The sequence below is a fragment of the Hyperoodon ampullatus genome (assembly GCF_949752795.1).
Source record: "Hyperoodon ampullatus genome assembly, chromosome: 4".
Classification (NCBI taxonomy): domain Eukaryota; kingdom Metazoa; phylum Chordata; class Mammalia; order Artiodactyla; family Ziphiidae; genus Hyperoodon; species Hyperoodon ampullatus.
This window is the reverse complement of record NC_136917.1, coordinates 84,643,402-84,931,759: the sequence shown is the minus strand read 5'-3', so window position 1 is coordinate 84,931,759 and position 288,358 is coordinate 84,643,402. Positions and strand designations below refer to the sequence as shown.

At 37.8% G+C, this 288,358-nt stretch overlaps 1 protein-coding gene and 1 pseudogene across 2 annotated transcripts; both read left to right on the top strand.

The window, feature by feature from the left end:
• Positions 1–63,162: 63,162 nt before the first annotated feature.
• Positions 63,163–285,965, top strand: CAMK4 (calcium/calmodulin dependent protein kinase IV; the record flags this gene model as incomplete). The annotated part of the gene is made up of 11 exons (XM_079703277.1): positions 63,163–63,386; positions 174,013–174,091; positions 198,985–199,047; positions 201,028–201,110; positions 226,498–226,570; positions 257,872–257,962; positions 259,988–260,062; positions 275,120–275,195; positions 280,193–280,319; positions 284,192–284,344; positions 285,525–285,965. The coding sequence occupies exons 1-11, from the start codon at positions 63,226–63,228 to the stop codon at positions 285,963–285,965; spliced, it is 1,422 nt and encodes a 473-aa protein (XP_079559403.1). The 5' UTR covers positions 63,163–63,225.
• LOC307051898 (high mobility group protein B1-like) lies at positions 93,694–94,329 on the top strand (annotated as a pseudogene). Its single transcript has one exon. The product of its transcript is annotated as a high mobility group protein B1-like (transcript).
• Positions 285,966–288,358: the final 2,393 nt, after the last annotated feature.

Genomic DNA, 288,358 nt, shown 5'->3' with positions numbered 1-288,358 from the left:
CCAATTTGTATTCCTTTTATTTCTTTTTCTTCTCTGATTGCCATGGCTAGGACTTCCAAACTATGTTGAATAATAGTGATGAGAGTGGACATCCTTGTCTCATTCCTGATCTTAGAGGAAATGCTTTCAGTTTTTCACCATTGAGAATGATGTTTGCTGTGGATTTGTCATATATGGCCTTTATTATGTTGAGGTAGGTTCCCTCTATGCCCACTTTCTGGAGAGTTTTTATCATAAATTGGTGTTGAATTTTGTCAAAAGCTTTTTCTGCATCCTTTGAGATGATCATATGGTTTTTATCCTTCAAGTTGTTAATATGGTGTATCACATTGATTGATTTGCGTATATTGATGAATCCTTGCATCCCTGGAATAAATCCCACTTGATCATGGTGTATGATCCTTTTAATGTGTTGTTGGATTCTGTTTGCTAGTATTTTGTTGAGGATTTTTGCATCTATATTCATCAGTCATATTGGTCTGTAATTTTCTTGTTTTGTAGTATCTTTGTCTGGTTTTGGTATCAGGCTGATGGTGGCCTAATAGAATGAGTTTGGGAAAGTTCCTTCCGTTCCAATTTTTGAAGAGTTTGAGAAGGATAGGTGTTAGCTCTTCTCTAAATGTTTGATGGAATTCACCTGTGAAGCCATCTGGTCCTGGACTTTTGTTTGTTGGAAGATTTTTAATCACAGTTTCAATTTCAGTACTTGTGATTGGTCTGTTCATATTTTCTGTTTCTTCCTGGTTCAGTCTTGGAAGGTTATACCTTTCTAAGAATTTGTCCACTTCTTCCAGATTGTCCATTTTATTGGCATAGAGTTGCTTGTAGTAGTCTCTTGGGATGCTTTGTATTTCTGTGGTGTCTGTTGTAACTTCTCCTTTTTCATTTCTAATTTTATTGATTTGAGTCCTCTCACTCTTTTTCTTGATGAGTCTGGCTAATGGTTTATCAATTTTGTTTATCTTCTCAAAGAACCAGCTTTTAGTTTTATTGATCTTTGCTATTGTTTTCTTTGTTTCTATTTCATTTATTTCTGATCTGATCTTTATGATTTCTTTCCTTCTGCTAACTTTGGGTTTTGTTTGTTCTTCTTTCTCTAGTTCCTTTAGGTGTAAGGTTAGATTGTTTACTTGAGATTTGTCTTGTTTCTTGGGGTAGAGAATTGTTTAAAACCTTTAATTTCTGCCATTGCTACCCTGTGTCTGTGAATTTCTGGGCTGAATTCACCTAATCACTGCTTCTCTTATGTGGAAATGAGAATGTTATTTTAAGGATATAATGCTTAAATGTGGATCTGGACTTATGCCCCAGGGAGCTGAATTGGTACCCATTATTATAATTTAGACTGCTTCCTGTCCCATCAGTGAGGTGGGGGTGGACTTCAGTCCACAGAACCACCTTCGAGAAAATTCTTGCTGCACACCTGTCACACAATTTTTAATGCTCCCTCTGCCTTCCCACTCCCAACCCATTAGTTTTGTTCTCTTAGCCTTGGAGTGGAATTAGAACATGTGGCAGCCTCCATGGATGGTACCTAGAACTATATTGCTGTTTTGAGTCTCTTTAGTTCATACTTCAGTTCTTTTCTTTGCTTAAACATTTCTGTGTCTTGAGACTTTACTGAAAAATGGTTTCTTACTCTTGTCTGTCCCTAAAACTTTATGGGCCTTCCAGTTCTTTCTAGTGTTTATTTTCGTTATCTAAAGACAATTGGAAAGCATTTTTGAAGATAGAAACACGTGCCTGGTAATTTGTTTCCATCCTGTTTAAGAACTTATTAAGTTTATCTACTAAATTTCCTGGCAGAATCAAAGCATAGACTCTGTAAAACTCATCAACATAATAGGCAAAAAAATCTTATAATAATGTGAATTTATTTAAAAACCAATATGCAAGTGGACAACCTAGGAAAATAAGTTGACACCAACAGGGACTTTAACCCTTCATATCTCAGTGCTACAATCTCCAGGTAAGACTGATGGTCTGTTTTTTGTTTTTTGTTGTTTTTCTGGATTGGGTCATTGCTGACAATATTGCTGATGACATTCAGGATCATAATTCAGTGTTGTTAAAAAACCACACAGTATACTTATGTTTGATAAGAATTAAGAAGATAATGAGAAATAGAAGGAAGGAAAAGATGAATAAAAGGGATGGAGGGTGAGAAGAGAAAAGGACTGAGAAGGAAAGGAGAGCTCAGAGGAAAGAGAAAGAAAAGAGGCAGGAGCAGAAGGAAGGAAATGATGAAGGGAAAGAAGGAAAAATGTCAGAAAGTGTATTCTTACCTAGTTCCAGATGCAGATTTATCTTCTCATTAGCCTAGGCTGCCTTGCATAATTTCCAGAACTAAAAGAATTGTCCTCTTTTATGATATAATCCCCAACTCTATCCTCAGCTAACCTTTTTGGCTTTAAACAAGTAAGGAAAGTTGGCATAGTATTTTAGGATCTTTGTCTTTCTTCATAGGAGAGCCTGATTTGGAGATGTATAGGGTCCAAGCAGTTATTTCAGATCAAAGTAATTTTATTTCTGAACTTTGGGATGTATGTTGTGTTAAAACAGGATTGGGTAATATATCTGATTAGTTGGAATGATCTGGCTCATTCAAACAGGAAAAGCTGTGTGTCCTACACATTGGACTGTTTTGAGTGTAGTTGTTTGAGAAATATGTTGAACTGACTGGGAGCAGGGAGTAGGACGTATACTCTCAAGCCTCAGGATTAGTAGCTCTGTGGTTTTGGGCAAAATAGCTCCCTGTTTTGTGCTCTATTTGGGCAAAATAGCTCCCTGGTTCAATTGAGCATGCATACATGACCAAGTTGAGTTAGTTCCCTTCAACTTGAACATTACACAATTGAATGATTTAAGACATTTCTTGAGATTCCCTCCGTGTCTTGTTTGAGGAGGTGTAGATCATATGAACACAGGAACTATGTGGTGTCCTAAAAAATGTGGTGGTTAAGAGTACAGGGTCTAGGGCTTCCCTGGTGGCGCAGTGGTTGAGAGTCCGCCTGCCGATGCAGGGGACACGGGTTCGTGCCCCGGTCTGGGAGGATCCCACATGCCGCGGAGCGGCTTGGCCCATGAGCCATGGCCATTGAGCCTGCGTGTCCGGAGCCTGTGCTCCGCAACGGGAGAGGCCACAACAGTGAGAGGCCCACATACCGCAAAAAAAAAAAAAAAAAAAAAAAAAAAAAAAGAGTACAGGGTCTAGAAAGTCTAATTTAAATAATCCCAGCTCTGTCATTTAACTTCAGGCAACCTTAATCCTTATTCTAACCTTAATCTTTGAGTATTAAAAGAAAAAAATATTATGTAACTAATCCTAGCTCAAAATCAACTGTCAGAAAGGTAAGAATAACCTGGCTCTCCGTGGACCGTGTCCAGTCAAATGGAGAGCGCCCTCCCTCCATTTGCACAGAGATTCTGCTGCAATTGCTACAACGTAGTGGCTGTCTTTACCAAAGGCACCTTTATTTTTGTTATTGTGAAATCCAAGAAAGAGTTTTTTAGTCCTTGTCTTCTTTTGCCACAGTCCACTACTTCCTCTTTCTTGAAACTATTCCCTTGATTTCTGAAACACTGCTCTTCCCAGGCTTTCTTCCAGCCTCTCAGGTCATCCCTTCTCTATTAATTTTAGTCTCTTTTCTATAAATGCCCCCCACAAATGTTGGTGTGTTTTGTTTTGGGGTTCTTTCCTAGGAATTCTTATAACTCTGTATGCTTGCCTTAGAAGATCTCACTTTGGCTCAGGGATCCGATAACTATGTCTTCAGTCCACACCTTTTTCTTTTGAACCTTTTGTCCACTGCCTAGATACCTAACATCCTATAAACACAAATACAAAATAGCACGCATCATTTCCTGTCTTAGTTCAGGCTGCTATAACAGATCACCATAGACTGGGTAGCTTAAACAACAAATATTTATTTCTCAGTTCTCGAGGCAGGGAAGACCAAGATAAGGTACCAGCAGATCCAGTGTCTGGTGAGAGCCTGCTTCCTGGCTTGTAGATAGCTGTCTTCTTATTGTATTCTCACATGGCAGAGAGCAGAGAGAAACAAGCTGTCTTGGGACTCTTATAGGGGCACTAGTCCCATTTACGATGGCTCTACCCTTATGACCTCATCTAATTATATAATTATCCTAATTATCTCCCAAAGGCCCTACCTCCTAATACCATTACATTGAGGGCTAGGGTTTCAATGTATGAATTTTAAGGAGACATTTTCAGTCTATGACAGTCCCAATGAACACGTGCCCCTCTCTTTTATTCCTTTCCCAGTAAATTCTCCCAGCAGCCTAGACAGAAACCTGAAATTCATCTGTGACTTCTCCATCCCCAGGTCCTATCGTTTCTCTTTAAAATGTGTCAGGTGTGTTTACTCTCCATTTCCACGACTTCTGCTTCTTGCCTAAATTTTTTCACCAGCCTCCGAAATGACCTGCTTGTCCACAGTACTTTCATTTTCCAACACATCCCCCATTTGAAAGATCATTCTTACCTCAGAATGCAAATCCGTTCTGTCAATACCTTTCTGAGAATACAGGGTCCTTCATGATTTGAGCACTCTCTGACCCAGCCAAGCCCATTCCTCAGCAGTCCCCTCTCCTACCACATTCCATGCTCCAACCCAATAACTACCTGGGATCCCACAATGAAGCCTGTCTGTGAATGCCACTCAGCTGTTGCTCAGGTTTTCTCCTCTGCCCAAGAGGACTTTCTGTTCCTCAACCTTGTAATTAACTCCAGTTTATCTTTATAATGAGGTAAAGTATGTAAAGAATGATTTTCTCTGAGGAGACTTCCCTGAACTCTACCCCAACTCCTTGCTGAACTACTGCGCTCCTCTTTTTCATGGAACATCGCAAATACTATGTATTTATTTTTTAAAATTTCATCAAGGTTATACAAACATATGATTTAAACAAATAGTTTCACAAGTTTGAGAAATAACATCCTACTGTCTAAATTCAACTATTTTCAGCTCTTATGGCTTCCTCTTTTAATTCTAACTCATATCTCCAAATGACAAGATTTTACTGCTTATACTGCTGTTTCTTAATTTTTCAGTCTTCTCTCTGTGCAAAATAAGAATTTAATTTTTTTTCCTGCTCTCTCCACAGCCCACCAAACAAAGACACACACACACACACACACACACACACACCTTCCACAATCCTTCTGATACAGATATAACACAGTGGTAATATATGGCTCACAGTTGAGCAATATAGTGTACTATGAATACATTTCTTGTATAACTTTTTGTTTTCCTTGGAGACGATAATAAATGTTTTATTTTCTTGTCTCCTTAGCTTTCTATGTAGCTATCATTAAATCATCTGTACACTCTTTACCTACCTTAAGAAAAATTTCTGTCAACAATTTAAACTTAATAGACATTTCTGTGAATTTCATCTCCTTTTACTCCCCTCTCCTAGAGCCCACTATGCTCTGGCCAAAATCTGAAATGATTTCTCTCTCAGCCAGGGGGTCAGCTGTCACTCTAGGTTCACCATCATTCTGTGGGTTCCCTTTCCCTCTCATTGTATTGGATTCTCTATTTTATGTATCCCATGTTTTCTACTTTCTTAGTTTATTTTCTTTTAATGAACATCTCCTTTCAAAGCTTCCTAAGAAAGAGTGAGTGTGGAGATATTCCTGTGAGACCTTGAAAGTCTGAAAATGTCTTTATTCCACTCTTTTTTTTAAGGTGTAAAAGTGAATATTTATTTAGAATGAGAAAGAAAGTCTCCACAAATACTGGCATATTTGGAATTGCCAGGCCCCTTTCCCCACTGGGATTTCTTTTTCCCTTTTTTTTCTCTCTTTTTTATAAAAAAATTTTTTATTTTATTGAAGTATAGTTGATTTACAATATTATGTTACTTTCAGGTGTACAACATAGCAATTTGATATTTTTCTAGCTTATACTATATACAAAGTTGTTGTAAAATATTGACCATATTCCCTGGGCTGTATATTACATCCTTGTAATTTATGTATTTTCTACCTGGTTGTTCGTACCTCTTAATCCCCTTCACCTATTTGGCTTCTCCCTCCACCCCTCTCTCCTCTGGTAACCACTGGTTTGTTCTTTGTATATGTGAATCTATTTCTGTTTTGTTATATTTGTTCATTTGTCTTAATTTTTATATTCTAGATAGGAGTAAAAACATACAGTATTTGTCTTTCTCTGTCTGACTTATTTCACTAAGCATAATACCCTCCAGGTCCATTCATATTGTTGCAAATGGCAAAATTTCATTATTTTTAATGGCTAATATTCCATTATGTGTGTGTATGTGTGTGTGTGTATATACATATATATATGTGTATATACACACATACACATAATATCTTCTTTAGCCATTCATCTGTTGATGGACACTTAGGTTTCTTCCATATCTTGATTATTGTAAATAATTCTATGAACATTGGGGTACATACACCTTTCGAATTAGCGTTTTCATTTCTTTGGATAAATACTCAGGAGTGGAATTGCTGGATCATATGGTAGTTATATTTTAATTTTTTGAGGAACCTCTATACTGTTTTCCATAGTGGCTGAACCAATTTACATTCCTACTAACAGTGTACTAGGGTTTCCTTTTCTCCATATCCTTGCCAACACTTGTTATTTCTTGTCTTTTTGATAATAGCCATTCTCGCAGCTGTGAGGTGATATTGTTGTTTTGATTTGCATTTCACTGATAATTAGTGATATAGAGTATCCTTTCAGGTGCCTGTTGGCCATATGTATGACTTCTTTGGAAAAATACCTATTCAGGTCCTCTGCCTATTTTTAATGGAGTTGTTGATTTTTTTGATATTGAGTTGTATGAGTTCTTATTTTGGATATTAGCCCCTTATTGGACATTGAAAATATTTTCTCGCACCCAGGTTGCCTTTTTGTTTTGTTGATGCCTTCCTTTGCTGGGCAAAAGCTTTTAAATTTGATTAGGTCCCATTTGTTTTGTTCTACCCTTGATTTTAGATGTTTTGTTTTTCAATTAGTTGATGTTGCTTGATAATGTTTTTCAAATACTCTTTTTCCATACTGATGTTTTCTTCTTGTTCATAAATTATTGAGAGGAGGGTGTTAAAATCTCTAACTATTGTGGGTTTGTCTATTTCTTTTTCCAGTTTCATCTGTTTTTGCTTCTTGTATTAGGTGCACACACATTTAGGATTATTATGGCCTCTTGAAAAATTGATGCATTTTAGCTGTACTTTAATTCTTCTATGTCTAATCTTATTAATTCTATCCAGTGAAATTTTTATTTCAGGTATTTTATTTTTCATTTCTAGTAGTTTTAAAGTATGTACTTTAAAAAATATCTTCCACTTCACGGACTTCCCTGGTGGTGCAGTGGTTAATAATCCACCTGCCAATGCAGGGGACATGGGTTTGATCCCTGGTCCAGGAAGATCCCACATGCCATGAAGCGACTAAGTCCATGTACAACAACTACTGAGCCTGTGCCCTAGAGCCCACATGCTGCAGCTACTGAAGCCCGCTCACCTAGAGCCCGTGCTCCACAAGAGAAGCCACCACAGTGAGCAGCCCGCACACCGCAACGAAGAGTAGCCACCTCTCACTGCAACTAGAGAAAGCCTGCATGCAGCAATCAAGATCCAACCCAGCCAAAAAAAGAACAAAACAAAGGAAAAAAACCACAAAACCAAAAAACAAAGTGCCAACTGAAGAATAAAGCAAAGAAACAAAACAAACTGACAAAAATGATTACAAAAAAAAAAAAAAGGGAAAAAACACAGAACAACAGAACGGCAAAGTACAAATAGAAATATAAAAAAATGAAAAATATATTACAGAAAAAGAAGAAAAGAAAAAATGGGAAAAGAACACAGAACAACAGGAAAGCAATGTAAAAATAGAAATACATAAAAAAATAAAAAATAAAATAATAAATAGGTTAAAAAACAAGATCCCAAAAGACTAAATAAAAATAATAATAATATGGGGCTTCCCTGGTGGTGCAGTGGTTGAGAGTCCGCCTGCCAGTGCAGGGGACGCGGGTTCATGCCCAGTCCGGGAGGTTCCCGCATGCCGTGGAGCGGCTGGGCCCGTGGGCCATGGCCGCTGGGCCTGCGCATCCGGAACCTGTGCTCCGCAACGGGAGAGGCCACAACAGTGAGAGGCCCGCATACTGTAATAATAATAATAATAATAATAATAATAATAAAACAATGACAGAAAAACCAGAACCAACAACAGAATGAATCCAAACATAATAAAAGTAATAATAATAATAATGTTTTCCTGGGGACTCAGCTGTCAGTATCCTGGCCCCTGCTGTGAGATGCAGCCCACCTCCACCTTGCCAGGAGGCCCCCCACTGCCTCTAGGCTGGTCTCTGGACCTGCTGTGGGCCCTGTGGAGACCCCTCAGACTCTGATCTGACCCACCTCCCACGTGTGCTGCCCCCAAAGTCCACAGCTGCCAGAGCTGGACCATTTTCATTTGCGGGAACACTCATTGTCTACTCAGGTATTCTATAGACGCAGGGTCTACCTAGCTTATTGCAGGGATTTAAAATGCAGCTTGTGCAGCTGATGGAAAGATTTTTGATCCTCTTCCTTAGTTGCCCCGTTCAGCTTTGGTTTTATCCCCACCTCTGCATGTGGGCCAACCACAGGAATCGAGTCCTGAGGCTGCCCTGGAACACTTGGGTCTGCCACGGTGAGAGCAGGGCACGGAGGTAGTATGACTACTTGAATTGTGGAAGCCCCTCTGGTGCCAGATGAGCAGGGAAGCCAGCGGCCACAGGTGCAAGTCATACAGTCCTAGTGAGGGCCCTTTCTGGTGCCCAGTGGTAGGCACACGAGGGCCAGCCCTGACCGGGCTTTTTCTGGCGCCCAGCAGCAGGCATGCGAGGACCAGTCCTGGAAGGGCTTTTTCTATTCATTCCTGATAATTTTAGATGGGATGCCAGACATTTTCAATTTTACATTGTTGGCTGATGGAATTTTTTTAATTTATATCTTTAAATATTTTTGAGCTTTGATCTGGGTCACAGTTAAGTTACTTGGAAAGAGTTGGCTTCTTTTGAGTTGCTTTAAAGCTTTATTAGACTGGGTCCAGAGCAAGATTAGTCTAGGGCTAATTTAACCTCACTACTAAAGTGGTAAAGTTGATGACTCTACCCACTGACACATGCGTTAGGAAATCTTTCCATCCTGTCTGGTAGAAACTCCAGACCTTTTTTAGCAATGGAAATTATTTTGCCTACTTTGTTCCAATAGTTCTTTCTTCACACTTGGGTAGTTTCCCCACATGCATGCACTGATCAATACTCAGCCAAAGACTCAAGGGAACGCCTTTGGAGATCTTAGAGGTCTCTCGCTATGAAGCTCCTTTCTGTCTATCCCCCCACCCAAATTCTAGCTGCCTTTAGCCTTTGAATTTCCAACCCTATCTCCTCAACTCAGCAAGACTGCCAAGGTCTCTTTGGATTTCCCCTCTCTGTGTGGCACACTGGAAATGCTCTCTAGCATGAGATTCCTTACTTCTTATTCTTCAGATTTCATTTCTCAGACTTCTAAATACCATACAAAGTATGCAGTACATGCTTCAGGTGAAAAAGGCTCATGGGTACTTCCTTAAGATTACAACTTATGAAACCTTTTATAGGTATTTTCACTGTAACTAAATAAATTAGTATAATATATAATTTTTATCCCTTAATTCCTTGAAAGGCTATCAGTCCATATAAATAGGTCCCAGTTCTCATACTGATATAATTTGGCTATATTTTTGTTTTCTTTTGTGTGTAGCTCAGTATATCAGGGGTAAATTTTGAATTTTTAGGCATTTACACACAGAAATCTCTGCTATTAAGAGTGTAAACTCTTCCTGGAAATTCCCATGCAAGTTTTTGGCAACCTAGTTTTGATGACCACCATTTCAGTTATGGGCAGGTTTGGGAAAGCAGTCATGTTCTAAAAGTTTAAGATTCTTTATCTGTCTCAAAAGGCTTCCAACCACATATACAGGGATCATTACATCCTCCATGTTAATGTGCTTCAATTACAAATATGGCAGTTCTTTCATTTAGGGAAGATGACACTTACTGGGGGCAAGATAATTTATGTAGCATAAGCCCAGTCAGTCTCATGGCAATCATGGGTAAGCATGGTTTCTGCAAATAAAATGGGTGCCTTTGAGACTGTCATGTTTTCTAAAACTGTAAGTTTCCCCAGAATCAAAGTGGCTTTAGGATCTACGAAGGTCACAGTTTTAGCATGGGCTAAGGAATAGCTACAAGTGCTTACTTTAGGAACACAGTGCCACTGTTGACATAGAGCATTAATCCAAGTATGTCAGTTACTAAAAGAAGACAGATATCTCTATACTGACTGTCTTACTGATGTGAAAAAGAAAAGTATCAATCATATGAGGTTTCTACAGCACAAGCCTCCAACTCTTCCAAGTACTTTCTCAGATGTGAGGCCTTAGCATCATAGGGGCTTTTCCATCAGTGTCCTGAGATGTATGTCATTAGATCCAACTTTTGAAATGTAAGCATTGTGCATATTTTTTTGACAGCCCAAACAATGTTTTGTATATTTTTATTATAGTGTGGAGCACCAATAAAAAGAGGTATAATAATAAAACTAGGCACAAGCCCATAGTTTTCTGAATTTTTTAAACATTGAATACTTTTTGAATATTCACATAGTTCAAAATCAAAATAATACATAAAAGTATATGGTGAAAATTATTGCTTCCTTTCCAGCCCACATTCATGTTCACACTTCGCCTCTCCTCCATCTTACTAGTTTCTTGTGTTATCTTTCCTGTGCTTTTTATAATGCGAACAAAAGCAAATATATAAATGTGATTTTTATTTCCTCCCTTTCAGTATAAATGTTAGTATAATATGTACCCTGAATATTGCTTTTTTAAAGAAAAGCTAATAATATAGCCTTGAGATCTTTTCACCTGAACAATGATATAGTATTGAGTAGGTTTTTTTTTGTTTTTTTTTGCGGTATGTGGGCCTCTCACTGCTGTGGCCTCTCCCGTTGCGGAGCACAGGCTCCAGACGCGCAGGCTCAGTAGCCATGGCTCATGGGCCCAGCCGCTCCGCGGCATGTGGGATCCTCCCGGACCGGGGCACGAACCCATGTCCCCTGCATCGGCAGGCGGACTCTCAACCACTGCACCACCAGGGAAGCCCTGAGTAGTATTTTTTTTATATGAATGTGTTGTAGTTTATTTAACCAGTCCCCTCCTGAAGAATACTTGGGTTGTTTCCTATCTTTTTTTTATTATAACAGTGTTCCAATGAAGAACCTTATACATACTTTATTTGGTGTATGTATTGGTTTAATTGCAGTATAAGTTCCCAGAAGTGTGACTATTAGGTCAAAGGGTAAATGCATTTGTAATTTTGACAAATATTATTAGATTTCTTTTAAGATAGGTTATACAGTTTGTTGCTCCTAAGAAATAGAATGACTTTACCTATAACTTTGCCAAAAGAATGCGTTGTAAAGTTTGGATTTTTAACAATATAATAAATAAGTGATATTTTAGTGCAGTTTCATGTACATTTTTCCATTTATGAGTCAGTTTAACAATTTTGTATGTATAATAATTTTTTTTCAGATTGTAAATTGGGCCAAATGTTCTTAGTTCTTTTTTTTTTAACATCTTTATTGGAGTATAATTGCTTTACAATGGTGTGTTAGTTTCTGCTTTATAACAAAGTGAATCGGTTATACATATACATATGTTCCCATATCTCTTCCCTCTTGCATCTCCCTCCCTCCCACCCTCCCTATCCCACCCCTCTAGGTGGTCACAAAGCACCAAGCTGATCTCCCCGTGCTATGCAGCTGCTTCCCACTAGCTATCTATTTTACGTTTGGTAGTGTATATATGTCCATTGTATAATAATTTATATTTATTTTCATGAACTCTCTGGTGTTGTCTTTTACCTATTTTTCTATAAATTTGTCTAATTTTTCTTATTTATATTTGATAAATATTTATAATTAGAGAGATTGCCTCTTATGATATGAATTGCAAATACTTATTCCCAGTGTGTCATTTGTTTAGAGTTTTACTTATTGTATATATTTGCCAGTCAGGAGGTTGTTTCTTTTTAATTTAGTTGTTCTTTTATGGCTTCTGAATGTTGAGTCTTAGAAAGGCTTTTCTATGTCCAAGGTTATGAAGGAATTCTTTCTTGTACTTTTATTTTTATGTTTTATATTTATAGATTTGACTCATTTAGATTTACTCATGTTTAGTTGGTGACATAGATCTGGTTTTATTTTTTTCTATATGGCTTCTAGTTATTCAAACATCATGTATTAAAAAGTCCAACTTTTTTGGCTTTGATAAACAACTTTATGACATATTGTCTATTAAGTGTGAATTTTGCTCTATTTTTGAACTTTCTACTCTGTTCTTTCAACAGGAACAGATCACCACTAATATATCTGAAACTAGGGTAAATTTATTACCTGTTGAAGAAGATAGAAATATGTTTTTAGGACAAAGTCTTTCTGAACAAAACAAAAAGCCTACTTTAAAGAATTTGGGACAACATGAAGGGTAGGGATTGGCTTATTTTCAGAAGTGATAGATTTTTAAGAATTGGATCATGTTTAGCATTGACTTTAGGGATTGGCTGATTTTCAGAGAGGGCGTACTGAACCAGAGCTCTGATTGATTGATTGGCTGCAGCTTGTTTAAACCAGTTTTGTGGCAACTTATTTACAGCTACAGACTACAGACAAGGAACAGTCAAACTTGGAATGTAGGAACTTTTTCTTCTCTGTTCCATTTCCTGTGCATCTATCCATGGCATGGGCTAATTCCAACGAGACCCATCATTTTATATAACCAGAAGCCTCATGGGCCTGTTTATGAACATTTTTCCAGAGAGACAATTTCATACTCATATGAGCCATGGATAGTATGTCTGGTTTCTCTACGACTGTGGTGAGTTCACTTTTCACAATCCCATTTTGACCTATTTCCACCGTTAGTTCTGAGTGCTGTGAGCAGATGAGGTATTGTTGAATCTTTAGGGTTCTTCAAGATTCATTTAAAATACAGTTTATAAAATATATGCCCTGATTCTGGCAGTAGGCAAAGATATTAACAAACCTAGGAATGAAGTCCTGTAAATGTCTCTTGCTGTCAATTATTATGCTAGTCTTCGCACATAAATATGTACCCACCCAACCAGAAAAGGTATATGCAAACATTGAAATATTTTAATGGAATTAATACTTCTCACTTGAAAAAAATTAAGCTAAATGTCAAAAGAAGTGTCTCTACTGGGGAATATGAGTTGCCTGTATCTTGTCAGCTTTTCAACATTTCAGTCTTAACAGATTAAACAGGGAGTTCTGACACTGTTGAACAACATGGTAACTTTTGGAATAATCTTAAATTTATGATACTTCAGGTTTGCAGAGTTATTCATTGCTCATCCATCTGGGTTTCATCTTTATAAATTTTATTGCCATAATTTCTTCTGTTCTACTTTCCTATGTAGGTTTATCCCTTTAAATTTTTTAATTTAAATTTTCCTTTGTTCTTTACTGTCATTTTATTAGGATTTCAATTAGGAGTGAAGATAAATGCATGTATTTTGACACCTTCTTCAGCTAGAAACATTCCCATAGTATTGTAATTGTTATTTTACTCATCTATTGCTTTGACTAATTTGAACATCCCCTGAGAGAATACCTATGACTTACTCATTTTTGTATAGTTAGAGCTCCAGCCCATGGTGAACCATCACAGGTTCTCATTAGATCATTATTATGTTAATTGTATATTTCAAAATATAGGTACAACAAGAGAAGGAGATTTTTTTAAAGGTCGCATTGATAGAGAATCTTCCATCAGACTATGTTCTGCACTAATAGAATTGTTTGGATCTGACAGGAGGTGCAAGTTTTTCTCTTCAGTTCTCATTATCTATTTTAATCCACTTATTCTCAATATAAGCAACTTGCTTAAATTTGAAATAAGACTAAATCTTATAAATCTTATCCAGAAAGAAACAGAACATGGTAACAGAGCAATTTGCTGTCGTTTTGTATCATGGAAAATAAATTTCATTTCACGATGATATGTAACATGCTATCCTAAATTCCCAGCACTCTCACTACCTGTTTTTTCCAGAAAAATAGTGTAAACATTCCATTCCAGGAACTACTTTCTACTCATAAGAAGTTGTTCATGAAATGAGTAGCTTTTCCTTTCCTCAAAATCAACGGATTGATGCACTTTGTATATAGAAGTCCTATGTATGTTCATTGCAATGGGCTATACATTGGTCTCCATTCAACACAGAAAGTAAGAGAAACAAATTGATCATAAATAGACCAGTCTTATACATATTTTGATTACATTTATTGACTCACAGGGAGAGTCCTATTTGACTTTAAAAATAAAAGAGCTGGCCATATTTTCGTATTACTACTCAATCCAAAAAAGATGCCATGAGCAATGCTGGAAGAGTGAATATTCCAGCTATCAGAAAATTTAAAAAATCTTAATGTTGACTCCTGATAAAAATCTAAAATCAACACCTTTCCTTCTATTTCTCCTTCCCTTCCTTCCTTTTTCCTTTCCCTCCCTCCTTTGAAGGGGCATTACTTAATATACAGTAAAAAAAAAATTTAAGGACAAAGGTACACAGTAAAAGTAAATCTGTGCTTATTGCCGACCTCTTTTGCCTCTCCCCATAGGCAAACACTGGGGCAAAGCCAATATATTGCGAATCATTCCAAATATGTTGTATCCTATGCCAGCATATGTATGCAGATACTAAGTTTAAAATTTTTCTCAAATGTTTGAATATTGTACATATTTTTGAGTCTTCCTTTTTACTTAACAATGTACAGAGGAGAGTCGATATTTAGGAATATTTACACTGTTTAACAGCTGTAACTGCCATTCTATGGTCGTAGCAGCATTCAACATAAACCCTATGGATGAAAGTTTAAGTGTTTTTCACTTTTATGTTACTATAAACAATGTAGTAGAGGACCTTAATAGACATTTTCTTCCAAAGAAGACATACAGATGGGCCAAAAAACGCATGAAAAGATGCTCAACATCACTAATCATCAGGGAAACACAAATCAAAAGCACAATGAGATATTACCTCACACCTGTCAGAATGGCTGTTATCAAAAGCACAACAAAAAACGGGTTGGTGAGGATGTGGAGAAAAGGGAACTCTCATACACTGTTGGTGGGAATGTAAATTGGTGCAGCCACTGTGGAAAACGGTATGGAGGTTCCTCAAAAAATTAAAAATAGAACTGCCATATGATCCAGGAATTCCATTTCTGGGTATTTTTCCAAAGAAAAAACAAAATTGAAAAGATATATGCACCCACCACTATGTTCATTGGAGCATTATTTACAATAGTCAAGATATGGAAGCAGTCTAAGTGTCCCTCAACAGATGAATGGATAAAGAAGATGTGGTATATATATACAATGGAATATTACTCAGTCAAAAAAAAGACAATGATATCTTGACATTTGTGACAACATACTCTGGTTTCCTTATACCCCCCATTCAAATTTTTAAATATTTTCTTACGTGATCAAAAACCGGAATCTCATTTGGTTTTATTTTGTGTTTCTCTTATTATAAATAAGGTTCATCATCTTTTCATGTGTTGTTTAAATTTTACTTTCTATGATTTGTCTTTTCATATTCTTTGCCCATTGGGTGGTTGACTTATACAAGTTTATTATGTTAACGGTGTTAGTTCTTGTCATCTTTTTGTTGCAAGTACTCTTTCCTTATTTTTATTTATCATTTGAACTTGTTTATGTGAAATATTTTTAGGGGGTCAAAATCTATCTTAATTGCTTCTGAGATTGCTGAGAGAGAGAGAGAAAGGGAGAATTTAGAATGTTTCTCATATTTTCTTTTTTGTACCCTCATCTGCCTTATTTTACATATAAAAAATTCTCTGCTTGTGATGTAGTTTGGTATAGATAGTGACATATGAATCCAACTGTCACAATGTCTACAGTTTACTTTGAAAATTCTTTAGTACTTATATTGTGGTATTTATGTGTGTTACTTAGGTTGAGCTGTAATGCAGGTTAGCTAGTATTGTGTCAGAGAGCCTGTACTCCTGAGAAGCAACTACAGGCTCTTCTGTTATACCCATCACCACCAAGCCATGCTTTTCTAATTAGCATACTGAATGTCAGAAATTGTTTTTCTATTCTTTTAAGTTTTTCTATTGAAAATTGTTACCTGTTCACTAACTTGATGAAAATTAGATACAGAAGCCCATTGTCAAAATTGAAGGTATTTAAGATTTATGGATGGGTCAAAAAATTTTGGAGATGTTCTAATCATGAGTGAACAGAGTTTGAAAATCCATTGAGGTCTGTTGGGGCTCAGGGCAGACTGCCCCAAAAGATGTCAGAGAGACGTACTGATTATTTTGCTTTAAAGTGACTTAGGAAACAACCAGTGCAAGAACACTTTGACCCAACTCTCTGTCTCCCTGGAGGCAGGAAATAAATCTCCCATGTAAAAGGTACTCTCCCTGCACCAGAGAGAGAGACATCCAGAGGTAGGGAAATCAGGACAGAAGAGGCTGTGTAAACAAACTGCTTAGATTCTTCACTAATTAGTACCCAAACCCAACTTTCTTTGTTTTGTCAATTCTTCACAAATGTATTGTTTCTTTGCCTAAAAACTATTAAAGCTGCCTGCTTTGGTTATTTCTTTACATCCTATTTCTATTAGACCTCTGTACATACAAATTCAGTTTTTTTCTGTTTATCTGTCTTGTGTCAATTTAATTATTAGACCCACCAAAAGAACTCAAAAAGCATAGGGGGAACTTTTCCTGTCCCCCCCAGTTTCTACTTCATACTTTTAGGGATAGAGCTTGAGTCTTGAATCTCTAAATAGTTTTGAATCCAGTCATTGTATGATGCTGATTATGCTTTCTCAGGAATACTGTCAGGTCTTCCTCATGTGAATCTTTTATCCAAGGTGGTGGGCCTCAGGAAAGATTAGAGCACCTCAATCATTTATTTAAACCATGGAGTGTGTGTGTGTGTGTCTGTCTGTAAGCTTGCTTTCTTTTTTTTTAAACTTTTTATTTTATATTGGGGTATAGCCAATTAACAATGTTGTGATAGTTTCAGGTACACAGCAAAGTGACTTAGCCATACATATATATGCATCTATTCTCCCGCAGACTCCCCTCCCATCCAGGCTGCCACATAACATTGAGCAGGGTTCCCTGTGCTATACAGTATTTCCTTGTTGGTTATCCATTTTAAATATAGCAGGGTGTACCTGTTGATCCCAAACTCCGTAACTATCCCTTCCCACCACCCTTACCCTCTGGTGATCGTAAGTTCATTCTCTAAGTCTGTGAATCTGTTTCTGTTTTGTAAATAAGTTCGTTTGTATCATTTCTTTTTAGATTCCTTATTTTAGATAAGGGATATCATACAATATTTCTCTTTCTCTGTCTGACTTACTTCACTCAGTATGACAAGCTCTAGGTCCATCCATGATACCGCAAATGGCATTATTTCATTCTTTTTAATGGCTGAGTAATATTCCATTGTATATATGTACCACATCTTCTTTATCCATTCCTCTGTCTATGGACATTTAGTTTGCTTCCATGTCTTGGCTACTGTAAACAGTGTTGCAATGAACACTGGGGTGCATGTATCCTTTCAGACCATGTTTTTCTCCAGATATATGCCCAGGAGTGGGATTGCAGGGTCATATGGTAGCTCTATTTTTAGTTTTTTAAGGAACCTCCATACTGTTCTCCATAGTGGCTGTACCAATTTACATTCCCACCAACAGTGTACGAGGGTTCCCTTCTCTCCACCCCTCTCCAGCATTTATTGTTTGTGGATTTTTTGATGATGGCTATTTTGTCTGGTGTGAAGTGATATCTCATTGTAGTTTTGATTTGCATTTCTCTAATAATTAGTGATGTTGAGCATCTTTTCATATGTTTGTTAGCCATCTGTATGTCTTCTTTGGAGAAATGTCTGTTTAGGTCTTCTGCCCATTTTTTGATTGGGTTGTTTGTTTTGGTGATATTAAGCCTCATGAGCTGTTTGTAAATTTTGGGGACTAATCCCTTGTCAGTCACATCATTTTCAAATATTTTCTCCTAATCTGTGGGTTGTCTTTTCATTTTGTTTATGGTTTCCTTTGCTGTGCAAAGCTTTTGAGTTTAATTAGGTCCCATTTGTTTATTTTTGTTTTTGTTTCCATTATTCTGGGAGATGGATTGAAAAAGATTTTGCTGCAATTTATGTCAAGAGAGTGTGCTGCCTATGTTTTCCTCTAGGAGTTTTATAGTGTCCAGTCTCACATTTAGGTCCTTAATCCATTTTGAGCTTATTTTTGTGTATAGTGTTAAAGAATAATCTAATTTCATTTTTTTACATGTAGCTGTCCAGTTTTCCCAGCACCATTTGTGAAGAGACTGTCCACCATTGTGTAGTCTTTCCTCCTTTGTGGTAGAATAATTGACCATAGGTGCATGGGTTTATTTCTGGGCTTTCTATCCTGTTCCATTGATCTATATTTCTGTTTTTGTACAGTACCATACTGTCTTGAAGACTGTAGCTTTGTAGTCTAGTCTGAAGTCAGGGAGCCTGATTCCTCCAGCTCTGTTTTTCTTTCTCAAGGTTGCTTTGGCTATTTGGGGTCTTTTGTGTCTCTATACAAATATTGAGAATTTTTGTTCTAGTTCTGTGAAAAATACCATTGGTAATTTGATAGGGGTTGCACTGAATCTGTAGATTACCTTGGATAGTACAGTCATTTTGACAATGTTGATTCTTCCAATCCATGAACATGGTATATCTTTCCATTTGTTTGTGTCTTCTTCAGTTTCTTTCACCAGTGTCTTATAGTTTTCTGAGTACAGGTCTTTTGTCTACTTAGGTAGGTTTATTCCTAGGTATTTTATTCTTTTTGATGCAATCGTTAATGGGATTGTCCTTGAATTTCTCTTTCCAATGTTTTGTTGTTAGTGTATAGAAATGCAACAGATTTCTGTGTATTAATTATGAAACCAGCAACTTTACCAAATTCATTGATGAGCTCTAGTAGTTTTCTGGTGGCATTTCTAGGATTTTCTATGTATAGAATCATGTCATATGCAAACAGTGACAGTTTAACTTCTTCTTTTCCAATTTGGATTCCTTTTATTTCCTTTTTTTTTTTTCTCTGATTGCTGTAGCTAGGACTTCCAAAACTATGTTGAATAATAGTGGTGAGAGTGGACATCCTTGTCTTGTTCCTTATCTTAGAGGAAATGCTTTCAGTTTTTCACCATTGAGAATGATGTTTGCTGTGGGTTTGTCATATATGGCCTTTATCATGTTGAGGTAGGTTCCCTCTTTGCCCACTTTCTGGAGAGTTTTTATCATAAATGTGTGCTGAATTTTGTCAAAAGCTTTTTCTGCATCTATTGAGATGATCATATAATTTTTATTCTTCAATTTGTTGATGTGGTGTATCACACTGATTGATTTGTGGATATTGAAGAATCCTTGCATCCCTGGGTAAATCCCACTTGATCATGGTGTATGATCCTTTTAATGTGTTGTTGGATTTTGTTTGCCAGTATTTTGTTGAGGATTTTTGTGTCTGTGTTCATATGATCATCTCAATAGATAGATGCAGAAAAAGCTTTTGACAAAATTCAGCACACATTTATGATGAAAACTTTCCAGAAAGTGGGCATAGAGGGAGCACACCTCTACATAATAAAGGCCATATACGACAAACCTACAGCTAACATCACACTCAATGGTGAAAAGCTAAAAGCATTTCCTTTAAGATAGGAACACGACAAGGATGTCCACTCTCGCCAGGTTTATTCAACATAGTTTTGGAAGTCTTTGCTTTATTTCTAACCAAGGAATATCTGACTACATCCATCTCCTCACTGGTTTTTAGTAGCTACTATTATATACCCAGACTGAGCTGTACATACCCCAATTACTTAGATCAGCTTATAACAACCTAATTCATTACTGATGGTCATTCTCATCTCTTAAGTAACCCAAATTTCCTCACTGATTCAAAGTACCACATTTATCATATGCTACATTCCCATAGATATTTGGGTCTATTTCTAGATTCTTTGCTTAGTTTATTCAAGGTATGCTAGCATCAAACTTTTAATTACTGTACCCTCTTTTTCAGAATTGTTTTAGTTTATTTTTTTCATATAAACTAAGAAACTTGTCTCTTTCTACTGCCATCATAAAAAATCCATTTTTATGTTATCTGTCTGGCACTTATGTAGTTCTTAGAGGATACTCGGCACTGTTGTGAATGTGTTAAATTTATAAGCTAATTTAAGAAGACACCTTCATATAATTTTTACTCTCCTTAACCAAGAACAGGTATATCTTTCTATTTATCAAAGTTTCTCTTATATTTTTCAGTAGGCTTTATAGTTTTGTTCTTACAGATTTTATACACTTTTAAAGTTTGTTACTTATTGTAACTAGATTTTTTCTATTATATTTTACAATGGGCTGTTGGTTGTTTATGAAAAGGCTAGTGGTTTTCCAGTATTAGTTTTGCAGCCACCTAGATTATTAGACTCCCTTTTGTAGTTTTCAGGAATACAACTTTATCATCTACAAAAAATATATTTTCTTTCTCCTTTCCATTGCTTATATTGATATATTTGTCTTTCTGGTATCTAATTGCATCAGCTAGCAGTTCCAGAACTATAGTAAATGTTTTGTCAGTCGGTGTTCTCACTGCATGATTTTAGGTTGTTTTAAGAGCACCTAGTCAAAAAGAAGACTCAGATGTTTGAAGTTTCTCTCACTACAGTCTGTATAACCCAATTGCGTGGTTTAATTCGGTTTTGTTTCATATTTAGGGTTGTAACTCCAGGACCTAGTTTAGTCCCTAGGACATAATAGGTGCTTAGCAAAGTTTTATTATATACATAGAACAGTGAGTGAATGAATGAATGAATGAATGGCATAGTTATCTGAGGAGAGTATTCATTGTTGTTTTCTCCTTAAAATTCATGGATACTTTTCTCATTAGGCATATTTCTTTCTTTTTTAAAAAATATGTATTGACTAAATGGCTTTTTAAAAATTTTGTTTATTTTATTTTGGCTGCACTGGGTCTTCATTGTGGCACACAGGCTTCTCTAGTTGCAGCGCTCAGGCTTCTCTAGTTGTAGTGTGCGGCTTCTGTAGTTGTGGCACGCAGGCTCTAGAGTGCAGTGGCTCAGTAGTTGCAGTGCACAGGCTTAGTTACAGTATGTGCGATCTTAGTTCCCGACCAGGGATTGAACCCAGGCCCCCTGCATTGGGAGCATGAAGTCTTAACCACTGGACCACCAGGGAAGTCACTAAGCATATTTCTTTAAGGTTACACTTTTTACCCTCAAGTTCTTTTGTTTTTCATAATTTTTATGTTCTTCGTGTCTAGAATCCTAACTGCTTCCTATTTACCATGACTTTTTTTTCTTTTTTCCTTGTTGCCTTGTATTTGAGTAATTGAGTTTTTATTACTCCACTTTTTCCTCCTCTATAGATTTGAAAGTTATATGCTTTATTTTTATTCTTTTAATATTTACTCATAAATTTGTAATATAAATCTAATTTTTAAAGTCTCAAATTAATCAAAAATTACATTCCTTTCTTATCAATATAAAACTTAACATTAAATACAGAATTGTATTTTAGTAACACCTTGTTTTTAAATACCTTCCGAAATTACTCAGGAGCCTTTTTATCAATATTTATTTAAAATTTTTCATAAGTACCAGTTTCTTCACCTATCACTGATTTATTTTTATAAATAGTAGAATTGATCGTATAATTAACACATACACATTGTAAAAATTCAAACAATGCATATGTGCATGAAAAATAAAGTTTAAAAATTCACATGAAATCCCATAACCTGGAGAGATTAACATTCAAAAGACCAATCTTTATTTATCTATTTATGCCCATGTACAACAGCCCATGCATGAAAGCAGAGCATATATGACTCTTTCTTTATTAACACTGAACCTCTTTTTCAAAATGCAGTTTTGTGAATATGTGTGTGTCTCTGTGAAACTCTCTTGTCCTCTTTTTTTCTTTATAGCACCCACCCACCCCAAGTAACCAATATTATCAGTATGCTGATATCAGCGCACCCTTGCAGGCACAAAAATACACACACGGATAATTCATTTTATAAATGTGAAATAATAATTTATATATTTCTCTATGGATTTTCTCACTTAATAACACACAATACAAATCCCTCTGAGTCAGCTGGTAGAAATCCAATAATATTCTTTTTAATTGCCAAATTATTCTGTGGTGAATGAAGCACAACACATTTTGCCCTTCATCTATTAATTAAAATTCAAGTGGCTTCCAATTTTCTTGACACTTGGAGTGATATTACAATAAACATTTTGTACATAACTCCTACCTGCATGTCATTTGTTTTTTATGGAATTAAAGGAATTGTTAGGTCTAAGGATATATGTGTTTTAAATTTTAATTAAAGTATAACATATATAGTGAAAACATCATAGATATACAGATCACTGAATTTTCACAAGTTTAACACACCTGTGTGATGGTACTTATTTCAAAGAATAGAAGTTTACTAGTACTCCACAAGCTCCCCTCGTAATTCCTTCCAGTCACAATTCCCACAAGGAAAACCATCTGCTTCATTTCTAACTGTACAGTTAGTTTACTGCTCCTTTAGTACTTTGTGTAAGTGTCTGTTTGTATTTTGTGCATATTTCTATTTGGTTGACTGCATTTGCTTATTGATTTGTAGGAGTTTATATTCCTGGATATGAGCTGTTTTATATACATGCTGTCTCCACACCATAGCTTGCTTTTTTAGTCTCTTAATAGTATTTTATAGACAGAAGTCATCAAGAAGTCATATATCTTAATATAGTTTAATATATCCATTTTTTTGCTTTTGCCCCACTTTAAGAAATATTTGCGTACTTCACAATCTTAAAGATACTTCCTATGTTTTTCTCTAAAAGCTTTTTTTTGTTGCCTTTTACTTGTAAATGTGCAATCCACCTGAAATTGATTCTTGTGTACAATGTGAGGTAGGGGTCAAGATATATCTTTTTAAAAAAATATGGATATCTTATTGACTAGTGTTATTTATTGAAAAGACAGTAATGCCATCTTTGCCAGAAATTATGTTTTTTCACTCTCTTTTATATTCCTCTAGTCAATTTGCTTATTTTTGTCCAGATACCACATTTTTAAAGTAATATACCTTTTAATACATATTGATATCTCTTTTTGTAATTTTTCCAGCTTCATTCTTCCCTAATTGCTTTGACTATTTCTAGCTCTTTGCGTTTCTATAAAGATTTTGAAGTCAGCTTGTCAATTTTTGCAAAAAACAAAAACAAAGAAAGATAACCTGTTGAGTTTTTGACTGGGTCTGAACTGAATCTATAGATAGTTGAGAAGAATCAACATTTACATCTTTTCACTATGTAGTTTTCTAATTCATGTGCATGGTTTATCACTCCATTTTATGTATTTCTTAATTTCTTTCAGTAATGTTTTGTATTTTTATAGTTTTGTATTTTTGAGTATAGAATTTCACCCACTATATGCTAAATATATTTCTAAGTATTTGATGAGTTTTGATAAGATTGTAAATGATGCTATTTCATTTTATATTTTTGTTGCTAATATATTGAAATATAATTAATTTTTGTACATTGATCTTGTATCCAGCAACCTTACTATATTCACTTATTCTGTTGTGGTGAGGATTAAATGAGGTAGTGCCTATAAACCACATAGCATTGTGCATAGGAAGAGCAAATACTTAATAAATTTTATTGCATTATGAAGAGATTTTAAAAATTATATTAGATCATTGTTACTAAGGTCCCCTCCAGCTCTGAGGCTCTGTTATTCCATCATTTATGGATTAGGCTATACACCTAATATACATTACAAACCACAACTTAGGACATAGCTATATTTGGAGAGAGAATTGTGAGAATGGTAGGTCATACTCTTACTATTTATTTCAAAGTATGAAGCTTGACAGAAATAACCATTATGTATATATGTGAAAGTCAAACTGGGAAATAAAACATTTGTATATTTTTATTTATAAAGAACACTTCCTAATTGATCCCAAATTATGTTATTTCACGTTATAATTTTTATAGTGTTCCTTTTATAACTAGTACTAGTATTTGAAGAAGAATCTAGAGATTAATTAATATAAAGAGATTGGTTACAGGGTTGTAATTTAATCAAGAAATTCTAACACAGTGTCATAAACCAAAAGATAGTTCAGGGTGTCATTGTCAACTTAAAGTTATGACACAGGTAATCCATTATTTATTACAAGGCAAAGAAAAAGTATCACATTTTATAAATTCATTAATGTGATATTAATGAAAAAGTTTAATTGCAATTCTAATCTTTTTGGGGGATTGCATTTGGTATAATGCAGAAATAATGAAGAATTAAAACATTAAATGATTAAATTTATGAGGTATGCATGTCCATTAAGATGTAAAAGTATAATTACTGATACTTTTTGATTATTAGCTTTTATCTCTTAGCTTCAAGCCCAACCTTCTCTACTCTTTTGTATGATTCTTGGGCTAAAACTTTGCAAGCCACATTTTTCTTTGCCATCTGGCTCCCTGTCAAATTGGGGGCACAAGAGGCAGAAGGAAAAACTAGAGGCAGGAAAGGGGACTTGCTCCTTCTGCTTTTGCTTCCTGTTCATGTCAGTGTCATGGCAGCAACAGTTTGTTTCCCATGCTCCCAGAACAGTTTCATTTGCCTCCTCAGAGATATTGGCACCAGCTTGCAGCTGCCCCTTCAGTGGACTTTCCTTAGACTTCTGAGTCCCAACTCTGCAGGTCTCTCTTCTGAAGCTCCTGGGATACCAACACCAGCTGGTCAGTTCTAATAACCTCATCCTTTCTCTTTGTTCCTCCAGGTCTAATGGTAGAAGCTGCTTTCTTGAATTCCTTTAATCTGTTACTTCAGTGCTTCCTTTTACGTTTCAGTCATCCAATAACTCTTTAGCCAATTCCTTAAATTAAATTTACTCTGTTAAAATGACTGTGTAGTTCTGTTTTCATAAATGGATCCTGACTGATACATTTATTATTTAATAAGTCAAGGAAAAGGTGTACAAATTTTAGAGTGCCGGGTGCGAGGCCTCTGTCTGCGGCATCATGTGAGCAAGTGAAACTCGACTAAGCCAAAGGAAAAAAAGGCCACAGGCACCCCAAAACACACCACCAGACGTGGACCTGCCCACCAGAAAGACAAGATCGAGCCTCAACCACCAGAACACAGGCACTAGTCACCCCTACCAGGAAGCCTACACAACCTACTGAAACAACCTTAGCCACTGGGGACAGACACCAAAAACAACGGGAACTACGACTCTGCAGCCTGCAAAAACGAGACCCCAAACACGGTAAGATAAGCAAAATGAAACGACAGAAAAACACACAGCAGGTGAAGGAGCAAGATAAAAACCTACCAGGCCTAACAAATGAAGAGGTAATAGGCAGTCTACCTGAAAAAGAATTCAGAATAACGGTAATAAAGATGATCGAAGATTCTATTTCCAAGATCCAAAATCTTGGAAATAGAATAGACAAAATGCAAGAAACAGTTAACAAGGACCTAGAAGAACTAAAGATGAATCAAGCAACGATTAAAAACACAATAAATGAAATGAAAGATACTCTAGATGGGATCAATAGCAGAATAACTGAGGCAGAAGAACGGATAAGTGAGGTGGAAGATAAAATAGTGGAAATAACTGATGCAGAACAAAATAAAGAAAAAAGAATGAAAAGAACAGAGGACAGTCTCAGAGACCTCTGGGACAACATTAAACGCACCAACATTCGAATTATAGGGGTTCCAGAAGAAGAAGAGAAAAAGGGACTGAGAAAATATTTGAAGAGATTATAGTTGAAAACTTCCCTAATATAGGAAAGGAAATAGTTAATCAAGTCCAGGAGGCACAGAGAGTCCCATACAGAATAAATCCAAGGAGAAATACGCCAAGACATATATTAATCAAACTGTCAAAAATTAAACACAAAGAAATCATATTAAAAGCAGCAAGGGAAAAACAACAAATAACACACAAGGGAATCCCCATCAGGATAACAGCTGATCTCTCAGCAGAAACTCTACAAGCCAGAAGGGAGTGGCAGGACATAATTAAAGTGATGAAGGAGAAAAACCTGCAACCAAGATTACTCTACCCAGCAAGGATCTCATTCAGATTTGATGGAGAAATTAAAACGTTTACAGACAAGCAAAAGCTGAGAGAGTTCAGCACCACCAAACCAGCTTTACAACAAATGCTAAAGGAACTTCTCTAGGCAAGAAACACAACAGAAGGAAAATACCTACAATAACGGACCCAAAACAATTAAGGAAATGGGAATAGGAACATACATATCAATAATTACCTTAAATATAAATGGACTAAATGCTCCCACCAAAAGACACAGATTGGCTGAATGGATACAAGAACAAGATCCATATATATGCTGTCTACAAGAGACCCACTTCAAACCTAGAGACACATACAGATTGAAAGTAAGGGGGTGGAAAAAGATATTCCATGCAAATGGAAATCAAAAGAAAGCTGGAGTAGCAATTCTTATATCAGACAAAATAGACTTTAAAATAAAGACTATTAGAAGAGACAAAGAAGGACACTACAGAATGATCAAGGGATCGATCCAAGAAGAAGATATAACAATTGTAAATATTTATGGACCCAACATAGGAGCACCTCAATACATAAGGGAAATACTAACAGCCATAAAAGGGGAAATCGACATTAACACACTCATAGTAGGGGACTTTAACACCCCACTTTCACCAATGGACACATCATCCAAAATGAAAATAAATAAGGAAACACAAGCTTTAAATGATACATTAAAAAAGATGGACTTAATTGATATTTATAGGACATTCCATCCAAAAAGGACAGAATACACATTTTTCTCAAGTGCTCATGGAATATTCTCCAGGATAGATCATATCTTGGATCACAAATCAAGCCTTGGTAAATTTAAGAAAATTGAAATTGTATCAAGTATCTTTTCCGACCACAATGCTATGAGACTAGACATCAATTACAGGAAAAGATGTGTAAAAGATACAAACACTTGGAGGCTAAACAATACACTACTCAATAACGAAGTGATCACTGAAGAAATCAAAGAGGAAATAAAAAAATACCTAGAAACAAATGACAATGGAGACACGACGACCCAAATCCTATGGGACACAGCAAAAGCAGTTCTAAGGGGGAAGTTTATAGCAATACAATCCCACCTTAAGAAACAGGAAACATCTCGAGTAAACAACCTGACCCTGCACCTAAAGCAATTAGAGAAAGAAGAACAAAAAACCCCCAAAGTTAGCAGAAGGAAAGAAATCATAAAGATCAGATCAGAAATAAATGAAAAAGAAATGAAGGAAACAATAGCAAAGATCAATAAAACTAAAAGCTGGTTCTTTGAGAAGATAAACAAAATTGATAAACCATTAGCCAGACTCATCAAGAAAAAAAGGGAGAAGACTCAAATCAATAGAATTAGAAATGAAAAAGAAGTAACAACTGACACTGCAGAAATACAAAAGATCATGAGAGATTACTACAAGCAACTCTATGCCAATAAAATGGACAACCTGGAAGAAATGGACAAATTCTTAGAAATGCACAACCTGCCAAGACTGAATCAGGAAGAAATAGAAAATATGAATAGACCAATCACAAGCACTGAAATTGAAAGTGTGATTAAAAATCTTCCAACAAACAAAAGCCCAGGACCAGATGGCTTCACAGGCGAATTCTATCAAACATTTAGAGAAGAGCTAACACCTATCCTTCTCAAACTCTTCCAAAATATAGCAGAGGGAGGAACACTCCCAAACTCATTCTACGAGGCCACCATCACCTTGATACCAAAACCAGGCAAGGATGTCACAAAGAAAGAACACTACAGGCCAATATCACTGATGAACATAGATGCAAAAATCCTCAACAAAATACTAGCAAACAGAATCCAACAGCACATTAAAAGGATCATACACCATGATCAAGTGGGGTTTATTCCAGGAATGCAAGGATTCTTCAATGTACACAAGTCAATCAATGTGATACACCATATTAACAAATTGAAGAAGAAAAACCATATAATCATCTCAATAGATGCAGAGAAAGCTTTCGACAAAATTCAACACCCATTTATGATAAAAACCCTGCAGAAAGTAGCCATAGAGGGAACTTTCCTCAACATAATAAAGGCCATATATGACAAACCCACAGCCAACATCGTCCTCAATGGTGAAAAACTGAAACCATTTCCACTAAGATCAGGAACAACACAAGGCTGCCCACTCTCACCACTCTTATTCAACTTAGTTTTGGAAGTTTTAGCCACAGCAATCAGAGAAGAAAAGGAAATAAAAGGAATCCAAATTGGAAAAGAAGAAGTAAAGCTGTCACTGTTTGCAGATGACATGATACTATACATAGAGAATCCTAAAGATGCTACCGAAAAACTACTAGAGCTAATCAATGAATTTGGTAAAGTAGCAGGATACAAAATTAATGCACAGAAATCTCTGGCATTCCTGTACACTAATGATGAAAAATCTGAAAGTGAAATCAAGAAAACACTCCCATTTACCACTGCAACAAAAAGAATAAAATATCTAGGAATAAACCTACCTAAGGAGACAAAAGGCCTGTATGCAGAAAATTATAAGACACTGATGAAAGAAATTAAAGATGATACAAATAGATGGAGAGATGTACCATGCTCCTGGATTGGAAGAATCAATATTGTGAAAATGACTCTACTACCCAAAGCAATCTACAGATTCAATGCAATCCCTATCAAACTACCACTGGCATTTTTCACAGAACTAGAACAAAAAATTTCAAAATTTGTTTGGAAAAACAAAAGACCCCGAATAGCCAAAGCAATCTTGAGAACGAAAAATGGAGCTGGAGGAATCAGGCTGCCTGACTTCAGACTATACTACAAAGCTACAGTAATTAAGACAGTGTGGTACTGGCATAAAAACAGAAAGATAGATCAGTGGATCAGGATAGAAAGCCCAGAGATAAACCCATGCACATATGGCCAACTTATCTTTGATAAAGGAGGCAGGAATGTACAATGGAGAAAGGACAGCCTCTTCAATAAGTGGTGCTGGGAAAACTGGACAGGGACATGTAAAAGTTTGAGATTAGATCATTCCCTAACACCATACACAAAAATAAGCTCAAAATGGATTAAAGACCTAAATGTAAGGCCAGAAACTATCAAACTCTTAGAGGAAAACATAGGTAGAACACTCTATGACATAAATCACAGCAAGATCCTTTTGGACCCACCTCCTAGAGAAATGGAACTAAAAACAAAGATAAACAAATGGGACCTAATGAAACTTCAAAGCTTTTGCACAGCAAAGGAAACCATAAACAAGACCAAAAGACAACCCTCAGAATGGGAGAAAATATTTGCAAATGAAGCAACTGACAAAGGATTAATCTCCAAAATTTATAAACAGCTCATGCAGCTCAATAGCAAAAAAACAAACAACCCAATCCAAAAATGGGCAGAAGACTTAAATAGGCATTTCTCCAAAGAAGATATACAGACTGCCAACAAACACATGAAAGAATGCTCAACATCATTAATCATTAGAGAAATGCAAATCAAAACTACAATGAGATATCATCTCACACCAGTCAGAATGGCCATCATCAAGAAATCTAGAAACAATAAATGCTGGAGAGGGTGTGGAGAAAAGGGAACACTCTTGCACTGCTGGTGGGATTGTGAATTGGTACAGCCACTATGGAGAACAGTATGGAGGTTCCTTAAAAAACTAAAAATAGAACTACCATATGACCCAGCAATCCCACTACTAGACATATACCCTGAGAAAACCATAATTCAGAAAGAGACATGTACCAAAATGTTCATTGCAGCTCTATTCACAATAGCCCTGAGCTGGAAACAACCTAAATGTCCATCATCAGATGAATGGATAAAGAAGATGTGGCACATATATACAATGGAATATTACTCAGCCATAAAAAGAAATGAAACTGAGCTATTTGTAATGAGGTGGATAGACCTAGAGTCTGTCATACAGAGTGAAGTAAGTCAGAAAGAGAAAGACAAATACCGTATGCTAACACATATATATGGAATTAAAAAAAAAAATGTCATGAAGAACCTAGGGGTAAAACGGGAATAAAGACACAGACCTACTTGAGAATGGACTTGAGGATATGGGGAGGGGGAAGGGTAAGCTGTGACAAAGCGAAAGAGAGGCATGGACATAAATACACTACCAAACGTAAGGTAGATAGATAGTGGGAAGCAGCCGCAGAGCACAGGGAGATCAGCTCGGTGCTTTGTGACCGCCTGGAGGGGTGGGATGGGGAGGGTGGGAGGGAGGGAGATGCATGAGGGAAGGGATGTGGGAACAGATGTATATGTATGACTGATTCACTTTGTTATAAAGCAGAAACTAATAAAAAAAAAAATTAAATAAATAAATAAATAAATAAATAAAAGAAATCTAGAAACAATAAATGCTGGAGAGGGTGTGGAGAAAAGGGAACACTCTTGCACTGCTGGTGGGAATGTGAATTGGTATAGCCGCTATGGAGAACAGTTTGGAGGTTCCTTAAAAAACTAAAAATAGAACTACCATATGACCCAGCAATCCCACTACTAGGCATATACCCTGAGAAAACCATAATTCAAAAAGAGAGATGTACCAAAATGTTCATTGCAGCTCTATTCACAATAGCCCGGAGATGGAAACAACCCAGGTGTCCATCATCGGATGAATGGATAAAGAAGATGTGGCACATATATACAAGGGAATATTACTCAGCCATAAAAAGAAACGAAACTGAGCTATTTGTAATGAGGTGGATAGACCTGGAGTCTGTCATACAGAGTGAAGTAAGTCAGAAAGAGAAAGAGAAATACCGTATGCTAACACATATATATGGAATTTAAGAAAAAAAAATGTCATGAAGAACTTAGGGGTAAAACAGAAATAGAGACACAGACCTACTGGGGGTGGGCTTGGGGATATGTGGGAGGGTGGGCTGTGACGGGGCAGGGGAGAGGCATGGACGTGTATACACTGCTGGGCGTGGGGTGGATGGATGGTGGGGGGTGGCCGCGTGGCGCGGGGGGATCGGCTCGGTGCTTTGTGGCCGCCTGGAGGGGTGGGATGGGGAGGGTGGGAGGGAGGGAGATGCAGGAGGGAGGGGATGTGGAAACAGATGTATGTGTATGACTGATTCACTTTGTTGTAAAGCAGAGACTAATTAAAAAAAAAGGTGTACAAATTTTAAAGGTTTGTTAATGTAGATAGCAGTAAAATATCCAAAATAGAAAAAATCTTGACTTGCAATCCTATTCTGGGGGCATTGGGAGAGAAATGTACATTTTAACTAATGTACAACATAATAAAAATTTAAAACATGAAATGACTAAATTTTTTTAGTATAAGTTTTCATTAAGACATAAAGACCTAATTACTAAAACTTTCTGTTAGATTTTCATCCTTTTTGGCAAGCTGTACACTTTCTCTATTAAAAGTATTGGGAGAATCCTCTTAGTCGTTAGTACTGACTGTGCCCTACCTTACAGAATCTGTGTGTGGTACTTCAGAGTGGGTTTGGCAAGGCCTGAGGCTGTTACTGACGTGGCTGCCACTGGTTGTTCCCCATTCACTGTCTCTCTGGTTATACTCTTCCAAGGCTGGTCCACTATAAACTTGTGAGATATAACCTGAGGGTCTGATTTTAATTGCTTTTTATCCTAAAAGTAATTTTTATTTTATGAGGCTCAGAAGCTTAAGACAGAAAGGAATTAGAAGTACACAAAATCCTTGACATTCTGGAAAGAGAATTTGCTCTAATAAATGCTTCTGCATTCAAGTACAATTTGTTACAGCATTGTGCTAAAGAAAGAACTAGACTAGATGTTTCCACCTACCCATTAATCCATATAGCATCTTCCTTTGTGAAATGTCCATTTCTCTGTTGAACCATGTGATCTTTCCACAGTGATATTAATAGGACTCTTTCTCTTTTTATTGGAAACATCCTTTAGAAATTTGCACCATACTTAAATTTCAGCAGAAGTGTTATCAAAAGATCTAAACATTTGTACATGAAACACTAATATTTTTCCTTCTAAATTTCAATATTTTTGTATTGGAGTTTTTATTTAGTATGCATATATGTTATATATGTCAAGTTTAAGCCCAATTAAATTTAAGAGTAGTTAGCTAATTTTAATATTGAAATTAATAATTATTTTGTGTTCAGAATTCCCAGGAATTCAGGCTTCTAGTAAATTACAGATTATTTATTTATTTGGTCAAGGTAAGCACATAGTGGAGGGATAATAAATTAAAGCAAATATCCTGCCCTCAAGGAGCTTATGAACTCGTATGATAAATTAAGCCATGTATATAAATAGCCATAATACAGAGTAGAAAGATGATGACAAATATATATATATATATGTATATATACTTGCTTTAAAATAGTGCTATGGAAATTCAGGCTCAAAAGAAAATTACCTCCAATAAAGGTGATGGGGAAATTAATTAAATTAATTAAATTTAGAGATACTAAAATCTAAAAAATATGCTTTTGAAAAACCAATATAATGTCCTAACTCTATTTAAAATGGAAAATCGTTCATAAAAATATATCTTTTTCAATATGTAACTATTAATTAAGTTTACAACAGCAGAAAACATAATGAAGCCAAATATTTGCCCTTTATCATAAGGAATAAATCTGGATTTATGAGAAGTTGATCTGACACTTTCAGTATGAGAACACAGGAAAATCATAGAGCAGAAATACAGAGGACATAAAAATATAACCTAGCATTGGGATAAGTAATAACAGACAAGACTTATTTGAGTACAATAAAAGTAAACTAACTTCAGTTAACATGGGGATAACATATCAGACAGTTACAGGCAATTACCTTCAGTCTTGGATTTTTGGAGGCCAGGGATAGAGGGTGGACTGAAACAGTAGAAACACCAGGGACCACAGAGAGGTTGTGTGGTAGACTGGGGACAGGAAAAAAGTAAGAGTAAAAAGTAACTCCAAAGAAATAATTTTAATATGTAATTTACCTAGATTTATCCTGTACTATAATTTAAAATTACATAGGAGGTTATTAATATGAAAAGTGTAAAAACCTTTTATTAACGAATTGGTAAGATTCCCATGTGTCATATGTCTCTGCTAATTTAAAACTATTTAGCTCTAAATCTGTTAGAATGAGAATCAGTCTCCTCTGTTACATGTTTGCCTGTGAACTAAGAATAAGTATGTAGGTCAATGGTAGTGTATTGTATTGTCAACTTAAAACCAGAAACAGCATTGTTCTCCATAAAATAATTTCCTGAAATGATGGTCAACATTCTAGTTGCATTCTTGAAAAATATTAAAACCATGAGAAAATACCTTGTTATTATATTTTAAATTTTTATATGTGTTTATATGTCAAATATTTTAAGTTCATTTGGTTATAAATTGGCCTTTCAATTGCATAAGCATCTGGGGGGATACTGGAAAGTTATGTTCATGTGAGGCAATTCTTCAATGTTCCCTGTATTGCAGAACCTCTAACAACTTTTGCCCTACCCACTAAATTCAATTAGGACTCCTCAATCACTGCAATGACTCAAAATGGCCCCTCAGATCTACAGAATTCTCTCTAGTATACGGTACAACCTTCAGTGAAAGTCACTGTCAGAGATGTTTAATTATCAGCTTGCCAGGATCAGACTCAAAGAATGAAAACTTTCAGCAATGCTCTGAAAGACAGCTAAATGATTTTTAATGATCAGCATTCACTGAGCTGTAAGAAGTAAGGCAATCAAGAGGGATTAAATTCAGAATCTGAGATGCAGAGATGAAATTATAGTCTCATGTAACATGACACATATTTTTAAAATTTCGTATCTAATTGTTGTACACATAGGTTTTTGTGAGTAATTTTGTGTATATATTTTATAAGCATCTTTCCTTTTTTTTTTTTTTTTATTAGTTTCTGCTTTATAACAAAGTGAATCAGTCATACATATACATCTGTTCCCACATCCCTTCCCTCATGCATCTCCCTCCCTCCCACCCTCCCCATCCCACCCCTCCAGGCGGTCACAAAGCACCGAGCTGATCTCCCTGTGCTCTGCGGCTGCTTCCCACTATCTATCTACCTTACGTTTGGTAGTGTATATATGTCCATGCCTCTCTTTCCCTTTGTCACAGCTTACCCTTCCCCTTCCCCATATCCTCAAGTCCATTCTCAAGTAGGTCTGTGTCTTTATTCCCGTTTTACCCCTAGGTTCTTCATGACATTTTTTTTTTAATTCCATATATATGTGTTAGCATACGGTATTTGTCTTTCTCTTTCTGACTTACTTCACTCTGTATGACAGACTCTAGGTCTATCCGCCTCATTACAAATAGCTCAGTTTCGTTTCTTTTTATGGCTGAGTAATATTCCATTGTATATATGTGCCACATCTTCTTTATCCATTCATCCGATGATGGACACTTAGGTTGTTTCCAGCTCAGGGCTATTGTGAATAGAGCTGCAATGAACATTTTGGTACATGTCTCTTTTTGAATTATGGTTTTCTCAGGGTATATGCCTAGTAGTGGGATTGCTGGGTCATATGGTAGTTCTATTTTTAGTTTTTTAAGGAACCTCCATACTGTTCTCCATAGTGGCTGTACCAATTCACATTCCCACCAGCAGTGCAAGAGTGTTCCCTTTTCTCCACACCCTCTCCAGCATTTATTGTTTCTAGATTTCTTGATGATGGCCATTCTGACTGGTGTGAGATGATATCTCATTGTAGTTTTGATTTGCATTTCTCTAATGATTAATGATGTTGAGCATTCTTTCATGTGTTTGTTGGCAGTCTGTATATCTTCTTTGGAGAAATGCCTATTTAAGTCTTCTGCCCATTTTTGGATTGGGTTGTTTGTTTTTTTGCTATTGAGCTGCATGAGCTGTTTATAAATTTTGGAGATTAATCCTTTGTCAGTTGCTTCATTTGCAAATATTTTCTCCCATTCTGAGGGTTGTCTTTTGGTCTTGTTTATGGTTTCCTTTGCTGTGCAAAAGCTTTGAAGTTTCATTAGGTCCCATTTGTTTATCTTTGTTTTTATTTCCATTTCTCTAGGAGGTGGGTCCAAAAGGATCTTGCTGTGATTTATGTCATAGAGTGTTCTACCTATGTTTTCCTCTAGGAGTTTGATAGTTTCTGGCCTTACATTTAGGTCTTTAATCCATTTTGAGCTTATTTTTGTGTATGGTGTTAGGGAATGATCTAATCTCATACTTTTACATGTCCCTGTCCAGTTTTCCCAGCACCACTTATTGAAGAGGCTGTCCTTTCTCCACTGTACATTCCTGCCTCCTTTATCAAAGATAAGTTGGCCATATGTGCGTGGGTTTATCTCTGGGCTTTCTATCCTGATCCACTGATCTATCTTTCTGTTTTTATGCCAGTACCACACTGTCTTAATTACTGTAGCTTTGTAGTATAGTCTGAAGTCAGGCAGCCTGATTCCTCCAGCTCCGTTTTTCGTTCTCAAGATTGCTTTGGCTATTCGGGGTCTTTTGTTTTTCCAAACAAATTTTGAAATTTTTTGTTCTAGTTCTGTGAAAAATGCCAGTGGTAGTTTGATAGGGATTGCATTGAATCTGTAGATTGCTTTGGGTAGTAGAGTCATTTTCACAATATTGATTCTTCCAATCCAGGAGCATGGTATATCTCTCCATCTATTTATATCATCTTTAATTTCTTTCATCAGTGTCTTATAATTTTCTGCATACAGGTCTTTTGTCTCCTTAGGTAGGTTTATTCCTAGATATTTTATTCTTTTTGTTGCAATGGTAAATGGGAGTGTTTTCTTGATTTCATTTTCAGATTTTTCATCATTAGTGTACAGGAATGCCAGAGATTTCTGTGCATTAATTTTGTATCCTGCTACTTTACCAAATTCATTGATTAGCTCTAGTAGTTTTTCGGTAGCATCTTTAGGATTCTCTATGTATAGTATCATGTCATCTGCAAACAGTGACAGCTTTACTTCTTCTTTTCCAATTTGGATTCCTTTTATTTCCTTTTCTTCTCTGATTGCTGTGGCTAAAACTTCCAAAACTATGTTGAATAAGAGTGGTGAGAGTGGGCAGCCTTGTCTTGTTCCTGATCTTAGTGGAAATGGTTTCAGTTTTTCACCATTGAGGACAATGTTGGCTGTGGGTTTGTCATATATGGCCTTTATTATGTTGAGGAAAGTTCCCTCTATGCCTACTTTCTGCAGGGTTTTTATCATAAATGGGTGTTGAATTTTGTCGAAAGCTTTCTCTGCATCTATTGAGATGATCATATGGTTTTTCTCCTTCAACTTGTTAATATGGTGTATCACATTGATTGATTTGCGTATATTGAAGAATCCTTGCATTCCTGGAATAAACCCCACTTGATCATGGTGTATGATCCTTTTAATGTGCTGTTGGATTCTGTTTGCTAGTATTTTGTTGAGGATTTTTGCATCTATGTTCATCAGTGATATTGGCCTGTAGTTTTCTTTCTTTGTGACATCCTTGCCTGGTTTTGGTATCAAGGTGATGGTGGCCTCGTAGAATGAGTTTGGGAGTGTTCCTTCCTCTGATATTGTTTGGAAGAGTTTGAGAAGGATGGGTGTTAGCTCTTCTCTAAATGTTTGATAGAATTCGCCTGTGAAGCCATCTGGTCCTGGGCTTTTGTTTGATGGAAGATTTTTAATCACAGTTTCAATTTCAGTGCTTGTGATTGGTCTATTCATATTTTCTATTTCTTCCTGAGTCAGTCTTGGTAGGTTGTGCATTTCTAAGAATTTGTCCATTTCTTCCAGGTTGTCCATTTTATTGGCATAGAGTTGCTTATAGTAATCTCTCATGATCTTTTGTATTTCTGCAGTGTCAGTTGTTACTTCTCCTTTTTCATTTCTAATTCTACTGATTTGAGTCTTCTCCCTTCTTTTCTTGATGAGTCTGGCTAATGGTTTGTCAATTTTGTTTATCTTCTCAAAGAACCAGCTTTTAGTTTGGTTGATCTTTGCTATCGTTTCCTTCATTTCTTTTTCATTTATTTCTGATCTGATCTTTATGATTTCTTTCCTTCTGCTAACTTTGGGGTTTTTTTGTTCTTCTTTCTCTAATTGCTTTAGGTGCAGGGTCAGGTTGTTTACTCGAAATGTTTCCTGTTTCTTAAGGTGGGATTGTATTGCTATAAACTTCCCCCTTAGAACTGCTTTTGCTGCGTCCCATAGGTTTTGGGTCGTCGTGTCTCCATTGTCATTTGTTTCTAAGTATTTCTTAATTTCCTCTTTGATTTCTTCAGTGATCACTTCATTATTGAGTAGTGTATTGTTTAGCCTCCATGTGTTTGTATTTTTTACAGATCTTTTCCTGTAATTGATGTCTAGTCTCATAGCATTGTGGTCGGAAAAGATACTTGATACAATTTCAATTTTCTTAAATTTACCAAGGCTTGATTTGTGACCCAAGATATGATCTATCCTGGAGAATGTTCCATGAGCACTTGAGAAAAATGTGTATTCTGTTGTTTTTGGGTGGAATGTCCTATAAATATCAATTAAGTCCATCTTGTTTAATGTATCATTTAAAGCTTGTGTTTCCTTATTTATTTTCATTTTGGATGATCTGTCCATTGGTGAAAGTGGGGTGTTAAAGTCCCCTACTATGATTGTGTTACTGTCGATTTCCCCTTTTATGGCTGTTAGTATTTGCCTTATGTATTGAGGTGCTCCTATGTTGGGTGCATAAATATTTACAATTGTTATATCTTCTTCTTGGATCGATCCCTTTATCGTTATGTAGTGTCCTTCTTTGTCTCTTCTAATAGTCTTTATTTTAAAGTCTATTTTGTCTGATATAAGAATTGCTACTCCAGCTTTCTTTTGATTTCCATTTGCATGGAATATCTTTTTCCATCCCCTTACTTTCAATCTGTATATGTCTCTAGGTCTGAAGTGGGTCTCTTGTAGACAGCATATATATGGGTCTTGTTTTTGTATCCATTCAGCCACTCTGTGTCTTTTGGTGGGAGCATTTAGTCCATTTACATTTAAGGTAATTATTGATATGTATGTTCCTATTCCCATTTCCTTAATGGCTTTGGGTTCGTTATTGTAGGTATAGTCCTTCTGTTGTGTTTCTTGCCTAGAGAAGTTCCTTTAGCATTTGTTGTAAAGCTGGTTTGGTGGTGCTGAACTCTCTCAGCTTTTGCTTGTCTGTAAACGTTTTAATTTCTCCATCAAATCTGAATGAGATCCTTGCTGGGTAGAGTAATCTTGGTTGCAGGTTTCTCTCCTTCATCACTTTAATTATGTCCTGCCACTCCCTTCTGGCTTGTAGAGTTTCTGCTGAGAGATCAGCTGTTAACCTGATGGGGATTCCCTTGTGTGTTATTTGTTGTTTTTCCCTTGCTGCTTTTAATATGATTTCTTTGTGTTTAATTTTTGACAGTTTGATTAATATGTGTCTTGGCGTATTTCTTCTTGGATTTATTCTGTATGGGACTCTCTGTGCCTCCTGGACTTGATTAACTATTTCCTTTCCCATATTAGGGAAGTTTTCAACTATAATCTCTTCAAATATTTTCTCAGTCCCTTTCTTTTTCTCTTCTTCTTCTGGAACCCCTATAATTCGAATGTTGGTGCGTTTAATGTTGTCCCAGAGGTCTCTGAGACTGTCCTCTGTTCTTTTCATTCTTTTTTCTTTATTTTTCTCTGCATCAGTTATTTCCACTATTTTATCTTCCACCTCACTTATCCGTTCTTCTGCCTCAGTTATTCTGCTATTGATCCCATCTAGAGTATTTTTCATTTCATTTATTGTGTTTTTAATCGATGCTTGATTCATCTTTAGTTCTTCTAGGTCCTTGTTAACTGTTTCTTGCATATTGTCTATTCTATTTCCAAGATTTTGGATCTGGGAAATAGAATCTTGGATCAGCTTTACTATCATTATTCTGAATTCTTTTTCAGGTAGACTGCCTATTACCTCTTCATTTGTTAGGTCTGGTAGGTTTTTATCTTGCTCCTTCACCTGCTGTGTGTTTTTCTGCTTTCTCATTTTGCTTATGTTACTGTGTTTGGGGTCTCCTTTTTGCAGGCTGCAGATTCGTAGTTCCCGTTGTTTTTGGTGTCTGTCCGCAGTGGCTAAGGTTGTTTCAGTAGGTTGTGTAGGCTTCCTGGTTGGGGGGGACTAATGCCTGTGTTCTGGTGGTTGAAGCTCGATCTTGTCTTTCTGGTGGACAGGTCCACGTCTGGTGGTGTGTTTTGGGGTGTCTGTGGCCTTATTATGTTTTTAGGTAGCCTCTCTGCTAATGGGTGGGGTTGTGTTCCTGCCTTGCTAGTTTCTTGGCATAGGGTGACCAGCACTGTAGCTTGCTGGTCGTTGACTGAAGCTGGGTGCTGGTGTTGAGATGGAGATCCCTGGGAGATTTTCGCTGCTTGATATTATGTGGAGCTGGGAGGTCTCTTGTGGACCCGTGTCCTGAAGTTGGCTCTCCCACTTCAGAGGCACAGCACTAACTCCTGGCTGCAGCACCAAGAGCCTTTCATCCACCCGGCTCAGAATAACAGTGAGAAAAAGTAGAGAGAAATAATTAGTAGAAGAAAGAAAGAGAGATTGAAAGAAAGGAAGAAGGGAAGAAAGGAAGGAAGGAAGGAAGGAAGAAAGAAAGGAGGGAGGGAGGAAGGATGGAAAGAAAGAAGGAAAGAAAGGAGGGAGGGTGGGAGGAATGAAAGCAAAAGGAAGAGTGAATGGAAGAAGAGAGGGAGGGAGGGAGGAAGGAAGGAAAGAAAGAAAGAAAGACAGGAGGGAGGGAGGGAGGGAGGAAGGAAAGAAAAAGAAAGTGGAAAGAAGAAGGGTGGGAGGGAGGGAGGGATGGAGGAAAGAAAAAGAAAGAAGGAAAGGAGGAGCGGAGGGAGGGAGGGAGGAAGGGAAGGGAGGAAAAAAAGAAAGAGCAGGTAAATTAAAATAGAATAAAGTATGAAATATAGTAGCGTTATTAAAATTAAAAAGTAATTATTGAAAAAAAACATGGACCGATAGAACCCTGGGACATATGGTGGAAGCAAAGCTATACAGAGAGAATCTTACACAGAAGATTACACATACACATTCACAAAAAGAGAGCAGGGGGAAAAATCAAAAATCTTGCTCTCCAAGTCCACCTCCTCGATTTGGGATAATTCGTTGTAAAAAGAGGAAAAGGGCGAAAAGTCTGAAATCTTGCTAAGTCCACCTCCTTAATTTGAGATAATTCGTTGTAAAAAGAGGAAAAAAAGGGGGGGGAAAGTCTTAAATCTTGTCCTCAAGGTCCACTTCCTCAATTTGGGATGATTCGCTGTCCATTCATGCACTCCACAGACGCAGGGCACATCAAATGGACCGTGGAGCTTTAATGCGCTGCCTCGGAGGCTGCACAGAGAGATTTCCCTGTCTCTGCTCTCACAGCTCCCGGGTCTCAGCCTTGGACCTGGCCCCGCCTCTGCGCGTAGGTCGCCGGAGGGCGTCCGTTCTTCGCTCAGACAGGACGGGTTTAAAGGAGCCGCTGATTCGGGGGCTCTGGCTCACTCAGGCAGAGGGGAGGGAGGGGAATGCCCTCTCCTCGCGCACCAGGCAACAAAAGGGAAAAAAGTCTCTTGCCTCTCCGGTAGCTCCAGACCCTTTCCCCGGACTCCCTCCGGGCTAGCACTAACCCCTTCAGGGTCTCTTCCTGCGGCCAGCCCCAGACCTCTCCCTGCGCTCCGACTGAAAGCCGATACCCGAGCCTCAGCTCCCAGCCCCGCCCGCCCTGGCGGCCGAGCAGACAAGTCTCTCGGGCTGGTGTGTGCCTGAGGGCACCGATCCTCTGTGCCAAAATCTCTCTGCTTTGCCCTCCACACCCCTGTTGCTGTGCTCTCCTCCGCTACTCCGAAGCTTTCCCCCTCCGCCACCTGCAGTCTCCGCCCTCGAAGGGGCTTGTAGTGTGTAGAAACCTTCCCTCCTTCACGGCTCCCTCCCACTGGTGCAGGTCCCGTCCATATCCTATTGTCTCTGTTTATTCTTTTTTTCTTTTGACCTACCCAGGTATGTGGGGAGTTTCTTGCCTTTTGGGGGGTCTGAGGTCTTCTGTCAGCGTTCAGTAGGTGTTCTGTTGGAGTTGTTCCACGTGTAGATGAATTTCTGATGTATCTGTGGGGAGGAAGGTGATCTCCGCGTCTTACTCTTCCGCCATCTTCCTCCGGCCTTATAAGCATCTTTCTAAGCTGACATTTTACCAAGGCACTATTTCAACTGGATTATATAATTCACAGTTCTCTTTACTGTAATATTCAAGGTCTCAATATGCTCCAGTAACTATTACGTATTCAAATCACAAACTGTAACAGTAACTGTATCAGAATAAGTTCAGGAAAAAACTGAAACTGGTTAAATTTGGAGGAGGAAGGGAGCATTAGAAGTACATGGTAGGAAAGGAGCAGTGGGTGAACTAAGTGATGAAGTCACAATCTTGGGAGCCCCTCAGAACTTCTGTCAAGCAGATGCTTACAACAGCAAATGTCACATATCAACACTCATCCTGGAACAGTGGTTATTTTAAAGAACCTGTGGACAACTGTTCTCACACACTCAGGTAAAATCACGTATATTTATCATAGGTTATTTTGATGATGTACTCATTAAATCTTCACTTTTAAACCAGGGAAAACTTTAGAAACAGAAAAATGTCCCAGAATGTAATTTACCTAATCATGAACTCCTAGAAGGCAGACACCATTCTTGTTTAACCTACTTAGTGTGTGTAGCATCTACTAGAAAGGAAATTGGGTTAAGGACAGCCTGTATTCATTTCTATCATAGCAATTATTTCCTTATGCTATAATTGTTGTCTGCTTGTCTGTTCCATTCCTTCATTCCCAATAACTCTACTGGAAAATAAGCTTCTCTCCTATTAGATTGGCCTAATTCTTAAAGTAATATATTAAAATCTCCCTGTATAATTTTCAGTTTTATAGTTATAACAGTTATTACCATGTGTTTTTAGTCACTGCATTTTTTTGATGCATACAAGTAGCCTATTGTGTTCAAAAATTGTGCCTTTTCTTATTATATAATGGCCATTTTGGCTGAGTAATGATTGTATTTTTAAATTGTACCTTATTTTATATATGTATTCACTCTTATTCTTTTTATTTATATTTGCCTAGTAATTATTTCTCTGTCATTTTATTATCATTTTAAAATGTATTGCTTTAGGTATATTTCTTACAAATAACATATAGTTGGGTTTTGGTTTTGGTTTTTCTTTTTTTATTGAGTTATAACTGACATTTAACAGTATATTACTTTCAGGTGTACAACATAATGATTTGATATTTGTAAATATTGCAAAATGATCACCGCAATAAGTCTAGTTAACATCCATTAGCACACGTAGTTACTAATTCTTTTTGTGTGTGTGATGTGAACTTTTAAGATCTACTCTCTTAGCAACTTTCAAATATACATTACAGTATTGTTAACTGTGGTCACCATGCTGTACATTACAGCTGCAGAACTCATTTATGTTATAACTGGAAGTTTGTACCTTTTAACCTCCTTCACCCTTTTCACCCACCCCCTACCCACTGCTTTTAGCAACCAGAAATCTGTTCTCTGTATCTATGAGTTCCATTTTGGGGTTCATTTATTTGATTAGTTGGTTGTTGTTTAGATTCCACATATAAATGAAATCATATGGTGTTTATCTTTCTCTGACTTATTTTACTTAACATAATGCCCTCAAGGTTGGGGTTTTGTTTTTTAAACAAAATTAGAACAGTTTGGCTCTCTCATATGTGAAGTAAGAATTTATTTACTTCCTGCAGTATTAATATTTACTTTTTATTTTATTATTTCCTTCTTTACTTTCCCTGTTTCTCCTGGTATGATCAAACTACACTTTATTCTCTTTTTTTCCTTGTTAATTTGAAAGTTCAACTTTATGTTTCCATTGCACTAGGGATTACCTTCCCATTGCAAATGGAAATTCTCACTTGTGATATAAAAGCAAAATATTAACTGTTCCCTTTGTGGACAGTGGTAGTTACCTACCCACCTATAACATTCTCTCCTTCTATACTAATCAAAATGCAGATTTCTTTGGGGGAGAGGGAGTGTTGCAAACTTGATTTCCCCTGATTTCTTTAGACTAGGAGTGGCCAGGTGTGGCTAATGATATATAAGCAGAAATCTATTGTCTGGGGCTTTAGGGAGAACAATAGTATATATATATATACTCAGCCGGCATGTATTTTTTGCCCTTTGCCCTTCCTATTCTTCATGCCTAAAATGTAGATATCATGCCTGAAGGTGGAACAGCCACCTTGTGATCATTATGACAACAGCCACAAGAATAGGGGCCGTGGGAATGCAGGAGTTCAGGCCCTTGGCGGTGGGAAATTTTACTGCACTGCCTGCTCCCAACTTCTGTTACATGAGAAATACAAGGCCCTGTTTAGTCAGATTTCATTTTGTTTAGCTGAATGCAATCTGAATGGAGACAGTCCCCCAACCAAGGCACACCTGATTCCTCCCTGCTCCCCCAACGTTAGATGGATTAGTGTTCTAATTCCCTACTCTCCCCAAGCCATGACTGGAATTCTATTGCTTCTCTTCCTTTCTCCTCATTCTCAACACAAAAGTTTTGGTGAAATTATTTTGTATTTTAATTCTAAACTGTTCTTTTGTATTATTTTAGAGCGTGTCATTTTATTTCAAAGCCCTAAATTATTTTGAGTCACTTTCCCATATATTGCAAAAATCATTTTTCATCAGCATTTTTTTCTCCTTCACCTTTGCTTATGTTAAGATTTCTGTTCTGATTCACTCATTTGGCTAAAGTTCTTTATTAGGTATTCTCAGATGAGATGTGTGCTGATACCTTCTGTGAATTCTTGCTTATTGGTTCACAGTTCTTTTCTCTCACTAGCCCGTGGATGTTACTTAAATGCCATCTAGATTCCACAATAACAGGCAAGAAATCAGCTGTCAGTCTGTTCTTTTTTCCTTTGTAATCAATTCTTTCTGTCTAGAAGCTTATGATGTTTTGTTTTTTATCTTTGGGATTCAAGCATTTTATCATAATACACATAGATGTTATCTTTTTATTAAACATCTTTATTGGAGTATAATTGCTTTACAATGTTGTGTTAGTTTCTGCTGTATAACAAAATGAATCAGCTATATGTATACAGATATCCCCGTATCCCCTCCCTCTTGGGTCTCCCTCCCACCCTCCCTATTCCACTCCTCTAGGTGGTCACAAAGCACCGAGATGATCTCCCTGTGCTATGCAGCTGCTTCCCACTAGCTATCTATTTTACATTTGGTAGTGTATATATGTCAATGCTACTCTCTCACTTCGTCCCAGCTTACCCTTCCCCCCTCAGTGTCCTCAAGTCCATTCTCTACGTCTGCGTCTTTATTCCTGTTCTGCCCCTGGGTTCGTCAGAACCATTTTTTTTAAATAGATGTTTTCTTGTATAAGTCAGTCTTGCTCAAATTCAATGAGCACTTTTAAACTGCGGAATCAAATCTCTCTTAAAGCCAGAGAATTTTTCTCTAGTACTTAATTATCGCTTCTCTTCCCTTGTTTCTTTCTGTCCTGGATCACCTATCATTTGCTTATTTAAACTTTCATGTGTTCTCCAAATCACTTCTTTCTTCCCTCAGGATTTATATCTCTTTTAATTTTTGCTCCATTTTTGAAGCATTTCTATACTTTGATTTTCCATGACAGTAATCCAATTCTCAGCACGGCTCATTCTCTTCATTTCATATTATGCATTGCATTTTTCAAAAGATTAAAAACCATACCTCTTATTTCCAGAAAGTATATCCTTAAGTGCTCTTATTATTTTGTTGTTAATGGTGTTAAATGTGTGGCCTGTCCCCATCAGAAGTTCTGATCCCAGGAGCTACCTTTTACTGGGAAGCACAAGCTGTGCTTGTTCTTCCTCCATCTGATGATGGGTCCCTTTGGACCCTGACTTTTATTGCCTTCAGGGCTCAAATTGACTTGGTGGGTATACAAACAGCAGTAGAATCAAGAAAATGGTGGGAGACATGGCATTATGTACTCTTGTGAGTTGATGATAGACCAGCATGGCTTCTTCCTAAGGAAGCCTCTGTCCTTTCCATTCTCAGCTACAGAATTAGTGTCAGGCTAAAGAGATAGAAAGGCAACATTTTTTGACCACATTGTTTCAGGTCCTGTTCTAAGCATTTTATAACAATTAAGGATTCCTATTATAACAACCTTTTGATCTATACACTGTTATCTCCATTTTATAAAAGAAGAGTTAATAAACTTGCCTAAGCTTTTACTACTAGGAAGCAATGGAGTCAGGACTTAAATCCAGGCATTCTTTGTTCACAGCAAGAGAATATGCTATTCTGCCCACATGAGCATTACTCATGTTTGTATCCCTAATAGCTATTCCAGGGCCAAGTTGACCGGTAGTTCCTACAGAAGGACCAAGGCTCTCCAAAGGCGAATATCTCGCCAGTAATCCCAGGGCTCAGTTTCTTGCCTGAGGCCTCTCCACTGCCAGTCTTCAGACTCCATTGGCCAAATGAGGACACATCCTGTAGCCCCTTCAGAACCCAGGTAGGGCAGAAGGCTTTGCACCTGACAGCCATTGTCAAGCTCAGGGGAAGGTGTAGTTGGAAGCTGGAGCAGAGTTTGGATAGGCTGGAGGTAGGGACATTGCATTCATACACCATCCTCTGAATGTAACTGCTTGAGAGTGGCGACTGTTTTCATCGACTATTACATTCTCAATATCTAGTACATTATAGGGATCATGATAGTAGCCCAATAAATATTTACTGAATGAAATTGTAATAGGACTTAACCATCTGAAAGCCATCACCCTAAAGTAATGTGTAAACTTAGGACTCTATCCTCAAACTCTAACCCTCAAACCAATCCTCGTCTTAATTTTTGGAAAGCCATCTCTGGGGTAGCTATCTTCTTAGAATAAGGAAGAGGTATTCTCTCTTCATCCTTTTGGTTATGAGTTTGCAACAATAAAAAATAAGACTTTAATTTCTTACAAAACGAATGAATAAACACCTTGTGTGTGGAACAGCTCTAGAAAACTGTGTGTCTGTGTGTGTGTGTGTGTGTGTGGTGGTGGGTGGTGGTGATTAGGAAAAAAAGAAGAGGAAGATCAAGCTCATGAAAAGTTAATATGGCAACCAAGCTCATCAGAGAAGAAGGAGGAAATATTGCTTAGCAACTAGAAGTTTCAAGAAGGAAAATTCTAAATTCCAGTGGGAGAAAGTGTGGAAGGTAAGTAAATGTGTATCTAAAGTGAAGGCTTTTGAGGTGATTGTTTTAGTGAATAATTTGCTACTTCTTTTCCTTTGTATCCATTAAAATTTTGGCCCTATCTCAAAGCATGACTAATAAATGACCAAAACGAATGGAGTGGCCAAAATGGGGTAAATTTGTCCATTACAAACAGAAGCGGCCAGGGACCAAAAAGGAAATTCTTTACTATTTCATTCCTCTAATTGTTTTGTCTTTTTAATTACCCCACTAATGCATGAATACATTTTCATTATAAAAGATTTTTTAAATTTGGCATTATTAAGAGCAAACCTGAAATGACCCCTGTGGTATGCTACTCCTACTTTCATTTCTGAGTTGGGACCACTGTCATGTGTCTGATATGCATTCTTGCGACCATTACCATGTATTTTTGTATATATATATATTTGCTTCCTAATTTTTAACACAAAGTGGTCATATCCTAGTACTTGAACTTGTAAAAAATAATATGGTTGGAAAATTTTTCATGTTATACACACGTATATATATATAACTCATTCTTTTTACATGCCATATATAAAATTCCACTGACAACTTCTCTATTGATGGACATTTCAGTGTTTCCAGTTTTACACTAATCTATACAGTAAAGTTATGAATAGCCTTGAATATATCACTGTGCACTTGAGAAAGTATCTCTTGAAAATGTATTGCTAAAAGCAGAATTTCTAGCCCAAAGGAATTTAAGATTCAAAATATATACTTCCTAATTGCCTTCCCAAAAGACTTCTATCTACTGCATACAAATGTACCAGTTTCACTATACCTTTCCCAAATTTGACAGTTTATGCCATCTGATAAGTGAAAACACACACACACACACACACACACACACACACACACACACACACTTACCAGTGAGAATGACTATCCTCTATGTTTACTGGCCATTTTGTTTCTCTTTGTGAGAATTGCCATCTGGCATCCTTTACTCATTTTAGTATTGTTTGCCTTTTCCTAAATTACTTATAGCAGTCTTTATACATTCTGGTTATTAATACCTTGTCTGCTAAATGTGTTACAGTAATTTATCTCTGCCACTTGTTTATGTTTCTCTCCCCTTACACAGAAGCTTTAAATTTTTTAGGAGAAATCTGTCACATATAGTTGATGGTTTCTGGGTTGGGGGTCTCACTTGAGAAAACCTTTGGTACCCCAAGGCTTTAAAAGTATTCTGTATTTTCCTCTAACACATTTATATTCTTGCTTGACGTTTGGTGCTTTAAGCCACATGGAATTTGTTTTAGTAAATAATATGAGGCATAGATAGTATCTTGCTTCACTTTTTTTATTTGAGAGCTACTTTCCTACAATTTAATAAACACACAATCTTTTCCCACTGATTAAAAGGGCAAGCAAATAATAAAGTCTTACATATATGTGAGTCTGCTAATGTACACAATTCAACTTTATTTCCCTATTCCTAATCTCTCTAGGCTTAATTAGTATAGGCCTCATAGTATGTATTCATACATATTTAGAAGTACTGTCTCATTGATAGTCTTTTTCAGATATATTTGTCTCTTCTGTGGCATCTTCAGAGAAAAAAGATAAATAGTAAATCAGATATTTGCTGTCTTGGTTTTGTCTGAAACCCAAGGGCCAAAAGCAAAATAAAAGGTGACAAGGACTCCTACATTTCAAAATGAAGGGTATTTTCTAGGTATCTTATATTTAATAAGATCTATTTTCCTCGCTGGATAGTGCTCATAAGAGGAACTGTGCTAACTTTATCTCTGCGTTTCTCATATTGATGCCTCCTATTTCTTTCTCTCCATGTGTTCATTACACTGAGTATTGCTATAGAATATATCCTTTTCTTGTGTCTGTAGTCACAGTGCTTCTCATATTTTGCCATGAACTATGATATTTTCTGTAGATTTCATATAAGCACCCCTTATTAGATTGAGGATATTTCTTCTTTAGTTCATGCTTGCTAATTTTTTAAGTCATTAAAGAACATTGAAAATAATCAAATAGATTTTTTCCTTAGTTTGCTAATAATGATATATACACTTATTTTCTAATATTTAACCAGGAACAATATTTAAGCAAAGAAACCCTCGCTTAGATACTTCTTTATATGCAGACATTTCAAGATTTTTTCCCTCTCCTTATCCTACCAAAGAACAGAGAAGAACTTGACCATTTAACCAGTCTGAGTAAGGTAATATAGTCATAACTGGTTAGGGTCACTGCTGATCACAGCTGCACTAGGAGAGATTAGATACAGATCTATCTGCCTCACATGAAGTGGGGAAAAAATGGGGTTAGTATTACTTCAGATACATGAAAAAAAGAAACAGTTTCTCATCAACAAAAGCCTGAAACCAGTGTGAAAATATCTGAATATTGTGTAATATTGTATTGGCTATAGAATCAGTGGTCAATGGAAAATACTCTATTTCCTAAATTTCTTAATGTACTGAAATTTCTGCCTCTTAATTTATTGTGTGTTTGTGTGTGTGTGTGTGTGTGTGTGTGTGTGTACCCAGAGAAGCAAATTTTCTATGATTTTTGCAAATATCAACACAAATAACTTTTACTTGATTATGGTATCCTTTAATTTCTGCTGGGTTTAGAATGTTAATACAGTTGACCCTTGAATAACATGGGTTTGAACTGCACAGGTCCACTTATACATGGATTTTTTAAATAGTATATATTACAGTACTATATGATCTGAGGTTGGTTGAATCCAAGGATTCAGAACCTTGGATTCAGAGGAACTTCCTATGTGTATATGTGGGAGGGCGGACTATAAGCTGTGCATGGATTTTCAACTGTGTAAAGAGTTGGCACCCCTAACCCCCAGCATTGTTCAAGGGGCAGCTGTATTTACTTTGAGATTGTAATATTCATACTCAAGAGAAGAAATTGGGTTATATTTCTCTCTTTGTATACTTTTTGTCCTTTGTTGATAGTAGAGTTTTGCTATTGTCATAGAATGATTTACCAAACTTTTTTAAAAATCTGTACTCTGGGACAGTTTATATATAGTGTGGAAAATAATCTGCTATTTGAAGTTTGGTAGAATCCTTCTATGAAATTTCCTGGACCTAAGATCTTTTAAAGAGTAGATTTTAATTTCCTTGGTCATTTCTTTGCTAATAAAACTTCTATTCCTACTTCTACACTTCTTGAATTAATTATAATAACATATACTTTTCTATGAAGTGATACACTTCACCTGGTTTTCTAAATTTTTGGCATAAGGATAACTATAATATTTTCTTATAATTCTTACCTTCTTTAATGTAATTTTATATTCCCTTTCCATCTATAATCTTCTTTACCTGTGTCTTTCCTAATTTTTTTCCTTATAATTACCAGAAGTTCAATTTAATGGGATTTTCCAAGAACAAAGTTTTGCTTTTACTGATTGTGCTTAGTGTTCATTTTATTTAATCAATTTCTGCTTTTATTCTTTTCTTTAACTTGCTTTTGTTCTATTTTGTCAGTCTTTCCTGGTTCCTTAAGTTTATGTGTGTGGCAAGATGAGTAATCAGATATTTGCTGTCTCGGTTTTGTCTGAAACCCAAAGGCCAAATTAATAGGTGACAAGGACCCCCTACATTTCAAAATGACAGTCTAGTTCATCTATGTACAGCTGACAAAAGAGGTAGCTGAAAAGCAGTTTTGTGACCCTTGGTCCTGCACCCAACTTGAGGACATAAAAGGATTGAGGTAGGAGTGCCAGGGAAGAGCAGATATTTTGAGGAACTGTTGTTGCTTGGTGGCATTTTCTATCCATACTTCCCCTCCTCAGTGTGTGGGGTGAGTGGGTGGAGGGATGTTCCCTCTGACCTCAAGACAAGTTAGATGGATTCTAAGAGTCTTTCTTGTAGAATTTCATATCCCTGCCTTCTTTCTTTGCCCTTACTGTTTGAGGGAGCAAAGAGACATTTTGTGAGAAAATGAAAGGCAGAAAGTATGTGGCTGGAGCTGTCTGCCTGAGGAAGAGCAAAGAGAGGTGCCTTCTCCACTGACAGCTGAGCAGAGGCATGTGTTTCCCTAGACCAGACATGAATCATAAACAGGAGAGCCATCTGGCTTTGAACAGACCAAAAAGAGGTAACCCTTAGATACTGAACCCAAGGGGAAAATTTTAAGTGGCCAGGCCAGAGACAGAGCTCTGCCCACATCAAGTGAGCTACAATTTGATGTTTCTAGTGAAGAAATCTCTAGAAAGTCCACAAAAATACCCTCATGAAGTCAGCAATGAAGATTCAGCAAACCCAGAGAGCATATTACCACATCACAACCCCCATCACCCTATCAAGTTAGACTTTTCTTACTCCTTACCTCCTTATCCCATCTCTGACTCTGCCCAATCCAACTCTGGAGGGTCCTAATGTCACAGCTAAAAGTGTGGGAGTGGGTGAGGAGGAGTTGACAAAGCAAGGACAGGAGTCTCCACACAATGCCCTCCCCACTCCCCTCTGAGTCCCAGCCTGAAATGAACCTGAGTTGGGAAAGGGAGAAGTGAAACATAAATAAAATCCCAATGTAGACTATTTCACTAAAATGGGCATTTTAGTTATCTAAATAAGACCAAAACCGTTACTAAAGGTGACTGGAGGATTTTTTTTATTACCGTTTAAGAGTGATCAGAAAAGCTATGACCATTTCTCAATATTTTATCCAAGGAGAGGGAAAGAAAGAGACTATAGAATGGATTTTAAAAGATAACGAAATGAATTTGCATTATGTTTGCATCCTATCAATTTCTGCTAGTTCAGCATACCAGTTAGCTAATCTTAACCCACTTATTTTCAAACTTTGTTTACTAATACATACATTTAAAATTATGAATATTTCTCAGTACTATGTTGACTATATTCCACAGATTATTGTAATTAGTGCTTTCACTTTTGTTTATTATAAAGGATATAAATTATAATTTATAATTTGAATTTTAGTTTTATCTGAAGGGCATTTCCAAATGCATGATTTCTTTTGCTACTTTTTGTTGTTAGTTTCTAATTCTACTGCAATTTGGTAAGAAAATTTGTCCTGTTTGATTTCTTTTTTGAATAATGAAGATTTTTCTATGTGGGCAGAGATTTTTATTTGAGGGCTTCAATCCAGTATCAAGGGAGCAGTTCCCATGCCCATAAAATCTCCCTTTTGTAATTTTATTTTCTGACTCCCTTGATTCAGGAACCTCAGGATCCAAATTCATGCAAGTACATGTTGGCTAGGTCCTGTATCTCCTTCAGAGTTTAATCCCTTTCCTTGCATAGCATGCCCCACTTCCCTAGTGTGTTACGTTGTGTTGTGACTTGACCCTAGTTATTGGCCTGTAGACTAAGAGGATGGTGGGAGGAAAGATTCTGAGTGGGATGGGTACTGTCTTGCAAGACTGAAGCCTCAGTATCATCTCCAAGCAGTGGAGGTGTTACAGCCTTTAATAGGACGGGTGTGCCACTTCTACAGGCCCAGATGGTTCAAGGAAATCTGGGGTTTCAAGTTTCTCCAGTGTATCAACCAAGATAGTTCCATCCCAAGACTTGGGGGTCCCATTCCTTCTACCAAAGGCACTACCTTGGTATAGCAGACTTTCCAGGATTGAGAATTCACTTTTTTTTAATGCAACTAGATATCTTTATAATCAAGTCTTGATTCACAGCTCTTTCCGCTGTCCTGCTGCAGGGGCGAGAGTCTCTTCAAAAGCTACCAAGGAGGCCCACCAGCTTTTTCACTTTGCCTTAAACTGGTGATTAATCATCCTTGGCCTTTTATTTTCTTTTTTCCAGTGGCTGGTTTCACTCAACAAAATCCATCTGATTTCATTGTTGTTATAATTATGATTTCCCCTAAACCTTTCAAAGATTTGAGACATTGCACCCATCACTAGTGAAATTTTAACAACTATACTCTGTGGTAGTTAGTTTCCTAAGATGGTCCCAGTTTTACTGTATCCTACATGTAAATGTCATACATCCCCTTTTCTCTCCCCATGGATCTGGCCAAAGCTCTGATTTCTTGATCAATAGAATATGGTATAAGTGATACTCTTGGCCTAGCTTTTAATTGAACTAGCAGCTTTCACATCCTCTCTTTTGGAACACTTGTTCTTGGAATGTTCCCTCTTGGAACCCAGCTGCCATGCTGTGAAAATCCCACTTGTAGGCACTCTGGTCACCAGTCCTAGGTGATCTTGCAGTTGAAGCCAGCATCAGCCCATGTGAATGAGCCCAGTTAACTTCCTAGTTGATTGCGACTTCAGTTGACCTCTTTGAAGCTGAAGAACTGCCCAACTGAGTACACAGTCATGAGAAATAGTTATTTTAAGCCACTAAGCTTTGGAATTACTTGTTATGAAACAATTTGTAATCATAATATGGTGCCATGGTATGCCAGGAGCTCCCATACTCCATTCACTACCAATAATGGGGTCTTTATTGTTAGCCAGCTGGTGAGTGATTTGGCTCCAAAATTCCATCCTTAAAGTCGGCTTCCTTGGACCACTTGTCACCAACTGTCCGAAATCAAATCCCCTTAGAAACATTTGTTGAGATAGAGAGGACAAAAGGTGTGTACGCACAAAGTTTATTGGGGAGCAATCAGGAACAATGCCTGCAAGGGAATAAGGGAAGGATTGGGCAGAAGGAGAGGTTGAACTGTGGTACATTTCTCCCAGAGGTTTCAGCCAATCCCACAGGGACTCTGGAGATGGGATGGGCCTTTAGAGTTGTCCTGAACTGAGGCAAGAAGTCTAAGATGAGTAATTGGATGCAAGTTGCCCCCGGGGAGCAGGGAGGGGGCTAACTTGAGTGAGACGTCCTTGACAGTACACTACAACATCCACTATAGTGCCATTTAAAGTATTTTGTAATGCTGTTTTGGTTTTTTTTTACCCCTCTGCCTTTTATCTATCAGACTTTCTTTGTCCTATTTCCTCTCCCCACCTTGTTGTTTGAAAACTATAAACACTTTTTATTCTTCTCATTGTTATCCTTACATTTTTGTATATTTAACCTTATAACTTTCTATCAATGTCTATATTTAATCAGAATATCTCTAATTTGCCTGGAAGGGATGGGATTAGTAATGTACTTTTATGTGTTTTCTGATCCTAGCCTCTCTCCTCTGCTGCCTCTGTAGAATAATATATTATACTAATCCACATTATTATATTGTGCACTAATAATTTTTAAAACTTTAGTTTTTTCTTCAGTTAGCACTCATGTTCTATATCACTCACTTTCTTGCACATATTAAAGGTTTTACTGCAGTTAATACTATGGTGATTATATCTGAGAGAATTGAAAGGGTGATACATTTTCCTAGTCCCGTAATATTTGAAAATGTTATTTTGATTTATTTGAAATGGTAGTTGCTTGGGCATAACATATAGGTTCAAAATCAGTTTCTCCCTTGAACTTTGAAGTGGTTGCTTCATTGTCTTCCAGCACCCAGTGTTACTGATGAGAAGTGTGATGAAATTCTGACTATTGTTTCTTTGTAGGTAACCTGGTTGTTCTTTCCAGAAACTTCAGTGTTCTTAAATGGCACCAAAATATATCTTGATGGTGGGTCATTTACCTTCACTTTTTTCTTCCAGAAATCCAAATAAATGAAATCATACAATACATACTCTTTGAGGTCTGACTTCTTTTATTCAGCTTAATGTTTTTGAGGCTCATCCATGTTTCTGTGTATTCTAGTAGTTTATTCTTTTTATTGCTGAGTAGTAAAGTTTAATTTGTTTTTCTTTTCTAGTTGTTTGCTGCCAATATATAGAAATACAATTTTTTTAATCTTTATTGGAGTATAATTGCTTTACAATGGTGTGTTAGTTTCTGCTTTATAACAAAGTGAATCAGTTATACATATACATATGTTCCCATATCTCTTCCCTCTTGCGTCTCCCTCCCTCCCTAGAAATACAATTTTTGAATTGAATTTGGCACATTGGCTTTGTATTCAGTGACTATAAACTCACTACTTCTAAGAATTCATTTATAGATTATTTTGGATTTTCAAAATAAGAAATTTTATCATCTGTAAATAATGACAGATTCTTTTCAATACTTCTTTTAGGTTTTTTTTTTAATCTTGCCTTATTACATTGGTTAAGACCTCCTGTACAATACTGAGTAAAAATAGGAATGGTGATAGAGAGCATGCTTTCACCATTTCTGATCTCAGAAGGAAATTTCTCAGCATTTCACCATTACGATTTTTGATGCAGATTCTATAGAGTCACAAATGTAGAAAACAATCTTATGGTTACCAGTGGTAAAGGGGGGGAGGGATAAATTGGGAGATTAGGATTGACATATACACACTACTATATATAAAATAGGTAACTAATAAGGACCTACTGTGTAGCACAGGGAACTCTACTCAATACTCTGTAATGACCTATATGGGAAAAGAATCTAAAAAAGAGTGGATGTATGTATATGTATAACTGATTCACTTTGCTGTACAGCAGAAAATAACACAACATTGTAAATCAACTATACTCCAATAAAATTTTTTTTAAAAATCTTTAGTCTTAGGTAGGCCCTGTGTCCCTGGATCTTGGGGATGTGACCTATTTAGAGCTCTTGCCTTTCCACCATTTGTAGTTCTGTTTTCAGGATATATTCCTGCCTTTCTCTTTAGTGTAGCGGGATTTTTCCTGTTCCCTTTCCCCACCTGCTGTGGTCTTATGCCAGTGACACTGTTTGTTGAAGGCACGGTAGCTACTGTTCTCCTTCTCCAGGTTTGCACCACCAAGCATGCTTTTTCAGGACTTTCAACCATCTTTTATTGTGTGCCCAGTAGAGTTTGTGGAGAAAAGCCTGCAAGAAGGTGTGAACTCTTCCTCTATATGTGGCTCCCAGGCTCACATTCTTTTGTTAAGCCACATTCAATATCCCCCAATTTGTTAGTCTTCATATCAAATTCTTATTGGTATGTGGCTGTGTTTGCTGCAGGTAAGCAACTGCCATCTTTCCTTGTGAACACTGTCTCTCCTTAGATTTTAAACTACTTGGTTGTCCTGTGACCCCAGTTCTCTGAAGCATTCAAGGAAATCTTGATCTTGCATTTTGGCTTTTAATTGTTGTATTATAAGGGTTAAAGCAATGTTTTTTGTAGTGCTCTACCTCCTGAGCAGAAACCAGAAATCTTTTTTTTTAGTTTTTTAAATTGATTTCTAAGAATTCTTCATATATTCTAGTTACATATTCTTTGTCAGATATTTCTGTTGAAAATATTTACTCCCAATTTGTGGCTTATGTTTCTACTTTCTTAACTGTGTCTCTTGCTGTACTTAAGTTTTAAAATTTGATAAATTCCAATTTTTAATTTTTTTTATGTTTAGAGCTCAGTTTGTCCTAAGACATTTTTATCTACTGTAAGTTCCTGAAGATATGATTTAGTCTTTTCTTTTAAAAGTACTACTGTAGGGCTTCCCTGGTGGCGCAGTGGTTGAGAGTCCACCTGCCGATGCAGGGGAGACGGGTTCGTGCCCCAGTCCAGGAAGATCCCACATGCCGTGGAACAGCTAGGCCTGTGAGCCATGGCTGCTGAGCCTGCGCATCCAGAGCCTGTGCTCCACAATGGGAGAGGCCACAACAGTGAGAGGCCCGTGTACAGCAAAAAAAAAAAAAAAAAAAAAAAAAAGTACTACTGTAGTTTTAGCTTATATGCATAGGTTTATGATCTGTCTTAAATTAATTTTTGTGGTACAAGGAAAATTTTGAGGTTCATTTTTACCTATATATTTGTCCAATTGTTCTAGTACTATTTATTGAAAAGACTTTTCTTTGCCCATTAAATTGCTTTGTTACTTTTTTCAAAGATTAATTGACCACGTGTATCATTTTACTTCTAAACTCTATTCTTTTCCATTAACCTATTCTTTCTTTCCTTACACCAATGCCACACTGTCTTTATTTCTGTAGCTTTATTGTATATTTTGAAATCAGATATAATGAGACCTCCAACTTTGTTCTTTTTTAGGATTATTTTTATATTCCAGGTATTTTGTATTTCTTTATACATTTTAGAATAAACTTTTCAATTTCTCCAAACAAAGCCTACTAGCATTAGTCTACATCTCAATTAGGGGAAAATCGATTTGTTAACAATACTGAAACTTCAATCAATGAACATGGTATATCTTTCCATTTATTTCTCTTAGCAATATGTGGTGGTTTTCACTGTAAAAGATTTGAATACCTTCTGTTGAATCGATTCGTAATATTTTATGCTTGTTTTATTATATTGTAAATCAGTGGTCCCAATCTTTTTGGCACCAGGGACCAGTTTCATGGAAGACAATTTTTCCATGGACGGGGGTGGGGGGGGATGGTTCAGGTGGTAATGCAAGTGGTGGGGAGCAGAAGATGAAGCTTCGCTCACTTGTTCACCTCTCACCTCCTGCTGTGTGGCCTGGTTCCTCACAGGCCACGGACCAGTACCAGTCTGCAGCCCATGGGTTGAGGACCCCTGTTGTGAATGAAATATTTTTATTGCATTTCCAGTTGTTTCCTGCAGCATGTAGAAATATAGTTGATTATTTTATTTTGACCTTGTACCCTGTGACCTTGCCAAATTCACTTATTAATATTAGGAACCTAAGTCAAATCCTAGGATTTTCTATGTAAAAAATCGAGTCATTTATAAATGGGAACAGTTTAATGTCTTCCTTTTCAATATTTATGGACTTTTAATTTTACCTAAAAGAATTGGTGATGCTACTGTTACAGTTTTTATTTGGCTTTATTGAGATACAATTTGCACACAATAAAATCCATTATTTTTAAAAGTATAATTGAAGAGTTTTGACAAATGCATGAAATCATGTACCAACGATCGAACTCAAGATACAGAACTTTCTGTGACCAGCCAAATCCCCCCAAACCCATATTCAGTCAATCCTCTATCCTTCCTTGGCCCCTGAGAACCACCAGTCTACATTCTGTCACTTCATTTTGCCTTTTCTTGAATATTATTTAGAAGGAATTATATGTAGTATTTTGTATTTTACCCCTACATATATTATAAACCACAAAATTCAGTGTTATAATTTTTGCCTTAAACCATGAGTTGTCTTCTAAATAAGAGAAGAATATGAAATATAGCCTTTTTTATTTACCCATATATCCCATTTTTGCTGTCTTTTTTTTTGGGGGGGGGTGTATGTCTGAGTTTCCATCTTGTTTATTTCCCTTCAGCCTAAAAATATTCCTTTGGTATGGAATTCTGGATCTACTGTTTTTTTTTCTTTCAGTAGTTAAATATCTTCAAAGTTAAAAAATTTTAGAGATATAATTCCATTATTTTTTGTCCTACAGTATTTTTGATGAGGCATCACCTGTCATTTGTATTACTTTCCTTTATATATAATATATTCCCCCTCCCCCCTCTTTCTCTCTCTCAGAAGAGGATGCTTTCAGAACTTTTAAAAAAACATTGTTGGGAGCATTTGACTTAGATGGACCTATGTGTGGTTTTATTTCTATTTATTCTGTTTGGGTTTCTGAGATTCTTGAATCTGTAAGTTGATGTCGTTTACCTAATTTGAGGACATTTCAACTATTATTATTATTATTTTTTTTGATGTTGGTGGTAGGAGTTTATTAATTATTTATTTTTGCTGTGTTGTGTCTTTGTTTCTGTGTGAGGGCTTTCTCTAGTTGTGGCAAGCGGGTGCCACTCTTCATTGTGGTGCGCGGGCCTCTCACTATTGCGGCCTCTCGTTGCAGAGCACAGGCTCCAGATGCGCAGGCTCAGTAGTTGTGGCTCACGGGCCTAGTTGCTCTGCGGCATGTGGGATCCTCCCAGACCAGGGCTCGAACCCGTGTCCCCTGCATTGGCAGGCAGATTCTCAACCACTGCGCCACCAGGGAAGCCCTCAACTATTATTTTTTCAAATAAATTTTCTGCCCGAATCTTTCACCTTTCCTCCTAGAAATTCAGTTACATGTAAGATAAATTGATATTGTCCAAAAATTCACTGAGAATTGCTCATTTTTTAAAAAATATTTTTTTCTTTTTCTCTAGATTGGATAATTTCTGTTTTTATTAGTTCTCTGTTGATTCATAACAAATTACTCCAAAATTCAGTGACTTATAGCAGCAATAATCATTTAGCTCTCACAGTTTCTATGAATTTAGAATTCTGAATCATCTGAAATTCTGAATTGTTGGGTGGTTTCAGCTGAGGTCTCTCATGAGGTTATAGTCAAATGTTGGCTGGAGATGCAGTCATTTGAAGGCTTGATTGGGGTTGGGGAATCTACTTCAATTGTGGCTTACTCTCATGCAAGCTGGTTCTTCTCCCCATCAGCATCTCCATGGAGCTGCTTGAGTATCCTCATGTCATGGCTTCCATCAGAATAAGCAATCCAAGAGATCAGGGCAGAATCTGCAATGCTTTTATGACCTTGGAAATCACACACCTTTATTTCCACCATATTCTATTTGTCACATAAGTCAACCGTAATTTAATGTGGTAGGTAAACTTAGAAGAGCATGAATACTAAGAAGTGAAAATCAGTGGGGATGATCTTGGAGATTGGATACCATATTCTATTTTCAAGTTCACCCACCCTTTCTCCTGCAATCTGCACACTTCTGTAAACCCTTTGAATGATTTTCTCCCCCAAATTTCAGGTAGTTTGCTTGTTCAGTTCTTAAATTTCTAATTATTTCTTTTGAATCATTTTCATATCCCTGATAGGAATACCCATCTGTACACTAATTATGACTATCTTTTCCTTTAATTATTTGAACATATTTATAATAGCAGTTTAAAATAATTTGTCCAAGAATATCAACCTATGAGTCGTCTTGGGGTTGGTTTCTATTGACTGATTTTTCTTTTGACTATGGTTCACATTTTCCTACCACTTCATGTATCTAATCTTTGTGTGTGTGTGTTTGTGCATGTGTGTGTGTAGATTGGATTGTCGGTGACTCCTTGGAGAGATTCTGGATTCCATTATCATTTTCCTGAAGAGATTTTTTTTTCTTCTAACCCACAGTTAAATTTGATGGGACTCATATTTCAAACCATGTCTCCCCTGTGGTGAAGAACAGCTAAAATTTCTTCTCAGTGTTTTCAACCTTCCAGTTATTGCTTTGTCCTTTTTGCTGGGTTCCTCAGAATTTCCCACACATATATGTAGCTCAGAGATTAGCCTATTATTTGAGCACATTTCACATGTAGATTTTTGGATTCTTCCACTGTGGTCCCTTCTTTCTGGAATTTCCTCCTCAATTTTTAGCCTCTCTGCCAGGCTTGAATTCTGTTTTCTGACACCTCAAGCTACTAAGAGTTTGCTGCCTGCAGAGCCCTCAGAGGAAAAGTTGCATAAATGTGCATCTTATTCAGAAGAGTTCTTTCTTTCATGGGTTGCATCATTTCCAGTTTTCTGATTTTGGTGGTTCTTTCTGCACATTTAAATAACTGTTTTTATACTTAGTTCAGAGATTATAATTGTCATATTCAGGAAGGTTAGTCATACCAGCTACTTCGCCATACCAGAATGGAAACTTGTCCATTTATATTTGAGTGAGACATAAAATAGCTCATTAGAAGCTTTGGGTTCCTGATCCTGTTCAATGATGGGCTTCACTGTATGGTGTTAACAAAAGCCAAGTTCCTTTGTTGGCAGGGGCGGTATCCTAATTGTCAGTATCCACAGATCCCCCTCCCCTTGGGTTGTTTAGTTTTCTCGTTGAGGAATCCTCCAATTTCTGCATGGCTGAGATTGTGATAGATACAAGCCTATTTTTCAGCATCCTGGGAGCCTGTTGGACCTGCAAGTCTCATTGTTTATTATATAGAGTTTCATGAATCCCTCTGTGTTTAATACATTTGTAGCTATACCTTGTGATCTAAGACACACTTCATTTTTTGTTCAAAATTTCCAAAGATTAAATGTGCTCTCTTTTCGAAGAGCTTAGGAAGTGTGTTTTTTGGCTGTGAATGATAGAAGAAGAAATGTAGATCCCTAAGAGCTTCTTATAAAAAAGCACTGAACCAATGTCTTATCCTCACTCCACTTTTAGAAAGATCTGGTACTCTAATTCCTGAGCATTTCTGGAATTCTGCGGTAAGAATTATATTTCTTCATATTGGCTTCTCCCATTGCAAATCTGGGTTTCAGGTCTACCCAGTCTTCTGAATGAGTGACCATTTGTTCATTTGTTCCAAGATTTTAAGTTTTAGTTGATATTATTTCTTCTTTCTTTTTGTGGATATGTGCATTTGTTTCTTTTCTGTCATTTTAGGTGATATTTCATAATGAGTGACAATAAATTGCATAGATTCTATTCCTGTTCCATCTGTTTTAAAATAAATTTTTTCATCTTCAGTTTTTAAATAAACTACATTCATGAAACCAAATACCCTCTTTTTAAGCTGCAGCTAATAACACTTTTACAAAAGTCAGTTGTGAAAAGCATAGGTGTCAAATAACTAAACCAATGTTGAATGTAAATATCAATTCTACTATCACCTCTGTATCATGAAATGGTGTTTCTCTAGCTATTGTTCCCTAAAATAGCAGGAGAAAAAAAGGCTTACTGTCTCTTTCAGTGTAATATGCTTGCTTTCAACTCATGAGTTGAAAAGAATTGTGAATAAAAGAATTGCTCACAACAGACAAGTATCTACATGCAGTGCTGCCACTTCAGGACTTACCTCAAAAAGGTGTAAATAAAAGTGACCTAGCCACTACTTCATGCCCATCCCACCACCAGTCAGTGCCAAGGGAAACTGATTTAGTAAGAACTAGAATTTACTTTCAAGAGCTTCATCAGCTTGCCTTGCTTCTGTACTTGGTTTTCTAACGTGAAGATTAGTGAATTCATTCTCTGAAAAGTAACAAGTCATGTGAGCATTTTGTCTTTCACCATATAATTCAGTATTAATTGAATCTGCATGAATCTACATGTACTTGCTATTTTTTAGGCCATTTGTAAACTGATCATATGCTAATCTTCATAAAATTACCTGTGAAGAATAGTTTCTGTATAGTTTATTTTTCATTTCCTATCAACTAAGGGTCAATACCTATCATTAATTGGTTAGATTTGGGGGGTTTTGTTTTTGCTTTTTTTGGTTTTGCTTTGTTTTTGATAGTTCACCAATATAGCACAAAAGCTCTGAAGGGTAAGAAATTAATCAGTAATAGAGGAAACTATTGGACTGTGTTTACTGGTGTAATCAGGAATGGGGACACACTGAGAAGAGTTTAATGCATGTTGCAGGAAAGTCAGAAAAGAAAAAAAAAGACTAAAAGTAATACCTGTGAAGTAGAATTAAATAAAGGGCTTAAAGTTATTTAGCCAGAAATGAGATATGATGTAATGTCTTTATATATACAAAGATTTATTACAGAATATAATGACTAATTGTTCATTTCTGCTGAAATCTAAAAAAAGTTCAAGGGTAGAAATATAAATGATATAGATTTAACCAATACTTAGAAGGATAGCCTAAAGGTTGATGGGCAGACATTAGAATGCTTGTGATGGGACACATCTCTTGGGAAGAGGAAAGAGCTTTAAATGTAGCAGTCTTCTCTGTCATGAATGATGACAAGTCCTGCTTTAAGGCAGAGGGCTGGACTAGTTGGCTTCCATAGGGCCCTTCCAAACCTGTAATTCTCTGGGTCACTTCTGTACCTAGCCTTCAGAAGCTGGGAGTCAACTGGACATAGCAAATACCTGCTCTTCCAGGAGCTCCAAAAGTGCCACAGGAGGCAGTGCCAGCAGCAGCACGACAGCACCTATTACAACTGAAGACTTCATTCAAAGGTGAGTCAGGTCACCGTGGACCCAGGCACTTCCCTTTCCTCCAGCTTTCACTGGCTCTGGGCATAGGAGCCCTGGAGGATCGGCGACCAGAGGACACCCTTCCCAGCCGTCAATATAACCTTTGACAGAGGGAGGAACAAGGGATGGCAGGTTAGCTGGTGCTGGGTGGGAGGGGCTCGCCACCTAGACGCGCTCAAGGAGAGATGAGTTGCGCCAGCAACAGCCAGGTCCCTTTCTCACCATCCTGCTGTACACCCGGACCCATGTGCTCCCAGAGCGCGCTGGGCTCTCAACACTCGGAGCGATTGTCGTGCGTTCGGTCTCTTCCAGGCACCCGATTCCAGCGGGAGGTAGCGTGGGATGATGCTTTGCCCCTTGTGCCTTCCCCAGTCTCCAGCATCCGGAGGCGCCCTAGCTGGCTCCACCGCAGCCACTGCCAGAGAGGGAGAAAGGAAAAAAAGGGAGGGGGGTTGGAAAGGCATTGTGGAGGGAGGTGGGGAGGGAAGGACCGAAGGGGGAGGGAACCGCTCTCCTTTGCAGTGCCTCCGCCTCCTCTCTCTCGCCAGCGGTAACTGGGGTTCTCCCTCCACACCGTCTCCCAGTTCCTCGGCCCCTTCTCCGCCCACCCTCCCGCTAGAGCGTGCAGAAAGGGAACCGCAGCCCGAGCGCGGCTGACGGCGCCGGGGGAGGCGGCCGTGGGTGTGTGCGTGTGTTTGAAGGACGCCACCTCTCGCTCCTGCGTTCGCAGGCGGTGACTGGCGGCGGGGCTTCTCGCTCTGGCAACGGTGGCGACCGCGGCGGCGGCTTCCGGAGTCCCGCCGCGAAGATGCTCAAAGTCACGGTGCCCTCGTGCTCCGCCTCGTCCTGCTCTTCGGTCACCGCCAGTGTGGCCCCGGGGGCCGGGAGCCTCATCCCGGATTACTGGATCGACGGCTCCAACAGGGATGCTTTGAGCGATTTCTTCGAGGTGGAGTCGGAGCTGGGACGGTAAGGCGGAGGGGGCGGGGTGGCGAGCTGGGGCGTTGGGGGGCGCCCTGGACCTGGTGGAGCCGCGCGCCCTGTGCGCGGGCTCGGGCTTCTGGGGAAGCCCGCGGCGCGCAGCGGGCTGTCTCCCTCTCGCAGCGACAGCTCCCGAGGATGCGGGAGCCGGCCTCCCTGCCCTTCGGTTTCTACCCGCTCTGGGAGAGAGCTCAGCACCATGCAAGTGCGAGTCGGGTCTCCCCGGGAGCGCCCAGGCCGGTGCAGCTGCTAGCAGCAGCCCGACTCTCTCCCACTCTCCCTCCTCCTCACCGCGTGCCACTTCCCTTGCGTGACAGCTCCCACCGCACGTGGGCCCTGCTTTCCCAACTGGTGTCTTTGCTCAGGATTATATCTTGCCAGAGGGTCCTGTTTGTCTAGTTATTTTTTTGGGTTGGGGGGCGGAGGGAGCCTCTCCAAATCATGACAGAATTATTAAATTAGATTCTTTCTCTTTCCCTTCATCAAGCTCTTCAAAGCAAGTGGCACTAGAAATTAAACTTAAACACTAGCTTCCCTGCAGAGCCTGCTCAGGAGTGAAGGGGAAATGAATCATTTAAGAGAGTTGAAGGCAGAATAATGAACTAGTGTGGCTTTAAAGAAAAAGCAGCACTTGGGGTGGTAATTAGTGAGAAGAGTTCTGCGGCTCTTCTTTCATGTGCTGGAGTGATTTGTTTAAATTATGTATGCAGAAAACCACCTCCCTGGGGTTGTAGAAATGTTCCTCATCCCTTCTGTGAAGATCCAAACAGGTAGTGGTTTTGCCATGTGAATGATGCCATATGAACTCATATTTTTATCCATTGAAAAATATTTTTCCCTTTCTTCCTTTTTCCTTTTTTCCTTTCTGCTATCCATAGGTAAGGGCCTTCTTTTCAACACTTATTTTAGAACCAGGCCCTTTATTATAGGGAATCTAAAGATGTAATTTCAGCCTTTAACAAGTTGAAGCTTCTGTACTTACTATTCTTTGCAATTTTATTTTCCATTCTTTTTTTGCTGGAAACAGTTTAACTAACAGCCATTTTCTTTTTTATGTCATTGGAGACTACAGTGTGGGATTCTGGATGTTGGTACCTAGTGGGACTGTGTAGGGGCCACTTCTCCCCTCCAAATTGCCACTACTATTAATGGCTCACTGAGTGCAGAAGGTGTGAAAGAAAAGCAAAACTTCTGAATGAAAATTTAGGAGTTGCCACTGTTTTAAAATGTTTCAGAATATTTGAGCATTGAATAATGCATACATAAACATCCTGTTCTGATCAAGTTTTTCAATGTTCATCTGAAGATCTGCTGTAGTATGCATTCCCTAGTAGGCTGAAACTGAAATATCTCCTTCTGTAAGGTTTGAAGTCTACATAATTGTATGATGAGCTGCAGTGGAACAGTGTAAACTTCTGATTAAAGTGATAATCTACTTAAAATTGGTGAGTTTTAGAAACTGCCACCTAGTAGAGGAAGTGCCTGATGGTGCTCCAGGGACTGTCTCAACACCAAATCTAACTGCTTTCTGAGTAGTGTTTACCTTAGATGCTCCTAATTGGCTATGACTTACCATCAGCACACGTTATCTTTGTGATTAAGCTTTGCCCTCAGGAAGCTCAAGAAATTTCCTTTAATGTAAGGAATGGGAAAATGGGTAGAAAAATGAATAAACTACAAATTGTGTATATATACAAGATGGTAGACTTCATAGGGAAAACCTAAGGAATTTGGAGTTTATTATACTTTTTAAAACAGGTTGTTATATTTTGTACTAAATTTTGGAGCGTGAATATAAATCAATTATATATTGCTAAGACTCTCATTCTGCTAGCTAATCATTTGATTACCATGAAAATCACAGAATTAAAATATTTTGAGAAGAGATTTAACATTGTTACTTCTGTCCTCTTTTTCAGTATTCATGTATATTAGGTAAGTTCGCTGTAGATGGCAGAATTGGTGAGGTGCATACTTACTCCATTTGGTTGAGACTTTGAGAAATATTATCACTTCATGGTCAAAGTTGTTTTTTTTCAACAAAATAAACCTAAAACATAAAGCAACTCTGTTACAAATATAATTAGTAAGAATCTATAAAGCCAGAGAATGCAACAGAATTATAATTGTAGATATTGACTGAGTGACAAGTTTTCTTCCTCACAAGTGATAACGTTGAGGCTCAGTCGATTGGTTTCAAGTCTTTACTCTCTTTACTCCCAGTCTTGGGCCAAGTCTGCCTGCCAGTGATGACTCTAAAGCCAAAATATTTAATTCATTAGTAACACAGTTGTTATTAAGAGTAAGAGAACAATGCCCCTCGTGTTGTGTGGTGCCATTGTGGTTAGTTCCAGGATGTAGACAGTTCCCTCCAGATCAAGTATAGATTAAGTTATAGAGTAATCTATTACAATTACATGTTGTAAGCTAGTGACTCCTGAATTCAAGAAAATTGGACAAATGACCATTAGGGCAACATAGCTTGAGGATGTATTTGGGGATATCAGGGAACAAAATTCCCAAGGCTATAACCACTTGAATCCCCTGGATGGTACTGACAGCACCAATCCACATATAGCCATTCATTCCAGGGTAAATGTGATAGCTTTCTTTTTTCAGGATGAGGGTGAAGCAGGAGCTGAAGCAGGGGCTGAAGCAGGGGCCGAAGGGTGTTGAAAGGAATTATCTAAGAGTTTCAGGCAAACTAATTTATTTCCCCAAAAAACACATTTGAAAATACTGCTATGTTTATAAAATTTGTTTAAAAGTTTACAAAAATCAAGTTTACAACAAATTCAATTCTACTCAAAAAAATGAATTGGCCATGATCCTGTTCAGGACTCCATATCGTAAAGAGTGGTTGGTCCTTTGCCCAGTGATTTGAGAAATTGGTGTTTTAAAGGTTTTTCCAAGGGAGAAGGGAGCCTCCCTCTGGTCCAGATTCTGCCGGGTGGTTTGGCAAACAGAGGGACAGGATTTGGCCTGGGCTGCTCTGTGGTGATGATTTGGCCCTGTGCATCCAAACCCATGTTCTGTCTTCAGTTATTTCTCACCTTTTGTTTCTGTCTGTTGTATGAGATTGAAAGAATGTTTGTAACAAAATCAGATGTATTCCCACACACACACAAGTTCAGGGAAGCAAATGAAAGATAATTAGGACAAGAGAATAAAAGTGTGAAGATCACAGAATTAAAGTATTTTGAGAAATACTTACGTTTGCTCTCTTTTTCAGCATAGAAATTGAGTTTTTGGAATCTTTTCTTTTTTAATTTCCATGACATTTCACTATAGTTTCTTTAGGCTAATGACTTTCAGTACCTGCCCACCACCCAACTTGATTCACAATTTTTAAAAAAACTTATATAGCAACCAATTTAAGTATAATTATATAGGATCCCTTGCTATGTGTGTTCTTGCTCAGGAAACAAATTTAGATAGTGAGTCATATGTGTATATAAAATGGAAAAAAAAGCTTCATAAAACAATGTTTATTTTTATTACCAGCAATGTACTCTAATATTTCCTATTCTGTGCTGTTTAATTTTATTCTAGTTCCTTAAAAATATTGGTTGAACCTACGTGATTTCACATGCCACTAGTAGGTTGTGATTCAGTTTGAAAAGTACTGTTTTAGGCCGTAAATCTGTGTATGCCAGATTAAAGTATGAGTATGAATATCTTCCTTTCGAAAGATGCCATGAAGACCAATTGGTAACATTGAGTAGTGTCCGATTGCATAGCTCTGTAAAGAAAAATCCCCCTGTCTTTCCTTCCAACATTATTGGGTTTCCCTTTTCAAACACTATTGGAAAAACTCTAGTTTCTCCACGAGGCCTGCTGAGTGGAGTGTATTCTGGACTGGCTGAGCAATTCAGGAGGCTGGACCAAGAGCACCTTCACTGTGGAGTGGAGGAATACAGAGGCCTGAGCAGAGCTGTAGTCCACTCAGTAACATGTAACTTTGTTCCCAGGTAATGGTCAGCAAATGCTTCCTGTGAGGAAACAGCAAAGTGTGCATTTTCTGAAAGGAGGGCTCCAACCTGTGCTCCTGGCTGGGAAGGAATCGGACCCTCTCTTTTCCCTTTTCCCTTCTTTCCGTTTGTTCAAGTCCGTTCCTGAGCCATTCTTAGCCAGTGCTTCTTGGGTTCTTGGTCTTTCCCTCACACTGTCCTTTAGGGCCCCACAGCCTATCCAGCATATCCCCACAGCTGGCTGTGGATCTCCTGCCACACGCGCTGCACTTGGTATCTTAAGCTCTTTTGGGGATGATGTTGGGTTTTTTTTTTTAATCTCACTAGGAATTTAAAGTATACCTACCTGTTCAGTCCCTCTCTTGTTCTCTGTGCACCTGATTCTTTCCTCAGGCAGTTGACTCAGTAGCAAGGTGGGATTGCAATTGGGAGAACAGAAACTGGGGCTGCACAGGCTCTTCGCACCAACACTGACTACAAGTTCTGGAAGGCGGCAGGGTCTGTAGATTTGGCTGGTTCACTCTTGTGTGCTCATTGCCTGGCATAGTGCTCAGTACTCAGCAGGTGCTCAACAAATGATTTTGAAGAGAATGAATGAATGATAACAAAGTGGGCCAGGCACGGTGGGTCCTGATGTGATGATCTCAGTTCTAAGGACCCCAAGGAAAGGGAAGTCTGGTGACCTGTTTGACGTGTGTAACCATGATCTTAATCTCACTCAGCACTGGTTTCCTTTCTTGGCAGTATTGATAAGTGCCACCTCTGTAGCTTGTTGATATTGAAAATAATGCTGCTTTTCTGTTGGCAGAGTGCTTTGTGGCTCTGAAATGAAAGGGATTCAGTTTCACCTTTGCTATCATTTTACCACAGGCATGTCAGAATTAGGAGTTAAATCAACTTGAATTTAAAAGAATGAAATGCCTCCAAGCTATGCCAACCACTAAAGTTAATACATAGTAAATGCTAAATTTGAAAATACTCTCATTGTAAAGAGCCTTAAAGTCAAGTGAAGATTATGATAGGATCATTACTTTAAGAATGCACTATTTTTCCATGTTTAAATACTGTTGCAAGGGTAAAAATAACTCCTAATTTGGAAAAAAAAATAAAAAGACACAGGTGCTATCAGCTTCTAAGTTGTTCTGGTGAACTTTACTTGAAAAAAAAGAAAGAAAGAGAACGAAAACACTAACCACAAAATAGCTTCAAAGACCTTTCTTGTAAACGCTTTACCCTCAGACACATCTGTGTGGATTATGTGTTTGCAATAATACTTTTGAGAATAAAGTACTGAGTGGTAGCCAAGCGAACTGTTTCAACTACTAATTGTTATGTTGTTTTATGTTAATGATTTTTTTTTTTGCTAGCTTAAAAAGTAGTTCTCTTTAGACTCCCTTTCATGAAAGCTAACATCTAATAAAAATTACTGAATTTAAAAAATTTCAAGGTCAGGTTTATTCTGCAAAATATATTATTTGAGTCAATGAACCATATAGTTTAAGCCAAAGAATAACTTTACATGAAGTCAATAGCAGCTAGAATCAAAGTATTACTCAAATTGTATTAATCTTTACCTTAATTATTTTTAAAAATCTATTTGATAGTGCAGGAAAATCTGAAAATTTCATAACTCCAATGGTTTAATTAGGAAGTTAGATCTAAATATTGATGGCATAGTATTAGCATATAAAGGACATGTACTCTTCAGTGCAGTCTATTTTTAAAATTCTAATTGCTAATGGAGGGCAGTGGCTGTGTGGGTGATGTAAAATAATGAAAGGTTTGGGTGGGAGATTTTCCTCGGCCATCTTATCAGTGACAGATCAAATCGGGACAGAGTGCTGCATAGAGGATGATTTATAACGATGGGCAAAGGGTAGTACCTGTAAAGCTTGCTCTTTCTCTTAGAGCAGTTTCTCAACTTTGGCACTGTAGACATTTGGGCCAGATAATTCTTTGATGTGGGGCTGTCCTGTGCATTGTAAGATGTGTAGCAGTGTCCCTGGCCTCTGCCCACTAGATGCCAGTAGCAATCCTCCCCCAGCCACCCCACCCCCACCAATTGTGACTACCAAAAATGTCTCTAGACATTATCAAGTGTCACTCCCTCCTCTGTTGAGAACCACTGTCTCAGAAGCTTGAAGCTAGTCTTTTACATGATTTTCTTTTAGTTATGTAGATGGTTAACAAGGAGTTTGATGGAATAAAGTCATTTGGCTTTATTGATTATCTGCTACAACCAAATGCTTCTGACATTTTTATGTATTACCATTGATTTCTGTTGTATATGCATACCATCTGTGCTATAAGTTGCTTAATATTTTTGTTTAAATCACCTCATTTTTGTTAACCTAAATTTATTTACTGAGAATACTTATTTTCATTAAATTGAAAACCAGTATTCATCCCATAAATAGAGGCAATAAGAACAAAACATTTTTACTAAATCATAGGTAGAAATGCGTGCCTCCAGAAGGCTCCAAGCCTGAGAATTGTTTTCTCTTTGTTAAAAAGGGAGATTATCAAAGATTAGCAAAGTTAGAACCATAGTGGCACAAATTGAGGTTTTCTTCTTGATGTAAACAGATGATTGAAAATAATTGAAAAGAGAATGATGTTGTCATTTTTTGATTCCTTGTTATTTAATTCCGTGTCTTCATGCCACTTAATGTCCTCTCTGTTACAGGTCTGATCCTTTGAATAACTATGAGCTAGGCAATTTATGGTGTAGGGGGCAGGGTGAGGGGGATAGAGTATGAATGAATATGATAAATAAAACACTACTTGGCCTCCACATGTATAGTTTACTTGTAAGGCACCAACAATTAATCTAATATGAGATAAATAAATAAATAAAACTAATACCAGATGGAGATAATGAGAATTACAGCAGTCTTTACAACAGAGTGATAATTCTGACTGGGAAGATTGAGGTGTCTTCATTGGGAGGGGTGGATCTTGAATTTTGGCAGGATTTTAACAAGGTAGAGCTTTGGTGGAGAGCATTCCAGATGGAAAATACATTCTAAAGAAAAAGGCAAAAAAAAAAACCTGGCAGAAGAATGTGGGGTGTACATTTTATTTTGCAGACTTTACAAAGCATGAACATTGTAATGACAGATAAGGTTGGGAGGGTAAGTTGATTATCAGACCAAAGAAAGCCTGTAAAAAAAAATGACTAAGTTTGTATCAACTGAAAACCAAAATTATAGATAAAGAGAAAGAAACCATTATGAGAGCAAAAGGTGCCTGTAGAAGCAGCTTTGTCTTGGGCTAAAGATGTGGGACTCAGAACTTGCCACTAACTCACAATGTAGATAAGTGAGGGGGATGGGTAAGAGAGAACTTACCATGTTGGTTGAAAAAAAAGAAAGAAAAAAGAAACCCTCCAGGCACTCTAGACTAGAATAAAAAGGGGAAGTGTGGGATTGAGGGGATTAAGATCAGTTACCTACACTGGGTAAAGAGCCTGTAAAGGGATAGACAGTAACTATTTTAGGTGTTGTGAGCCACAGATCTCTGTGGCAACTCTCAACTCTGATGATTGAGTGAAAACAGCCATAGACAACGCAGAAACCAATGCACATGGCTGTGTTCCAATTAAACTTTATGACAGTAAAATTTCAATTTCATATAATTTTCACATCACATTCTTTTGATTTTTAAAAACCATTTTAAAATGTAAAAACTCTTCTTAAGTTGTGGACTGTTCAAAAATAAGTGACTGCTGTATTAGGCCCTTGGCCGGAGGTTTGCTTACCCCTGACCTAGATCAGTCAAGGTAAACTTCTACTCCTCCTCAGTTATACGAGAATTTCAGGTTAAAATGATCTCAAAACTTCATTTATTCAGGGAATTACCTTTAATCTCCCTTTTACTTTGAACATGTCAACCTGATATTAGTTTTTCCAGTGGGCACAGTCTTTAAGTGCATTCTCATCCTTTTTCTACATCTGTTGAAACTATATCAGTTGCAGTTCTTAACCTACATAGCACGTTGGCTAGCTCCAATCATCATTCATGTTTTTGAAAATGAAGTAGCTTTATTTGAAGGGTCTTTAAGTTAAATTTCCATACCATGATCAGCATTCACATTCAAAGACCATTGGAGGGTCATTTGTTTTGTGTATAATAATTAGATTTCAAGTTGCTCATTCTTCTATTATATTTGAAGTGACAGTCATTATAAAGTAATATGCTAAATAATCAATAAAGATTTGCTTCTAATTAGTAAAGTTTAATTAATTCATTTTTCTGTTTACTGATATATTATCTGCATGTTGAATAATCCTTCTATATGCCATACACATATGACAGGTGGACTAATTAAGGTCCTTTAAGTTGAGACTGTTTAAATAAGCATTTTTTTTACGAAAAGTTATTCTTTCTTAGTTTGAATAGAGTTTAGAGCTAACTAAAGCAGTCACTCATATCTTAACTAGAGCAGAGGTCTCCAAAGTGGGATGTTCATATACAGGGTGTGCATAATACAATGGGATGCTAGAAGAACATATATTTTTTTTAATTTTTGCTTTTTTAAAATGTTTTGAAAAGAACATTACATATTGGTTCAATAGCATATGTATTGCATTTATAGGTACATAAGTATACACAATTTGGGAGCATGTGCTCAAAACATTTTATTTGATGATTACTGGATCAAAGAATGGTAGTTCTAAGTGGTTACGTTTCTTACTTATATTTAAATACTAACATTTTGCTATATGAAAATGATTTTAAAGCAAATACATAGATCAAAATGCAAACAAAGAAATCATATTGCAAGGTGTGACTTTGTGCAGAAAGGGGAAGTGGGCACATATGTGCACTTGTTATGCATTTTAAGACTACCCGATGAAAGATTTTGATAAGAACGTAACTGCCATTGTAACCAAAAAAGTCACATGGCAGAGTAAAGAAAAAGAGAAAAGGAATAGTTTGCCCATCAAGCAGAGGGTTAAATGAATTTTGTTTTTCGTTGTTGTTGAACCCAAAATTCATAGGCAAGAACCTCAATTTCAAAATACCTAACTTACTTCATGGTAAATTTTGTCAACTGCTGGCTTAAGCAGGTGACTGCATTTGCCTGAAGTGTTTGGTGAGCAGGGGTTGGAGAGTTGTGAGCATTAGTGCCAGGATGCTGAGTTTAACTTGGTTCACAAATGCATCGTCATCAGTTAATTACTTCTTAAGTCATGCTTCAGGGTGATATGGTTGAAAAATTCACCAAAATTTTGGTGCAAAAATATTTAAAAACAAAACTAGACTAGAGATAACACTCTGTTTAGAATGGTCTGCTAAAAAAGTAATACATATGACATGCTCTTAACTGTTTTCTTTACTAGTTTGTGGTAGCATTCTTCATTAAAAGTGTTACTTTCTTTGATTTGTCATGATTATAGACAGAATTTAACTAATATTACAAACCAGAACAAAGAAGAGTAGGGGATAGCAAATCTGTAGTTATGTTCACACATTTATTGTTACTTATAATGCAGTATTTGAATGATTTCTTCCCACTTTCAGTCTTCATGGACTGTTTAGTAGGAACTTTTGCTTGCATTGCACAGAATCTTGTACTTTTAATTTTTTAATTTATTAATTTATTTTTAATTTTTGGCTGCATTGGGTCTTTGTTGCTGCACGTGGGCTTTCTCTAGTTGTGGCGAGAGGGGGCTACTCTTCATTGTGGTGTGCAGGCTTCTCATTGCGGTGGCTTCTCTTGTTGTGGAGCATGGGCTCTAGTCATGGGCTTCAGTAGTTGTGGCTTTCTTGCTCCGCGGCATGTGGGATCTTCCCGGACCAAGGATTGAACCTGTGTTCCCTGCATTGGCAAGTGGATTCTTAACCACTGCGCCACCAGGGAAATCCCTCTTGTACTTTTCAGCTTGGTCTGCCTTACTTCTTGTACTGTCTTGAAGGGATAGTTAGTGACTCTTTAACTTAGTGACAACCATCCATGTGGGACTTTCACAGATGTACAAAATTGTTCTTTAGTTGTGACAACTAGTCAGTCCAAGTGTTATCTTTAACAGGATATAAATGCACTGCTACCTATTCATTCAAGTGAATCTTAGCTATTTTTTCAAAGCTCCCTGTTAGGACAAGCACTGAGAAAATAAGACTATGTTATTAAATGTAACCAAATTCAAATTATATAATTCAGTAAATCAGCCTGGCCTAGAGTGTTCAGTCATAGTAGGCCTCTGAAGATTTCTTGTGTGAGTGGAAACATTTTTAGTGGTTTCTATGGGACTCTGAGTCCTTCCTCTCCTTTTTCCCTCAGTGTGAACACATAAGGTAATAAAAATGTTCAGTGAAGTAAACTTGTGAGTTCTGAGTGTAACCTGTATCTAGAAGCGAATTAAACTCATAATAATAAACAGAGCTTGTCATGTGTATGTATGCCACATCAGCAGAGTGGAAACCTGAGGAAATTGTCAGGATAATTCACAGCAAATGGTACACTTCTTTCAAATCTTGAGGTACTGAGGGAATGGAATGTCAGAGCTGAGCTGAGGGCCCCAGGGAGCAGATGAGATTCTGGCCCAGGCCAGGAGGGGGCAGCAGAGCTCCAGTCCCGGCTTGAGCTGGCAGGTGGTGGAGGGGAGTGATGCTCAGGGACGCGCAGCCCAAGGGCACAGTTGGGCAGGGCAGCTACTCAGGAAAGCTTTGAGGCTGGGGGAGCAAGTAGGGCACTCTGGACAGTTGAGAGTGGAGATGAAGGAGGACTGCTGAGCCAGGCAGGTGCTAAGCTAGGAGCTGAGCTAGAAGGTACAGGGTGCAGGCAGGAAAACAAGAAGGATAAAATTGCTGCTTGATGGCTGGGTCCCTTTGGGCATAACACTAGACCTCACTAAGCCTCATTTCTAAAGTGAAGATTTGTGGTAGTATATCCACCACAACGTTGCTCTGACGATGAAATTAGCTCGCATATGCAAAAACACTTAGCTCCATGGTTGGCACTTAAGCTTAATATCGTGCCCCAGACAGGACACGAGGTGGGAGGTAGGGGATGATGATTCCAAATTAGGTAGCTACAGGGGAAAAAAAACCTTAGTCCAACTTACTTGGGTCTTTTAGCATTCTGACTCCAACTTGCCTGCCAGCCTTGTTCCCCACCACTTCTAATTACCACCGTGGAGTGTTTACCAGGAACTTGGTGTTGAGATTTTCCTTTTTTTTTATGTGCATTGCTAATTATTTCAATAATACAACGAGGTGATCAACACGAGCATCATTTTTCAGATGAGGAGCCTGAAGCTCAGAAAGGTCAAGCAGCTTGTCCGAGCTCACGCGGCTGGGGAGGGGAGCAGAGCTGGGATTCAAGACCAGCTTGTCAGACTACGGTGCTCCTCTCTTACCTGCCATCCTCAAGGGACCCCTTATGGTCCTCATATCTCCATGGTGTTGTGCGTGAAACTCTCCTGGCCTGAAACGCTCTTCTCCTTCTAATTCCTCCAGGAGAGTCACCCTGCCCCCTAAGCCAAAGGTTTCTCCTGCCTCCCGGCTCTCATACCATGTCACACATTTATTGTCTTACAGGTAAATGCTTTGTGGCCTTCACCACCAGAGCATCTGTTCCTCAGACAGAGGAACCCTGAATCTTATCCATCTTTTGTCCTCACTACTAAGCCCATTCTCCAGCTTACTAGCTGCCCCCCATAAGTGCTTAATAAGTGTTTGTGGAATAGCGAGTGAATGAATAAATATTAGAAGAATTAGATGAACAACTGCAGGAAAATGAGCACACTCTTAAATCTCTCTTCCTTCAGGGTGTTTTTCCTATGCATATCCTCTGCTAAACCAGCACACTGTGAAATTACTTATTCAATGTCTTTGTCCTTCTCTTTAGAATGTAAGCCTCTGTGGGCAGGACCTCTGTCTCTTTGCTCATTACTGTGTCCCCAGGCCTATTGCAATGCCTGGTGTGTAGTGAGCACTCATTAAATATTTGTTGAGTAAATGAGTCAGTTGTACCAGCAGGGCATCTGCAATTGAAAGTCCTTTGTAATGCTAGGGGCTCTGGTCTTTTATCAGGCTGCTCTGTCTTAAAGAGCCCCCCCCATGTCTGAATGAACTGGGAATAGTGTGACCTTCTGTGATTAGATCATCTTTGTTGAAGGTACTCTCTAGCCACAACCATCTGTGCATCTATGTTTTCTTCCAGTTGAATTCTCTGGATGATTACCTTAGTTCTTTACCGCCTGTTCAGGAGACAGAGCAGCTTTTGGAGTAAGTAGGGTTCTAAGCTCCAAAGGCTTTGTAAATGTGTTGGAGGCTCCTTGAATAATTTTTTTTCTTATTTTGTACTTTTTAAATGCCTAATCTCTTTTTTAGAGACATGTACTCATTATTATATTTGCTCATTTTTACTTCTGTAAGATGGTATGGAAAAAACCTGAGCTATCTCTTTGGCCAGCCCAATAATTATTCCATCTCTATTTTTGATGACAGAGGCCAGGGAAGTATGGTGAAAGAAAGATTGTGTATAGGAGAGAGGGGAGCAGAGATGGAGCTGAGGGATGGAAGGAAGGTCACTCCTCACCTAGGGCTATTTTTTGTTTTCTGAGTTAGCTACACCTCAGCCCACAAGCACCTCTCTGTCCCTACCTGACTTCTCCCTGTTACCATTGTCCCACAAGAGCCCAGGTCCATTTCATTTTCCTTGTATCTCCCCTTGTTATGGTCTGAATGCTTGTGTCCCCACCATGGATTCTTATGTTGAAGCCCTAACCCCCAATGTGATGGTATTTGGAGAAGGGGCCTTTGAGAGGTGGTTAGGGTTAGATGAAGTCATGAGGGTAGGGCCCTAATGATGGGATCTGTGCCCTTTTAAGAAGAGAGACGGGAGAGCATACTCTCTCTCCCTGTGCCATATGAGGACACAGCAAGAGGTCAGCTGTCTGCAAGCCAGGAAGAGAGCTCTCACCAGAACCCGACCATGTTGGCGCCCTGATCTTGAACTTCCAGCCTCCAGAACTGTGAGAAATAAATATCTGTTGTTTAAGTCCCCCAATGTATTTTGCTATGGCAGTTGAGCTGGCCAAGATGCCCATGTACCCCTTCCCCCACTATCTATCTAACTTTGGTCACAACCTCAGAATCTGCCTGCAGTGTCTCAGAAACTAACCCGAGTTAATCTAGGCTAATGTGGCAAGCAGAGCTTGAGGAAAGTGATGTACTTTTCCTTTCCCAGATGCCCACCATTGTTCTTCTCCCAGATGTTGGGGGATGCAGTCAAGAGGCCCACTTCACAGGCAGTATAGCGCGGCCTTGGCTTTATCTAGGAGCTGCCTTCTGGCATTACCACCTTGGTATCCACTGTGCATCCATATCCATACCTGTTGGCTTTCCAAGTGCCCGTGCCTGCCAGCTCCCAGCATATTATTTCCTCAGCAGCTGGCACAGGATTTTTTTGTTGCCAGCTAGAAGCTCAGCTATTAAAAAATAAAACTTGGCCCATCTTGAGAATCATATGTTTCCATCAGAACTTGGATCTGCATTCTGGCACAACTCATAGAGTCATGCACCTCTCTCAGGACCAAGAACCCAGTGTTCCTCTGGGTCTCTGACCACACTTTCATCTGCTTGTTCCAAATGCAGTTTCCAACCTGGAGTAACCTGTGATGCTTGTGATTTGTTATGCACCAGTTTACCAACATTTACTTGGTCTTTTTGAATTTATTAACTTGTTCAGTGTTTCTTTAGCACTAGATTGCCTTCTCTGATAGTTTGTGTCAGTTTTATATCTTAAATTGTTAATTCTCAAGAATCAGATTCATGTTTCCTCAGTTAATGAGAAGCTAACAGACAACACAGAGGCATGGAGTAAACACTGCATGACTTTGCATGAGCTTGAGGCAGTCCAAGAAAGAAGATGTTAATATTTATAAATATCTGACTGCTGTTCTTTTGTATTTCACATACTGAAAATAATGTGTGGTATAACCTTAAGGTTTTCCATATCTTCAGACAAAAGGACAGTTGGGGCAATTTAAAATAACTGCTGTAGATGGGTCTTTCTGTATAATTTTTACAGTTTGCTTTTCTTATAAGAAGAGCATTAACATTAGAGAATATTAATCATTTTGTAGCTTTGAGATCTTATTTGTGCCAACTTTAACTTTGTCATATATTTATTAATTTTTTATTGAGAATAATGCATTCTGCACTGGAAAGTTAAATAACCAGACCCAGAATCACTGCAACTTGACTGTGATTCAGAAATAAATATGAGAGTCCTAGAAATCATTTAAGGATGTTAAAAAAACAAAAAAAAACCCAGATGTGATTAGGAATATTTTAAAGCAGGCTGTAGTCTGTGTACACTGATAAAAACATATCACATAAAAAAGACTTCTTGTATTAAAATGACATCAGTATTAGCCATGCATAAAGAATATATTTCTCTAACTTGGTACCTAACTAGTAAAATAAAGTTTGACTTTTGGTTTCATCATACGTTTCTTTAGTAGCTGCTGTTAATTGTCTTAGTCTCTTTTCTGGTGAAGGGATTTCTTTGAAGCACTTAAGAAACAAATGAATAAACTTTGAGAAAGGTGTTAATGAGATACAAATGGCTAGGAAAAAAGGGGGAAAAAATAGAGACCAGATGACTTAGGAGCTGTCTTACTGACTGTCATTCAGTTAAGGGGTATTAATTCTGGAATGGCTCTCTGTAAAGAAGGAGGTGATTAGATATCACAATCCTAAGTGATTGGATATCATTGTCTTTTGAAATGTCTTCTGATTCCAAGATTCTGAACATGAGTTGGCTATAGGCACTCTGAGAATAAAAATCAGGGCTGCAGGCCATATAAAATGAACCCATGACTCCAACAGATATTAATAGAACCCCCAGTGGCAACTGTGGTGTAAAAATACATTCCAACTCTGGTACCTATTAGCTGTCTATTGTTAATTAATTTTTTAAACTGTAATGAGCTTCATTTTCCTCATCTGTAGAATGAAAATACTAGTGCCTTTCTCACAGGATTATTGCAGAGATTTTAAAAAGACAAATTATGTGACTATTAAGCAAAAAAGCTGTACACATACTGCATGAGACTTTTTATTTTAATAATAATAATAAATTTTTTTACTATTAACTCCAGACTTTATTTGGATTTCATCAGCTTTCCCATTAATGTCCTCCCTCTCTTCCAGGCTCTAATCCAGGCAACCACATTGCATTTAGTTGGCATGTTTCCTTGCCTTCTCTGATATGTGACAGTTTCTCAGTCTTTCCTTGTTTTTCATGACCTTGACAGTGTTGAGTATTGGACAGGTGTCCTTTAGAGTGCCCCCTAATTTGGGTTTGCCTGTCATTTTTCCACATGATTAACTGGGGTAGTGAGTTTTTGGAAAGAATACCACAGAGGTGAAGTGCCCTTCTTGTCACATCCTATCGGGGTACTCGAAGCCACCTGACATCTCTGTTGATTTTAACCTTCATCACTTGGTGAAGGTGGTGTTTGCCAGATTTCTCTGCTGTACGGTTACTACTTATCCCTTCCCCTACTGTCTAGTCTTTGGAACTGAGTCGCTAAAGCTAAAATAACCAACTCTTGGGAGGGAGGGTGATTAAGCTCCACCTCTTGGAGGGAGGAATATCTACATATTATTTGTAGTTCTGTAGAGAAGATTTGTGAGATATTTTATTACTAATAAATTCTTACATGTATATAAGATGATTGGATATCTTAAGTCATTTTCCAAAATTCTTTTAAAAATATACTGCCAGCATACATCATGCAATTAGGAATGTACTAGATGGTGAGAAACTTGGAATCTAGTAGAAGCTGTCCCTGGAATCTTGTGCTTAGACAATGGAGAGTATTGGAGATGTGTGTTTAGGGGGAAGGTGTGAAGTCAAAAACTCTCTTTTGTTTTGATGGAGGTAGATAGGCTCTAGACAGTAGTTGGTCTCTTTCTGTGTCTTGTAGGTGCATAATTCATAATAGGAATGGCTCTCATTTCAGATGGCCTGCTGAACTCTCTGTTCGAAGACCATATAGGCAACTGTGATGCAGGTTATTCAAACTGACTCCATCTTCCACTCACCTCCAACCAACAGCCATTACCAAACCTGCTTCTCTATTTGTGTATTCCATCTCAGTAAATGTTACCACCATCTACCTTGGCTCCCTACCTAGGATCATGGGAGACATTCTGGATTTTTCCTTCACCCCTGCTAATAAGACATATTCTTTCACTTAACAGATATATGATCCTGGGAAAGTCCCTTATCCATTCTGAGTCTCAAAAGAGGTATAATAATCTCATAAATTTATTATGAGGATTCAGTGAGATCATACATTATAAAGTTCTTGGCATGATGTATATTGCACAATTCAATGAAAGTCATTCGGTGTGACCTCTCTTAAATATATTTTAAATCAGGGGTCCTGGACCTTTTAGTTCTATAAATTAGGAACTCTTTCCCAGAGTACTGCACTGGTATCTTAAATACTGTCTCTACTCATCCACTTCCCACTCCGCTTGGAAGGTGACCTTTCAAAGACCAAGTTTGATTATGCCACTCCCCTACTTAGAATCTTTTAACATTTTGCACCCCATCCAGGATGTGGAACCCTTTTACACAAACAGCGGGTCTTTTCAAAACAGCTCCTGTTGCTTTCCTGTCTTACCTTCACCAAGCCTGCATTCTCACCTTGGGTTCCAGCCCAACCAGCTATTTTTCCTCATGTAGGATCTGTCATGCTGCCCCATTTCAGTGTGCAGTATGCAGCACCTCCACTGTCTTTTCCCCAATGAGCACCCTTCACACCATACACTCCTTGTCTACTATTTCAACACCTTTTTCTTCTTCGTGTGAGCACAGGAAAGCCTTGCCTGACTCAGAGGAAGGCCGTCTTACACTCTGCTTCTATAGCTCTGGTGTACTGCTAGCAGGATCCCCTGCCTCTGCATCTTGATTGGGGTGCTTCTAGGATAGTTTCATTCCCATGTGCCTGCACAGGCTCTGGCAGAGGGAAGATTTTTTACTGCTCTGCTAAGGATATAGGTTATATTTTGATTGAGTTAATATAACTGAAAGTTTTACTAGCCCTGTGGTGGTCCCTGTTCCCTTCTAGGCCAACCATGCCTTTTCTCTTCTTCTTTCTTTTCATCTTTTGAAGCTTCAGAGAGAATGAGGCAGGATTCAGGCAAATATCTGGGAGAGGGGCATAGATAATGGTTCTCTCTTGTTTTCAAAAAGGAGCACTGTTGGTGGCATTGTCAAGCCTCAAATTGTAAAAACACTGAAAATATCGTGACTAAATGTGCATATGACTAAAATGTGTGTACATCTACACCATTCTTAATATTCTTACTTAGATTTTCAGAACTGTAGAGCTGGATAGCACCTTAGAAAATCAAGCCAAGGGAAGGCACATGTCTTTCCCAGCTCTCCAAAGCTAGTTAGTAGTAGAAGTGGGCCAGAACCTTGGCCTTCTGTACTTTGACTCTGTGACACACTTCCTTCCCTCATGAGTGCCATTTAAGAAGCCAGGGCTTAAATTAAGCCACTCCAAGCTCTTCCTCCTAGACCTTTCCTGAGTTATTTCAGAATACAACATTCCTTAATCTCCAAGAAGCTCTTACAGATTATAATTTTTAAATTGGCACTATTTTCTATTTTGTATGTTGTGCTTTTCTTTTTTTTGCGGAGGATATAGTCTTAAAAATTAAAATGCAGCAAAACTATTAAACATTGGATATTTTACACTTAATTTCTTTCACATTTTGGGCAGTGTTCATTCACCTTGTAAAAAGAACCTCTGTCCCTAAATGTATTGAAATTACGTTTAAGAGTCTCAGCATGCATGTCAGAGTGCAGTCTGTTCCTGTTGGTCTTTGGGGGCTGAGATTCTCATTCTTACACAACTCATTAAGAAACTAGTCAATATGGGAACATATGTATATGTATAACTGATTCACTTTGTTATAAAGCAGAAACTAACACACCATTGTAAAGCAATTATACTCCAATAAAGATATTAAAAAAAAAGAAACTAGTCAAATATGTAAGTGCCCCATCCACTTTAAAACGGCTACCTATGTTAAACTATAATATAAATAAATAGGCTTTCTTTGTTCTTCCTGAGTCCAGGAAAATTGAATGTTTGAGAAGATGAATTAATATATTACTCCAATATTTAGCACTACTTAGGAACTGGAAAAATTACATGGAGGTATTGTTATGGTGCCTGCACATGTCATGAGACCAAGGCTATTTTCTTATAGCTGGGGATGCTACTGATTCCAAAAGTCATTTATAACAGGAATATATTGGATATTTATTCTTAATTTCAATTAATGCCGCCAGCATCTGATTTGCATTAAATAAATATTCTTGTTTTTTCTTCCTAACCCCAGTAGTTTTGCTGACTACAGTGATAGGCTGTCAAGTTAGGTTTGAATTCCTTTAACTAAGAAAAACTATTTTTATTTATTGTTGATAGAAACGACAGAAATTTTCATTATCTACAACAGGGAAAATTGCAACAATGTCTTATTTTGTTCCCATGCCTATATCTAAGCCTGTGCTGAAGAATGCAACACTAGTAATATTTAATGCTATATCTCGTCTTCCTTTCTTAGTATGCCTTCCCTGACATGAGTCAGCACAGCCATTTTTAAATTTCTCTCAAACAACTTCTACTTTGGCCCCTTCAATCTGGGTTTTATCCTCATAATTCCATTAAAAAGTGACAGGTGAGTTCCACTAGACTTCCACCTCCCAAATTGATTCTCTGATCTCACTTTTTAAACCTCTTAACTGCCTGTCAATCTGCCGATAAATTTTCCCTTACTTTTTTAAAAGTGATAAGATAACCATGCTCTGCGTGCCATGAAATGCTGAGCATTCATAGACAAAGTTTACTGATGTAAATAAAACTTACCATAAGATTCTATTGGGTGTTCATAATCATGTGAACAGTGTTATCAGTCCCAGAACAAATGGTTCTCACAAGTCCCAGGAGCAAATGGTTCTCACAATGTATAACCTGTGTTCAGCCAAACCACATTTTTAGTTCTATTCTTCAATATCTATTTATAACAAGAATCAATGTTGGCAGTTTTTCCTGCCACCATGTAGAACAGGAATTCCTAACTTTAATCCATAGACCTCTGTGCCTATGTTTTAGGACTATATGAAACTCCTGAAATTGAAAGCAAAATATTGCTTATGTAATCATTTTTCTGAGGAAAGTGACCATAGCTTTCATCAAATTTTCAAAGGTGTTTAAGCAGCCTTGATGTTTGAGGTTTACCCAGACATATATATTCTTACATCTGCTCAGAACATTTGGGTAGCGTGAAGCTTGTATTGACCTAATCATTTAGCAAACTTTTTTCCCTTTTCTGCTGCCCTGCCCAGTCCAGTTATCCTTAAACAGAGATTTTTATATTCTTATATACCCAGTTTTTACCTCTTCCGTATTCCCTTTAATTAGTTAGGATACTGTTATATGCAGGTGCAATTCAGCAAGCATATATCGAAGTGCCAAAAGAAACCCAACTCAGATTATGTTAAACAACGAAATGGATTAATTGGCTCAAATAAGTAAAGTCCAGAGGTTGTTCAGGTTTTACATGTGGTTTGACTTGGAACACATTTATTTTTCTTCATTTCTTTCAGCATTGCCCTCCTAAGTTTGTTGGCTTGTCTTCATGCCAGCTTTCCTCATGTTAGCAAAATGCGGCAGTTTCAGTCCTGATGTTGGCAACCAACCATCATCATCCAGGACAGTAAGGATCTTCACTTCCTTGTACCACTTAATAAAGCAGAATCAATCAACGTGGTTGAGGGGCGTCAGTGCATTAATTGACTTAAGCCTGTATTACCATCATACTTGAACAAGTCATGGAGACAAAGGGGAAGAGATTACAGTTTTTGATTAGTGTTAGTCAGGGTCTACTTTTAGGACTCTGGCATTTCCAACTTGGAGGTGGATGTAGGTGCTAGTAGGAAAGATGCTGAGAAGCAGCTAACAATATTTATTATGTCCCTTAAATTAAGTGGGGTTCAGGCATACAGCTCCTGGTATCTGATTGCAGTTATGCCGTAGAAGATACGATTTTACTGAGGTAGAAGATGGGACTTTATCGCGTGCCATAAAGAAAGTTATGTAAAACATTAGTTCCTTGGGATGTTTCATCAGAGTTCTGCCAGAGAAACAGACCAGTAATTAATACACACATGCACACAAATTCACATTTATTTAAAGATTATTTATTTTAAGTAATATTTTAAATATTATAAAATATAAATAAATACTCATTTAAATATTATTTATTTATTTCAAGGAATTGGCTTATGTGATGTGGAGGCTGGCAAGCCCAAAATTTGTGGGGCAGGAAGGCAGACTAGAAACTCTTGGGCAGGAGCTGATGCTGTAGTCTTGAGGTGGAATATCTTATTTCTCAGGGAAACCTCAGTTTTGTTCTCAAGGGCTTTCAACTGGTTGGATGAAGCCCACCTACATTATTGAAGGTAACCTCGTATACTTTAATGTCACCTAATTATAGACGTTAATGATATCTACAAAATACCTTCACAGAAACATCAAGACTGGCGTTTAATTGAATAACAAGCTACTATAGCCTAATGAAGTTGACACATAAAACTAACCATCACAGGTGTTAATAATTGTAAGGTCAAAGAAGGGTTCTGTGTTTAAACAAATTTGAGAAATGTTATATTAAACGTTGCTCTAGGACTTTTCATTCTTTAATGTGCTCAAGTACATTGTGGTTTTGAACTATTTCTCAGACTTATTTGATCAGGGACATTTTTTTGTTCCCCTGAAGACTATCTCACTGTACTAGTGAATACATTTTGGGAAACACTGGATTAAATTATGACTGAGAAAAAGGGTTTTACTGTAACTATGGGCAATTTTATTTGTCTGTATGTTTCTGTTGTTTGTGTTTTTAAATGTATTAGTGTGTGCTCCTCTTTCTCTGTTAAATTATAAGCCCTTTTGGGATCACACTTTGTGTTTTCACAAAGTGGAAATTCAATAGTTGACTGAGAAATATTTTTAGATAAATGAATGGTTATTAAGTCTTGGGTTAATGATCTTTATATTTGCTCAGAGCCATCACTTTCCCTTGGCGGATATTAAATTGCAATAGCTTTAAACTGTTTGCTGACCTTTGGAAATTTTCTCACTGTGGGGAACCATTCAGTTCGATGAAGCAGGTTCTATGTCCTGGACACAGTGTCTCATTTTATTACTTTTACTTTTTAATGTGACAGGCTATAACGTTGTTCCACTTAAGAGATTATTTAAATCCATAGAAAACAAGTGAAAGAAAAGAACAGGACAGGTTAAGGCCCTGAAAGTGTTTCTGTTTTTGTTTTTGTTTTGCTTTACTATCCTCTCACAGTATCCAGCATGTTGCTTTACTCTCAGTGGTGCTTGGTATATGTTGTGCCTGACTCTTAGAAGAGAAAAATATTTTCCCTTAACTCTGCTTAAATCCATTCTTATTGTGATGAGAAATTATTAGATCAAACAGAGCTGAGATTTGCTCTCCTGTAACCTATCACATGGAATATCACATGGTCTAGAGATGGTTTAGAGTCTGGATGTGGCTTAAAGTCCTGGCCAAAGACTATGACCAGTAATCAAATCATGTTGTGGGCAGATCCATTTGCCTGAAAGGCAGTGGAGCATGAAAGACAGATGTGATTGTCACCTGCATGTCCCTGTGCATGTGAGCTGTATCTTGGATCCCTGCCAAATCCTCTGAGCTGCTTACTGTATGAGGGCCACCCTAATCTGTCTGCATGGATGTTGTGAACAAGTAAACATATTTTTGGAAAACAAATCAAAATTTAAAGTCTGATATTATTAGAAAGGTACTAGTTGAATCTGAAGAAACTATTGTTTTAAAATAGCAAGTTTGATTGAATTCAACCAGAATACTTAAAAGCCAGTTTGTGTGTGTAGGCATGGAAAAGTGGCCATATTAATTTCCTGTTCGTTTCCTCACTGTCATAAAGAAAAAGAGGCTTTAAAGCTGCCATCAGTCTAGAAGTTGGGGTAAAGCCCAACCTTGTAAAACTTAAAAGGTTTCTTCTTCTGTTGTGGCCTCTCCCGTTGTGGAACACAGGGTCCGAACGCACAGGCTCAGCGGCCATGGCTCACAGGCCTAGCCGCTCCACGGCATGTGGGATCTTCCTGGACCGGGGCACGAACCCGTGTCCCCTGCATCGGCAGGCAGACTCTCAACCACTGTGCTACCAGGGAAGCCCCCTAAAAGGTTTCTTCTTCTTGAGGACAGAGACGGTCCTGAAATTGCCTGTTCTGATTGAGACAATAACCTGAAAACTGAAGAAAAGCTGGCTTTAAAACCTTTTTTCCCAGATTATAAAGTGAATAACCTAAATATTACCATATTTATATATAACATATATAAAAGTATCTATATTTATTACAAATTAATATGTTTAAATGTATTAAATATCTAAATTATAGCATAAATTTGTTTTGAGTGTAGAAGTTTTGGAAATGATAGATAAACAAAAGGCATACAATAAAAATTACTTTTAATCCCATTACTCAGAAATGATCACTATTCACATTATACTCAGTTCTTTTTGTATTTGTATATGTGTATAATTGTTTTCATCTAATTATTTATCTCCCCAAACAGTTACTTTGTTTTAGGGTTAAGGTTAATGTTAATGTTTTATAAATTTACAAATATATTTATTGTTGACTGATTTTAATATGCTTTTATATAATTTATATAAAATATAAAAACATATTTAATGTGTTCTTTTGTTGAGTAGACAAAATCACATACAGCAATAGCAGCTGATCTTTAACAGGTATGTACTATGAGCTGGGCATGTTATCTTTATTGTCCTCAACTCTCACAATAACCTGCCAGGTGGGCATTATTAACCCACGGAAACTGAGGCCTGGGGAAAGCAATAACCTGCCAGGTCACACTGGCAGTAAGCGCCGTGGTGCAGGATGGTCTGGTTATCTGTCTGACTCCAAAGCTTATACTTCTTAAAACTGTCACATTGCCTCTTCTGAAGTGAATTCCCTGTCAAATTTACTAGGTCCCAGACAAAATATCTAAGATATAATGAAATGAAATTATGAGAAAATTGGCCAAGCACACCAATTTGATATTCAGAACCTGACACAGGCAATTCAGAGTGCTTTCACATTTCAGAGGTACGGTGTGACTGTACCATCAGGGAACTCTGAAGAGCTGGGGGAGAGAGTCCTTTGGGCTGGTCCTACCTGATTGAAGGCATGATGCAGTTCTTTAAAGAAAGAAGATATTCTATACAGGCTTTTCTTAAAAATCAGGTTTGTTTCTGATAATGGCCTCAAAGTAGTATCAGAAGACCAAAATTGGTGACTTTTAGCTGATAACCCATATTATTTTTTGTTATCCGTTATCAGTGCCTATGGGCTCATTACGTGCTGACTTTATTTCTAGAATGATGCACACATAACTGAAGGCTCAATGCCATTTCCCAGTATACTGCTGCCTCTTCGTATAGTGTCTCCATCGCTTCAACATTCACTTCTTTTTCCTCATATCTGCTTCATTCTTCATACTTTCTATGCTTACCTGGATCCCATTTTACCATCTCTCTCTTCATTTTTCTTTCAGTTTTCCATTCCCAATCACCATTATCTTCTGTCCTGACTACCATTTTATCTTCCACGTTGACCTTCGATTCCTGTGCCAGGCAATACTGAGCCCTTTCCTTGAGCTTTCGCATATTTTTCATCCTCTTTGTCTAGCACTTCCCACCCCTCAGTGAAGTGTGACTTCTGTCAGCCCGACAACTACCTTCGCTTTGTAAATTCTTGGACATTCTTTGCTGTTGCCTACTGAACTTAGATAAAACTTGAGCTTCTAGAGTGGTGGACATTTCTGTATCTTTAAGAAGTATAATGTGGGTAGCTGCATTTTATACTTTCCACTTCTCTTAGCTGCACTTTCCTGAGGTTCTATTACCAGAAGAAAGGTTCTTGCGTTGTTAATAATCTGCTTATATTTTACTCTTCAGCAATCTTTTGTACACTGCACAAAGGCTTTTGACCAAAAAAATGACATCCAGTCCATTCTGCACTGGCCAAGACATTTCATTCCAGAGGAATAGGTGTCTTTTTTGAATTCTTTCTCCAGGGTCATTTAGTCCAGCAGAGGTATTGTCTGCTTGGGTGTCCAAGTTGATCTTGGAAATATACAAGTGCACTTGTAGTAATTTAAAAACAAAAACAAAAAAAACCTCCAAGACCATAACAGAGAGGAACTACCTAACGAGACACATTCAGTGTGTTTGCCATGCCCACTGCATCACTAGTCTAGAAGGAAGGCAGGGCTGATTAATTACAGCCGTATCTGTGATTTTTTTTGTGTCTGTGCTTTCCTTTTCTTTCTTTTTTTTTTTTTTTTTTTTTTTGTGACACGCGGGCCTCTCACTGTTGTGGCCTCTCCCATTGCGGAGCACAGGCTCCAGACGCTCAGGCTCAGTGGCCATGGCTCACAGGCCCAGCCACTCCGCGGCATGTGGGATCTTCTCGGACCGGGGCACAAACCCGTGTCCCCTGCATCGGCAGGCAGACTCTCAACCACTGCACCACCAGGGAAGCCCTGTGCTTTTCTTTAATTCTCCATTTGCTTTTAATTTTTGTCCTTTCTGCCTAGTCTGTCCTTCCCTTTAAATGCTTCTAAATATCAAATCTAAATAAGTAAGAATGTGATACATAACTGTGATGGAATGGAAATTTCAATATGTGTTCATCAGTGAAGGCTTCCTGGTACAGATGTACATTGAGGCAGCTCATACTTTTCTAGTTCATTTTGTGTGGTGTAAGTATATGACTTTGTGGCAGTGAGTTTGGGGTTCACCAGGTCTTCAGTGTTCATGTCTCCTTGCCATTAATGAACTCAGATTTGATGGGAGAGAGCAGGGAATAATTATGAGTCCAAACTCTTGCATATATGTACATTTTCTTTTTCTTTATGCTTGTATTACTTCTTGATTCATGTTAGCATAACAGAAAGCATCTGGGCTAGGGCAGAGAGTTATGGGATGCCAAGGCATAGTCATCATTGTAGAATGCCAAGGAACCATCATATTCATGACAACTCTGGGAATTACTCCCCAAGTCTGTAGTCACACATTTTCCAAGAATGGATCTATTTGGAGGTGTATTTTAAACTTTGTCAACGTCATTCGTATTGGCTTCTTCAGTTGATTCATGTGGGGACTCTGATCGTTGGCTGCTGAAGTACCATCTGTACATAGAGATATTGGGCTCATGCTGTAAATAGTATGGCATATTGTAAAGCCAGAAAGAGTAAGTGCCTTCTTACATATTTTTGTTTAGTATGGGTAAGTGTGGAAGAACACAAATAAGACTACTTCCTTATTTAGGCCTTCATGATACATTCAAGACCAGCATTTTCTTATATATTTTCCCTGGAGCTCTCCATTTAACCACTTTAAACTGAAAACAGTTTTGGGGAACTGTGGTTACTAATGGTTACACTAATGGTTAGTGTAACAAAATTCTATGAGCCTTACTTATAGGTCTCAATAAGAATGTATACATAATACTTAATTTTAAAAATCTATAATGACATTCTTAGCAATAGGCTAGTACCTAAAAAATAATAATGTTGCAATAGTAAGTTAATTGTGATGTGATGCTTATAAAAAGAACTTGCTAGAAAAACTTTGACTAAATATTTTGTGACTTGCTACAGGTTTGTTTGGTTTTTTTTTCTGGAGAAATTCTTTTACCTTTGATTCTACTGATTTTCAAAATAAGGACTGGATAAGGAACTTTCCCCTAACATAATGATAGTTATTAATGTAGCATTGCATGGACTAGAAAAATAATTCCAGTAGTCTACAAATTTTCACCAGTCTTACAACTACTTAGCAATAGCAAATGATGCTACCTGTATTTGTGAGAGCTCTGCATAGACAATGTATAAAGAGATATAAGGCTGTACATTGTATTTGCATTTGTATTAGCTTTCTAATTTTTGTTAAGCCTGTTTCCTTGTCTACAGAGACTTATTTCTTTGTCATTTGGCCTTTGCTGATTAAATAACTAGTTTATAGCAACACACACACACATTCACGCTGGTAATGTCTTAGTCTCTGATGTGGAGGTGGACACTCATTTCTGCATGGGAGATACTTCATTGTGCCTCTTCTGCACCACCACTCCTGCCTTTCATCTTCCTCCAAAAGCATCTTTGGGTTCTGGCAGCTGCATATGGAACAGCCTTGGAGCCATGTGCTCATGTGCCTTTTTTGAGCAGATATCCCAAACCAACCGCAGGTGCTGCCTGCCCACTTGCCCTAGAAGCCTGGGAGGAGAGTGAGTCACTTCCAATTCCGGACAGGGCCGGGCTGTTCTGCCTCAACAGATGGTCAGCATTTGCTTTTCTCAGTCCTGTCACCTGGAGAACTCCAATAATGTTTTATGTTCCATTATTTACTATTCATCAAAAAGAAGCAGAAAAGGGGAACGCAATGCCATATCAAAATAGTCAACAGCTTCAATGTTGATGAGAGTGAAACATGATATTTTAGAAAAAGAAAAAGAACAGAAATGAACATGGCACATTTGCTAAAACGCTTAACTACAATGATCTTGATAGTATTTATTTAATTTTATGGACGATTAAAAAGATTTAGCTATTAAGAAGCTATTGAGATTTTATACATTTTTTATTTTTAAAATATAAGTGTGCCAGAAATGGCCACTTTACTTTTCTAATTTTATATTCTAATTTATATATATGCACACTGATATTTCTTCATCTCAGACAAGGCTTTTGTCATTATCAACTCCATTAAGCTACATAATGACAGGTCAATTCATTATTTGAATAATTTTCAAATGTCAGTTATTTAAATAATGAATTGCTTGTTATGTTATATATAAATATTTTCTTTTCACCTAGAAAACATTTCAGAAGTCCTATGGTGCTCAGATATAGAACTCTGGTAAAACTGTCAGTTTAAGATTGGAACATTGAATCTGGTTTATGAAAAATAGAAGCCCAGAATAAATGATCTTCCTGTAGATTATTGCTGCACATAGAGATGGAAGGGACTCCAATTTTGTTCTCAGACATAGTCAAAGGTCTGTTTTGGAAGTTGAGGGCAAGTGCTTTAGTTCTGCCTCCTGGGATATAACTAGATATGTTGCTGCATCCTATAAACTCATTTTATGAGTTTGACACAAAAAGAGAAGCTGACAGAAAATGGGGATTAGGGTGGGGAGCATGTGAGACCCAAAAGGAGGTCATTGTGGGCAGACCCTCCAGGAGGCGGATTGCTGCAATGTGACCATTGCAGTGTGGGCTGTAAGATGATCCCAGGTCTGCTCAGAATCCTTTTCTAGATTGTGAGCACGGTTGACACCCTTGATAAAACACAGGGAATAGATCTGTCGGCCTCATTTAACTCCTTCTCACTCTGTGATGACATGAACTGATGATATTAACATCAAAATACAAATTTTAAAGTGTGGCAGAGATGATGTTCATGTAAGATATGTAGAATTAACATTTTAAGAGAGAAACTGAAGGACCAAGAGGTCAGTTTCTATCAGGATTCAGAAATCCCTTCTCATAAATACATCTGCTCATCCCATCTACTCTTTTTTTTTTTTTTTTTTTTTTTTTTTTTGCAGTACGTGGGTTTCTCACTGTTGTGGCCTCTCCCATTGCGGAGCACAGGCTCCGGACGCGCAGGCTCAGCAGCCATGGCTCACGGGCCCAGCACCTCCGCGGCATGTGGGATCTTCCCAGACCGGGGCACGAACCCGCGTCCCATGCATCGGCAGGTGGACTCTCAACCACTGTGCCACCAGGGAAGCCCCCATCTACTCTTTATCACCTTTGATCGCCAGCATCTACAGGGCAAGGGATTGTCACTGCTAATACCTCAGCATTGCATCAACATTGGCATCTACAATTCTTTGGGTGATGGTGGTAAAAATAAAGCTAATTATGAGTAATGAAGGTACTGGTCTCAATTCCCTGGTTTTCTCTGGGGTTCTGGTTCTTGGGGGCTTATTTCCATACCCTATGTAATTACTTGTGTTGACTTTGATGGGGCCCACATCAGGTGCTAGGGGGAAACCTGAAGCACCATGTGGCAATAGCACTGCAGTGAGCTCAGTGACTGCAAAAGAATCCAATGAAGTCTCAATGTTCCTAAAGCTGACCTTTGTCCAGCCTTTACTTAGAACTTTGAAAAAAAAATAGAGCAGTTTTTTATGTCTTCTAAATTGGGGCTGATTACTGGAATTCCCTGGTGTGACTGAAGTACATTCCTGACTGAATTTATTGATGGTCTAATAGCATAGTTGAATGTTATCTGAGCTGTTCTTGATGGCCAGGGGGCCTGGTTCCTGTGTCTTACAAATAACTTTGGTCTGCCCATCCCATGCCCTCATTACCTGCATTGGATCTACTCACTTGGTGAGCTGTGGGTAGAAAACTTCTTTCCAAGTACCAAGCAATTATATTTCTCCTTACAAAGAGAAAATGTTTGTAGCAGTCTTTATTGTAATCTGAGTGGGTAATCTTGGACTCATGCCCAGCAAGTTTATTTTTGCGTGGAGTAAGCTGATTTTCTAATTTTCTGTGTATCTCTTGGTAGAGTTTACCAAACTTCTTATCTTTGCCAACAACTTCAGCTAGGTCAGAGTTTTGAGTAAATGCAGCAGAGCCTTTAAAAAGCCATTATCTAAAGTTCCCTAAGACCTCTATTGCCCACTTTTAGAGTAACAATTTCTACAGCACCTTAGCTCAGCCTGTCTTGGGAATGAAAACAAGAGCTGAATTGTGTGTTTGCATCCTCAGAGCCCCAAGCTGTATTTGTAAAGTCCCCATTATTTATCTTTGTAGTCTCAGAAGCTTTGCATTTATAGATTCATTGCATCATCATCTTATGATCATTTGGAGTCTCTGATGGTGTTCTAATTAAAAGCTCATTTCCTAGTTACCACAACACTGTTTTACACCACTTAAAATACCAACCTCCTCCAGTGTATTTTTGGATATGTGGGTAATGGATTGGAATTTGCAGTATTGCAGGAACTAAGTAATTTTAAAGCTAATAGTGTAAAGGCAAAATGATTCGTTTTAAAGTAAGTTTTCTCATCTTTAGAACACACACAAACACACACACATACCCCATATATAGCCATATATATTTTGATACTGACTAATTATTCTTTTAAAACTGAGTGCAGTCCAGGGAAAAATTGCAGCAACTAATGGATTCCCTTAGTGTAATTTGATCTGAAGTACAGAAAAGAAAGAAAAAGTGATTTTGACCTGCGTACCCAAATAGGATGTTCTTACGGTACTCATGGTATCCATGGGAAGAATACTGAAGGAGAAATGGGCACGTTTCTGACAATCCATTGGAAGTAACAGGGATCTGTGGTCTCTGGAGGATAGGTAAAGGTATACTGCCCTGAATTCTCTTCACCAGGTCATTACAGTGACCCACATGCATTGCTCCAAGTGATTAGAAGATGTTGTAATTTTTTATATACCATAGCCATATGTGTGATCTCCTAATTGTTCTGATTTCCATTAAGAAAATGTGATTCACAAAATTTCCACTGTATAAAACTTATTAAAAGTATTTCAGGGCTTCCCTGATGGTGCAGTGGTTGAGAGTCCGCCTGCCGATGCAGGGGACACGGGTTCGTGCCCGGGTCTGGGAAGATCCCACATGCCGCGGAGAGGCTGGGCCCGTGAGCCATGGCCTCTGAGCCTGCGCGTCCGGAGCCTGTGCTCCGCAACGGGAGAGGCCACAACAGTGAGAGGCCCGCGTACAGCAAAAAAAAAAAAAAAAAAAAAGTATTTCAAGAGAGTTCATGTTATCAAAGTATTTCCTGTGACATTCATGTAAGAGTGAACTCCTTTAGGGTGTGAAAGTGGGTTTTTACAGATCATTAACAAATTGACAGATCTGGAAATAGAAAAATATAAAACTGATGTGTTAGGAAGCAATGCCAATTTAAGGTCGATCAAAAGTGACAAAGTATTCCTGAAAACTTTAGATGAATTAAGGAGAAAGTAACTCAATTTATAAGCCATTTTGCAAGAACATATCAATTACATACCCTTGTACATTGTCTATAAATTCTTTTGGTCTGGCTCCCGCTCTCACAGCCATTGCAGTACATTGAACTCCATAGAGACAGCGCCGGGGCAAGTGAGAGCTGGACAGGCACTGGGTGACTCTGTGCCTCGCGGAGGAAAAATAATTAAGCATGGGCAAAGGAGACCCTAAGAAGCCGAGAGGCAAAATGTCATCATATGCATTCTTTGTGCAAACTTACCGGGAGGAGCACAAGAAGAAACACCCAGATGCTTCCGTCAACTTCTCAGAGTTTTCTAAGAAGTGCTCAGAGAGGTGGAAGACCATGTCTGCTAAAGAGAAAGGAAAGTTTGAAGACATGGCAAAGGCGGACAAGGCCCATTTTGAAAGAGAAATGAAAACTTATATCCCTCCTAAAGGGGAAACAAAAAAGAAGTTCAAGGATCCCAATGCACCCAAGAGGCCTCCTTCGGCCTTTTTCTTGTTTTGTTCTGAGTATCGTCCAAAAATCAAAGGAGAACATTCTGGCCTATACATTGGTGATGTTGCAAAGAAACTGGGAGAGATGTGGAATAACACTGCTGCAAGTGACAAGCAGCCTTATGAGAAAAAGGCTGCTAAACTGAAGGAAAAGTACGGAAAGGATATTGCTGCATACTGAGCTAAAGGGAAGCCTGATGCAGCAAAAAAGGGAGTTGTCAAGGCTGAAAAAAGCAAGAAAAAGAAGGAAGAGGAAGATGAGGAAGATGAAGAGGATGAGGAGGAGGAGGAAGGTGAAGAGGAAGAAGAAGATGATGATGATGAATAAGTTGGTTCTAGCGCAGTTTTTTTTTCTTGTGTATAAAGCATTTAACCCCCCTGTACACAACTCACTCCTTTTAGAGAAAAAACTTGAAATGTAAGGCTGTGTAAGATTTGTTTTTAAACTGTACAGTGTCTTTTTTTGTATAGTTAACACACTACCGAATGTGTCTTTAGATAACCCTGTCCTGGTGGTATTTTCAATAGCCACTAACCTTGCCTGGTACAGTATGGGGGTTGTAAATTGGCATGGAAATTTAAAGCAGGTTCTTGTTGGTGCACAGCACAAATTAGTTATATATGGGGATTGTAGTTTTTTCATCTTCAGTTGTCTCTGATGCAGCTTATACGAAATAATTGTTGTTCTGTTAACTGAATACCACTCTGTAATTGCAAAAAAAAAGAAAAAAAGTTGCAGCTGTTTTGTTGACATTCTGAATGCTTCTAAGTATATACAATTTTTTTATTAGTATTATTGTCCTTTTCATAGGTCTGAAAATTTTCTTCTTAAGGGGAAGCTAGTCTTTTGCTTTTGCCCATTTTGGATCACACGAATTATTACAGTGTTTATCTTTCGTATAGTTAGCTGATAAAAAGCTTTTGTGTACACACCCTGCATATTCATGATGAGGGTAATAAAAGTTTAATTGAGACAGTTTTCATCCATAACTGAAACTCAAATCTTGATCGGTTGATGTCAGATTTCACATAGCCCAGGTTCATTTACAAAGTGAAGAGTAACCAATCTACTCACAGCACGGGATTATTAGAATCAAACATTTTGAAAGTCTGTCCTTGAAGGACTAATAGAAGAGTATGTTCTAATCTTTACATGAGGACTCTACATCCTTTAACTCCCATTACGATGTAATGGCAGTTATATTTGCAGTTCACACGTTTAAGACTGAGAATGTATCCCCAAAAGCATGAGCTTAAAATATAAGACTGCCATATTACGTTTTTTTTGTTGTTGTTGATATTAGTCCCAACAAAGGCTCTGGAGAAAAAGTGCTGGCTGTAAATGTCTTCTCCTATTTATCTAAATATGGATTGTTTAGGAAACTTGAGATCCTCCATTAAAGGTATTTTTAATTAATTGGGCCAACTTTTAAAATGGTATACCACATTTTAAATCAGGTATATTTTCCTATAGTATGGTTTGCCCCTTTATAAATGAAATAGACATGAGGGAAGAAGACAAACTTTGTATTTCAGTATGAATTACCTGATTTATTTGAAGTTGATTTTTCTTTACAAAACTCAAGCTCATTCATCAGGGTCATATGTTTATCTGCTTAACAGTTCAGGGAACAATTTGGCAATTTTGTGGTTTTTGAGATTATCGTTCTCTTAAAGTGCCAGTGTTTTAAAATAGTGTTCTTGTAATTTTACACGCTTTTGTGATGGAGTGCTGTTTTGTTATATAATTTTGACTTGGACTCTTTCCATTTGCATTTGTTTTATGTAATTTCAGGAGGAATACTGAACATCTGAGTCCTGGATGATACTAATAAACTAATAATTGCAGAGGTTTTAAAAAAATTCTTTTGATATAATAAATAATAGCTGAAAAGATTTTTAAAGGAGAAGTCAGTCCACTTGTTTTCTCCTCATCTTGGTCTCCCATTCTCTGTCTAGATCAATCTTGATTCTGTCCTACTAGGTCAACTAAAACTTAAACACTAAGGTCTCCTTTTATTAGCCAAGTTCAACAGAATTTTTGTCTTTATATTCATTGACTTCTTTCTGGCATTTGATGGCTTTGATCATCAAAACTTTTGGAAATATTTTCCTTTGGTTCCACTTGTACCATGTCTTCTGGTAAAATCTCCTTCATACCTCACTGGCCCTTCTCTCCCTTCTTCACTGTTGTTTATTTCTTGGTCTATTCCTGAAGTGTAGGCTTCCCCCAAGCTACACCCTCAGCCTTCTTGTCTTCCTCTACAGCTCTTGCTCAATGATCTTGTATGTGACAACATTTTTGGTTATAACTCAGTATTCTTGTCTTGAATATGTATCTATAGCATCCAACTCTCTTCTGACCTGTAGGCCTGATTTTCCAATCTGAATATTTTATCTCCCTTAAAAAATTCCCATTTCTCTCCCCATATTCCCGCTTTTACACTTCCAAGCTCCCATGTGATTAATCTCAATCTCTTCCTTGGCTCTGTTCACTCCTTATTATCTCTCAGTTCACTCTCTAACTTCCTAACCCTGAAGATCCTTCAAGTCCAGAAACTTCCCTATATCTCTACTGCCACTACTTTGTTGAAGCCCTCAGTCTTTCACACTTGGATTATTACTTCACTGGTACTCTAACATGTATCCTGATCCCTAATTTCTCCCCCTTAACATTTACCCTCCTTATAAAATCGGAAATATCTTTCTAATTAAAATCTGATCATCTCAATTATGGTTCTTAAGACATTTTGCAATCTGATCTCTCCCTGCATTTTTGGATATGTAAATTGGCTGCCAGCTTAATTTTTGGCACCTCCATCCTAAAATGCACTGTCACTCTTCTCAGAATGCCTTTTGTCAGACCTTGTCATATGATGAACCTCTGTTCATTCTCTGTGATACAGTTTCATTGTCATACATGGTGAAGTTTTTCCTGATTGTTCTAAAACTCACAACTTTGTCACAAACAATCACAATAATAATTGTCTTCATCTTCCTCACCTGATCATCCTTGAGATTTCATTTTCTACCTTTGGCAACTGCCTTTCATGTCACCATAGTGAGGTCTTTTTTGTGCTTCTAACACTGGGAGAGAGTCACTCTATTTGCTTCCTACATTTACTGTGCAAAAGTTGGGGGGAATGCTCCCCCCACTTGTGTTGCATTCTCTTCCAATTTATGCATTGATCACAAGCAGAATTTACCTCTTATCCCTTCAGTAATAAGGCCTTATCCCATGACTTACTGTTCCTTACAGACCTTCTCCTCTTGTGAACCAGCTTAAGCTCTCTGGGACTGGAATATGTACCAATCTGAGTGACTGGCACTGTGCCCTTCTTAAAAGTATTTCTTTTCCCCACATGTTTAACCATTGTCAAGAGTCAAAACTTGAACAATGTATCTCCCTTTTTCAAGGTATATAGCCTAAGGCATTAAAGAGAGGCCCTTATCCTTGATAGTTTAACAGTTTAGGAGTCTTAGTTCTGCAGGTTCATTCTTATTTCCACTTATTAGCACCTTCCACGGATTCCTGGGCTCCTCACTCCACCGTTATATCTTCATGGGCTGTGAAGACCCAACTTAGGTCTTCCTTCTGCAACTTTGTTGTATTAAAGAAAAATTTCACCCAACCAGCTAAACCAGCAAAGAAGACTTTATACAAGACAACTGCAATAGGGGAGAGAGATTATTGTAATAGGAGAGAGATTATTGTATTAGTTGAGCTTGAATTCAACTCCACTGAAATAAAAGGCAGGAATGTTTTTAAGTGCTGAGTTGAGCTAGTGGAAAAGTACTGGAAGACACTAGTGGGGAGATTGGTCAATGAATGTGATTAGGCCATCTGTATCTGCTAATCGGTGCTTACGGAAGTTAGGCTCCTACCTTCACACAGAGACTGGAAGATAAGGATGCTATCTTTCTTGATGGTTACATTTCAAAGGCATAGTTCCCCTGTCCTGGACAAAGAAAGACATTCCTGGGTTATAGAAGATTTATATCTCAAAGGGGCAGAGGAAAAAATTATAAATGACAGTTTTCTAAAGTAAATTCTCTAAGGAAAGGGAGGTCAGGAGACTATAGTCAGGAAGAAACCTGTCTAAAGTTTAGTCAGACAACTTTAAGTCCATCTTGGTCAGATGGATAAGCATAATCTAAAAGGTAAATAATGACCCACTTAACTTGCTTTCATGTGGCTTTTCATATTCCATCAATAACAGTGAAATGGGTTGTACAGTAGGGCAGGTACCATTACTAATACAATTTATACATATTTAGCCTAATAATATGCTACAATTGTGAATAATTTCCCTCTTAGGTTATGTCCTTTTGAGGAGAAATGAAAAAACACTTCAAAATAAATGCTTTGCAATTATCACTCTTTTCTTCCTTCTGACTCTCTATTTATTATAAGGTGAATGCATTTATCACACAGGCAAATATTTTTGGTTTGATTGATTTGTATTATTGCTTTCTCTTTCCTGTGGAAGTACCCATTAGGGTAAGTCTTTTTTGTAGCATAGAAAATAGTAATTTAGCACCCTAGCCGGGTTGTTTCTAGAATAAATGAATCATACTAAACCAGAAGGCCTATAAGTTAAAAAGAAAGGGTAGCGGTCAGTAAGACAACACAAAGAGATCATAGTTCACCATCACCATCTTTCTAGAAGGTACACTTTCAGGAGTGATTCTTGACTACATCAGATGATTTTTCTTTTTCACTTGGTGGAAACGGTGTTTGACTTAGTTTCCCATGCCTGTTATGTGAAATCAATTTCATAAATACAGTTAGTGATCTCAAGGCAATACTGATTTTTAAATTATATTACATATATCATAATTTGTGACCTGACATTTTATATAAAGTTTGCGTGAATTGGGGAAGATAAAGGTAAGATAGGAGCTCAGTCAGGGTACTGAGTTTGATCTCGGGTGGCCTTGGCCTGCAGTGGCTTGAAGCAGGGTTTCGGTTCCTGGCCAAAGATTGGGGTTGGGTATCGGCAGTGAGAGCACCGAATCCTAGCCACTAGACCAGTGGTCAGTGACAAGGCCCTGGCTCTTTGGCTTTGCAGAAAATGAATTCCCACAAAGATGGAAAGTAGTGAAACAAGTAGTGTGTTTATTAGGAGGAGAAAAGAGTACAGTACGTGTGGACAGACACACAGGTGGGCTCAGAGAGAGAGTCACGCCTTCGTGGCTGTTTAAATCACTTATAAAGGGCATTTCTTCTGGGTTTCTTTGGCCAGTTATTTTGATTTGCCTGGTTCACAGTCCGTATTTGGTTTATCTCAGGATCCTCCCATGTGTGCATGCGCATCTGTTAGCCAAGATGGACTCTACCGAAGAGGGCTGTGCGTAGTTAGCATCACTTACTATGGGGTAGCTCCCCCTCACTTTTTGACCTCTAAGGAGCTTTTCTGTGCATGTGTAGTTGGGGAGGTCTCCTGACTTTGAGAATGAGAAATATGTGGTCTCTTATCTTCTTGGGCAGGGCCCAGCCTTCTCCCTCAATTGTCCTGCTCTTTTTGTCTTGGAGTATCGGTCCACAGAGAACAAATTCCAGTTGTTTGCCCCAGGGGCCCATCTATCTCCTGCCTCAAGTTGAGTGGTCAGTAAAAGCTGTTTGGGGACAATGAATAACTTGAGCTCTTTAGGAAATACTGTGATTCATTCCTTCACTTTTATCTTCGTTTGTATTGCCACATTTGTTCACTGATCCACTTCTTTCCTGCCATATTGCTCCCGCACTAGCCTGCTTCACCAAACCCCATCACCATTGCCCTCTCTATCTGTCTCAACCCAATTCCAAGCCAGCCTCTCACATCTCAGCTGGATTTACAGCAGTTTTTATTGCCTCTCTAATATCTATTTTTTACACAGAGTAAGCCTTTAAAAATGTAAACTAAACCAAATCGTTCTTCCTAATATCTGTAAAACTCTCCCATTGCTTCCCAGTATACTAAAAATAAATTTCAAACTGTGACCCTCGAAACCCAATAGACTTTAGACTCTGCCTACCTCATCCACCTAACCTCTCACCTCTTACCACTCTCCCACTGGATCTCAATCTCCAGGATGCTGTCCTTTCTGTTACATATAGTTACCTGAAATTTTTCTTGTTTATCTCTTTGTTTTGCTTGTCAAGGTGCTTTGAGAATATAAGCCCCATGAAGGCAAGGATCTTGCCTCTAATTATATACTGCTGTAACCAAAGCACCAAGAACACCCCTAGAACATTGATATGCTCAGTAGATAGTTGAGTGAGTTAATTAATCAGTTTTCTAAATAAATATCACTTATTGATGTCCAACTGTCTGCCAGGTCCAATGCAACATTGATTGGGAATCAAAGATGAGTATTGCGTGGTTCCATACATCAGGTGGCTTACTGACTGGCTGTTATCTTTATCTGGGCATCTGGTTATCAAGCTGTCTTTTAGGGTTTACATTTAACTTTGGGGAATCAAGATGAATTGATAATATTCATGAGTAGTCAGATACTTTTGGTTCTCTAAGTATACTCTATGTCTACTTCCAAGGAACCTCTTAAAATTTAGCTTCTCTCATTATACACATATTGTTTATTCACTTTAATAAGGCTTTATCCATCAGGTACAGAGTCAAGCTTTTTACTGCTTATTATGAGATATACACATGAGAGTAAGATGTTTACCCTGTCTTGAAGGAATATGAAATTTAGTAGGGAGAGGTAAACTTTGTATTCTGATAAACATGAAATAAAGCTATATCTTATAAATTCCACTAAAAAGGCAGAACAAATAATAGAAGGATCCAGAAAAGGGAGTAATCAGAGAGGAGATGAACAGGAAACGCTCCATTAATAGATATGTTTCATCTTGGATTTTAATGATCACTATGATTTCAACAGATGGAGGAAATGGCACATATAAAGGAAATGACAAGTTTTTCAGATGAGCAGCAGCATCAACATGAAGTTTTGGAATAGACCTCTATGCTGGAAGGCTTTGAAATGTCTTTGGTAGGTGGTGGAAGCCACTGGAGATTTCTTAGCCAGAGTGCCACTAGCACAACAGTATAAATTAGACATCTTTTAGGAGAATGGATTGGAATGAAGACAAACTGGAGGCAGGAAGACCAACCGATTAGCAATCTTTTGTGATATGACAGTCCAGAGATGATGGAATAATGGTTTGGTAGGATGGTAGTCTTCCTAAAGAAATATATTCACACACACACACGGAGACAAATTGTATACTCACAAGGAACTTTTCCCTTTATACATTTATCCTGAATTGGAGTTACTCCATTCTTCAAACCTAAGTTTTTTTACCTTTATACTTATGAACTATCTCTTCCTGTAGGTTATATCAGGAATAGATTTTTGGGTCCATTTTACTATTCTCATGTATTTAAAAGCACGTTTAGTATCTCTATGTATCCTCAAAATGTTTCACACTTTTGGCAGAGTTGAAACATCCAGACTTGAGTTTGGTCTTTATTTTTTATGAATTACTGTCTTGCTGTTTATCAGGCTTTCTCAGCAGATTGGCTTAGTTGGCCTAATTTTCTCTGTAAATCTTTCACTCCTAACCCCCACCCCAACACACACGTGTCACACACACGATTGAATCATACTTGTCTCAGAGATGTTTTGCCATATAAATCACATGTCTAGCACTGTGACATTTTGTTTGTATATCGCATTCATATATTTTAGTTGAGCCATATACCAGTGTACCACAGACCCAGCTAAGGGTGTCAGAGTGCTAAATCCATTGGATGTGTTTCAATTCTTATCTTATTTGAATTCTTAAAATATTTGATGCTGATGACCACTCTGTCCTTGAAACATTTTTTTCCATTAGTTTCCATGATATAACATCCTCTATGTTTTTTTTTTTTTTCTCTTTGCCTCTTAGTCTTTCTTCTCTAGTGGAATATTCTCTACTTGTCCATTAAATATTGACACTTCCCAAAGCCTAGTTCCTCTTCTCTTCTAGTTCTGAATACTGGCCCAGTTGTTAGCTTCATTCCGACATCTTTGGCCAGTAGGATGCTCTTCAGGTTGGCTCCTAAATCCTTTATAAATGACCGTACTTGTCTCTGATAGCTTCCTTGCTATCTACTTTGTTAAGATATTCTGGGCTCTCCTTATACCTTCCCTACCCTAGACTGAGGATCAGCCGTTTCTGCAAAAAGTCCTGGTTTTCTTTAGTGGTAAATGTGTTTCAAGACTGTAATTTGGGCCCAGTGGTGCTCATTGAGACAGAATTTGCCATTGTTTCTAGGCTTTTTCATTATATATACATAAATTAACATTAATACTTATGATTCAGGTTTAGGACTATGTGGTTTTCTTTCTTCCACATTGAGAATCTTGGTTCTGAAGGATACAGGGGGTGATAGAATTAGAATATCCCACATTACAAACACAATATCCACAGGATAACAGTTTTAACACTATTGCCACCAGTATGATTTATATATTGCTTTTGATTTAGAAAATGTTAGCAAGAATACTGATGACTATGTTGTACACATAATCTAATTGATTTAGAAAGTTACAGACCACAGTATCATTTATTTGTTTGCGTAACAAATAGTACTGATTAATAGGAATGATTTTTCCTCAGTATTCCCTTCTCTATACTTGAGGTTGTCAGTGGATTCCAAGAGACCCCTAGTGGGAATTACCCACTCAAGAAGTAGAGTGGTATCATTAGGCCCAGTATATTTCACTGTGAGGAGCCACCTGGTAGAGGCTAGAGGTCAGCCCTCTACAGTTCATTATTTTTACTCCTCTTGTAGTAAAGGGAACTTCCACACTCATGAAATTATTAGGTCCATTAGGGATCAGCAATTCTCCTTTTATATGCTTTTCTTCCAGTGAACATAGTACTGATTTTTTGTTTCCTGCTAAGGTATATTTTAACGGCCAATTCCTTGAAAGCTACTTTGAGAGGATCTTAATTATTGTTCACATAAAGATGGAGGTGTGTTTGTAATAGATCTAGGATAGAAAAGGAGTTTAATGGATTCATTTTGGAATAACACATATAAGTGTTCATCCTTTAGGAGAAAAAGGGAAGCTGAAACAGATTTCAACAGGAATAACGGGAAGGCTGGAATTTTCACACCAGCAGGGTCCCTTGGGTTACCAGCCCATGAATGACCCCCACTCAGTTTTTTTGAGACTCAATATTTTTAGAGCAGCTTTAGGTTCAAAGCAAGATTAAGAGAAAGGTACAGAGGTTTACCATATATGCTCCACTCAGTTTTACTGTGTAAACTGTTACTTTGTACAAGGAAATCTTAACATTTGCAGGAAATTAATGAGGAAAAAAGTAAGGTCTTTTGAGCTTTTGTGCAGCGGGTTTTGGGGCAGCGAAACTCTAATTTAACTGAGAATATTAAGTATGAAGGAAATAAGAATGATAGTGGAAGTCATACTGTATACCTTTATGTGGTGATTTAATAGCTGAGAAGGCCAATGTGTGATGTGTGGCATGTCAAGGATAATTTCTTTCTGCTCCTATTTTAATGAGACATCACTCACAAGGCATTCCTTTCTAGCTGCTTCTAAACCTGAAAGGTATTAAAAATAAAGAAATGACATGTAGAACAGGAAAAATCAAATTAAGGAAACATGGGGATTCATTTAAAAGGAAAAATTATAGAAGCTAAATATATACAACTTGAATTATATCCGTTTAAGAAAGGATATTATATACAAATAATAAGCAGCAAAGGAAAAATCTAAAAGCAGGGAAGATTGATTTGATGATGTAGAGGTATATGACTAGAAGAAATAAGATGAAATTAAGGTATGGGAAATTTAGTTTAAAATTATTTTAATATGTACCAATAATAACTTGAAAGAATTACTTTTCAATGTTTGTGTATGTTGAAACTGTAAATTTGCACACTGTATGCATATTTGCCAAGGAAACGGAGGTACTTAATGTCCTGTTTGTGAGCTGATTTGCATTGAGTAGTGAGGTTTGTGAAGGGTGTGACTGGGGAGAATGGAAAAGGTAAACCTTAAACTTGACAATTTATTGTATCATATTATCTTCTGACTTAAGTAACTTATTTTGGACAGCTCAGTCTTTTTCAAGTGAATATTCAGTCTCTTACATATTTCTTCCTTTCCTTCTTTTCTTCTCCGAAGTGGCCTCTGGTTGTATGAGGGAATGGGGCTTACATGATATCTTAGTGGGACTAATGGGAGTCACATAACCAATCCACATCCTTTGGACCTTCCTGGGTCCTTGCTGTGCAGGGACTGGTTTGGTTCACTTTCAAGACCCGTGGCTGCTGAAGTCTGTCTGCATGACTTACAATGTGGGTACCACATGAGCACTTACAGCCGATGCCCCTGGTCCAAATTCTTTGTCTTTCCTCACAAAGTCCCTGCACACTGTGCTTATTTAGTCCCACCCAACCCTATTAGCACCCCTCATCTTCTCCTGGATTCCCTGCATGCCCTAATAGAGAGCATGGGGGTCTTGGAGCTCTAACTCAGCTCACCCATTGAGCCACTCTCAGCTACTTGTGCTCTGCTATATGTCATACAATACTGGGTGTGGGCATGTGAAGCACTTCCTCAGACAGCATGCATGGAAGTGTGCCACTAGCCAGACTTTGCAGTGTTTTAGAGCTACCTATACCTACCTGAAAGTTTACATAATGCTCTGCCCTTCCCAGAGTGGGAAAGTAAAGGACCTGTGCATCTGCCTTTCAGTCCTGCCAGTATCTCTCCTCTGCTCCCACAGTCCAGTAGGCTATATCTGGCAGCCTTTCATTCCCTCCTCCAACCTTATAGCAGCTTGCTGTGCAATACCCTTCTGCATCCTAAGGAAGAGTTTCCCCCTCCCCTTCCATTTTGTTATAATGTCAGAGTATCTGCTGGAAAACATGATTTCCTGGGAAGAGAAATGAAAACACATATAGGCAATATGTTTTAAATGTTAACCCTGTTACAGTGATAAAAACAATATCAGATGTAGGTTCTGGTGTAAATGGTTGTGTAAAGCTCCTTTCTCCTTAGGCTCTCACTATCCCATCCACTACCTTTTCTCCTTCCTGTCCATCTCTTCACTGTCACTCTCCCTCGTACACTGAACAGCTAAGTGCTTAGATCACATTTGCTTTCTCCCTCTGGTGACCGCCATCACTCTGGCCTCTGGATTCCTCATCCTCTTTGTCCTTAGTGGCCTTTACCTAATTACAGAATGGCTCCACACCTGAAAGTATTAATTCCTGCATCCCAATCTTGGACTGCAGCCTCTCTTCTCTGCTTTCTTACATGATTACTGTTAAAATACTCTTTCTTCTTCAGCCTTTGGCTCCTCAGTTCCCCTTTTTTGCCTATCAGCTTCCCCTTGTCCCCTTTTTTCTCATTTCTCTTAAATTCCATGAACCACTCCTTCATACCGTCTTGAAAGTATCCTCAGTTCCTCATCATTCTTCATTTTATCAGTCTGGCAAAACCTCAGTTTGCATCAATTTAGTTGTCCAGTTTCTCCAACCTGCAACCTAGATTTCTGAGTACCAAGCAGAGTGCTTAGCATATAGTAATTACCTAGTATTTACTGAATGAAAAAAAGTCTGTGGAATACATATGGGGTAGTATTTAAGACCATGGAATTTGGATGAGACATAAGTACCACATTTTAAACCGAAGGACCTTGGGCGTGTTAATAAACATCTCTGCATTTCAATTTCTTCACCGTTAAGATAAAGATAAAATAGTGTCTACCATACGTGAGGAATTAAGAGGTGCAGTGAGGTTAAGTCACTTGACAAGGGTCTGGTGCAAGGAGCCCTTTAAGGCATGTTAACCATTGTGTAGTTGTTGAAGCAGAATGGACCAGTTACACTTGCACCATGGTTTATTTGAGTTTCTCTGCCACATTGCTTCAGTAGACCAAATAGCTATGATTGGACTGGCTAGTGAGAGGAGAGGAGCAAGGAGCTGGAAGTTAGAGAGATGTGAGATCATAGCAAGCAGTAGGTGGGAGCATCTCTCAGTGGTTAGTAAAATGATGTAGTATTTCAATTACAGTGTTTTTTGCCCAGTGCCTATTTTTTTGTATATTGTTACTATACAAACAAATTCGTAGAAAAGCAGAATCATCCTAATTGTTGACAAGATTACATCTTAGATTTTGATTGGGCTTTTACTTCGTCCTTGCTTCATTCTTTTCCCCTCTCTCAATCATCAGTCTACCCTCTCATGTTTAGTTCCCAAGTTTTCTTACCAGGACACTAGTTCCCTAAATGTGCTATAAAAGTTCATATATGCTCTGTATTTGAAGCTTTAGCAAAGAAACAGAACAAAATGGACACTATCATCCACATACCATGGGTTTCCTTACTGCCTACTTAATGGAACATTCTCTCTCTCCCCCTATTCTTCAGTGGTCTTTTTAGATATACTGAGAAGTCTTCTCTGAGTGTCTCTCAACCCATAAACCCATAGAGGGAATAGGGTATGTCTTTTTCTGCCCTGTGGTCATAGTCCTAATTATTGTGTCTAGCCCCAAGACAGTCCTAGTTGTGTGTGTGTGTTTATGGTTATTGAGTGAAGTTAAAAGATGGGTAATTTACCATAAAGGTCAGATATCCTGAGAGATGTGGCGAGAATTTTTGTTCCAATTTATGATTTCTGGATTTCTTTGCTTTATTTCTGCTAAAGAGGTCTCTTCATGATGACTATTGCTTTCTTTCTTCCATTCTCTCTTCTTTCTTTCCTTTCAGTCTTCATCTAGGTTATGGTATAGGGAAGGGAACCAATGTATAGATGCCATTAGTGGTGTTAAGCATTTTCATATATATTAGGTAATCACTTAATGTATTGTGATTCCCACAAAAAAATTGTGATTACCATAATAATAACTCAAGAGGTAGATTTTTATCTCCTCCATTTGTAGGTGAGAAAACTGAAGTAGAGAGAAGTTAAATAAATTTCCTAAGGACATACAGCTGTTAAGTGGCAGGAACCTAGATTTGAATCTAGATTTGAACAATATGTTTTGGGACCATAATCATGAGAGACTACAGCTTACTTAAATTCACATAAAACTTAACACTTGACTTAACATATTCATGTCATGCACTATGCCAGTGATTGCAAATTAGAAATTAGGTAATGTTACAGATTTTAGTTTTTGTAATTAAGATAATTAATTACTTGGAAATATTGTAAATAAAATTATTCACGTATTTCCACAAAGTTGCAAAATGTCTGAGTGCCAGTTTGAAGGCATTAAAATAAATTCTTTAGTGGGAAATGTGGCTGTGGTAGAAAGGGAGTCATGGGTATCTCTACAGAGTTTACAGAAGACTTTTAAAGAGGCCATTGTTTTAAAAAGGTTTTGAGTCATTTATCTGTATATCTTTGTCTCTATGCACAGTGTTTATTTTATTTTTAAAAATTAATTTATTTATTATTTATTTTTGGCTGCGTTGGGTCTTTGTTGCTGCATGTGGGCTTTCTCTAGTTGGGGCGAGCGGGAGCTGCTCTTTCTTGCAGTGCGTGGGCTTCTCATTGCGGTGGCTTCTCTTGTTGCGGAGCATGGGCTCTAGGCATGTGGGTTTCAGTAGTTGTGGCTCACTGGCTCTAGAGCACAGGCTCAGTAGTTGTGGCACACGGGCTTAGTTGTTCTGTGGCATGTGGGATCTTCCTGGACCAGGACTCGAACCCGTGTCCCCTGAAATGGCAGGCAGATTGTTATTCACTGTGCCAAGCACAGTGTTTATGAAATAGTTGGCAATAAGAAAATTAAGTTTCTAGGGCTTTCCACACCTAATTGTTAGATTGTATACATCACTTTTCCTCACTCTGATACATTCAGGTATGATTTAGGGGACCATGGTTTCAACTTAATCATCAGTATGCATCTAAAGGATTATATTTCCATGAAGGTACACAAGTACCAGGTCTATTTCTGTGCTTCCCTGACTCAGGAATCTTTGGAAAGAGGTGCCTCACTGTGACTCACCTTTCTATAAGCCTAGAAACTTTTGTCATGTTGGACACATTGATATGTAAATAAATTATATGACTGTTATCTTTGCACCAGTCATCACTCATGATTTTCATTATAGTTTCTCTTTCTTCAGTTCATATTTCTTACTACTCCTGCTGATGGCATAACACCTTTCATAGGATACACACACACGCATACACACACATATATACACACACACAAATGAAAGTCAGAATTTTCCAGAAAAAGTTAGTTTTTATGAGTAATTGGCATACTCATACATGTACTCATGTACATGAGTACCATCTAACTTGTAAGATTTCAAAGAGCTCATCTGGAGAAGAGTGTAGCAACAATACCCATTCTTTCAGGATACAAAGTTTGCTGAATGGTTAACGATGATCATTATTTTTCTTCATCTAATTTTTTTTAGCATCTTTACTGGAGTATAATTACTTTACAATGGTGTGTTAGTCTGCTTTATAACAAAGTGAATCAGCTACACATATACATATATCCCCATATCTCCCCCCTCTTGTTTAATTTAGCAAATAATACATGTATTCTTTCTCATCATAAAGAAATTAAAAATATATGGATAGATTTACTAAAATCCCTGTTGACTGCTTTCCCCATTCTAGAGCTGTCCCCAGTGTTTCCTCTTTGGAATGTATCCTTCCAGCTTTTAAAAAAATGTGTCCATATATACATACATACACACACACACACACACACAGGACATTTTACCTTTGTCTTGTGTGCGTGTATGGTTTTAATATAAAAGGTGTTACAGGCATGTATTATCCTACAACTTTTTTGTTACTCTGTGTGTCTCGCAGACTCTGTACCAGGACATATATTTTAATAGCTGCATGCTATTCAGTCAACTTAAAATAAAATCCTATATCCTTACCTGATGGGATCCAAGGAGTATGGCCACCGCATCTCATTATCTTCCTTGCTGCCTCCTTTCCAGCCACACTGGCTATGCCTTAATGTTTCTGGAACATACTGAACATAATCCCTTTCATGTCTCCCACTTGAAAAGCTCCACTCCTAGATATTTTTCTTCATTCCTTTACTTCATTCAAGTCTCCACTCAAACATGCCTCATCAGAAACTCTGCTGTTCCTCTCCATCTCCTGCAACCTCCCATTCAGCTTCTCTCTCTCTCTCTCTCTCTTTCCTCTCTCTCTTCTCTCTCTCTCTCTTTATCTCATCTGTCTATCTCCCCTTAACCTTCTTTTTTCTTCCTAACACCTATCACTACTTGGCATGTAATAGATTTATTTCTTCATTGTCTGTCTTCCTCCACTAGAATGTAGAACTTACTTTCAGAGTTCACTGATATATCCCCAAGACCTACTCTAGTAGCTGGCCCATAATTGGTGTTCAACAAATATTTGTGAATAAATGACTAGTATGGAAGTTTGTTTAGTTTATTTAACTCTTCCCTTTCTGCTGAACATTTAAGTTGTTTCCAGGTTTACACGATAACAAACAATGTCTCAGTGAATATTTTCTTATATGTCTCTATGTATATATATACATATAGGTGTGTTTAGGGTGGATTCTGATAAGGAAAATCTTTGGGTTAACATGTATGAATATTTAAAATTTTAATAGACAAGGAAAATAGCCCTCCAAAAATTTTATACCAAAGTACACCCTCCCATATGGGAGCATATATTTCCTTCCTCATATCCTTGACAACACTATATGTAACTTTCCAATGTTTATCTGTCTGTTAGGCAAACTGGAATCATTTTGTTTGTTTGTTTGTTTGCGGGCCTCTCACTGTCGTGGCCTCTCCTGTTGCGGAGCACAGGCTCCGGACGCGCAGGCTCAATGGCCATGGCTCACAGGCCCAGCTGCTCCGCGGCATGTGGGATCTTCCCTTTGACTGGGGCACGAACCCGTGTCCCCTGCATCAGCAAGTGGACTCTCAAGCACTGCGCCACCAGGGAAGCCCCAAACTGGAATCTTTTGCTAAGAAAGAAGAAGTATGATTTCATAGGAAACTATTAGCTTCCACCTTAAAATTCATTTCCTTTTAAATATTATATCCCTCTTTTCTTTTTTTTCTTGATTTATAAGCCACCTTGAAGAAGTTCAGTATGCTGTTGAATAATAGAAGACACAGGGGAGTCTGCTTCTTGTTCCTGGACTTAGTTTTCACCAGTAAATGTGATTATTCTTGTTTTCTTGTAGATTCCATATTGAGTCAAGAATGTTTCTTAGTTTGCTTTATATTCTTAGTTTTCTATGAGTTTTGTTTTTGTTTTAATCAGAAATGGGAGTTTTGTATAATGTTGTCTGAGGTCCTCCTGTGGGTTTTTTCTTCTCCTTTTGTCTATAGTATAGTGAATTGCATTGATATATTTTTTATTATTGAAACACCATTTCATTCTTGGAATAAACACTTGGTCTTGAAGAAATTGATTTGCAACTATTTTTATAGGATTTTTAAAAATTTTATTGAAGTATAGTTGATTTGATTTGCTACTATTTTTATTTAGAATTTTTACTACATGTTTGTAAATTAGATTGACTTTTGTTTTCATATTGCCCTGTCTGGCTTTGGTGTAGGAGTTATTTTAGCATTATAAAATGATTACAATAGCTTTTTCACTTTTTCCATACCACGGAACAGTTGTTATAAGCTGAAATTATCTTTCTCCTCAAAGGAATATGGAAATTCACTCATTAAACTATTTTAACAACTAACTTTTTAAGGGTAAATATGTTCCATCTCTTCTGTTGTTTTCGAACTTTTTAATGTGTCTGAATTATTTTATGCCAATTTTGATAATGTTTTCCTAAAGAGATTATTTGCCTAGATTTTCAGATTTATTGTGTAAAACTTCTCATAGTGTTCTTCTATCATTTTTTATAAATCTTGCAACTATTTTTTTTTTTTTTTTTTTGCGTTACGCGGGCCTCTCACTGCTGTGGCCTCTCCTGCTGCGGAGCACAGGCTCCAGACACGCAGGCCCAGCGGCCATGGCTCACGGGCTCAGCCGCTCCGCGGCACGCGGGATCTTCCCGGACCGGGGCACGAACCCGCGTCCCCTGCATCGGCAGGCAGACTCCCAACCACTGCGCCACCAGGGAAGCCCTGCAACTACTTTTAATGTTCCCTTTTTTATTCCTTATTTCTTCTCCCTCCCTTCTTTTTTAAAATTGACTTGCCAAACCATCTGGATTTTATGTAAATACTTCTATTTTAAAGTATTTTTGGCAACTAATTTGATTTTTTTAAAAAATAACTGAATTGTCCAGGCAAAGCACTGGTACTGGCCAAACTTGAACTGATAATGATTGAATATTATAGTCTCACTTTCTTTCTAGTGGGAAAACCTTCATTTCTAACAAAGATTTAAACTCACATTTTACTTCAATGACCAGAGTTATTCAGTAGCTATAGTCTCCCCAGATAAGACCAGAATCTAAGGAAACTTGAATTTTTTTCTTTCTTCCTTTCCTTGATACTTCTCATGTTGGTTGCACCTGGGATTTAAATTACAAATTATTATTGAAATTTAAAAAATTTATAATTTACACTTGTTTGCACTTAATCCTACATTTTACTGTTTTCTTTGCTCACTACTACTTCCATGTTCCATTTTTCTCTCATATTTATTTTTCATTTTACTGTAGTATCTCCTGTAGTAATTATTTTAGACAGTGTCTGAGAGTGATAACCTTTGAGTTTCACATACTTGAAAATGTCCTTATTTTGCTTTCACATATGAATTATATAGCTTAGGAGCATCAAATTTTAAGTTCAAAGTAGTATATCTCATAACTTTAAAGATATGTTTCCACTGTCCTGTCCTACCAAATATTACTGAGAATTCTGTTTAAACCTAATATTAATTTTGTTTTCTTCAGTGTTTATACTGGAAGCTTAGTTGTTTTTTTTTTCCTTTATTCTTAGTGTTCCCAGACTGACTGTGATCTGTGACCTCTGTACTCTCTCATCTCTTTGATTGTGAGGGCTAATGTCTTTATTTAGATTTGAGAAATGCTCAGTTATAACTTATTGAAGCATTTCCTCTATTTGGCTGTATCTATTCTGTTTCAGGAACTACTATTATATAAATGTTTAAAGATTCATATCCATCCTTGAGGTCTCTATGTTTTTTTTCTTTCAAGATCTCATTTTCTTTTCCTTTTTTGTTGCATTCTGGTATACTTTCTTTGCTCAATTTTCCACCTCACTTCCTCACTCTTTTTAAATGGAATTTATATACTTTAAAATGTACAGATCCCAAGTGCTTAATACTAATTAAGATACAGAACAAATACATGATTCCCAAAGGTCTTTCTGGGCCCCTTTACAGGCAATCCCCACCCTCCACTGGAGACAACCATTATTTTGATAGCTCTATCACCATAAGTTAGTTTTGCCCATTTTTGAACTTTATATGAATGAAATTAGCATGTACTCTTTTGTATCTGGTTTCTTTCACTCAATATGTCTATGAGATTTTTTTCATGGTGTTGTCTGTCTCAACAGTTTATTCCTTTGTGAGAAGTATGTCATTATATGAATATATTACAATATGTTTGTCCAGACTTTTATTGATGAGCATTTGAACTATTTTTTAAAAAGCTACTATGAACAGTCTTGTACAAGTATTTTATGGACATATGCAGTTATTTCTGTTGAACCTATCCACTCTTCAGTTACATCTCTTTTGTTTCTTAGCCTATCTATTCAGTTTTTAATTTAAAAAATAATTTTTTCATTTCTAAGATCTCATTGGTTTTCTGTGTCTGATATACATGGAGGGTGATTTGTTCTATTAAATGTGTTACTTCTTTTTGTTCTATTTTCTCTTCTATGGACTGGGTTATTTTTTTTTTTTTTTTTTTTTTTTTTGCGGTACGCGGGCCTCTCACTGTTGTGGCCTCTCCCGTTGCAGAGCACAGGCTCCGGACGCGCAGGCTCAGCGGCCACGGCTCACGGGCCCAGCCGCGCCGTGGCATGTGGGATCCTCCCAGACCGGGGCACGAACCCGTGTCCCCTGCATCGGCAGGCGGACTCTCAACCACTACGCCACCAGGGAAGCCCTGGACTGGGTTATTTTTGTGTGTCCTATTTGGGCCTCTCTTTCATATGGTAATCCCATGTTGTGTTTTCACCTTTGTCTGTGAGTTTAAGACCTGTTTACAGCATCTTATGCTTCCCTACCCATGATTGTGAAAAAGTGGCAGAAAATGCTTGGAGATGAGGTATCCCATTTCTGGGCTGTTGGGGGCTGTCTCTGGGGACTCTGCCTGGACATGCCTGCTCAAGTTACCCTGGAGTTGGACACCCCTAGTTTCTCCTTCGGGGTGTAAGTAAGGCTTGGGGGTTATGTAGAGGCAGGTTTGGCTATGGAGAGGCATGTGATTGGTGATGCAGCCAAACACCCTTAGCTGCTGGGCCACCTCCACTTCTCTAATTGGCAGTGTACCTGTTCCCGCCACCCCCAAGTTTATTGCTGTCTTGGGGCTGTCCTCCGTCTTTTTTGTAGCAGTCTGAATTTTGTCATTTATATATTTCTTTCTCACTTAGGTCATGTTTTGTTTTCCACCAGCTTTGTGAATTTTTTGTTTTTCAAATATATTTCTGACATTTGTATGGATTTGGAGCAGGATAGGAGGCTTCAATAAGTTCTTATTCTGACATATTGATCCCATCCCTTCCTTAATGAAGGTCAGATAATAGTAATAACTTCTCTATCATGAACATAGCTAAACATTAAAGATGTTAAGACAGAAGACTCTTTACTTAAACTTTGTTAAAAATATGATTTTGGGGAAGGAAATCTAAAAAAGAGGGAATATAGATATGCATATAACTGATTCACTTTGCTGTACAGCAGAAACGAATACAACATTGTAAAGCAACTATACTCCAATACAAATTAATAAAAAAGAAAAAAATAGATTTTTGGAAATCTTTCTGTTAACATTTACTTGTGGTCCTTCCTAATCACGAGAGTTTGGCCTTTTTAACCTTCAAAGGCTGTAAGGAATTTGGTCTTAATATTAAGTATGTATATTTCTATTCCCTTTGCCATAGACAGTATTTTGCTAGATTGAAATTATCTGTTTTAAATGAAAATCTCCACTTGACTGAATCTCCATTTTCAGGAGATGTGCTCACACAGCCCAAAATATACTATTGGAAAATTATCTCCTATCTAATTTTCATTAAGATTTTAACACATGGATGATAAACTTTGAGAAACGGGATTTTATGGATACAACACATGAACTTCCATGAGTAATGTGGTATTTGAATCCCAGAGGCGTCAGCTATGGTTTTGGAGGCTGCAGGCTTTTAACACTAAAACTGGAATCTAGTAGAAGCTGGAAAAAGTCCTTGTATTGTTCTTGTAGCAACTGGCTGAAAAAATATCCATTGAATAAAATAGTGGCATGTGGGTATGCTATGTCATAAAGCATTAGGAGCATAGTACATCATAGAGACTCCCTGCAAACTGATTTTCTGGGATTAGAGGTAATGTTTCCCTCAGCCAGTTGCCTGTTACAATTTCCACTAACTTGAAGCCATTTTATTTTTATTTCCCTTTTTACCTTCCTCTCAAAGTTTCCTCTAATAGGATTTACAGTGACTTCAATTTTGGTAAGGAATAAACTTCAGCAGTTCCAAAAAGGATAAAGAGTCCATATTAACTAGCAATCAATATAGTTTTTAGGTATTTAAACCCCCACAAATTGTGAATTTTTACATTCACAATTGTCATGAAAACTCAGTCACATTTTTCTTCATGTCATGAAACTCAGTCACATTTTTCTTCTCTAAGTTTGTTTTACACAGGTCTTTGTGTCTCTCAACTTTAGCTTCTACATTGCATGTACATACATGTACATTTCATACAGTTTAAAGTGTCACTACTTTTATTGATGCTTAGAGGACCAAATGATTATAAACTGCTTCTTACTGGTGAGAATTTAGATTGTTTTATAAGGCTAAGTCTGTATATACATATAAAAACTGTGAATCTGGAAAAAATTTTAATTCAGTACTGCCAGAGGCAATGTTTAATCATTATGGGTAATAATTACTTAATTTTAGGAAGTGGTATTACTCAGAGAAAGAGAGAAAGCTAGTATATGGCGAAGCTCTGCAGTGTTAGACCTTAAAGACTCACGTTATTCTGTTACTTTATGTTTCAGTAGCTGTAATAATGTTTTTAGGTCATTCCTCTGTATGCTTTATTTCTCCCAACCGAGATGATAGTGTCCACAAGGGCAAGAGTTTTGCTTTTGCTTCCCTCCTATATGAATAGTTACAGCACTTTAGACAGTGATCAATAAAGAAAATGCTTGGGAACTTTGGAGTCACTTGTATACCACTGGACACTTGGGCATACCTACTTTGTATGGGAAAAAGATCTTGACTCAAATCCACATAATCATTGCATTTCACAGATTTATGGAAATTTGGAGAGGGACTTCCCTGGTGGTCCAGTGGCTAAGACTCCACGCCCCCAATGCAGGGGGCCCAGGTTCAATTCCTGGTCAGGGAACTAGATCCCACATGTCACAACTAACATTTCGCATGCCGCAACTAAAAGATCCCACACGGCGCAACAGAGATCCCACACGCAGCAAGTAAGACCCGGTACAGCCAAATAAATATTAAAAAAAAAAAAAAAGAAATTTGGAGAATTGAACATTTGTTTATTCGGTTAGGTTTTTTTGCAATGAACCTTAAATAGTTCAGAATAATTTGAGAAAGGCCATTCTCAATTACTAAAAACTTTAATGAAAAGTTTAAAAGAAATGTTCTTTTGTAACATTCAAATACATGTACAATTTATATATTGTATAACATTATAGTATTATAAACAGAGATCCTATTAGGTCTTTGTGAATCGATAGTTGACAGAACTAAATAAAGAAATATTTATTAAGTGCTATGAATTTATAATTGTTTTATTTTCTTACCAAGGCTTGCCAGACATCTTATAATAAATGGGTCTCTGCCTCCTGGAAAAAATCACTCAGATCTTTCCTTTCTGAAGAAATGAGAGGGAGAAAAAAAGAGATGGTTTCAAAGTGACTATAGAAAATTTTTAAATATACATACATATAACAGATCTTCTTTCATAGGAAAGAAGTGATCCTAGACAGTTCTAGAAAGGACTGTAAAGTGCCTTAAGACACTAACTCAGTCACAGTAGGGTACCTCAATATAGCCTCTGGGGAGAACCCTCAGAGAATACTCTAGTGAATGGTGCCCCTGGAACTCGGGCCTAATGTGAATGGCACCCCACTGGGGTATTGCAACATAGGAGCTTGCTCAGAGAGATGACTTGATGAATCCAGTTTGCACATTAAATTCCCTTTGTTTGAAGCAAATTTAGTCATAGGCTTGAACTGATTGTGTATATTGACCTGAGAAGTCAGCATAGAATAATGGATACTACTGGGGAAAAGGAGTGACGTCAGGCTAGGGTTCAGAAGGACCTGGGTTCCTGGCCCAGTGACTGCAGTTCAATATGACATACCCTGACTGAGCCACTTGGAAGCAGGAGCTCTGTCACCATAGCAACACTGGTACCACTTCTGCAGATCTTAAGCTGTCTCTGCCAATCAGCTCCTGCCCTAAGCCATCAAATCCATTTACGATAAAGCCAGATGCTACACACTGAAGGATGCACAAACCAAGCACAGATGAGCCAGAGGGAGGAAATTTTCTCTGAAAGTGATTTTTTTCCTTTATATGATAGAAATAATTAATGGTTATAGAATACAACTCTTCTGTTTTGTGTCAAAATACAGTTAATTCAGTGAATTCTGACTCCCATTGCTAATGAACTGCTTCTCTTTAAGAGCTCCTGAAGAACTTTATTTTTTATACTGCATGTGTGGCACTCATTATTATCGTATTTTTGTTTGCAGTGTTCATGCAAACATGTGCATGTGTGTGTATGTTTACTGTGTATTTGTGTCTGTGCATGTGTTTTTTAATAGATTTGAGTGCTCTGAGGATGAGAATTATGTGGTATTTATCCTTGTGTCCTTTGTACCTATTTCCATGTCTGGCACTTAGCTAGGCATTCCATAAATGCTATTTGAATTGTTGAAGATAATTGGCAATGGCTAAATTTAATGAATGGTAGAGCTACTCCTGACTAGATTTAACTGCTGAGTGGATTGGAGGTGGCCATACAGAGGAAGGGAGTGTTACAAAGCCTACAGTATAGCAACAGAATTGTCAATTTTAGTGTGCAGCTTGTAAACAAAAACATTAGAAGGCAGTTTTCATAAAGAGCACAAGAATGTCTTTCAAAATAAGGGTTTTCATAAACCCACACACCTCCAGTCAGTTAATCTTCAACAAAGGAGGCAAGAATATACAATGGAGAAAAGACAGTCTCTTTAGCAAGTGGTGTTGGGAAACTGGACAGCTGCATGTAAATCAACGAAGTTAGAACACATCCTCATACCATACACAAAAATAAACTCAAAATGGCTTAAAGACTTAAATATGACTTGACACTGTAAAACTCCTAGAAGAGAACTTAGGCAAAACATACTCTGACATAAATCGTACCAATGTTTTCTTAGGTCAATCTACCAAGGCAATAGAAATAAAAACAAAAATAAACAAATGAGACCTAATCAAACTTACAAGCTTTTGCACAGCAAAGGAAACCACAAACAAAACGAAAAGACAACCTGTGGAATGGGAGAAAATATTTTCAAATGATGCAACTAACAAGAGCTTAATTTCCAAAATATACAAACAGCTCATACAACTCAGTAACAAAAAAAGAAAACAAACAACCCAATCAAAAAGTGGCAGAAGGGGCTTCCCTGGTGGCGCAGTGGTTGGGGGTCCGCCTGCCGATGCAGGGGACACGGGTTCATGCCCTGGTCCAGGGAGATCCCACATGCCGCGGAGCGGCTGGGCTTGTGAGCCATGGCCACTGAGCCTGCGTGTCCGGAGCCTGTGCTCCGCAATGGGAGAGGCCGCAACAGTGAGAGGCCCACGTACCGGAAAAAAAAAAAAAAATGGCAGAAGACCTAAATAGACGTTTTTCCAAAGAAGATACAGATAGGCAATAGGGACATGAAAAGATGCTCAACAGCATTAATTATTAGAGAAATGCAAATCAAAACTGCAGTGAGGTACCACCTCACATTGGTCAGAATGGCCATCATTAAACAGTCTACAAATAACAAACGCTGGAGAGGGTGTGGAGAAAAGGGAACCCTCCTACACTGTTGGTGGGGATGTAAATTGGTGCAGCCACAATGGAAAACAGTATGGAGGGTCCTCAAGAAACTAAAGATAGAGTTGCCATAAGATCCAGCAATCCCACTCCTGGGCATATATCTGGACAAAACTATAATTCGAAAAGATACATGCACTCCCATGTTCCTAGCAGCACTATTCACAATAGCCAAGACATGGAAACAACCTAAATGTCTATTGATGGATGAATGGATAAAGAAGATGTGGTATATATATACAATGGAATACTCCTAAGCCATAAAAAATAATGAAATAATGCCATGGATGGACCTAGAGATGATCATACTAAGTGAAGTAAATCAGAAAGAGAAAGACAGTACCATATGATGGCACTTATATGTGGAATCTAAAATATAACGCAAATGAACTCATCTATGAAACAGAAACAGACTCACAGACAGAGAACAGACTTATGGTTGCCAAGGGGGAGGAGGGATTGGGGAGGGATGGATTGGGAGTTTGGGATTAGCAGATACAAACTATTACATATGTATAGAGAGAGAGAGAGATAACTGAATCACTTTGCTGTACACCAGAAACTAACACAACATTGTAAGTCAACTATACTTCAATAAAATAAATTTTTTAATGTGTGTTTTCATATATCTGATTGTTGTTTAATAATGGAATAAGGACATTACCCAGCTGTCACAGAAGGGGGCCCATTTTGAAACAGAACGAGCTTTTAAATGATTCTTCTAATATTTTGTCAGGTAATAGTGATAACCTCTTGGTTTTAAAAATCAGGAGAGGGCCTCCCTGGTGGCACAGTGGTTGAGAGTCCGCCTGCCGATGCAGGGGATACAGGTTCGTGCCCCGGTCTGGGAGGATCCCATATGCCGCGGAGCGGCTGGGCCCATGAGCCATGGCTGCTGAGCCTGCGCATCCGGAGCCTGAGCTCCGCAACGGGAGAGGCCACAACAGTGAGAGGCCCGCGTACCACAAAAAAAAAATAAATAAGTAAAAAAATAAAAAATAAAAATCAGGAGATTGCAGCTCCAGGAAATTACAAGCTTGATATGAAGAAACATTCTGAAGTCACTGGACAAGTATTATTGTATCTTAAAAGACAGAAAAATAATTCAATAGTTCAAATTCTTTTACTGTTTTTTGAGACTCAGTCTGCCAGTTATATAACCTAGTTATTAACCAGATTTTAAGAGACCTACCAAAAGTCTTGTCTTTAATACCCAGCTTCTTCCCCTCTATCATGCTGCTTTATTAGAATTAAAATATATGCAGATGATCAAGAACTTGGCAAAGAAAATGAACACTCCAGAATTATAAATGCAATTATTTCTATAGGAAAGCCAACTGTTCTGTTAAAAATCTAGGCTGACTAACCTAGATCTACAAACTGAAAGGTTTGCTGAGACACGTGCAGCCGTGTAAATCTCTGAGATGTGGGTTATTTAAACAGATGGTAACTGTGACACAGTAAGCGCCACGTGCAAATTGGCAGAGACCAAAACCAGGAAGGAAGCAAGCTAGAGAGGAAACATTACCTCACTGTGGACCTCTGAGAATTTTAATTAAAAGACAGAGCAGAATTCAGAGTGCTCGGATATACTTCTTCAGAATATTAATAGAATATCAGTATTATTTGTATTGTTGCTATGATACCAATAGTGGGGAAGACCAGGGATTTTTTTGGAATCTTCCTTCACATCTTCTGGATGTGATTTGGTCCTGCCTTTTATACTCACTCAAATAGGATCTGGAAGGAGAGAGTAAAGTGGGGGCAGTGTTTCTGCAGTGTTGTTGATGTTGGCAAGTAAGTTGTAGAGAAGTTTTATTTGTTTGTTTTTTCTATTACAGCATTCTACAGCCAAGGTGCTAGTTTGGTAGGTGTCAAGAGACAAAGTAGAGGCATCCATGGATCTGGAAGTCCAAAAATTCCTGATGGTGATGGGGGACAGTTCTGCCATCTTATTCTGGGACTCACTCCTAGTAGCCTAGCCTAAAGCCTGCTAGCTCCGGTCCTGCCAGTGATTTTGCAAACTCCTAGTTTCCTGTATTAACTTTCTAGCTTAAAAGAGCTAGAATACATTTTCTTTCCTGCAACCCAAACCTAACTGATGCAGTTCATTTAATAAAATATAGGTATTTCGTCTTGCACCTCCCTGCACCACATCTGTATTAAAACACACATTTTTACCTCATTCATCTTTCTCTATAAGGAAGAGGAGAATAAAATTTTAGGAGAAAGGGGTTAAACTTATTCATTAAATAACTCAGAGAGATCATTTTGGAACATGAGAAGATTATCAAGAGAAATAAAGATAAAACACTTCATCTGAGAAGTCAAGTTCATAAGGGTTGAAGGTCATATTTGCAACTTAAATGCATCAAGACAGAAGATGAAAGAATGGCTGCTTCTCACAAAGAGCTGTTATCTCAAATTGACAAGAAATTTCCTAGAACTAGGGCAATGAAATTTTGATTTATTGCATTTTTTTCCCCAAAGAGAGAGTTAAGAGACATTGCACTTACAGGACTGTCTCATACTGCTGGATGGCTCTGATAGAAAGCTGAATAATCAAATTCATGCTTGATTATTTTATCTGACATTTAAAATACAAATATATGTGTAATTTCCTAATGTTATTTTACTTTCAGAAGTTTGGAGGCTAATGTGGAAATTGAAAAACTTTCCAACTAAAACATAAAGAAGACTGATAGTCCCATTAACCACTGGTAATTAACCACTGGTTAATGTCTATATATATTTACTTTCAGTCAGTTTTCCTAGGTATGCAGTGCTTGAAAAATATCAGTAATATAAGAGTATGTTTCCCATTTTAGAAGTAGAACTTTATGAATGATTAAGTTAGATCACATTTTTCTATTATCCCTAGTTCTAATTCCTTCACCTCCACCTGGCCCAAATTAACTTCTATAATTAGCTTTGTGTGTTTTCTTTCAGTTCATTTTTAATATGTTGGTCTGCATGTATATTTGGCTGCAGATGTGTAGGTTATTTTGTGTTCTATCTATGTGAATAAGATCATAGTCTATGTTATATTTTTGCAACCTACTTTTTTTCTTCAACAATATGCTTCTGAGACCTATCCTTATATTTGCATATAGATCTACCATATTTGACTCATCAGTATTTTTGTATCACTGAAATAGAAAAAAATTTTCCAATTAAACTGACATATTGAAAGAGCTTTTTTAGACTTATTTGGATGTACATTTTTATCACTTACTACTCTGGATATGTAGAAAGGAAAATAAAATAAAAATTAGCTAGTTAAGATATTTCTAAAACCTCTTCACATTAGAGTTAAATTCTTGAATCACTGATTGGCTGATACTCGCCTTTTTCTAAATAGTATCATCCTCTATGCCATTGAAAGTATTGATGAAAGAGCACTTCTTTAATGAATGCTCTATCATTATCTCCAGTATTTTCTTCGAAGCTGTTGATACCCACTATATCAGTTTTGATGCTGACACTTTCTTGGTCTGTCCAGAAGGTGAATGGGATGTTTACAGATAACAATCAGGATTCATATTCATTCTTCAAGTAGTTTTTAAATGGTTTGTTGAGTGCAGCTTTACAGGACTGTACTTGTTTATGCATTCTATTAGGAGTAACAACCCATGTTTTTACATGTTTAATCAGTGGCAACAGAAGCATGTCTACTGTCTAGAGAACAGAGATTTTATGATGAAATCAATTGTAAATAGCAAACCTATTTCATATAATAAAGGATGAAGAAATACATCTTGGAATTGGTGAAATACAGTAGTTCATTCTTTTTAACTGCTATATAGTATTCCATTTTAAAATCTATAGCATATTTTAATGATCTGTCCCTCTACTCTTGGGCATTTAGGTTGTTTCCTTTTCTCACTCTTCTATTTCAGTTGAAAAATATTTCTATTTTTGTAAATTGTGTCTACTGTTTAAAACAGGTAACTTGTGATGCTTTTGTAAAATAGGTAAAGCACTTCAAATATGGTTAAACTTTTTTTTTTTTTTTTTTTGCGGTACGTGGGCCTCTCACTGTTGTGGCCTCTCTTCCGTTGTGGAGCACAGGCTCCGGACGCGCAGGCTCAGCGCCCATGGCTCACGGGCCTAGCCGCTCCGCGGCATGTGGGATCTTCCCAGACCGGGGCACGAACCCGTGTCCCCTGCATCTGCAGGCGTACTCTCAACCACTGCGCCACCAGGGAAGCCCGGGTTAAACTTTAATATGTGATTAAAATAACTAAATTAACGACAAGGTAACTGTTAAGTAAAAATTATAGTCTCCCCTGTTTAAACATGCTGTTATCACAATCAATTATTTAAATGTTGCACTTTATATCTCACTTGTAACTCTGTAAGCCAGAAGATTTTCAGAATTTACATTGATAGAAGATGATTGCAGGCAACAAACATTTCAAATGTTGCATTGACATTTTTAAACTTAAATATGGATTTGTCAAGTAGATACTAATCAGTATATTCATTCAAAAGACTTACACTGGTAGTTTGATATTGCAAGGCACTATATTGGATAATATGAGAAATATAAAGATGAACTAATGTGAAACTAAAAAGTTATCTAGTCTCTCCATTATGGCCCTTGCTCAGAATTGTTTCTTGTTTCTCACTTGTCCCTTCAGATTTGGAGACATACATGTGCAGGCTCTGTACCAGGCACAGACAGAAGCCCTCTCTAGATCTGGGCAGAGCCCCAGCCTGAGGTAGCCCCTCCTGCTCTACCTACCCAGCCCCCACCCCCATTCTAAGAGGACACTTAGAGTGTCCTGCAAGTGCTTCCCTGGAGCACTGCAGGAGGAGAACTCTTGAGATTTAAAGCCTCCTGACAGGCAAAAGCATAAGGAAGGGAGAAGTATCTGAGGGCATTATTGCCTCTTCTTCCTGAACTTATTTTTGCTAATTTGAAAGTTAAACATACTAATGCCTTTCCAGTATTGTTGAACCCTATGGAAATAAGTAAGACTGCAATCAGATTTTTTTTGCCCATCTAGTTTACATTTTCTTTTGTTTCTGATTTCTTTATAATTTTTAAGCTATGAAGAAGATATCTTCAAAAAACACAGCAAATTCACTTCATCACAAAATCACATATGGAACCTAACTATACATCAGTAGACTCTATAATCATAAAATCATAGGCTGTGTCATATGTTACACAGCCTGGAAATATTGGATATTTTCTGATTTTTTAACATTTCATACATGATACATATGGAATGTCTGTCAATAAAATAAGAGCTGTATCACATACTGTTCTTTTGGCTGGAGCATAAAAATAAAACCCTATTGCAAGGAATTGAAACAAATGAAAATTGTCTTAAAATGATCATGGTACACCAGAAGGAAAAAAATCCTACATATTTCAGAATATGTAGAAATAAGTGTACTAATGAACAGCTTATATACGATTTGGAAATTAAGTACACACACACACACACATCTGAGTTGTCCGTGTATCTCTGTGCATTTTAATGAATCCTACTAAATTTGTACTTTTCGCAGTCTCTGATGTGTTTACACAATTCACAGGTTGGCAACGTGATTTTCATGAAAATCACAATGCCTTGGTACTTCACTAACTTAATTGTTCAATAACATAATGTGTCATGTGCTATTAACAAGATGACACATTTTAGCTTTTCTAAGACATTTATAAACACACTTAAAAGTGCTGCAAAAATTGAGGTTCCCATGCTTACAATTTTCACAGTGGGTGCAAACTGATGTCACCCACTGTGCTGTACACGTGGCTCCAATGGATGTAGTTTCTTAATGCGCTCAACATTCATGCTTTATCATGTAGATAATTTCTCATATCTTTTCTTTTTTTCCATGACCATAATTCTAACTCTGCTGTGCTCTTAGAATAAAGTGACATAGTCATCTGTTTTTATGGTAGTCACCTTAAAGGTGGGTTATGTTCCTTATTAGGACTAGTATGATCAAAATGACACAGTGCTTCTCATCAGCAGGTAAATCTCTGGTCTATCATTATGTAAGTGCCCCTGTGATGGCATTTCCATTTGGTAATCCATTTTTCTGATAAATTTATAGGAAGAGTTTCAACAGTCTATGAGGAGGACCCTTCATCACTCTCAGACTTGCTGTTAGTAGTGTTGCTATGATGCTACCATTGAGCTTGCTTGGAATGAATGATGTACTAGCCAGAATCTGTTACAGCCTGAGTTGATATGTGACCAGAATATAAAATATATGTTATTAGGCTGGGAACACATGCCTGTAAGAAAAAATGGTGGTATGCAAGATGCAACGAAATCCATATTAGAACAATAATAGTGACATCTAAGAGTTAGATGGTTCTAGGTTCTGTACATAGCAGCATTTGACATTTCATTTAATCATCATAACAGCTCTCTTGAGGTAATTCTTAGCATTTTCTCTTCATAAAGATGAAGTGGAGCTCCAGTGGCAGTAAAACTTTATTCTCCAGGATCATATAGCTGTGCCATTTGGCATCTTGCAATACCATATAGAAAAAAAAAATTTTTTTTTGTGGTAGGCGGACCTCTCACTGTTGTGGCCTCTCCCGTTGCGGAGCACAGGCTCCGGACGCCCAGGCTCAGTGGCCATGGCTCACGGGCCTAGCCGCTCCGTGGCATGTGGGATCTTCCTGGACCGGGGCACGAACCTGTGTCCCCTGCATCGGCAGGTGGACTCTCAACCAGTGCGCCACCAGGGAAGCCCCCATATAGAAAATTTTTACTTGATAATGTGTAGTTGACTAATTTTTGCTTATGTGTCCATATTATAGGAATACTAAATACAAAATTAAATTAGCATAATAATTATGAACACTGGTAGTACTTTTATAAGTTGTATAGCAGGTTTTATATTCCATATTCTATTTAACAAGGCTTTGAAGCCCAGAATGTTCAAGAAGTTTTCCCAAAATCACAAGACTGTTAAGTTTCAAAGCCAGGACTTAAACCCAGTACCTCAGGACCCAAATTGCATGCTATTTGTTGTGTATCTAACAGTAATCTAAAAGTTTATTTTATGAAAATTTTGCTGCTTTAAATACTTCATTAACCACTAACATTATAAATTATTTTTTTAAAGTAGTATTTCTAATAGCCAGGTATCCAAATATAGAACACTAAAGTTTAACCTAATCCTATTAGGAACTTGTGAATTGATGCACATTAGAAAGAAAAACCAGAGAACTGCTACTAAACCTGACTTTTTGATTCCTTAATAGGGGAAGCTCTTTGAAGTTAAAGTTTTCACTGTTTTTAGACAAGATCATCCCTTCCTGATGCTTATCATTCATTCATTTTCTCTCTCCCTCTCTCTCTTTCTGTCTCTCTCTCTTGCTTTCTCTTCTCTCAGCAAAGCATTTAGCCTTTGTATGTGCTCCTGAGTCTTTTTTGGAAGTCACAGTAATCAAATTTCATGACTTCTTTGACCTCTTTGTTAAAAGATTGCTAATTAGTGGGGATACTAGTATCTTTTGATAAGAATGGTCTCACTGAACCTTAACTGTTAAATTTTTCTTTACGTCAGATTCCTATAGGTACCGACAGACAGAAGACCACTGCACTTTCCTTCTTTCTTTCCAAAAGTATAAACAGGCCACTAGGGAAAAAACCTGAATACTGTTTAGAGTAGACAGATGGTACTAAAGTGGGTAGGAGAAATGAGTCAAGCCAGATAGGGCAGGATAGGAGCACAGTCCCAGAGAAAGTTGGCGTGAAATTGAGTGATTGTAGTAAAGTTTAGAAGAGATCAACAAAAAGCTTTGGTTAATACTTAAGTAGAAAATGCAACTTTCATATTATATTTTACATGAAATCTTGAATAATTTAGATTTCATTTATTCTGCTTTGAATTTTAATATTGTTAATTTGAAAGAATTATTAAATATCAAGAAAAGTTATTTTTCAAGCATGTATAATATTTACAGTGACAGTTATATTGTTTTGACTATTTTGTCAAAATGTCAAAATGTATTCGTATTCTATTTTATATTTTAATACTTTATAAAGTGATGGAAGGAAGGATTAGATACTTATATAATAGTTTGTCTTTCAAATATCTGTAGCATTTACTATCTGACTGCTAGAGATGATATAATATTCAAAAAGCGGGCACCTCATATAAAAAACAAATTAAAAATTGCATTTTAACCTTTTTATTGCCAAAAACACCCCATAGGTGTAAAGAAATGGAAAATTACCAGCACTCCTGCCTGCCTTTTCCTAATCATATTCCCTTCCTTTTTATAGTAATCAACTTCCTTGCTTTCCTTTGTAATTTTACCACTAAGTTTGTATTTCTAAATAATATAGTTTAGTTTTGCCTGTCTTGAACTTTATATAAATGAAATTATGCAGTAACACTATTTTGGTCTGTTTCTTTTGCTCAAATTAAGTTGTTAAGATTTATTTGTGTTTTGAGTATGATTGTAGCTATTTATTTTCATTGCTGTATAGTACTCTACTGTAAACATAAACTGCAATTTATTTTTCTGTTCTACTGTTCATGGACAGATGGGTTGCTTCCAGGTTTTGGCTATTACAAATAATGATGCTCTGAACATCTTGTTTTGAAACCTGGTATACATAAGTTTCTCTAGGGTGGGTGATCAGAAGTAGTACTGATGCCCATAGGGGATGCATATTTTAGCTTTATTAGATAATGCTAAGTTTTTTCCCAAAGAGATTATATCTACTGACATGGCCACCAATAGTGTATGAGAGTCTAAATTGCTTCCCATGTTTGCCAAAACACACTATTTTGATTTAGTGCCTCAATTATCTTAATTTGCATTTTTATGATTACAAATGATGTTGAGCACTCTTTCATATATTTATTGCCTATTTAGATTTTCTCTTTTATGAAGTTTCCTTTCAGACCTTTTAGCCAGTTTTCTATTATGTTGGCTATCTTTTTTGTGTTGATTTATGAAAATACTTTATATATTTTGGTTTCAAGCCCTTAGTTTTCCTTCCCCTTATAGCAGAGTGTGGGATAGCGGGCTTATCTGCTATTACTTTATTAGGAAGTGCAATCCCAAAGAGAAGGAGTAAGTAACAAGATGAGTAAGGCAGAAAAAGAGGGCAGGCCGGTGAAAGGATGAAATACTGAGCAGGCTGCCGCTGTGTACAACTGATTGCTCAATCTCAGAGGATTGTCCCCCAAGAGCAGTAAATGCCTCTCAAGATCTTCCATTGCAGAAGGAAAAGGGGAAAATATTTATCTGCTAGCTCTTGCCTCCTGCTGGTCAAAGGTCCATCCACAGAGTGTTAACTAACCCACACTTCTGGGTTGCACATTTGTGGGTACTGAGTGGGGTCTGCTAGTGCAGTGTCAATAGGAAAGTTCATGGTGGGAGAAGAGAGGCTGAAACATAGGTATGAGGTAAAGTATCCAACTTTCATATGGGGCCTTTATTTTTTGAGAATACAAGAAGTCCTCCTCAGTAGCCCCTTCAAGGTAGTGACCTGTCACAATCTCTAAAAGTGTTAAGGCAAGAGGGATAGTGAAGCAAGTAGTAGCCTCCATTGTTGCAGGTAATCTCAAGACTGTAGTTTATATGCAGAGTAAATTTCTCTCAACATCAGTTCTAGGTTCTTTCTTACTCTTGGAGAACATTCTGCCAATCTTGGTTGCTTGCCTGGTGAATAGTTCCATATCTCTTAGAAATCTGAACCTTTAGATGCCATGTTTTTGTTGGCTGCTGCAGTTACCTATTCACCATTAACACAGATGCACCATGAGATGCCCAGCAAACCACCCCCATTGTGTAGCAGAAACTCTAGCTCCTCTTTTTTTTTTTAACTCTAGTTCCTCTTGATGATCAAGTTTGATTACCTCTGATATTACAGTAACTCATTTATTTGTCTGTTGAGCGTCAAGCATGAGGAACATTACAGTGTCTCCTGAGGAGGCAGTATCTTCCTGGGAACTCAATATTCTACACTGGCAGAGTCTAAGCTTGTAGGGACAGGAAATACAAATTCCACAAGCGGGTCATTGGGAGTATTGGTGAGAAAAGCCAATCCTACCTCTCCCCGTAAATTCCCAAACCTGTTCATTCCAGACCAATACCATACCATATATATGCCATTGGTTCAATACATAAACCTTGTTTTGGAGAATAGACGCCCCTCAACCTCATGGAATTTTCTCTGAGCTGGTACCTAACATAATTTAATAAGCAGCCATTTTGTTGTGCTATTAAGCCACCTGCTTTTCATCTTTGAAGTAAGACAAGGGATTCCCATGAACATGCCCCTTTTTTCCACGATCATGAACACTTTTGCACCTTCTTGCCATAAAACAGTCCCCAGCCAGAAATCAGAGCCTGAGGCCAAATCCTTATGAGCCATCAGTTAGGGAATTAAATCCCAGGCATTAGGAGTGAGGGAAAAGAGAGATGAACTAGATAATGAAGGAGAGCCGATATGAAGATGTTTTATTTTGCTGGCAAACACTAAATGTAACCGATTGTTCGATTCCATGGGACTGCCCCCTGAGAAGCCTTATAAACAGCTTCTCAGGACTATCCATCAGAGGCAGGGATGAGGGGAGAGCACAGGGGAAGAATGTGTCCACTGGTTCTTGAATTGGTCACAGACGAGTGTTAACAAGTGTTAATTTGCCCACACTTGTGGATTGCACATCTGTGGGTGCCAGGTGGGTCCAGTGGTGGTATCAGCAGGAAAATTCCATGGTAAGAAGTAGGAGAGATGTTGTGAAGACATTAGGTAAGGTGCCAAAAGTCCTCTGCTATTGTCGCTAAGGTCTAAAATCACACTTCTCTCAGAGATTTATATAAAAGTAAATATCTAAAACTTGAATAACCACATGTGCAGATTTGGATTCTATCATGAAATTTGGGCTTATAGTCCAAATGTCATTTAAGTTAGGAAAATGCCACATGGCTCCTTATGTTATCATGGAGAATTCTAAGGAAAGAATCTCAGAATCCACGTTCCTGTGGTTTGCATATACATAAGATTGAAAATTATAAGTGAAATAAGCTCAGTTTTTTTAAAGAATCACTTATCTTTATGTCAAATCATCTAATGTAAATATGCATTGGATTTAATGATTGAATGTAGGAGCTATGTTCATTATGTTGTCAAAAAAATGACAGTGCAAAATCTGTGTTAACAATCGTTATCTTCAGTGCTTAAATTATCTTCTTTATGCTTTTGTGTGTTCTCTGAATATTCAATAAGAAATATATTACATTTGTGATCAGAAAAAATATAATGAATATTTTTAAAAAATAATGGCAAAGGGCTAAGAAATAACTGATTTTTTTCTATGTAAAAATCAGTTTCTTTCTTGCTATCTGTAGACACACTGCATGTATCACTTTTCTTTAAAGTTAACCGAAGCAAGTGGAAATTTCTACTCAGTCATATGTCTTTGCAGTACCTATCTCCTTGGTGCCTTACAGTATCTGAAGGCTCTATTAAGATTTTAATCAATCTGTATTTTTAAACTTGTACGTAGTGGGTTTTTTTTCCCCAGGGTCTTGTCTTTATCTGCCTTTGAAGTGATACTTCTCAATTGTTTGAAATCTTGGGTTTCTCTTGAAAATATGCTATTTTATAAACATTAAATGGAACATGTCTTACAATAACTTGCAGGTGCTTAAGAAAAGGAGATAAAAAAGCCACAGTGGGTATATGTTTCTAATATCCTACATCATAATCTGTGGTTGGCAGGGGAATAAAGAAAATGCACATTTGCAGTGAATTTTATTTCCATCAAACCATAAATGCATAACCTAGGTCATGCGAACACTGGGTGGGTGCAATCAGTCAGTCTTACAATAACACCAGAGACAATGTCTCCTCATAATTATCTCCATGATGTCACCCTCAAAGGTTATAGTGTGTGTGAAACAGGTTGACTTTCAGTAAACTTCTGTATCTGTATCATATGTAAATTTATCTAAGTTCCTCTAAAATTTGTTTTCAAACTCTACAATATCAGCCACAGATTATTATAGAAATAAAATACTGCTATATAAGATAGGTATATATGATGTGAATAAATGAGAACATGTGTAGCAACAGCTTACCTCATTATTTTAACAGTACAAATAACAATCTAGCTTTGGAAAAATATGTTTTTTTTTCTCACCTTAATAGCATAGTATGAAAATTCTATGTCCTTCATTAGCCTTTAGATAATCATGAATTTGGATCATTAAAATATATTTGAAGTTTCTCTTCTAAATAGATTTTTTGTGGAATTTAATGTTTAAATGCAGCAATACAGCTGCCTTTAAAACTGGGCATTAATGACCTGCAGGTTTCCTATATTTAAAATAATTTTAGATTGGAAGAGTTGACAGAGCAAGGATTTGATTTTTGTTAAAGTCAGTATAACTGATATTCAGAGGAGTATAACCAATGATTTCTCTTCATTTAAAAGGCAGTAAAAGAGGGCTTCCCTGGTGGTGCAGTGGTTGAGCGTCCGCCTGCCGATGCAGGGGACGCGGGTTCGTGCCCCAATCCGGGAAGATCCCACATGCCGCGGTGCGGCTGGGCCCGTGAGCCATGGCTGCTGAGCCTGTGCGTCCGGAGCCTGTGCTCCGTAGTGGGAGAGGCCACAACAGTGAAAGGCCCGCGTACCACAAAAAAAAAAAAAAGCAGTGAAAGAGACATCATTGACACCGACATTTACTCTTTCCTGCCACGCCATGTATAGAGAAGTGGCATGAGCCACACGCTGTTCTGGATTCTGAGATAGAGGACTAAGATGCCAATCCTTGATAACGGACACACACATTCAGTTCATTGCTGAGTGGAATTCCCTGGGAAAATATTCATTTCAAGGTTTTTAGACTTTTTAACTCCAACTTATATGTAAATTTAAATTTCTGAAGGAAAATACTATGCTTATGGAAGATTAGGTTTTATTTGGTATCCTTGTGTTCTTATAATTTTTAAAAATGATTTGCTTTCTTGAAAATGGTGTAAAGTTTATTCACTAGTTTGTACTTATCTACTTATTCACTAACCTATTCATTCACTAATGTATTCAAACAAATACTCATAGAGAGCTCACAGTTGTTATGAATGAAATGGAAATGGTAGCCTCTTAGATTCTTACAGTAGGAAAGTTAAGAACTGTAAGTGACTTGTGAGCTTTTAAAACTACAAATCTCATGATGTTAAGCATGTTACTTATAATCAGTAAGTTTGGGGGGAAAAACACCCATAATTCCATCACATTTAGCTTTGCACAATACCTTCTAATTATTTTATACATACATACGTGCATAATTTTAACAAGCTGCATAGAGCATGTGCATTTTTTACATTCTTTTTTTATTTAACATTAATATGATATATTAAATTAGAAGGAACAATATGAAAGATTCAGAATGCCACATTCTCCCTCTTTTATTTTCATCCTGGGGTTTCCAGAGTTATGATTGAGATATATGTTATTCGAGTACAAAAGCAAGATGGTGAGACCATATGAATACTAGCACTGTCTAAGCTACAGAAACACAAAAACTGGTGCACATGTTGCTGATTCCTAGGGTATTGGAGAGAATCCAGTGGGGGCTCAGAAGAGCATCTGAGTGATACTGAATATGCCCTGTGGCAGAATCCCTTGGTGCTTTAATGCCATGTGCCCAAACTTGGGGGTGTTTCCTCCATTTTTAAAAAGCAGGTTGCATTCTTCATAAGAAAATTATTAAAAGTTTAGCTATTGGGGGCTTCCCTGGTGGCACAGTGGTTGAGAGTCCGCCTGCCAATGCAGGGGACACAGGTTCGTGCCCCGGTCCGGGAGGATCCCACATGCCGCGGAGAGGCTGGGCCCATGAGCCATGGCCGCTGAGCCTGCGTGTCCGGAGCCTGTGCTCCGCAACGGGAGAGGGCACAACAGTGAGAGGCCCGCGTAACGCAAAAAAAAAAAAAAAAAATTATGGCTAAGTTCTAAGTAAATAAAGATTATAAACATACATTATCAGTTTGGATCCCATATAAAATCAAGAATAGTAAAAGGAAATATTTTGCCGTAAGACCAGTACACTTTTCATTGAAGTATAATTAATGCACATTACACTTAATTTAGGTTACTGTGATCTGTTTTGCAGAGTTCTGAGTATAGCTAGGGAACTCAGCTATGATCATACTCTATCCAGTGAGAGAATTACATTTTCTTTCTCTTTTCGTCTGCCTTATTATACTCACGAGTCCTGGTTATGCAGGCAGGACATTGCCCGTGAGAGCAGAGTGGGATGAGAGGCAGCACACAGGAGTCCCAAGGCCCAATAATGGAAGCAGAGTTAACCCAAGTTACCTGAGTTAGTATAAGCAGGTTACAAAAATGCAAATTATTGTCAAGATAAAAAAAACAAGACTATAGCTAAGAAAATGCTGCCAAGAGAGAAATCTAAAATGAGGCCACAATGAGAGTGGGAGAATGAAGCTCAAAGTGTATAGGCAGAAAGGTCTGGATCCACGTGGAATCAGTGGGAGGACTGGGCTGCAGAATGCAGTTCAGAGCTCAATGGAGGGCAAGATTGTGCTAGAGCCCCCCTTTGACACTGTGCCATTTCCTTAAGCTTTGGAAGTGTGGTGGCTGAAGAGAGACTTAACAACTTAAAAACAAACAAACATATTTGGCACTTTGTCTCGACTTTTTAAACTTCCATTTAATCCTCATCCCTCTATAGCCTTTTTTCGACCTATAGTACTCCAAGAAAACCACTCTCACTAAAATCAGTACTGACTTTCTAAGTAGCTGGTCCAAAGAGCAAATTTTAGTCAGTGGCATTTAATATTATTGATCCTTTCCTCCTTATAAGTGACCGGATTTAAGTCAGATAGGTGTGTGATTGTACCATTGTTTGGAAAGAGGAGAGAAAAGTTATATTGTTGATTGTGTAGAGAATTGTGACCAAATTTGTTTTCATCACCCCAACTGATATTTAGGCCCGTGGTAGAAACAGTTCCATGTTTTGCTGCTATCATTCATTTTGTGCGGCTCCTGTATTTCTGTCTACCAGCAATGTTTTAACATAGGAAAAAGGAAGCTCCAAGACTGAGTTGAAGAAAAGTACTGTAATGTGAGGAGAAGATGAATGGGGCCTGACAAGAATAAAAGGTATATTTAGAGGATATTTAGGGAAATACATTGCCCTCTTTAAGAGAAGTTTGAAATATGGCTCTATTTTGCTTAGGGGTTACTATACTTCCCTAAGATTTTATAAAATGTCTCATATGTCTCCTGGAAGAGGACAGATTACGATAATGGTAAGAAATTTAGATATAGTCTTTGCTTTATGGAAAATAACATTTAATTTAGGAATGGGAGATACCTATTTATGTTTACAGTACAAGGCAGTCCAGAATTAAGTGCTAAAATAAATGAGCAAGTGACTTTTTCATTTATTTAACATGAAATCATTGAGTGCCTAAAGAATGCAAGCACCCATGTTAGGCGGTAAGAGGTACTGAGGACTGGGAGAGCAGAGAGGAATAAAATGCTTTGGGAGAAGGGGAGAAAACTCCAATTGGAGTGTTCGTGGGAGGCTGGTAGGAGGAGGTGGAAATCTGAGGGGTGACTTTGAGGATGGGAGTAACTTAAAAACGTGAAAGGACATGAGAAGTTGTTCTGGGCAACAGCATAAGTCAAGACATGAAGTGAGTAATGAACCTGCCGTCCAGGCATAGTTAGTGATAATGTCTAATTTTGCTGTTTCCTAAAAAAAATCAAAGGAATTGACTCTAAAGGGCAAAAACTTAGTGACAGTAGTCACAGTAGTAGAGTCTGAGTTGCATCTAAAGTTCTAGACCTGTAGTGTCCAGTACAGTAGCCACCTGCCATGTGTGTAGCTGCTTAGCAATTGAAATGTGGCTGGTCTGACTTGAGATGTGTTTTAAGTGTAAAATACATGCTAGATTTTTAAAAACCTAGCATAAGAACAAAAAAGAATGTAAAGTATCTCAATAATTTTATATTGGTTACATGTTGAAATAACAATATTTTAGATTAATTTATATTGGACATAATTTGAATACATTGATTATATCAAATATGTTATTAAAATTATATCTAAATTTCTTACCATTATCGTAATCTGTCCTCTTCCAGGAGACATATGAGACATTTTATAAAATCTTAGGGAAGTATAGTAACCCCTAAGCAAAATAGAGCCATATTTCAAACTTCTCTTAAAGAGGGCAATGTATTTCCCTAAATATCCTGTTCCTCTTAACTTCTTTTTTAAAAAATTTATTTATTTTTTGGCTGCGTTGGGTCTTTGTTGCTGCGTGCGGGCTTTCTCTAGTTGCAACGAGTGGGAGCTACTCTTCGTTGTGGTGTGCAGGCTTCAGTAGTTGTGGCTCATGGATTTAGTTGCTCCGTGGCATGTGGGATCTTCCCGGACAAGGGCTTGACCCCATGTCCCCTGCATTGGCAGGTGGATTCTTAACCACTGCGCCACCAGGGAAGTCCCCCTTATTACTTTTTTTTTTAACATCTTTTTTTTTTTTACATCTTTATTGGAGTATAATTGCTTTACAATGCTGTGTTAGTTTCTGCTTTATAACACAGTGAATCAGCTATACATATACATATATCCCCATATCTCTTCCGTCTTGCGTCTCCCTGCAGCCCTCCCTATACCACCCCTCTAGGCAGTCACAAAGCACCAAGCTGATCTCCTTGTGCTATGTAGCTGCTTCCCACTAGCTATCTATTTTACATCTGGTAGTGTATATGTGTCAATGCTGCACTCTCAATTCGTCCCAGAATACCCTTCCACCTCCCTGTGTCCTCAAGACTATTCTCTACTTCTGCGTCTTTATTCCTGTCCTGCCCCTAGGTTCATCAGAACCTTTTTTTTTTTTTTTTTTAGATTCCATATATATGTGTTAGCATACAGTATTTCTTTTTCTGTTTCTGACTGACTTCACTCTGTATGACAGACTCTAGATCCATCCACCTCACTACAAATAACTCAATTTCATTTCGTTTTATGGCTCAGTAATATTCCATTGTATATATGTGCCACATCTTCTTTATCCATTTATCTGTCGATGGACACCTAGGTTGCTTCCATGTCCTGGCTATTGTAAATAGTGATGCAATGAACACTGGGGTTCATGTGTCTTTTTGAATTATGGATTTCTCAGGGTATATGCCCAGGAGTGGGATTGCTGGGTCATATGGTAGTTCTATTTGTAGTTTTTTAAGGAACCTCCATACTGTTCTCCAGAGTGGCTGTATCAATTTACATTCCCACCAACAGTGCAAGAGGGTTCCCTTTTCTCCACACCTTCTCCAGCATTTATTGTTTCTAGATTTTTTGATGATGGCCATTCTGATTGGTGTGAGGTGATACCTCATTGTACTTTTGATTTGCATTTCTCTAATGGTTAGTGGTGCTGAGCATCCTTTCATGTGTTTGTTGGCAATCTGTATATCTTCTTTGGAGAATTGTCTATTTAGGTCTTCTGTCCATTTTTGGATTGGGTTGTTTGTTTTTTTGATATTGAACTGCATGAGTTGCTTGTAAATTTTGGAGATGAATCCTTTGTCCGTTGCTTCATCTGCAAATATTCTCTCCCATTCTGAGGGTTGTCTTTTCGTCTTGTTTATGATTTCCTTTGCTGTGCAAAAGCTTTTAAGTTTCATTAGGTCCCATTTGTTTATTTTTGTTTTTATTTCCATTTCTCTAGGAGGTGGGTCAAAAAGGATCTTGCTGTGATTTATGTCATAGAGTGTTCTGCCTATGTTTTCCTTTAAGAGCTTTATAGTGTCTGGACTTACATTTAGGTCTTTAATCCATTTTGAGTTTATTTTTGTGTATGGTGTTAGGAAGTGTTCTGATTTCATTCTTTTACATGTAGCTCTCCAGTTTTCCCAGCAACACTTATTGAAGAGGCTGTCTTTTCTCCACTGTATATTGTTGCCTCCTTTATCAAAGATAAGGTGACCATATGTGCATCGGTTTATCTCTGGACTTTCTATCCTGTTCCATTGACCTATATTTCTGTTTTTGTGTCAGAACCATACTGTCTTGATTACTGTAGCTTTGTAGTATAGTCTGAAGTCAGGAAGCCTGATTCCTCCAGCTCCGTTTTTCTTTCTAAAGGTTGCTTTGGCTATTCGGGGTCTTTTATGTTTCCATACAAATTGTAAAATTTTTTCTTCTAGTGCTGTGAATAATGCCATTGGTAGTTTGATAGGGATTGCACTGAATTTGTAAATTGCTTTGAGTAGTGTAGTCATTTTCACAATGTTGATTCTTGCAATCCAAGGACATAGTATATCTCTCCATCTGTTTGTATCATCTTTAGTTTCATTCATCAGTGTCTCATAGTTTCTGCATACAGGTCTTTCATCTCCTTGGGTAGGTTTATTCCTAGGTATTTTATTCTTTTTGTTGCAGTGGTAAATGGGATTGTTTCCTTAATTTCTCTTTCAGACTTTTCATCATTAGTGTATAGGAATGCCAGAGATTTCTGTGCATTAATTTTGTATCCTGCTACTTTACCAAATTCATTGATTAGCTCTAGTAGTTTTCTGGTAGCGTCTTTAGGATTCTCTATGTATAGTATCATGTCATCTGCAAACAGTGACAGCTTTACTTCTTCTTTTCCGATTTGGATTCCTTTTATTTCTTTCTCTTCTCTGATTGCTGTGGGTAAAACTTCCAAAACTGTGCTGAATAATAGTGGTGAGAGTGGGTATCCTTGTCCTGTTCCTGATCTTAGCGGAAATGCTTTCAGTTTTTCACCATTGAGAACGATGTTGGCTGTGGGTTTGTCAATATGGCCTTTATTATGTTGAGATAAGTTCCCTCTATGCCTACTTTCTGGAGGGTTTTTATCATAAATGGGTGTTGAATTTTGTTGAAAGGTTTTTCTGCATCTATTGAGATTATCATGTGGTTTTTATCTGTCAGTTTGTTAATATGGTGTATCACATTGATTTTTTTGCATATATTGAAGAATCCTTGCATTCCTGGGATAAACCCCACTTGATCATGGTGTATGATCCTTTTAATGTCCTGTCAGATTCTGTTTGCTAGTATTTTGTTGAGGATTTTTTGCATCTATGTTCATCAGTGACATTGGTCTGTAGTTTTCTTTTTTTGTGACATCTTTTTCTGGTTTGGTGTCCGGGTGATGGTGGCCTCGTAGAATGAGTTTGGGAGTGTTCCTCCTTCTGCTATATTTTGGAAGAGTTTGAGAAGGATAGGTATTAGCTCTTCTCTAAATGTTTGATAGAATTCGCCTGTGAAGCCATCTGGTCCTGGGCTTTTGTTTGTTGGAAGATTTTTAATCACAGTTTCAATTTCAGTGCTTGTGATTGGTCTGTTTATATTTTCTTTTTCTTCCTGGTTCAGTCTCAGGAGGTTATGCTTTTCTAAGAATTTGTCCATTTCTTCCAGGTTGTCCATTTTATTGGCATATAGTTTCTTCCGGTAATCCCTCATGATGCTTTGTATTTCTGCAGTGTCAGTTGTTACTTCTCCTTTTTCATTTCTAATTCTGTTGACTTGAGTCTTCTCCTTTATTTCTTGATAAGTCTAGCTAATGGTTTATCAATTTTGTTTCTCTTCTCAAAGAACCAGCTCTTAGTTTTATTGATCTTTGCTATTGTTTCCTTCATTTCTTTTTCATTTATTTCTGATCTGATCTTCATGATTTCTTTTCTTCTGCTAACTTTGGGGTTTTTTTGTTCTTGTTTCTTTATTTGCTTTAGGTGTAAGGTTAGGTTGTTTGTTTGAGATTTTTCTTGCTTCTTGAGGTAGGATTGTATTGCTATAAACTTCCCTCTTAGAACTGCTTTTGCTGCATCCCATAGGTTTTGGGTCACTGTGTTTTTGTTGTCATTTGTTTCTATGTATTTTTTGATTTCCACTTTGATTTCTTCAGTAATCTCTTGGTTATTTATTAGTGTATTGTTTAGCCTCCATGTGTTTGTGTTTTTTACAGTTTTTTTCCCTGTAATTGATTTCTAATCTCACAGTGTTTTGGTCGGAATAGATCCTTGATAAGATTTCAGTTTTCTTAAATTTTCTGAGGCTTGATTTGTGACCGAAGATGTGATCTATCCTGGAGAATGTTTCATGAGCACTTGAGAAGAAAGTGTATTCTGTTGTTTTTGGATGGAATGTCCTTTATATATCAGTTAAGTCCATCTTGTTTAATGTATCATTTAAAGCTTGTGTTTCCGTATTTACTTTTATTTTGGATGATCTGTCCATTGGTGAAAGTGGGGTGTTAAAGTCCCCTACTATGACTCTGTTACTGTCGATTTCCCCTTTTATGGCTGTAGCATTTGCCTTAGGTATTGAGGTGCTCCTATGTTGGGTGCATAAATATTTACAATTGTTATATCTTCTTGGATTGATCCGTTGATCATTGTGTAGTGTCCTTCTTTGTCTCTTGTAACAGTCTTTATTTTAAAGTCTATTTTGTCTGATACAACAATTGCTACTCCAGCTTTCTTTTGATTTCCCTTTGCATGGAATATCTTTTCCCATCCCCTCACTTTCAGTCTATATGTGTCCCTAGGTCTGAAGTGGGTCTCTTGTAGACATAATATATATGGATCTTGTTTTTGTATCCATTCAGCCAGTCTATGTCTTTTGCTTGGAGCATTTAATCCATTTACATTTAAGGTAATTATTGATATGTATGTTCCTATTACCATTTTTTTAATTGTTTTGGGTTTGTTATTGTAGGTCTTTTCCTTCTCTTGTGTTTCCTGCCCAGAGAAGTTCCTTTAGGATTTGTTGTAAAGCTGGTTTGGTGGTGCTGAATTCTTTTAGCTTTTGCTTGTCTGTAAAGGTTTTAATTTCTCCATTGCATCAAAATGAGATCCTTGCTGGGTAGAGTAATCTCGGTTGTAGGTTTTTTCCCTTTCATCACTTTAAATACGTCCTGCCACTCCCTTCTGGCTTACAGAGTTTCTGCTGAAAGATCAGCTGTTAACCTTATGGGGGTTCCATTATATGTTATTTGTTGCTTTTCCCTTGCTGCTTTTAATATTTTTTCTTTGTGTGTAACTACTGAGAATGTTAAATTACAAACATGGCCACTATTCATAGCTAGCATTTTGCTTCTATTTGGAAATGCTGTTCTAAATGCTATATAACACAAGAGTGTGTAAACAAATGGCTTCTGCAATATGATTCCTCCCCATGTACATGTATTTTTAAAAGCCTTCTTTGACTTCTAATCATGTGCCTTATATGTGATAGAGTGCAGGATTTTCTTCTCAGTTGCCAAATTGACTTGTACAATATTATGAAGTTGCATCTATGCTGAACTTCTCATAGGGTCCATACACTGAGCAAGCCTGCAAGCAGCCCCCAGCTCTATCCAGGAGACAGTTAGAGTTGGGCTCATACTTGGGTGCTTTTTGCACTCCTGCCCTCCTGTCATTTTCATCTATCATTTCACCTAGAGTGTAAAGGAAATGAAAAAAGAGAATGAGAAATGAGACAAAGCATGAGACGATGAAGTTAGCTGAAATCATAAAAATGATAGACCAGTTGTCTACTAATGTCTGAATCATGGGACTGCTTTGCTCATAAGATTTGTGAAACAGAGTAGAGTTGCTACCATTAATACAAGTGAAAAATACAAGACTGAAAGAGCACATCTGGACTGGCTGCATTTTTCCTTCTTCATAATCTGAAAGTTTGCCTTTTCTGGGAGTATGACTCTTCACTTCGTCTAGTTGTTTGAATTATTTTGAGATTCTCTAATTTCCTTTTGGAATAAAACACCTAGTAATATGTATTGTTTTAGTAAAAATAAAGTCATTGATGAAAAGTGTAAATAATCATTGCAGTAATAGTCTTTTTGTTCAAGTATTCTTCTCAAAGAAAAAAAAATTAAATAAATGTCTTATTTTCCCCTTTTTGTTAAAATATTTAATTCACTGTCTGCTTCTTGACCATTGATACTGTAGTGGTAGATGTCATAGACAAATTGCTGAAGAAAAGAATGTAATTGACTTTTTCACTGAATAAATGAGTTTTTCATGCATCACTTTAAGGAGTTGACCCATTTAAACTTTTGCAGCGTATTTTAAGTTAGCTTGAGAGAGGTGTTATGAAAAAATATGGGATTGTAAATGTTGGAATTAAGCAAAAATTAGTTTACTTTAACATCACCTTTTAACATGTCCTAAGAACTCTCCTGTCAAAAATTTGAACTGCATTTTACATTAGATTTAGTTGAATGTGTTTGCATCAAAATTACCAGTTAACTTTCTCTGGGGGGAAGAAATCTCTTGAGAGCCAAAATGGATTCAAAATATCTCTGTCCTTGTGTTCATGAACTCAGTACCCATAATTTTAGAGAATAAATTTTATTTACCATTGGGAAAATTTGTAGTTTGCAAATTTGTGATTTGAACTGACCCCTAATGAAAATCCACATACTGGAAAAGGATTTGATGGCTTTATGGCTAATTATTTTTTTAACCAGCCCCCTTCAGATACCTTTTGTAAGAGGTATCTTGCCTCCTTCACCAGCTAGCTTGTCTATTTGCTTCTTCATATCTCAGGCAAAATCTCTTCATAGCAATAATGGAAAAGATTATTTACTGGAGAATGGCAACAAAAGACTTTTTTGAGAATAATTCATCTCATTCTATAGAATGATTTACATACATGCTTACACACTAAAACAATCACAATGAATATAAATGTGTACATTTAACTAACTTCAAATGATAAGAATAACAGAGTGACTGGTGGTAACTGCTGATCTATTTCTACTTGGATGTTAGTGAAACTCTTACTGGACTGGCTAAAGGAACTATGAGTCCTGATTTTATTCCAGTCATCCCTGGGATTGGAATGTCCGTGAAGAAAAGTCATTTTTCTTTGAATGGGGTGTGGGAAAGGACCTAGATAGGAAGTCGAATTTTTCTTAGTAAATGTAGCTTTCATAGGGATAGCTGAATTTGAGACCATAACTTAGGTAAGTGAATTGGATTCTCCCAATTCAGAGAGACTTAATTCCATTCTGTCCAGCTTCCTTATGCCCTCTCCTCACTACATTTTGAGGACCTTGTTTTAACTAGGCTCTGCAGAATTTACCTTTACATAAATTTGGTTCCATTTACAGATTTAGATTCACTTTTAGGACAGGACTGAAGGACAAGCTATTGTAGTTTTCTTTGCATATTCACTCTATCACTTATTTTTTCTTTCTGCAATTCACTTGCAAAAAGACTAAATTTAGTTGGTTTTCATATGAGAAAGAGAGAAGTCTGTTCAGTTAAGAATCATTTATTGTGAAGACCTTTTGGTATAATTAATCAACTGGCATTTGAATTAGGCAAGGATACTTACTAAAGAATGAATGTTCTTAAATAATAAAGCCTTGGAATCTTTTAAACTACCATTTTAAACTACCATTGACTTTGGACTGAAAGGAAATGTTAAAGTATTTTACACTTATACGTTATATTCTCTCAGTTTCCAAGCTACTGCTTGGTTGTGAATTAAACATTTTTGGAAACGGCCTGAAGTTTTCAGGATTCCAGAGTCACCTTATAAATGTATTGAAACCAGTTATTGTTTTTAAATGAAACTTACTAATAAAATATAAATGTACCTTAAAAACCTATGGTTTAAAAATCCAAATGTGTAGAATTATAAGAAAGGAGATGATAATAAGGATTACAGAAGAATATTTTATTTTATGAAATACTCAATGTTCCCTTTAAAGATAATAACTTTTTCCTGTGCTTATCATTATTTATACGTGGATATTTATCTATAGGTCACAAAGTTTGCAGATAAAATTTAAAACAATTTTGGGAGCCATTGTCTTTGAAGATCAATTCAAAATGACAGCAAAGCATCTCTGGAATTGAAATTTAATGCAGTGGAAAAACATTATGTGATCTAGACATGTTCAGTTTGGTTGACTCGGGTTTTAGAAAAAGTCAATTATGTAAAATACTCTTTGAATCATTTATGCAATGGGAAAAAGGAGCTAATTATCTGGGCTTTAGCCCTAGATATTGAACTCATTAAAAATGCCTTCTGTAATTTCAAACTGAAACCCAGTTAATAATTTAAAAAGAAAAAGAAAATTAAACATCCAATCATTTGAAAATAACATTTGTTTAATTATATATAAAAAATATAATAATTGAGACGTTGTTAACCTTCCACTTGGCACATTGGGTTTATCTATGCTGTGGTTTTATTTGTTTAATTTCATTGACTGATTGACTTCTTTGTATAACAAATATGTGCTAAATTCTTACTAGGTGTCACAGCCTATGATCCATGCTGGAGACATGAATGAATATGACTTGATCCCTGGACTTAGGATCTTAGAGCCTTGTGGGTTCAGACAAACATGCACACACAGAAGAGTGATGCAGTGTCACAAGGTTGTGACAACTGTTGGTTCAGGGCATTATGAGGGTACATAGGTTAATGATTCCAGGACTTTACAACTTAAGAATATTCTATTATCAGTAAGCATCCACACCAAATCAGTTGCCACCTGAATGATCTTATCACTTCTCCTGAGTGAAAGACAAATAAGGCAGCATGATTAAAGACATGCATTTGTATAGAACTCTTCAGGGTCCGGGGTCAACACCTCACTCCCTCCCTGGGGGGTCTGGCCAGTCTTGGAGGAAATGTGTAGCCATTTTTTGCTGCACTTAACCATCCTCCTAAGGACTCATTGAAGTTGAAGCTTCTTAAGCTAAAACCAAAGCAAGAGGTGAACTTGACATTTTGGCCCCTCTTGTGTTGACCCTGATCCTGAGCTGTTTACTGTCTGCTTAGTCTGGTAGTTCTTCCCCTAGGGTTGCTGTGGCCTCCATGCTTCTCGCAGTATGTAGGTTGTTTCACCTGCTTCAGTTTGCTTTCCCTGCACTGAGTGACCCCAACCACCAGCCTTTCACCTCCATCATCTCATTAAAATGTAACTTTGCTCATTTTTAAAAAGTGAGTTTGAAATGAATGTGAGCTGGGTATAGGACTCAAGACTTGGGATTTATTCCATCTCTAGGACCAGTAGTCATCTCAGTGTCATTTGGAGGTGAGGACAGAGATTGATTAAGGGATGTTTATTGGTCTGGTGCCTTGACTTGCGGGAAAATAAATGTGCAATCTTGTAAATGCTTGGAAATAAGCAGACAAAGTTTCTTAGATTAAGAATGAGTACAAAAAGGACTTCCCTGGTGGCACAGTGGTTAAGGATCCGCCTGTCAATGCAGGGGACACGGGTTTGATCCCTGGTCTGGGAAGATCCCACTTGCCATGGAGCAACTAAGCCCGCCTGCCACAGCTACTGAGCCTGCACTCAAGAGCCCATCAACCACAACTACTGACGCCTGTGTGCCTAGAGCCCATGCTCCGCAACAAGAGAAGCCACCGTGATGAGAAGCCCATGCACTGCAACAAAGAGTAGACCCCACTTGCTGCAACTAGAGAAAGCCCACGCGCAGCAACAAAGACCCAATGCAGCCAAAAATAAATACATAAAAAATAAAATAAATTTATAAAAACAGAATGAGTACAAGGTAGGTGACACCTTGTTGAGTAATCTTCCCTGGTGTGTACCTGTTACTTAGCCTAACATGGCATGTTGAACTTTATTGGTACTGGTGCAGAACTGATGTAACCATCCTCCTCAATCATGGCATGCTATATTCCAGGTTGTATGAGGTTTCTCTGGCTTTTGTTCTTTGTTTCTTCTTCACCAGCCATCCCACCTCCCTACCTCTACCCCCAGTAAGCATCCATTCTAATGTGTTTGGTGTATGTCTTTGGAAATGAATGTATCATTATAAAATTCAGTGTTTTCTATATAATCAGGCTTTTAATATACACAAATGGTATTATGCTGCTTAGTGAATGAGATGCCAGGGGGTTGTCAGAAGTTCAGTAAGGCTTGAAGTGAAGGCACTAATAGCAGAAGAGGTAGGCAAGAGCCAACTGATAGATGATCTTATATGTCATGCTAAGGAATTGGGATTTCATCCATCAGTAGTAGGGGGTTATTAAAAAAGGGAATGACAATATCAGCTTTGAGGCCCAAGGTTACTTTGACAGTAGTGTGGAAGATGGCTTGGAGGGTATGTACGTAAGTGCTAAGCTTGGCACTTAGTTTGTAGGAACTTCTTAATAATGGTATTACTTTTCGTGTTTCAGTAATCCCTATTCTACTGAACACAGTATAGCTTTAAGATTAAGAATATATTCTGGGGGCTTCCCTGGTGGCGCAGTGGTTGAGAGTCCGCCTGCCGATGCAGGGGACGCGGGTTCGTGCCCCCATCCGGGAAGATCCCACATGCCGCGGAGCGGCTGGGCCCGTGAGCCATGGCTGCTGACGTTGTGCGTCCGGAGCCTGTGCTCCGCAGCGGGAGAGGCCACAACAGTGAGAGGCCCGTGTACTGCAAAAAAAAAAAAAAAGAATATATTCTGACACATTCAGTTAAAGAAAATTCTAGTGAATTACAAAAAAAAAAGCATAGTAGTCCTTTTTTTATACTTATTGAACTACAAAAAGTCATTGTAAGTGTATTTTCTTTTCTAGCACACAAAACAATTATTTGTGTTCATTTGGGAAGCTTTATCTAGTGTTCTGGGCTGTGATGAGTATTATGAGTCCTCTTAGCTGTGTTCATCTCATAGCAGTGGTGAGCATTATTCTCACAGGCATATGACAGATCTCACACATACCTACCCTAGGAATGCCATTAAAATATAGTTGAATTTAAATAATGAAGTTTTTGTGCGGAGAGAATGTTATTAAAGAATCTGACCATCATCAATCTTTCTATAATCAGAGCATTGCCTGGGTGAATGTGAAAAACTTCAAATCCCCCCTTCTACAACTTCCCCCAACACCCTCTGCTACTGTGAGGAGATGTGGCATCAGTTTAGCTGGCATAAGGTTGTAATGAGGTCCAAGGCAAAAAGAAAAAAAAAATTCTATTTCCTCTTCCTCATATTTTCTAAAATTGGCTGATGGAGGGGGCTGCCTGCTGCCATGTGGCAGCCACCACCTGCATAGTTGCTGGCTTTGGAGAAGACTTGCTGAGAGAGAGAGTGCTGCTATTAGCATACTATATAGCTTGCCTTGTACCTCTGTGATTTCTGTTTGAAGATTAATTGAGTTTTGAATGGAAAAACTCTAAACAGGTGATATGTTAACCCATTTTTTCTTTGGAAGGAAAAAGGAGTTCAGGAGATAATAGAAAGTCTACATAATGGATAAGAGACCAGCTGGACAATCTGTGACTCCCACAGAATGTGTAGGGAGATATTCAGGTTTTATAGAGTCAGCATCACACCCTCTGTTCATATGGCAGAGCTGTCATTCAAAGGAAAGTTGAAGGATTCCCTGCTTTTCTAGAGAAGTTTCTCAAGGCCTGATAATTGTAAATATTATATAAAAACAGCTGTGTTTGCTGTTGTCTTTGTTCTCATTCCAGTAGAGAATCAGTGTGGATGATTTGTCCATCTTCTCAATCTTGAGTAGCAGTGAGGTGGGTTTGTGGTGTTGTTGCTGTTCTTTATGGGGTTTTTTTGTTTGTTTGTTTCTTTGGTACTTTTTCACTGCCAGTTCTCTTGGTATATTTAGAAAGCCAGATTAAAAGTTACACCGTTCTTTAAAAAGTCAAAGAACTAAAAATATGAGATGGATTTCTGTTCTGGAAGTGTTAGTCCTTTTCTTTTTAAACCAAAGCATATTCTTTGGTTTTCTAATTATAAGTTTTGGTACAAAGAACTTATTCATTCCAGGAAATACTTCCATTTCATTGCAAGATGATGCACCCTGCAACATGGCACAAATGTTTCTCATGCAGCTGAGTGCCAGGGCCTTAAGACCAAAGTGGAGGACCCCTCATAGACACTCAGAGGAAGTGGGTTTGAGGGATTGCCAAATAAGCCAGGTGTCATGGTGGTTACAGGCAGTGGCTTTAATGCTAGAGAGAACTGGGATCAAGTTCCAGATTTACCTTTTGCTAATTGAATGACCTTGAGCAAGTAAGTAACTTCTCTGGGCTTCAATCTTTTCATCTGTAAAAGGGCATAAAAAAGAATTATGCCCATATGTTCTGAGAATTAGATGAGATAATACATGTTCACATGTATTCTTCACAATATGGCGCAGGGACTTCCCTGGTGGCGTAGTGGTTAAGAATCTGCCTGCCAGTGCAGGGGACATGAGTCCGAGCCCTAGTCCCGGAAGATCCCACGTGCCGTGGAGCAACTAAGCCTGTGCGCCACAACTACTGAGCCTGCACCCTAGAGCCTGTGAGCCACAACTACTGAGCCCACGTGCCACAACTACTGAAGCCCACACACCTAGAGCCCTGCTTCACAATGAGAGAAGCCACCACAATGAGAAGCCCGCGTACTGCATCAAAGAGTAGCCCTGCTTGCTGCAGCTAGAGAAAGCCACATGCAGCAATGAAGACCCAACACAGCCAAAGATAAAATAAATAAATTTATTAATAAATAAAGTTCTTAAAAAAAGAAAAAGAACATGGCACAATGCCTGACCTAGAGTAACTGCTTATTAAGTGTTAATTATTATTGTTTCTGAGATAGCTGGATTTGTTCATATTTTTCATGATCCCATCAGGCTTAGTCAGAACATAAAGACACTTCCTTGAGTTCTCCTTTTGAGATATTCTGGAGTTTCTTGTGATAGTCAGAAATTTCAGGACCCAAACGGATGATACTTCAACTGAAGATTAATAGAATTCTTCAGGCTATGCCTTATAAATATTCTAGAACAGTCCAAGAAACTCTCACAGATGTCTTTGAGTTTAAAACACAGTGTAGGAATGAGCTGAGGGCCAACAACCCATTGGTTCATGTGGTTTGTTGGTGGAGGGCCCCTGCAACTCATATTGGTACCTTCAATGGGGCAACCTTTGGAACACTGGCTACAGTATACTTTTTGGAGACTTCAGTTAGTAATAGAATTCCTTTTTTCCATCATTGGGCAAATATGATTAAAACTAACTTCTTTGCAAACTTAAAACTTAACTTTAACTTAAGCTATGTATGAAGGATTTTTTACTACACCAGATGGATGGCCCTTCTATTCTGGATATCCTGTGTTCCTAAACAATTTGCAATTCTAAACTGGGTAAGTCTCACCTTAAGCCAGGGTTTCTCAATCTCAGCACTATTGACATTTTGGGCCAATAATTCTTTGATTTTTTTTTTTGAGTGATGTCACCATGTGCTTTGCAGGATATTTAGCAATGTCTCTGTCCTCTACTTACAAGATGTTAGTAGCAAACCCCACTGCACTCAGACAACAAAAATATCTGCAGAGATTGATAAATGTCACCTAGGGAAGGGCCACAATCACCCCCAGTTGAGAGCCACTGCATTAAGTACAGCTACTTAGCATTGATAATTTTAATAACAGGTCTAATTGTGCGACTTTAACATTGCTGCTTTGAGGAAGTTTGCTTTCTACCCTTGATCTCTCTGTCCTCTGGAGGTATTCATTAAGCCTTTTCTCTCTTTATACTTATCCTGTTCTGTGGCCTCAGCCATCACCTCTCGTCATATGATGTCCAGCTCTTTCCAATCTGAACACCTTGACTGGATTTTTTAGTTTTAAACTTCATGTATCAAAACCCTATTCCCAGCCTCCCTTTCTCCCAGTTCTTTCTTCTCTGTTCACCATTCTTCCAATAGCTCAGGCTCAAACTGAATCACCTCTGACTTCTCTGTCCACCTGTCTTTGTCTCCATCCCATCTCTCTCAGTCATCAAGACGACTTTTGAAATCCCTCCTACAACTTTCCCTTTTCTCCTTTCCCACCACCACTGCCCTCCTGCGTGCCTCCACTTTTGTGATGGCTTCTCCAACAGTCTCCTGGGGGGGCGTGTCATTTTTTTATACTCCAGCATCTTTATTGGAGTATAATTGCTTTACAATGGTGTGTTAAGTTTCTGCTGTATAACAAAGTGAATCAGCTATAAGTCTCCTGGGTTTTGCTCTCCCTCCAATATATCCTGCATCCCTTATCCTCTTAAAGCACTGATCGTAATACTCCCATACTCAGAAACCTCAGTAACTTTCCTCTGCCTACAGGGTTGATAACAGCTTCCCAGTCTTGGCATGTAAAACTTTCCATACTCACACCTCATCTTATTTCACGTTAGACCACCCCTCATCCACCCAATGGAATAGCCTACCTAAGAGTTCTCACTGTTCTTTTTGTGTGTCTTGAATCCCAGCTTCTGAGCCATTGCTCACTTCCTTTTCATGGACTGGCCATGGCTCTCATCTGTTCCTGCTAAATTCTTCTTATCCTTTAAGGAGAGTCAAATGATGCTTCCTTTATGAAGCTTTCCCTGATTCCATCACTTTTCTTTATCTACCGTTGCCTTTTTCTGAGCTTCTTCCTTGTATCACTTGGTCTTCCAGCAGCGTGCGTAGTTAGAGACTCAGGAAGGATTTTTTGAATAAGTAAGTGAGTGAACAGAGATGGGATCTCTTCATTAACAGAATTAAAACTTGAAATGTTTTACCCTTCTACTGAAAGATCTATTAGAAACTCTGTTATCAATTAATCTGTCTTTATACTTAAGTAATATGAATAGCCACACAACTTTTCTTAAAAATATCAATTATGCAAGTCATCAAATCCTCCCTCCCACTGCATGTTAGCTTTGTGACCTTGGTCATATTACTTTACTTCTCTGAACCTTGGTTGTCTCATCTCTTCAAATAAGTTACTGTTATGAAATCATGTGTGCAAGGGGTCCATACAGTGCCTGGAATGTAGGGCTCAGTACATGTTGACTATTTGTTCTTTACCATTTGAACTATCCAAAACACCCTCTTTAAGTGAATTTCTTCTCTCTAAAAAATACCTATAATATAGACATAGCTATATGCTACTTGGTTATTTTACTGTTGTGGAGTTAAGAGGAAGGCCAATGAAACGGGACCTAACTTTAATGTATGCTCTTTGAAATGATGTATGAGGTGACGTAAATTGTCCTTTAAAATAATTTCTTGCGGGCCTCCCTGGTGGCGCAGTGGTTGAGAGTCCGCCTGCCAATGCAGGGGATACGGGTTCGTGCCCCGGTCCGGGAGGATCCCATATGCCGCGGAGCGGCTGGGCCCGTGAGCCATGGCCGCTGAGCCTGCGCATCCGGAGCCTGCGCATCCGGAGCCTGTGCTCCGCAACGGGAGAGGCCACAACAGTGAGAGGCCTGCGTACCGGAAAAAAAAAAAAAAAAAAAAATTTCTTGCAGTAATTGTGTGGGCATGTAAAGTGATAGGAGTAGAATCTTCCTTGTAGTGGACATTAGAATTCTTAAGCGTATCTTTTTTCCCCATTAAGGCAATTTTTTCCTATAGAAGCCACAGCTCTAAAGTGTAATAGAAATTAATGGAAAAAGCAGTCCAATATTAATTATGATATTTTGGGGAATGCACCTATTTAATATATAACATATGGCTAGTAATTAGAGTGGAATTTCTTTTTTTTTTTTTTTTTTTTTTTTTGCGTTACATGGGCCTCTCACTGTTGTGGCCTCTCCCGCTGCGGAGCACAGGCTCCGGACGCGCAGGCTCAATGGCCATGGCTCACGGGCCCAGCCGCTCCGCGGCACGTGGGATCCTCCCAGACCGGGGCACGAACCCGTGTCCCCTGCATCGGCAGGCAGACTCCCAACCACTGCGCCACCAGGGAAGCCCTGGAATTTCTTTTAAAGTAAGATTTGGTTAGTTACAGGCTGTGTAATTTTTTTTTTTTTTTTTTTTTTTTTTTGGTGGTACGTGGGCCTCTCATTGTTGTGGCCTCTCCCGTTGCGGAGCACAGACTCCGGACGCGCAGGCCCAGCAGCCATGGCTCACGGGCCCAGCCGCTCCGCGCCATGTGGGATCTTCCCGGACCGGGGCACGAACCCGTGTCCCCTGCATCGGCAGGCGGACTCTCAACCACTGCGCCACCAGGGAAGCCCCAGGCTGTGTAATTTTGAGGGAAAGGTAGTGACAGGTTTTGGTGCTCTTAAAACTACTCATGAAGACTCACCTTTACTGTCTTTGTCCAAATCCAGAGAAGATTTAACCAATAGCACATCAAAATCCATGTAATGGAAAGTCATATTGTTCTAACACTCTTGTAATCATGAATCTGCAAATCCATTTATTAGTAAAGAGTATATCATACTCCAATTTTGTAACAGTGAAGCCTATTAATGAATATAAAGTATTGCTCTTCTTCAGTGTATTTATAAGAATGTAAATTGCTTTATATTCTTCTGGTGAATATGAAGTACTGCTCATTTGCCCCATAATATACATTTTACATTCTAAAAATTTGCTTTATAATTGACCAATAAATTTAATAGTACCTTTAATTAAAAAAAGAAACAAACATGGTCCATCATCTTTTCAGAATATTTTCATATTTGAGAACTTTAAAAAGCTGGTAGTTAAAAATCTACAGAAGCTAATGAATTAATTTATTCTTATCAATATAATGATGTACTCCAGTATAATTTTGTGTTTCTTTTCTGTTCTTGAATATGACTGAAAACAATTGAGATCTTGAAATAACTGTCTTCTTAATATGTGGAATTTACTATTTCCATCTTTGTAATGAACAATATACAGATGAGGAAAGTTGATATTTACCAATATAGATTTTATTGTGTATAAACTAAACCAGAAATAACTACAAACAACTGAGAGAGATTTTTCAATCTTGACATTTTGATGAAGCAATAATATCAATTTAGATGATGAAATATCATTTCTGAAATAGATGGATTTGATATCAAAAAAGTATTTTATAAAAGATAAGAGAATGCAGTAGCAGAATGATATGACAAATGGATAACATACATGATTCCACATGGCTCTTTCTGTTCAAGACACTGTTTCCTGATAAACATTTTATTATCTTGTTTATTGCTGGGTCAACTGAGAAATTCTTTCGTAGCTTATTTGAAATGAATGTGCTTTTGGGTGACTTTTTGGCCAGAGTTCTTTAAGAAGAAAACTGTTAGTTGAAAGGTTTTATTTCTTCCACAAAATCAGTGGTCAAAGGGAAAGGTCACTGTTTGCCCAGATAATTAGAAACTTTTGCTAGCATTAGTTTTACAATTGATAAGGGATAGAAACGGTGAGCTACTTTAATTTAAGGACTATTTGCCTTGTGCAATTTAATGAGTATTGATTTATTCAGGTTAATTTGAAATGATAACATTGAGGTGGTGAACAGAACAGGGAATGTCATTTATTAACGAGTCTGTGTCTATCTGACTAGGTTAGTCCTCACATGAGATTCTGAAATCAGATACACTAAGGGGAAAAGCAGGAAATTAAAATTCATTTAGCTCCATTTATGTGCCTGGCACTGTGCTAGGATCTTTCACATAAAATATCGAATTTAATCCTCAAGACAACCTTACTTGTTGAGGATTATGATTTCCATTGTTTACATATGAAGAAACTTATTCTTACCTCATTCTTATTTCTTTTCCGCTAATTCTTAAACTCACTAATTCTTTTCTCTCAAAGTGCATAGGGGGAGCTAAATAAAAGTTAGCTTAGAAAAAACAATTTTCGTTTGGCAATGTTTAGACAAATTCAACAATGTTTTGTTGAAAGGGCTCAATTTTTACGTCTGCAGCCAGTGGCAGCTTCTGCTACTAGATAATTTTTTTTTTTTTTTTTTTTTTGCTACTAGATAATTTTGATCGTCACCTGAATGATTGCAAGGGTCTGCAATGCCATAAACAGAATCTGTTTGTCTGTATAAGTTATACATGCTTTACTGCTTTCTTCAGGAAGCAGCTTGGGCTGTCTCGGATTAAAGTTAAGGAGAGCGCAAAGGAACTTATTTTGTTTGGCTCATTAAGCAATAATTAGATGCCATTTCTAATTAATGCAGGAAACACAATAGACCACTACATTTTAGCCATTAAAGATTGCATTTTAAGCCAACTCAAATTATTTCATGACCCTAAGCAAACATTACCAATAATAAAGAGGAAATTGACATTCTCCCAAGGGATTTCCAATCATTTCTAATGGCATCAATGCCCTGGCATGTGGCCTAATACTCTAATTCCTTTTTCCCACCCTCCCTTGGCCATCCCCACTCCACAGAACAGACAGGAGATGTCACCAGTTCCCCGGGGAAGATAAAGCATCTGCTCAGTCCTTTTCTGTGGCCAGCCTTTGTGATTTCAGTTTGGGATACTCTGTGATCGCCACTGTCCCACTTAGCTGTTCTCAACCATCTAGTCCCACACCACAGATTTGCCCAGGAGGCCCAATCTGACATTTGGAAACACACTTTGAGTTGTAACCTCCTTTTTCTTTACTTTTTCTTTGAAGATTAGGACACCAAGGTGGCTTTTCTTTTAACTCTGAGTCTCTGATATAAATTGAGTGATTGATTTGCCTCCAGCTCTGAGGGCTAGACCCTTAGCTCTAAATGAATCCTGAGGTAAGTACATGAAGATGCACAGAGAAGGCTCCTCTACAGTCATAGATAGGGTCGTGTTCAAGTGGAGAACCACATTATTTGTTTAAATTACTTGTTTTAAAAATAGTTTTGTTACATTTTGGTTGTATTACTACAAGAAAAAAGGGTACAGAGCCTGTAGTGTCTCAATGTTTTAGTGGCGTTGTTAAATCACTGGGAACGAGGAATCTATAATTTCAATTAATATTACATTTTCAGGGATTGGAATGGCAATATTCTAATCTGTTTCATAACTATTTAAATGTTCCCTGGAAGACCGAGTAAGAACAAAGACCTGGACAAAAAGTGAAGATATTTTACCTTCACACTAAAAATTGAGTAAATTTTGTCATTGGATCCTGGCGTGTTCTTTGTTTTGAGGATCAAGAACGTATAGGAATTCATTCTGAAATTTCTAGCTAGTTTAAGTTTGTCTCCTTTGCTTTTGACCCAAAAGCAAAATGCAGGAAAATTACTGAAGAGACATTTAAAAAGAAGAAGAAGAAAAAAAAAGCATCTTCCCGCAAGATAGGACATCCTGACAAAAAGGCAAAGAGCTCAGAATTGAGGAGACCTCAGGCTTCCCTCTTCACAAATTCTTATTTCAGCAAGAAAGAATAAATAGAGCCTATTAATGCATTTGATAAGATAACATGCTAGGAGATCTTCTACCCAGAAACTAGGCAGGTTGGGGTGGGGTGGGGGAATTGTAAAACTGAGGACTGGCTGATGAAGAGACTGGATGTGTCAGAAAATGAATGTAAAATTTCAGAGTCCCATGACATAGTGATTTGAAACAGCTCAATTTAGTTTCAAGGAATCCATTTGTGCTTAGGTACATCTATTCATCTATCCCTGTTTCAAGAGATATGTTATTGTTCCCAAAGTATATAATTGGTGTAAAATCTTGGTAAAGCCTGTTGTTTTAAGAAAGAATTTGTGTTTTCAGAGGGAAATAACCAATACTCATTTGTTTCAAACTTAAGCCTGTTGGAAGTGTTCTATAATATTTCTTAAATAAATGAAAAAAAATGTGCATCAACCAATAACTTTGTAAAACAAACATATATTTTAAAGTGTTTTGGAGCCTACAAAGCATTTGAACTTATCTCATGTGATCCTTACAACATCCATGAGGGGGACAAGGCAGGTGTGATTATGCCACATTTGTAGATGAACAATCTGAGGGTCAAGGAGGCCAAATGATTTGCATCTGGTGAGGGCCACCTTCATGGACATGTGAGCTGTACAATCACACAGGTTCCAATCCACAAGAACTCTACCCTTGTTTTTGTCCTTTTATTTATTGAAGTATAACTGACAAACAATATCGTATTGGTTTCAGGTGTACATCATAGTGATTCAATATTTATATACATTTTGATTTGATCACCATAGTGAGCCTAGTTACCATCTGTCACCATACAAAGTTATCACAATATTATTGACTACATTATCTATGCTGTGCATCACCTCCCCTTGACTTATTTATTTTGTAACTGGAAGTTTGTGCCTCTTAATCCTCTTCACTGACTTTGTCCAGCCCCCAACCACCCTCCCCTCTGACAACCACCAGCTTGTTCTCTGTAACTATGAGTCTGTTTCTGTTTTGTTATGTTTGTTCATTTGTTTTGATTTTTAGGTTCCACATGCAAGTGAAATCATACAGTATTTTATCTTTATCTGACTTATTTCACTTAGCATAACATGCTTTAGGTCCATTCATGTTGTCACAAATGGCAAGATTTCATTTTTTTTATTGATGAATAATATTTCATTGTGTGCATATACACACCACATATCACACATACACACACACACATATATATACACATATACACATCACATCTTCTTTATCCATTGATCTATTGAAGGACACTTAGATTGCTTCCATATCTTCACTATTGTAAATAATGCTACAGTGAACATTGGGATGTATATATATATACATATATGTATATATGTATATATGTTTTCAGGTTACTTTTTCTTTTTTCTTTTACTTTTTTTTATACCCAGAAGTGGAGTTGCCAGATCATATGGTGGTTCTATTTTTAGTTTTTTGAGGAACCTCCATACTGTTTTTCACAGTGGGTGTACAAATTTATATTCCTACCAACGTGTACTAGCGTTCCCTTTTCTCCACATCCTCACCAACTCTTGTTATTTGTTGTGTTTTTGATAATAGCCATTCTGACAGGTGTGAGGTGATATCTCATTGTGGTTTTCACTTGCATTTCCCTGATAATTCATGACATTGATCATCTTTTCATGTGCCTATTGGCCATCTTTATATCTTCTTTGGAAAATAAGTCTATTCAGACCCTCTGCTAATTTTTTAATCAGGTTGCTTGGTTTTGGACATTAAATTGTATAAGTTATTTATATATTATGGATATTAAACCCCTTATCAGGTATATGATTTGAAAATATCTTCTCCCATTTAGTAGGTTGCCTTTTCGTTTTGTGGTTGGTTTCCTTTGCTGTGTTAAAGCTTTTTGGTTTGAGGTAGTCCATGTTTTATTTTTGCTCTTGTTGCCCTTGCTTGAGGAGGCAGATCCAAAAAAATATCACTGAGACTGATGTCAAAGAGCTTACTGCCTATGTTTTCTTCTAGGAATTTTATGGTTTCACATCTCACATTTAAGTCTTTAGTCCATTTTGAATTTATTTTTGTATATAGTGTAAGATAGTGGTCCAGTTTTGTTCTTTTGCATCTCTGTCCAGTTTTCCCAACTCAAATTTTTTAAGAGACTGTCTTTTCTCCACTGTATATTCTTGCCTCCTTTGTCATAGATTGATATAAATGCATGGGTTTATCTCTGGGCTCTTTATTCTGTTCCATCGATCTATGTGTCTGTTTTCATGGCAGTACCATGCTTTGATTACTATAGCTTTGTAGTATAGTTTGAAATCAAGGAGTGTGATACTTCCAGCTTTGTTCTTTCTTAAGATTGTTTTGGCTGTTCGGGGTCTTTGCACTTGGTTTAATGCTTTGCTGTCACCATTTTTCTATACTTAATAATTTTTGAACAAGGTGCGCTGTATTGTCTGAATGCAAAATTACATTTTCCTTTTAAATAAATGTAGAACCCAGAACCCTAAAACTAGTGGAATAATATATGAAAAAGCATAAAAAGTATTGAAAGGATTGGGACTTCCCTGGTGGTGCAGTGGTTAAGAATCTGGTGCCAGTGCAGGGGACACGGGTTCGAGCCTTGGTCTGGGAAGATCCCACATGCTGTGGAGCAACTAAGCCCGTGTGCCACAACTACTGAGCCTGTGCTCTAGAGCCCGCGAGCCACAACTACTGAAGCCCGCGCTCCTAGAGCCTGTGCTCCACAACAGGAGAAGCCACCGCAACGAGAAGCCCGCGCACCGCAACAAAGAGTAGCCCCAGCTCGCCGCAGCTAGAGAAAGCCCACGCACAGCAACAAAGACCCAAGGCAGCCAAAAATAAATAAATAAATAAAAAATTTTTTAAGTATTGAAAGGATACCTTTTAATAGAATGTATGAAGATAAGTAGGTAAGAAAGAAAGGCAGATTTGTACTACATGCAGAGAGAACTAAACTACTTAATTCAGTTTACACAAGCTACTTAATCCTTTTAAACCCTAGCTCTCCATTTATGATAAGAAGATAAATATAAAAGTGTAATGGTTGGTTTATGCAGATATATTACTTAATTTAGTAAATGCATTAGGAGGAAGTACAATACTTATCTGACACTAAATGACTTACTAAGTAATAGCCCTAAGAAAAATGATCAAGCTTTCCATATTTGGATTTAAAGTTGACAAAGTATATGGCTAGCTGAATTCACTATTCCTCTGACCCACATACCTATGTCAAGCCCAGAAGTTATCAGATAGTAAAACCTAAATGTGGTTCCTGTTTTCTGGGTTGAGTCAGAGAAGCTTACTTAGTACTGTTTATGGAGCATAAGACTCCTTTAGGGTTAATTGCCTTAGCATAGCTGTGAATGACACTTATTTTATTCTCATCTGAACTTTATCACCTAAAGGGAAGAGGGAAGAAGACATTATGGTTTTTTGGGGGGGACCCCAACAAACTGGAAATATCAAGCTCTGCTATCAGTCAGATTCAATTCAGCTCAGACAACACTGTCCAGAAGAGCAGTGTTACTTCTAATTGTAAGATTGACTTTTAAATTGTCACGAAATGTCACTAATGGAACAAAACATTTGGCATTAATAAAAGAAACATGTGATACATTAACAGAGAGGTGGTTATGACCTGGTGGAAACAAATACAAGCATCTGAAAGAGTAAATATGACAATGATGTGATTAGCACTTTTAAATCCTAAATGGATGGGAAACGATATGAATTTATCAGTTTTATCATGACAAATACTGTTGATAAAAATGGGAAACAGTAACTAGGTATAAGTGAACTCTTGTTTGCATGCTTATTTTTCTTCTTTTATAACAATAGTCTTCCTTCTTTCCTTCTTCCCTTCATTTTTTCCTTCCCTCCTTTCATATAGTATTTAAGGCATTGTTATGATAGAAATAATAGAGACTTATTCATTCAATTCCTTTAAATTCTCCAAGCCACTATTGCAGATCTACTACATGAAAGGCACTGACTGGTCACAGCTCTTCAACCTCAAGTCACACTGGGGAGACATACACAATGAACTGTCATACAAAGCAATGCATGATAAGTTTTGTAATGGTGGGGATACAGAGGACGTGGAGATTAATTTATCAATAGAAAAAATATTGAGGTTTCATGACCTCACCAGGTAGAAAACCACACAAGACTGGTTGTCTTTGTAAGAAATCCTAAGACATGGAATACAGATTTGGGTTTGGCCTCAGCTCTGCCTCTTATGAACTATATCTTTTTGAGCAAGAGTTGACTTTCCAAACTGTAGTATCTTTATCAACTGTGAATCATGATACCTACCTTGCCTCTTTGCTAGACTGTTGTAATCGGATTATTCAATTCAATATATAAAATATTTTTTGAACTCCAACTATATATGCCAGGCTCTGTGCTAGGCACCAGGGTACACAGATCAGTAAGATACACCCTTATGTCAAGGAGTTCACAGTTCACACCCAAAGTTGTAAACTCTGATGCTTATAGAGGCCAGGGCTGTATTTTAAACAAGTGAAAAGACATTTAAAAAACCAGGGGGACTGATGGATTCCCTGATACACTGTAGAAAGTATGTCTACTCTGGATGGGGCAGCCTCTGTCAGCTTCAGCTTGTTGTGGTTATCCAGAAATGCTAGTCCCATGTTTCTAGGGACTTAGTTTTCTTAAAATGTGAAAAGTCCCTATTTTTAATGTAGACATCTAATTACAAAAATTGTCTAAACATTTTATAGGCAGAATGTGTCTGTGAAGGGTGGAATCAACTTATGAACTGGCCATTTGCAAGCTCTGGTCTAGACAGGTATGCATGCATGCATGTGAATAACTCACAAGGCAAATAGTAGGTAGGTGCAGAAGCAGACCAAACTAATTTCAAATCGCCCCAGAATGGAATGAAAAGGATGGGTATGTGTACCAAAGAAGGTCTCCCATAAGAGGTTGTGACTGTGCTGAATTAAAGAATGACTAAAATCTGGGCTTCCCTGGTGGTGCAGTGGTTGAGTCCACCTGCCGATGCAGGGGACACGGGTTCGTGCCCTGGTCCAGGAGGATCCCACATGCCGCAGAGCAGCTGGGCCCGTGAGCCATGGCCACTGGGCCTGCGTGTCCAGAGCCTGTGCTCCGCAACGGGAGAGGCCACAACAGTGAGAGGCCCACGTACCACAAAAAAAAAGAAAAAGAATGACTAAAATCTGATTAACCAGAAAATTCGGAAGAGGTGATTTAAACAAAAAAGACAGCATGCTCAAAGACTCAGTGAATTTGGTATTGCTAGAAACAAAAGCAGGGGCAAGAGAAGGTGAGACCAGAAAAGAGAAAGCCAAGATAGAGTGTGGTTTGACATGACATGCTAAGAAAACTGGAGCATAGAGGACAGACATGGTCTGATTTCTGTTCTAGAAAGATAGTTCTACTAGTTGAATGGAGGAGGACTGAAGAGGAGTGAGACTAGAGGCCTGGAGCCTAGTTAAGAGGTTATGGCATTGAGAATGGAAATTATGAAGAAATTGAAATTGATCTGTAAACTAGAAAGCATTTTATTAATCATATTCATATGCATAATCTTTCACATTTTCACATCTCTGCAATCAAGATGCAGCTTTCAGTCCATGGGATATCATAGTTAAATGGTAGGAGCTTTTCTTTTTTTTTTAGTGATCAAAGCATAATGATGCCTCTTAAAATCAATGGTGTCTTTAATACAGTGAAATGGAATAATAATCATGCACTTCTAACCACTAAACTGAGTGTTAAAGTGGAGAAATGGAATAAGTTCTAGGAATTGATAATCCCACCTACATCTCTGGAAAGGAGCTTTTAGACATTTATCTGCTTTGGTTGCCAACTATTCCTACTTCCTGAATGTTATTAGATTGAAGGAGGCAAATGTATGCCATAGGAGCTGGGAGGTGGTATAAATGTATAAAGGTAAGGAGACCACAAGCTATTTCTAAAAGACAGTTGCTTCTCTGGCTCTACCAACTACTACTGGACCCAAATTAAAAATTAGTGTTGCCAGATTCAAGAGAAACTGGAAATCTGAATTTTTTGATAAAATCTCTCAATATTTAAATGTTGGCAAGATATTCAACATTTTTTTAAAAACCCTGTGCAGGCCAAACAAACGTATCTGTGTGCTAAAGAAGCTACCAGCCTTGCCTCTGCTAAGCCTCTTGTTAAAGGAGTGATCATACTGATTTCTAATCCTTACGTTTTCATAACATTAAATGCTAGACATAGCTAAATGCCAGAGACAAAGTAAGTCACAGCTGGGAGAGATGAAATCTCTTCCTTGTTTGTATCAGCCATCTGGTACAGCTTTCAGCCACAAAAATCTTTTAGAAGTGGCATTGGGAGTAGTCTCAAGGCCTGTGATCTAAAATGAGTTAGTTATTTTGTCCTAAAATATGCCTGTTTGATTATCTATTCAACAGGAAAAATTCTTAGGCACAGTGTTTTGACATAAGAAAATTATATCTCATGCCTCAAAATTTCTTTTTTCTCCAGAAGCAGTAACAGAAACTGTTGATGTTTAAAAAGCTGCTGGGAATGCCAAAGGGAAATTTCTTAATTCTGCCCTTATAGATTTATCATTTGCTAATTTCCTTCAATCAAAGTTTTGTCAACATTTATAATGTACTATTAATAAAAGCATAAAGAATAAATATATTTTCTCCTTTGCAATAATAATGTCTCATATTAACTTAATAAGGTGATAAAAATTAAGACTGTAAGGAGGAGTTCTGCTCTGGAAATGATGGAGTACAAGATACTACACTTACACTTCCAAAAACTATTTGGACATAATGCATGAGACAGTTGTTTTCAGGCATTAAATAATGGGCAGCACAGGGCTTTGAACCCTGAGAGAAGGAAATCACAAGGTGAGTGCCATTTTCATCTTGGCTCTCTAACTGGGGATGATGTATGGTGAGACTTTATGAGGGTAAGCATGAGCAGTGTGCTCCTGTGGATGGGTTGAGAGCTAACAGAGATATCAAAAGGAGGATAAGCATGTACTCTTAGAAGACACTGGGTCTCTGGCCAAGCCAGGGTGAAGAGACTTCACTGAGCACCGCAGATATTTGGTTGAGACTTCAAAAAGTTTGTACCTTACCTTTATGAGTAAAGATCATACCCTTGAGCAAGGGCCATGATTATGGACGAAGAAAAACCCAAATTGATCTGTTCTAATAACAAATAAAACCAAACTTGACAGGATCAGAAAGATTTGTCAACAGTATAACTGCCTGCCACTAAAAAAAGTCAACTCTTTTTAAAACAAGATAATATAATCCAGACTACCTAATGTGTATCATTTTAAAGTGTCTATTACACAATCAAAGAATACTAGATGTTCAAAAAAGCAGGAAATTAGACCCATAATCAAGGGAGAAGAGCAGTTAATAAAACAGACTTGGAGATGACCCAGATGTTGGAATAAGCAGAGGAGGAGTATAAAGCAACTGTGGGGCCTACAGTCAGGAACGTGAAACAACAAGTTGGGCATAATGAGTAAACATATGGGGTATCTCAGCACAGAAATGCAAACTATAAAAAAGAGCCTAACGGAAATTTCAGAATTGAAAAGCACATCACATGAAATTAAAAATCCATAGGCTTAAGAGTGGATTGGAGGTTGCAGAAGAAAGAGTCAGTAAACTTGAAGACAATCAATAGAAATCCAGTTTGAATAATAGAGAACAAAACAAGTGGTAAAAAAGGAACAGCGTCCCAATAACTTGTGGGAAAATATCCAGAAGGCTATTATACACATAATATGCATCCCAGAGGCAGGAGAAAAATGTTTAAAGAAATAATGGGCAAACATTTGTCAAATGTGGTGAAGAACGTTGCAGATTTAAGAAGCTCATTGAGCAGCAACCATAATAAATGAACAGAAAACCAAACCTAGGTATATAGTCTAAAGCCAAAAGCCAAAATCCAAAGATAAATGGAAAAATCTTTAAAACAACTGAAGATGATATGATATATACAGAGAACAGTGATACAAATTACGGCTAATACCTCATCAGAAAAAAAACAGGGTAGAAGATAATGGAACAACACCTTTTAAGTTCTGGAAAAAAAAACCTGTCACTTCAGAATTCTGTATCTAGTGAAAATATCTCTCAAAACTTAGAGTAAAATAAAGACATTTAAAAATAAATGAACACTGGGAATATCTACTGTCAGTGAACATGAACTACGAGCAATGCTAAAGGAAGTTCTTTGGGCTGAAGGGAAATAATACCAGACAGAAATTCAGATTGGAAATAGAAGAATATAGGTAATATAAAATAGTTTTCACCCTTCCCTTAATATCTTTTAAAAAACTAGTCATTTGAAGCAAAATAAAAATCATTGCAGAAGTAAAATATACAAAAACAATAAAGAATAGAGAAAGAAGGGAAGGTCGTTAATGGAATTACTGTTTTGAGGTTCTTATATTTTACAGTATTAGCTATGAGCCGACTATGATAAGTTAAAGATATATACTGTAATCCTGAGAACAACCATTAACAAAATAATGAGGTATACCTTAAAGGCAAGAGAGGTGACAAAATAGATACTGAAAATACTAAAATACTCAATCCAAAGCACAGTAGTAAAATGTAGAAAAAGGAACAAAGAACAAATGAAACAAAAAACAAATAGCAATGTGGATGACTTAAACCCAATCATATCACTAGTAATATTAAATGTAAATGAACTACATACTGCCATTAAAAGGTGAAAAACAATCTGATTAAAAAATGGGTGGGCTTCCCTGGTGGCGCAATGGTTGAGAATCTGCCTGCCAATGCAGGGGACACGAGTTCGAGCCCCGGTCTGGGAAGATCCCACATGCCGCGGAGCAACTGGGCCCGTGAGCCACAACTACTGAGCCTGCGCATCTGGAGCTTGTGCTCCGCAACAAGAGAGGCCGCGATAGTGAGAGGCCCATGCACCACGATGAAGAGTGACCCCACTTGCCGCAACTAGAGAAAGCCCTTGCCCAGAAAACGAAGACCCAACACAGCCAAAAATAAATAAATAAATAAATTTTAAAAAAAATTGGCAGAGGAACCAAATAGACATTTTTCCAAAGGAGACATCCAGACGGCCAATAGGTACATGAAATGATGCTCAACATCTCTAATCATCTGGGAAAATGCAAATCAAAACCACAATGAGATATCATCTCGCACCTGTTAGAATGGCTGTCATCAAGAAGACAAGAGATAAGTGTTGGTGAGAATATGGAGAAAAGGGAAACTTTATGTTGATGGGAATGTAAATTGGTGCAGCCTCTATAGAAAACAATATGGAGGATCCTCAAAAAATTAAAAATAGAACTATATAATCCAGCAATACCACTTCTGGGTATATATCCAAAGGAAACTAAACCAGTATCTGAAAAAGATATCTGCACTCCTGTGTTCACTGCAGCGTTATTCACAATAGCCAAGGTATAGAAACAACCTAAGTGTCCATCAACAGGTGTGTGTGTGTGTGTGTGTGTGTGTGTGTGTGTGTATATATGAAATTCAGTAATGAGAAAGAACATCCTGCCATTTGTGACAGCATGAATGGACCTTGAGGGCATTATGCTAAGTGAAATGTCAGACAGAGGAAGACAAATACTATGTGATACCACTTATATGTGGAATATAAAAAAACCAAACTCGTAGAAATAATAGTGGTTGCAGAGGCTGGGAGACGGGGGTTATGGGGAGATGTAGGTCAAAGGGTACAAACTTCCAGTTACAAGGTAAATAAGTTCTGGGGATCTAATGTACAGCATGGTGATTATAGTTAACAATAAATACTGTATTATATGCTTGAAAGTTGCTAAAAGAATGTATCTTGAATGTTCTCACCACAGAAATAATTATGTGAGGTGATGATGGAAGTGTTAACTAACACAACTGTGATAGTCATTTCACAGTATGTACTTGTATCAGATCAACATGCTGTACACCTTAACCTTACACAATGTAATATCTCAATTACATCTCAATAAAGCCAAAAAAATTATGATAAATAGTATACAAAAACAATAGTACATATTGCATTTGATGTTAACAAGCTTAAGTGAAGGTGTGGAAGTTGGATTAGATGGATATGTATTAAATATAGTAGATGGTATGCGATAGAAGAAAATGGGACTGGCAATGGAGGGTAGATGTGGAAAAAGAAGAGCCATAGCTGTCCTCAAATGTATCGTGGCATTAAATGGTTGATTGGAAAATCAATTCTTTGTGTGCTGCATGCATGTGCACGCACCCATTCAAAGAGAAAAGAAAAAGTCCTCATAAAAAGTGAATAATTGGGGCTTCCCTGGTGACGCAGTGGTTGAGAGTCCGCCTGCCGATGCAGGGGACACGGGTTCGTGCCCCAGTCTGGGAAGATCCCACATGCTGCGGAGCGGCTGGGCCTGTGAGCCATGGCCGCTGAGCCTGCATGTCCGGAGCCTGTGCTCCGCAACGGGAGAGGCCACGACAGTGAGAGGCCCGCGTACCACAAAAAAAAAAAAAAAAAAAAAAGTGAATAATTGATACTGATGGCCAACAGTATTAAGACCTTGTATATTTACAATTTTTACAGTCACATCACTTTGTCATTGAGAACAAATACTTAAGGCAGCCTGATAATTTGAAGTTGTTTTTTACTTTGCGGTGGCCAAAATTCAGCATTTGGATTCTAAAGCTTCTTAAGCTCTTAGTTTACCTTAGGACGGGGGGGGGGGGGGTTTTGTTAAATTTTTGGAACAAAAGGTGTCATGTTTCAGCAAGTCCTTGCAGAGATTCAGGCCCTAGGAGCAAAGTCACAGCTAGGTGCTGTCAGACAACCATTGAAAGAAATTGTTAACCAGACAAGCAGGGTAGTGAGGAAACTAGAGACACACTAAGTAGGGAATATAATGGTTTATGATCTGAGTTGGTGATCAGAGTTGAAAAGTTAAACACTTGGCAATAGGTATAGGTATAGGTGTATAGGTCTTGGTATAGGTGTATAGGTATAGGTATAGGTGTATAGGTCTTGAGGAAGGGAATATAGGTCAGGAATTAGACATAAAATACAGTGGATATAGACTAAGCTGACCTCAGAGTGAAACGACAAATGAGAATCTTTCAGGGAGACAGCTACAAGTCAATATAATTCCCCGAGTAAGAGGATGTGATATGACCCTGTTACTGAAATGGAGTGCTTGCTCTTGCTCCCTGTGGGATTTAACAAATCAATGAACCAGAGAAGGGAGTGCAGTTACGGACAGACTCTGAACTCAAGCTTATTAAAACTTTGGGCCTTGAGCGCTTCTTAAGGTCTGGGGTTCAGTATCATTCCTTGATATGATATTTTTGAGATTTACTTTAAGATTGTAAAATTTAATTGACTTGGAAAAACTCCAGGTCTAATAGCAACTTTCTAAATTCTAAAGGTTAGCCATTCTTCAAGTTGTAGGTTGAAAATGCCAAATCAGTAATTAAATCATTTGAGCAATTTTTTTCTTCGTTCTTTGTTGCTTTAAGGTTTAGTTTTTGGTTTTTTTAAATCTTTGGTGACCAAAGAACATCTTGAAACACTTAAGTAGTGAAGAACATTGAGGAGTTGCAGCTGGTGGAGATAGAGAATGAAACAATGAAAAACTGTTGCTGGAATGGAGCCAGATGTATGCTGACATTAAACACTCAGAGACTTTGACTTTTCAGCCTCCTGTTCCTGAATGTGACCCTCCTTTGACCCCCAAGAAGAATCAATTTTGAGGTTATAACCAGTCTTCTTTATAATTCATCTAATCAAAATCAGTGAAAAGAACAGCCTTGTTAAATAATAGCAAGTCAATCATGTGGAAGAAATACAGTGCTATACAGAGTCGCACACACATTTTCAACATCTGATTGACAGTTCTTAAAAATCACATCTTTGCTCTTAAACCTTTTCAAAATGAACATTAGGAGGATCTTTTTTGCATGCACAAACACACCTTGGAAATAAAAAATTTAAAAATCAACTGTAAAAACAAACAGAAGAACAAGAAATAAATGCATTGAAATGTTTAGAAGTGGTTAATATTTTGACATAACTATATTCTTTAACCAAGCACCTTCAACATCAGAAAAAGGTAACAAGACTCTTTGGTTCCATTTAAAGACTCCTCCCATTAAAAAAAAAAAAAAGGTGAAAGTCTTTAATAACTTATGAGGCCTAGGACTTCCCTGGTGGCACAATGGTTAAGAATCCGCCTCCCAATGCAGGGGACACGGGTTCGATCCCTGGTCCGGGAAGATCCCATGTGCTGAGGAGCAACTAAGCCCATGAGCCACAACTACTGAGCCCGTGCACGACAGCTACTGAAGCTGGCATGCCTAGAGCCCGTGCTCCGCAACAAGAGAAGCCACTGCAATGAGAAGCCCATGCACCACAACAAAGGGTATCCCCCATTCGCCACAACTAGAGAAATCCCGCGCGCAGCAACAAAGACCCAACACAGCCAAAAATAAATAATTTTAAAAAAATAACCTATGAGGCCTAATATCCTTAGCAAAAACCATTTTACATGGCTGTGAAGCATGTCATTACAGAGATACAACTGGGGCCAAACAACAGAGTAGTCAATAGTCCTTCCAGACTTCTATATCTTAAGAGATTCCATACCTGAAGTTCTCTTGCATTTCCAAAAACTAAGTTTTATGTTTGGTGCCAAGGGAAGCCAAGCTCTATTGCTTCAACCAAGTCACAAATGTCCCACTAGGTTCTCCCCCAGAAAGCCAGTCTCTGATTTATAACCTCCCTTGATAGGAGAATGCCAGTGATTATAAATTGTCTTAACACTGTGCAATCATCCTAATTCCCTAAAACACTGATGTGAATCCAGACTTCGGACTTCCTGCTTCCATTTCGAAGCAGATTGACCTCTGCCTGGCCCTTTGAATACATTTGTATATCTATCAGCCAGTGGGTGGACAGTTATGTCAATGCACTTGGATTTCTTTTGAAGGGAAAAATTAAACCAATCTTTAGCCACTCTTGTTTTTCTAAAAGAAGAAAAAAGAGAAGAGGGTAGAGTAAAAAGGTGAGATTATAAAGAAAAGAAAAGAAAAAACCTGTGTTATAAGTATAGCTGGGAAAAAATTAAAAGTTCTATTAATATTAACAAGACTATTACTTAACAAAATAAATTGGACATTCTTAATGGATTCTTCATACACAAAAATTTAAAAATCTTTAAGTTATTTCTAGCATACTTGTATCTTGAGCTTGATCAGGCAAGAATGTATTTTGTTAAAATTTCTTTGAAAGCTGTTGTTATGGTAATGATTTATATATTGAAATTATTGATAGGTTAATTTACTGTGATAAGGAAATTAAGGAATGGATGCTATTTAATATATTTTCTTTTACATGAATTCTTGAATAATATTAATTTTTCAATTGGTATAAAAATTAAAATTAAATTTTTAGTTTTCTTCAATGTTTGCAAATCACTTCCCTTTATATTTATTTTCTCTTTTTTTTCTTTCTTTTTTTTTTTTTAATTTCACCAGTTGGGATTAAATGAAAATAGAGTAAGTTGAAAGTTATAGGCTACATTTTGGTAGTGTGGTTTTTTAATCTTACTTTTGAACAATATGGTTTTCTTGGAAAGGTTTTTTACTGTATTTTTCTTAAGGTATAACTCTAAATTATATAACTATAAATTTCACCCATTCTATTGCACATTTCTACCTGTTTGGACAAATGTATATAGTTATGTAAAAACCACCACAGTCAAGATACAGAACAATTTCATTATGCTAGGAAATTCTCCCATACTCACTTGTAGTCAGTCCCTCCCCCACTTCTTAGCCACTGATCTATTTTCTGTCCCTACAGTCTTATCTTTGCAAGAATATTATATAAGTGGAGTCATACAATATACATCCTTTTGAGCCTGGCTTCTTTCACTTAGGATACTATGTTAGAGAATCATCCAAGTTATTGTGTGTATCCTAGTTCATTCCATTTTATTTATGAGTATTCTACTCATTTCTCAGTTGAGGGATATGGGAGTTGTTTGTAGTGTTTCCTGATTACTGACAAGCTGCTATAAAGATTCACGTTCAAATTTGTGAGTGAACATAGCTTTCAATGGTATGGTATTCTTAATTTTATAAGAAACTGCCAAGCTGTTTTCCAAAGTGGCTGTATCATTTTGCATTCCTTCCAGCAGTGTATAAATTTCAGTTGCTCTGCATCCTTGCCAGCCATGGTATTGCCTCTCTCTCTCTCTTTTCTTAGACATTCCAATAAGAGTGTAGTTGTATCTCATTGTGGTTTTCTGTTTTTTGGTTTTTTTCTAACATCTTTATTGGAGTATAATTGCTTTACAATGGTGTATTAGTTTCTGCTTTATAACAAAGTGAATCAGCTATACATATACATACATCCCCATATCTCTTCCCTCTTGCGTCTCCCTCCCTCCCACGCTCCCTATCCCACCCCTCTAGGCAGTCACAAAGCACCAAGCTGATCTCCCTGTGCTATGTAGCTGCTTCCCACTAGCTATCTATTTACATTTGGTAGTATATATAAGTCAATGCCACTCTCTCACTTCGTCCCAGCTTACCCTTCCCCCTCCCCGTGTCCTCAAGTCCATTCTCTACGTCTGCATCATTATTCCTGTCCTGCCTCTAGGTTCTTCATAACCTTTTTTTTTTTTTTTAGATTCCATATATATGTGTTAGCATACAGTATTTGTTTTTCTCTTTGTGACTTACTTCATTCTGTGTGACAGACTCTAGGTCCATCCACCTCACTACAAATAACTCAATTTCATTTCTTTTTATGGCTTAGTAATATTCCATTGTAAATTTGTGCCACATCTTCTTTATCCATTCATCACTCAGTGAACACTTAGGTTGCTTCCATGTCCTGGCAATTTTAAATAGAGCTGCAATGAACATTGTTGTACATGACTCTTTTTGAATTATGGATTTCTCAGGGTATATGCCCAGTAGTGGGATTGCTCAGTCATATGGTAGTTCTATTTTTAGTTTTTTAAGGAACCTCCATACTGTTCTCCATAGTGGCTGTACCAATTCACATTCCCACCAGCACTGCAAGAGGGTTCCCTTTTCTCCACACCCTCTCCAGCATTTATTGTTTGTAGATTTTTTGATGATGGCCATTCTGACTGGTGTGAGGCGATACCTCATTGTACTTTTGATTTCCATTTCTCTAATGATTAGTTGGATGTTGAGCATTCTTTCATGTGTTTGTTGGCTCTCTGTATATCTTCTTTGGTGAAATGTCTATTTAGGTTTTCTTTCTGCCCATTTTTTGGATTGTGTTGTTTGTTTTTTTGATATTAAACTGCATGAGCTGCTTGTAAATTTTGGAGATTAATCCTTTGTCAGTTGCTTCATTTGCAAATATTTTCTCCCATTCTGAGTGTTGTCTTTTCGTCTTGTTTATGGTTTCCTTTGCTGTGCAAAAGCTTTGAAGTTTCATTAGGTCTCATTCATTTATTTTTGTTTTTATTTCCATTTCTCTAGGAGGTGGGTCAAAAAGGATCTTGCTGTTATTTATGTCATAGAGTGTTCTGCCCATGTTTTCCTCTAAGAGTTTTATAGTGTCTGGCCTTACATTTAGGTCTTTAATCCATTTTGAGTTTATTTTTGTGTCTGGTGTTAGGGAGTGTTCTGATTTCATTCTTTTACATGTAGCTGTCCAGTATTCCCAGCACCACTTATTGAAGAGGCTGTCTTTTCTCCATTGTATATTCTTGCCTCCTTTGTCAAAGATAAGGTGACCATGTGTGCGTGGGTTTATCTCTGGGCTTTCTCTCCTGTTCCATTGATCTATATTTCTGTTTTCCTGCCAGTACCATACTATCTTCATTACTGTAGCTTTGTAGTATTATCTGAACTCATGGAGCCTGATTCCTCCAGCTGCATTTTTCTTTCTCAAGATTGCTTTGGCTATTCGGGGTCCTTTGTGTTTCCATACAAATTGTGAAATTTTTTGTTCTAGTTCTGTGAAAAATGCCATTGGTAGCTTGATAGGGATTGCATTGAATCTGTAGATTGCTTTGGGTAGTATAGTCATTATCACATTATTGATTCTTCCAATTCAAGAACATGGTATATTTCTCCATCTATTTATATCATCTTTAATTTCTTTCATCAGTGTCTTATAGTTTTCTGCATACAGGTCTTTTGTCTCCTTAGGTAGGTTTATTCCTAGGTATTTTATTCTTTTTGTTGCAATGGTAAATGGGAGTGTTTCCTTAATTTCACTTTCAGATTTTTCATCCTTAGTGTTTAGGAATCCAAGAGATTTCTGTGCATTAATTTTGTATCCTGCTACTTTACCAGATTCATTGATTAGCTAGAGTAGTTTTCTGGTAGCATCTTTAGGATTCTCTACGTATAGTATCATGTCATCTGCAAACAGTGACAGTTTTAGTTCTTCTTTTCTGATTTGGATTCCTTTTATTTCTTTTTCTTCTCTGATTGCTGTGGCTAAAACTTCCCAAACTATGTTGAATAATAGTGGTGAGATTGAGCAACCTTGTCTTGTCCCTGATCTTAGTGGAAGTGGTTTCAGTTTTTCACCATTGAAATGATGTTGGCTTTGGTTTGTCATATATGGCCTTTATTATGTTGAGATAAGTTCCCTGAATGCCTACTTTCTGGAGGGTTTTTATCATAAATGGGTGTTGACTTTTGTTGAAAGCTTTTTCTGCATCTATTGAGATTATCATATGGTTTTTATCCATCAGTTTGTTAATATGGTGTATCACATTGATTGATTTGCATATATTGAAGAATCCTTGCATTCCTGGGATAAATCCCACTTGATCATGGTGTATGATCCTTTAATGTGCTGTTGGATTCTGTTTGCTAGTATTTTGTTGAGGATTTTTGCATTTATGTTCATCAGTGACATTGGCCTGTAGTTTTCTTCCTTTGTGACATCTTAGTCTCATTTTGGTATCAGGGTGATGGTGGCCTTGTAGAATGAGTTTGGGAGTGTTCCTCCCTCTTCTATATTTTGGAAGATTTTTGAGAAGGATAGGTGTAGCTCTTTGATAGAATTCGCCTGTGAAGCCATGTGGTCTTGGGCTCTTGTTTGTTGGAAGATTTTTAATTACAGTCTCAATTTCAGTGCTTTTGATTGGTCTGTTTATATTTTATGTTTCTTCCTGGTTCCATCTTGGAAGGTTGTGCTTTTCTAAGAATTTGTTCATTTCTTCCAGGTTGTCCATTTTACGGGCATATAGTTGCTTGTAGTAATCTCTTATGATCCTTTGTATTTCTGCAGTGTCAGTTGTTACTTCTCCTTTTTCATTTCTAATTCTATTGATTTGAGTCTTCTCCCTTTTTTTATTGATGAGTCTGGCTGATGGTTTATCAATTTTGTTTATCTTCTCAAAGAACCAGCTTTTAGTTTTATTGATCTTTGCTATTGTTTTCTTCATTTCTTTTTCATTTATTTCTGATCTGATCTTTATGATTTCTTTCCTTCTGCTAACTTTGTGGTTTTTTTGTTCTTCTTTCTCTAATTGCTTTAGGTGTAAGGTTAAGTTGTTTATTTGAGATGTTTCTTGCTTCTTGAGGTAGGATTGTATTGCTATAAACATCCCTCTTAGAACTGCTTTTGCTGCATCCCATAGGTTTTGGGTCGTGGTGTTTTCATTGTCATTTGTTTCTAGGTATTTTTTGATTTCTACAGTGATTCATTGTGGTTTTAATTTGCATTTCCCTAATGAATAATGATGTTGGGCATCTTTCTTTGTGCTTTTGCCATCCATATATTTTCTTTGGTGAAGTATATATTCAAATCTTTGGCCCATCTTTAAAATGCATTACTTTCTTATTATTGGACTTTGAGTTTGTTTGTAATTCTAGATACAAGTCCTTTATCAGATATGTAATTATAAAAACTTTCTCCCTGTCTGTGTCTTTCATAAAGCAGACATTCTTAATTTAAATGAAGTCCAATTTATTTTTTGTTCTTTGAATTATTGTGCTTTGAGCTGTGTATGTAAGAAATCATTGTGTAACTAAAGGTCACAAAATTTTCTTCTTTTTTTTACGTTTTAGAATTTTAGGTTTTACATTTATATTTATGATCCATTTTGAGTAATTTTTTCATAGAGTGTGAGCTTGGATAAAGGCTTATTGTTTTTACTTTTGTTTTTTGCATATGTGCATCCAGTTGTTCCAGCACTATTTATACTTGATGAAACTGTCCTTTCTCCACCAAATTGCCTATTTATTTACCTTTGTCAGAAACCAGTTAGCCAAATATGTGTACAACTATTTCTGGATTATTTTTTCCATTCCATTGTCTACATGTTTATTCTTCCTTCAATACCACTCTCTTGATTACTGTAGCTTTATACTAAGTCAGGAAATCAAGTACATGAATCTCTTAACTTCAAAGAGAAAGTGTATTCTGCTGTTTTTGTGTAGTGTTTTCTAAATGTCATTTAACTTAGTTTAGTTGATAATGTTGTTCATGTCCTCCATATCCTCAGTGGTAATTTTTCTGCTTTCTCTATTAACTGCTGAGAGGGTGTGTTGCTGTCTCCAACTGTATTTGTGGATTTGTCTATTTCTCTGTTCAGTTTTATCAGTTTTTGCTTCATGTATTTTGAAGCACTATTGTTAGGTGCATACACTTTTACATTTGTTATGTCATTTTGTGGAATAGGCCTCGTAATAATCAAGCCGTGTTCATCTTTATCCTTATTTTGAAGTCTGTTTGACATGATATTAATATAGCTACTCCTGCTTTCTTTTGTTTAGTGTTTTCATAGTATCTCTCATCTTATCATTTTATTTTTAACCTATTTACCCTTTATATTTAAAATTGGTTTATTGTATATGGTTTATAGTTTGGTCTTGATTTTTTCAATCTAATCTGATCATCTTCACTTTATTTTTCTTGAACCTGAAGTAATGAGTCATTTATTAGAAACACGTCATTGGCTAAACGAGTTTATATATGACAAAAAATTTGGAGGGTACCCTAGTGTGGTAGATTTTCAGCATAAACAAAATTGCTACAGATTGAGACTGAAGATTAAGTGGAGTCTGTTGTAGCATGTGACTGATGATCTTTATTTTTAATTGATATGCTTATAAAGTTTACATTTAATGTAATTTTTATATGATTGGATTAAAATACACCATATTGTTAATTGTTAATTGTTTTATTTTTTAATCTCTTATTTTGTTTTGTTCCCCAGCATTTCATTTCTGATTATTCCATTTTAGCTTCATTATTGATTTTTTTCTTTTAAAGATTATTTTATTCATTGCCCTAGGTTACACAATATACATCTTTAATTAACCAGAGTTTACTTTTAAATAATATCATACTACTTAACATGTAATATAAGGACTTAACAGTATTTTCTCAAATTCTTCTCCCATTCTTTGTGCTATTGTTGTCATACATTTTACTTTTACATATGCCATAAACACAGTGAATTAGTATTTTTGCTTTATATAGATATAATTTAGAGCAATTAAAAATAAAGAAAATAGAATTTTATATTTACCTCCATTTATTCCGTTGCAACTCTTTATTTCTTTGTGTATATGTTATTATCTTACCACAGTTTTTAAAAAAATGTGTTGAAATTGTTCTTACCTATTAGCATTTACACCACCAGTTCCTGACTCTTGCTGGGTCTATTAAAAATTTGATGTGCGTGGGTAGCTAGGAATATGCTTGATTTGTTTAGTTCTTTTGTTCTTTCTTAGAATTTCAGAACCACTGGACTGAATGTATCATGAGAGGTCCTTTGGCCTAATCTTCAAAGTATGACAGATTTACTTCAACTGATCTTATTTTAAGACTTATCTGAAGTTCTCTAAGGTTATACTTAAGCCTGCTCCATCTCTTTTTATCTCTGTCTTGTTCTCTTGCTCTCATGACTGGAGAGGAAGCATCAGGACCACAATGTCCTGCTTTTTAATGTTCTCTTTTTAGTAACTTCGCACATGTATCACATACATAAAGATAGTTATTGAGTTTCTTCTTACCATTCTGTGTTAAAAGTAAAAAACTTTCTCTGCTTCTCCAAGTTTTTTATAGAGGGATAAATTTACTTTTGCTCTGTATATCTTTGACCATTTTAATAGGATTTTCTCCTGGACATTTCACATAATCATTTTTGTTAGGCACGTGTGAGTAAGTGGTAGCAGTATTTTCACCAAGATGAAGGAACCGGTATCTCTATGGGACTAATATTGGCTCTCGGAGAATGCCAGGCCAAATGAAGTGGTGTAAATTCTCAAGGGTCCCCAGCACGCTTGCCAGTAGTGGAGACTTTCCTGACCCTTACAGCCTAGTGCTGCAATTAAACCCTCTCCCTGAAGCCATAAGGCTTACTTTTCTCCAGAGATGACTGAAGCCTTAGGCAGGTTACTTGTATAGCGTTGAGCTAGGAGAAAAAGAGCAGACAGGAAAATCTGAGCACACTATCTTTAGTTATGAGAAAAAAATCCTCTCAACAGTTGGGCCAGTCCTATAATAGAACTTATAAACACTTGTCAGTTATGAGGATAACTGTAAGACATACTTATTTTCAAGCTTTCCCCTTAATTTCTTGTCCAAAGCATAACATTTTCTTTTTGTCTTTTTCCCCCTCAAGGGGTGCTACATCCATTGTATACAGATGCAAACAGAAGGGGACCCAGAAGCCTTATGCTCTCAAAGTGTTAAAGAAAACAGTAAGTTTATTTCATTATATAATAGCATCTCTAAAGGATCTGTGACCTGGAGAAGGCAGGAGCCCTGATTCGAAGGACAAAAGGGCCAGAGAGCTGCTATGTGCGGCTAACTCATTTGAATCATGATTATGCAGCCAAATGGGTTATTTTTTGATGGAAATTGTGATTCTTTGAAAGCAACTGGATCTCAAATTAGATACGGTTGTGGGGAGGAGAAGTATGGAATGGAAAGACGTTTAGAGTTGCCAGGTAAACTTTGCTTTGTATACCTGTCATGTTTTCAGATATATATGTACATTTATATAATCTCCAATCACAATTTAATATACTAGAAAAGGTTGCTATTTAAAAATACCTAAATGAAACACAAATAGATGCATTTGTTAAAGAAGTCATCAGCTTCTAACTTGATTTTCAAATGGTGGGTTTACTTCAGTAAAGTACAACCAGGCAAATGCTAATGTATCTGGGACTGAACCTGCTCATCGAAGAAGTTCATATTTGAACAAGAAGGAAGTATTTTGTTTTCGGCTTTTTTTTTTTTTTTGCCCTAAACTTGTAGGTGAGCTGAGGGGGCAAAAGTTACTTAGGCTCATCTCCAATAAGTAAGAAATACTAAGGTGAGAGTTCAAAATACAAATGCCAGCATGTAATACTGGCATTTTTATACTCCCTGTGCCCCAGAGAATATTTGTCATTGTAATGCCCTACTTATACTTTCTGTCCTTAGGTAATTTCCCCTTATAAAACCACAAAAGGACAATATATTCTTTTATAGCAAATTCTTCATTTCTCAAATTTTATGTGAACAAATATGTGAAATATATATATTTCTGAAAACCCAGATGTAACATATGCTGAGGAGAGACATACTGTAACTTTTGAAGTCAAATAATACCTCTTTGAGGCCAAGGGATTTTTTTTTCTAAAGTCAGCTTAATATCACCAACTGTTTATGTATTGTCTGGCACAGGGAAATTTTAGACTCTCATATAATGAAGAAGAGAATAATGGCACAATGTTTTCAGTCAAGTAGAAGTAGAATGACATTTTCAAACAATCTGTTAGAATTTAAGGCCATTCAACTAACAAGAACAGTATAACTGAAGAAGGTAATAGTTTAAATGGCAGTTGCTCCTAATAAGGTCTTTATTCTGGATTTCCTATTTCGTATGCCAATGATTCCAGAATGTAGAGGCAGCTTTTGATTGATAAGCTTTGGAGTTTTCTCTTAAATCAATTTCTTATAGTTATAAAATATATTTGAACTAAGGATTATTAAAATTTCATGAAATAGAATTTCCTGTTAAACATCTGCTTTTTATGAAAATATATTGGCATACTTTAGCAGTAGTGACACAAGAGATGTTTTTGGACTTGGTTGTATCATTTCTTTCTGGTTAAAAAATTGTCAGTAAAATTTGTGTGTGGTTATTTTATTTTCATAGTTGAGGAAACTTTGAAAGGCACTAGCTATATAAACATCTAGGAAAATGAGTATTCAGAAATGACTTGTGAATGCTCAGAATCCCAAAGGACAAGGGGCTGGTTTAGAGAATATTTGTTTAAGTCAAAAAATCTTTGGTTGAATTGGAATAAGAGACAAGTGAAGACATTTGGTGGGTTCATGACTTTTATTCATTGAGAAAGTAAAGCTCTGATTTGCCCTCCCTGTCTTCTCTCCTCCACCTCTGTTGTGGAAACATCTTCTTCAGAAGACAGGCACAAAGAAAATGTGGACAGGAACCAAGTGTCAGATGGAACTGCAGAGCGATGCAGTAAGGTAGATGTTGTCAAACACAGTTACTGTTGTACCAAATGGAATGAGAGAAATCCCCTGGAGAAACCTCAGTTTTGAACATAGATGGAATTCCCAGCATTGTCTCCTAGAATCAGCCATGCCCAGAGATGTATAAACAAGAGGAATAGCAGGCAAAACCTCAAAGAGAAATTGCCTCCAGTGTTTAATTCTATATAGGTCATGAAGACAGAACTTCCTTATCCAAATGAAATGAATGAAGCCTATGATCTTATTTTAAGACTAAGAATCTATTTATGGAGGAAAAGTGATGCAGGGGAAACAAAGTATTCTTCTAGCAAATTCAGTTAAAGATCTGCTCTTGACAGGAGAAGTGAGCTTCAGAAAACTTGAATGATCTGTGTAATCTATTTATTAGATTGAGCCACATAAAACTGCATCTATTAAACTATTCTTGACCTATAAAAATGACAACTTTATGTGGTTCAACTAACAACTTTGGGGCTACTATACCACTTCATTGGATAATTCCTTGGGTCCTCATTTTATGATTAGACCCAAACTTAAGAGGTTTGAAAGATTATCTATCTACATTTGTCTGTCTGTCTATCATCTATCAACTATCTGTAAGAATTTCATAGGGCTGATATAATAAACTACCATAAACTGAATGGCTTAGAACAATTAAAAGTTATTCTTTTACAGTTTTTAAGTCTAGAAGTCTGATATCAAGGGGATGGGATGGCAAGGTTGATTCCTTCTGAGGGCACTGATGGAGAATTTGTTCCATGCCTCTCTCCTAGCTTCTGGTCACCGTCAGCAATGCTTGATGTTCCTTGACTTGTCATTGCATCACTCTAATCTCTGTCTTCATTGTCACATGGCAGTCTTCTCCCTGCATGTCTTCATATCATCTTCCCTCTCTGCATGTCTATGTTCACATTTCCCTCTTTATATAAGGACACCAGTTCTATTGGATTAGGGGCCCACCCTACTCTAGTATGACCTCATCTTAAATTAACTTCCTATATTTACAACAACTAATTCCCAGATAAAGTCACGTTTTTAAGGACTAGGGGCTTAGTACTTCAACATATTTTGGAGTGGGGAACGCAATTCCACCCAAAATCCTATCAATAAAAGAGGACCTCTAAGGTGAATTTCAAAATATTCCACTCAATAATCTATCTGAAGTTGAATAAAACTTTTATCACATTCAAGAAACTAATAAACATAAGAAAACCTATCCATTTTATAGGTGATTAGATTCATATATAAATGTTTTTAAGTCCAAGAAAAGTTCCCTATCTCTTCAACAAGTTAATTATTTGATAACAATAATCCTCTTCCCCAGGATCTGTTTAAAAGCTGTTTCAGGACAGGTTACCCAAATTTTATTTTTTGGCAATATTATGTTCCTTTCTCATAGCTTAATATTTTAGGAAGGATTTAGTTTACATTGGCAATAAGGGACTTATTCCCCCTATAAAACACCCTGAGTGTCATTAACAATCCATTAAGCACTCATATGTCTGAGTGATAGACAAAGACTCTAATTTATCCATAGGAAGATAGACTAAAGCATCTACTCTTATGGAGAAATCCACATTCCATTGGTTGTCAAGTACAGGACAGAATTAATACTGATAATAAACATAAAGTAGCTTGTTATGTTCAGACAGTTGGGTATTTTGGCTAATAAAATATCCTTGTGGGAACTTAACATGTAATTATAATAAAAATATTTTAAATTATCATATATTTTATATGTGGATATAATACCATGTTCTTTATCTATAGACAACTACAATTTCTAGAATTAGAATACATTAAAATACATATCGACCAACATCATTAATGTCTGCAACTTACTTTCAGATAGTTCACAATGAAAGAAAAGTGTGTGTGTGTGTGTATGTGTGTGCACATATATATATAGAGAGAGAGAAAAAAAATATGGCAAAAATCAATAGTTATTAAATTTAGGACAGTATACTAGTGTCCATGCTGGATTTCAGAATTTCAGTATATGAGAAAATTTGAGTTAAACCAAACTTCAACATTGAGATCCTGTTCAACATAACTTTTCTCTGGACATTCAGAAAGCATTACAAGATCTTACAGTCTCTAAATGTCCTGATAAACACCAGTGACTCTCTATTATAGACGTATTGAAGTGCCAGAAAACAGAAAATGATAATTGAACCAACTTTTTACTATACTGAAAATCCTGGACTTTTCCAGAAACAATATCCATTTGTCTCATCAAGTCATTAATGAGGATAAATCTTTGAGGGCAATGAGAGTAAGCAAGAGAGGAAAATGAATTGAAGGGCTCTTTTGGTTGTTTATTTTTTTTAATTTTTTTCCACATAGTATTAGAGATCCTGGGACTGAAGAACTCATCAAGTCACTAGGAGTGCCATACCTACTCTCCTCCTGGGAAAGGTGACTCATTTTGTAACTTTTTATTTTAAAACAGTTAAAGATTCACAGGCAGAGCCATTTTTTGTTGCCCATAAATACCTCATTACCTTGTATGTAATTGGCTTGCAGATATCAGGGAAACTTTTACTGTGAACTTTGTAAAACGAATGCAGGATGAAGGAAACAAGGCTTCCTTTTTTCCTTCACTCATGAGCCTTTCATCATCTCCATTTTATGCGATATTTAGAAGAAATTGAAGTAGAGTAGAAAGATTTTCTAAGCTGCGTCCTCAGATGAACAACTTTGGGGCATTAAAAGGTTCTGACAGGGCTTCTCTGGTGGCGCAGTGGTTAAGAATCCACCTGCCAATGCAGGGGACAAGGGTTCGAGCCCTGGTCCGGGAAGATCCCACATGCCATGGAGCAGCTAAGCCCGTGTGCCACAACTACTGAGCCTGCACTCTGGAGCCCGTGAGCCACAACTACTGAAGCAGGTGCACCTAGAGCCCGTGCTCTGCAACAAGAGAAGCCACCGCAATGAGAAGCCCGAGCACCGCAACGAAGAGTAGCCCCCTCTCGCCGCAACTACAGAAAACCCGCGTGCAGCAACGAAGACCCAATGCAGCCAAAAATAAATAAATAAAATAAATTTATTTTAAAAAAGACTAGGTAGGAAAGAAGACTAGGAGAAAGAATGGGGTGAAGCTGCCTTCTGTGGATAGACAACTCTTAGGATGAGTCTCTTCAGAACAGGGAAACCTAAAAAAAAAAAAAAGAAAAAGAAAAAGAAAAAGAAGATTCTGACAGACACGGGTAGTGGGACAATAAGTGATTTACAAGATGGGACCTTTTTATTGATGTTACGTGACTTTTTAATATGCTGAACTTAAAACTTCACAGAAGGAAAATAATAGATTCAAGAAAATGTCAAAATTTGAACAGATTATGCAGATGGAACCTTCAGTCTGGACTGACTTTTGCTGAGTTAAATGGAATCACAACTTTTGAAGAATTTTGGTGATAATGGAGTCACTACTTCAGGAATGAGTCACAGGCATTATCTCTTTTTCTAAGGAGTACATCCCTTAGGGTGTGTCTAAATAATCACACTTCAGGCCTATCAATATAGCTCATTTTCAAGAACTGATTGAGATTTAAGAAAATTATGATAATCAATCATTTATAGTGTCCCTGGAATTTTGAAGACAAATATTTGAATTCTAAAATCATGATGACATTTCTAGCCATGTGGCTCAACTCTTGAAAAAGATTGCATTCAGATTGCTATAAAATCCTTTCATGAAATACCCAGTATTGAATCTAAGAATTAATCACAGTGTGTAAATTCAGAATTTATGAGTCTGAGAGCCAATCTCAGTGTATAAGTTCAGAATGTATAGGTCTTCTGACTCTCCTTAAGAATGGCTATGTAGTTGTGGGGTAAGATCATGGGCTGTGGAGCCAGACAACTTGAGTTCAGGATCATTTCTGCCACTTACTACCTGTGTGACCCTACAATGGTTATGTAAATCTCTCAATCTTAGTTTCTTCATCTGTGAAATGAGTTTAAGAACATCTAGCCCGTGGCATTTTAGTGACAATTAAAATGAGATAACTTATGTAAAATATTTCTCAGCACCTAGGGAGCATGTAATAAATGGTGAACATTGTTCTTATTATTAATTGAAATGGGTCCACAGAGATATTTTATATTATAATAGTACCAGCTCATTCTGTGTAATTCTCATGTTTTCATTAGCTTGATTGAAAACTAAGCAGTAAGCAGCACCAGACATATTGTATACTGCTATATTAATAAACTAATTATATCATTTGGGGATTGCTTTTAAAATATCTGCTAAAAATGGGTATAAATTTTACTATTATCAATAAAATTTAATGTGACACTAAAGATTTCTGGTCATATGACCTCATACTTAAACAAATCTTGGATGCCTTTGATTCCTAGATTTGGAACACTTTCAACCCTACTGCTCTATTCTGATTCTTGACATTGGAGCACTCTGACTTGATCCATAGTTTAGAAGCTGTTTTAGGTCTAAATTTTGTCATATTTTAGTTATTGTAATGTAAAGTTATCTATAGATTTCTGGAAAGGCTTTTCTTGAATAATTTAATTAGCATTCACCTAGTAAATGTTCCTAACTTTTATAAAATTTCCATTAAGTGCTAAAGGATAAAAGAGGCCTTTTATCCTCCTCTCAGTTAGTTAAAAAGCCACACCTTGTGACTTGCTAATCATTCTATGAATTAGTTTTTCATTTGTATTCATTTTTCCTTATGTTCTTATGAATTAGCTCTTTAAGTATGTAACTATGATGCTGCAGGAGACTTTGAAAAGTTGCTCTAGATTAAATTACAGAATGTACACAGGCCTCCCTCAAATTCTTGGTAGTTGAATCTCCAGGATGTCTCCATTAGAGGAGTTTTCACGTTTTTTAGTTCTGAAATAGAAATAATAACATTTATACCACTTGGCAAACTGAAGATTACCTGCTATCTTCTCTTTCTATCTAACCTTTGGGAACATGGAAAACTGATCACAGGCCATTCATTTTTCAATTTCTGTGATATACGTAAGAGAGATGGCTAGGTCAATCTGGGTTAAAGATATGCATCTATTAAACACTGCAATAACTACTTTTAACAACTAATGGGTATGCTCTAGAAGTGGAGTCAGGGTTGCCCTTGGTCAGTGATGGAGAGGAGAATAATAAATCACTAGCTCAAATAGACTTTTTGGGCCCAATTGAGGTCTCAGAACACATTAAGGAAAGTAGCTTGACGATAACAAGCTGTGTCAAGTGAAGTGAAACTTCTTCAAGCATTCTGTCAGTTGGAACCTATTGATTTTCATAGTGACTATTAAGCCAGGTTTCCTGGAATAGGAATAGGGATATTTCTATTCAGTTTGTGACAAGTATATGTCTACAAGAGAAGAGAGGTAGCAGGGTGGAATGTTAAAATCTTGGCCTGATTTGTATGCTTTACCATTCAAAGATCCACTTGGAAGTCTGAACATTCTTGCAGAGAACTAGTCGTTGCAGTTTGATTCGTTTTCTTGCTTGATAGAAACGCTGCTAGAATCTGTCACAATTCAGCTCACTTATCTATCCTCTCATTGTATTGATCTTTCACAGGCATTTTGTTGCCTTTTAAAAAATAAACATAATTCAGAGGCAAGCTGATACAAGGGAAGTAGGGAGAGAGAGATTGAGAATACCGGCACTGGCCTGTGTGCTATTACCCAGAAAGAAACATACTTTGCAGTTACACCATCTACTCAAGTTATCACATTCAACCCTCTAGTACTTTCTTTTTTAAATTTTATTTATTTTTGGCTGCGTTAGGTCTTCGTTGCTGCACGCGGGCTTTCTCTAGTTGCCGTGAACGGGGGCTACTCTTCGTTGTGGTGCACGGGCTTCTCATTGCGGTGGCTTCTCTTGTTGCGGAGCATGGGCTCTAGGTGCCCAGGCCTCAGTAGTTGTGGTGTGCAGGCTCTGTGGCTCATGGGCTCTAGAGCGCAGGCTCAGTAGTTGTGGTGCACAGGCTTAGTTGCTCCACGGCATGTGGGATATCCCCGGACCAGGGCTCGAACCTGTGTCCCCTGCATTGGCAGGCGATTCTTAACTACTGGGCCACCAGGGAAGTCCCAACTTTCTAGTACTTTTACAAGTAGTGAGTGGTTGGATCTAAAGTGATCTTTACCCTTTGTATGAAGCCTATGGAGGCAAAAAGGAGGTGACTAACTAGCCCAAACCAGAGGAAATCTTAGGAAGAGCTTATGTTACCATACCCTAGTAGAAGAAAGAAACTAGAAACTTCTCAGAGAACTGAGTGGGAAAGACCTTGTAACCAAAGGAGAGGGGCTGAGCAGCAGGAAAGTTGAGAGGAGCCCAAGGAGATCAGAGTTGGGGAGTGGTGCCTGATGGACCACAACCAGGAAAGCTGAGAAGGAACACAGATCAGCCTCAAAGCAAACTTAGGATTCCTATCTTAGTGAGAATGGGAAAAGCTATAATCTTAGTGTTAACAGGGAAAAACATTTTAACAAATTTTTATTTTTATATTCTTTATGGTACAAAATTGAATGATGATCAAAGCTGTGTTCATCCAGACAATGTGAGAAGAGCAGAGAGAAAGAAGGCTAAGAGAAGATCAAGTCCTGGAACTCTAAAACCGTTAATTTGCTGAAAGAGAGGAAATGAATGACTGTGTGCAAAGGATATTGATTAGAAGAGATCCAAATAATTTTCAGTATTGAATTAGCTTAACAACAGCTTTTTTTTAAAAGTAAGCATTTTCAAATCACCATATGCCAGTCCAGCAATTTTAACAGTAAAGAAGCATAATGCTAATAAGAATGGGACCCACACTTAATTATTCAACAATATGTAGTAGCCCCTTTCATATGTTAATGCAACAATGCCTCATGGGACTGTTTTACTTAAGGGAGTTTTAGAGAAGGGATGTTTCCCCGAAGGACACAATAGCATGGAGAATTTGAACACAGGACTTTTGAGTCCCAAATCTGAGCCCTTTCTATTGATACCAGCTAGGTCCTGAAAGAGAAAAAGACCAAAAAAAAAAAAAAAAGTAAGGAATAAGCATGGCCCAGATCTGGGACTGAAACTAGATGTTGCTCCTTGCTAATCTGATAAAGGATGAAAAAGCCTTTGTTGACACACAGACACAGAGAAGCTGAGTGCAGTTCAAGTCACACTGTGAGTGAGCAAGAGTTTCCTGTGTGCAGAGAAAACAAGCAACATATTTTTTTTCCAAATGTTATTAAAACCTTAGTTTAATGCATCTCAGTATACAATATCCACTAACAAATGAAAGAAGAATAACCAAGGAGTGTGTAATGTACAAAACATTGCCGGGTGTGGCTCTCTTTGCCTTTTGTCTTATGGGTAGGTAGGATGCAGTGATGGTCCCACGTGTGGCTGTGTATATGGAGTTCCAGTTTGCTCTCTGCTCTAAGTGTCAGTATCACAGGATACATTCAAAGCTACTCATACTTATCTCTACCCCAGAAGTCTGAAAAATGTATCAAATGGGTAGTTATATCTACAATGCTTTTTTCCCCGCAGAATACCACACTGTCACTGAGAGGATTTTTGTTTGAAATTTTGAGATCAGAATAGTTTAGAACTGTTTTTCCATCATAGCATCAGGACATATTTGTCATGATCAGTTTCAAGGTGTGACATACATACTGAAGTACTGTAGGCTGTGAATGATTTCTTTTATTGATAAATCAAAGTGGATCCAAGATTACTATCATCATCTTTTAAATTTTGACGTATTTTATGAAGGGGAATGTGGATGAGTGTCATGATTTACCTACCATATTTATATCTGCAAAAAAAAAAAAGAAATTTAAGTATTCTTTGCATTCTATGATGATTAAAATTCTTCCTGAATCTGGTACCAACTGGATATCTGGGGGGAAAAGTACTGAAATTTTTCAGTCAAAGATATCTTAGTTTTTTACAGTTTAAGAGTCTCTTTTAGTTTAAAAGAATTTCTTTAGAGTAAATATTCAGTGTAAATTCAGCTCTCTCTCAGAGCTGTTTCTCCCTCACTCTGTTCTTACCACATTGGCTTCTGGGTTCAAGGGCAGCTACGTAACACATGGGAGCATGGTCTCTACAGTGAGGATAAAGCAGCCATGCATCACAGCCATTGCCAGATGCTTACTGCATTAGAGACAGGGTTAGGCAAGGGCATTAGCAGCTATAGACAGCTGGGGAACACATCATGGGGTTGAATAATGATCAGACATTCAGAGACAGGACCAGAACAGCCCATTGCATGGATCATAGGCCCCTTTCCACTGCCCTCTCTGAGCCCTGACAGTCCTGGAAACTATCAAGAGAGGAAACAATGGTAGGGCATCAGCGTGGAATGTATGCATATCTACCCAGTTAGTCATACATGGAACTTTTATGCTCTGAGCCGTTTAATCCAGAAGAGATTTAAGGACAGGCTGTTGGGAGTGCATTGAGGAGATGCATATCACTGTAAAGAAAAAGACTTTGAGAAGGACTGAGCTGACATGCTTTAGTTATTGATTTCTGGAAACATCTGAACTCTTCAGAAAAAAAGAAGCTCTGGGTTAAGATGTTAAGATGCTTCCTCACCAAGGAAGGCAAATCCAGACTTACACAACGAGAAACAGCTACTGCTGTCGACTTTAAAAAAAATGCACAACGTGAGAGTTGTGAGTCAGGTTTTATTTGGGGCAAAATGAGGACTATAGCCCCGGAGACAGCATTTCAGATAGTTCTGAGAAACTGCTCCAAAGAGGTAGGGGGGAAGGTCAGTATATATGTGATTTTGGTAAAGGGAGAGTATATACAATCAAGCACATATTTTTTTCAGAAGGTTTCTGCTAGTCATGAGGAGCAGTGGTCACCATGAAGGATTTTAGTGCTTTTCTAGATATGAAGAGATACAAGAATTGGGCTCATATAATCGAATCCTGAAAATATCTAACTATCTGAAGACCTGTTCTGCCAGTTTTCCCAGAGCACAGAGTTTCTCATTTCTGCTCTCCACCCTGAACTCCTTTCAGGGGGTGTTGAAAATCAGCAGCTGCTGCAGCACATGATTTAATCCTTGTAGAGGTAGTTGACAAGTGCCAATTTGTTGTTGACACTGCCATGGAACAAAATCAACAAGGGAATTTTTTTTTCAAATCTTAAATCATTAAGATTTCTTGTATCTCTTTCCTATTCCAGCCCCAGAGCATTATTTTATCACTTTTAGGGTCATTTAAAAGCCTTTTGTGTCTACAGCCTGTTCTTTTCCTTTCTTTAAGGAAGTTTTTAGCATTTTTGAACAGTATTAACCAGGGTATCTGAAAGTCTTAATTGTCTTAGAACATCAAGGAGCTAAAGCTTCTAAGAGTGTCCAGGTGTTCCCCTATTCAAAGCTATCCTCAGTAAGGGATTCAACCCCAAGATGTAACTGATGAGACTTAAATGCTAATATTTCCAGGAGTACTTTTTGTTTTTGTTATTTGACAGGTTACAAAGTCATAAGCTTCTTGAATATGTAAATTCTCAGTTTAGTATCTCATAGATGATTACTTAGTTTTAGGATCAAAGGGAGATCTCAGGGCCTCTGAAAATATATGCCCCTCACTTCAAATGGTTTGGCAATTCTGCAACCAAGTCATTGCTGTCCAGCTGAAAGCAGTATAAAATGAGAGCTAAATTTTGCTGTTTTCATGCTTTCTTGGTAATTTTTAAAGTATTTTGAAAAGTACTGCCTTGACCATGTGAAAACAACTAAAAAGAATGAAAAAGAAATGATGAATTTGTTTCAGTTCTATTAGAACTTGAATGTCTACAGGACCTGGCTGATACTCAGGTCTGTAGTAACCCAGGTGTGACCCTGATGGTCAACAGTAATTAATAAACATAAGAAATGGCCTTAAAATTTCCATGGAGCTTAACCACAGTAGTACAGCTCTCATCCCAGTCTTGAAAAAAAGGTGAAGGAAGGTGTTTAAATTTGACTGCAAATAGGCACCAATCCCCCTCTTTGATTACCATTCAGCAAGAAGATTATATTGGACATAGTTTAAGATTTTAATGAAGTTGTCTTCCACACTTTTAAGGAAAAAAGATAAATAAAGCTATATTTTCATGTTAATTAGGCATTTTTCCTTTCTAGGGCTAGAATACCCTCATAAATACTTGTATTGCTACACTTTGTTTTAGTTGGATTAATTTTTATGTGAAGACAGAAAATTGGAAATAGAAGACTAGGAAATGTTTACCTTACTTTTACAAATTCTTTGAGGAAAGGCACTGAACATCTACCATGGGCCAGGAGATTTCGTATATATTCTCATTTAATCCTTACAACAATAACACGGTACGGTAGCAATTATTATCCCCATTTTATCCGTGAAGAAATTGAAATAATCCTCACATAGGATAAGAAACTTTATGAAGGGCTCTAAATGGTAGGGCCAGAATTCAAATTACATTTTTTTAAAAAGTACAACCAAAGATGTTCATTACAGAATGATTTATATTAGTAACAAAATGTAGGCAATTGTAAGTGTCTAACCATAGGATAGCCATTAATGACACGGGGCCATTAGGAAGCTCTTTTTTACATTCTGCTTATGAACATAGGGTATTCATAAAACTTTATAGTATTTTCAGTGAACACTGTAAGAAACAAAATTTATTTCCATATTTGAAATATATAAGGAAATATGCACAGTTTTAAAAACTGAAAGGAAATAAACCAAAATGATAATGATAATGTTACAATGGTAGATATGGTACTCACTTTTATTTTTTATATTTTACATTTTTTTTTAAAAAGTGGCTGATACCTTTATAAAAATTTATAATATGTGTTTATTTTCTTCCAGCCCTGGCAACATGAACATAAAAGAAAATTTGGGAGGCTAACATTATATTCATTTTTTGTAAGCACCTGATATCAATTTCTTTTTTGCATGGATTTGACCATGCAGGTATTGAAGTCACCTCATTGGGGAATATGTGAATAGGAACCCAGCAAAGCTTTTCTTTTGAACTGTCCCTTGACTGGCACAAAGACAAAACAGAAAATTCACAGTTGCATCCCTAGAATTCTCTGCTTACTAAGGATCTCACTTCTCCTTCTTTGGGAATGCATAGTATACTCTAGTTCTCACTCTTCTCTTTTCTAATTTTCATCATTTCACTCTCATTTAATCCTTTCTGTGGTTATGTTTGATACACAGCATGTATCATACAAATTAAAGGCAAGGTGTGCTGGTTGAAGAAGAAGCTGTGAAAGCTCTATATCCTGTGAGGAATATCAGTACCTGCTGCAGTGGATTTAGAAAGTCAGTAACTTCACCAGAGCTTTTGTTAATTATATTTCTTGGAACATTCCCCATTTACCCATGGGAGAGTGCAATCTTGAATAAGACCCTTTGTGGCTCACAATTTAGAAATCACAAGCTGTTATCTGTGTAGGCTCTAGAAGATCTGGGTACTTAGCTCTGCCTGTGAGACAGGCATTCTCCACTCCATTGGTGTTGATAACATGACAAAAATGTCATACGGATTTGAATGGCAGGAGAAGTGACTAACCAAATCTAATCTCATCTAACCAGAGCTGTTAAACCAGGGATTTTTTCCTTTGAGCCCCCAACCTTTTGTATTCAAACACTAGTACCACCCCTCATTTATTTATTCAATAAATTTATATTACCAGGGCTTCCCTGGTGGCGCAGTGGTTGAGGGTCCGCCTGCCGATGCGGGGGACACGGGTTCGTGCCCCGGTCCGGGAGGATCCCACATGCCGCGGAGCGGCTGGGCCCGTGAGCCATGGCCGCTGGGCCTGGGCGTCCGGAGCCTGTGCTCCACAACGGGGGAGAGGCCACAGCAATAAGAGGCCTGTGTACTGCAAAAAAAAAAAAAAAAAAAAAATTTATATTACCAGATGTTGGTAAATAACGCTGGCGGTACTAATGTGTAAAAAATGGACAAGCCCTTGCTATCATAGATCTTATGTTCTGGTGGAAGAAACAAATAATTAATTTGTAACTAAATGGTAACATAGATTTGTGTAAATTTTATAAAGGGATTAGAGTGATGATTATGGTATGCGTATCTGTGTATGTGTGTGTAGCTACCTTTGATGCAGTGACCTGGGAAGGCCTCTCATTTGTTTTCTGAGTGAAGTGAGAAGGTCTAGTGGAAGAGGGCGTGGCAAGTGTGAAGGCCTTGGAGCCTGGTCTGGGAGTTGAGTGGCCTGTATAGAGAGAGAAAAATGACATTAGCTCAAAAGGGTGAGGCCAACCCTCCTGAGTTTTAAGGCCTTGGTAAAGAGTTTGCATTTAGTCTTAGAACAATGGGATGCCAACATTTAAGTTGGAGAGTGACAGGATCTAATTTACATTTTAAAGACATCACTCTGTCTGCTGTATGCAGAGGGAATGATTGCAAAGACTAAGAATCAAAGCAGGGAGACTAGTTAGGAAGTATTAAAGTACTTCTGCAGCCTTTAAAGTAAGTCAGACCAAAATGGTGACATGGTATAATCAATTTCACATGAAGAAGGGAGTGATCAAATATATCGAATGCTGCTGACAGAGTAAGATAAGGTCAGAAAAGTAGTTAGTCTCCTCCAAGGAGACCACTGATTTCTTCTATAAAAGCAGTTTTGGAGGAGTTCTTGGGATGATGCCAGATTGAATTTCACTGACAAATATATGAGGAAAGGGAGGAGGAAGTGGAGAAAATGCAGAGGCAGCTCTGGAAAGGTTTTCTGCTAAGGGGAGCAGAGCTACGCTTTGGAAGCAGGAAGAGGGGTGAGGGACTGAGGGGTGAGATCTTTTTAAAGATAAGAGGTATTAAATGAGGGTTACCCCCATATATTCTTAATGCCAGGGAGAGATACAGAGATGAAAGAAATAGGAGAGAGAGGTGTATAAAATATAATGTCCTTTATACTTTATATATCATGTTCTCTTCCCTTTTTTCTCTCCCTCTGTTAAGCCAAACCTGTTTCTAGAGAAAATCTGGCATCAGCCAGATCTTTTGTATAAACTTTGTTCAGCTTGTTATCTCTCCCAGGAATATTTTAAGCCTCCTTCATTCACTGTAAAGTAAAAGACTGTTCCCCGTGAAAGAATTTCTAGCATCTGTGAGCAGGAAGTCTTATACTTTAGACTCTAAGAATGAAGGAGGAGAGGTTACCTCCTTTGGAAGAGCTGCTGTCTTCTGAACCTACCTGATTTACAGAGGTTTCAGGTTCTGAAAGACAAGTGTTTTTCTTTCTGGGTTGAGCTTCTGAGAGCCATTTTTGTCTTCTTAAATTCGATTCCAATCCTTGGGATCCTCCTCCATTGGAAAGCTCTACTTTTCCCCTTTTTGCCTCCCAAATGTTTTAGAGTCTGCAGAGAGTAGGAAGTGGCTATTACGGAACTACCAAAGAATACTGTTTCACAATTTTCAAAGCCAAGCTTATCTGAGTGAAATGCTTATTAGTCTGTCTTCTCATACTGGTCAGAACCAGATTGGCATTATACTAGTCTTGTTAAATGTAAAATAGAATATTGGTTTCTCTACAGTTTACTTTTTCTGTCGGCCCCACCCCACCATGTCTATTGCTCATCACTGCCTCCACTTCTGAACCGTCACCTCCTCTGTGTAGCTACCCCTACCGTTCTTCTCTCCACTGAGTCCAAAGTCACATGGAAATACCTGGGAGAAGAACATTCAAGACAAAAAACTATCAAGTACAAAGTGGAAAGGCTCAGAAGTGGAAATGATCTTGACTTCTGGAAAGATCAATTCAATGATCAGTGAGCTGTAGTAAAAGGGGATGAATGGTAGGTGAGTTCAGTACAATGGACAGGGACACGATATTATTAGCATCCTTCTAAACCTATTTATTCACCATCTCAGTAAATGACAATATTATTCTACCCATTTCTCAGGTGGAAAAACAAGCAGTCAACCTTTGCATTTCTCTTTCTCTTATACCCCATAACCAGTCCATCTTCAAATACTGTTGGTTCTTCCTTAAAAAAAATGTTCATCTACTTCTCACTCACCTCCTTCATCACTAGCACCTGGGTCTAAGTCACCATCAACTCTCACCTGGATAACTGCCATAACTTCTTATTGAGTCTCTCTGATTTAACTCTTCCAATCATCCTCACATCCTCATCCCTACAAGAGTCAGAGTATCCTTTTTTTTTTTTTTTTTTTTCGGTTGCACTGCTTGGCCTGTGGGATCTTAGTTCCCCAACCAGGGATTGAATCCGGGCCCTCAGCAGTGAGAGCACAGAGTCCTAACCATTGGACTGCCAGGGAATTCCCAAGAGTGAGAGTATCCCTTTAAAAATTAACTGAGGTCATGTCATTCCTCTCTCAAAATCTTCCAAATGTGTCTGACCTCTCTGATGCAAAAATATCAAGTCCTTACCATGTTCAACCTGGCTTCTGGTCATTAGGAGACTCTGTCATCATCTACTGTTTTCCTCCTCTGTCACTTTCCTCTGGCTAAACTGGCCTCTTTGTTGGAGGCATAAGGGAGGAGAAATGGTTTAGACATAGCAATGAGTAGCAAAAAGGACACCCTGTCCTCCTTCCAGGCCCTATGGTACCTTTCCTACTGGCATGAAAACAAGTCACCACTTGGGAAGACCCTAAAGAAAGTAAGGTAGTCATGAGATGCCCAGGTTTCTGTTAGGTCAAGAAGATAAAGGAATAATCAGACTTGGCTAAAATTCTGTAGTTGTTGGAGATATTAGCCTCAGGTAGGAAAACCTCAGTATTTTCTCAGTGTCCCACATTTGATTTTTGCATTTTCAAATAGCAGTTCCTAGCTTTCAAATCCTTGTAGGCTAAAACTGTCATTCTTGAATTTAACAAAGCTCCAGTTGTCAAGTCTTTTCACCAAGCATGTTAGTGCCAGCATGTACTTGTTGATATGTCAGAAAACAGGATGCTAAATTCAGCAGAAGCTATGCAGAAAAGAATTGTGAAAATTTAAAGGTATTTGTCTGCTTATTTACCCATTAATAATTTACATTTTGCCTCTTTCCACAAAGGATTTGAGGAGCACAGTTCTGTACTTCACATCATGTTCTCTGGTCATTGTTAAAACCAAAAATGAGCCTAAGAAACCAGAGAAATAGCAGAGAGACAAAATAAGACTTATGGTCTCAATCTCTGCAAAGAAAATGAATTCTTTTTTTTTTTTCACCACACCTCAAGGCACGCAGAGCTTCCCCAACCAGGGATCGAACCCGTTCCCCCTGCTGTGGAAGCATGGAGTCTTAACCACTAGACCACCAGGGAGTCCCCCTGCAAAGAAAATGAGATGAAGCTGAGCATTTTATGTGGAAATGCTGCTTTACTTGTCTGAATCCTAGAAGTACAGCAGTAGTCTCTACTCGTTTAGGTCACCCCAACTTGCCAAGAGTATTTGAAGTTTCAGAGTCCGGATCTAGACCACATCTGAGATAGCCAAGAGGATCAAGACCACCAGAAATCCGGTGCTATAGTCCCTCTCCTTTTCTCCAATTCATTCACCACCTCTGTCTCTATCCATCATTCTCACATGCAGAAACTGGTTTTCCTTTTTCTTCCCCCTTAATTCCTCCTTACTTTCTTCTTCACATATTTTCAATTCTTCCTGATTTTCTTCCCTCAACCTTTCCAGCCCCAGCACAGGAGTATATTTGCTGTGTATCTCAATGAAGGGCCCACATTTGATCAACTTTATTCCAATGGTGAGCTTTTTTCTCTGATGTTACTCTAAAATTATACCTCTTATCCATTTCTCTTTCTCCCCTCATGGATGCAGACAGCAAAGTTGGGATTTCTTTCAGTATTAAGGAATCTTGATTTCTGTGGAGGTTTAAAACTGTACAAATCTGTATAATCACTCTTATTAAATTATTTAGTTTTTTTCTTAAATGATTTTATGAGGATGAAAGGATGTATTTCTTTGAATATTTAGGGCATTTCAAATAGGGGAGCTAAAATAAGGCTTTACAGAAAAAGCCCATGTGTCCAAGCCACTTTATGATTATCCATTTCATATTGGCAACTAGAACAATGGCACAAGGAATGTAAGTGGGAGACAAAGCTCTTTCTGATGGGCAGTAAAATACAGTAAATTAGAAAAGCAGAACTGTGGTCCCACTGCTGTTGATCTGGTTTTCCTGTGACAGTTAAAAACTCAAGAGTGAACCGTGATTGGACAGAACTCTTATGGGCCTTCTTAGATTCCTTCCACCTGCCTGTCTTCCAGACCAGGGAGGGCTGGATTGCCTGCTGGCCAATTCATGCAACTAGGCCAACCCAGACACACCCCTTAAGTTTCTGGCTCTTCCACCACTTCTAGATTTGAATGAGATATGATATCTGATGAAGAGCGATATGGCATTACAAGTGACTGCCAAAAAGACTACATATGCAGCCCAGAGGTATGAAAAACTTAACACCACGGGGCCAAAATTCACCAGTGGGAAACAGGAGGAGGTTCCTGGGCAGGTAAATTGCCTCTCTTTCTGCCTTCCCATGAACTTCTTCAAGGCATGGTGACCTTGTATAGCTCCTCTGGGGAAGTACTGTGTGCCAGTTGGATACAACTACCCATGTGACCTGCTATGTCTTTACAGCTCAGTGTAGCCAGTGGGCTTACTGTACTGTGTCACCTCTTACCTTGCTGCACTTCCCTTTTTCCTCATTCTCACTGCATTGGGTTTGCACATTCCAAATAAAACACCTGAATGTTAATCCTCGCCTTACATTAGTTTTCTGGGAAACCTAAGTTAGAATGTTAGTAATGTGTATTTTTATAACTGAAAATTGTTAGTAATTAAAAACTACCATTCTTCAAGTTATTTTGTACATAGTGAAGGTGTGTTTTATGGATTTCAGTATTGTTGTAATGTTGATTTGTTAAAGCCATCTGTTCATGCTTCTGAAGATGCTAATTATAGTAGCTCTTGAAGCTAATTTCAAGTGGCAATAATGACTGTTCAGGTAGCTGCCCATTGACTCTTGTGGCTTGCTTAACAGTTATTTTCTAGGAAAACAACACTTATTCTGAATGGCAGTGCCAGTGCTCAGACCCTATCCTGACCTACCCAGGTATTTGGAAGGGGAAGTCAGGAGTAGGAAGGAAACAATAGCTCCTGGAACTAGAGAAATATTGAGAAGATATCAGATGAAATAGCTGTCAAGACACACACCAGTGTGACCTCAAAGACATGACACCTTTGGAGGAACCACCCCCAAAGTCCGGCTGCCTAGGAACCCCTAGACTTTGTTTCAAAAAGATGACAAATGATTCTCAGCTAATCTCTCCGGGAAGGATTTTCTGACCTCAGCCTTGTCTTGTCCTTGGCTTCTCAGTCATTTATCTGCCTGCTTTTTTGTCCACTTCTCCCTCTCAACTTTATCCCCTGCTGGTTTCCTTGGTTGTCATTACTTTGGCTTCTAGTCCAGATTTTGTCACTCAGTTTACTCTCTGTGGACTGATGGTTTTTAATACCCCATTTTTCTCTAACTTCCTTCTTCTTCAATTCTTCTCAGACTCCACTTAAGTCATGACCTACATTCAACCTGGGCTCCAGCATTCAGAGCAGGAAGGAAACTGCGTTCACATTTTTCTTTCATTTAAATTATCACTACAGTTTTGTTCTTTTCTTTCTATTTTCTGTTTTCAAATGTATAATGTTAAGTTTTCTGGAGTAGTGGTTCCGAAACTTTTGAGCTTCAGGAGCCCTTTTTACTCTCCAACTTACTGAGAATCCCAAATAGCTATACACATTTACTATATTAGAGATGAAAGAATCTCGATATAATAGAGCAGGGGCCCCCAACCCCACGGCCACAGACCAGTACCTGTCTGCGGCCTGTTAGGAATGGGGCCGCACAGCAGGAGGTGAGCGGCGGGTGAGCGAGACAAGTTTCACGTGCTGCTTCCCATCACTCGCATTACCGCCTGAACCATCTGCCGCTTCCCCACTCCCACATCCATGGAAAAATTTTCTTCCACGAATCCAGTCCCTGGTGCCAAAAAGGTTGGGGACTGCTGTAATAGAGATTAAAGAATTTTTAAGTATTTATTAATTAATTAAAACTATAACAGTAATAAACCCAGTATATTTTAACATAAATAACATTCTTAGTGAAAAGTAATTATATTTTCCAAAATAAAAAAATACTTAGAAGAGTGGCATTGTTTTGTAAATCTCTTTATTATCTGGCTTAATAGAAGACAGTTGGATTCTCATCTGCTTCTGCATTCAATACATTGTTTTCTTTCAAGTATAGGAAAAAATCTAGCCTTACCCAGATGTGCAGTTGGAAAAGGGAGAACCTCATACATACCCTGAGTGAGTCTTAGGGACCCAGAAGGGTCCTCTGATCACACTTTGAGAACCACTGATCTGGAGTATAGTGGGAAAACAATTACCCTTTTCAAAATTACCTTTAAAGAAAAATTAATTCTGAATTAAAAATAAATAACTACATTAGAAGATTGCTAGTCCAAATAATCTAGTATGTTATGAATATTTCCAGAATTTAGATAACTTTCAAAGGACTAGTTTTTGAAGGCATCCCAATGTTTAATGTGTGACATAACATGATAAAAAATAAATTTGCTTAAAATTCATATTTATATTAAAAAGTTTTTGTTTACTATGTCATATGAAAAAATTAAAGGATCTCTCTGACACTTATTTTATATGGATCAAAAACATACAAAAACAAGGGGAAAAACCTTATATTACATAAACGCTAAATGTGTAGTGAGAAAAATAGGTTTGAATATTAACAAATCTTAATTTAGAGACACCCATGTCCTTAAAATTTTTTTAACCATCATGCAGTAATGAAAAATATATTTATTTTGTATTAGTGAGTAAATCCTTATTGTCCTGTGGAAGAGAAGATTGTGATAAAAAATAATCTGTATTCACTAATTTGTATGGAAACACAAAAGACCCCGAATAGCCAAAGCAATCTTGAGGAAGAAAAGCAGAGCTGGAGGAATCAGGCTCCCTGACTTCCGACTGTACTACAAAGCTACAGTAATCAAGACAGTATGGTACTGGCACAAAAACAAATATAGATCAATGGAACAGGATAGAAAGCTCAGAGATAAACCCATGCATATATGGTCACCTTATCTTTGACAAAGGAGGCAAGAATATACAATGGAGAAAAGACAGCCTCTTCAATAAGTGGTGCTGGGAAAACTGGACAGCTACATGTAACACTCCCTAACACCATACACAAAAATAAACTCAAAATGGATTAAAGACCTAAATGTAAGACCAGACACTATAAAACTCTTAGAGGAAAACATAGGCAGAACACTCTATGACATAAATCACAGCAAGATCCTTTTGGACCCACCTCCTAGAGAAATGGAAATAAAAACAAAGATAAACAAATGGGACCTAATGAAACTTCAAAGCTTTTGCACAGCAAAGGAAACCATAAGCAAGACCAAAAGACAACCCTCAGAATGGGAGAAAATATTTGCAAATGAACCAACTGACAAAGGATTAATCTCCAAAACATACAAGCAGCTCATGCAGCTCAATATAAAAAAAACAAAGAGACCAATCCAAAAATGTGCAGAAGACCTAAATAGACAGTTCTCCAAAGAAAATATACAGATTGCCAACAAACACATGAAAGAATGCTCAACATCATTAATCATTAGAGAAATGCAAATCAAAACTACATTGAGCTATAATCTCACACCAGTCAGAATGGCCATTATCAAAAAATCTACAAACAATAAATGCCAGAGGGGGTGTGGAGAAAAGGGAACCCCCTTGCACTATTGGTGGGAATGTAAATTGGTGCAGCCACTATGGAGAACAGTATGGAGGTTCCTTAAAAAACTACAAATAGAACTACCATATGACCCAGCAATCCCACTACTGGGCATATACCCTGAGAAAACCATAATTCAAAAAGAGTCATGTATCACAATGTTCATTGCAGCTCTGTTTATACTAGCCAGGATGTGGAAGCAACCTAAGTGTCCATCGACAAATGAATGGATAAAGAAGATGGGGCACATATATACAATGGAATATTACTGAGCCATAAAAAGAAATGAAATTGAGTTATTTGTAGTGAGGTGGATGGACCTAGAGTCTGTCATACAGAGTGAAGTAAGTCAGAAAGAGAAAAACAAATACTGTATGCTAACACATATATATGGAATCTAAAAAAAAAAAAAAAAAAGGTCATGAAGAACCTAGGGGCAAGACGGGAATAAAGATGCAGACCTACTAGAGAATGGACTTGAGGATATGGGGAGGGAGAAGGGTGAGCTGGGACAAAGTGAGAGAGTGGCATGGACATATATACACTACCAAATATAAAATAGATAGCTAGTGGGAAGCAGCCGCATAGCACAGGGGGATCAGCTCAGTGTTTTGTGACCACCTACAGGGGTGAGATAGGGAGGGTGGGAGGGAGGGAGACACAAGAGGGAAGAGATATGGGGATATATGTATATGTATAGCTGATTCACTTTGTTATAAAGCAGAAATTAACCCACCATTGTAAAGCAATTACACTCCAATAAAAACGTTTAAAAAAAATCTGTATTCACTGAATGATTCTTCTTATATGAGGCATCTAAAATAGTCAGACTCATACAAGTAGAGAGTAGGATTGTGCTTCCTAAGGGATAGGTGGAGGGGGAGATGGAGAGTTGTTCAATGGGTATCACGTTACAGTCATACAGAATGAGTAAGTTCCAGAAATCTACTGTACAACATAATGCCTAGAGTTAACAATAAGGTATTGTTCACTTAAAAATTTGTTGAGGGTAGATTTCACATTAAGTGTGCTTATTCCCCCCCACACACACACCCCCCACATACACACACACAACAAAAGGACACAAGAAACTTTTGGAGGTGATGGATATGTTTATTACCTTGATTGTGGTGATGGTAACATGAATCTATACACGTGTCCAAACTCACCACATTGTATACATTAATTACATGTGGTTTTTTGTATACCAATTATACCTCAGCAAAGCTAGAAAAAATTTTTAAAATTTTTAAATAATTTTAAAATTATCATCTATATCCAAATTTTCCTCAACAGCATCTACAGAAGTGAAATGGAGTGTGAGCCAAGAACGCTTTGGAAGAGATCTGTCAGTGTCATCTGCCTGTTTTAGCAATGCCCCTCTTTCTCAGAGCTCTCCCTTTTGATACAAGTAGAATGACTCTTGCTCAATAGTAAATATCCATGAAATATGTGATTTTTAACTAGATAAAAGAACTTTTATAGCGTTTTCCTCTAATACTACATTACCCACAGACCATGCTGTCAATATCCCATGTGTTGGGCTGTCTGATATCACTGAGTGGCCATCAGCAGCCCACATATCACACTAGCATCACCTGTGCGCACTTTAACAAGTCTTTCTTCATTTTATATTAACCATAGTGTGACGTTTTTGGTTTTTTAATAAATTTATTTATTTATTTATTTATTTATGGCTGCATTGGGTCTTCATTGCTGCGCACGGGCTTTCTCTAGTTGTGGTGAGCAGGGACTACTCTTCGTTGCAGTGCGGGGGCTTCTCATTGCGGTGGCTTCTCTTGTTGCGGAGCACAGGCTCTCGGCATGCAGGCTTCAGTAGTTGTGGCATGCGGGCTCAGTAGTTGTGGCACCTGGGCTTAGTTGCTACTCGACTTGTGGGATCTTACTGGACCAGGGATCGAACCCATGTCCTCTGCATTGGCAGGTGGATTCTTAACTACTGCGCCACCTGGGAAGTCCAATAGCATGACTTTTAATTGCTAATAATTTCAAAGTCTTTTAGAGTTAGCCCACTATTTGAATGATAGCTGTATTTTGACTCACAGAAAAATGATCTTGTACTGAACAATGGAATTTTTAAAACAAAACTTGTTTACAACTTATGTTTTTCTATCTTCTTATGGGATCTTCTAGAGGAGTCTTATGCCCAAAATTAGATTTTAATCTTCCTCTGAAAAAGATGATATTTTGATTGTTTTTTCATATGCCCAGCATTGTTTAACATGAGGCTGAGCACATTAAAAACTACATTAGACCCTTACTATGTACTATACATTCATTACATATACATTCAAGAGAGATCCTTGACTCCCCAGTTCCATGGAACACATTTTCTCTTGTTTAAATAGATCAGATTTTTAGACTTTCCTCTGCCTCAGACATTTGGAGAATATGATGAATGTTGTAGATCCTCTTCCCTCCCAGAAAACACATAGATCTGAGGAACTGCTTTATCCAAATCTCTACTCCAGGCTTTCATATCGAGTTATCATTTCCTTAAACCCCTTTATTTTCCTTCAGCTTACATCACTGATAGCATCAAGCAACTCCAGATAACTTAAGTAGAAAAGGAAATTCAGTAGCTCACATAATAAGATAGCTCAAAGGGCAAACTAGCTTATGCATAACTGAATCCAGTGGATTACATGGTCAGCAGTACTCATTCTTCATCTCTAGCAATGTTTTTTCTGTGTTGGCTCCATTTTCAGTGAAGTGATCTCCATATGGTATCAAAAATGGTCCCTAGTAGTGGCAGACTCTATACTCTTGCTCTCACAATTTCAGAGGAAAAGAGAACACCTCTTTCTTGATTATTTGAGCAAAATTTGGGGGGAGGACCCATATTGTAATGACTTGGATCTGGTGGATATCCCTGACTCAAGTCACTTTGGCCAGAGAAGAGAGTACTCTGATTGGTTAGGCTGGGTTATGTGCTCACTTCTGTGGGAAAAAGGCAGGCAAAGTGATTGACAGCTCCAATGGGTTTGGGTCAAGGATCCAAAAAAGAAAGGAAGAGAAGGAGGAGAAATAGGTTGAAATAGTTGTGCCTTAGTGGTGATAGCGATAATTTTTGATGGCAAAGTGGCCACACAAGCGGTCTGACAAGTTGTGACCCATATTTGTAACTAGTTCTCTTTATGTCTGAAACAGAGAGGAAAGACATGCAGCTGGACAAAAAAGGGAGGAAGGCAACACTTAGAAATTAACCTCTGCCATTGACCTGATTCAACCAGGTGGTTATTGCTGTTTCTGACTCTCTGCTACAATGAAGATATTTCTAAGGTGGGAGTATCTTTCAGTTTCTCTCATTTTGCCTTTTAGGTGGACAAAAAAATCGTAAGGACTGAGATAGGAGTTCTTCTTCGCCTCTCACATCCAAACATTGTAAGTGGTTTTTAGCCTGTTATTTCAAATAATCTCCAATGTTATAGGATGAGATTTTTGTTCTTTACTGTCCATTCTGATGATGAGAAAGGGATTCTTCCACCTCCAGTAAGTAGCCACCTTAGCCTAGCTCTTGTCCTTATCTGATCCCGTTTTTCAATTATTTTTAACTGAATAAATCTTAAGAATAATATCCCTTGAAAGAGTTTCAAAATGGGCAGATCAGCAATATATACCATTGATGTTTTCATGCATAAGAGGATAACTAAAATTGGAGAGTTTTTTTCACTCTAATAAGACACTGGCTTTTTTCCTTTTGTGGGCCTATCTTACTAATATGCCATTGCTGAAAATGCCTGTGAAGAAAATGCATTGCTTTCCATAGTCATTTCACTCTCCTATGAGAGAGTATTTGCTTCAGAGTCAATGTGAAGATTCAAATAAATAATGTACTTGAATGGCGAAAATAAAACGTCCTCCCAAGCTCTGCTCTAGGCTATGTCCAGACAAAGGCACTGAGGGAAAGAAGGGCTGGGGAAAAGCTTTCCTGAGCCAATGAAGTGAAAAGAAGAAAATCATTTTCCAGGCCATAACTTGTTTCTATAAATTGAGTCACTTATGGAAAATATTTCACTCATTTCTCTGAGAAAGTTGTGGTGTTCCCAAGGATGACCTGCAATGCTTAGGCTCAAGGCAAAGTGCTTAAAACTTGTATATTAGTTAGCAATGCACTCAGCTGTAAATAACAGAAAACTTGAATATGGTGGTCTAAACAAATATTTTTCTTATGTTGTAAGAAATCAGAAGGCAGGCAGTTGTTAACACTCGTTCATTTCCTCAGTGATGCCATCCAGGACCCAGACACCTTCCATCCATTGGTTCGCCCATCTTCAGTGCACTGGCTTTCACCTTCATGCTTTTCCCTCATGGTCCTAAAATGGCTGCTCCACAGTGTTCACAAGTCTTCAGGTCTATATTCAAGACAGAAAGTAGTGGAAAGGCTAACGAGCAGAGTCTGATGAGAAGTGTAAAGGCTTTTTCCAGAATTTCCAGCTGCAGTAGAATTCTCTTCAGTTTGTGGCCACAAGATCTGGTCACAAGATCACCCTAAACTGCATGGAGACTGGAAAATTAGGGAGTAGGGTTATCATAAGTGGCTTAGACCAAACATAATCCATAATTTAAGGCCAGGTACCTTGCTTCCCTAAACAAATCAGGGTTCTGTTTGCAGTAAAGTAGGGGGAGAAGGGCTTTGGGTAAGCAATTAACAACATTTACCATATATAATCACCACTTTTACATTATCCGTTTTATTTCTTTCAAAGAGAAGTCAATATGGAATTTTCCTCAAATATAGATCAGTCCTGGTCACTAGATTCTCAGAAGGAAAATATCCAAAATTGGATAGATTATCTGAATGTGATGAAAACCCTGTTATGGTCAATCAAATCACTATCACTGTTACTTTTCTGAGTATCCTTTCATCTACCAGCAACTTTTTAGCTGTTAAGGGATTCCCTTTCCCTACAGACAGACTTTAACCTGGTCCTGTTCTGTCTCAGACCCCTAATTGAAGTCCCTTTCTAGGAGAAAGAGGCATTTGCATCTCTACCAACCATGATGCTTTCAAATGGTTTAGGAAGTTTTGTTTGCTTCTGTTTTTTTTTGTTTTTTTTTTTAATTCTGTTGAAATGCAGAAATTGGGATGATTTGGCAAAATTTAAGCATTTCTAGGGCAGGTATCTTTCAACTATCAAGATGAAAAATATAAAAACTCAAAAGGACCTTTGAAGAAATGAGGTAACTGATAAAAACAACCAGAGAGTGACAAATGATTGCCTGGTACTAGAATAAGGAAGCTTTTTTAACCATGATTCAACATATTGCTGTTACAGAGAGTGCTGTTGTAGCCATAATTTTAACTATTTCCTAGAAAGTTGAAAATAAAGAATTTGTGATTTTTTTAATATCTTTTCCCAGATAAAACTTAAAGAGATATTTGAAACCCCTACAGAAATCAGTCTGGTCCTAGAACTCGTCACAGGAGGAGAGCTGTTTGACAGGTGAGTAGGTCCTGGCAATGTGACCACAGTAAGGTTTTGCTTCCAGTCACTAAAAATAACCAAAAGGAAATTTCTCCTGAAATTTTTCATAATGACATATTATACCAGTTGATAACTTCTACTAAAATAAATCTTAAAAGGAGTATAGAATGGAAAGAAAGTGATATTTGATAAGATGTGGGTAGACTAAAATTTAGGATGCTTAGTGAACAAAAATAGAAACATTGTACTATTTACTTCTGAAAACATTTACTTCTAGATAAAAAGCAGAATTTCTAAAGTCATACTAAATCTAAACTAAACAGTAAGATTTATGAGAATATTTTGTGAGAAAATGTTCAATGAGAATTATAGAAAGTTAAACATGTATTTATAATAGTATTCTTTATTATGATCCAAAAGCCATAAAAATCAATTCTCTCCAAATGATTGTTTCTAGGCCTACTTTCTTTGTTAGGCTGTGTAAAGAGTTCCAAGTTGCAGAGAAAAACATGTTCTGTTATATCCAATTATAGCCAATTTTAGTTGTCTGTTCATATGTTCATCACGCAAGGCAGAGGTTTGAGGATGGCAGGGAGTATTTCTGGAAATCCGGTAGAGCATAATATAGGCGCACTATTTGTACAAGAGACACACACTTTAAGCTTCCATAGCTTTCCTACCCTCCTCATCTTCTCCGAATTCCCTCTTTGCCCTGACGGGCTCTTGGGAGCTCTTTGCTGTGCTGAACAGGGTAATTAAGCAAGAATGGAATTGGAAGAAGACAAAGAGACTGAGTAGGTATATATCAGAAATGGTAAGAAACTGAAGTTTCTGTGGTGTAAAGGTCTTGTTGGTTGAAGAAAGGGTTAAGAGAGAAGTGGACTGAAGACAGAAGACAGAAGAGAGGTTGATGAACTGCTAATGTAGCATGAGTGCCTGGAGCACAGTAAATTCTCAATAAATATTTGCTGCATGAATGGGTGAGTGAGCAACTGCTACAATGAATGGACTCTGAGGAGAAAGATACCTAAGGGTTTAGAATGTGTTAGGAGAAGAGCATGCCTCCCCTTCCTCCCCACCTCTACTCTACCCAGTTAAATTTACTGCCTCTTTAAGAGCTTCCAAAAGTCTTCGTATTTGGTTTTCAAAGTTCCTGTCTGCTTTTAATGTTACCCAGTGCAGATTTGGATCTTCAGATAGGAAGGAGCAAAATGGCCTTGATTGGAGCTACATATGTATCTTCAACATTTTGTTCAGATGTATATTAAAGTTTCCTTAGAGCAAGTTATGTGAATTTATCAGATTTTTTAAATTGTAGCATTTAAACTATATTCATTCTTTACAAATAAATGAATCACCTGAGGGAAGTAAGCATAGGTAGCCTAGACATATATTGATACTTCTTGTGGTATTTGGCTCATAGTCAGTTGGACTCATGGTTTTAAATCTTAACTTAAGGAACAAACAACTAACATAGAGGTTTGCTTAACTTCTCTGAACCTCAGAACAAATTTGAAGCTGTACTATGATCCTAAGGAAGCTGAGACACTCTGATCCACTATAAGGATAGCCTTATCCTAAAACTGTCATGATCCCATATGCTTAGTCAAGACTCTTCTGGACTAGTTTATTTGAATGTTGCCTAAATTTGCCAATAATTGGTCCTTTTTCAACAACTTTTTAGCTGACTCTTTCATGGACATATTCCTTCTTTAGGTACATTAACACAGTCAAATTATAGTTAGATCCTGCTGGTTTGGAGTCGTGAGATCTTCCTAAGGAAGACTTACATATTTCTCTGCTAATTATGGTCTAACAGAGAAAAATCTCCTGTTCTTTGTAAATAATTGCAGGACAGGAATTTCACAATGAAGTTGTCATCTACCAATGGCACTTACTATTTATCGTCTAACCTCTGTTTGAATCATTTTGGAATCAGGAGTCTCTTTCCTTCCCTTCTCCCCAGGCTTTCTGGTTCTCTCATCTTGCAGTCTAGTTGATTTTGATGGAATAGAGTTAATTCAGCTATAGATAAGAGTGAAAAACTAAATGCTGTAGATAAATTTCATTTACAGTGATAAATGGATGAAATATTTGGATTTAACAGAGGACATCTAAAGAATGGCAGACAGCCAGTAGAGCACTCAACTACTCTATAAATTCTTAGTGGTCGTAGGTAATAGACTTTTTTCCCCCTGAATGTTGTTGTCCACATATCTGTTGCCATTAAGTTACTTAATTCTACAGTTATCTTTAAATTTGTATCAAACTGAAACTATATCCTGCATTATTATCCATTTATTGCTTTCTTTCTTGAGAGTTAAAAATCAAAATATGGTCTCTTTTTCCTGTACTTAGGTCAAAAACCAAACATATTTAATTGTAATGATAGAAATTCATTTCTGGTCTAATGATGACTCTAATAGTATCTAATGAATGAACAAATGGAGCAACTGATGAAGCGATAATTATGTTAGTCCACTATAGTCAAAATGGTTGTATTTTATTAACAAAAGATCTGTTCTATGGTGCTCCTAAAAACCAAAACATGCTAAATCCAAGTGGAATCTGCTGCTTCATGTAGAGTATGGATAGTAAATTGCATAGGACAATGGATTACAATTTTGGGGATTAAAATCAGTGATATTTTGTGTCCAAGAAAATCCCCCCAAAATATTTCCACAAAATTACGATATCATGGAAAAACCTCCAGAAAATTTTCTGTTCCATCTTTCTCAATCTAGTCACAATTCTTGTAATTGTGGGCTTTTTAAGTGGACAAGTTCTGAGGTTGTTTAAGAGTAAATTTTCAGGAGAGGGGGAAGATGGCGGAAGAGTAAGACGTGGAGATCATCTTCCTCCCCACAGATACACCAGAAATACATCTACACGTGGAACAACTCCTACAGAACACCTACTGAACGCTGGCAGAAGACCTCAGACCTCCCAAAAGGCAAGAAACTCCCCACGTACGTGGGTAGGGCAAAAGAAAAAAGAATAAACAGAGACAAAAGAATAGGGACGGGACCTGCACCAGTGGGAGGGAGCTGTGAAGGAGGAAAGGTTTCCACACACTAGGAAGCCCCTTCGCGGGCGGAGACTGCGGGTGGCGGAGGGGGAAAGCTTCGGAGCCGCGGAGGAGAGCACAGCAACAGGGGTGCGGAGGGCAAAACGGAGAGATTCCCGCACAGAGGATTGGTGCCGACCAGCACTCACCAGCCCGAGAGGCTTGTCTGCTCACCCGCCGGGGCAAGCGGGGTTGGGAGCTAAGGCTCGGGCTTCGGTAGGAGCGCAGGGTGAGGACTGGGGTTGGCTGCGTGAACACACCCTGCAGGGGGTTAGTGCACCACGGCTAGCCCGGAGGGACTCCGGGGAAAAGTTTGGACCTGCCGAAGAGGCAAGAGACTTTTTCTTGCCTCTTTGTTTCCTGGTGTGCGAGGAGAGGGGATTCAGAGCACTGCTTAAAGGAGCTCCAGAGACGGGCGCCAGCCGCGGCTAACAGTGCGGACCCCAGAGACAGGCATGAGACGCTAAGGCTGCTCCTGCCGCCACCACCAACAAACCTGTGTGCGAGCGCAGGTCACTGTCCACGCCCCCCTTCTGGGAGCCTGTGCAGCCAGCCACTGCCGGGGTCCCGGGATCCAGGGACAACTTCCCTGGGAGAACGCACGGCGCGCCTCAGGCTGGTGCAATATCCCGCCGGCCTCTGCCGCCGCAGGCTCGCCCCGCATCCACACCCCTCCCTTCCCCCGGCCTGAGTGAGCCAGAGCCCCTGAATCAGCGGCTCCTTTAACCCCGTCCTGTCTGAGCGAAGAACAGACGCCCTCAGGCGACCTATACGCACAGGCGGGGCCAAATCCAAAGCTGAGCCCTGGGAGCTGTGCGAACAAAGAAGAGAAAGGGAAATCTCTCCCAGCAGCCTCAGGAGCAGCGGATTAAATCTCCACAATCAACTTGATGTACCCTGCGTCTGTGGAATACATGAATAGACAACGAATCATCCCAAATTGAGGAGGTGGACTTTGAGAGCAAGATTTATTATTCGTTCCCCTTTTAATCTTTTTGTGAGTGTGTATGTGTATGCTTCCATGTGAGATTTTGTCTGTATAGCTTTACTTTCACCCTTTGTCCTAGGGTTCTATCCATCCGTTTTTTTTTAATTGCTTTTCTTAATAATTATTTTTTATTTTAATAACTTTAATTTATTTTATCTTTTATTTTATCCTCTTTCTTTCTCTTTCTTTCTTTCTTTCTTTCTTTCTTTCTTTCTTTCTTTCTTTCTTTCTTTCTTTCTTTCTTTCTACTTTTTCTCCCTTTTATTCTGAGCTGTGTGGATGAAAGGCTCTTGGTGCTGCAGCCAGGAGTCATGGCTGTGCCTCTGAGGTGGGAGAGCCAACTTCAGGACACTGGTCCACAAGAGACCTCCCAGCTCCACATAATATCAAATGGCTAAAATCTCCTAGAGATCTCCATCTCAACACCAGCACACAGCTTCACTCAACGACCAGCAAGCTACAGTGCTGGACACCCTATGTCAAACAACTAGCAAGACAGGAACACAACCCCACCCATTAACAGAGAGGCTGCCAAAAAGCATAATAAGTCCACAGACACCCCAAAACACACCACCAGATGTGGACCTGCCCACCAGAAAGACAAGATCCAGCCTTATCCACCAGAACACAGGCACTAGTCCCCTCCACCAGGAAGCCAACACAACCCACTGAACCAGCTTTAGCCACTGGGGACAGACACCAAAAACAACGGGAACTACGAACCTGCAGCCTGCAAAAAGGAGACCCCAAACAGAGTAAGATAAGCAAAATGAGAAGACAGAAAAACACACAGCAGATGAAGGAGCAAGATAAAAACCCACCAGACCTAACAAATGGAGAGGAAATAGGCAGTCTACCTGAAAAAGAATTCAGAATAATGATAGTAAAGATGATCCAAAATCTTGGAAATAGAATAGACAAAATGCAAGAAACATTTAACAAGGACCTAGAAGAACTACAGATGAAACAAGCAATGATGAACAACACAATAAATGAAATTTAAAATACTCTAGATGGGATCAATAGCAGAATAACTGAGGCAGAAGAACGGATAAGTGACGTGGAAGATAAAATAGTGGAAATAACTACTGCAGAGCAGAGGAAAGAAAAAAGAATGAAAGGAACTGAGGACAGTCTCAGAGACCTCTGGGACAACACTAAAAACACCAACATTCACGTTATAGGGGTCCCAGAAGAAGAAGAGAAAAAGAAAGGGACTGAGAAAATATTTGAAGAGATTATAGTTGAAAACTTCCCTAATATGGGAAAGGAAATAGTTAATCAAGTCCAGGAAGCACAGAGAGTCCCATGCAGGATAAATCCAAGGAGAAACACGCCAAGACACATGTTCCTCAAACTGTCAAAAATTAAATACAAAGAAAACATTTTAAAAGCAACAAGGGAAAAACAACAAATAACACACAAGGGAATCCACATAATGTTAACAGCTGATCTTTCAGCAGAAAACTTGCAAGCCAGAAGGGACTGGCAGCACATATTTAAAGTGATGAAGGAGAAAAACCTGCAACCAAGATTACTCTACCCAGCAAGGATCTCATTCAGTTTTTATGGAGAAATTAAAACGTTTACAGACAAGCAAAAGCTGAGAGAGTTCAGCACCACCAAACCATCTTTACAACAAATGCTAAAGGAACTTCTCTAGGCAAGAAACACAGGAGAAGGAAAAGACCTACAATAACAAACCCAAAACAATTAAGGAAATGGGAATAGGAACATACATATCGATAATTACCTTAAATGTAAATGGATTAAATGCTCCCACCAAAAGACACAGATTGGCTGAATGGATACAAAAACAAGACCCATATATATGCTGTCTACAAGAGACCCACTTCAGACCTAGAGACACATACAGACTGAAAGTGAGGGGATGGAAAAAGATATTCCATGCAAAAGGAAACCAAAAGAAAGTTGGAGTAGCAATTCTCATATCAGACAAAATAGACTTTAAAATAAAGACTATTAGAAGAGACAAAGAAGGACACTACATAAGGATCAAGGGATCGATCCAAGAAGAAGATATAACAGTTGTAAATATTTATGCACCCAACATAGGAGCACCTCAATACATAAGGCAAATACTAACAGCCATAAAAGGGGAAATCGACAGTAACACAATCATAGTAGGGAACTTTAACACCCCACTTTCACCAATGGACAGATCATCCAAAATGAAAATAAATAAGGAAACACAGGATTTAAATGATACATTAAACAAGATGGACTTAATTGATATTTATAGGACATTCCATCCAAATACAACAGAATACACATTTTTCTCAAGTGCTCATGGAACATTCTCCGGGATAGATCATATCGTGGGTCACAAATCAAGCCTTGGTAAATTTAAGAAAATTGAAATTGTATCAAGTATCTTTTCTGACCACAATGCTATAAGACTAGATATCAATTATAGGAAAAGATCTGTAAAAAATACAAACACATGGAGGCTAAACAATACACTAATTAATAACGAAGTAATCACTGAAGAAATCAAAGAGGAAATAAAAAAATACCTAGAAACAAATGACAATGGAGACACAACAACCCAAAACCTATGGGATGCAGCAAAAGCAGTTCTAAGAGGGAAGTCTATAGCAATACAATCCTAACTTAAGAAACAGGAAACATCTCGAATAAACAACCTAACCTTGCACCTAAAGCAATTAGAGAAAGAAGAACAAAAAAAACCCAAATTTAGCAGAAGGAAAGAAGTCATAAAGATCAGATCAGAAATAAATGAAAAAGAAATGAAGGAAACGATAGCAAAGATCAATAAAACTAAAAGCTGGTTCTTTGAGAAGATAAACAAAATTGATAAACCATTAGCCAGACTCATCAAGGAAAGGAGAAGACTCAAATCAATAGAATTAGAAATGAAAAAGGAGAGGTAACAACTGACACTGCAGAAATACAAAAGATCATGAGAGATTACTACAAGTAACTCTATGCCAATAAAATGGACAACCTGGAAGAAATGGACAAATTCTTAGAAATGCACAACCTGCCAAGACTGAATCAGGAAGAAATAGAAAATATGAACAGACCAATCACAAGCACTGAAATTGAAAGTGTGATTAAAAATCTTCCAACAAACAAAAGCCCAGGACCAGATGGCTTCACAGGCGAATTCTATCAAGCATTTAGAGAAGAGCTAACACCTATCCTTCTCAAGCTCTTCCAAAATATAGCAGAGGGAGGAACACTCCCAAACTCATTCTACGAGGCCACCATCACCCTGATACCAAAACCGGACAAGGATGTCACAAAGAAAGAAAACTACAGGCCAATATCACTGATGAACATAGATGCAAAAATCCTCAACAAAATACTAGCAAACAGAATCCAACAGCACATTAAAAGGATCATACACCATGATCAAGTGGGGTTTATCCCAGGAATGCAAGGATTCTTCAATATATGCAAATCAATCAACATGATACACCGTATTAACAAATGGATGGAGAAAAAACATACGATCATCTCGATAGATGCAGAGAAAGCTTTTGACAAAATTCAACACCCATTTATGATAAAAACCCTGCAGTAAGTAAGCATAGAGGGAACTTTCCTCAACATAATAAAGGCCATATATGACAAACCCACAGCCAGCGTCGTCCTCAATGGTGAAAAACTGAAACCATTCCCACTAAGATCAGGAACAAGACTAGGTTGCCCACTCTCACCTCTCTTATTCAACATGGTTTTGGAAGTTTTAACAACAGCAATCAGAGAAGAAAAGGAAATAAAAGGAATCCAAATCTGAAAAGAAGAAGTAAAGCTGTCACGGCAGATGACATGATACTATACATAGAGAATCCTAAAGATGCTACCAGAAAAATACTAGAGCTAATCAATGAATTTGGTAAAGTAGCAGGATACAAAATTAATGCACAGAAATTTCTGGCATTCCTATACACTAATGGTGAAAAATCTGAAAGTGAAATCAAGAAAACACTCCCATTTACCATTGCAACAAAAAGAATAAAATATCTAGGAATAAACCTACCTAAGGAGACAAAAGACCTGTATGCAGAAAATTATAAGACACTGATGAAAGAAATTAAAGATGATACAAATAGATGGAGAGATATACCATGGTCTTAGATTGGAAGAATCAACATTGTGAAAATGACTCTATTACCCAAAGCAATCTACAGATTCAATGCAATCCCTATCAAACTACCACTGGCATTTTTCACAGAACTAGAACAAAAAATTTCACAATTTGTATGGAAACACAAAAGACCCCGAGTAGCCAAAGCCATCTTGAGAACGAAAAACAGAGCTTGAGGAATCAGGCTCCCAGACTTCAGACTATACTACAAAGCTACAGTAATCAAGACAGTATGGTACTGGCACAAAAACAGAAAGATAGATCAATGGAACAGCATAGAAAGCCCAGAGATAAACCCACACACATATGGTCAACTTATCTTTGATAAAGGAGGCAGGAATGTACAATAGGGAAAGGACAGCCTCTTCAATAAGTGGTGCTGGGAAAACTGGACACGTACATGTGAAAGTATGAGATTAGATCACTCCCTAACACCATACGCAAAAATAAGCTCAAAATGGTTTAAAGACCTAAATGTAAGGCCAGACACTATAAAACTCTTAGAGGAAAACATGGGCAGAACACTCTATGACATAAATCACAGCAAGATCCTTTTTGACCCACCTCCTAGAGAAATGGAAATAAAGACAAAAATAAACACATGGGACCTAATGAAACTTAAAAGCTTTTGCACTGCAAAAGAAACCACAAACAAGACCAAAAGACAACCCTCAGAATGGGAGAAAATATTTGCAAATGAAGCAACTGGCAAAGGATTAATCTCCAAAATTTACAAGCAGGTCTTGCAGCTCAATAACAAAAAAACAAAGAACCCAATCAAAAAATGTGCAGAAGATCTAAATGGACATTTCTCCAAAGAAGATCTACAGATTGCCAACAAACACATGAAAGAATGCTCAACATCATTAATCATTAGAGAAATGCAAATCAAAACTACAATGAGATATCATCTCACACCAGTCAGAATGGCCATCATCAAAAAATCTAGAAACAATAAATGCTGGAGGGCTTCCCTGGTGGCGCAGTGGTTGAGAGTCCGCCTGCCGATGCAGGGGACATGGGTTCATGCCCCGGTCCAGGAGGATCCCATATGCCGCGGAGCGGCTGGGCCCGTGAGCCATGGCTGCTGAGCCTGCGCATCCGGAGCTTGTGCTCCGCAACGGGAGAGGCCACAACAGTGAGAGGCCCGTGTACCAAAAAAATAAAAAAAAATTTAAAAAAAATGCTGGAGATGTTGTGGAGAAGGTACACTCTTGCACTGCTGGTCGGAATGTGAATTGGTACAGCCACTATGGAGAACAGTATGGAGGTTCCTTAAAAAACTAAAAATAGAACTACCATATGACCCAGCAATCCCACTACTGGGCATATACCCTGAGAAAACCATAATTCAAAAAGAGTCATGTACCAAAATCTTCATTGCAGCTCTATTTACAATAGCCAGGAGATGGATACAACCTCAGTATCCATCATCCAATGAATGGATAAAGAAGATGTGGTACATATATACAATGGAATATTACTCAGCCATAAAAAGAAACGAAATTGAGTTATTTGTAGTGAGATGGATGGATCTAGAGTCTGTCATACAGAGTGAAGTAGTCAGAAAGAGAAAGACAAATACCGTATTCTAACACATATATATGGAATTTAAGAAAAAAAATGTCATGAAGGACCTAGGGGTAAGACGGGAGTAAAGACACAGACCTACTAGAGAATGGACTTGAGGATATGGGGAGGGGGAAGGGTAAGCTGTGATAAAGTGAGAGAGTGGCATGGACATATATACACTACCAAACGTAAAATAGATAGCTAGTGGGAAGCAGCCGCATAGCACAGGGAGATCAGCTCGGTGCTTTGTGACCACCTGATGGGTGGGATAGGGAGGGTGGGAGGGAGGGAGACGCAAGAGGGAGGAGATATGGGAACATATGTATATGTATAAGTGATTCACTTTGTTATAAAGCAGAAACTAACACACCATTGTAAAGCAATTATACTCCAATAAAGATGTAAAAAAAAAAGAGTAAATTTTCAAATATTTTTTTTCCAGAAAATGATTGTATTTTTAGACAACTAATTTAGCAGTGTCCTTCTGGTCTTCTAATTAAATTTTTTAAAGTTTTTTTTTTCTGATTTTTGTGTAACTCCAGTATCAGAAGATCTTGTGAATTTTTAATTGTCTTTACTTTTCTGTTTTCTCCTTGTGTTTTTCCTTGCTAGGTTATGTTTTTTCAAATGCTAAACATTATGTATAAAAGGTTTTAGAATATGAGGCTTTAAATCTTGTTGCCTTCCAAAAGAGCAGATTTTATTTTGCTCCAGCAGGCAGTTAAGGTAAGGAACAGATCACTTTAATCTAATCAGGCAGTGGACTGATTCAAAGCTGAGCTTCCTGAGGGTGAATCTATTTCTTGTCAACTGTTACTCATAGGGTTTTGCTCTTTAAGGGTCCCAATTTAAGCCAGGGGATTTTGCCAGGGCCCCCCTTCCTTGACAGACAGACCCTAAATGCCAGCTTCTGTTCCCTCTACCCTGTGAGATGGCCCATCAGCTACTGATTTAGAATCAGTAAATGCTTTTAAAGGGAAAGCACAGGCATCAGGTATCAGGTTTGCTTTTCTGGATTTTTCTTCTCTTCTAGATCTTGGCTCCTAAAGCCTTAACTTCCTTGGTAACTCTGAGATGTCTTCAAATATACTTTAAAATATATTTTATTAGCTTGTTTTCATTGTTCTTGCCTGTACGCTTGTCTACCCCACCATTACTGAGAGCAAAAATTCAGTACATGTGGTTTTAAAAGTTCTTTCACAGACACTAGTGTGTCTTCCTCTTTTATGTCAACCCTTTGCGGCAAGCAGATGAAGAGCATTGTCCCCACTATACAGATGTAGAAACTGAGAAGGAGTCAAGGTAAATGATCTTCCCCAAATAGGCAGCTGATGTGTCTTTTTGTCCAACTCTTACTCCTCATATGGCCTCACTGTCTTTCTTATTAAATCCAGTTAGCACCTTTTAAATCATTTCCAAGGGAATAAACTATTGTTTATTGTGTTTATGGAGAATCCCTGATGTATTGGTTGGTCCTATGCAAAACTGTGTATAATTTAACTCACTCAATCACCCTTCATGTTTTTCTAAGGCATTATTTTCCCCATTTTTTTCAAGAACACCAACTGTAGAAATTGATAAGTGATAAAGTCAGGACTGAAACTCACATCTGTCTGACTACAAACTTTCTTTTTTCATTTCCCAAAAGTGAAAATATTCTCTTTCCAAATAACAAGTCATCAACATGCAGGGGAAGTAGTGCTTATGTTTGGGGATTATGAATTTACCCCATTAATTACCTGACAGAGTCCTAGTATATCAGTCCTAATAGTCATTTCTACTTCAGCATTCCTGGGTCTCTTACTCTTGGTAGAAGTAAATGGAATTTTCAGGACATTGTCATGAGGAAAAGATTCTAGAAATGGAACTTGGGTCTTTTCTCTAGTCTCCATGGAGTTGTGTCATGGTTGGTATTCTCGTTAACCAAAATCAGAACACATCTGAATTTGTGAAGACTATTGTGTCAAAAATTAGTCATTAATGTAATTGTCTAAAGTGAAGACCTATAAAATCCTATTGTCTAAAAGGATAATTTGTCACTATAATGAGGGCCATTTGTGAGTGCCTTTTGCGGTCCTGGCAGTGGCAGGGCATTCTACTAACCATGATCTCATTAATCTTCACAGCAACACATATACAAGGTAGGCCTTGATATATACATTTTGTAGACCAGATAACTGAGGATCAGAGTGTTCCTTTAACTACCATTAGGTCACTCAGTTTACATTGGATCTAATAATTACAACAACAATAATTAAATGAAACTGGACTCAAGTACGTTAGATTCCAAAGCATATGATTTTTCTACCATGCCATGCTGCTGCTATGTAAGCAAATGCCAGTACTCTTAATACTTAAAAATAAAACTTCAAATTAGTAATATAACATTTTGTTCTGCTTAAGTGTTGGCTTAACTTAAACGTTAATATATATATACTTGTTTTTCAACCATGGATATTTTAAATACGTCTTCCCTTATGCAGTTTTATCTGGCTACATATGAAGAAAACATATACTTTGATTTGGACTAGATTTAAAGTCTACTTTTCCCAGAAGCTTGGCTCTGAAGGGAAAAATAAAAGTGAGGTAGTAGAAAGGGACACAGGATAAATGGAGGCTTATCTATTATTTTAAGCTGGCACACTGGTAACACATTAATTTGCTGATGGGAAGGAGGCTACAGGATGGGGAAGCAGGAGAGATCTGTGTGAGAGGGACTTTTATTTGGAACATCCCAGAGAAGACACTGAAGGAATAAGATCTAGAGCCACATAAAAGGGTTTGTTTTAAAAAAAAGTTTCCCTCTTCTTCAGAAGCATAGTCAAGCTGCAGAAGAATCAAAGGACCTACAATAGTCACAACAGTTTTGAAAAAGAGGACTTAATATCAGGGCTGGGATATAATTCTAGCCTACTTACAAACTAACAAGTTAGCCTTGTACACCTTCATGGATGTTGGGAAAAAATATGAGACTCCTGGTCAGAGTCCCATGGGGGCATCACAGCAGGCTCAAATGGATGCCTGCAGACAGAGTAGGGTGCGTTCTAGGAGAGGAAATAACTTATATTGTCCATAAACAGGCAAATGAACAAACAAAATGTACAATGGAGTATCATTCACCAATGAAAAGGAATGTTCCTTTGATATATACTGTAACATGGATGAACCTCAAAAACATTATGCTAATTTAAAAAAAAAAAACAGGAAAGACTACATATTTTATGACTCCATTTATCTGGAATTTCCGGAAGGGGCAAACCTATAGAGACAGAAAGCAAAGCAGTGGTTGCCTAGGACTGGGAATGGGATTGTGTTGGGGGAGAGGAGAGTGTAAGAGGTTTAAGTAGCTCAGACTTGATAGGCTCTATTCTTTCAGTATTGTTGAAGAGAAATTGATCTCCTAACAATGGCTGGGAGAGAATGGAATAGAACACTTGAGGAAAGAAGTGGTAAAGTTGGAAATGTGAGAACAGACAAGAATAAATTCTTTCCAGAAGCACTAAGGATCTGCCTAGGCCAGAGGCTATGTGTTTTTGGAGAATCTGGTCTGTGTTAGTTTATATTGTTGGTTAAATCTCTCCATATCTTGGGGCTTCCCTGGTGGCGCAGTGGTTGAGAATCTGCCTGCCAATGCAGGGGACACGGGTTCGAGCCCTGGTCTGGGAACATCCCACATGCCACGGAGCAACTAGGCCCGTGAGCCACAATTACTGAGCCTGCGCGTCTGGAGCCTGTGCTCCGCAACAAGAGAGGCCGCGATAGTGAGAGGCCCGCGCACCGCGATGAAGAGTGACCCCTGCTTGCCACAACTAGAGAAAGCCCTCGCACAGAAACGAAGACCCAACACAGCCAAAAACAAATAAATAAATTAATTAATTAATTAAAAAAAAAAAAAAACCTCTCCATATCTTTAGTACAGTTTTTGACAGCATCTTTTTCCCTTGGTTTTTATCTTACTTTTTGGTTTTCTTTATCTTGATCCCTTTCTTGAGTTCCTCTTCCTCTTTTCATCCCTTAAATGTCTGCCTTTCCTAAAGTTCTTCATACATTCTCCATAGGTAAATTGGATGCTCTCCTGTGGCTTCAGTCACATTGGTGACTGTTGTCTCAGCAGAGATGGAAACAGTATTTTCAACAATCTGCTAGACATTTTCACCTACAAGTCCCATAGGCACCTCTAAATCAGTATGTCCTGAAATGAACTCAGCATCTTTCCCTCAACTCTCAATCTTGCTTTTCCTCCCTACTTCTGTGAACTGACCTAACAGCTAAGCTAATCACTGATTTCTCCTTCTTCCTCTCACTTCTCCCTGCCCCCCTCCCCACAATTCTTTCTATGAGCAGCTCTCAAATCCATTCCCTCTCCCCTTTCCCATTGCTTCTGTCCTTTTGAGCCTTCACATTCTCTTTCCCATTGCAATAGACTCCTAACTGGCATTAGTTTCACTCTCTTCCATCCATCTATGTTTAAAGCACTCATCTGATCACAGATCAGCCCAGAAGGCTACTCACTACTTTTAGTTCAAGTAAATTCTTTTAAACATGGCAAACAAAACCCCTTATAGTCTGGCCTCATTCTACCATTTCAGATTCACTACCCACTTTATTCTCTTCTCACCACCGTGTTAACCAGAGGACGTTGTCTTCACCCTCAAGTAGCTCACGGTCTAGAAGAGGGAAAGTAAACTGTGATATGGACCCAAATATTACTTTTAATACTACCATCACCTCCAAAAAAGTGTACTAGGATTATAGAGACAACCACACTATCACAAGATTAAAAAATAAAGGATGACAAGGGACTAAAAAAATAAAGATAAGAATCAGTAGTACACAAAAAACCTATCACAAGATACTTTGCATTTGCTAGAGACTGGTCACAAATTTGGCTGTAAGGATTCATGTGGGGAAGATAAATGCTATAATTGGGGCATAAACACAGTACATTGGTTACAAATTAAGGGGGTCTTCTAAGCCAGAAATGACTTCAGGGAGCTAATAGAGCCTTTTGAGCTGAATCTTAAATGGGAAATAGAAAATTAGCAGGTGAAGGGTAGAGGGAAGGGCAAAGTGATGGCCAAGGCAGAGCACACTGACTGGGGGGGTTAGATATGAGTATCTTCATGTCCATCTTAGAAGCTGTTCTAGACAGAAAGCAAGTAATTTTTAGATATTTGTCAGATGAATGATTGAATAAACTCTATGCTCTTGGGCAATTTATATATCTTTGGGTCAGGCTTTTCATTTACAGTATGAGAGAATTGGACTGGGAATCCCTTAGGCCCATTGCCAGGTCTACAATTTGATTTGGCCTCCTCTTTCTCCTATACTGTCAGCTCTTTGTCCAGCAGCCACAATGATCCACAATTCCCTCACTCTCTCCCTAGCTTCTCAAATTTAACCGGTGCTAGTAGTACCCTTTGAAACTGTTTTTTTTTTTAAGCATATGAATTTAATACTCTTTGGGAGAGTTCTTAGAAAAAGCATCAATACAGACAAAGGTGACATGAATGTAATAAGAAAAAGCAGTGAATGAAGCTTATGTAGGAGTGGTGGATTTACACAGGGTATGGCGGAATTCATTTAAATACAGTTTTGTATGTAGCAGCATAATGATGTACTGGCAGCCCTTAAAACTTGGTTCCTGAAACTCATATTATTTGGGGCTTTTACCCTGTGTCATTCGATCCTTCAGTACACATTTTCACCAGACCAATGTCTTTCTCATATAAACTTACAGTCATCTAATAACATCTCCATTTAAGAAAAAGCTGCCATTGGCGGGGAGAGCAGTAGGGCTCTTAATCTTTGTGCCAGGAAGTCTGAGGGCCTCAGGATATGATTGGATTAGAGCTCTTCAGCTGCATTGTCTGTGCTAACTGCTGGGCTGGAGATGAGCTCAATTCAATTTGCAGCAATTAAGGTGACAGAAGCAAATGTACAAAAGTCATATTTTAAAGCAGATCCTTGGAGAGAAATAGGCATTGCCTGTGTTTTCTCATCCTACAAGTTTAAAATGATGAGAAGAAAAACAGTCTCAACTGTGGGCAAGAGCATGTGGGCCAATGTAGCAAACAGTGGAAGTAAAAGGCATGGTCTTGGAGTGATAACGCCTACTGAGGCCAAAGAATCACAGCCTGGGAGTCGAAGGAAACACACCCCATTGTGATTCCTTCCCAGTAGGAACTGGGACACCAGGGCAGCCTTTTGGGTCAGTGTTGTGATTAAAATCCTAGGAGAGATTTTACTTTTAGCACAGCTTACAATGGAGCAACAGGAAATTGTGCAGCATAGCTAAAAACTACATGGCCCTGGACCTTTGAAAATGATATTAAAACGCTGGTAGCATCTTAACTGCCTTCTTATTATGTAAGAAACATGAAAAGGAAATTACTAAATCTGAAAAGAAATATAGCGATAAGTATGTTTAAATACAAAAGACAGAAATGTCAACCAAAATTATTCTCCTGTTTTTACAGCTCTAAAACTCCTATTGAACGTATTGTTGCTTCTAAAAATTGAAGTCACTAGTATATTTTGCATAAAGCTATAAACTCTTAACTGTGTATATGTGGTTCAACTTAATTGGCTTTTTTTAAAATTTCAACTAAATTTTTTGTAGGAATTATTTGTTGCCTCATGAAACAAATACTCTATTTTGCTGAATTGAATCACTTTGACTTTGTTCAAAATAAGTTTCTAAAAAGATCCATATTATTACAATAATATCTAGAAACTATGTAACTGTGAGTTTATTCCTAAGGATAACAATCACATTTCTACCTGTTGCATGTTGCTTTGGGAAGCATGTATACATACAGCGGTTCTCCCTCTGGATCCATGGCCAGTGTGCTTGCAACGAGTGAGCATCACTTCCCTAGTCCAGTACTTTTGTTCTGCATGATAAGGGACATAGGCAAAGGAGTTGTCCAGATGTCCACAGTCTGAAATTTTTCTGGCATCCATTCACCTAGCAATTAGTATTGATTCCACAAATATTTATTGACCGCCTACTATGAGCGAGGCTTGGAGCGAGGCTCCATGGGTGACCAAAGCAACAGTCTAGTGAGAAGGCTAAGGATTTTTCCCACAGTACCCAGCAGAAGACATCGACCAAACACATCTGCTGTAGTCTTGCTACCTAAATGAAGAGAAGAAGATGCACGATTTCACTTTCCTTTGCTTGGTCACTAATATCTTCACCTACAATCTTAGCTCTAAGTTACAAACCTGCATTTGCAACTTGAGAAGTTCCCTGCTATTGCTCTTCCCAGTCAGTCATGGATGGCCTGGCTCAACTTATAAAATATTTTGAATTGAATGTCTGAGTTTCAGAGACCTATCCCTGTGACACTCTGATGAACAAATCATCTGGGAACAAAATTCCTTTCAGCAGAAGGAGCCTGGAAGAGAAACAGTTGAGTTCTGATGGTAGGACCAAACTGTGGTGTGCAGAGTTCACATGAGACGATGTGGGGAAGGCACCTGCATTTGTGCTTCTGCCCCACACGTCTGCTCTAGAGATGTTTCTGACAAAAAAATTAATAAATTTCTTGGCTGTACAAACCTTAGTATAACATATATTACATCTATGATGATGTATTTATTAGTAATTTCTCTACTATCTGTGGTCTCATCTGGGACAGAACCCAAATCTTATTCTTTATTAAATCCAGCAAGTACCTGGCTCACATTAGACAGTTAAAAATATTGATTAAATATCATTACTCCATCCTCACAATCTAATTCTCACTGTAGTCTTGGTCCTTTCTCTTAGAACAGTTTCCCTTCTCTCCAATCCCAGACTCCTCCCCTACACGTATCCTACCCCCCAGCTCCCACTCTCCCTATAGCTAGAAAACTTCTGTATGTCCTTCAGGTCTGAACTACCTCTGGAATCCTTTTCTCACCCTGCATAGCCTCCAGAATAAATTGCCTGCCCTTTCTAGGAGCTCCCAGGCCATTCTCTAATATCTCTATCACAGCGTTTAGCACACTGTGTTGATTGTTGTCTGTCTACTCATACCAAGAGAAACCCCATGAGTGCAGAGGCCATCTCTGGTTTACTACTGAGTGCCCAGCACATAGTGGCCATTCCATAATATTTACTGAATAAATAAATGAATGGATATATTTGTTAGAATGCATCCTCTCCATTAATTAGATGAAGTATATTACTAATTTAACATATATATTATAGAAAATTAATGAAATTTTCACCATTCTTCTTACACCTACTGTCCTTACCTCTATGCTACCTGAAAACAGCTCCCAAGAAAATTCACTCCTCCATCCAGCCAGTCACTAGACTTTCACACAAGGACATGTTCTGAACACAGTCATTTAACCCTAAATTATATCAAAATGAAAATGTATAAATATCATATCTAGGTCAAAGCTTGAGGCTTCATAATAAAGCAAATGATAGGAAATTCTAGTGGCTGAAGCAGTTCCTTTCTAAGGGGTAGGGATGCTCATAAGAACTCATGTGTATTTAGCAGACAAGGAGGGATTCCCATCAGGAAGGCCACACATGGTTGTGCAAGTTGGTTCTGTAACAACCCCGAAGAGTACTTCTTGCATAAACTAAGCCATGAGTAGCACTCCCTGGAGGGGTATCACAAAGCTGTTGTGGTAAAGCTCTAGTCTTGAAGAGTGACTATGGGAAAATCCACACTGTTTATGGCAGACGGGAGGTAATTGATTCTCTCCCCATCTGGGGAGAATGGGAGATGGAAAAAAAAGTTAATTATCAGCCATTCTTTTCCATCATCTTTGTAACAACTCCCTTCCTTTAACAACTGGAGAAAACCAAGCAGGTGCAGCACACAGAGGATGCACTAATTACATTTGTGTTGGCTGATGGATGTACCACAGAATCCACATTTAGAGAGCAACGCAGAGGATAATGTAATGGTAGCCGAAGTTCTCAACTTACACTGACACAATAGTCCTTCTTTTCCCCTTCTCTCATACTCTATTTAACAATGTTCAGAAAGTATAGTTCAAGAAACCATTTCAATTAAAATTTTAGTAAGTAGATTATGTAACTTAATCATGAGTTGGAAAAATTCGTATTCTAAGGAAATATCATATGAAAACTTATTTTAAGAACCAATTAATAATAACCCCCTGAATATTTTAATCTATTTTCACATTTTATTTGACCCTGGTGCATAACAGGTATCCAATAAATAAAAAGGTGAGGAGGGATATTCCATCTTTCATCCTTTAAAAATATGATGAGTTTGTGTTTCTTGGCAATGTTCAAAATAATTGAATGGAGAAAGTCGTTGGAATTTTTGCATCAATATAGTTTTTCTGGATCTTAATAATTATGATCATTAAGATATCTTCTTGTAATACATCTTTTTTATTTTGTCCTATCTGTTCTGTTCATGCCCTATTTTGTAAACATTTTCTTTTATTTTTTTTTAATTTTATTTTATTTATTTATTTTTTTTTTTTGGCGGTATGGGGCCTCTCACTGTTGTGGCCTCTCCCGTCGCGGAGCACAGGCTCCGGACGCACAGGCCCAGTGGCCATGGCTCACGGGCCCAGCCACTCCGCGGCACGTGGGACCCTCCCAGACCGGGGCACAAACCCGTGTCCCCTGCATCGGCAGGCGGACTCTCAACCACTGCGCCACCAGGGAAGCCCCTGTAAACATTTTCAAAATTCAGCTTCTAACACCAGCTACTTTGAGAACTTAAAACTTCTTGCTGCAACATTATAGAAAGAAGGTACTTTCTGAAAAATAACTATACTATTTGAGGTACTAACCATCTAAGAAAAATTTCAATCCAAAATTACAAAAAGTCAACAATTTTTTAGAATTGTTTTTTGTTGTTTTGTCTCATGTTTTGAATTGACCTTTTCAAATGTCTTTACCACAACTTTTTGTCAGCTGAAAACATCTCGTGCAAGTTGGTGATCTACAGTCTATCAAAAATATGTTTTCTCTTGAAATTCTGGGAAGACAGAAACCACAACAAAGTAGTCTTTCAGTCTTCCCAAATATCCCCATAAGAATAGACAGAGAAACTAGGACTAAAAAACCAAAACCTCGCTGACAGTATCTATAGCAAAACCAGATGACAAGGTATCTCCATGAAGCTAAAATATGAGTGATTGAGGACAAACTAATGACAATTTGCAAGAGCCACATGGTATTAGCATTTATGTAAGAAGAAGCAAAGGAAGCAACAGAGCGTGTGATGGAACTAAGAATAGGAGAACACTCAAATCTCTAAAATCTCCAAATCTTTGGGAGCAGGATGGGCCAGTATAAGAAGAAAGCTGAGGGCTTTTTGGTATGCAAATTTCTGAGAAGTGCGAGGGCTACACCCACAGTAAGGTTTGAAGAGACTAATGCAGTCAAGGCCCTGTGAACTCATGAAATTAATATCTAAAGCCTCTTTGGGGGGAAAAAAACCTGTGTTTAGGAGAAACTTCTGGAAAGAGACTTTAGTAATCAGAGTAGAGATGGTAGAGGAAAGGGAATGATGTTCCAGATAGAGAAGAGATCTCAGAAAGTATGAGGTCCAATTTTTGAATGCTTCATGAAAGTAACCAGAAAGTTGAGAGCCATGAAACTAGAACAGATATCGTGACCTACCACTCAGTCAAAAGGTTAAGAAAACAAATTTAACTGAGATGTGGCTCAGTTAATTACTATACAAAAGGATTATAAGAGGACAGAAAATAAGGAGTAGAATAGGGTCCCCTTAGGCAATGAAAGCATGTCGGGAGGATATGCCCACAAAATAGATGAAATTATAACTTAATATTGCAAAATAAGCTAAAATTAAGAAAATCATAGTAAAAAGAACAATGTAAATCAAAAGTAGAAAAACTTAAAGTATGCTTGTTTTACAATATTAGTTTCAGGTGTACAACATAGTGATTAAATATTTTTATAGATTATACTCCACTTAAAGTTATTACAAAACAATGGCTATATTTACCTGTGCTGTTCAATATATCCTTGTTGCTTATCTGTTTTATACATAGTAGTTTGTGTCTTAATCCCTTACCCTTATCGTCCCCCTCCCTTCTCACCTCTCCCCACTGGTAACCACTTGTTTGTTCCCTTTGTGAATCTGTTTCTGTTTTGTTATATACATTAGTTTGTTTTATTTTTTAGATTTCACATATAAGTGATAGCATAGAGTATTTGTCTTTCTCTGTCTGACTTATTTCACAAAGCATAATTCTCTCTAGGTTCATTCACATTGTTGCAAATGGCAGAATTTCATTCTTTTTTTTTAATTATTACAAATATTTATTAAAAAGTGCAATTCAGGGCTTCCCTGGTGGCGCAGTGGTTGAGAGTCTGCCTGCCGATGCAGGGGACACGGGTTCGTGCCCCGGTCCGGGAGGATCCCACATGCCACGGAGCAGCTGGGCCTGTGAGCCATGGCCGCTGAGCCTGCGCGTCTGGAGCCTGTGCTCTGCAACGGGAGAGGCCACAACAGTGAGAGGCCCGCGTACCGCAAAAAAAAAAAAGTGCAATTCAAAGTTTAGACAAGTACATCATTGCAAACCACACACACACAAAGGGAAAACAAAAGCCCAACACAAACAAAAAAATAAGATACAAGCAAAACAAGAAAAAAAAGTTAGCGTGCTAAGGAATGGACCCCAAGAGATGAGGAGACAGAAGTCAAAGCTAGAACTCTACCCAGATGTTGCTGTGCTTCCCAAGTGCAAAAGAAGATGGAGAGGAGAGACCTGCAGCCTCTACCACTAAGTGCTGGCTCTGGGTTCAGCTGCTACTTCAATATTAGGTTTTCATCAGGGAGGTTATAAAAGTATCCTATATACATGTGTACACTGGAGGCATTTTATAAATCATCAGAAGCTTGAAGTGTATAGTGTCTCAGCAGTTTTAGCTACTAAAGCCCAATTAAAGCGTCTGTCGTTTAAATTTGGATTGGTTTAGTTATTTGAATGGATGATAAAATCAAATTGTGAATGAAAATGGCTGAGTAATATTCCATTATTATATATACCACATCTTTATCCATTCATTGTTGATGGGCACTTAGGTTGCTTCCATATCTTGGCCATTGTAAATAATTTCGCTGTGAACATTGGGGTGCATGTAACTTTTTTTTTTTTTTTTTGCGGTACGTGGGCCTCTCACCGTTGTTGCCTCTCCCGTTGCGGAGCACAGGCTCCGGAAGCGCAGGCTCAGCGGCCATGGCTCACGGGCCCAGCCGCTCCGCGGCATGTGGGATCTTCCCAGACTGGGGCACGAACCCGTGTCCCCTGCATCAGCAGGCAGCCTCTCAACGACTGCACCACCAGGGAAGCCCGCATGTAACTTTTTGAATTAGTGTTTTCGTTTTCTTTGGATATATACCCAGGAGTGAAATTGCTGGATCATATGGTATTTCTATTTTCAGTTTTTTGAAGAACCTTTTTACTGTTTTCCAGTATGGTTGCACCAATTTACATTCCCACCAACAGTGCACAAGAGTTCCCTTTTTCCCACATCCTTGCCAACATTTGTTATTTGTGGGTTTTTTTATGATAGCCATTCTGAAAGGTGTGAAGTGGTATTTCACTATGATTCTGATTTGCATTTCTCTGATGATCAGTGATGTTAAGCATCTTTATATGAGCCTGTTGGCCATCTGTAGGTTTTCTTTGGGTAAATGTCTATTCTAGTCTTCTGCCCATTTTTTAATCAGCTTGCTTGTTTTTCTGATATTGACTTGTATGAGCTCTTTATATATGTTAGATATTAATTCCTTATTGTTCATATCATTTACAGATATTTTCTCCCATTCAGTAGGTTGTCTTTTCATTTTGTCAGTGGTTTCCTTTGCAATGCAAAAACTTTTAAATTTAATTTGGTCCCATTTTCTTACTTTGGCTTTTACTTCTTTTGCTTAGGAGACAGATCTGATAAAATATTGCTATGATTTATGTCAAAGAGTATTCTGCTTACAATCTCTTCTAGGAGTTTTATGGTTTCAGGTCTTACATTTACGTCTTTAATCCATTTTGAGTTTATTTTTGTATATGGCATGAAGAAATGTTCTAATTTCATTCTTTTACAAGTAGCTGTACAGTTTTCCCAGTACCACTTATTGAAGGGACTGTCTTTTCTCCGTTGTATATTCTTGCCTCTTTTGTCATATATTAATTGACTATAAGTGTGTAGGTTTATCTCTGGGCTCTCTATTCTGTTCCATTGATCTATGTATCTGTTTTTGTACCAGTTCCATGCTGTTTTGATTACTGTAGCTTTGTAGTATAGTCTGAAGACAGGGAGAGTGATACCTCCAGCTTTGTTCTTTTTTCTCAAGATTGCTTTAGAAATTTGGGGGTTTTTATTGTTCCATATAAATTTTAGGATTATTTATTCTAGTTCTGTGGAAAATGTCATGGGTAGTTTGATAGGGATTGCATTAAATCTGTAGATTGCTTTGGGTAGTATGGAAGTTTTAACAATATTAATTCTTCCAATCCAAGAACATGGGATGTCTTTTCATTTCTTTGTATCACCTTCAATTTCCTTCATCAGTGCTTCATAGTTTTCAAAGTATAGGTCTTTCACTTCCTTGGTTAAGTTTATTCCTAGGCATTTTATTCTTTTTGACACAATTTTAAACAGGATTGTTTTCTTCCTTTCTCTTTCTGGTAGTTCATTATTAGTGTATTGAAAAGCAATAGATTTCTGTATATTAATCTTGCATCTTGCAACTTGCCTGAATTCATTTATTCTTATAGTTTTTTTGTAGAGACTTTAGGATTTTCTATATTATAGTATCATGTCATCTGCAGACAGTTACAGTTTTACCTCTTCCCTCCCAATTTGGATTATTTTACTTCTTTTTCTTGTTGAATTTCTGTGGCTAAGACTTACAATACTGTGTTAAATAGAAGTGGAGAGCATGGACATCCTTGTCTTGTTCCTGATTTTAGAGGAAAGGCTTTTAGCTTTTCACTGTTGAGTATGTTGTTAGCGATGGGTTTGTCTTAAATGGCCTTTATTATTTTGAGATATGTTCCTTCTATACCCAGTTTGATGAGAGTTTCTATCATGAATGGATGTTGAATTTTGTCAAATGCTTTTTCTGCATCTATTGGGATGATCATGTGATTTTTATCCTTCCTTTTGTTAATGTGGTGCATCACATTGATTGATATGCAAATATTGAACCATCCTTGCATCCTTGGAATAAATCCCGCTTGATCATAGTGTATGATCCTTTTTTATATATTGTTGAATTTGGTTTGCTAATATTTCATTGAGGATTTTTGCATCTATATTCATCAGAGATATTGGCCCATAATTTTCTTTTTTTTGTATTGTCTTTGGCGTTTTGGTATCAGGGTAATGGTGGCCTCAGAGAATAAATTTTGGAGTTTTCCCTCCTCTTAAATTTTTTGGAATAGTCTTAGAAGGATAGCTATTAATTCTCTTTTATATGTTTGCTAGAATTCCCCTGTGAAGCTGTCTGCTCCTGGACTTATGTTTGCTGGGAGTTTTTTTTTTAATTACAAATTCAATTTCAATACTACTGATCAGTCTGTTCAGATTGTCTGTTTCTTCCTGATTTAGTCTTGACAGGTTGAATGTTTCTAGAAAATTTTCTATCTCTTCTAGGTTGTCAAATTTGTTGTCATTTAACTGTTCACGGTATTCTCTTATGATTTTTTTTTTTGTATCTCTGTGGTATTTGTTGTTATTTCTCTTCTTTCATTTCTTGTTTTGTTTACTTGGGTCCATAAAGTAGAAAACCTCTTATATGTGTGTAATTGCATACCCCAACGAAGAAAACCAAAGCAATGGAAGAAAATAAATATGAAACATTCTAACTCAGGAAAATTCTTGAAATTAAAAAAGGAAAGACTTTAATTTCAAAGAATAATTTCTTGCCCAAATCTATACAAAAAGAGCAAGTCATTTATTTGGAAAAGAAAAGCAGATGAGAGAGAGTGAGTGAGGGAATGGGAGAGAGGAGCTACAGGTAAAAAGAGAATAAGAGACATATCAACCAATCAATTGCATGGACCTTATTTGGATATTGATTCAAAAAAACAAACAAATTTTAACATGTTCAATACAATTAGAAAGTTGAAACTGCATATTTGATAATATTAAGGAACTGTAATTTATAGACATAATGGCATTGTAGTTATGATTTTTAAAAGGTCCTTTATTTTAGAGATACCTCCTTAAATATCTATAAATGAAATTATATGATGTGTGATATTTGCTTTAAAATAATAAAGGAGGAGGGGAAGTAATTAATTAGATAGATAAAACAACATTGGCCATGAATTTATAATTGCTGAAGCAGTATGACAGTTAAATGGGATGGTTCATGGTATATTCTCTACTTGGTATATGTTTAAAATGATTTGCAATACAAAGTTTAAAAAGAACTTTTTGTCCTCAATAGGATGGAAACTTCAAGCCTAGGCAAAATAAATGTTTTCCATTTTCCTAAATAAACCTAAAGACTTGTAGAGTGCCAACTTATGGAAATCTTTCCCCTCGTGTCATGGTAGCCTGCTGCAATTGTTTAGATAAATCTTCTTTAACGTTAATTTAACTTCTTTTAACATCTACTCAACCAGATGCATGTGTCTGAGAAGGATTTCATGGTTTTTTTTTTAGGATTGTGGAAAAGGGATATTATAGTGAACGAGATGCTGCAGATGCTGTCAAACAAATCCTGGAGGCAGTTGCTGTAAGTATGAAGTGACAGCAATAGTGTAACTCTGGGTAATGTCTTCCTTTTACAGAATCATCATTTAGGAAGTGTATATCTGTGACAAGCCATAAAATTTACAGAAAAACAGTATGAAATATTTACTAGAAAATGTTGAACAAATATTGATAACTCAAATATTGAACAAATATTGATAACTCAAATATTGATAACTCAAATGTTGAACAAATATTGATAACTCAAACTCTGAAAGATGCAGTCCTCATATGTAATACCGTAAGTTTGTAAAAATCACTTCCGTTCTATTATTATGAATCAGATCAGACTTTGGTGCCTATAGTTGTTCTTTTCTCTCTCTTTCCATTTATTTAGTTTATCTCTTTATTGTTTTTGTTGTTTGGTAAGGAAGTGGAAAAATGTTCAAGGAGATAAATATAGACCTTAGAGCATAGAGATTATTAATTTTTCTTTCAAGAGAAGAAATGAGTAAATTAGGAGAAAAATTCTGACAATTTTATTTTTTTTTAAGGGAGAAGTATGTTAACATTTTAAACTGGAATAAAGTTTTGTAAGTTAATGATGGAAACATGGACACACATTTACCAAAAAATATATATATATAATTTTGAGAAGTTGGTTTGTATTGAATTAATAAGGAAATATTTGCCTAAATAAAACGGACTCGACTGGTGCAAATCTTCCTATAGATTAGTGGTGTCTAGTATGTCCTGGGACACTTTGGTGATTTATTTATTGAATATAAATCCAGAACAAATTATTCTCTGAACAAACAGGATGGGGCCCAATATTTATTAGGATCAGTTAAAGAGACAAATCTATAAAATATACCCAGAATTAATATATATTCTATTAATCAGAGTCAGTTATATAACTAAAATCATTAGTCAATATCTTGAGTAGCCACAGTGACACAAGTACATGTCCTATGAATTTTACCCACAACCAAAACAAGAAGGAGAGAAAGAGGAAGGAAGGAAGGAAGGAAGAAGGGAGGGACGGAGGACTCTTGATACCTAACAAGCTTATGTACCAATTGTGAATGGAAAAAAAAAATCCAGTCTTCACAATCTTTGCATAGGGCTGCTAGAAATAGAAGATCTGTGATCTAACAAAATCCATTATTGAGATATCAATACCAAGTTCGTATGGCTTTATAACCCAGACTTTCCAAATTATTTTTTCCTATAAAGTGTTTTGATCTTTTTGCTATGGTGGGGGATTAAAAGTTTGAATTTGGGGTGGATAAAAGCTGGAGAAGATGCCATGGAATTTTACTTTAAATACACAATGCAGTTCCTGATTATATGAATTTTGAATATCAAATTCATCTTTTCACCACACCTAAAATAACCACTCCATTCCAGATTTTTCATCAGATACAATATATTTACCATCTTGGCTTCCTAAGCTTGCCAACTTGGGGATCGTTTTTAACTTTTCCATCACCTTCTCGCCTCACATCCACCTTCCCAACTTCAGTTGAATCTCTCTTCAAGTATCCATGAACATAATCCCACTCCCTATGTCATGCTATGACTATTTCTAGCATGACTTTAAAAAACACTTCTGGTTGCTTCCAATTCCTATCTCTAAATATACATCTGTATATCTCTATCAATCCTCCTTTGCAGTCACTGTTTTCATTTTGTCCCTTTTGAGTTCAGTAATGGTAGTTTTATGCCTTTCTTAAATACTCATTTTAAATCTTCTTTTTTCACTACTGTGTTCCATAGATTATCTGTTCAAGTAAACTTGCTGGCAGTGGCCCACTATCACTTTCCTCAAATCAGGCAGGCAGCTGGTATAGCAGTTAAGAGTGCTTTGGGGGCTTCCCTGGTAGCACAGTGGTTGAGAATCTGCCTGCCAATGCAGGGGACACGGGTTCGAGCCCTGGTCTGGGAAGATCCCACATGCTGCGGAGCAGCTGGGCCCGTGAGCCACAACTACTGAGCCTGCGCGTCTGGAGCCTGTGCTCCGCAACAAGAGAGGCCGCGATAGTGAGAGGCCTGCACACCGCGATGAAGAGTGGCCCCCACTCGCCGCAACTAGAGAAAGCCCTCGCACAGAAACGAAGACCCAACACAGCCAAAAATAAATTAATTAATTAAAAAAAAAAGTACTTTGGGAGTCAAACAGAGCTGGGTTCCGTTTCTAGATGTGCGAGCTTGGGTCTATCACTTAAATACCTCTGAGCCTCAGTTTCCGCATGTAAAATAGGCATAATATTCAACCTAACAGGGTTGTGGAAAAGACTAAATGAGATAAGGTATGGAAATCATAGCAATCTACAAAAAAGAGGGAAAAGAGGATAAGCAACTTCAGACTCCGAATATTCATTTAAAGATGTATTACATCTTATAAATCTATATATACATATACACTCCACAGCTGAGTACTAAAATAAAAGACAAATGACAATGGTAGGTGCTCAAAAATATTTGCTGAATAAATAAATGAAAATTTATCAAAATAGAAATAACCACTATTCTATATTTTGTCTTTCTAGATGATGTCACATTTACTGAAACATTCTTATAATCATTTTTCTACTCAATTCATATGAAACAAAACTATGTAATTTGCTCCCATTCATAAGATTCTTTTCTACTCCCTTACTATCATTTAATTCTTTTCCTTTCATTCAAAACTTACCTTCTTCAATATGTTTTTTCTGGTTGCCTCCATCCATTTAGGTCAGCTCTTGACTCTTCTGGCTTATCACAGTGGGCGTGCTTCAATTTAGTGATACCTCGGGTGGCTGACTGGGAGAATTCTCATTCAGTGAATGAGAAATGGATGCTTTCAGCATCAGGATTTTCCACCTGTTGGAGTTACATCAATTGAGGGATAAAAGAGCCACCAATAGAGTTGGAGATTGAGGTGCTCCACATAGAACACAGGGACTAGAGTTCCTAGAACTCTATTTCAGGTCTGCAAAGATGGATTGGTTAGTCTACTGCTAATCTTAAATTTAAAACAAAAACTCTGTTATTTTACCTACTCATAAAGCTCTACAAAGCTCCAGTTTAGGAAGCAGGTTACCGCATTCAAGTCAAACATTCTTTGAAAGAAGTTTTATAAAAATCAGAGTTTCTCTGATTGCTGCCCCTAAGGGTTAACTTAGAGAAAAAAATTAAAGTAATTTCCCTCAGTGTTTCACAGGTAGAAAGCAAACAATTTAAAACTTGTGAGAAGTAGCTGACATTTATGAAATAGTTTATTGTCAACTACATGGCTATAGATACTTATAAAAATAAGACAGTTGAGAACTCAAAGTAATCAGTGATATATCTCACATTTCCTCTGAATCGCACACTTTTAAGACTGTATCTAGGCTGGTTTTTGAAAGCACAGAAGTAGAAAACTTAAAGATTAAAAATTTCTTGGGAAATATGTTGCAGGCATGACACCCCTTAAGCAACAAATCTTGTAATCCTTCTCTTCCTCCCCACTTCATCCCAATTCTTGCCCGAAATATTTCACACTATTTGACTGTAATCTTGCTCCTTCTGCATTTTAGCTTTAAATAACATTTTTGAAAGCTTTTAAAATGAATATGAAAGATGTTTCCCCCTTTGCGTTTGAATTCATTCAATTAGTCTTTAAGTGCAGATCTTTAAGCCTTCTTGAGTAGTCTGTCTTCCTGAAATGAATTCAAGGTTGTCCCAAGTTAAACGGTCTAGTCAGTCTGGACATTCAGGAAGGGTCATCGTGTCATGTGTCATAAAGCACAAGACCAAACCTTAAAACCCTCCTTTTCCATTTACTTGTAGAGATTACCAGGGAATGTTTCATCTCCTCTGGCAGCTCACTATTGCCACCACCTCTAGTTCTTTCCTTGTTATCATTGCTATCCTACTGTTCCTCTGTTTTCAAAAAAATAGCTGTCCTTCTCTTTTTTCCACCCCTAATGCTACCTCCCCTCTTTTGCTAACCACAGTTCTCTTGGGCATGTATTAATTTCAAAGCCATAAACTTGGTGCCTGGAGAAACTTGTAATATAGGAGTATACACTGAACTTAATAAAATAAAAGGAAATGGTTGAAAAAATATTAAATATGTTTGCTATCCCAACACAGAGATTTTTCTGTTCAAATCATTTTAAATATTATGGTGATGGGCGTGAAGAGTTGCAGACAAAAGCACCTAACCCTTTAAGGTTATGGAAAAAAATATGGTATCTGAACATCAAAGAAAAACAGGAAATGGGCACGATTATAAGGATGCAGAAATAGTCGAAGCTCCTTTTGGTAAATTTTTAAAAATCTCTAATCTCCCCTAAAAAAGAACAAATTTAGCCTATTAGAGAATCAATTGATAAAGAACTAATGACTAGATAGTGAAGAACTGGAAAGGCAAAAGGAGAACACTAAGCTAATGTACTGTAGAGGTAGCAGCTTCGAGAAGCAGCCTCCTCTTGGACTGGAGAAACCAAGTAAAGAAGTTGAGATTATTAAAATTTAGAAGTTTAAAGGAGGTGCTCTATAGACCTGTGTGAAAGTTCACTGCTTGGCTAGGCTGGTGTCTCTTTTCTGATGTCAGAGGCATTGCCCATGCAGCGGGCACTCAGACCTTTGAGAACGGTGTCCTGGCCAGCTAGTGCTGGTGTTACTGAAGAGGAACTCTGGGATTGGTTCTGTGAGCACTGGAAAAGTGCAAACTGGAATTAGCAACTGCTATCGGAATGATCTGCCACTGCGGGGTTAAAAAGTGGTTCAAAGATACATGGGAAGAAAAAGCAGAAAGACAGACTCAGAAGGGGAGCAAGTCCCTTCATCCGCTTCAAGCCTTCCACTCTGTTCCTAGTGCCCTCTAATGGCAGAGCCAAACAGGAAGCCAGCAGAGGAAAAGTGTCGCTTGTAACTCAAGTCCCCACTTCACAAAGCAGACTATAGAAGGGCAGATGTAAAGTTGAGAGACAATAGCTTAATAAATGGTACCGGAACTTCTTTGAAAACAAAAATCAATTCTCAAAATTTCTGTTTCTATTCATAGATTCTTTAAAGTCTTCATAGTCTTTACTAATGTGTGTGAAATGGTTCTAGAGGTCAATGAATTCAAAACAAGTGCAGCAGCATTAAAAAAAATTACCATCTAGGGACTTCCCTGGTGGCGCATTGGTTAAGAATCCACCTGCCAATGCAGGGGACACGGGTTTGAGCCCTGGTCCGGGAAGATCCCATATGCCGCGGAGCAACTAAGCCCGTGCGCCACAACTACTGAGCCCACGTGCCACAGCTACTGAAGTCCCCACGCCTAGAGCCCAAGCTCCGCAACAAGAGAAGCCACCTCAATGAGAAGCCTGCGCCCCGCAATGGAAAAGTAGCCCCTGCTCACCACAACTAGAGAAAGCCTGCATGCAGCAATGAAGACCCAACGCAGCCAAAAATAAATAAATTTATTTTTAAAAATTACTATCTATATTTACTACCAAGTACTGTGCTTGATAACATTTATAGGTTTAATGGGCAGTATATATGTCATTCAACTTTACATTATTTGACACGTTTAAGCCTTCGTCCACCTGACCTCTTATTCCTGTTGACAGAACCAATCTACTTTTATAAAGATGGAAAAGGCTAAAACTTCTTCTCCCACCCTCCCTTGCAGCTAGTCAAGGGCATATGACCTGATCCTCACCAATGAGTTTTGATGGGCAGTCTGCTTGTGAGTTATTAGAAAAGTTTCCCTTTAATAAAAGGAGAACCAGGGGAGGAAAGGTCTTTTCTCTTTTTCACTGTCATATTGGAGTCTGTGTATGAAGCTGGGAACTGCTTTTGCTGTCTTATAATTATGAAGAGAAACATAACAATGTTGAAGAAGGCAGAGAAAAAAGTAGACATCATTGGAATTCTCCTGCTTGATATCTTATAGATGATAATGAGTTTCTCAAAATTTCTGCCACTTTAAATTGTATATCTTGTTACTTGAAGCAAAAAGATACTGAACTTCTTATTAAATAAACCTTTGAGTATATACTAATAATGGTTCTGTGGTCAGGGCAAATTGTATAGTTTTCCGTCTATCTAAACATAACATGAAGGGCATACTCCTAGATAAAAAGATTCTGGTCCCTCACATTTCTAAAAACTGAATTTCACTGAACGTAAAACACACATCCACATACTGATAAATGAGGATTAAATATGATTTGAAGGGACACTGAGGTTTAAGGTCATTAACAATAAGCTTGCTTCTGACACTTGTTCTTTTTTTGTGTGAATATTGTTCCTGCTTGGGTCCGCTTATTGTCAATAGAAAGATTCTTCTGAGGACTTAATTAAGCAATGAGAGACTAAGAAAAAAAATGGTGGGGGGGGGGTTGTTGTTTAAGTTTGTCGGTTCCTGTGGTATTTACATTTTTTGCTGGGGAGATTTTGTCTCTTGTTACTTCCATTTGAACGTTGATCTCTGGAGGGTGGATTTTAATGCAAGGCTCAGGCATTAAAACACTATAATGATAATTTTACCAGTAAAAAGTAAAAATGGTTATACATTCTTACTAAGAATTGAGAGAATTGAGAACAAATAGTTCTGTTCATGTTCTAATTTTTTTATTTATAAACATAGAATAAAATAGATGAATGGCTTAGGCATAGCATAGATATTTTATCAAAAAAAATTGGAGCAAAAAAAAAATCTACATTCTGAAAATTATAGCTCAATATTAGGAACCTGGAGATCTAAAAATAATGCCTGGGAAGGAGGTTCCTTTCTCATTAAATGTTTCTGTACATCATTATCAACAGTGATATCAAAAGTTTATCAAATTCTAAGTGGCCTTCTCTCTTTTGATTCCAGGGAATCACAATAAATTCTAGAGTAAATATCTAGGAATTTTCCAAGTACTATATACAAAATATCATGTTAATTGTTACATTCTAAATGACTTGTTCTTTCTGTAAATGTTGAATGATGTCAGTAATTCAGTTCAACCATTAGCTGATTCTCTGGTATGTGCCAAAATCTTGGATACAGAGATTAAGAAGTTCATTAGTTTATAGAGCAGATAGACACATAAGGACATAGCTGTAAGATGACATATGTGCACCAATTGATGCATTTTGCAACTTCAAAGACATCAGGGAAGGTGAAACCTATTCAAAACATCTATAATGAAACTGAGTCAGAAAAACCTTGCCAGAGGATGTTATGTCTGTGTTGGGTTTTAAAAGAAAAATTGCTGTTTAGAAGGCAGCCAGTATGAAAAAAAGGGAATACCAGGAATACTCCTTTTCTCCCACAAATTTTTATAGAACATAATAGACCAAAGATGCAAAGGCATGAACTGCTGGTCTTTGGATATTGCTAGAAAGTAAAGTACACTTGGTGAGAACTGGAGTTTGAGCGAGAGGTATGGATCCTGTCCAGAGAAGCTTACATGAAAGAAGTTCCCATGTTTCTGTAGATGAGGAGACCCTGAAGGACTTTTGCTGCAGGACCATCATCCTTCATGGCAGCATGAAGTCCAAAAGCAGGGCAGCCAGTTAAGAGGTTATGAAAATGTCCAGTCAAGAGATGAAAAGCATCTAAAAGGACATGGTTTGTGATTCTATGAATGAAATATGCTAACAACTAAGCCCAGGATTCCCCTTGGACCTTCACTGCCAATATTTATGAATGTTACATATGTGAAGACTTAGAGATTATGAGAAATAAACTAGAGTGGGGAACATGCATAGAAGAGGACTTAGAGGATTGATAAGAAATTCTCATCAAACTTTCTCACCTTTATTAACATTACGATGCATTCTCTTCTCCTCACCTCTCTGCCCACTTGCTCTCTGAGGCTTTACTACATTCTCTTCCATACAGTCACACAGTTCCTCTAATGAACTTTTTCTTCAATTCCTATTTCCTTCACCTACATTTTTTTTCCTTTTATACTCTCTTTTGCCTCTCCTCTAGCTGAGAACAAATGATGAATAAAACAACATCAAAAAATAACAAACATTTTAAGAGACCAACCAAAGCCTCTAGCCCAGGATGACCATATTCCCTACACACAACATGCACTGTAGGTCCTGAGGAGAGCTACAGAAAGTAAACAAGAGACACAGTCCCTGCCTGGAAAGATTTAACAAGAAAAAGAGGGTAAAAAATAACATCTAAGTTATCTTTCTTAGAATGAAACACCTTGAGATTGAGATGAATGTCTTCACTATTGCAAAAGCCCATTGAAATGTCATACACGTGAGTTTACTGTGTAGATATGACCTGATTCTTACTTGATGTCCTTGCATTACAGTCTTTAGAAGTTCATTCACAGCTGTTCTGTCAGGCTTCAGTTGCTAAAGGAATGAGATTCACAGAATCCTTGACTTTGGAGCAGGAGAATTGGATAACCTCAAGTAAGGGTAGGAAAAATTTTTCTAGTTAACAGTGGCAGTATTAAAAAAAAAAAAAAAAGCACAAAAGAAACAAAACGTAGTAAGAGATCTACCCGCAGTTTCCTTATGAGGTCAGGAAAGGCACACATTGTTTCTGTTTCTATAGGTGACCTACAAAGACTTAATGTGAATAAAGAAAAAGAAAAAAGATGGGAATTCAAGCTATAAGGGAATATGGTTTTAAGTAAAGTAATAAGTTTTAATTACATTTGAAAATGCTTATTCCAAGCAGGTGTGTATCAACCATGAGAGGAAGGATATTATCATATTATCATGATACCTTTTCTATTTTAAACAAACCTTACTCTAATTGGCAATTTGGCCTATTTTCTGTTCCTGTGATACAGTATTGCACATCTATGTATTCTGTTCCTCTGACCCTGAATGCTCTGAAAAGCTAAAATTCAGAAAAAGCTGAGCAAAGAATTCTACCACCCACAATGGGCTCTCTAAGAGGACAGTCTCTTCTTTACGTCAATACAGTTTATGTGTGACAATCTCTACCTATGGGCTGCAAGGGAATGACTCTAAGCTAAAAAGGTTCCTTTGACAATGATCCCCTTTTAGTAAAGAATTATTGTGTGGGAAATATCAAAGTATTGTGGCTTGAAGGTGAGCAGTGATCCTTTCTTTGTATGTGTGCTTCTCTCCAAGGATGGTGGAGTAACTATGGTTAGATTCTAGCTAACTATTTCTATGTTGTTTTTTCATTGATTATTTATTGGAGCATGGGGATGAGACCATGAAATTTATTTCCTTGCTCTCTGGTAACAGTTGTCTGCCCAAAAACTGAAGTACACTCTGCCTTGAGGAAATGAAGTCCTATTTTGTATTATAAGGATGAATGTGAATCTTCTTCTTATGATGTCTTTGACCCATAAAAAATGAATTTTTATTTTGGGAATGGTTAATTCAGAAGTAGTGTGGAAAAAATGAATAATCCTCTGAAAGAGTCAAGTAAATATTTTTTTTTATTTCTGGGTCAGAAGAAGAGCTTTCAGGCAACATAATAACATACTCTGTTAACTTCATTCTTTGAACATGGACTTTTGATTTTAGTATTATTAAATAATTCAAGAACAAATTCTGTAAAAGTTTTACAAAGTATTTTGCCTGCCTCATAAATGAGAAATATACAATTCAATGAAGATGTCAAATTAACAAATATGTAGAGGCCTAGGTCATAGCTATAGATTGCACCAGTCATGGAAGCAGAAGGTTAACTTGGTTTTCTTGTTTTAGTCACTGTCTTTGGTCCCATCTCAAGTGTGTAGCTCCTGAATAAGGAGTGCTCACAAAAAATCCAGCTTACTCACTTTGGGTAAGATTCAGAGTTTCTCAATGGAAACAACAGGAACACTAGTTTCATTTGGGCAGGGCAGTTCTTTGTAGGTGTTTAGCATCACTGGCTATATTAACCTGTTCAGGCTGCTATAACAGAATACCACAGATTGGGTGGCTTAAAGAAAAAACATTTGTTTCCCACAGTTCCGGATGTTAAAAGTCCCAGAACAGAATGCCAGCATGGTCAGATTCTTAGTGAGGGCTCTATCCTAGGTTTTAGACTGCAGTCTTTTTGCCGTGTCCTCACAAGGGAGAGAGAGCCAGCTCTGGTCTCTTCATCTTCTTATAAGGGCACTAATCCCATCATGAGGTCTCCACCCTCAAAACTACTTACTTCAAAAGGCTTCACCTCCAAATACCATCACATTGGGGATTAGGGCTTCAATGAATAGTATATATATTATGAATTCTGGGGGGACATAAACATTCAGTCCATACCACTAACCTCAATACAGTACACTGAATGCCAGAGGAGGCCAATACATTGCGATTACAAAAAAGAAAAAATTCTTTCACACAGTTTCCAATGAATCTAAGTGCAACTGTCCCCTTAATGTGTCTATTCTCTCCCTCTCTCTCTGTCTCTGTCTCTCTGTCTCTCTCTCTCTCCCCCTCTCTCTTACTTTCAACCTCTCTCCCTTCCTCCTTCCTTCTCTCCCTTCCTATCTTTATTTTGTAAATTCCAGAGAATCATCACCATCCAAAGATCTAAAGGAATGGAAACACCATTGCAATATATGCAGTGTTGGACACACTAACAATTCTTACTAACTTTTTTGCCTACTTTAAAGAAAAATTTCAGTAACCACCAGAGGTTTCAAAATGTTTTCTTTTTTTTTTTTTGATTTCTTTGCCATCCATCTTTTCAATCAACTTTATTGAAGTATAATTTACATATGATAAACTACATTTATTTTAAGTATGCCATTAGAAGAATTTTGACAATTTATAATTACCACAATGTGTAACTACCACCATATCCAGATACAGAACATTTCCTCACCCAAAAATGTTACTGTGGCTCTTTGTGGTCAACCCCATCTCACTCCCAGCCCTAGGGAACTGCTTACTTGCTTTCTATCCCAGTAGATTACATTTTGCATTTTCTAGAATATCAAGTAAACAGAAATACACAAATGTGCTATTCTTCGGCTTCTTTGCTGAATAATAATATTTTTGAGATTCTTCCATGTTGTTGTGTTCCTTTCTCTTTATCACGGAGCAATATTCTGTCATATGGCTGTACTACAGTTTGTTTATTCACTCACTTCTTCTTCTTTTTTTTTAAATTAGTTTCTGCTTTATATATATACAGTACCAAACGTAAGGTAGATAGATAGTGGGAAGCAGCCCCATAGCACAGGGAGATCAGCTCGGGGCTTGGTGACCGCCTGGAAGGGTGGGATAGGGAGGGTGGGAGGGAGGGAGACGCAAGAGGGAAGGGATGTGGGAACAGATGTATATGTACGACTGATTCAAAATGTTTTCTTGACCTAGGACAAGAATACCCTTTCTCATTCCAGTGTTCCACTTTATCTTTCTGCCTTTTGTAAATGTAATTTAAGGCCCCTCTGCAATATCCTCTTTATTTTTGGCTCATGAAAGTAGTGTGAAATAATTCTAATGCATTTTACATGCCATATATTTAATATTAATCTTCTGTGATTTCTGACCTCAGTGTTTCCTCCCAATTATTTATTTTGCTTAAAGTTTACAGAGCCTGCTCTGCTTATTTTTTTTGAGGAAATGGTTCCCTACATTTCATCAATCCATAAAATTTTGCTGGAATGTCAGGGCTCTCCCTATTATGTTATAAACAGCTGGTGGATTAAATAGATAACTATCAATACTTATCTGTGCTCAGGACACATAAAAATAGTCAAAACTCAGATTTTATTAATAGAACGTTCCACATGTTTTAAAAGCTATGTATAAGTTGCATTATTTTAGTGGCAAATGATGACCACCAAGAAAATGAATAGTATATATACATAATTTGGAATGTAGACAAGGAAATTCACATTTAACTGTCCTTTGTTTTCTTTATGTCGCAGTATATGCTGAACCAAAGGTACACTAGTCCCCCTTATCTGAGGTTTTGCCTTCGTTAGTTTCAGTTACCCGCAGTCAACCAGGGACCAATAATATTACGTGGAAAATTCCAGGAATAAACAATTTATAGTTTTAAATTGCACGCCATTCTGAGTAGCGTGATGAAATCTTGCACCGTCTGGCTCCATCCCGCACCTGATATGAATCATCCCTTTGTCTAGCATATCCCACTAGTCATTTAGTTGCCATCTAGGTTATCAGATCGACTGTCACAGTATTGTGTGCTTGTATTCAGGTAACCCTTATTTTACTTAGTGATGCCCCTTTAAAGCACAAGAATAGTGTTACTGGCAATTCGGATATGCCAAAGAGAGCTAAAAAGTGCCTCCTTTAAGTGAAAAGTTCAAAGTTCTTGGGTTAATAGAAAAAAAATAAATCATGTGCTGAGGTTAGTAAGATCTATTAAGATCTATGGTAAGAATGAATCTTCTATGCATGAAATTGTGAAGAAGGAAAAAGAAATCTGTGCTAGTTTTGCTGTAACCCCTCAAACTGCAGAAGTTATGGCCACAGTGCATGATTAATGCTTAAGATGGAAAAGGCATTAAATTTTTACAACAAGATATTTTGAGAGAGGTAAAGTGATTAAAGAAACAGAATAGAGTTTCTACACACCAAAAAAAAAAAAAAAAAAGATATTTTGAGAGAGAGATAGACACCACGTTCACATAACTTTTATTATAGTATATTGTTATAATTATCCTATTTTATTGTTAGGTATTGTTATTAATCTCTTACTTTGCCTAATTTGTACATTAAATTTTATCATAAATACATATGTATAGAAAAAGCAGAGTATATATAGGGTTCAGTACTATTTACGGTTTCAGGCATCTGCTGGGAATATTGGAATGTATCCCCTGCAAATAAGAGGCAGGGGGTGCACTGTATAACTTTCAGCTCTAATTTTGATACAGCACACCTGCAAGTTGGAGATTATTGCATTGGCATCTCTGTAGTGATCAATTTTCTTCAGATTTATTTTGTGTTATTTAAAAGACTTTCTTTGGATGTTTAGGATCCATCTTGATTTTTAAGATAAAATCACACATCATATCACACCATTTCCCCCCTTAACCCTCCAGTGTCTCCCCATCACAGTCACCCTCTATGCATGGCCTTCAAAGTCCTGCCTGGAAAGGCCTTCTGCTGGCCTCATGATCCTCTTTCCATGGGCCTTCATTCACAGCATTCCAATGACCTTCTGTTTCGCCAACGTGAGAAGCTCTAGTCTAGGGAATTTTGAGCTCTTGTTTGAAACTAGAATATAAATTACCTGGTGTTTTGAACCTCTTTCTACTATGTCCTACACTCAGAATGGTTCATGGTGTATATTGGGCATTCCATAAATATTTGTTGGATGACTTGACTGACCAAAGATTGTTTATTGCTTCATTCATTTATTCATTCATTCATTCATTCATTCATGCATTTACTCACCACCTAACCAAACAACTAAAAATATTTATTGAGCATATATTTAGACCCTAACACTATGCATTCAATAAGAGAGCACATGACACGTGTGTGTCAAGAGTTTATATATTTATTTATTTGTTTGTTTTTAGCTGTGTTGGGTCTTCGTTTCTGTGCGAGGGCTTTCTGTAGTTGCGGCGAGCGGGGGCCACTCTTCATTGCGGTGCGCGGGCCTCTCACTATCGCGGCCTCTCTTGTTGCGGAGCGCAGGCTCCAGAAGTGCAGGCTCAGTAGTTGTGGCTCACGGGCCCAGTTGCTCCGCGGCGTGTGGGATCTTTCCAGACCAGGGCTCGAACCCGTGTCCCCTGCATTGGCAGGCAGATTCTCAACCACTGCGCCACCAGGGAAGCCCGTGCCAAGAGTTTATATTCTTTAGTTTACCATTTGCTAACTGCAAAATACCCAGTGTATTCATTTTCTATTTCTAACAAATTACCACAAATTTAGCAACTCAGAACAACTAATTATCTCTCAGATCTGTAGGTCTAAGTCCAGGGGGCTCTACTGGGTTCTCTGCTTAGTGTCTCACAAAGTGGAAACTAAGCTGTTAGTTGTCCGGGTAATTACCTGGAAATTCTAGGGAAGAATCTGCTTCCAAACTCATTGAGCTTCCAAGCTCCTTCGCCAAATTCACATCCATGTGGTTGTGTGACCAACATCCCTGTTCCCTCACTGCTTGTCAGCCAGGGACTGCTTTCAGCTCCTAAAGACTGCCTCATTCCTTGGCACATGCCTCCCTCCAACTTCAAAGCTAAATTGTTTCAAATCCCTGACTTCCTTTTCTGCTGCCAGCCAGAGAAAACTCTCTGCTTTTCAAGGGTACATTTGATTTGATTAAACCTATCTGAATAACCTCCTTATTGTCATGTAAATTAATATAATCCTAGGAGTGCTGCCTCATCTATTCGTAGATTCCACCCACACTCAGAAGGGAGAGCATTTAATATAAGAGCTAAGTTCACATAGGGTTCATTCATAGAATTCTGCCTATTACACCCAGACCAACCAACTCTTACTAATCAAGGTGTGATGCATTCGTTTTCTAACATAATGTATTCACTCTAATCAACTCGAAATGTGGATTCTATGGGAAAGTAAATTAGGAATCCAAAGTTCAACATTCAAGGTTAAACTTGAATGTCATTGGTTTTCAGGCCTTTCAAAGACTCATTCACTGACAAGTATTTTCATTTGTTTTTTAATGTGTAGCACTTAATTTGTGTTCTCATGCTCTTCTATTATTCTCTCCTGGTGGGTTTTTTTTTTTTTTTTCTTATGTTAGGAAATCAATTCTGCTACTTCGGAGTATTAACCACAACAAGTATTTTCAGAGGTTTTCGAAACTATTTGCCACATCTTAAAAAACAAGCTGAAACACAGATCAGTGATCAAAAAGAGGGAATGATGGCATGTGGCTGAGGCTATGTGTGGCATCTTGGCACACACACAAAAAAATGCAATATACTTACATACATTTGTTTTTTTTATGTTTCTCTCTAACTTATTTTTTTGCTTAACAATATGCCTTGGAAATTTTTTACATTTATGTATTAGTTTTCTATTGCTGCATCACAAATTACCACAAACTTGAACACTTAAAATAACACTATATATTATCTTACAATTTTGTAGGTCAAAAGTTAGGCATGGCATGACTAGATTCTCACAATTCCAAAATTAAGGCATCAGCAGGGCTGCACTTCTCTCTGGAGGCTCTGGAGAAGAATCCGCTTCCAAGCTCATTCAGTTCCTTGGAGGAATTCAGTTCCTTGTAGTTCCCTTGATACTTGGCCTTCTCCATCTTCTCACCTGCAATGGCACATCAAATCCTTCTGATGCTTTGAATCTATTTCACTGACTCTTCTGTCTTCCTCTTCTGCTTTTAAAAGCTCATACAGTTACATTGGGCCCATCTGGATAATCCAGGATAATCTCTGTATTTTAAGGCAACAGTAATTTGTAATCCTAACCACATATGCAAAGTCTCTTTGCCATGTTACATGGCATGTTCACAGTCCCAGAATTGGAGAATGGAGTCTTCTTTGGGAACATAATTCTGTCTACAATATTTTAATACATGTGGATCTTTTTCATTCTTTTAGTTGCCATGTGGTTTTTCATACTGTGAGCTCTGTAATTTATCCAGTTCCTACATGGTTATTAAACTTTTTTCCAATTTAAAAAATTATACATAATATAGTAATAAATATCCTTGAGGTATATTATGCACAAGTGAAAATATTTCCTTAAGATACATTCCAAGAAGTGGCTTCTATTAGACAATTAATATATTCATTTTACATTCTTTCATGGATGTGGCTAAATTTCAAGGCTTTACCAATCTACAATATTGCTAGTAGTTTGAATCTTCCTCTTTAACAGCATGTGCATCTGACCAATCCTCATCATTATATTCTTTTTTCTATTCTTTGCTCTGTTTTTCAGTGATTTATATGTGTTTTTATGTGTTTTTCTCTTGGTATGTAGGAGCTCTCTATATATTCAAATATTAATCTTGATCATATATGTATAATCTTATATATATCTTTATGTGTAATCCATATCATATAGACAGATGGATAGTAGAGTAAATGTTTTCTCCTAGTTTTGCTTTATTTATGTTGTCTTGCATAATTTTATCGTAGGGGATCAAATTTGTAAGGTTTTTTTCCATCAGTTCTAAGATTTTATATTTTTTATATCTTTCTTAGGAAGTCCTATCATGTTTTCTCTCCCTCTCTATATATACTTAAAATCTCATGTAATTATTCTTAAAATACTTTTGTGGTCATTTTGTTTTGTTCTTGTCCTTTTCTTAGTTTAATAGCTCTTTAACCCACACTTATTATTGATCCGTCTTTGTTAGTGTAATCCACATTTGTTTGTTTGATAGCTCTTTACATGGAAATATTATTATTGTTTGTTATTTTAGTGAACTTGTGTGTGCATTTATATTTTTAGTTCTCTGGTGATTCCTTTTATAACTTTAAACAATATCGTTCAACCTCTATTTTATATTTTATTAAACTTAGGCACTATATATTTTCTCTCCATTGGGAAAAATAAGGAAATTAATATACATTCACTTCCTTCCGTTGACCTCCACCTTCAAATTCTCTCTTGTCATATCTCTGTTTTATACTGGTAAGGTTTACATCATTTATAATCTGCATCTTACTTGTTTGGGTTCTACCTTTAAATGGACTTGATGCCCATTACCAGCCCTTTACCACAGTTTTTTCTCTTTATTTCTTAATTGGCTGGATTTATTCAAGTAACTGAGGGTTTTTTGTTTATTTGTTTTGCTTTGGGTTTGTTTGTTTTTTCTGTTCCCAGAAGGGTATAGCAACAATATATTCCCCAAGTTCTTTCATGACTTTTATGGTCACTTTAAATTTGCAGGACATTTTGTAACATTTGTGGGACACTTGGTCCTAACATCAGCAGTCTGTACCCATTCGTCTGTAATCTCCTGGCACTGAAAGCTGTCTTGCAGAAATCTGACATCAACTTGATACTTCCCTTCTTAGAGATGATCTGCTTTTTTCTGCTTAGAGGTCTATGAATCCCTTCTTTATCCTTGAAGTTCAATTACTTAAGCAGGTGAGTGTCAGTTTTCACAGCTCTTTTCCTATTCGGAAAGCAGCAATAGCATTTCCCCCATTTTACAGTTGTGCACAAACAAGCTTTGAGAGGTTGTTCAAACAGTGGAACCAAAGCTGTTAAAACTCCCAGTCTAGGCTTGACCACGTTGCCAGGCATCTGTGCAAGTCTTCCTTATTGGCCTTTGGGATTCTGGGTCTTTTAAGTTTCAGTCTGTACAGAAGTCCATTAAGTTAAGCAGTCTCGTAGGCTTTTGATAATTTTCTGTGCTTTTCTCTTCCTGAGAGATATAAATTTAGAATTTTAACAAATCTACTTTCTTCCCTGCACTCTCATGGCATTTTCTACCACTGTAATACAGCACTAACCACACTGTATTATGGTTAGCTGTACATGGTCCTGTCTCCTGAAATAGGCAGAAATAATGACTTATTTATCTATGTCTGTCACCCTTTTCCTCTGCCCTTTACCACCTTTCCCCACACCCCATATACGCCTTTGTATTCATGGCACAAACAGGTACAATATATATTCATTGACTTGAATCCAGTTATTTACAAAAACTTGTTTAGGATACCAGCATTTTGAGTGCTGGGAATATTTTAGAACTGGTATCCTTCATTTTTACTTTTTTTTTTTCTTATTGATTAATTTATTGATTCATAGATATTTATTTGCCCACAAAACTCTTATGAAAAGCAACTTTGCCAGTAGCACTTATTGTAAAACAAAAATAACTTCAAGATCATCTGATTTTTAAAAGATAATAGGACTTCAAACACATTTAATAATTCAAGACACTTAAATCACATTACTTTCAAAAATGATAATGCTAACCCAACTCTGCAGGAGAGCACATTTCATGGAATATAATGTCTTTTAAATTTTAAATAAATATACATAGCGTATTTCTCTGTGTTTTGGAAAAGATATCTAATTTTGTAGAACTTCACATGATGATAGATATAGAGGAAAATCCATGTTGAAAAACATAATTTCTCACACATACACTTTGCATTCTACTTCTCAAAATTTAACCTTAAAACACTTAGATTTCTATGAATAATATGTTGAATGTGCCATAGGTTCTGACTATCTGTGTGATTATTCTTTGAAATGTTCCCTTGAATGTTGGAACCTATCTAGAACCCCAGTATCTAACTTTTAAATTACCATCCTGACTTTTGCCTGTGAAATTATTGTTACAGAAGCTTAGCCACACTCAAGTCTTAATGGCTCTGGATCCTGCAGAATTCCAGAAATGCCATCTTTTTGTAAGTGGAATTTCACTGAGGAAGAGCCTTGTTAACACTGATTCACATCGATCATACCTTCTATTTATATATAATGGGCCATTTAGTGAAGGAACTAAATGCTTGTCCTCTACTCTGCTAGAAAACTGAAAGAAGAAAGAATCTTGAGAGGAATATACAGTTGAACACATGTGACTAAGACCTAATAATAACTATCTCAACAGTAATAGTACCAGCCATCACTACCATGTGTTATCAAGCACTTACTGTGGACCAAGCTTTTGCTAAAAGCTTTATGTAAATTATTTCACTTAATCTTCAAAGGCTATCAATCTCTTTACATTAATTTCACAGATAAGGAAACTGAGATTCAGAAAGGTTAGGTAACTGTTTTAAGATCACATAGCTGGTTTGTGGCAGAATCAAGATTAGAACACAAAATAAAACTTGACTTCAGTGTTTATGCTCTTAATCCCTCTGCCTTCTGCCTTCTTCTACCATATTATGTTATAGATGATGTTGGGCCCAAAGCCAGAGACACAGATGAGCAGACAGAGAGGCCTAATCATGGAAGGAGTTCAAGGGCTAACACTGAAATGTGACAAGTGAGATACATCTATTTTAAAGATCACGTAGCGGGTGGGGGGGGGAATTAAAACCTTTTTAAAAGACACAGGTGCATTGCAGCAGGTGTGCCTGTTTATGTTTGCCTTTGCTTTCTTACTCTTGGATTCAGTTCTTGAAAACTGCTTATTTGAGATAATGAGAGAGAAGCACTTTACATGCTATAATTAAAAAATTAAGTCTGTCTCAAATAAATTAGGAATATGTGCAAATGCATATTTCATTCTTTTTTGGACAAGAGTAGGTGGGAATAATGATAGCTCCACAGATGTAACTCTTCCATGTGCAATCAGCTCTGTCACTTTGTCTATATCCAGAATGATGGTAGTGTCAAAAGTTGAACATCCCTTGATGTGAGTCAATAGTAAGAAATTGGAGAGGAGACTTAAATTCTTCATAGCCAAATTCAATGTCCTTGTAATTATTGTATTTCTTCACAAGTAGTTGCCCTGTTACACAAGTTTTAGGGGGTCATAAATATTAGTGCAGCACTCATGGGCTGATTATTCAGACTGGTCTTACCAGGCATGCTGATGATGAGGCTGACTCTCAAATAGCAGCTCCCTGTGTTTTCAAAATGAAAGCATCTACCTGCTCCTCCTTTGACATTTTGTAGAATCAGTCCTTGTTTTCCTCAAAGTTAAGTCAAACAATAGATAGACTAAGAGAGCTCAGCTTGGCTGAATTCAGAACTTTCTTCATTCATTCATCCAACTTTTCTTAAATATCGGGAATGATGGGTAGGCTAAAAGGAATTAGCATGGTTTGTTATGACAATATAACCAACACAGTACAAATACGATTCTTTTTGCATTGTAGAGTTTATTAAATAGCTTATTATATTTGCATATGATTACAATCCTATTCTCCATGAGTACCAGAAGCCACATTTATATTCACATGGAATTTTCATGGAATGGAAATTGAGATGCATTGATTTGATTTTGGTTTTGAGATGCAGTGTATTGATATACCCTGAGAAAACCATAATTCAAAAAGAGTCATGTACCACAATGTTTATTGCAGCTCTGTTCATAATAGCCAGGATATGGAAGCAACCTAAGTGTCCATCAACAGATGAATGGATAAAGAAGATGTGGCACATATATACAATGGAATATTACTCAGCCATAAAAAGAAACTAAATTGAGTTATTTGTAGTGAGGTGGATGGACCTAGAGTCTGTCATACAGAGTGAAGTAAGTCAAAAAGAGAAAAACAAATACTGTATGCTAACACATATATATGGAATCTAAAAAAAAAAAGTTCTGGAGATGCATTGATTTGATTTTGGCTTTGATATTAGATTTCTACCTTAATATCACTTCAGGAATTTTAACACTGAGCCTCATCATGTGAATTCTAAAGAAATGTCATTTAACAATTAAAAACATTAAATAAATACAATGTCATTTAACCTGAATTGACAATACCAGCAATTTAAAGAATGTGTTTAATGGAATGATAAAACTTTTTGTATTTGTAAACCCTGAATTACCGAAATTACCCAAAAAAATCTTATATTCATATATGAAGTACTTGAAAATCCATAACAAATTACTTTTATGTATTCTAATTTAGAGTAAAAAGAAGAAAAGAAATAAGAATTAGAGCAGAAATCAATGAAATTGAAAACAGGAAATCAGTAGAAAAAAAAATCAATGAAATCAAAAACTGGTTCTTTGAAAAGAGTAATAAAATCAATAGCCTCTAGCCAGGATAACTAAAATAAATAAATAAATAATAAGAGACTGGGGACACAAATTACTAATATCAGAAATGAAAGTCAGGACATCACCACAGAGCCATCAACATTAAAAGGATACTAAAAAATACTATGACAGCAAAGTTGATAACCTAGATGAAAAGGACCAATTCCTTGAAAGACACAATTTGCCAAAACTCAAGCAAGAAGAAGTAAACAATCTGAATGGACCCATATCTATTAAAGAAATTGGATAAATAATTAGTAACCTTCCAAAAGAGAAAGCACCACGCCCATTTGGGCTCACTGGTAAATTCCACTTAACATTTAAGGAATAAATTTTTACCAATTCTCTACAATATCTTTCAGAGGATAGAATCAAAGGAAATACTTCCTAACTCATTCTATGAGGCCCACATTACCCTAATACCAAAACCAGACAAAGACACTACAAGAAAAGAAAACTGCAGACCAATGCCTCTTATGAATGTAGATGCAAAAATCCTCAACAAAATATTAGAAAATTAAATCTAACAATGTATAAAAAGAATTATACACCAAGAAAAAGTGGGATTTATTCTAGGTATGCAAGGCTGATTCAACATTTGAAAATCAATTAATGTACTCCATTACATCAACAGGCTAAATCATATTAACAGGTGCAGAAAAAAATTTTGACAAAATCCAATACCCATTCTTGATAAAAACTCCAGGAAACTAGGAATAGAAGGGAAGTTCTTCAACTTGATAAAGAATATCTGCAGAAAACTCACAGATAACATCATGCTTAATGGTGAGAAACTCAAAGCTTTCCCTCTAAGATTAGGGACAAGTCAAAGATGTCCTGTCTCAGCCCTCCTTTTCAGCATTGCACTGAAAGTTCTAGCTAATGCAATAAGACAAGAAGTGGAAATAAAACTTATGTAGGTTGGAAAGCAAGGAAGAAACCGTCTTTGTTCATAGATGACATGATTGTCTATTTAGAAAATCTAAAAGAATCAACAAAACTTGAAGTACTTTTTTCAAAAAGATTTTATTTTTTAGAGGAGGTTTAGGTTCACAGCAAAACTGAGGTGCAAGTACAGAGAGTTCCCATATACTCCCTACCCCCACAGATGCACAGCCTCCCTGTTATCAACATCCCCCACCAGAATCATACATTTGTTACAACTGACGAACCTAAATTGACACATCATAATCACTCAAAGTCCATAGTTTACATTGCAGTTCACTCTCAGTGTTCTACATTCTATGGGTTTGGGCAAATGTATAATGACACATATCCATTATTATAGCACCATACAGAGCATCTTCACTGCCCTAAACCCTCTGTGCTCCACCTGTTAGTCCCTTTGTACCCATGGATTGAATCTAAGGAAAATAGTATAGGTAAAATGATATTTCCACCAATACTAAATAGACCATTCTTAGAAATATGTACTTAATAGACTTTTATGACATACACATATATAAATAGAAAAATGAATTTCCAACCTGTTGCAAGCACCCATGTTGCCCCACTCTGACTTTGTACACCAGGAGACTTGTACCAAAATCAGAAACAAGAATTAGAGTCTGACTGTTCTTCCTGACCTCTTCACCTATCAACTACTCTAAACTGACACCACAGGTTTCCCTACCCAGTGACATTCATAATTATCCTCTCTGTAAAACATCCTACTCTCTTTCCCCATGACATTGCCACTCCAGCAAGCATTTTCCAGCAAAGCTTTGCTTTATCCAGGCACTTCAAGCCACACCCATAATCTAAATAATGGTGCTCACATAGGAACCTTACTGCAGGGACAACAGCAGGCCCAGTCCTCTTCAGGCGCACTACTGGAGTCCAGTGCGGCTCTTTCATTTACAAGCGGAGGCCTTTTGGCTTGGTCACTCTTCGCTAATGAGTTATTATGGCTGGACAACTCAGTTCCATTTTATTACAATGCCCCATACAATTTATGAATGTTTTAGACATGAAGGAAAATGAAGAGAAAACTAACAGGTGAATTTTCAAGTGTCTTTCCCCAAACTCCCCTGACGCTTATGTTGTATTGAATGTTCAGATCAACTTCACATCAAAGGATGTGAAGAAATTAATTCAGCCATAACTATCAACTTAATGCTAGTACAGAAGAAAAAAAATAATGTAATTATTCAAAATGTCATTTTGTAGATGAAACCCTTTTGCCTGATTTTTTTTTTTTTCTGTCTGCGTTGCATTGGGTCTTCGTTGCTGCTCATGGGCTTTCTTTAGTTGCATGGTGCGGGGGCTGCTCTTCGTTGTGATGCGCAGGCTTCTCATTGCGGTGGCGTCCCTTGTTGTGGAGCACAGGCTCTGGGTGTGCGGGCTTCAGTAGTTGTGGCTCGCGGGTTCTAGAGCTCAGGGTCAGTAGTTGTGGCGCACAGGCTTCGTTGCTCCGCGGCATGTGGGATCTTCCCAGACCAGGGCTCAAACCCGTGTCCCCTGCATTGGCAGTCAGATTCTTAACCACTGTGCCACCAGGGAAGCCCCTTTTTGCATGCTCTTACAGTTAAAATATTCTTGTTGGATTTTGGCTTTTCTCAAAGTGATGCTGCAAATCTCATCTATCTAACTGATACTCACTGAGCACCTCTGAGGTGACTTAAGTATTATTATCCAGTAAGTATGGTATATGTTTCACAAACATATAAATGCTGAGCCTTACTTCAGCTAAATGTATCGGAGCAATGTTGCTGTGGAATCACTACAGTGTAAGCACAAGATTTAAACTTCTGACATTAATAATGGCAAATGAATAAAAGGTGCAGATTACCATCATTCTTGAATATGTAACTACAAGTTAGTGACTAAAAAGTAGAATGACATACATGTCTATAGGAAAATTTATTTATTGATCATTCAAAAGTATTTATTGGGCTTCCCTGGTGGCGCAGTGGTTGAGAATCTGCCTGCCAATGCAGGGGACACGGGTTCGAGCCCTGGTCTGGGAAGATCCCACATGCCGCGGAGCAACTAGGCCCGTGAGCCACAATTACTGAGCCTGCGCGTCTGGAGCCTGTGCTCCACAACGAGAGGCCGCGATAGTGAGAGGCCCGCGCACCGCGATGAGGAGTGGCCCCCACTTGCCACAACTAGAGAAAGCCCTCACACAGAAACGAAGAGCCAACACAGCCATAAATAAATAAATTAATTAATTAAAAAAAAAAAAAAGTATTTATTGAGTGCATGTTTAGTGAAGGCATTGTAGAGGAAACTCGGTATCTGAGGAACCAGGTAAAAATTTCCTTGTCTTTATGGAGTTTTCAGTCTAGTGAGGGAGACATCCTTAACATAAAGCTTGCAAAGAAGCAGATATGCTATAAAGAAAAATAGGAAGCATCAATGAGAGGATATATGAGTGTGCACATAAGAGAACATGTTACTTTGGAAGGGCAGGTACAGCCTCTCTGAGGATTGACATTATAGTTGAGTACTGAGGATGAGGAGGGCTGGCCTAGTCTGGTGATATTTCTATGATGAAAGAGGGAATAGCAGGACAGAGGTGGAAAAAAGGCAGTACTGATGGGGCAATGCCTCTGAGTAGGGAGGGGCCATGGGATAGGATCCAAAGCTGCATCCAGGGATAGCTCCTGAAGAACCACCAAAGATCCAGGAGAATGGAGCACAAGCAAAACAACAGGCTGTGAAATGCAGCTCTTTATCAATGACAGATACTGTATATCACAGAAATTCTTTGTTTTACAATTGGGAAAAACATGGTAAGAATGTTTCAAATCCTAATTGACACAAACTTTGTTCCTTTTCTAACTTCTAAACATTCTTACCATAAACTATGAACACATATATAGCAATTTCAGGCCTTGTTTTACTTAGACCTGTTTCGAAGGGGAAGAAGACTAATATATAACACATCCTGTCTCTCTGTACTTTATATTGCATCTTCTTGGGAAGAGAAGTTGTGGCACATTAAATGAAAAATGCATACAAAATAAAGCTATTAAAGTGGAAAAAAGAATTTTTAAAAAAGCAGGGAGAGGGAGAAGTAAATAATCCAAATTAGGCTAGTTATTGTAATTGAAACCTCTTTTTCACTGAGTTTTTTGGCAGCCAAGACAGAAGAAGAAAATGTGATGAAATAAAAAGCAAGTATTTTCTGACCAAAGTATCCTTTGATACTTCAGAAAAGAGCAAGTTTTCCAAATCTCAAAGGATTTCTAAATGTAATTTATTTTGTAAGAGATGTGAAACAACAATGGTAGAGTCCTAATAACTACTGTTTATAAAGTAGAATATCTACTACATGCTAAGGGCTTCCATGCCCCATCTCCGATTCTCACTACAGCCTGCAAAGTGGACCTTGCAGATGAGAAAACTGAGATTTAGAGGGTGGGCAAATTGTTTAAGGTCACACAGGTAATAAATGGTATACTTGGGGTAAATTGCCCCAGAGCAGCTCTCATAATGTTTTTCCTTAATAACCATTTCAAAAACAATACCACAAAACCTTATTATGCTTTATTTCTTATATTGACCCTTGATCAAAACCAAGAGCATAATATTGAAACAGAACTCAGCAAAGATATGCCTTTGGCACCAAAACGTTAAATTTATTATCATAAAATCCTTAAAAAGTATTTGTTTCCTATCTTGATTAGTCTGCAGATAGAATTATACTTGTCATTTAATGCTTTTTTTCCCTCAAAAGAGAATGCACTTTGCAAAACTTGAGCCAGTAAATTAGTTGTGCTTCTCTGCCTCTGACACTTTCTTTTCCTCCTGCTTCTCCTTCTTCTTTTTATTCCACAAAGTTTTAATTAAATTCATACACACCTGGTTGTTTGCTCTTCCAATTTCTTTATTAAAGGCTACCATTAGTCAAGATAACTTTAGTAATTAGCTGCTACAATTGTTGTCAGATTTATTATTTATTAAATTGTTGGATTCATATAGAAGATTTTATAGATCTTTTCCCAAACTGATGTTTAGGTTTTCAACCTGTTTCCTTGCTTGTCCTCAATTTACTTTAATTATGATTACTTTTAACACTTGGTTTGTTCTAGAATATCCAATAATCTCATTTCTTAATTTTTCTAATCCTTTTATCTACTTATGTTGAATCTCCATAATCTGTAGCTAAAATGACAATACTTTGATAAGGTCTATTTCTCTGTGATTAGATATTCCTTAATCAGTTCTATATCATTCATATGATATAAAATGTCTTTACACATTTTCCTATGAGTACCCAATTTTGAGGAACATTTTTCCCCTTAATATCGTTTTCTTCTTCACTTCTCCATGTGCAGTGATCTTGACATGTCAAAATAAGATTAGCATTTGATGAGATTATGTATTTTATTTAAAACCTATTTTGAAAATAAGGGGAAGTGTGCCTATTATTCAGCTCTTAAAAACTACTCTTTTTATGTATTCAGATGCTGTAAGACAAGTTTTCAAAGTATATTTTAGGGATTCCTGGAGGGTCCCTGAGACCCCTTTCAGGGTCTGTGAGGTCAAAACTATTTCATCATAATATGAAAGCATTTCTCCTTACTTATCAAAGTACCGTGGAATTTTCCAGAGTCTACATGATATGTGATTTTACAATAGAGAATGCAGCAGATATGAGAATCCAGCTGTTTTCCATTAAACCAGACGTTAAAGAAATTTGTAAAACCTAAAAATAATGGCATAGTACTCTCTAATTTTTTGTCTTAGAAAATAGTTATTTATGTTTTAAAATGTATATGTTAACATCATGAGTTCATTATTTTATTTTTAAATAAATTAATAAGTGATTTTTAAATTTCTCAGTTTTAACTACTTACACAGTAACTAAATGTTAGGCATAAATCACATAAACAAGAGCTCTTTGAGGTTCTTAATATATATTTTTTTAACTTTCTAGAAGTCCTGAGACCAAAAAGTTTGAGAACTGGTGCTCTGGAAGTGTTGCTGCTTCTAATGATTGTATCTCCTTGGGGAAGACAAAAGATCATATACTCCATGTTTTCCTTCTTCCTGGCTTCCTGACTTGAGATAATGTAAAAGTCAAAAATACTAACTATTGGGCTTCCCTGGTGGCGCGGTGGTTGAGAGTCTGCCTGCCAATGCAGGGGACACGGGTTCTTGCCCTGGTCCGGGAAGATCCCACGTGCTGCGGAGTGGCTGGGCCCGTGAGCCATGGCCGCTGGGCCTGCGCGTCCGGAGCCTGTGCTCTGCAGCGGGAGAGGCCACAGCAGTGAGAGGCCCGCGTACCGCAAAAAAAAAAAAAAAAAAAAAAAAAAAAAAAAATACTAACTATTGGGCTTCCCTGGTGGCACAGTGGTTGAGAGTCCGCCTGCCAATGCAGGGGACATGGGTTCGTGCCCCGGTCCGGGAAGATACTGTGTGCCACGGAGCAGCTGGGCCCGTGAGCCATGGCCACTGAGCCTGTGCGTCCGGAGCCTGTGCTCCGCAACGGGAGAGGCCACAACAGTGAGAGGCCTGCGTACCACAAAAAAAAAAAAAAAAAAAAATACTAACTATTGATGAAAGACAATCAGTGGGTCTAAGCAAAAATAAAATTGCCATTTTGCTAGTAAAATACGCTTAAATGCTTCCTCCCATTTGTGTACATGATTATATTATGACTTTTAATAATCTGTTATTTTCTCTAAAACTTTTCTTCTGTTATCTGGTCTAGTTCTCCTTTATGGAGTGCCAAATGGTGTTTTGTTTTTGTTTGTTTTGTCTTGCTTTTTTTAGATTTGGACTTAGAACACATGACCACCATTTCTGTTTAAGAAAGCCAGAACAACATTTAATGAGAATCTTTACATAATTAGTACTTGCTAAACCAACACTTGTCAGTTCATCTCATTTGCTGTTGTTATTGTGTTGCTATTTTCAGTGTCATTTTCTTCCTAAAGCAGTGGAGCTTCTAAATTGGGTTGGATTAGGGAGGAAAATCGATATTTTCTATTGATCCCAAACTATGCAATTCTTAGGTATGCTCCAAAGCTATTATATGAGATACTCACATCTTTGCCTTTCAAACACTGCATATACAAGATATACTATCTTCCTCCTTAGGGATATGGTGGTTTTTTTCCAGGGTATCATTCGCGGCTGAGTGTGGTCCTCTATCATTCTCTCATACCTCCTCCCACTCCCTTATTACCTTCCCTCTCTTCCATTATTCTCCCCTCTTCTCCTTCATTTTTATTTTCCTCTCATCCCCACCCTACAAAATCAAGAAATAAGTATTTTTTGAGCACCTGCTTGGGAATCATGACATGAGCAAAGGTATGGACTCTGCTGCTAGATGCCCAGGTCTGACTCTTGACACCACAATCTCTAGTTGTGACATTGTACAGATCTCTTAGCCTCTTTATGCCTCAATTTTCTCACTTCCAGAACAAGAATTATATGATTTACATCACAGAGCTGCTGCTAAGATTAAATAAACTAAGAGATCTAAGGTGTTTATAATAGTGCTTGGAATATAGTAAGTGCTTAGGACATGAATGGTATTATTATCTACCTGATAATGATCTAGTATAAAGAGTGAGCTAGACCTGGTAAGACATGAACAAAAGCAACTTTATGTTTTTCTCACTGTTGTCCTGACACATTAACCCTGTGAATCCATTCTTCTCCTCAATGAATAAAAGTTCAGGCCATGCCCATAGTTTTTCTAGTCCCTCTTGGGTAAGGAAAAGACCAAAATTTTACTTTTTACTTTTTTTATTGAAGTATAGTTGATTTACAGTGTTGTGTTTCTGCTGTGCAGCAAAGTGATTCAGTTATACATATATATGCATTCTTTTCTATATTCTTTTCCATTATTGTTTATCTCAGGATATTGAATATAGTTCCCTGTGCTATACAGTAGGACCTTGTTTTTTATCCATTCTATATGTAATAATTTGCATTTGCTAATCCGAAACTCCCAGTCCATCCCTCCCCGACCCCTGCCTTGGCAACTACAAGTCTGTTCTCTATGTCTGTGAGTCTGTTCCTGTTTCACAGATAAGTTCGCTTGTGTCATATTTTAGATTCCACATATAAGTGATATCATATGGTATTTACATTTCTCTTTCTGAATTACTTCACTTAGTATGATAATCTCTAGTTGCATCCATGTTGCTGCAAATGGCATTATTTCGTTCTTTTTTATGGCTGAGTAGTATTCCATTGTATATATGTACCACATCTTCTTTATCCATTCCTCTGTCGATGGACCTTTAGGTTGTTTCCATGCCTTGGCTATTGTGAATAGTACTGCTATGAACATAGGGGTACGTGTATCTTTTTGAATTATAGTTTTGTCCAGACATATGCCCAGGAATAGATTGCAGATCATATGGTAATTCTATTTTTAGTTTTTTGAGGAACCTTCATACTGTTTTCCATAGTGGCTGTACCAACTTAACATTCCCACCAACAGTGTAGGAGGGTTCCCTTCTCTCCGCACTCTCTCCAGCATTTGTTATTTGTAGATTTTTTAATGATGGCCATTCTGACTGGTGTGAGGTGGTACCTCATTGTAGTTTTGATTTGCATTTTTCTAATAATTAGCAATGTTGAGCATCTTTTCATGAGAAGACCAAAATTTAAGACTCATCCAGTTTTAAACTTCTTCCCTTCCCCACCTTGGGATCTGTAATTTATAAACATAGGGGGTAGGAATTCTTGTTAGTTTCTTCTTTTTTTCTTGCTCTTTTTCAACCAGCTAGATGCTGATTGTGGTCCTTCTAGGGTTGGGATGTGAAGGCGATGATGAAGAGTGGGTTAGGAGATGGAGGGTTAAGACTTGCTCTTACCAGACTGGCACAGTTCTGGGCTGGCACCAGTGATCTCTGGGTGTGGCAGGTTACAAATGCCTGTTGTTCTTTCCCTATGGGACACCACTGATAGCTCTACAGAGACTCATTGCAGGACAGTTCTCTCACTCCAGGTGATCTGAGTGGCCCTTCAGCTGCCTACTGTCACCTCCCTCATGTTCTGCTTTCTGTGATGCTGAGATGAGGTGGCATCATCCCAGCAGGAAACACTCCAGCAAAGGGACCTCTTCTGGGAGACTAGTGTCTGATTCCGTTCTGCACAGTCCACACTGGGCCCCTGAGAAATGTGCTTCTTTGTCCAGCTATTATTTGAGGGCAGCTGAATCTCACTGAGACCCTCTCTCCTCAATCACCTGCTCCAACCATTTTCCAGTTTTTCATGAGTGAGCCAGGTATCAGTCCTTATTTCCCCAAATCACTAAGTGACACATGTCAAGTGACCTTGAAGCTGTTTATCCCCTCTTACTTGGCTTGAGTAGAAAGAAAGAAGGACTTCCTCCCTTCCCCTATAAGATTGGAAAGGAGAAAAACTACAGCACTCTGGCAACTTTTTCTCTTAACCCAACAGAAAGATAGGCAAAGGATTTGAATGGGCATTTTATGAAAAGGAAAACCAGTAAAGGTATGAAAAGAAGCTAGACTATACCAGTAAACAGAGAAAGACAAATTAAACAAAACTTAAGGTATAATTTTTATACTCCAGCTCAGCAAAAGTTAAAAATATAAATTTTGTAAAGATATTAGGAAAACATAATACACTTACAATGTTTATGTGAGTAAATACTGATGGAGTCTTTTAGGAAAGTGATTTTGCAGTATATATTAAAATTAAAAGTCTATATACCTTTTAACCCCACCAGACCTGCTTCCAGGTATCTGTCCTAGAGAAATACCAGCAAAAATACTCAAATATCCAAGTACTGACGGTTTATTAATGCATTATTTGTAATTTTTAAAAAACTTGAATGTCCATCAAAATGGGAATAGCAAAATAAAAAGTGATGGACATCAAACAAAAAATGGATGCAAGGATTAAATAAAATAAGCTGTGGTGACATGTGGGGAAGATTTCAAAGACATGTTAAGTGAAAAAAAGAACAGTGTAAAAACTTTTATTAATGATACATTGATGTAAGAAAATGGAAAAATCAGGGATATTTCTTTGTATACATCTACTCATATTTGTAAATGCATAGAAAAAAGTTCAGACCATTTCAAACTGATGAATGATTGCTTTTGGAGAGGACTTGAGGGTTCCCCTGGAAGAGAAGCAGGGTCAGGTAGAACTTTAACATTCACAATGAGAGTATGTTACATGTTTAATTACACATGATTTACAAAATAATTTAAAATGTAATAAAATGAATGGAGTTGTTAGAGGTAATTTTTAAGATAATCTCAAGTATAATACTCTCTACTGATAGCTGGATATACTAATCCTCAGAAGAGTCTATGAGAGCATTCATTGTCATTAAACAATATTTTTCATATTAAGGGTAGTTCTCTATAATAATTACTCACATCTAAATGTCTGTTCAAATGATAATTAAGAAATCTTTGCTATGGTTGTGAACTTCTAAGATGACACAATTATGCTTTTCAGATAATATATCAGACAAATTTCAACACAGAGCACCTTGACTTTATTATAATAATAATTAGCCAATTTGAGCTGATATGGTAATATGCATATGAGAACTGCAACCAATATTCTCTGAGAAGTAAATATTTTATTTCTGGCAGTTGGATCTATACAATTTAATTTAAATTGCATTTCACTTTTAGGAAAATATAAGCTATTCTCAAATGACATATAGTTTAAAACATATTTTCCCTTATGGTGTTTATTTTTAAATCATAGTATGTGTGTTGTTGAATCACTTAACTTAGTAAAAATTATTATAATTCTGGAAATATTAAATGTTGGAACCATAAATATAATTATATGAATGTTACTTAATTATTTTCCCTGTTTAGTACCTACATGAAAATGGGATTGTCCATCGTGATCTCAAACCAGAGAATCTTCTCTATGCAACTCCAGCCCCAGATGCACCACTCAAAATTGGTATGTTTCCTGATGTCTTATGATCCCTTTTCCCAAAGCAGAAGAAATTTATTCCACGGAATTTGTAAATATTGCTCTGTCCAGTTTTGTCTCCATTCAATTTCCTCAAATATTGGTGTCTGTAAAAGAATAATGCATTGTTTTGGAAGTCTGTGCTCCTTCCTGGAATATTTACCTGAATTAGTGCGTGGAAGGTGGTGCTTCATTGCTGGACACACAAAGGAATCACAGCTCTTGGAAATGACAGGGACTTCAGGAAGTGACCTTGTATTTTGTAGATAAGTTTATATAGTAGAAAATCACAGATTACATGACACTTCTTATTACACAAGTTAGTTGGAGCTTAATTTTAGATAATGAAGAACTTTGACACAAAATGCTTAGTACATATCAGTGAATTTGGGCCCTGAATCATTTGTTTATATGAACAGAGATAAATTGAGATCTGTATTTCCCAAAGTACACTCCACAGAACACTGGTCCTCAGTTGAGTGAACCATTCCCCCCTCCCTTTGGTGGGGGGAATGGGTTGTGGAGGTGCTAAGTTTGGTCAAGTTAAGAAATGCCAACTTACAGTTAAACAAGATTTTTATTTCTGCAGGACTTTTGAGAAAGTTAAAAATGCTAATGTGTAGACTGACATCTAAATTAGTGTCTGCGAGGCTTTTTCCGAACCTTATTTGACTCTGGAAACCTTGGTTTGGTTTTTTTCCCCCAATAAGCACTTTGAAGAACTACAAAGATGATTTGGGAAGTTCTGATCTACCCAAAGAGATCATTAAGTCATCATTTTAGAAAAACGTATATTAAATTTTACTTTCCATGTCCCTTACAGAGCAAATCTTTGTTTGCAAAAATAATTATAAAATTTATTTTAGATGAAATCTCCTTAGTAGAATCTGTACTAAATCCTCTAAAGGGCATTGCTCTTTTGGCGCTGTCCTTTATAATGCTAATCTGATGAATTCACTGCATTTATAAATGTTAACACTTTTGAAAATTAAGTTGTACATATCATGGAAGTGCTCAGACAACATAATGTGCTTTATGAATGCAAGAACCTAAAGAAAAAATACTGAAGTTGTGCTGGGCAGCCAGCTTGTTCTCATAATCACTCCTGAAAGGCAGTAGGCAGCAGGGAGGCTTCCATTTCCTTTAACATCACTTTCAAAGATTTTATCCTTCAAGAAATTTCTTTAAATGGATGGATAGATACTAATTTAGACGGGAGAGCCTTTCTTTCTGAAGGACTTCCTGCTGCTTTTTCTGATAAGGATCAGCACCTCCATGGAAATGTGGGTTTATCTTTGAAGTCTAAAATGGCATCAATTCTGTACCTGCCTCTCTTGAAGAATGGCCTTGAACTGTTTGCTTATGTTTTCTGGGTGAGAAGGATGTAGCCCAGCAAATAGACCATAATGGTAGCAACTTTTGTTAATGTTTTATCTAGGTACCATTCTGAGAAATAAATAAGAATTTTTGCACAAAGTTATATGTTCCTCATACAAGAGTAAATTCTTATCCGTCAAATATACTAGAGAACAAAATTATTTATTTTGAAGCAGAATAAACCTTTGATATTTCTGTTCATTTTACTGACATTTACAAAAGTCTAATTTTTTATTTTGATTTCTTCCAGTGGATTAAAAGTTCTGAATTATATCAATAATTCTATACTGTCCTTTAGAGTTAGTTTCAAATCTCAAAATTAATATTAGACAAAATATATCTGCCACAACTATTATTTCAAGAAGAAATCGCTTATTTACTAAAACCTAGTAATTATAGAGAAGAGCATAACATGTATTTGGGAGTCATGGGATTTTTTTTTTCCAATTTAAAGCAAGGCATGAATTATTTAGTTTTTTTAGTTTACTCTCCCAGATGACTGGCCTCTATCTATATCCACCCCAACGTCAAGTACAAACAAATAAATAAGTTTTACTTTGAATAACAAAAAAATAATCTGTCATCATATAAAAGCCGAGAAAAGACTCACTTCATTAAATTTTTTTCTTTTCTCAGCTGATTTTGGACTCTCTAAAATCGTGGAACATCAAGTGCTCATGAAGACAGTATGTGGAACCCCAGGGTACTGCGGTATGTTCTTTAATACTGATATTTTACTTTTATTGTATTCAATGATCTGATTTTTTTAACTCCTAATATCTCTATTTGAAACACAATTTGATTTAAGTCTCCATGAGGAAGGCATATATAAATGACACTCAGACCCCCTGTTGTTCTGCATGAGGGGTTCAATGATGTTGATTTTAGGGCACCCCTGTTAAGACAGCAGGGGGAGAGGGGCCCTCAGAAGGAAGGACTGGGTGTTCTGTACCTGCTTTTAGGTAGTAGCTACTCTTGGACCCACTCAGGAATAGAAAGACAGTCACCGGGGAAAAGGGCAGGGAAACAGCATTGTGGTTGGGATTAAAGCCATGAGCCCTTTGTTACTTTACTTATTTGCTTTTACTCAGGAAGGTGTGTGAGGAGAGCATATATCATTAATTCCGATGGTGTATAAGACTACAGCGAGAGCGGGGCAGTCCCTAGTTCTCATGAATGGCACTGGCCTAGCCTCACTAGGACAACGGCTTTAGGTGGGGTTTCCCCGCCAGAGTCCCCCAGAGATGAGCTGTGGGACAGTCCTCGCATCCTCTTGCCCAGTCTCCCAGAATGGGCTGAAGGTACCCTGAGTACAGTTCACAATCCAGAGACAGAACAATAGCATTTGATCCAAGCCAGCATGAAGCTCACCCTTCTTTCCTTGATAGCTATATTAATCTGGCAACAACCTAAAAGCCAATAAAGCTTGCAAAAATTATCAAGAATTTCTAAAGTTTTTCTGACTAATGAATATGTCACAAATTAATGAAAATCTGGATTACAAAGAAATGAGACAAGACTTCAAGTTACCAGTCATAAGATTAGCTATCATTTTCTCTTAGGATCATCGTCTTTTTATACAAATCTTCCTTCACTCACTCATCTCTTCAGCAAAATCACCTGCTGTATTTCAGGCCAGTGCTTGGCACCAGGAAGATGCATTTCTTGCCTCCACCCCCATCCCCAGGGGTTCACAATCTATAGGGGAACAGACATGAAACCAAAAAAGTATCGCACCTTAGGAAATACCAAGTTATGCGTATGGAAAGGCCTTTATGGAGACACAGGAGAAGGGTGGTATTTGGAGTTATCTGTCTTATTCTTCTATGGCATTTATATTTGTTAGTCACCCCACCTCAGAAATAGGCACATAAGAACTACATTACTAACTCATTGTAACAACTTTTGAATTCATAGAAATCAGACTGGAGAGCTGCAGTAAGATAGTCACTGAAGCAAATGTATGATTAAATTCACAGAATTTTAGTGCTGAAAGAAACTTTAATATTCCTTTACTAACATTCTCATTTTACTAAGGTCAAAAGAGTATGACTTCCCCAAGATTCCACATCTAGTTATTAGTGGATCAGGGATGAGAATCCAGGTATACAAGGTCCTAAAAACAGATTTATAGAATTCCTTATTCAGAAAAGCAACATAGATAAATCAACATAGTTTTCCCTCATAGAAATATTTATCATTTATTGCTTTTAGTTTAAATGTTCTCTATTTTAATTTTTTTTTTTTTTTGCGGTACGCGGGCCTCTCACCTCTGTGGCCTCCCCCGTTGCGGAGCACAGGCTTCAGACGCACAGGCTCAGTGGCCATGGCTCACGGGCCCAGCCGCTCCGCTGCATGTGGGATCTTCCCGGACTGGGACACGACCCGTGTCCCCTGCATCGGCAGGCGGACTCTCAACCACTGCACCACCAGGGAAGCCCTCTATTTTAATTTTTGAAGCCTGAGAAGTATTACTTGGTCATTGTAAGAAGTGAAATCCAAGCGTGTAATCAATATTAACAGCCTCATTCTTCCACACCAGCCTCCATGTTTCCATGTTCACATAAACATTTTATAATTTTGATTTTAACTAGTTTCCCTGGTCTAAAATAATAATATTTTAGATTACTTTCTTGCAGCTGAATTGTTCATAAATCCAGTAAGTACACAGAATTGTGTACCTGTCTTTCTGTTAAATCTTTACATTGTGCCAAATATTCTTCTTCTGGATCTTAAGATCCTTGAGGACAGGAGTAATTTATCAATTAGGAGTAAATTCAGAAAACTAAAAATAACTATGGCTTAAACAAGACAGAAGTTAATTTCTCTGATGCTGGAGGTCTAGAGATAGGCAATCCTGATGGGTTCCACAGCTACGGCTCTGCAGGTGTGGTGGATCTCAGTGTCAGGGATTCAGACTTTTCCTGTCTTACTCTACCATTCCTGAGTATGTTTGTTTCCTCACAGTCCAAAATGGCTGCTTGAAATCAGTCATTATATCTGCATTCTACACAACCAGAAGGAAAAAAATCTAAAAAAGAGTGCACATTTTCACTGTTAAACAGGCTTGCTGAAGCCCCACATGTCACTTCCACTTATATCTTATTAGCCAGTACTCAGTTATAGCCTCCACACTGCCAGGGAAACTGGCAATATGTCTCTTGGCTGCACGTGCTGCTGTCCCAAATGAATCCAGAGTTCTGTTACAAAGAATGAATATTGCATTAGATGACTCACTATCTCTACCACAGGCTTATGAGTAAGATTTTCATTCTCAGAAAAAAATGTGAGGACTTCCCTGGTAGTCCAGTGGTTAAGAATCCGCCTTCCAATGCAGAGGACGTTCCCTGGTCTGGGAACCAAGATCCCACAAGCTGCAGGGCGACTAAGCCCACATGCTCTAGAGCCCACGCGCCACAACTAGAAAGGAGCCCGCGTGCTGCCACTAAGACCTGATGCAGCCAAATAAATTAATAAGTAAATAAATATTTTTTAATGTGGAAACCATTGCAGTATGTTCCTTATAGGCATGCTGTTTTTCATTTTCCTTAGAACTGTTAGCGGACAGCCTATCACCCTTCCCTTCTAATGATGCCGTGTGAACTTTTCCTTTCTCTAATTCATATGTCCTTATTTGCCCTCATCCTGAATTTCTTTCCTGCCCCCAGTTCACCAACAGTATGGAGAAAAATAAGAACCTTGAATTTAGTACTATATGTCAAATGGGGTTGCCTGTTTGTGACCACTAATTGCTGACCAATTGACAGAAGCATTGAAAGAGGATTGAGAAAAGAATGAGACAACAAATTAAGGATTTCCCACAAGAATAAAGCTGGTGGACAATTTAGTAATCGTTATCTAATACTGAACAGTAAGTATTCCAGGGAGGTAGGTAGGTTGGAGAAATTCTCTGAGACTTGAGCAGCCCTGAAATTGAAGGATCAGGGAGAACTTACCCTAGTGATCTCTCAGGGTCCCTGCTGTGACTAAGAGATAGCAGTCCTTTCAGTGGCTTTAATAATAGTGATAAGAGGGACTTCCCCAATGGTCCAGTGGTAAAGAATCCGCCTTCCAATGCAGGGGATGTGGGTTCGATCCCTGGTTGGGGAACTAAGATCCCACATGCCGAGGGGCAATTAAGCCCCGCGCCACAACTACTGAGCCCTTGCACCTCAACTAGAGAGCCTGTGTACCACAAACTACAGAGCCCATGCACTCTGGAGCCTGTGCACCACAACTAGAGAGAGAAAACCTGCACACCACAACTAGAGAGAGAAAACCTGCATGCCACAACTAGGGAGAAGCCCTCATGCCGCAACGAAGATCCCACGTGCAGCCAAAATATAAATAAATTAATAATAATAATAATAGTGATAAGAGCAAATCTTTCTTGCAACAGTACAGAATGGTCATTCTATGAATGAATGATTCATTCACTGATAAAATGAACATTGAATGTCTAACAGACTCCATGTTAGTCATTGAGATTATAAGAGTGAACACAGTATGATCTTGCCCTTCAAGGATTTCATAGGCTATAAAAGAAGAAAGACCTGTACACATAAATCAAAATTTGTTGTAATAAGTTAGATATTTATCTGAGCCAAAGGCTCAAGCATGCAGAGGGGAGGGAACAATTAATCCTTCTTAGATGGGCCTTTACAGAGAAGGGGTACTAAAGGATTAGTAGGAGTTCAACAAGTGAAGAGGTGGCCACAAGGCATTGTTTGTCAGCAAGCACAGGAAGAGAAAAGTCAGAGGAGTGGTAGCATCTGAAAAGTTCAGGGACTGTTTGTTACTTTGTCACTTTGCATGACTGGAACATAGAGTCTTTGGTACAGAGAATACAGATGGACTTGGAAAAGTAAGATGGACCAAATTTTAAAAGAATCTGTACATTAGGCTAAGGAATTCAGACGTGCTTTGGTAGATAATAGTGATCCAGCAAAGGTTCTTAATCAGGGCAATTATATTTTTAAATCAAATCTGTATTTTATAAATACCTTGATAATGACATTATGACAGATGGATTTGAGAAGAAAAGAGATCAAAAGAAGACAAATTAGAAAGCTATTGTAAATGCTCTTTCCTGTCACTCCATAAACAGCTTCTCAGTGAATAATGTATTCAATCTACTCCTAAATCCAATCGTTAATTTTTTAAATATAAAATTATTGTAAAAATACTATTTCAGACTCTTGTCTTTGCCATCTTATAAGACAGGCCCATCTTACAGATAATGCCATCTCATAATGGAGGCTTATTTTCCATTTGCTATTTTTTTCCCTGCAGATATCCATATCACCCTTGAGGCTGTGTAATGGGGAAAAAGGGAATTGAGTGGTTGAACAAGATCAAGATAATCCTTCCACTCTGCTATAGGTAGAGACTCATCAGGAAGTAGTAATTTGCTATATTATACAAAAAGGAGGAGAAAGCAGCAAGGAAGCTGGGGCAGGGGTGGAGATTGAGAGAGAAAATATAAGTGCTTTGTGGACTCTGAAGTGCTAAATGTATGTGTGGAATTACTATTATATAGGCTGAGGCAGGCTTAGAAATCAAAAACAAGAAAGTTCAATGTATTTAATTTAAAAAGCAAAGTTCATAATATATATAAAGAGGGAGGACTTCCCTGTTGGTGCAGTGGTTAGGAATCCGCCTGCCAATGCAGGGGACACAGGTTCGAGCCCTGGTCTGGGAAGATCCCATGTGCCATGGAGCAACTAAATCCATGCGCCACAACTACTGAGCCTGCACGCCACAACTACTGAGCCCGCATGCCACAACTACTGAAGCCCGTGCACCTAGAGCCTGTGCACTCCGAAGCAAGAGAAGCCACTGCAATGAGAAGCCCATATACTGCAACAATGCAACTAGAGAAAGCCCGCGCACAGCACCGAAGATCCAGCACAACCAAAAAATAAATAAATAAACTTAAAAAAATAATAATATATATAAAGAGACATATATTCTACATACTCTTGGTCCAAAGGAAATACACTAGAATATTACCTCCAAGTGGGAGCAAAGGAGGGGGCAGGATTTTAAGGATACACTGAAAGCATTGAAAAAGCTGAGTTAGGGAAAAACAGAAGTCCTAGTAACACCAGGGCACAGGAAGTAGGTGACCTAGAGTGGAGGAAAGATGCAGGGTTTGAATTTTTTTTAACGTAATATAGTAATATTTATATTCATCTGTTTTATAAACAATTAGACCATTTATAGACAAGGCTGAAGCCCTCTTTGAGGATCACCCTCAATTCTAGCCCTTTCTCCCCTCACCACATATAAGTACTGTCATCAGTTTGCCATGTAGCCTTCTGAGAATATTTAGGTGAGGAGGAAACTGTTCATTTATAGAATGATCTGGAAATGCAACCCAAGAGCAAAACTGGCGAGAATCACTGTCATGCTGTGGAAAGCATTACTTTACACAGAGACTTTACATTTAACTTGGAACAGTGACAGAGAAGGGGGTGCTGACCGTGTTTCCTTGCTTGATGTAAGGACGATTACATCCTAGGTCAATTATCCTTATGTACACTGTGTCTAGTTTTTTGAATAGAAGGGTTTTTTCAATTACATCTTTGGAGAGAGTGGGTATTTATGTTATACCATCTGTCATTTGTCAGGAAATTTAAAAAGGAAAGTTACCCAATCAGTCTCACTTACAGAACCGTTGCCCCAGGCTATTAATAACAGAGAGTTCTCCTATAAGTGAATCTCAAAAGAAAAAATATCACAGATGCTGTGTGTTTAAGCAAATACTCGTTATTTCCTGGGAAATCTGCCCAGTCAAAACTAAACTCCAGGCCAGAAAACTAAAATTTGTGATCCAGATAAATGGAATCAATGACTAGCGCTCTGACATAGTCCATGAGGGGGTCAACATTGAAGAAGTTCTCAAAATCTTATTGTTGGGAAAAGAAACAGGTCTCAAGATAAAAAAAATCCATTGGGCCATGGCTCCTGATAAATGTGCTACAATGTAACTATGCAATATGACTTCCAAAATATCTTAACTGGTTCAGATATTTGAGGCTTGAATTTTGTGGGTGTTCAGACCTACCCATGCCCATCACAGAAAAGAAATACAAGCTGTTAGAGTAAAAAAGAAACCAGTGTGGAAGTTGTTAGATAAAAGAATGTTTCTGTCTAATACCAAGTATCTAATTTATTCATAGGCTTAGTTAATTAAACTATATGTGTTCATATTTTATACTCCTACTTGTCTGTTTATCCAAATTCTATTTTCAGGGTCCAGAAGCTGTTAAGAATTTATTTCCTCTTGGCATTTGCCAGGTCTCATTATTATAGGGATAATCCTTCCTTGTTACCACACTGCTATGTTCTAAATAAATAACCTATTACATTCACTCTACGAAAATTATAATTTTTCAACAGTCTACAGTCAGAAGAGATTTGTATCTACATGCACACACATTACCATGAAAAATATTAGAAAATTTAAATGAGATAAAAGAAGTAAATTTAATAGTCTAAAATACAAGCTTTCAGAATATTTTCATGTTTTCGTTCCTTTCTAGAACACTAAATAGTTAAGGTGAAATAATGAGTATCCAATTACATTGATAATCTAATCAAGTAGGGGATTATCTCACCTGAGAACTAATTAAATACCCACAATGATGCCTTCATTTTTGCAATGAACTTAAAAAAAAAACAAACACTAGAAGAAATAAACATATAGTAAAATGTCATCTGCACCATGTGTAAGTTTCCCCTTGACAGGTTGGTGTGTGTACACTAGGGTTCCCATGGGGCTTGTTGACAATAGGAAGGGAGTAGGGAAGGCTCGAGGAAGAAAGCAAAGAACGATAAGCAGATTGTCTCAGATCCATCTCCCCTTCCTGAGCACAGCCCTTCGTTTTCCCTGAGATATGCTATGTCCCCAGGCCATCATAGGATTGTCCCCGGCGTGCTAGCAGTGCCTGATCCAAATGAACAAGTGCCAGGTAAAGGAAAAAGTGGGACTGGGGACAGACACAGGAGTGATGAGGAAAGGTTGTAGCTCATCTTGTTCTTGACCTTGCAAAGGACAGGGACTCTGCAGGTTGAGTGCAGGCTTATTTTAAGCTGTCTTGGAAATTTTAAACTTAGAGGAAAATGAGTCTCTTGGGGCCTTTGTATTGGTCTGATACTGACCTAAACAAAGGGTATTCTGTGGAACTTTATTCTTTTTTCATTTAATAAATATTTATTAAACTCCTATTATGCATCAGGCACTGTTCTAGGTGATATAGCAGCGATATAGCAGTGAAACAATTTCTTCTTTAAGAAAGGTACATTTTAGTGGGAGAAGACAAATAATAAACAAAGTAAATGTGTAAATTATATAAAAAGAGGTTATAATTTCTATGGAAGAATATAGAGTTGGGAAAGGAGATAGGAAGTGCTGGGAGCCTGAGTTAATATTTAAACAGGTGTGATCAGTGAAAGCTTCACCTGAGAAGGGAACATAAGAGCAAAGACTTGAAAGAGGTAAGGGAGAGAGCAAGCAACATGGATATCTAGGGAAAGAACATTCCAGGTAGAGGGGACAGAGGCAAGAAACAGTAGGCGGGAAAGAGTCGACCGGAGAAGGGATCAGAGAGCTCCAGCTAGAAAGATATAGCTAACATTAACTGAGATGAAGAAGACTTCTGAAGCAACAGGTTTGGGGCTTGTTGATTTTGAGATGCCTGTTAGACATCCAAGTGGAGGTGACATGTGGGCAGAGGGGTGTATATGTCTGAAATTCAGGAGCAAGGGCATGGCTGTTGATATAAATGTGGGCATTATCAACATATAAATGCTATTTAAAGTCATGAAACTATCTAGCCTCACCAAAGCAGAAAAGGAAATGACCCCCACTGATCCCTGGGCAACATCACCATTAGGAGGCCAGAGAGAAGAGAAGAAACCACATTATCACTGAGACTGTCAAATAGTAGAAGCTCCACAGGACAGAATTAGAAATCATGAATAGGGGCTTCCCTGGTGGAGCAGTGGTTGAGAGTCCGCCTGCCGATGCGGGGGACATGGGTTCGTGCCCCGGTCTGGGAGGATCTCACATGCCGCGGAGCGGCTGGGCCCGTGAGCCATGGCCTCTGAGCCTGCGTGTCCGGAGCCTGTGCTCCGCAACGGGAGAGGCCACAACACTGAGAGGCCTGCGTACCGCAAAAAAAAAAAAAAAGAAATCATGAATATATGTTGTAAAGCACAGATTTGAGGCTCAATACACACAAAACAATGTTCTAACATCTAAAGCTGTCACCAATATAAGGGGCTGCCTCCCTAGCTTGGGAAATGGTCATAAAAGCTGATTGACTCATCTCTCGGGATTTAGGGTTATCAACAAGGAGAGGGGAGGAAGAGTCCTACAAATTTCTTCATCACCCATATGGTATTAAATAATATTACCACAAAATCTGTGTATACATTCTATATGTATAAAGTAAGTTTAGGACAACCACTCAGTTAAATCAAAGTTAACCAAGTATATTTTGGCCTGAGATGGCTGATAAAATTGAGTCTAAAGAGATTGTCACCAACATCATCCCCTCACTTCTCTTGCTCCTTTTAGTGTAGAGACAATCTTTTAATGTACTGTTAATCCTTAACTTCTGGGTCTCAATATCACAAATCATTTTCTGTGCCCACTTCCTTATAATTGTAAGAGACTACTTCAAGAACAGAACCAACTGTGCCGGAGAGTTCACATGCCGTGAGGATTCAGCTCTATTATTACATATGTGAGGGTGGAATGATGGGAGGAAAAGAGGTCTAAAGGGAGAGGTGATTGATGGCAAGTGGGTAGAAGACTTGCTTAAAACGTATTATTTGGGCCCTGAACACCCACAAAATGTTCCATTTTAGAATGTTTGCTACAGGAAGGATATGCATAAAATAAACATTAAAAGTTTCAAAAGAATTATTATTGATAATTATCAGTAATGTGTATAGCGTCTTTGGAGAAAAACACAGTATTTGCCATACTTAACACATGAGACAGAGTTTGAATGCTAAGTCCGTTACTTTATATCTGCATCTTATATCTTTATATCTGCATCATATAAAAAGATTCTTACATAATGTTAATATTAGGATGAGTTGGGTTAATTTATTTATATGGTTTATTTATTTATACTCTACCTTATCCCACAAAAAATGGAAAGGCAGCTTTTCAACAGTTAACACTCCTTTGCTGTCCCTCAGCCAGCATCCATCACAGCTTTAAAGTGACCAGGAGACTTGGTATGATTAAGATTTGGAACAAACAGTGATTACTCCAAGATGGGAGAGCTCAATGGAATCACAGAAAAGTGAATTCCATAGAAATGAAACTTTCACAGGGTAATTAAAATAAGTCGTGTTTCTTTTTTCCTCTTCTGAAAGCACTAGGTGTTCTCACATATTTGATTTTCTCTTCAGGGTATTATTTTAAAAAATTAAAAAGTAAAGTGAGGAAAATAAACAGGCTCTTTCTTCACCCATTTATAAGATTTATACAAAGAGAAATGTCATACAATTCATGTGGCAAGGAAGACTTTTTTAACAGCTAAAATGAAAAACATCAGGTGAGAGTTGGATTGCCTGATATTTGCTGTGTAAAAGATCAAGAGCCAAGGAAAATAGAAAAGGTGCATATTGGAACATAAAGAGCCTATCACTTGTGTTTCAAAACATCCTTCAAACTTTTTTCTTGCTCTGCACGAGCAAGTTATAAATAACTAATGTGACAGGGGCTTCAAATGCCTCCTCTGTCGTTCTCAAGCTTCCACAGCATGGCATGCAAGAATTGACAGTATTCTGAGATTCACTGTAGTAAAGTGACAAGGCTGCTCCTAGCCAGAGGCAACCCCCTCTGGAAGCATCTCAACTGTATCACAGTCTGATCCATTGCATACCTTTGTTATAACATGTAGCACTGGGACATCGCCTGTCTTCTCTGTTGTCAAAGCAAAAATTGCACTTGACAGTGTTAAAAAGGTTGTGCCTCATTCTTGCCAAGTGTATGTGACACCGTCACAAAGGACCACACATGGTACATATGCTAAGAAAAGCACAAGTTTGGAGTCTGCCCGGCTGTGGGCACTTGCTACCACCTATAGGACGCTACCCTGAAGGCATTCTCCTCCAGGTTCCTAGGCCAAGTTAGGAACCGGGAAGAAGCAGAGAATTTCCAAACACTGCTCTTCTGCTTCTGGCAGATAAATCCCTCTCCTTCCTCCTTCCAAACTGCTCACTCCCCAGAGGCAAAGCTTAGAGAGACCTCTAGACGCTGTGCTAAAGATGCCATGGATTTTTGTGGCCCCCAGAAAACTATGAATTTAAGATAAGCCTCTACAGTGAAAGCTCCACAGTGTTTTTCCCTCAGCTGTGGTGGGCGGGGGAGTAGTTTTGTAAAGTCAGATTCAGGCTTTAAGATGAAAATAGATTTTTTTTTCCATTTTGCAATTGAGATAGAGTTGATTGACAATATTATATTAGTTTCAGGTGTACAAAATAGTGATTCAAAATTTTTACAGATTATACTCCATTTATAGTTATTATAAAATATTGGCTATATTTCCCATATGTTTTGAATGGTTAAAATGAAAGTGTAGGAGAGAATTTAAAAACAAACGAACAAAAAAAAACCCCTGACCTAGTGGAATCTGCAGTCTGGCCTGGACCTGCCTCCCAGGCGCTGGATGCACCTGGGCCTCGCACACCGGCTACGCTCCACCCACACTGACTGCTCCGGTTCCCTAAGGGCCCCTTGTTCCTTCTTGCCGCAAGGTCTCTTTACGTGTGCTTTCTCCATTGGAACCCTCTTCTGTCTCTTTCAACCACTACCTCTCCCCCTTTGCCTAGTTAACTTCTCTAGATCTTTTACATCTGTTTAAACTTTGCTTTCTCTGATCACAATTCTCCATCTTTCTGACCAGGTCAGCCCTCTATTAGAGACACTCTTCCTCCAAGCACTTCCAGTTACCACTTTACGTTTCTTCGTATGGTTTTCTTTTTTCTTCTTCTTCTTTTTTTTTTTAAAGGATACTTTAAAAAAAAACGATTTAGTTAGTTACTTGGCTGTGCCAGGTCTTAGTTTTGGCACACAGGCATCTTTGTTGCAGCTTGCAGAATCTAGTTCCCTGACCAGGGGTGGAACCCCAGCCCCCTGCACTGGGAACGCCGAGTCTTAACCACTAGACCACCAGGGAAGTCCCCGTATGGTTTTCTTGATCAACATCTACCTCCCCCACCAAACTGTAAGCTCCGTGATGATGGAGACTTGTTCTCTGTAACTCCCCATTATTCCCCAGCACCACCCAACAGTATCTGTCATAACAGCATGTGCTTAACAAATAGTTCATGATATATTAATTTACTAAATTTATTATAAATTAAATTATTAAATGAGTGAGTGAGTGAACCTGTTGATTTCATTCACCTTAGTCTCCCTTGGATTTGTCTCAAAACAGTTAACAGTAGTTTGAAAAAGTCTTCTGATAACGAATGCCACTCTGTAGTTTTAACTCCATAGGTAGGAAGGGATCATAAAGCTCATCTAGGGCATTGACAAAATGAAGTGACCTAAATTATCCCTCTGTTCTTCTCCTAGGACTTTAGGAAAAGAGGGAAAACTTAGCACCAATCAGTGTGTCACAGGCTATACCTGATACTTCTTATCTTAGAACCATTTTCAGTTACAGTGATTTTATTTAATAAAACATAATTCATTCCAATCTTTATATGTACCTTCAATTGTTAGGTATTGGAGTGTGAAGTGTCCTGGGAGTTCTGTAGCATTTAGTGTTTAACGAGCAATAACATAAATGATAAGATAACTTTAGGAAGTGGCAGAAAACTTGGATCTACTTAGAAGACAGCCAGGAAAATCAATAAATGACTATTGACTATTTCTGAAAAGATGATTCTAAATCACTTAAAATACATTTTTAAAAACCGTATTACACCTTGAATTGTTTTATCCCCCCATTTTGCATTTGTTTGTTTGTTTGTTTTGGCAATGAGGTAAGGAAATATATGAAGGACATCCAGAAGTGCTTGTAGTATTAATAGTTGCACTAGTTGATGCCTTTTCTTGAACTGAATTGGAAGTAGTCAACTATTTCTCACTCTAAGAAAATCACAAATCTGTAGAATTACCTTCAAGGACATTTGATACCTAGGAGATTTGAAGCGCTGGCGTGCCAGCATCTGAAATGTATTCTAGAAAAGCTTTTGGCTCTTGGAAAGGGTTCAGATAGATTACAAGGGTGTGTTCTGCTGGTTCTGAAGTCAAGGTCATATTAACTAATGAGTGAAAATATTTAAAGGTTACTGTGAATTGGTATCTAATTGTGTCTAGGAATTTAGGCGTGTTTCACCCAAATTTTATATTAGGATTAGTAAATATTCAATAGGATAAATTCATTAAAAAATTTCTCTTTAAGAGGAATTTATTATGGAGGGGAAAAATGTTCTATATTCCCTTCGTCTCAGTTAACCTCACTATGGAAAGTCTAGCTTTTCACACCACCAGTTTACTCACATTGCAGCGTAAGGTCTTACAAGGAAATAAATTGCCTTTGGAGAGTCAGGTTGCACCCAGTGCTGTGAAGGGAGATCAGATATTGCCATATCAGGTAAGAAACCCAGATGCCCTCTAAAGTGGATTCAGAAAGGCTTTTGTTCCATAGTATTCACTGCGTTTGGGGCCCTTGGCCTGGGAGCTATGGAGGATGGCCTGAGAGAGCACCTGACCTTCCAGACAGCGTGCTGACCTCTGCACAGTACAGGACGGGAGGTTTCATTTCACTGGAGCTGACAGGATAGGTGCCTGCAGGGCGGCAGACACAGTAGGCACTCCAGTGGGAGGGATGGGATTTCAGCAGGTTCTGTAGCAGGAGTGCTTGTCCTCTCTTCTTGCTTAAACTCTAATAACTATCCCTTTACGTACATCACAGCGACTAAAACTCAAAGTAAACTTGGAAATTAGCTAGTTCAGTTCATTTACTAGAGGTAAAAACCAAGACCCAGGAAATGTAAGACTGTCCCCAACATATCTCTGTGTTTATGTTGAAATGTCAGTATGAGACTTGTTAACGCTTCATGGATGTGGATACCTGGAGTGGGGAAGGGCATATGGTACTAACTGTGCATGCCAAATATGCATGTGTTCAGCTCCCTGACAGTAGCAGCCCTTCTGAAAGTGGCAGCTGAACCTCAGTTCCCTTTGCACTATGATGAGCAAAGCATTTTCGAGTAGGAGTTCAGTGCGGGGGCTGCTGCGGCCCAAAGGAACTGTCTGTGGGTACAGATGGCTCTAGAAACGGAAGCCAACCTGACAGAAAGAATGGTGTTGGCTTTGAGCGTGCATTTTTCTTAATTATGTTAATTAACTCTTAAAAGGAAAATATTCTAGGAATAATTTGCTCATAGATGAGAAAAACTTCTTGGCCCCAGATCCAGTTCCTCAATGGGTGCATCTTGCTGAATTGCTTCTCAGAGTGCTAGAGTGCACATAATCATTACACAGGCTCTTCATCTCCTATATTTTATGTAACACAGTTTCTACATAAAATATGAAGAGAATATTCTGGTTGGAAAAGAATGGAGAGAAGGGGATAGAATGGGAAGACGTTAGTGGAAAATCTGCTGTGTTCCTTCCTGTAAATTAAATTCAGAGTCCCATGAGAACAGCTTCCTTTAGGAGCTCACTTTGACAATCTCCACCAATATTGACATTCCCAGGCTGCATAGACAAGGGATCCTGCTCTCCTGCCCCCCTGAGGGGAGGAGGAGTGTGGTGCCCCTGTCCCCAAGGCCTCCCTCAAGGAGCCCTCAGCATTCATCAATCAGCTCCTTCCTCAGGGGCCCTGCTGACACCTACAGACAGCACTTTTGTTCAAAATAGAAAGGGGCTACTTCTGGGCTCTAAACCTGAGCCCTATTTCTATGTAGAGGGTAGAGCTCTTACTTCTTTTCTTCCTTTGTTAGTTAGGCAAACAAACAACACCTCTAATCCTCAGTGCAAACAGTTAGACCCAGTTAACTCTCCATTTTCACGGCTCTAAGGTAATAAAATCATGGAAGATCTCACTATTCTATACTACCGGGCCAGGCCGTTTAATGGCTGAGAAGACCTTCCATTTTCACAATGGTGGGCAGGGCTGATAGGAGCAGCCTCCTTGCGCACAGGGAAGCCCCCTTTCTCAGTTCATAATCCCAAACTGACTGGGGACAGCTGCTCTCTGAGGACCTATGTGTAGTTCTCAGCACCGAGACATGTGCCAGGGCCCCTCCTAGCTCCTGTTCCAACCTTCCAGTACTAGAGACTTTCCAGTCCCCTCACTGTCTGCCCTGCTTCCTGCCCTGCACGTTGTCAAACACACACATTCGTGGACACCCCAGGTGGCATGATTGTGCCTTTTTCCCCTTACTATGCTAAACTTTCATTTCTTTTCTATGTACACAGCTCCCTTTGTAGCAGAAATATAGCTCTATCTGATTTGAGCAGTATCATGATGTTCTGATGTAGAATATTACATTTAATAACTTTATTTTTATGCACCCCAAACACAGAGGAGACTATAATGTCTCCCACTAAAATAGACGTAAGAATTTGTAGACTCATACTTTGGTTTGGGGAGAGAAGACTGGTTATAAAACCGTTCTGAAGCTTCTGTTGACGAATTCATTTCTTCCCTATTGCTTATTATTAAAATTTGAATATTGAATTTAAACTGTAATTTAATACAGTTTTCACTCTTTCTGCAGCACCTGAAATTCTTAGAGGCTGTGCCTATGGACCTGAAGTGGACATGTGGTCTGTAGGAATAATCACCTACATCTTGTAAGTGAAGAAAAGCAATCTCTAAGCATACTGTTTGCCTTTGCTGTAATATTTTCTAGTCACTCATAGTCCTCATAAAAAACAAGATTCCTTTTTGACTTTTTGTGGTTTTCTATGACATACTAAGTGTAGTTACTGATGGAATTTTCGGAAAATGAGCATTGCTTTTTATTTTGTAATTTTCTTGGGGCCAGAACTTCTGTCTAGGGCTTTGCTGTGTCTCATTCTGCTATGCAGTGTATAGCAGATTTGGGGAACAATTCATTGTTTGATGATAGTAATGAGCCTGAAACAAATCCACCTATTAAACTTGCACTTATTTTATTTATGTGCATCTTGTCCAAATGATTAATTATTCCTTTTTAAGGGGAAAATGGCTGTTTAATCTCTGAAGCAATCCCAAACTGGTACGTTTCTTATCAGGAATGTTTTAAATGTATTTGGGCTATCAGTTTTGGTTCCTATATCTGTTAAGTTCTCAAGGACCTTTAGTTTAATACCCTAAACTCAGAGAAACCTGTTCTTTGGTAGAAAAAAAATTGGCTAAATCTCTCACTCTCTGGTATCCCCAACTCCATTCCTGAGCTCCTGTCCACTAATAAACATGGGGTTTCAGTTTGCCAAAGAGATGATGGAATTGCAGACAAATACAAGGGAAATAATCAAGAACAATGGAAGAGTATCTGGGGAGGAAGGCTGTTGTAGAACAACTACAAAAGCAAGATATCAGTGAGTTCCAAAGTTTAATTCAAACCAAGTAGATTTGGTTTTCAATTAGAGGATACTGCAGAGTTAATTGTTGGAACCTGTAATATTCAAATCTGTAAAGAGATTTTGAAGGGTGGGGAAGAAAGCAAATTAGCTCAGGCCGCTATAACAAAATACCATAGACTCGGTGGCTTAAACAACAGAAATGTAGTTCTGGAGGTTGAAAGCCTGAGGTCAGGGTGCCAGTAGGCCAGGTTCTGGTGAGAGCTGTCTTCTGGCTTGCAGACAGCTGCCTTTTCACTGTATCCTCGCAAGGCAGAAAGAGGAAGCAAGCTCTCTGGTGTCTCTTCTTATAAGGGCACTGGTCCCATCATGAGGTCCTACCCTCATGACCTCATCTAACCCTGTTACCTGCCAAAGGCGCCATCTCCAAATACCATCACATTGGGGGTTAGGGCTTCGACATATTAATTTGGGGGGAACACAATTCAGTCCATAGTAGGAAGAGGTTTGGTTTGGTTAATTTAATAGTGATCTTAGAAAGTGCAGTGTCTAGGTAATATGGACTAGGAAGAAGGTAACTAGGGTAGAACCCACAAGCAAGTTAGCAAACTCTAAGTTCACCTGGGTTTATATTGATATATTTGTCAGTAAGAACCATAAAAATCTTTAAAAGCAGCCCATAAAATAGCCATCTGCTATTATGTAATGTCAAAAGATATTTTCAGTGATCAATTCCCTGTGTTTCCAGGATGTATTAAAGCTTGAGAAGAATTTGGAGAGCTAGGGAACCATGTTTTTTCTTAGGAAAGTGAAACCTTTTCGGTAATTTGTTTGCCCCACCAAGTGCTTATTAGTTCATTAAAATGAATTCCTAAGGCCGCATCATAGAATCCCTTCAGCTTACATTTAAGATCACTTTTATGCTGTGAAAGAATGTTGTCTCCTGAATTATGTGGGTGACATATCATACTTAGTGATGTTAAGTGAAAAACGAACTACAAATAATGCTCCAGATTTGCCCCTAAAATGTAAACGTGCCCACCCAATTAGAGTTTCGTGTTGAAATGTGATGGGAGGGGTTGAAGCATTGAGGATGTGTAAGAACTCAGAGATGGAGGTAGGAAATTTAGTAACATTTGCCTTGAAAAACTGAAATATGGGATGAGTTAAACTCCATGATATGGTCACTAACATGGGAAAATGAAGAGAAAAAATTGTGGCCATTTGAGAAACGTCTTATTGTAACCCTGAAAATAATTTTTAAAATCTCTCAAGTTTCTTTCCCCTAGTTCACTTAAGGCCATTAATTATAGGTGTTGGTTGAATAAGTGGTAGCAGCCCCCAAAATTAAAATAACAGTGCTGCTCACAACTAATATCCTTTAGTTCTTTTTTAAAAAAAATAAAGTTATTTATTTTTGGCTGCGTTGGGTCTTTGTTGCTGCACGCAGGCTTTCTCTAGTTGTGGCGAGCAGGGGCTACTCTTCGTTCCGGTGCCCAGGCTTCTCATTGAGGTGGCTTCTCTTATTGCGGAGCACAGGCTCTAGGCACGTGGGCTTCAGTAGTTGTGGCTCTCAGGCTCTTGAGCGCAGGCTCAGTAGTTGTGGCTCTCAGGCTCTTGCGCACAGGCTCAGTAGTTGTGGCGCACGGGCTTAGTTGCTCCATGGCACGTGGGATCTTCCCGGACCAGGGCTCGAATCTGTGTCCCCTGCATTGGCAGGCGGATTCTTAACCACTGTGCCACCAGGGAAGCCCCTAATATCCTTTAGTTCTGATCCAACTTATGTCAGCCCCTAAGCCTAGGGACTTTTTATTTAATCTGTAGTTCATTAAAAATTGATGAAGTCCACTACGCAAGATTCATTGGAACATTCTCTCTAGTGGATTGTGCCATTGGGCTTATGTACCTCCTTTATTACTATTAAGAGTTCCACCAGGCTATTTTGTGCTATGACCTTGCTATTTCTAAGGATGACAGAAATAAAGCCTGGAAATAAAGGCCATTTTGTTTCTTACAAGAATTCTGGTCCCTCTCTTTGGTTTAAAGCGTTAAACTAAAACCCTTTGTCCCCACAGACAAAAGCAACTAACTACTACAGTTCTCAGGTCAAAATCAGAACCAGATAACATCAGAGATTCAAATTATCTCCTTCAGCTTTCAACAATATAGTTCTGCTCAATGGCTTGGAGCTACCCTGTGTAATACAGTCACACTTCAGGCCTTACAATCCTAATATTCTCCTAAATTGTCATTGTCAGCATTCAAATATTTCCATTTCTAAAGGGTTTTCTTACTCTGTGTGTGTGTCTATGTGCTCGTGCACACATGCATGCTGCTCTCTGTCACATTTCTTCCATTTTTGACATTTCAGGCTGATGAGATAAACTTTTTACCTATGTTACCAATGCACAGACTTGCTGACATGACTGAGAGGAAAGAAAGGCATTTGAGTACTGTACCTTCTGAACTATCATTTTTCTCTCTAGATTTCCAGAAGGGGAAACATTAAGAGTTCCCTAAACTAAGCCTGGAAAGTTGACCAATTTCTCCATGACTAGCCAACAACAGGCTATGTTTTTCTAGTGTTTTGGAGGGCAGAGGAGGGCCAGGTGAGGCTGAACTGCCTCCTTGGCAACATGTGGACCTGTGTTCCCTTCTCTCCTTTTGCTGGAGCAGTATTCTCTGCGTGGACTGCTGCAGTGGGAGAGGGAGGATGCACAGCCCAGGCCTCAGCACTCCTTGAGCCTTGCCTTTTCCTGGCTGGCTCCACAATATTTGAAAGAAACAAAGACTCTCCCAACAGGATGTTCCCTGAGCAAAAGAACATGAGAAATTGCTTCTTCCTAGAAACTCACTACATTAGGATGCACTGGAATGTTTCATTCTCAGCACCAACCTGGCCAGTTTGAAGGAAGAATTTGGGGAAATGTTTTTCATTCTTTTTCCTTCATTCCTTGTCAGACGCAACACATGCCCTAGCAGGGACTTTTAAAAAAATAGTTCCCTTTTGGTCTTTAGTGATTTCAGTACCTCCACCCACTTATAAACAGTAGAGGCTTGGTGGTCCCAGACCAGCAACTCACTTTTCCTCTCTCTCTTTAGGATGCCAGTGATGGTTCTCTGTTTCTTTTCTCCCACTTTTCTCATACATTTTATGCTGACCCGTGACAGAAGATGAAGGTGAACATAGTGAGATGTCTTTAAGATGTGCAAAAGTGAGGGTCACTTACCAGGTTGAGCTAACGCTAGGCTGCTCACCTCTGCTGGCTGCAGCTGCTCACTGTAGTAAGTTTTAAAAGGCCATTCCCTGACAATAGTGTTAGCTCTTGTGTTTGTTCACTCTGAAATCCAAACTGGAATGGGATGGAAATCGAATATTTTATTCATCTCTATGGAAGAATTCAAGTGAAAAGGGCTGAATAAAAACAACTAAAAACTTTTCTCGGGCTTCCCAGGTGGCGCAGTGGTTGAGAGTCCGCCTGCCGATGCAGGGGACACGGGTTCGTGCCCTGGTCCGGGAAGATCCCACATGCCGCGGAGCGGCTGGGCCCGTGAGCCATGGCTGCTGAGCCTGCGCGTCCGGAGGCTGTGCTCCGCAACGGGAGAGGCCACAACAGTGAGAGGCCCACATACCGCAAAAAAAAAAACAAACCACCTTTTAACCTTTTTATTCTCAAAATCCTAACTTTTCTGTTTTGTAATCAATTGGAATTCTAGTCAATCTGTCTTCTCAATTCCTGGTGGAAAAAAATCCATGGAGGGCTTCCCTGGTGGCACAGGGGTTGAGAGTCCGCCTGCCGATTCAGGGGACACGGGTTCGTGCCCCGGTCCGGGAAGATCCCACATGCCGTGGAGCGACTAGGCCCGTGAGCCATGGCCGCTAAGCCTGCGCGTCCGGAGCCTGTGCTCCTCAGCGGGAGAGGCCACAACAGTGAGAGGCCCACGTATCGCAAAAAAAAAAAAAATCCATGGAAATAGCACTATAGCATAATGTCTATAATAGTGTTAGCTATTATTGTTGTTTTGTGTCATAATTATTAATATGATTATAACTTTTTGTAGAAATCTTAAATTGGTTTTGTATCTATTCTTACTTCCTGAAGACATGACTGTGTGTTTATATAATCAAAAGTGAATTGTAAGAAGGTGATTACATACTTAAACTGAGCGATTACATTCATAACAGAAAGCTGTGAAAAAGGACAGTCTTGAATTTCTGCAAAAAATTGGTGAAATATGCTTAGGCTTTTTAAAGCCAGTTTATTCTCTATCTTTTGTCCCTCTAGACTTTGTGGATTTGAACCATTCTATGATGAAAGAGGTGATCAGTTCATGTTTAGGAGAATTCTGAACTGTGAATATTACTTTATCTCCCCCTGGTGGGATGAAGTATCTCTAAATGCCAAGGATTTGGTAAGTGTGACCAAAACAAAGTGAAGCAAAATGAAATAAAATCCCTTGCATTCATTTTTATCTAATTAATGGGCAGTGCCATTTTTTAAATCAACCCCTCTTAATAGCTTATTTCTTTTTAATTATAAAGTATTTTTAATGAAACAATGCACACGAATGCATTTTCCTTATAGATAATGAAAAAGATATGTTTGATTCATCTCTAGCTGAATTATCACAAATTATGGCATATTAATTAATGAGTTTTTACCATCTAGTCAATGCAGAACCTTGCTTATGAAGACAGCTATGCTGAGTGAATCCAAACATAATTTACACAGAAGAATTCTGTTTTAAAATGGCTTGCTATCACCTAGATTAGTTATACTTTGAATAAAACAACATTGCTTCTTGAAATGTTCAAACTTATTAAAAAATCCTGATAGTAACACAAATCCCATCATGCATGATTATCATTATACAAGTTACACTATACATCTTGTTGGTTTTTTTGTTTGTTTTACTTGGCTTCTCACTTCAGGTAACATTGAAGTTTGTTTGCATTCAGGAAACACATACCCTCTAGGGAGATGGCCCACCTGTTCTAAAATAAAGAGGATACTAGGGTGTAATTGAAACATTTACCATCAATCCTCTAGAGAGAAATCGTGCAGAAATAACTAAAAGCTGACTTCTGAATCATAAGTTAGATCTCCAAGGGATCTTAGGAGTCATCTAATCTTCCCTGCATTTTAAAGATGAGTTTGCTAAAGCCCAGAGAAGTAAAATGACTGTCCAGGTTCACACAGCTTCTCAGCAGAAAGGCATTGTTAGGAACTAAGGATCCAGATTTCCAGACCCCTTATCCAGTGCTCTTTTCCCTCCTGTCCATCTGTGTTCTTTCATGAAAACGGATTTCCTACAGGTCACGGATTTTCCAACATGATTGTGAAAGAGAGGCCGTGTGTGTGATGTGGGAATGTGTCATCCCAACTCCTCCCTCATGTCAGGGCCCACACTCCTAAACATCTCTTGAATCTGTCCACTTCTCTCCACCTCCACTACAACTGCCTAGTCCAAGCCCCATCCTCTCCTGGTTCACTGTCACAACCTCCTACCTGGTCTCCTTGCCTCTTCTTGTGCTCTTCTCAAGTACACTCTCCACACAGGATCCAGAGGAATGGTTTTATAAATAAGTGTCACCCTCTCTTGTGCCACTCATTTCACATCACTCTCCCTTGATCTCTCTTTCCTCCAGAGCACTAGACTTCCAGTCCCTCATCAATGTAGCTCTGGGTATGGGCCATTGCTCTTTCTTCTGCTTTGTGATGTTCTTTCCTCCTTGCTCTCCACCACTGCATACACATACACATGTCTTTACATGGGTAACTCTTATCTTCAAGCCCTGGCTGCCATTTGGCATTCTCTGGGAGATTTCGTCTTCAGCAGGCCATTCTTCTCACAATTGGTTCATTTGTTCTGCCACTTGTTCCTCTGCCCCCTAGACTTCCTTTCTCATCATGGTCATCATTTCTATATACTTGCTCAAAGGTGTTCCTTAATTAGATTGTAAGCTCGGGGAGAGGGTGAAGCATGTGTGCCCAGATCTTAGTACCATATGGACATAAAGTACAGGCTCAATAAATATTTGTTGAATGAAACCATGAATCAGGAAACAGACCAAGGATTCTTAAAGTCTGACATGCCTGGATTCAAGTGACCCCCCTTCTTATAATTTATAGGTATGACCTTGGGCTAGCCTAACGTCTCTGTGCTTTAGTTTTCTTCTCTGGGATGATACCAGTATCTAGGTCTTTAGAAGAATTAAGGGATATAGTACATACTAAGTAATCACCACCAACTAACTCAATAATAACCCCATTATTTAGTCCTCCTTTCATTTCTTTTTATCCCTCATAAAAATTAAATGGATAAGAGGGTTAGCTGTGATGTTCCTTCATTCAGCTACACCTCCTGTTGGTTAATAAATTTATAAAACTTCAGAACTAAAGCAATCATTGAGCCTCATAATGTGTACTTATTGGCAAAACCTGCATCTGTTCTGTCATGAGCAGAGGCTATGGTGCCAATGAGTGGGGAGTTGGGCTATTAAGAGGAACCATAGGATAATGGCAAGGCTTTGGGTTTGAATCCTGGCAAGGTCACTGGATCTCTCTAATCTTCAGCAAGTTTCTTAATAATTCGGTGCATCAGTATCTTCAAATGTAAAGATTAATGATGACATATAAAATTTTGGTACATACTGGCTTTCAGTAAATTCTTTTCATGAGGAGGAGGATGGTAATGATAAGAGGAAACAGATGATTAGAAAATGAGAGGGAAATATCTGTCAGGGATGGTGTAAGGATTAGGCATCATTTACATAAAATTATTAGTATATGTGTTCAACAGATGATAGCTCTACTATCAAATTTGTATTACTACTGTGCATTCTTTTTCTTAATTATCTTTATCTCCCTCCACCTCCTCTCTGATTTTAAGACTAAGCAGTCTCACATCTCTGCCCTTTACAAATTCAGTGTCTCTACCCGCCACACACATTTCTTTGCAAATGCTACAAAAAGGAAGTGAAAGGAGAACCAGATATTCATTCTTCATTTGACTAGCTGCCTGATTTTGTTAGCCTGTGTTCAGTTCTTAGGTTATTAGAGTTAGAAAAGATCTTATGCCTTAAATCATCCAAAGCCCCTCATTTTACATATTGGTAGACTGAAACCCAGAGAGGCTGACTACCTTGGAGGCACTATGGTGTACTGGCCATGAGACAAACTCTAAGACCCGAGTTTGAGTATAGCCCCCACCAGTTACGAGTTGTCTGACCTTACACAAGTCACTAAATCTTTCTGAGCTTCCTTCCATCCCTCATTTATGAATTGGAGCTAATAGTTACTAATTGATAAGGTTATGGACAGGGTTACATGAGTTTTTGGGGTTTTTTTTAATGTTATATGTCTATAAGAATGTATTTATTGATACAAAGGAATTAGGGTGGAAATAAGGTCATGTAAGAAAGGGCCCAGGAGAGTGTCCATAGTCACCCAATTCACATGTGGTCTTTGTCTAAGGTCACAAAAGTAGTTAGAGACTTTGAATAAGTTAGGACTTGAACATGCTTCCTGACTCCAAATAGTCTGCCTCATTCCAGGTCACCCCTTCTGAGCCTAGGGCTGGGGATTATTTTGGTTGTTGATCTTCTTGGCAATTTATTGTCTGCTCATCCTCACAAGCAGGGGTAAACCTCCCAGAATGGGCTACCATTGGTTTGAATTCAGTCCTTTAAACAAATCATACCCCCAAGCTACTGACACCCTTACTTTGACTCTAAATAGGCTTTTACCCCAGCTCTTGGCTTATTCCTTCAAGCACCCTCAAGGGATTAGAGAGAGCTATTAACTTCATGATAGACTTATGGTATAATTATAAGGGCTATGATACTGCCCCTATTGTTTGCCATTCAATTCCCATAGAAAGAATGATGGATGCATGAACGATTCCGTCTCCATTGGTGTGTATTTTAAGCTCTGAGTTCTAAGTGATGTGAAGTGCAGCCGAGAATTATTCAGATGCTGGTTCTCATTCCAAGAACTTCCAGTCTACAGGCAAGGCAGGACTTGTTTCTTTGACCTCTGTGGGCAAGCTGTCCACCAGTTTGGGCTCTCAGGTAGCCTATGCACACCACTCTCAGATTCCTCAGCTACTGCTACCTGAAGCCATCTCTCCAGTGACCTCTGGGGACTTAAAAAAATTGTTTAATGTATATTTAGTGTACTGCCAAGGAAATTAAATAAGACCTAGAAGTTCACGAGCTGAGGGGCAAGCCCAGGTCACCATAAAAATCTCCCTAAGAAGACTATGGTTCTTTATCATTTCAGGTCAGAAAATTAATTGTGTTGGATCCTAAGAAAAGGCTGACTACCTTCCAAGCTCTCCAGCACCCGTGGGTCACAGGTAAAGCAGCCAATTTTGTACACATGGATACAGCTCAAAAGAAGCTCCAAGAATTCAATGCCCGGCGCAAGCTCAAGGTTAGATGGCATTTATTTGTTTTATTTTTTTTTAAAAAAGATTTCTCTCATATCTTGATGATCAAAGATAATTCCACTATTATTTATCTAATACTATTATTCATCTCCTGTGGTACCAGGAAAAATCCTGCTTTGAAATCCCAACAGTGCTGGTATAAAGTCAATTGTAGTTCTGTTATCCTCTCATAAGAATTCATTGTAGGGTTTTTTGTTTTGGGGGTTTTTTTGGAGTGGGGGCACTGCACCACTCGGCTTGTGGGATCTTAGTGAAAGTGCCGAGTCTTAACCACTGGACCGCCAGGGAATTCCCAGAATTCATTGTTAATAAAGGGAAATGTGTTGTATGTTGAGCTTTACTCACCAAACAAATCCATTATCATTGCTTCTCATTTAATTAAGGCTGAACTGCTTGAACAGCATTGTTCAGGAAACATTTACTCAGAAAGTTGTCTACTTTCTGAATATGCAAAAATTGGGAAAAATTTTTTAAAACTATGTTTTATTACATAGCAAATAATTATACTTGGTAAAAATTAAAATAATTCAAGTGATAGGGAAAATTATCTACCAAAACATATCTCTTTTTATAGAATGTATATGGAATAGAAATTAGGTGCTTTTCTCTTACTTAATGGAATTTAGGACTAGCTATACATACAGGGGATCTCAGAGAACAACTGGGGGGTCAAAAATAGTGTTCTATTCAGCAATCGCTTACAGGCTGATATGGACTAAATAAACCTGAAGGGTTCCATGGTCATATTAATTTGAAATACACTAGATTAAACAACCTTGACTTAACCCAGGATTTCTCAAACAAAGTTGACTGTGGAACTCTTTTATCTAGATAGTGCCTACTAACATCCATGGAACTAGTGTCCCATGAAACAAATACTTTGGGAAACACAATCTAAAATTTTTGAATATTGGTAATCCATGGGAAAATGCATTTACTCAGGTTTTTTGTTGTCCAGATGATTAAATACGCTCATTTGAGATTACACATATTTTGCTGTTCATTCTCCAAACAAGTTTTCATTAGACAATCTTGGAATAATATACTTTCAAAGATCAAACACTAACATATAATAACAAACTCCTTAAATGCAAAATTGAAATTGAGCTCTGATTTGGGATTTTAAGTGAAAGTAACACCTGACACTTTTCTGTTTCCAATCAGGCAGCAGTGAAGGCCGTGGTGGCCTCTTCCCGGTTGGGAAGCGCCAGCAGCAGCCATGGCAGCATCCAGGAGAGCCAGAAGGCCAGCCGAGAGCCATCTCCAACACAAGATGACAATGAAGATGTTAAAGCTATTCCGGAAGGAGTGAAAATTCAAGGAGATGGGGCCCAAGTGGCAGTTGAGGGGGCAGAGGCTGAGCTGATGAAGGTGCAGGCCATAGAGAAAGTTAAAGATGCTGAAATAAATGCTGCTGAGGCCACCAAGATGGTGCCCGAGGCATTAGAGGATGGGATAAAGGAGGCTGACCCAGAAATAGAGGAGGGCCTAGTGGAGGAAAAGCTGAAGACTGTTGAGGAAGCAGCAGCCCCCAAAGAAGGGCAAGAAAACCCTGCTCTGGAATTTGGAGCTCAGCAGAATGATGTGATCCTGCCAGAGTACTAAATGGCTTCCTTCCACCTGGGAGCCAAACCCTGGCACTTTATGCATTTTGTCCTTCAGCAAGGACGGTGTGGAAGCATGATATGCACTATAGTGATTCTGTTTTTAAGGTGCAAAAAAATACATATATATCAGTTGGTAATCCTAACTTCAATGCATGTGACTGCTTTATGAAAAAATAGTGTCTTCTATGGTATGTAATGGATACCAAATACCTACTGATGAATTAAATTTGAAATTGCAAGTAAACACAACATAACATTTAAAAACATACATTTTCAGGGACCAGTAGCACACATTTGAAGTAAATAGTAACAAATTGTTTTTGCTTTGAAAACCTAGCCAGCCTACACCCTTTGGATTTCTTTACAAGGACTGTTACTCAGCTAATGCTAGGTAGAGCTACAAGATGTATTCCCATGACATTCACAGTCTTTTCAGTAATGTGTTCAAACTGTTTACAAGGAGATGGTTAGGTTATAGTTGTATGGTATGTACAAAAAAAATCCACTTATAATGGTAAGAAACTGAAGCATGCTTTAAGGGCTATGAAACCATATGCCCCTAAAGCTTTTGTGCAGAATGTTTTTTTATCTTGTCTTTATTTATACACACCATATTACTAATAACCAAAAACGTTCTATTACAAATTTCTGCCATTTTACAGTCCTAAAAAAATTATTTTACAAACTCACACTGAGGAATTTATTCTTTCCTTCACCTGCTCTCTAACAAGAAGTCCTTCTTATGGACAACACTTAGGGGTGGAATAAAGAAATTTAGTGAAGAAAAGGAGATAAGACTGGGACTTAGTCTAATAAAAACTGACTCCTTGTCATTTTTCAGATAAAATTGAATTTATTCACAAGCTTGTACAATTTTAAAGATAGGAACACTTTTATGGATAAACTCTATACTTACCAAGGTTCAGATATTTAGAAAAGTCTACACCAAAGGCTGGTGCCAAAATGTCTGAATAGAGTGGGAATAATATCCCATTGTAAGATCATCCATTATTGACTTTAGTATAGTAAGGAAACCTTTGTTTTTATAAAAGTCCTTTTTTTCCTTTAACTGATGGTTATTTAGATATATGGCTTATGGACTAAAGATATTTCTGAAAAGCTAGTATATCTTTTTCTCATACTTGGAATGGAAGCACCCATAATTTACAATGTATTTTTGAAAGTTTCCATGTCCAGAAATGTAGGACAATGCAGCTTTTAATTTACTTTAGTAAACAAAAACAAAAAGAAACAATGAAAAAAACACTGATTTCAAATCAGACTCTTGAGAAGCTGTAACATTAGACCTAATACATTACCATGATTTTTTTCAAAATATTTTTCTTTGGTTTTCACGTAAACAGTTTTCCCTTATAAAAATCACAGTTAAATTCCAAATACCTCAGATTTATTTCTAGCTTGAGCTTAAATGAACATTTTATCAAATTAATTATGCAGCATATTTTAGTAGGTTTCCTTAATTTTAAAAAAGGATTATTTTCAGGCCAAAATTATGGATAAAAATGACTGTCACATAAGAATCCTCCTCAAAAATAGAGATCTTAAATTCTTTTGGCTCTTCCTCAGAACTATTAAATTAGAAAATTAAATTAAACCTCTGGTTTCTGGGGACTGTTGGACCTTGGAGACATTCTGCTTTCCAAGTGCAAACTTCCTTTACTACTGTTCTCATGAGAAGAAAATAAGGTAGAACTTCTTGTCTTCCATAATATAGGGGCCTGACAGATCACTGACGTGGAGAAAAAAGCCCTTAAGGGCACATCATCTGGACTCAGAGAAAGATTTTTTGTTTCATTTTATCTTTATTAATTAGTAGAGAGTACTTATCTTCTTCTCTACTGTTTCCTTCCTTCTTTATTCTCTCAGAATTTCCATTTTAGCTATTATAAGGGGCTCACTAGTTTCAACCTTTAAGAATGCCTTCTTCCCTAAGCATTAAGATTTCTATTTTAAAAGACCAATTGCCTGGTATACTTTTCCCAAAGAGACTTAACAGGTGTATATGGTGAGGCATATATGTTAAGTGTCCCATATATTGGAAAAGGGAAGAAGAGAGGGAAAGGAATCTTAATGGAAAGTGGCAAAACTAATAGGAAGATGGGAACACATTGTCCCTCCCAGCCCACCTCCATATTGTTCCAAGGGCAGTGGTTATATCATCCCAACACTCAGGGCTGACTGCAGTGGTTGGACCTGCAGACTGTGTAGTGTGAAGAGCACTGCAAATGCCAAGGCCAGTGTGTGTTTAAGAATTTACCCATTTAAATGAGTACACATGCCTATTCCCTGTGAGGGTGTGAGCGTAATTTCCTCTTTTTTAACCCATAAATTGCACTCTCTAAAAATCAGCAGGAGTTTTAAATTTTGACT